This window comes from Falco punctatus, assembly GCF_963210335.1.
Source record: "Falco punctatus genome assembly, chromosome: 2".
Classification (NCBI taxonomy): Eukaryota; Metazoa; Chordata; class Aves; order Falconiformes; family Falconidae; genus Falco; species Falco punctatus.
The window spans coordinates 117318462-117604648 of NC_137581.1; the positions used below are offsets into that span (position 1 = coordinate 117318462).

At 43.5% G+C, this 286187-nt stretch overlaps 11 protein-coding genes and 2 long non-coding RNA genes across 49 annotated transcripts; 2 read left to right on the forward strand and 11 right to left on the reverse strand.

Annotated features, from left to right (window-relative positions):
• Positions 1-32980: 32980 nt before the first annotated feature.
• Positions 32981-41280, reverse strand: LOC308058620 (uncharacterized protein C3orf38). Of its 2 annotated transcripts, none has more exons than XM_080374668.1 (3): positions 40967-41280; positions 38792-39012; positions 32981-35637 (listed from the first exon to the last, which is right to left on the reverse strand). In XM_080374668.1, the coding sequence occupies exons 1-3, from the start codon at positions 41097-41099 to the stop codon at positions 35071-35073; spliced, it is 921 nt and encodes a 306-aa protein (XP_080230794.1). In that variant the 5' UTR covers positions 41100-41280; the 3' UTR covers positions 32981-35070. The 2 variants fall into 2 exon arrangements, with proteins under 2 accessions (XP_080230794.1, XP_080230795.1); XM_080374669.1 differs by lacking the exon at positions 40967-41280 and adding an exon at positions 40000-40497.
• A 5399-nt stretch (positions 41281-46679) lies between these two features.
• ZNF654 (zinc finger protein 654) lies at positions 46680-83250 on the reverse strand. The gene is made up of 9 exons (XM_080377026.1): positions 82912-83250; positions 71510-71655; positions 67018-67099; positions 64924-65059; positions 60668-60870; positions 59763-59902; positions 54840-54981; positions 50842-53158; positions 46680-50440 (listed from the first exon to the last, which is right to left on the reverse strand). The coding sequence occupies exons 1-9, from the start codon at positions 83128-83130 to the stop codon at positions 50433-50435; spliced, it is 3393 nt and encodes a 1130-aa protein (XP_080233152.1). The 5' UTR covers positions 83131-83250; the 3' UTR covers positions 46680-50432.
• Positions 83251-83528: 278 nt separating this feature from the next.
• On the forward strand, positions 83529-138823 carry CGGBP1 (CGG triplet repeat binding protein 1). 8 transcript variants are annotated; one of them, XM_080377048.1, is made up of 3 exons: positions 83529-83627; positions 86145-96867; positions 100025-138823. In XM_080377048.1, the coding sequence occupies exon 2, from the start codon at positions 86177-86179 to the stop codon at positions 86678-86680; it is 504 nt and encodes a 167-aa protein (XP_080233174.1). In that variant the 5' UTR covers positions 83529-83627; positions 86145-86176; the 3' UTR covers positions 86681-96867; positions 100025-138823. The 8 variants fall into 8 exon arrangements, with proteins under 8 accessions (XP_080233174.1, XP_080233177.1, XP_080233175.1 ...); XM_080377051.1 differs by having other exon boundaries at positions 83536-83623; XM_080377049.1 differs by having other exon boundaries at positions 83547-83631.
• Positions 86229-99683, reverse strand: LOC308059546. Its single transcript, XR_013926311.1, has 3 exons — positions 98468-99683; positions 98297-98367; positions 86229-86366 (listed from the first exon to the last, which is right to left on the reverse strand). It is a non-coding gene; the product is annotated as an uncharacterized lncRNA (long non-coding RNA).
• LOC308059541 (uncharacterized protein) lies at positions 107678-134662 on the reverse strand. Its single transcript, XM_080377040.1, has 5 exons — positions 134538-134662; positions 131757-131880; positions 122458-122668; positions 121359-121445; positions 107678-120678 (listed from the first exon to the last, which is right to left on the reverse strand). Exons 1-5 carry the CDS (start codon positions 134541-134543, stop codon positions 120438-120440), a joined length of 669 nt encoding a protein of 222 aa, XP_080233166.1. The 5' UTR covers positions 134544-134662; the 3' UTR covers positions 107678-120437.
• LOC308059540 (OX-2 membrane glycoprotein-like) lies at positions 107678-158339 on the reverse strand. Of its 19 annotated transcripts, none has more exons than XR_013926294.1 (7): positions 155912-156105; positions 154332-154413; positions 153232-153558; positions 152291-152557; positions 150320-150433; positions 137975-141140; positions 107678-114234 (listed from the first exon to the last, which is right to left on the reverse strand). XR_013926294.1 is itself a non-coding variant. In XM_080377038.1 (6 exons), the coding sequence occupies exons 2-5, from the start codon at positions 154411-154413 to the stop codon at positions 150324-150326; spliced, it is 786 nt and encodes a 261-aa protein (XP_080233164.1). In that variant the 5' UTR covers positions 157575-158339; the 3' UTR covers positions 107678-141140; positions 150320-150323. The 19 variants fall into 19 exon arrangements, 2 of the variants coding, with proteins under 2 accessions (XP_080233164.1, XP_080233165.1); XR_013926295.1 differs by having other exon boundaries at positions 107678-134613; positions 135120-141140; XR_013926296.1 differs by having other exon boundaries at positions 107678-122688; positions 131739-141140.
• Positions 158340-165913: 7574 nt separating this feature from the next.
• Positions 165914-172182, reverse strand: LOC308059538 (nectin-1-like). 2 transcript variants are annotated; one of them, XM_080377033.1, is made up of 6 exons: positions 172059-172182; positions 169024-169362; positions 168449-168733; positions 167605-167707; positions 167267-167387; positions 165914-166651 (listed from the first exon to the last, which is right to left on the reverse strand). In XM_080377033.1, the coding sequence occupies exons 2-6, from the start codon at positions 169355-169357 to the stop codon at positions 166385-166387; spliced, it is 1110 nt and encodes a 369-aa protein (XP_080233159.1). In that variant the 5' UTR covers positions 169358-169362; positions 172059-172182; the 3' UTR covers positions 165914-166384. The 2 variants fall into 2 exon arrangements, with proteins under 2 accessions (XP_080233159.1, XP_080233158.1); XM_080377032.1 differs by lacking the exon at positions 172059-172182 and adding an exon at positions 170240-171947.
• On the reverse strand, positions 172131-184745 carry LOC308059539 (OX-2 membrane glycoprotein-like). Of its 4 annotated transcripts, none has more exons than XM_080377037.1 (5): positions 183489-184745; positions 181395-181730; positions 176044-176355; positions 175356-175501; positions 172131-172268 (listed from the first exon to the last, which is right to left on the reverse strand). In XM_080377037.1, exons 1-5 carry the CDS (start codon positions 183718-183720, stop codon positions 172224-172226), a joined length of 1071 nt encoding a protein of 356 aa, XP_080233163.1. In that variant the 5' UTR covers positions 183721-184745; the 3' UTR covers positions 172131-172223. The 4 variants fall into 4 exon arrangements, with proteins under 4 accessions (XP_080233163.1, XP_080233161.1, XP_080233160.1 ...); XM_080377035.1 differs by lacking the exon at positions 172131-172268 and having other exon boundaries at positions 174062-175501; positions 183489-183638; positions 184624-184745; XM_080377034.1 differs by lacking the exon at positions 172131-172268 and having other exon boundaries at positions 174062-175501; positions 183489-183638; positions 184284-184745.
• Positions 184746-185836: 1091 nt separating this feature from the next.
• On the reverse strand, positions 185837-187420 carry LOC308059547. Of its 2 annotated transcripts, none has more exons than XR_013926312.1 (3): positions 187356-187420; positions 187240-187270; positions 185837-186531 (listed from the first exon to the last, which is right to left on the reverse strand). It is a non-coding gene; the product is annotated as an uncharacterized lncRNA (long non-coding RNA). The 2 variants fall into 2 exon arrangements; XR_013926313.1 differs by having other exon boundaries at positions 187226-187270; positions 187356-187405.
• A 271-nt stretch (positions 187421-187691) lies between these two features.
• Positions 187692-199820, forward strand: LOC308059544 (uncharacterized protein). 2 transcript variants are annotated; one of them, XM_080377053.1, is made up of 5 exons: positions 187696-188017; positions 189072-189164; positions 194033-194082; positions 195711-195745; positions 199184-199820. In XM_080377053.1, the coding sequence occupies exons 1-5, from the start codon at positions 187992-187994 to the stop codon at positions 199364-199366; spliced, it is 387 nt and encodes a 128-aa protein (XP_080233179.1). In that variant the 5' UTR covers positions 187696-187991; the 3' UTR covers positions 199367-199820. The 2 variants fall into 2 exon arrangements, with proteins under 2 accessions (XP_080233180.1, XP_080233179.1); XM_080377054.1 differs by lacking the exon at positions 189072-189164 and having other exon boundaries at positions 187692-188017.
• Positions 199821-201634: 1814 nt separating this feature from the next.
• Positions 201635-212258, reverse strand: LOC308059542 (TPA-induced transmembrane protein). 4 transcript variants are annotated; one of them, XM_080377044.1, is made up of 8 exons: positions 212172-212258; positions 212039-212091; positions 210581-210788; positions 207591-207714; positions 206895-207028; positions 205983-206053; positions 203919-204118; positions 201635-202908 (listed from the first exon to the last, which is right to left on the reverse strand). In XM_080377044.1, coding segments are annotated over exons 3-8 (699 nt in total). In that variant the 5' UTR covers positions 210749-210788; positions 212039-212091; positions 212172-212258; the 3' UTR covers positions 201635-202906. The 4 variants fall into 4 exon arrangements, with proteins under 4 accessions (XP_080233170.1, XP_080233169.1, XP_080233167.1 ...); XM_080377043.1 differs by having other exon boundaries at positions 212044-212172; XM_080377041.1 differs by lacking the exons at positions 212039-212091; positions 212172-212258 and adding an exon at positions 211615-212028.
• A 2021-nt stretch (positions 212259-214279) lies between these two features.
• LOC308059537 (suppressor of tumorigenicity 14 protein-like) lies at positions 214280-236389 on the reverse strand (the record flags this gene model as incomplete). Of its 2 annotated transcripts, XM_080377030.1 has the most annotated exons (16): positions 236280-236389; positions 235486-235610; positions 234504-234571; positions 233318-233499; positions 233184-233222; positions 232220-232439; positions 229288-229427; positions 227720-227817; positions 226664-226776; positions 225565-225698; positions 221686-221793; positions 220516-220635; positions 219710-219893; positions 218740-219011; positions 217045-217181; positions 214280-214438 (listed from the first exon to the last, which is right to left on the reverse strand). In XM_080377030.1, exons 1-16 carry the CDS (start codon positions 236374-236376, stop codon positions 214280-214282), a joined length of 2196 nt encoding a protein of 731 aa, XP_080233156.1. In that variant the 5' UTR covers positions 236377-236389. The 2 variants fall into 2 exon arrangements, with proteins under 2 accessions (XP_080233156.1, XP_080233157.1); XM_080377031.1 differs by lacking the exons at positions 235486-235610; positions 236280-236389 and adding an exon at positions 234655-235454.
• A 2271-nt stretch (positions 236390-238660) lies between these two features.
• TMPRSS7 (transmembrane serine protease 7) lies at positions 238661-274868 on the reverse strand. Its single transcript, XM_080377055.1, has 18 exons — positions 270954-274868; positions 266495-266693; positions 265611-265741; positions 263090-263157; positions 261858-262051; positions 260914-260952; positions 257146-257374; positions 255633-255763; positions 254282-254394; positions 252430-252536; positions 248238-248374; positions 246981-247088; positions 246235-246345; positions 245003-245119; positions 243337-243514; positions 242890-243158; positions 241033-241169; positions 238661-238838 (listed from the first exon to the last, which is right to left on the reverse strand). Exons 1-18 carry the CDS (start codon positions 271002-271004, stop codon positions 238668-238670), a joined length of 2490 nt encoding a protein of 829 aa, XP_080233181.1. The 5' UTR covers positions 271005-274868; the 3' UTR covers positions 238661-238667.
• Positions 274869-286187: the final 11319 nt, after the last annotated feature.

Sequence of the window (286187 nt, forward strand, 5' to 3'; positions counted from 1 at the left end):
TGTCATATTTAATAGAGATGAGCAGTCGCATACTACTTTCTTATTTAAATGGCATTTCTCATTTTAAAAGTCATTCTTCTAGTAGATTTTCTTGCTCCACATGCTCAGAATCACACTGCCAGCAGAGCTGAACAAGCCCTTCTGGCTCCCTCCCCCCTTCCACTTGCCAAATCTCCAGTGGCACCTCAGCCACCTTCTTCTTTCCCTCCTTCACATGGCTCCAGCCACTTGCTGCCCTGCAAACCCACTGGCAGACCCAGAAAAGCCAAAAGTGCCTCCAGGTCCAAAGCCAGACCTGCCACTGAGACACCCCAGCATATTCCCACCTCTAAACTGGCCACCGAGACCCTCACTAAGAGACACCAGTTCATCTCTGCCAGGGGACAATCCCAACAACAAAAGACAACAAAATCTACCATTGCCCCTCAAACCATCAGCCCATCCCACTGCTCAGAATGGGTGAGTGACTTCCTTCTTCCTCTAACTCTCAGGAAAATACAAGTTTTACCCACTAGAGCAAGGAGCCCAAAGGTGCTCTGGGACTAGCGTCAGACAAAAGGAGGCATCAGCACACAGGAACACACTCTGGCCGTTTTCCTCAAGGACATACTTAAATGCACAATAAACCCAATGGAGGTGCCTGCTCACAGAGACGAAGGGACAGAACTGAAGTCCAGACCCACCACAGATCATGACAGGTCAGGGCGTCCCTTGCATGCTGGTGGAGGGGGAGGCTGGATCGCAAGGGGGAGCCTCCCCACACCCCACTCTGCAGCTGGAGGTAGTGATTGGAGCAAAAATACTGCAAGCAGCTTAAGCAGCCTTTTTAATACAAGCCTTGCAGGGAAAGCCGAAGTCATGGTTACCCAGGGCAGGAGCTGAGGGGCTGTGCAGATTACAAGCCTAAGCTCTCACCAAGTGTGTATTGGCTGAATATTAACAAAATGAGAATTGCATAACAAACCAGATAAACTCGCAAGACTAAGGGACAGAACGACAGACAACCTAGTGAAAAGATCTAGCAAAGACATGTGAGGCTTCCATCGTGCTCAGTATTTCAGTGCTGTATTGCATTCCAGGATTTCTACGAAGCTTCTGTTTATGCATCTTCCTCCTAAAAGCTTCTTAAAGTAAAAAAGTTATTTTTACATCACCTACTTCTCTTTAGCAGTCCTTTTTGAAAAAATGACATATGCCACATATAAAGGATTACAGTTAGACCTCTTCCCTAACCAGCCTTCTCATCCGCTGAGAAATGTTATTTTGTTACCTCCAGGGACACTATAGGCCTGAATTTCCCTGGGTTTCTGATGTGTGTGGAAGAAGTACCAGCAGTTAATGCAAAAATGGGACTAGCTACTGGAGGGGGCACCATTTTAGAGAGGGGAAAAAAAAGAAAAAAAAAGAAAGAAAAAAATCTTCTCAGCCAGCTCTGCAGCTTGTCTTCTTGATGTGTCAGCTACCATGTTGCCTTCAGGCAAGAAATAAAGAATATTAACCAACAAATCAAGTGAACACATCATCCTGTGTGCTTTTGGAGTGCATCAAGGTAACAGCTTCCTAAATAATTCTTGGTTTTGCTTGTGTAAAACCAAAGAAAGATATATGAAAAAGCAACCCATCTTACCTCTTTGGAGCACCCACGGCTATTTAAAGGGAGTCAGGAACAAAGCATTAGGCTTCTTTGTTCCATAAAAGCTATTGCGATAAATTCAGCAAGAAGATACAAACATCTGAAACCAAGGGTGGTGACGAGAGGGCAGCCCGCTTCATGAACCCGGGCATTTGCTCCAGCGGCATCTCTCATCCGTCCCACCAAGCCAGCATCCCCCTCAAAGCCGTGCTCACTGTAGGCTCCTGGGGGCAAGGAGCAGGCACTGCTGTGTTGCCCATGCTGCTTTACGGTGGCTGTGCTCAGCTGGAAGAGACTCAGCTAGGCAGCCACTGCCACCCCGTGCAGCTTCCTTGTGCCCACAGAGCCAGGGAGGGCTGATTGATCGCATTAATGGGGGAAACAGGACACCTCACACTGGGGGAAACCGATCCTTCATGGTGGCAGTAGAGGGCCTGGCTGGAGCAGCATTGATGCTAAGGAAAGCAGAGTGATTAATGAAGAAGAATTGATCCACCCAGTCCTTGTCAGGCAGCCAACTGCTGCCTTAAACAAAGAGGTCTATGTGTAACACTACCAGGCAGTCACTCAAATCATGCCACAGCTTATAATGCCTCCCCATATATTCCCCCACTTAAATCCGCCCTTCCTTTTTAACAGCTACTTATGCACTAAACAACCTCCTTTTCTATGCACTTTGAAGACTGACAGTGGAAAAACATCCTCGAGGCATGGCAGCCTTATCCACCCAACTGCCCCCAGATCACGTCCCACTTTCTTTCAGGAGCAAGGCCATAAAATGTTTTCAGAAAAAAACAAGGGGGTCCAGGCCAAAGAATAGAGGAAGATGAAGGGAGGTCTTGTGTCCCTGTTTGAGATAAAGCTGGTCAACAGGTAACAGAGGAGCTGGGAAGGAGGGTATGCAGAGCTTTCAGGGCTGAAGCTTATTGTGCCAAAACCTACCTTGGATGAGACACAATGAAGTATTATCGTTGCCTGTTGCCTTTTGGCAGTACATGTCACATCTATGAAATTTATTTTTTTCATCTTGATTCATTTTCCCAAATTAACAAAACCCTTTATTTAATTCCTTGGCGTGGTCGGGCAAGAGAGTCTCATCAATCCCTCCACGAAGGGCAGAAGCACAGCTCTCCTTCAGATTTGACCCTCAAATCTCATTAATTGCAACAGCATCCTTGGGGCCCAATGTTTGCACATAATGTCCCTGAAAGGGGAAGGGGGGGGAGAAGAGACAAGCGTACCCCCAACGAACAGAAGGCTGACTGCTTGATCTGGCTCCCCTCCACCCCCACCGTAAAAGTCCCCAGGGCAGAGCTCTGCTAACAAAAAGGGGCTTTGCAAATACCACGCTAGATAAGCACAGTAGCATATGCAGCTTTTGGCATCTGTTTATCATTAAAGATAACCTCACCTGAATGGCTGGGGAAACAGCCCACCTGTTTTTAAAAATAGGTTTCATCTTTTCTCACAGCAATCTGCCTGTGCTGAGTGATGCTTTAAAAATACACCAAGACATAGTGCTAACACTGAAGCATTTCCTTACCCAGCCGGGCAGGGATAAGATCTGCATCTCACAAAAGGCCAACATATGGTGCTGATAGCTCCCTGATTATGTCAACATTTATTAGTTAAGTAAAAATCACCAGTCTTCTTTAAAGGAAGGAGCCCAGATGCCTGCAATTAATATTTCTCCACCCCACTGAAGAAACTGTAACATAATTCCTAATGTCTCTACTTGAAAAGGCTCAAAACTCACAAATTATGTCATTAGAAACAGCAACGGGTAACAAGAGGTTCAGTATAATGTATTTTCATTAGCTGAGGCTAATTGGAGCCAAATGAGTAAAACAATGCTGTAAGGGTGAGCAGCAGAAATACTTGGGTCTTTAGGAGACAAAATAAATGAGGGTAATCAGCGGCGTATGCAGAATACTGCATGTTCAATTAATATAAATAGGATAGCAGTCAACTGCGGCGCTCCGCCGGGGCGCAGATGAGTGCTGGTGGGCAGCAGATGGCTTCTATCGTACAAACACAAGCAGCATGGCAGCCTAAACCAGCAAAATCCCTCAGGTTTGAGGGACACCCAAGACATAAACCTGGGGGGTTAAAAAACCCACAAATTGCCACAGGAGGAAAATCTGCTGAGCCAAGCGGAGGTGTTCGGAGAAGCCAACAACGCAGACCTGGGGAGGAGATGGAGAAAGGGGAGGAGGCAGCTGCCTGTCACGTTAGAGGAGAGACAGTCGTGGCAGCTCTACCCTTGGCAGCTCTAACACTTGCCACCTGCACACACAGATATTTTGTGGGGGTGGATTATCTGATCCATCCTCCTCCTCCATCTTTTCATCACGTCAATTTAATTGTTACAGTAACGATAGTAAATTGATTTTGCAATTTCAGCTTTCAGACCCTTCTGAAGCGAGAACAACCAACCTTGTCTTTCACTTCAATCTTCTTCTCAATAAGATCAAGGCTGCCGTCCCTCAATTTTCTTTTCTTTTAGAACAGAGAATAATGATGAGATCCCTCTTCAGCATTTGCCTCTAATCTAATCTGTGGTACAGCATGATTATTAATTTTTTTTTGTTCCTATTAGGCAAACCCCCTTTTTTAGCATTATCCTTTAGGGTTTAAGGCTTTAGAGATTGTCATTTTATAGCTCAAAAGCCATAAAATGCATGTGCTTTTCCAAGTTATTGGCATTTCAATGCAATACCCGATATTGTTTGTTTGCAATTCCCAAATAGGAATTGCCAATATTTCTCTTAGTGTTCTCCAAGTACAAAGCTCAGAAGTTCATGCCCCTGAGCAGCCAACACTGAAGTCTACTATACAAAAACTACTGAATTTAACCAAACTATGAAAGCTTAGTGCACTATCTATCACTCACATCTACAGACATCCTGCCTACTATTCATGTTCTGCAAAACAGTAATAACCTTCTACAAACACTAATAAAATTAAAATTTCATGATCAGGTCCACACTCACTAATTTTGGCTTTCATCATTTAGCAACACTAGACAATGCTCTAGTGACTTAAGCAGTGTACGATACAAGTGTTTTCAGAGACTAATTTTATTTTTTCCAATTCATTAATTTTTGTCTTAGCATTTGATACACCCAGGTTTTTGAGGGTTTTTTTGGTCTTAATTCCAAGATTTCTCTTCTCTACTTACTCTCCCTCAGAAGAAAATAGCTTTCACACTAAAGAAATGTGAGGAAAAAGATGTTAAATATTGAGAAGGTCAAAAAGCCATATCATTATGAAACCGAAGGTGAGTTAGCATTTTTCTTTTGTGCTCTATATTGCATGGCTGGCATCTGAAGATTAAGGCAGACAGCAAATTACACAAGAGCTCTCTGTGCACTACGGTCATAAGAAAAAAAAAATAGTCAAACATAAGAGATGGCGTATTGGGAATGGTTTAGGAAAGAGTCGCATACAGGAGCAAAGAGTTAGAAGTAATTATGTGTAGTAAGTCATGCAAAATTACAGCTGAACAGCTGAACATTCATATCTGTAAGCTGTTTAAAATACATTCCAAGTTCCTGAAGTCTGCCTAGACATTTGTCTCTTAGCCCTGTTTGTTGGTTCCAGAAATCTATCTGTCTATCTATACTGAATCCAAAAAAAAAATTTACTACTGCAAAATCAAACAGCCCTAATCCTGCAACAAATTTCTGGAAGAAGCTTGAGGCTGCATCATCCGAACAATACTTTAAAACCCAAGTAGAGGCCAACTCATAGACACTGCAGCTGCTGAATCTAGAATAATTACATGAAATCCACAGCAAAAAGTTGAAGTCAAAAGAATGAATCCAAGTAATCCACTAAACACTTTGCAGGCAGAAATTGCTGGCGCCATTTTCTTTACTCTGCACCAGTCCAATTCTGCTGAAAGACACGAACTTTTTAGCTGTCCTGTGTGAAGGAAATAGAGTGTTTTATAGGGCAGACTATGCAGATCACCTGAAATAAGTGAAAGTGCACGTCTGAGCTGACCAAGGTTGTTGGCAGTGCAGACAGACAAAAGATCAGCTCCTTGGATCACTTAGAGATATTACAAAAGAAGCCTGACTTAGGTTTAGATTATTTTTTCATAGGAAAAAAGCATTCCAGGGATATTTCCGTGTGAAATATTGGAGAAAAAGAAACAGACGACTGATATCCATGCACTTTTATTGGTCCTGAAATTGTTAGATTGCCACTAAAAACAAAATAATTCTGCTCCCTTCTTCCTTCAGTGGCTTATGCCAAAAAGAAATCTGATGGAAGATTCCACATATCCAAAAGGAAAATCAATAACTTTTTTTTTTTTAAGCTAGAGAAGAATCTGTAAGGATAGGAGAAAAACCTCAGCGCTTATTTGAGATGAAATCCTGGTGCCAATTAAGATAGCAGCGAAACTCAAAGTCTATAGATTTGTCCCTTCTCCTTTCTTGTCCTCCTCCCCACATTTTGAAGTAACTGATCATAGAAATGGTTAAAAGAAAGAGCCTGAAGTATTTCTGTAAAACAAGAACAAAATGCCCTCAAAAGACAAAACCACAAACTCACACTCATTTTAAATAATTAGCATTTCCAAAAAAATATCATGACAAAACATAGCAACAGTTAAAAATGTGTGTGTGCATACTTTCAGGTGGACAAACAACTCTGGTGACATTAATTTCCATTTTAGAAATTACTCAAGATGAGTATTTCTAGTAATAAATCTATTTTTTTCAGATGGAGATGAGAAGGAGACCACAAAAAAAAATGTTAGAAAGTGTTATTCCCAAGCACAGGATCTAAACCACCTTCAAAGTCAAATCTTACAGATTTTTTTATTCTCTCAGTATTTACCTTTCATAGGAAATAGCTGGAGAAGGGGTAGGAGGATGGTCAGAGGGAATAAGTTGCACATGTTTCAGCACATAGCCGACATCTACCTTTGTAAACACATTACCTTAAACACCTCTGCTCAGTCCCAGCTAGGAGAGGCTTGAAGGAGCTGCCTAAGGTCAGAAATCAGCCAGACTTCAGCTCCAGGAACCAATACAAGCAACCTGCAAGACCTCAGCCCGTCCTGCCCTGGGACAGCAGTGCCCTGCTTGGCACCAGCCTCCCCAGCAGGAAGCCCAGCGAGAGCTTTGAAAGGAAGAGCAGAGAGAAGATGCAGTAAGCAAAGAGAATGAAACCTTATATTTTGCAATAGAGTGCATCTTCCTTCAATCAATCTTAAATCAGTGCGTTTACTACAATAGTGAATGCAACCCAAACTTACTTTTCAGTTTTTAAGTTGCTGCTCTAGGATGTTCTCCTTTCCCCAAAAGAATCTAATCAGACACCTCAACTTTTCCAGACAAACAAAACCTGTTGAAGCATCTCTTCTTCCACAGCATATGTGCAAGTGTGTATAATTAACTTTACTTAGCTTTAACTATATAGGTCTTATTATGTAGGACAAGTAACTTGTGAGCAGGTCACTGTGACACCAGAGGTACTACTAGGCGGTCTACCTGCAGCAATTTGTTTTTACCAACAGCAATCCCATCCCAAAGGTTTATCTGATAGATTGCTTAGGTTAAACTGTACTCCATCTCACATTAATGCACGTGTTTGGGCATCAGAAAGGCTCCTTATTTCCTAGCAGTTCTGCCTCCTTGCCCTATATTGTCTTTGCTGTGGAGGTGAAGGAAAATAGTGTCTTTCAAATACAGTAATAGTGATTTTCAACTAGCATGCCGTCTTCTATCTTGAGCTTGGATATTAGCCATGGAAACTACAAGGGCTGGCCTAGTGACCTTCAGCAGCCTTGCATCAATACCAGCTAGGACTGGTATGTTGTAAACTTTTTCCTCCTGGGGGTGGGGGGGAAAGCTCTAAATACTACTATTAAACCCAGAGCCCTGTATACTATATAATAGAAGAATAGTGCAGGTATATGGTGTTTGCATTTTACCATGTTGCCACTTCAATGGGACAAAAACCGTCAGTGAGCGTTTCCATTGCACCACAGTCAGAGAAACCCATTGGACATTTACAATTATATTTCACAGCCAAAGAAGATGAACGTACTTAGTTCAGCTGATGTTTCTTTGACAGATTCACAGCTGAGGGTCCACCTCTGCAGTGCCTAACTAGCAAGGCACCAGTGACTGTTTCTCTGCAGATGCTCTTTATTTGCTGAGCAGGAACTGCAGCAGGGTAAGGCCTTCTGGCATGACAAGCTCTCTCGGGCTTTCGGTTTGACTCCTCACATTCCCTTCTTTGCCAGTGAATACAGAGACACGAGTAGGCTGTGGGAAGAGTGCTGTTCCCCAGCAAGGAGGCTTAGAAGTCTCCAAGTGTCCTCACTCTGGTCGTCATTCACGAGTTGTGTGTCTGATATTTCCAAAGAGGAGTATTTTATTCTCCATCACTCATCCCTGGAAATTATGTCAATCATTCACCTTTTCCCCAAAAAGAAAAACATCTCTGCCAGTTCCCTTCAGCACTCCAAGACTAAAAACAGTGTTATCCACAGTTCATTGCTTTGCTTTGACATATTCAGCATTTTTCCCCAGAGAAGAATGTTTTCTTCAGGGACAGGGGGAGAACCTCAGTCACCATGATGTCTCAGACACACAGCTTTCCTTTCACAGATCCTTGGAAACACACAAGGAAGCAGTGCTGCTAGCATCACAGGCCATCATGGTTTAAACCCAGCCAGCAATCAAGTACCACGCAAGCTGCTTGCTCACTCCCACTCACCCAAAGGGTGAGAGAGAAGAATTGGAAAGGAATGTAAAAGTCAAGGGTTGAGATAAGAACAATTTAATAATTAAAACAGAATAAAGAGGTAAGAACAACAATAACAAAATGGAAAGGCGGGGGAGAAAAAAAAAAAAAAAAAAAAAAAAAAAGAGGTAAAGGAAAAGCTGCGCACACAAGCAAAGCAAGAAATTCATTCCCTCCTTCCCATGGGCAGGCAGGTGTCCAGCCATCCCCAGGACAGCAGGGCTCCATCGTACCCAACAGTTACTCGGGAAGACAAATGCCATAATGTCAAATGTGCCCCCTTCCTTCTTCTTCACCCAGTTTATATATTCAGCATGACATCCCACAGTATGGAACACCTCTTTGGCCAGTTTGGGTCACCTGTCCTGGCTGTGTCCCCTCCCAATTTCCCATGCCCCTCCAGCCCTCTCACTGGCAGAGCCCAAGGAACTTAAAAGTCCTTGATTTAGTATAAACATCACCCAGCAACAACTGAAAACTTCAGTGTCCTATCAACTTTGTTCTCACATCAGAGCCAAAACACAGCACTGCACCAGCTACTAAGAAGAAAATTAACTCTATCCCAGCTGAAACCAGGACACAGGCATTTACGAGCATGAAGAAAGTCTTAGTAGAAAGTTACAGACAGTAAGAAGGGCGATGGGTTTTTTTCCTCACCTTATTACCATCAAAGTGTTGATGAAGTTGCATGTCATTACCACTTTCCTCTGCACTGACTCAGCTACTCTAGTACATCTTCAAACTCCAATGTCACAGATACACCCTTACAATGGAACCCGCACTAATGGCTTTGTTTAAATCTGTGTTTACTACGAATGGAAGACAGTTTTCCTATCGCCACTGGTATGCCACCCTTATCCCGATTTCTACCTTGCACTGCTAAGTCCACCTTTCCAGGCTACTTACATTATATCAATAAAAAACACCCTGGACCTGGCTAAGATGAAAGGTCTCAAAACTCTCATAAGCAGCTTCTACCCTGATAAACATTTTACAACTTTCAGGCATGAATACAAAGAGTTATATTTCATCTGTTGTAAAGATATGTGCATTTCAGCTGCCGTTTTCACAGCTTGTGCTTTAAACACAAAAGCGGTAGATGAAGGTCAGCACGGTTTCTAACGATCCTGTTAGCATGCAAGTTTCAACTCTGATTTCTCTCACCTTTCTCTTACAACAAGAAGCGATTCTCTGTCCTTTTTATGTTTAAAAAGGAGATTGTTTTGATCTTGAACAACACCACTCGTAATTAAAGCTACAAAGAGAGTAGAGAAACTAAGGGATGGGAGCAGGAAAGAGAAAGAAAGAGCCAAGACTTTGTGAAGGGACTTACCATAGACCATACAGAAGAGGCATTAAGGTTTTTCAGAAAGGTTAGCAGCTGTGTAAAAGTACCAACACAAACAGAGGCTATATTCATTTCCAAACAAAGCATATAATCAAAAATGCCTCATACTCAGCAACACCAGGACAATAGCAGAAAACTCAGCAGCCACTAGCTAACAAACCCAGAACTTCATTGCATTCAAAAGCACCATAGCAGCCTTTACTGTCATTACTCCAAGGCAGGTATCTCTCACAGCATGTCCTCAGACCTCTCGAATTCAGAGCACTTTAAAAGACAACGTTTTGTGTTTAGAATACACCAGAATTAAGACCTCAAGACTAAGTTTCATTTCTGTAACTCCTAAATCATTTCAGAATTAGCTTATTGCCTTAGCTTAGCGCTGCTAGCTGCTGTTCAGTTCCCTTTTTTCTGCAGGCAGAGGGAGAACAAAAGCTACCACAGCTGCTGCTTGTCAGGCCTCTTCTCTTCAGGCAGAACTTTCACCATGACAGTGAAGAACAGGTAATCTCATCTCTCCAGCCAGTGCCATCTCTAGCTTGTTGAGCTACACTTGCAAGTTTTATTCCAATAGCTCACCATAAACCAACTCAAATTTGTCTTTCTCTCGACCTCTAAAAATAACCAAAGGGGCTCCCTCTAGCAATAATCACTTTCCCCGGCCATTATTGTTGTCATCATGTCAATTCTGTTAACCAGACCCACTGGACACCTGAAAGACCAATGAGCAGGAAGAAGCACAAGGCAGCCAGCTCACACAGATGGTGTTGGTGGCTATTGGGCCACACAGAAGCGTTCTTACCACCCACAGCTTTTTCCCCAATCTATATTCAATTCACAGAAATCATGTGGGATGGGATTTTATACCACCTGAAGTGAGACATCTGCCATGGGACAGGATTGTTCAAAGGTTCAGGCAACAGCTATTCTTTACTCTTTTATTTTTATCTGTACCATCAGATATTGGTATAAAGCATACATATAAAGAAATAACCCTTGCACCCCTCTTCACAAGGGTCCCACCCACTTTCACTAACCTTCTCCATGCCAAGGGAAAACCAGGGGGTCTTTCTGCTTGGTGAACAGCTTGCTCCACTCAGACAGGGCATCTTCTAAAAAAGTCAAAGTAAGCCTCAAGAAAAATCTCCTCCTACTCTGGAGAAGAGAAAGAGCTTGACCTTAATTGCTGCTTAATTTTTATACTACACTCCCATCAGTCATTGCTATTGACAAGTCAGCTGTGATTAATCATACATGATTGCATAAACCAAGACACTCTGCAAAATAATAATTAGTAGATTAGCATATACATATAACTTTGCACTCTCAGAAACACTTTACAAACATTAACTAATCAGGGTTTCTTAAACTCTTTTCACCTGTCTCTCATCTAGCTCCCTCCTTCCCTATTTCCCTTCCTCTCTTGCAGAGCTCTTGCTTGCTTGCAGGGAAGGTCCTTTGCCTCCCAGCTGTAAAAAAAAAAAAAAAAAAAATCTGCATTCTGTCCTTTCAAACCACACCTTTCTCCCCTACTCACTCCCTTGTCTTCTCTTTTTTTCTTTTTCACCCTCAGGCATCCTTGTTCCAATTAAAAAACTCAGCTGGAGCAGCTGGAAGAGGCCTAAATACCCTAATGAACAGTCGCATGTAGCAAAAGAGAAATCTACGTTTTATGACAAGGTGAGCAACACAGAGGAAAGGAAATATGAATGACAGAAAGTAGGGTAAGACCTGTTTGCCTAAAAGTGGGGACAGCAGAGAGCTGTGGAAAAGAAAAAATTAGGAGAAAAGAGGAAAAGAACTGTACTCATTAACATTTGTATTTTTTTATCAAGAAGGTTTCAGGCATGGCGAGCTCTCTTGTTGCAAGCTGCCCATGGAGACACAGCACTGTGTGAGCCTGTAGCAAAGACCTGGAGCTGATACTGACAGACATGTAAAATGCATGCAAATTCAGTAGCTCAGGTTTCATTATCAATTTCCAGACATCCATGGAATTGAAGTGAGATGTGAATAAAATTCACTTTGCATCCAAGAAAGAAGGAAAGGAAGTTGTAAAATAAATATCAAAGATGCAATTATTTTTTTCTGTTCAGTATGGCTTTCTAAAAAAAGAAATACAACAGGACAAATTTCAAGAGGGATAAGATTCATTTAATTTGAAGGCAATACATGCACAAAATTGGTTTAACTTCTTTATGGATCAGTTTTAAAGTAACCATTTGAAAGTTCCTAAGAATCAGAAAAGTGAAGCCTTTCAAAAAGCCTTTCAAGCAAGATGATAAGGAACCTCTGCTGCATCAGCTCAAGTCTGATAACCTGCTGGAAGTAATTGTACAGTGAAATAGAGAAATCTATAAAGAAAGAAAGTTCAGCTGGTGATACCAGACCCCCAGTATCTCCATGGAGGTTCAAAAGTGGATCACTCTTAGTTTCCCCCTTGTTCATGCTGCAATGGGCTTGACACTTCCAGGTGCACTGTGGTCATACACAGGGTCCAGCACAGACCACATTTCTTCCCTTGATACATAACTTGGCTTTTTCAAGAAAATTTCAGGGTTTCTGTGAAGTGTTGAAGACTGACCAGACACGTAAGGTGCGAATGTGCTCATTCTCATACTACATGCTTTTGATACTCAGTGCCTGCTTGTCAGGTTTGAGGTAAGGAGTCTTCCCGAAGGCTCCTTAGGTGAGACCATGTGGGGTCATTTTGTTTTTAACTTTCTTCCACAGGATACAGCACAATTGGATTTCATAGGATAATCTGGGAATTTGACATAGGAAACCACCCATTTTCCCAGGGCCCACAATATTTGTCGATGACATCCCCCTCCTCTGCCCTCATCCTGTGGCAAAAAGGCAGCTGTAGCTGTTGGTCCTTCCTGTGAGGCTTTGCGTGCATTAAAGCATTTTGGAAAACACCATGGAGCTCGCGGAGATGTTCTGCAGTCAGAACAGGAGGAAGGAAAAAAAAAGAAAGACAAAGAGATGCTCATATTTGTAAAGGGAGAAAGGAAACGGCAAATTCATTTCTATCTGTTCTTCCCAGGCAGCAGGGCAATGTGCTTTGAGCTTCCAGCATATTCAGCTCCGTTCAAATCCGACTCACTTGTTGCCTTTTTGAGGGGCTCCCCTGGTGACAGAGTCCCCAGCCTGCTAGCTGTTCTCATCCCCTGCCTTCCCAGGCGACTGCCACAGCGCTTGCAGCAGCTGGCTGGCTCTGCAGGCACCACATGTATCCGTCCAGCCGCCTGGAGGTCCATAGACAGGGCTCAACAAGGAGGTAACCTGCTGCTTCCTGGCACTGGGGCAGCACATCTGAGACCTTCCTGCTCTTCCACATGGGTCCTCTGGCTGGAGAAAATCTCCAAAGACACCCACGGCAGAGGCAGGGACTGTATGGTGGAGCAGCATCTGCCCTGTTTGCACAGCGTAACGCTGATTAAAAACCAACGTGTGGGATGGTCATGCTAGCAATGACTTCTGTTTTGCTGGTGATGGGAAACAAAAAGAGTACTGTGGTAAAACTGGCTCAATAAATTACGTGCAGCAGAGTTAATGCAGGTGTGCTTTCTTGGCTGGGGCTTTATGTGGAGCAGGCAAGGGACTCAAGTAGGAACTCTGAGGCAGGGAAATTTGATATTAGTGGGTCTGCCTTCAGCAGAAAACTGATTATTTGGAATTAATGTTAATAAATCTAGCTTTCTTTTCCTATACTTACCCTCCCTTCTCCCACCCCTTCCACAAAGACTCCCTGCATGCTGCTGGCTGATTACAGTAGCCAGCACAAAACAAACCTCTTTCCTTTTCTTTGTGTCACGTATATCCAATGATACAAAACCTTTGTGTCTCTTGCCATGGCTGACATGCCAGCCAGAGCTAGCAATCTTCACTTGGCAGGAATTTCCATGTGAAAGGAATATTTTGAAGAAAGCCTGTGGGCCAGAGCCAAGGTAAAAGCTCCTCACTCCCTCTAGCAAATGCTGCTTTTCCAGTGTGAAAGCACGAGCCACTGCCCTCCGAACTGCTGTTCCCATGGATTTGCCCCAGGTTGGAGCCTGTCATCTTCACAGCAGGAGCGGGATGAGGGTTTTACAGTGTGATGGGGATCGCCAACAGCACAAACATTGTTTCTTCATGAAGGAAAACAAACTTCAGTCCGAGGTTTCGGCCAGCAGCGTCTGTCTAATGCAAATAGTCCTCAGTCACTTTGCTCTACACTATATAAAGAGCCGTCAAGAGGAGGAAATGCCAGGTAGCAAAGGGTGACTCGGCTTAGCAGGGAGAGCTTTAATCACAGGCAGTGGCTGGAAGCTAAATCCAGGTGATTTAAAATGAAAAGCAACGTACACATTTTTAACAGTTACCCATTGAAGTGACCTGCCAGGGGGTGAAACTGGGCGGGTTTTGTTTTGTTTTCCTTAAATTTCTCAGATCAAGACTAGATGCCCTTCCCTGTGTCAGAAGTTATTGCGCCTGGAGGAAAAGCAGACCTGAGCAAGGTATGTTGAGTCGCAAATATCCTTGCATGGGGTGAGCCCTGCAAAAGAATGAAGCTTTGTAGAGCCAGGGTTTCAGCAGGAATATTAGAAATGACCAGCACTGGTGCCGCTACTCTTTCAACTTGAGCCATTAGTTGGATTTGGAGTCTTGCCAATAACGTCCCTCAGGAGGGAAAGCAGGCGATGGAGTCAGGAAAGTCTTCACACAGCTTGTCCCTGAGGGCAGAAAGAATCGTGCAAGAGCAGGCAGCGACTTTACTGACGAGCCAAAGCTCTTCCCAGTCACCTCAGCAACAAAAATCCTCTCTTGGCTTTCACTACAAGCATGCCACAAGCATCACCAACAGCTTTTCTGCCACCTTCTCAGCGCATCTGATACCTGTTGCTCAAATAATCACACTGTTGTACCCCAGGCAACGTTCATCCCTAAGTTTGCCTCCAGACTCTAGGGTGAAACTGCCTGGTTTTTTGGTCAGTAAATCTTACTGTTTCAGCCATAGATAGGATCGCAGTGGCTCCCCACTTGCACGTGGAGTGAGGAAGGGGAAGAGGGAGTTACACACACAGCTCCCGCTACAGCTGAGCAGAACATGCAGCGCTGATTGAGAAGCTGGCTCGGTGGCAGGCAGCGCTTAGACAGACAATTGCTAAAAAAACGCAGTGCTTTTGTCAAACTATGCACAGCTAGGTGCCACCTCACCAAGTGGCTCCCTGCTCCTGTCCCCCGAGGGGAGCTCCGCACACCACTGCCGTGTGCCCACATGTGTCCTGGTTCATTTTTTCTTCTTAGTAGCTGGTGCAGTGCTGTGTTTTGGATTTGGGGAAAGAACAATTTTGATAGCACATGGATGGTTTTGGTTGTTGCTAGGTAATGTTCACACCAAGTCAAGGACTCTTCAGTTTCTTGGGCCCTGCCGCTGAAAGGGCTGGAGAGGCACAAGAAATTTGGAGGGGACACAGCCAGGACAGCTGACCCAAACTAGCCAGAGGGATATTCCATAGCATAGAACGTCATGCTTAGTGTATAGAAGCTGGAGGAAGGGGGTGACCTTTGGTGTTACGGCATTTGCTTTTCCAAGACCCTGTTCCACGTGCTGGAGCCCTGCTGTCCTGGCAATGGCTGAGCCCCTGCGTGCCCATGGGGAGTGGTGAATGAATCCCTGGTTTTGCTTTGCTCACATGTGCAGCTTTTGCTTTACCTATTAAACTGTCTTTATCTCAGTCCAGTTTTCTCACACTTACTCATCCAGTCCTCTCCCCCATCCCACTGTGGGGGCAGTGAGCCAGCGGCTGCATGGGGCTTGGCTGCCGGACGGGGTTAAACCACAACAACATGGAAGATGCCGTGCTGTGGATGGACCCCTGTGATGGGGTCCATGCCGGGTGGGAGGCCAGGGGTGCCATACTCTGCGTACTGCTGCCATCACCCCGTGGCATGTGCTGTCCGGGAAAGTCATCCCCTCTCCGGGCACTGTCCAGACGCAGGTGGGAAGCGCAGGGGCTGTGGTGGGTTCGGCTGGTGCCCGCAGCAGGGCAGGCGATGCCGCCACACACCCTGACACTCTCTGCCATACTGCGGCAAGCAACGCAGCTCTGAGGGCGACTGCCCTGGCACAGGGGTTTAAAACACACACAGCCACTTCCATCCCTCCTTACCCACGGCACACAATTCAACACGTGTAAGGTGGCAGATGCCACAGTTGCACTGTAGATGCATTGTTCCATAAATTAATTACAATAAACACTTTTTATTTTTCCGTGGGAGCCAGGGGGAGGCACACTGCAGCCCCCCACCCCCCCCTCCTCCACACATGGCCCCGCAGCTTCCCCCAGCCCCTCAGGGCCTGACTCTGCCATGGGTGCGCGGGCGGCCGCAGCCCCTTCCCTCAGGCGGCGGGAAGGGCCGGCCCGCGCCTCCCGCCCTCCCGCCGCCACCGCGGGGCAACAGCGCCGCGCCGCGCCCGCCGTCCGCACTGCGCCGGCACCCGGGGCCCGGCAGCCGCCCTCCGCGGCCCCGCAGCCGCCCTGCACCCCTCAGCCCTCTCCCGGCCCGCTCCGGGGCCGTGGCGGCCGGCACGGCTGCCGGTACGGGCGAGGGGGCGGCGGGGGGCGGCTTGGTGCTGAGGTGGGAGAAGCGCCGCGTCGCTGTGCGGCCGCCTCCTCCTGCTCACCCAGCCCCGCCGCCTGCCCTGCGGGCTGAGGGCTGGTTTGTCAGGGGTTCTGCAGGGCCCTAATTTTACAGTAAACGTCAGTAAATCGTGGATAGCCATCAGCAGCCGGGGGGTGAACTTTCCTCTTTCTAACTCACCGCTGAGCGTGGCTCTCTGAACTACCCCTTAGCGCAAGGGGCATTTCTTTTCCTGACTCTAATGTTCCCATTCTAGTCTTGTAATCCCGCTTGATTTATGACAAATTGCAGCTGAAAGGCCCTTTCCTGGAAAGAGATTCGTTTCTGTAGAGGAAATTAGGTTATTGCAAGCTTTCTGCGGGCAATTACTTGGCCCATCCTCAAAGTGAACTTTGGCTGCGTGGCATGAGGGTCTTCTGTGCTGGTGGCCGTGGGCATTAGCTCATTGGCCCTGAAAGAGATTGTAGATCACCTTTAAATATGTGTGATCACCTGAACCAAGACTTTCAGGGCTGTCTCCTAACCCCTTGTGCTGAGGGACTCCTGCTTGGAGGGTTTTTCATACCGACGGGCTAGCACAGGTGAAGCAGCCTACAAAAACGCTGCTGGTACCTCACGACCACCACGCTTTCCATCGTCATGAGGCCAGCCAGACGGAAGGCAGTGTCCCACAAACGCACACACCCCGCTCAGTGTAACCCCTTACACACACAAAGGCACAGTGCCCCACCACGACCCTAGAAGCCCATCCCTGTGCCTATTTGTGCCAGCACCCAGCCCAGCTCAGCCTTCCACCTTCCTTCCCGTCAGCAGATAACCGGTATTCCTCACCCTTCTGGTTCCTCTGCACCCTACTCCCTTCACCCTGTCAGCCCAGGTAATCACCAGAGAGCTCCTTATCTCTGTGATGATCTCTGGAATTGCCTTTTATCTCCAACAGCTAATCGCTCTGCCCCTCACCTGCTAAGATCAGCTGCTTTTGTATTGGGAAAAAGAATAAAAAATGAACTCTGGGAATAATAAAGAGTTCAGAAAACTTTCAAGTTCAAAAACAAATAACGAAGGGAAGGAGAGAGGGAGAATTGCATGCTTCTTTTGATTAATTCCCTTTCTTCCCACCCCCAAAGACCGTGTGGTAAATAAAATGAAGTACAGCCCCGACAGACACAAACCTTGACTGTCTGTTTATAGACGGCGTGAGTGCCAATATTCCAGCGGGATTGTGCAAAACGAATCTGTCAGTGAATCAGAGCACATGTTACAGAGTGTGAAGGTACATGCTTCACATTAAAAACAAATCCTTCAGAATGTGCAGAATACCCAAAATCTACATCTGCCACACTAGTTATTTCTATTACGTTCTTAAAATTCATCCTGAATTTTATTTTCCACATCTTGGAAGCGTTAGATCTGCAAAGCAGTATTATAACTGCAGCTGTTGTGAAGTTCAGCTCTGAGTAAGTATGTAGCTGAATGTTGGCTGGAATTCTGATTTTTACCTCTGAATAATTTTCCAACCATCTTTTGGAAGCTACCCAGTTAGAGAAACCCATCACTTCTGCTACCACTTCTGCGATCACCAATACCTACCACATTTCAAGATGATCAGAAAATGCCATTTTTTCATGCTTGACTGTCCCCAGCTTCATCATCATCTTTCCTACTCTCCTCCTTCCAGTCCCTCAGCACTCAACCCCTGTGCTGCTGCTGCTACACTGCCATTACTTTGGCCCAAAATTCAATGGCATTGATGCCACAGCCATTAGAATTAATTACAAGGAGCAGAAAGAAGCCTAACATTGCCAGGCAAGTGACTAAATTATTTTGTTATATCCTTTGTCACCATTACCACCTACTGACAAAGGAAGCAGACTCGAGGAGTGTTTATGCTGTACAGCAATTTGCAGTGTAAATTAGGAGTAAGGTCTTTGATCATACCAGAACACAGTCATCTGCATTGCTAGGCAAACACAACACAAAAGAAACACGTTCAATTATAAGATATGGTTCAGTATCAGCTAATAACCCTATTGACTGATTTTTTTTCATAATGAGTAACAGCTATCTTATAGACAGTCACTTGCATTGGATTGCGGTTGCGGTTTGATTTTCAGTGTCATTTTTCAGACATGAGATTTTTATAAAAGCTTTCCTCACAACAAACCCCACACACTTTCTATCATCCTGATAGGATAGTGTCACAAGTTTGTATCTACAATTCAAAAATAAATTAAAATATTTAAAATTTTGTTAATCTGCATGAACATGAATGTAGGTTGGAGCACAGCAAAAGCCAAACCCCACGGCTGTTCAGAGCTACGGAACAAGCCAGTGTCACTCCCTCTGATCCCGTTTTTACTTGGAGGTAGAGGAGAAGACATCTGAGCATTTCTTCTCTGCTCCTACACATCAACAGAGCTGGAAACTATCACCTTCCTCTGGTTGGACTTGACTTTGCCAATTGAAATAGAACAAAGCATTTTAGCTCAGCACTCCTACTTTAGCTCAGCACTCCTAGCTCACAGCTCTTCCTACAGGACTTTGTCTGAAAAATAAATCTGTTTCCTTGGGAAAATATTCAACCCTTTCCCACCCTCCGGCTGGAGCTAACAGAACCAGCCAAAGGAATCAGCACAACTTTGCCAGCTTTGAGCTGTGTCTCTGCAGAGTGTTCGAAGTCCTGAAATGAAACAGATCCTAAGAAAATTTTTGAAAAGAAAAAAAGAAGAAAAAAAAAGAAAGGGGGTGGGGGGTGGGGGGTGGGGGGAAGAACCCACCCTCTAACTTGTTGCTATGGTTTCCAAATCTTGGCTCATATATCAATTAGAAAGTATGAAAAAAGCCACATGGAAGGAAGTGCTGGAAAATACTTTTCCCTGACTTCTCAAAATCAAGGTCCCTAGTGCTTACTAAAGTTTTTTATTATATTTTTACATTACTGCATTTTCTCCCCAGCTGTATGTTGCAAGCTGAGAGACCTCCCTTGCCCCTGCAGTTCCCCGGGGGTCAGAGCAGAGGGAACCATTCCCTCGCTGTCAGGCCTACAGTGGGTCATGGTCCACTCACAATTATGTTCCCACTTTGTTTCCTTCAAGAAAGAGTGATCAACACCCTGACCAAGCAGCCTGCTTCCAAGTTTCCTTCATACTCCAGCATCACCAGGAAAGCACACAGGGATTGCTCCAACGTGCTTTCTCCTGCTACAGCAGCCTGGGAAGGACTCCCTGCAGCAGCTATTGGCAGAGTATGTTTGTACGTTTGCATGTCAAAGCCTGTTGATACCTTCAGGACAGCCTTTAGCAGTTCTCCCCTACGCACACACCAGGGACTCAAAGGAAAGGCGCCTAGTTCGCGCTGCGACGTTGCTTTCCTGGCTGTGCCTTCCTGCGTTAAGGCATTACCTGCACACGCAGTAATCATGTTAGATGAATACTGCAATTACAAGTATATAAATGTCTCTGTACTGCCCAGGTCGCGTTAAGTCAGGTTCACTCCAGCATTCAAACGTGTTTGTCAGATCAACAGATATCCTGCACAAAGTGGCTTCACCTTAGTGAGAAAGGTCTTGCAGAACCATCACGGATGCTGTGAGAGTGTTCCCTGCCCTGGGTGCATACAGAAGACATACCTGCTGCTGAAGGACAGGAACGGAGGGGTTGGTTTGCTGTCAGATCCACCCATCAAGGAAATACAGAGGTCGCAGTGCTGTCAGAGATGTATCATCGACCCCAAGAAAAAGGTCAGGCAAGGAGTTGTGTGAATAACTCTTCAGGGAGAGCAAAAAATTAGAAGAGGAAAGCGACATGATCAATGCAAAAAGCTATTTCAGTTGAGAAGAAAAAGGGTCACTTCTGTCTGAACATTAAATATGAGAACACATTCAGACACAACATTTGACTTAACAACGAAGACAGCAATCACCAGCGCTACTGCAAGAGACAACTTACTTCCAATTCTACTCAGGTTTTGTGATACACTTCTGGATTTAAAATGAAAAGAAGGAAAAAACCCAAACAACCCCCCCAAAAGAGCCAATAAGCTTGCAATATTCAGCCTGGCACTGTTCCTTGAGGGTATTGCCTGGTGTGCACTCAGCAGCTGAGGTACTCCACAGGGCACCAAAGGTAGAGGATAGGAGAGTGAGCAATATCCAAGTCAATAAGAAGACCAGAGTGCTGGCCACATATACATCCAAAGAAAAGAATGAACATGAGAAAATGAGAGTTTGAAATTAAAATGTACTAAATACCATAATGCAGGACCACAAAGTTCATTTGACAGCTTCCACCTGCAGAGATCAAACCACACCATGAAAAAATACTTACAAATAGAAATCCAATCTAGCAGTCATTCATTTTTGGCCTGGGATCTGAAGCTGTACTTTTCTGGCCCCATTTTAGTTCTGTTCAAAAACTATACTACAAAAAGTGTATCTCTACAGACAGTAGCAGACACTTTTGTACCTGGCAAGTCTACCTAACCTACTTAGGATTTGCCAGATTAAAAACAGACATTGAAGATTTGACACATGGCAAGCGATTCAAGTAACCACTGTCTCCCACAGAAAAAAAAAAAAAAAAAAAAGAAAAAGAAAAAAAAAACCCAACACTTCCTTTAGGTGACAGAATTTTTTGTTCAAATGGATCTGGGACAGATATGCAAGCCATTTTCTTACTGGAGTGAACTATGGTCTGCAGAGCAACAGAGGACTCTCCATGTTAATGATGCTGCACCAAGCACTCTGTGCACGGTGGGAGGAAGTGCAGAGCCATCTTCCCTCTCGAGGGAACAGAAAATTAACTGAAAGAAGCAGAAACTTTCTTTAAACCACCACTGGGACTGGGGAAAGGGGAATAACCTTCCAGGACTACTGTTTCTCTTTTGCACACTGAAAATGTTAGTGATTTGCCAACATGGAGTGTATTACTAGCTTGTGGGGACACACTGAGACCAGGAGGAATCTGTGCGAAGCAAAGAGCTCAGCATTTCAAGGTGAAAGGGTTAATCTCCTTTCGTAGCTAAATCTTTCTCTTGTGTTGAAGAGGACAAAAAAAACCCCACCACATAGTAAGGGAAACAACCTGGAAATGTATCTAGTATGCAAGTTAAAGTGGTGAGAGAAGATAATGAAAGTAAAAATAACTTCCTTTTAAGTCTATTCCCTGAATTTTAATGCTTTACTTGCTGTAAGCGGGTAGGAAAACACAAGGTTTATAATTCTCTCCAGCCTTCCACAGGGTGTATGAGGTCAAGGGAAGCGCGGGATGGGACAAAGCATGTGCTTTCTGATACAAAGCCCAGATTTAGGGCACTCCGTGTGCAAGTGAATTAGACACACACACACACATAGCTGTCCCCAAACACTGCCTAGGTAACAGCACCACCTCCGTCCAATTGCAACATGACATAGTTACTATTTCAGCTTCCAAATGCACAGAATGCTTCTGTCTTCCAGGAGATGAGAAATCACAGCCTATTTCTTTGTGCAGAAGGAACAAGTACGCTGCAAGCAAGCTGCAGGATGCTTTTGCTTAGAAACTTCCTAGACGGGGAGTCACACATCCAAGAAGCACATTTCAGGATAACCAGACACCTCTGCCCAGGGCTGTCGGAGGACAGGGTCTGTTCAAAGGAGCTGCAGAGCTGTCTCTTGTGTCACGGGACCACTGCAGGGAGTCATCTACAGACCAGTTTCCTCCTGTGGAACCTTTGATTACATGGAGCCCGCAACCAGATATTTTCCATGACAAGGTTTAAGAAAAATGTTATATACATCATACTTAGATGTGTCAGCTGGCTGCCAAAGTTTGTCAGCTATAGCTTGCAAGCATCCAACTTTCTTTGGGCTTGAATCAAAGACCTCTGTTAATGTGTATAAAAACATTAGGGCAAACACGGTGTTCGCACTCACGGTGCAAAATTGCTTGTGGTTGGTTTTCCCTGATGCAAAAGCAGTGTTTGACTAAAAATACCCTGTTAAAGCATTCTACGAACTAATTGTTTGTCACCGCTCGGTACACCAGTGACACTGCTTATGCATACAGGTCCGTGTTACCAGCCAGCTGTAAATGGGTGCCACGCTGGGCTGGAGCGGGTGCTGTCTGTCAGCAGCTTTCCTCTCACTTGTGCTGCAGCCTGGCATCCTGTGCTCCCACAGTAAAACCTGCCAGATTCATAAAATAATCCCAGTTCGGGTCATTAATATGGAGGACCCACCAGCACTGAATTTCAGCTCTTCTGGGGAAGAATGTGCCCTTCTGTTCCTCTGAAAGCCCTTGTCCTCACTATTAACCCTTCACTGACTTCAACGTAAATTGTATATTATTCTCCTGCCCCCAGCAGAGTCCTTTCCCTTTACATCTGGGGAAAGCTGCTTTTGAAGACCACTGGGAAGTGACTTTATTATAGTAGCTGCAAAGTCCTATCCCCCATGGTAGCACTCAGTTATCTACCAGTTTCTGTTGCAGGCTCAGCAGCACCAACTTTTAATCTTGTTTTAATGCAGAAATAAGTGCACAGGCAGCCAGGGCAGGGGAACCCACGGCACCCCAGCTCAGACACATTCCAGAGAGCGGCAAGAGGCTGGCAAAACCCTGGAAGATGCAGGAGACCCGTGGAAGGAGACATTGCTGGGGACACAGCTGGAGATCCACTTGGAAGAAGGAGCTCCATGCCAAAGCGGGGCACAGCTCAGGGACCCCCGCTGGGGCAGGGGCAACCCTGAGGGACAGCAGCCAGCCCACACTGGGGTACAGACATCCTTGAGGGGCCGTGGCTCGCTGGCCACCCAACTCCAGGGCAGGAGCACTCCGAGGGACTGAGGATAACACACAGCAAAAGCAAGGGAAGGGGAGTCCAGGGAGATGTTTACTGAAGCTGATCCTGGGGAAGGGGGAGGAATGGGCTTTCCCTAAGTGGGTTTTCTTGTTTTTATTTTATTTCTTTCCAACCCTCAAATCAGCAATTAAAACTTTGTGTTAACTGGCACTAAACCCCGACACATAAAAATTCCTCAAGTCAAGACAGTTCTGCCCATGACTCATAATCCCAAATTAAATTTGCCCCTACCTTAGAAGGCTTCCACCTTATTTTATCCCATTGTATACAAATCTTTTGCAGAGGTGCTAGTCTAACACACACAAAGTATTAAACCACAATGTCAGGCATCAACAAGGTAGATGTGTAAAAGTATTTCAGCTACACATTCCTTTACCATAGTGGTCAGTGGCTAAGATGCAACAGGTAAATTTGGTCCTTATAACCCCTCTAGCTGAGGCATGCAGCTCATGGTGAGGATGCACACGCCACCGTATCCCTTCGCAACAGGCCAGCACAGAGCTCATAGTTTGGGCACTGTCAGTCTGTCCCAGATGCCGTAACACATGCCACATGCGAAACTGAAAACTGAATCATAAATTGAAAATACTGACATCCTTTTATAGGGCCGTAACAACTATTTTTAATAGCAATGTTTAATATGTTTGCATCTCATAAACTGAAGTCTCTCATTTCAGAAAAAAATGGCCATTCATCTGAGCATTTCAGATGGACATCAGCTAGCACATAACTGAAGACAAAGTGTTTTTCTGTAGTAAACCTCCATAATGAAAACACCAGAGTAAAATCCTAAAGTTCAACGCAATACATCATGCTAATCTTCAGAATGGGATTTTCTCGCCACTAATCTTGTTAGAGCCAGGGCGCTGTGCAAATATATCTGAACTCGTAATTACTGAAGAGATATTAAAAGGATCGATTTATTTCAATAAAAAATGCAAACTTTGAGAAGAATTCATTAATACTCAAAATCCAGCCATGCAATAAATAATACTAATGAACTGAGAAAAAGGAATAGATGAACAAGTACTGACATGATGTCTTGTTCTTATTGCTGTTAAAGAAGAATTGACAATTACTCCATTTGAAATGTAATTCTAGTAAGGGAAATGCTAGAAAGAGAGAGAACGGCTTGTTAAAAAATACGTATGTGCATATATATACACATTTAAAAATGTATGATGATGGAAACTCATTTAATTTAGTCCTGAGGAGGCTATAATACCATTTCCAACACCCTTAAGCTGTGTTTACATTAGCAAACAGTGCTGTGCAACAGGAGCATGAAACAGCTGTTGCTGAGATGGTGCCAGCACACAAACTACACATATGTTGGGGGGGTTACTGCCAGCGAGCTCCAGGCGGATCCCGAGGACTGCCTGCCTCGCAGCGAGCAGGGTGCCTCAGCTGCAGGGCTGGAGGATCTCTCTAGTATGGTTTTGTCCAAAGGGAACTCTAAGTGCATGCTTCAAGGGCACTCTGTAATGTGAACCAGAACACATAGGCTGTGTACGGCAGCAAATAGGAAATTTTCTTCAAAAACAGCCTCCTGACTTGCACTACAGCGCTTCCTCCAGCAAAAGCACTCAGAACACTGTAGACGGTTCACTCTAGGACAAACCCACCTAGACACAGCAGAAACCTAAGTGCAGCGCTCACCCACGTTACCTAGATGATCCGATGACCATGAGGGGTATCTAAAACAGCCTTTTCGGTACCAATGGGCTGTGATAGCTGTCAAGACAGAATGTATAACCATGTTTTTCCATATGCTGGTGAGCTTCTGCAGTTTGCTAAGGGAAAAAAATTAAACACTTGGTTTGGTGTTTTGAAATTGTAATATGGCTTATTCAAACCGCGCACCTGGAGTTAGCCGGGCTGCTTCAATGGATACTCACAATAATTTTCTATAGGATTCCAGGGCAGACTGAGAAAAATTCCACCAACACCTGTACATTCACTGCTCCTGAATTTCACTGAAGGGAATTTCTGGTGCCTCAATTGTGATATGAAGAGCAGATTCATATCACGACGGGATCTGCACTGGCCACAGGACATGCTTCTTCACAGGAAATTAAAGCTTTGTATACTACAAGACCTGGTCGGCACGCTGTTATCTTTGGGGAGTAAGTCGAGAGAGAGAGGAAGGAGCTGGAAATGCCAACACGCAAAAGACATCTGTCACAATTAGGCCAATTGCCTATTATTATTTTTACTACAAGAGCTGTTTCTCCTCCCCATCCTATTTGTGTAGTTGAAAGGAGGCAGAGTACCTAACGCAGAGTATCTAGGTCTCCTCAAACAAGTCACAACACATCTGAGGACTGAAAATACCTGTCCAGAGTGCTGGGATACTGCGATCTCACTAGATAGGAGAGGCAAAGAAAACAAACGGAAAGTATAGAAGATGCATTAAAAGAAAGGGGAAAATACAAAGATTGAAAACTCTTCCCTGACACTTAACTAAGTGGAAAGAAGCATCTCCTCATTGTTCTCTATCTGCTGCATGCAAGTTTTACTCAATTCCCCAGTTCTTACAGGGGAGGAAGTGGGGAGTTACCATTCCCTGCTGCCACCTCTCCTGGTGGAGGAGCCCTAGTCTCTTCACTCATTCCTTGCCTGAAAGCTGCTCCTGCCCATCATTAGGGACAGTAACTACTCTTTTTTTTTTCCTTCTTCTGAGGTTCTCAGACACAAGCCACCAGGCTTGTTGCAGCCTTCAGCAGATCAGGAGGGAGAAAGCTGAGATAAAAGATGAGCCTCTCCTTCGTTCTGGTAAGTCATGGTCAATCGATTAAAAATCACCATTTCCTTTCTCTCAGTAGTCTCAAAAGTTGACAAGGCACAAAAACCTCTTTTAGGTGAGAAGCTTTGGCATTTACTGGTTTTAAAATGAGAGATTCTGGGTGGCATGTACACCATGTTACTCCCCTTGCCAATATGCTCTCAGAGTGCAGAGAAGAGGCGGGTGCACATGAATTACACGTCCCTTGCTCCTTCCAGCAGCCACCTGCCTCTTCCAGAGCAGGGTCCAACCAGACCAAAGAGCCGAATGGAGGAACCACCAGGCTGCACATCATTCCCCCTCTCCTTTCTAACTGCACAAACCTGCCTGGCAAGCTGCACAACTACCCTATACCAAAGCCAACTACAACTACAGCCGCTCTGACAGCTCATGACAGTTGGTGGCTTTCTGGATGCTTTTCACTGCAATTTTACTACTGAAGCCAGTACAGCTTGAGCCATTGCCTCTGCACGGAAATAAGATTATCACAAAAGCCTCTGCTTTGTTCTAATCCATGTGTCTAAAGAGCCCCTGTAAGGGCAATGACTACTAGCAACATGCCCAATAAGTTTTATACTTTTGTTTCTCTGTAAGTTTATCAAAGCAAGATAGGCAGCATCTTACTTATTATACTACTCTATGCAAAATGTGACAGGCTGGGCATGTCTAGCTTCTCTGCTCAAACATAATTTCTAATGCATTTAATTTGGCTGTTTCCTTGACTTTTGCAATAAGGGGGGTGGGGGGGGGGGTGGGGAAAGGGTGGTACACTTTGAACACAGCATGGCAGAAGGCTACAGACTCTCTGAATGAGGGCGATCCTCCTCTCGTTGGGCCTGAGGGGTGATTAACATTTGCAGGTACCAGCAATATTGAGGAACAGCAACTGCTGCTTCAAGATCTCAGCCACCTGAGCCAGGCATTCTGGGGAGAGGGGAAGGGAAAAAGAAAAAAAAAAAAAAAGAAAAAGAGAGAAGCAGATGCCAAAAGAAATGGATAATGCATTTGTTAACAAGTCAGCTGAACTTTTATTGCCTGGAAGCCGCCTTATCACCCTAATGTTTCCCCCTACAACAACAGGTTTCCTGAGTATCGCAGCCTGACATCACGGATGGGCTGAAATCCTTAAAACATCCTTCAGATCCTTATCAAGATCTGAGGGATAGCCTTCAGGCCTTCCTTCTGATCTAGGCAAGGGAGTCACTGGCAACTTCAGGCCATTTCTTTGCCAGCAACGAAAGGGATATAGCAGGCGCTTCTCCCCTGTCTCCAGAGCAATTCTGGAGTGCTTGTGCCTGCATCAGGGCACGGCTTAGCCAAGTGTGCGAGTCCAGGCAAGGGGTGCCTCTGCCACCAAAAGGCCACCCAGCCCAGCCTCTGGACCTCCTGCAGGCAGGCGTGACTATAGCCACGGCTATTGCCCCTACAGTTACACCAGGTCCTTCCTTTCTACTACAAAGAGCTGAAAATGACTTTAAAAAGGAAGGATTCCTTGGAATCGACTGGCATCATGGCGCATTCCGTGTTTACGTATGTGGCATACCGGCTAATTAACCTTTCCAGCGAGACCCTTAACTTCATGTCGGTCACAAACTGAAACTCAGCATCTCAGATTAAAGATTTTAAACGCTGCTGGAAATGTTGTCAGTATACATAAAATCCTGCTCTTTAATGTCTTCCCCTCCTGGATTAATGAGGCACTCCGGCAAGCACTGCTGTGGTCACAGCTATCAGTTGCCAGCTGCTCATCCTCCAGCCTTCCTGTGCATGGGCTCCTATGAATTGCCTTACTTACCCAATTTTTTAATCAGTCTTTACTGATGGGTGGACTAACTGAGTTTCTCTCTTTCCTGTCTCTGGCTGCTGTGGTCCCTGCTATTAGTAGTATCTGAATTGCCAGCTGCACTGTAGTCTCCCATCACTGCACAGAAGGTAGGAGAGCCCTACGTTCTGTGTTGGTGAGCATGTCAGACTCAAAACCAGAGCCTGACGGTTTGGGGTGAAATACATCTGGAAGAATAGTTGCTGACAGCAGTTCCTGTTAGTTCCAGGCTGGAGGAGAAACACTACACTTAATTTAGATTTTCTACTTTGTATCCTGAAAAAAATAAATCCGCAGTAAGTCTTCAACAACAAAATCCTTTCAACACTGAAGTACATCGCACAAGCTAAAAGCCGTATCCTATGATTTTTGCCCTCTTTACTGAAGGCCTGTATTTTTTTTACAGAACTTGATCACCTTGCAGAATTTAAGCTTCTCAAACACTTTTGGGGAAAAAGAGCAAGCTATAAAGATAGATAAAAGACTGCAAGAAACAGCAAGCGATGCAAAAAGAAGCAGAAGTGCCTTTCCTGCCGTAACAAAGACAATAGGGGGGGGGGGGGCGGGCAGGGCAAGCAGAACAATAAATGCTAAAGTTCATCACCCAAAACACCGTATTTAGCTGCTTATGTCACTCACGGTCTTGTAAGTGCTTCAACACTGAATTTCAAACATGAGCAGCATTAGAGGAAACCGCTAACAAGAATGTGGCATTACTTACCCATCTTTAGGCTCCACTCCAATAAATGTGTGACTCTTTAAAACCCATTTGTCGAAAAGTATGTGACACTTGTCCAAAATTACTGGGAATGAGAGAAGAATCAGTATTTCAAGCAAACATTCTTTTCCTCCAGTTCTTCATAGATAAGAGTTAAACCTGTTGAGCTCTCTCAGTTGAGTTTGAACAGAGATCAAGAATTTAGTCACAAGGTAAAAAATACATTGCAGCAGGTGACGCTTGAAGATTGATACAAGGAAACACAGCAGTTCCTAGTAGTGTCATGCTGGCAAAGTAGCTGCATTTGCACATTATATGTAATATTAGATCTTCACATGTAATAAAATACACAGAGAGGGTTAAGATACAGTACTCTGCAACGGTACAGTCTTGCTGCTGCAATCGCCTTCCACATTTTCTAACACTAGGATTTCTTCTGCTACCAGTTACTGCCTGGCATCACGCTGTACAATGAACTTACTCTACACATTCCGTCACCATCTTTAGATCTGTTGATCTCTTTAAACAATTATATCATTCATACTAAATCATGTTCAGCTACAGGCCCCAAAAAGCATTTGATTTACACAAATTATTTCAACTGCTAAAAAAAAAGTTAGCAAAGATTTTACAGAGTCAAACTCATACTATTTGAAAAGCATAAAAGCCATGTATAAGGTGTACCGCATTACGACAGTTTTCTACAGCCTCTTCTGAAAAAACATAGCACAAATATCTGTTGAAGACACAGCTGATTCTGCAAGCTCCTGCCTGCCCCCACCTCCTGCTGCAGGCTTGACTTCTGATCAGCAAAGCCAGTATGACCCCTGGCTGGAAGAAACGTCCTTAGCAGCATTTAGGGTCCGACATCCCATTAGCTTCCCATTTCAAAATAACACCTACTAATTAGGAGATCTGTATGCTTCTGAAGGCATCCAGACAGAATTAAAAACCTGCACTTTCATCGAGTGCTGAGCAGGGAAACTTTTAACATCTCTGTCCTGCCTGATTTCAGTTAAAACACATAAAGACGACTGTCGGCACTCCGCAGCCGCTGTGAGAAATGCTACTGCTTGCAAACACTTCAGGTGAGAAAATACCACAATTCCAAACACCGTTTTCCTCAAGCCAATGGTTTAACTGACGTGCGGAAATAGACTCTGTAACTCGAAAGTTATAAAGTAGGTATGTTTATTGCGCGCAGATGCACGGGGGATCGCTCCTCCACAAGCGTGCATGCCCGAAGGGACGAACCATCCCACATTTATACAATAAAACAAATGAATATTCAATTAACACCTATACATATTTGTTACCTAAACCTGCTTACTCTCACTTCGTATATTAATTAGTTTATCAGTCCTTTGCCTGGACTGTGGTGGTCTTGCAGGTTTGTAGGTGATTCATGTCCTTGTGACCATCTGATCTTCTCCAGCAAGAAGACTTAGTACTCCCTTCCTCTAGATAACGTTGGAATGTCTCTCATCCTTTTCTCATCCTTTTTATAAATAGCCCCTTTGTTAGAGGAAGAGGGGCAGGCGTCCCCTCAAAACTGTAGTTGTCTCCTCAGAGCTGTGTGCCTATGTGACCAGACACCGCACCCATGACCAGTCACCATACCCACATTCCTTGAGCAGACATATACAATCACAGTCGATGTCCATTGTCCCCATTTCACACTATTTCTCCATATCATAACAACAGAGCTCCTTCTGAGGCCACCACCAGAGGGTATTACAAGAAGTTTGTGAACTCGATACAAAGACCTGCAGCACCCAGCGTGTCCCCTTGCTCCATGGCTTGGCCGTCATGCACAGCCCGGTGCGGCTGGTGAGGCTCGGGCAGCACAGCCCCTAGGCACGGCCTTCACCGCCGCGCTGGGGCACCGGGGCAGCTCCGCCGCCAGTGCTCCCCCAACCCCGCAAACTTTCAGAGGCTATGTACCAGAAAGTTATACATAGCCGTGAGATTTCCTAGAACCAAATGTCTGGTCCACGTGTGCAGTCTCTCCAAGGGGTCATATGGGTCTCAGGTTGCTGCCATTCTTCTGTAACTTTTTTATCTTTATGGTCCTGCACACCTCTGGAAGGGGAGATTATCCAGGCACCTCCTTAACTCACAGCCATCAGGAGCCTCTTTTGTTCAGCCAGGTATCTAGTGCTCACGAGTTTCCTTGTTCTCCGGGTCTCCTTATCTCATGACCATCCCACAACCATCCCAGGAGCCTCTTTTGTTCAGGTAAGCATCTATGGTGCTTATGCATCTTCCTGGTTCTTGGGCCGTAACCCTTTCAAACCAATAAAGAGATGTGAAAAGGTCTTTCTGGCAGCAATGAAGAACCCACACCTTTTGAAACAGCAGGTGAAATCAGCATTAAGTTCAGGGAACTGGATGTAGGAAGCAAGAGTCCAGCTGACAGCGCACTTAATGGGACATTACCAAACGCTTAGAAAAACACACAGTGAAGTCTGCAAAGGCAATGCTCATCTACCTTTGCAATGTATGAGGGCAGAAAACAGAAAATATTTTGATGAAGTCTAGTCATCAGCCTTAAGATTGCCTCCTCAGATTGCTAAGCAAGCAGAACACAGGTGAAGAATCTTAGGCACCTTTTACAAATTCCTAAATACGCTTCAAGATTTAATTCCACAGGGGAAGCCAGCATCCAAAGAAAACATGTTTCTTTCATTATTGTTACAAGTTTGGTAAAGAACGTGCAGTTGAGCACTGCAGGATATTCAGACCCCAGACACAAGTCAGAACTCGTTTAGTGCTCTGTGTCAGGTCTCCTTGTGATCACTTTTCTGCATAAGCAGAGCAAGTGCAGCCGAAGCCCCAGCACAGCCTGCGGGGAGGTAGCTGGCCTAGCGGACCGCGGAGGTTCTGCTCACACGCTGCTTTAAGACATCAGGCTTCCTACTTCAGAGTCAAAAAAATTAAATCCATCTGGTGTGGCTGATTAGAACAGACGTCACTATTTCCACTGTTCAACATTTATACAATTCAGAAAGTCCTGTCTGCTTTGTTGCAAGTCAGTATTTTGCTTACGATCCAATTACTTTCCAGAAATAGATGTAGAAAATATACATCTAACATTTCAGCTTAAGTAGTAGTGATATATGTAAGAAATTGTTAGCGAAAATACCTGTCTTGAGCCTTGATTGAATAGTGATAGAGGAAAATTGATGAAAACAGTTTTAAAGTTTGTTGTTTTGTTTTATTTTAACGTCCTAAATGCAACTAAAAGGACATTGCTTCCAAAGGTAACCCAGCTAGAAGTTACTTCAGCTCCCAACAGCAGCATCTAGAGGCAGTGATGAAACCACTTCCATAAACATTTCAAGTTTTTTGGCTGTACTCCATTTTAAAAAGTCCTAACTTTTTTCTTAAAGCCAAGGTTAAGCTAAAAATACCTTCTAAAACTTACCCTGCCATTAGTCGTTTTTTACTCTTAAAAAAAATAAATAATTGTGCACGACAAGTGGTTTGAAAATTGAACTCTGAACTCCCCATAAGGATACTTATTATAAACAATAATCAGAACAGCAGAAAACCATCTGTGATATCCTGTGGTTTGGTACCACAGCTACAACCTCACAACTCTCACGGGGCACGAAACGGACACGCTTCTACACAGATGAAACGTCAAGGAGCAGAGGCACCGCCGCTCCTCTGCCTCTACCACAACCTGACGGCAAATGGGTCAGCCTGTGCCGGCTGGGCAGCAGCTTTCCAAACCCAGCTCGGCCTCCTTGCGAGATGAAGAGCCTGAAGAACCAGTATAAAATGGGAATCCTTTTCTTCCAAGTGGAAATCCAACGCATTTAGAAGGCATGAACATGCTTTGAAAGCAGGCATGCAGGCCTGGGAGAAAAACAGGAAGGTGGTGTACCACAGGGTGAAAAGCCATAGCAGTTATTAACCCCAAAACCCTCGTTACCCAACATCAGCTGCCTATCAGTGCCTACCAAATATTCGGGTGGTGAGATAGTGAGAAGATACTGAGCGAGGAGCAGGCAGATACTCAGCGAGGAGCAGATACTGTACCATTCCTGCACTTTGCAGCAGCAGCCTGCGATCACTGCTGCTCCCCAGCAGCCATCAACTGCTGATAGCAGCTGCGACTTGGTAACTACAACTTGAAGTAACTCCTAAGTACGTGTCAAAATCAGTTGCTGCAAAAATCAGTAATCATTCAGCAGCTAGAGAGCACAGGCTAATGTACGCAGATTCCTAACAGCCTGATGGACAATGTAAGAGCAGCAACTGCATCAACAGGTCATTAGTAAATCATACAGCACCTACTCCACTCTGCAACAGATTAGCGATTTACACGGAGGTCACAAGGCTATGACAATTAAACATTTTCTTGCATATTTTGTGCAGGAGAACTGAAGGAGTAAGGACAACTTCATTAGGTACCAGCCTTAGTAAAAAGCAGATTTACAACAACGCTCATTTTATTCAGTATTTTGAGGTTATCAAGCATAAACATTTAAAATGTTAGAATTAACAAAGACTGCTACTTGATCACTTTCTTAATCCCACAGAAATTCAGGTTATCACCAAAAAAAGCAAAGTCTCACTTCTGCTCCTCAAGCTGATGCTAGCATTTGTGCGTGCAGCCTTCTTACAGAGCTGATCAGCCTGAAGGGTCTGGAGAATGAGTGAGTTTTCACTGGGATCAGCCCCCGCTCCCGCTAGCTAAGAGTCAGCACAAGCACCAATGCTGACACAGGGACACAGCAGGGACACTACCCGAGCTGAGGAAGGGGACCACCCACAGTGCATCACCTTAAAGCAGTAATGAAAACTACACCCTCAGCCAGGTTCATATTTAACACAGTGACTGAAGTAACAGCTACACTGCTAGTTACAAAGTACAGTTCTGCACAGGACAAAATATTTAGTTGACTCACAGACTGCCACTCTGAATGTTGAAAAGGCACCCATTTAAGGCCGTTAGGTCGGCTTTTGTCCTCACCTGAAAAGCAATGCAATTCTCAGCGGCATGGGGAAACTACTTCTTCTAATTTTTAAATTCAGGTTCATTTTTGTTCATTATACACCAGCAGCTGAAGAAGGAACAACTCAACTGTTTATTGGGAAAGAACATTCCAACACAGTATTTGAACTTTTGCTTAGAAAATAAATTATTCCAACAACTTTTGAAGAGAACTCAAGATTCAGACTCTTAATAAAAATCAGTTTTGTCCATACCTGAATCTTTTTGTTTCCCCTCACCCACCCATACTTTTACCATTTGTCATCTTTGGCAAACATGGGAACAGTTCTTTTGGTTTTGATATGTTGCAGGGAATGTTTCCATTTTCACAGATTGTATTGGTGAAGCCACAAAATTAAAACAAAACTCACAAACAATCCAAGCAAGCTGCAGAAAATGTTTTCATCTCATTTCACCTCTACTCCTTTATAAATTAAATTTAAAAAAGTAAAAAGAATGCAAGTTCTACAAGGGCAATAGTTTCAGTTACTAATTAGTAAACACATAACTTATTTAATAAATATCACCTGTGGTTGCTCCTGCCCAGCGTTAACAAACTGACTTCTAGTCAGTGTAATAAAGCAGCTCAGAGAGGTAAAATTCTTATTTTTAGAAAACATACAAAACCCACTACTGTAAGACAGTACCTACTGTAATACAGTACTTACAAGTTGTAAGCATATACAAAATAATTATCAAAGCAATTGGTTCGTACACTGCTGCTGCAAGTCATGAAATCAACTACTTGCTCACAGAGAGCCAGTGCTAGAAATGGATGCCTGGGCAACCACCTTTAATTTGTCTGCTCAGGACATAGAACAGCGAGTTTCTCTGTATTCATTACGAATTTTGAGCCATAAGGTAAAAGGAAAGGAAACTATTGACCAAAAGGAGGAAAAAACCCCAAAACATGAACACCGTTAAGTTCCCTGCATTGTCCCATTGATCTATTTCTACTGTTCAGTGATGGAACCACATTTAGAACACCCATGGCAGCAGTCTCCATTCACATTATTTTGTCTGTTCTCTCCAAAAACACCTAAAGCAGCAGATGGCTTTCTGGGGACATAGATGCCCGTTTGGACGCTCAGCACTCCCAATTTCCAAAAGCCAGATGCAATGACTTCCTGTCACAACTCAGATAAGAGTTTAAACTGGTTGACCTGAAGAGAAGCAACTTACAGATTCTGAATCCCAAGTCTTCTAGTTCATTACATACTGCTGCCAACCCATATTTAACTGTAACCATGTTTTGTAACCAAGAACAATTGAAGTAACTCTACTCCTAACAGTACAAAATCTGAAGTAATACTCTCAAATACTTCTTAGCTCTTGGAAAGGTGCCCAAAATCACCTGTGTGCCCAAAAAACTATCACCTGATGCTGTATGCACCACCAGTCACTTTAGACTCCGTATCTCAGTTGTCATCCAGCAAATCTGACTCAAAAAAAAGAGACATCATCACATGGCTGCAACCATCCCTCCCTCAGCCAGTCACTCAGTTATGAAAAAATTGCTCAGAATTTCTAAGGTTCAAACACAGTCAGTTCTTTCCCGTCATACAACTCTTGCAGTTGGTTTGCCTCATATTTTATGGAAGGTTTTTCAGTTTGCATCCCAGGCTCCAGAGCGTTCTGTCCAACTATTTTAAGATTCACAACTTTTATTTTCCAAGTATTCTCCATAATGGGACAGCTAATCAGTCCAAAAATTTGTTCAAAGATGCCCAAACAAACATTGTCTCTATGAACCGTGCCAGCCACCGCTACCAGCACTAACCCATGCCGAGACATGGCACATTTCAGTCCATTGCCGTGCAAATTAGGGTTGAATAGAAGACATTCTTCTTTAACCAAGGAGAGCAGACGAAGGCTCACCATTTCCGCACCAACATATTCTTCCCTGTTTTTTTCTAATGTGTTGTAACAGAACTTCATTTTGGCATCCTCCCAAAAATGCTGTGGTCCCCATCTTCCTTCAGATTTTACTCCCAAGGGATGTTGAGAATTCAGGATTTCAAAGAACCATTGACAGAATTCTTCTCCTAGATCATGAATGTCATCTTCTGGTAACTTTCGTCTCTCTCCGTGACTCTGCAATCAAGCACATTTTTTTCTTAGAACTATTTAGCCTGAACATACCAGACTACCACTTAGAACACCCCTACCACTTAGAACACCACCAAATCATGTAAATACTTATTTCAAGCATTTTAAGCCTTCTTCAAGTGCTCTGAAGTCAGTGTGCCTCAAGAAAAACAACGAAGTAAAATCTCATTTATTTTTAAGATCATAATTATCTTACCTAGAGAATCAGGATAGGTTCTTTGAATTACAGTTAGAATAGTCCTTCAGTTTTGTCTCTGTCTACAATTTATAAACAAAGAGGAAAATCCTGTTTCTACTTAGAAAGGGCAGGGAAAGGATTTTTGAACAACTTCCCTGAGACCAGGATTCTCTGAGACACAAAACTTCTGCTGAGTAAAAAGCACCTGGGTTAGTAACTTTTCACTCCCCTTTACATTTCCAGAAGGTTACAGAAAAACAAAAAGGATACAGACCCAACCTGAAAAGCTAATCCCATGTTAGAGAAGAGCTACTTCTCTAATTGTGCAACTGATCAGTTAAACTGAGATAATATGACACTGGGATTCGAGGGCTGCAGGGCTTTTCACATAGCAACATAGGCTTAGCCTGGAAATAAAGGCAAGTCCATTCAGCCTGTCATAAAATCCTTCCTTCAGACTGTCACAAAGTCTTTTGTTCAACACTGAATTTGCTGAGAAATTATTTTTAAGTAGCGAGACACAGTAAACATTGCTAGCAGACAGCCAAACCTTCAAAGAATATTTTGAAAAGTCTCAAAGATTCCTTAGAAGCCTTAGAGAAGAATGGGCCAGTGAAAGAAAGCATGAAACCATCCAAAACACGTTTTCCACTAGTTCCCCATAGGTTATGGACAAGCCACTTGTGCCCTTTTTTTCCTTGTTTTACAGAAAATGACACACACATGCTCCTAAAACACATCTAAAATGCAGGGGGATAAGAAACACTTCAAAATAATATTTAAGTTTAATGATGGATTGCTGAGACTGACAACAGAGTGGTGGGTATGAAGTTTTGAAGCCCAATTCACAGTTAAGTGGCAAAAGCAACTACCAGTGAGGAACCAAGGGTCATGTTATTAAAACCACATCAGCAGAGGGTGACAAACCACTCCCAACTGTTGTATTGCTAAATATGTACTGCAACAAAGTAAGCAGTAAGATTTTTTTAGACACTATTATGGGACAAACTAAGAAATCTGTTCCTTGCAGCTGGAATTCTTGGTCTGTCTACAACTATGTGTAGAAGAACAGCAAAGTTTAAGCACAAGCATTTAGGAAACAAGTTGCATAGCAATTAGATATTTAAGACAGGTTTTAAAGTGGATTATAAAAAACACAATTGGTTTAGAGGGCACTACTTAATAAAGGAAGTGTCACTGTAAAAGGCAACAATCAGGTGCTCAGGTAACAGTCCTGTGAGCCTATTTAATTGGCACATACGGAGTTTGTTTATCATCTGCTTTCTCTTGCAATAGGTAAGATTTTTTTACTTAAGAAAAATCACCCAAACTTTCCAATGTAAAGATACATGACCACCAACTGTAAGGCGCCACATTTTTTGAACGAGAACTAAACGTACAGTTACTTTGCAGGGCTTCTCAAAATTTGCAACTTGACAGCAAGACTTTGAGAAGTAAACCAAATGTCAAGTTTTCTAACACCAAAGTCTAGTAAGTATTAAATTAAGTATGTTTTAAGTAGGTATTAAGTAATTAATTATTAAAAGTTTTGAGATTTCTATATAGAAATGTTGCATTTGTTTCATAATAAACCGTAATTAATTTCTAATTCTGTTACATAGGTTCATGTTACCTGTTTCATCAAAATGGTGAGGGCCAGAAGAATTAAGAAAAAACAAAGGCAAAGAAAAACGTATATGATAAATAAGCTAGCTGAATTTCTCATTCTTTGTGAACGTGCTTTAAGTACTTTGGAGAATTTAATTTACCTTCAGTCATAAAACTTCACTATGGAGTAATACTTCGGAAGACTTCTTGCAAGAGCAAAATTCTTTTTTCCCCCCAATGTACACACGCAAAAAAACTGTATTGAAAACAATTCTCAGCTAAATCATCGTTCTCATGCAGAAATCCCCGTGAGAACGAGCTCAGTGCAACAGGTTATCAGCAGCTACAGAGCTCTAACAGCCCAGCTGGTGGGGCTGTTGCCCATTAGGTCTCTGAAGTACAGCACTTGAAAGAGCAAGGTGGCTACTGACACGGTAAAAGATCCAAGACAAATAAACCACTGAAAGTTCATTACACCGCGAGGATTTGCTAAATGTCAAAATTCTGAACTTCAAAAACCTGTAATTGCCTCAACACATTAAGTTACACCGTATTATGTGTTACTATTATCAAGGGGGGGGAAAAGAATACATGGACCTGGCACTGCTACACACTTTACATTTCAATGATATAAAAATATGCTAAAATCCGTTCTGCACTCTAACTGCAAGAGGTAATAAGGAAAACAGCTTACAGAGAGTACGCTACTCTCTAGAAGTAGATGTCTAGCAGTAGATCAAGGCCACTTACAAAAAGGCAGTTTTCTCTCCATTCCCTCCCTCCCCCACAACATTTTAGACCAGAGCCCAAAAGATGTTTCTGCCCTACGAGCTACTATCAACAGCGTCTCTTTGTTCTGCTCTACCCGTGCTATTGCTAGTGCCTGGTGTGGCTGGAGGATGACTGGAATTCTACACCAAAAGTTTAAGAAGATTCACCACATTAAAAAAAAATGACAAGGGGTGATGCAGGGTTTCTGTACCATTAATACTGGTTTTAGTTGTCCTTGAATCCACAGGATTATTTGTGAATACCCTCTACTTTAGCTTAAAGTACAACTTCAAAATTAAAAGCACGGAGAAGACCCCATACATTAGAGTTCAAATGCACTAACACACTTGGCAAAACAGAACAAAAGACCATGCTCTGCAGGTGATACGTTGGCACGGACACCTTTAAATGATTAATTAAACAAACAAACCCCAAAACAATACAAACCGAGTTAAAGAGATTCAGAACGTCCCTAAATACAGGTGAAGAGCCACATTTTGGATGTACATTAGAATGTTAACACTGGTTATCCTGCAAAAGAAACGCTAAACATCCTCAAGTCTTTCAGAAAGCAGCGCTCACCTCTGCGTGTGGTTTTCTCTCCCTTGACTCTGAGGCACATGTTGTGAGCTGCCCGCTCCAGTACTGCTTTACACGATCAATAAGTACGTGTTTGTCAGAGGAAGGAGACACTGGAATTCCTTGTGCTGCCAAATACTTAAAAATTATTTCTCGGTAAACTTTTCTACGTTTCAAAAGTTCTTCTACACTTTGGCTATAAACCAAGACGGCATGAATGGCTTCTGCAAGTAAAGAAAAATTTGAGTTAGCAGTTGCTTCCCTCGTGATCAAAACCCAAACCTATGCCATTTCTTAAACTCCTGACCAGAACCTCCAAACACAGTACAAGACAAGCTTAAAAGAAATGCAAATACTTAAAAGTTTGTTTGTAAATTGAAATCTGACTTAATCATATTAAACACAGAAGATACCCAAAGACTTGGGAACATGTTTAAAAAACTATGCTGTTTTTGCTGAAGAGTTTACTATCTTGTAATCCCTACTTCCAGTACAGATGACTACTTGGAACTTATTATGTATTTTTTGAACTTGATGAAAATGATGCAACTTTTTTTTCTTTCAAATAAAATTACTAACATTCTTCAAGCACTTTCAAGCTGTTTAGAAACTTCAAATGCTTCAAGAAGTATAAAGATTCTTGCACATAATGCATTTCAGCTATACTTCCTGAGATACAGCCAGCCTTAACTCCAAAATAAGTTCATTTAACAGGAAACCATCTAGGGCTTCCTGCTTCGTGTCACCATACAGCACCTTCACTTAGCAAAAGCTGAGCTTGGTTTAATTCCCCATTTGAAATGCTCTGGGATATTCCAAAAGAAGCTATCCACCTGTCTTCTTGGAAGCAAGATTACACAGAGGAAGAAGAACCAGACACATCTTTTATGGTTCTTCTGAATATGGAATGTGAACCTTAAGGTCTAGATCAAATGGGTAGTTCGCATGGTTTGGTCAGAGAACACACTGTTATTTTGAATTATATGTAAGTTTTCAAATGTTTCCTGTGAACAGAAAACTGACAGAAATACAGCAGGGAGGTAACTGAGGTAATCTCTGATTCCTCGTATGTTGAACGAGAATTCTAGCACCAGAAGCTCGCTGTTCTGCAGACCATACGCCGTAGCTTGTGCAAGTGAGGTTCCATCTAGCTTCCCAAACACCGACAGAAATGGAGTTACACCTGTTTTATTTCCCAGTAACAGAATTACCAGTCCCAGGCTCATAAGAAAACACCATGTGTTGTAGCACAGCAACAGTACATTGAAATGTAACGTTCCAAAAAAAAATCAGCTATAAGGCTCCGTGACAAAATTAGAAAACATGACAAAATTAAATTCATTTTTAAGGTACTTGTGGTAGCCAGTTTTCACCTGAGCTGAGGCTAGGTACTTAACATGTTACCAATAAAACCTGTACGTTTAAACAAGAGACTAAAAGCTGAAGTAAAAAAAAAAATATAAATAACACCTTTCAATTTAAGTTACAACCACTGCCAAAAATAGGTCAAAAAAGGAAGAAAAATACAGGCATAAGCCCTTTTTAAGAGATGTGTTTGACAAATCTTATGGATCTGAGTTATATCACATGAAACTTATCCAAGGCTTCTGAACGACTATATTTCAGGACAATATACCGAGTAGCCTCAAGTAACTCACACAATATCTTTCTGAAACAAATCTCAACATCTACAAAATCTCAGGGGGTGGTCACACCTGAAAGTGCTCTGTTCTACAAAGAAATACGTTCAGTGTTAGACTTCTTTCTTTCAAAACGTGAAAGCAAATGTTATTAGCACAAATGGCAAGAGACACTTGAGTTTCCAATACGTTTCTCAATACCGGCAGGGCAAAGAGCAGCGGCACAGCAGCGCTGGAAGCTCACCGTGGGGTGGTGGTAGGGGGGTCTAAAAGAGAAAAACAAATCCTGGAGGCCTACAAATGCGCTACGAGCCGCTCGCTGCCGCAAGCTCCTCGGCCAACACAAACCGCAAGCTCTCCGCGGGCAAAGCCGGGCGCCGCTCGGGGCGGGCAGGCCCACCGGGGGCCACCACCCCGCAACGGGCAGCCTCGGCGGGGCAGGGCGAGAGGGCCGGGAGACCCGCGGGCAGCCCAGCTCCCCCAGGCCGGGGGGCGGCCGGGCCCGCCGCAGGAGCCCGCGTTCCCGGCCCGGGCGCACCTTGGCGGCTCTCCGGGTGCACCAGGCGGTTGGTGACGGTGTCCGTCAGCGCGATCAGCTCCGCCGTCTCCAGAAACTCCAGCAGCTCACGGCAGCCGGCTTGCTCCTTCTCGCTCAGCCCCAGCGACGCCATGGCCGGCCCCGGCCCGGCGGAACCGAAGCCGCCGCTGCTTCTCCAGCCGAAGCGCGTAGCAACGGCGGGTTCCGGTACGGCGCCCTACGCGGTCCGCGGCGCCGCGGTCGGCGGGCGCCGGGTGGCAAGAGAGGCTGGCGCGGAGGTTCCGGCCGGAACTGGAGTGAAGGGCGCGGGGCCGGGCTGGTTCCCCCCGGCCCTCAGGGGAAGCCTTGCTCCGGCCCTGAAGGAGACGTTCCCCTGGCCGTGAGGGGAAACCTCCCCACGGCCCTGAGGGAAAGCGTTCCCCTGGCAGCGAGGGGAAACTCGCTCCCGGGCGTGAGGGGAAGCCTCGCTCCAGCCCTGAAGGAGGGCTCCCCCGACCGTGATGGAGCTCACCCCCGGCCCCGAGGGAAGCCTCCCCTCAGGTTGGGTGCCATGGCCCCGGGGTGCAGCCAGACAGGGAAAACCCGACAGCTACAGCCCAGCCCACCTCCGGGTGGGGGAAAGTGAGCTTAAATGTGTACATGATGTATACGAAGAATGTGTAGTTACCATCCTTCCCTCCCATCAGGCTGGGAAGCTGTCGGGCAGATACGACCCCGCAGCCCTCGGGCCAGCAAAGCGTTGGCCCTGCCTGCCCCCGGGCGCTGGGTGCTGCCCCTCGCCCCCGGCAAGCCCGGCGGCGGATGCAGAGAACAGACAGCAAACCTCCCACAAGTGTTTAACCATGGTTTTCAATCACCAGCAGTCTCATCCCAACCTGCCCAGAGAGGGAGGCCTTACACAAAGCAGGCTCCCAGCAGGATGGGGCTGTGCACCGTGGCCACCATCGGATCCTTAGGAACGGCTCTGCTCCTCCTAAGGTCCAGGCACATGCTCTTGGTGGAAAAAGCCTTTGGAGGTCTACTGAGAGGCCTCAAGCTGTGCTAACAGCTACAACTGTCACTTCAACTGGACTGACTGAGGCACAGCCCCTGTGGCGTTGTCTTCCACTCGTGACCGAGGGAGCTGTTGGACATCTTGGGAACTAACAAGCAAGTTATGTGTGTCCACAAGAATGGGAAATCTGACAGCACAGCACCCACCCATGGAAATGAAGCTCTACAAGCCACAGCTCTTTTCCACTACATTCAAGGCTTGAACCTTGGTGTCGCTCCTCAGCTTGGCAGTATGTGTTGTGTCAGGGGCAGAATAACCAGTGACGGTCACTTTACAGATCATGGAGAAAAAAGAAAGAGGAGGAAAGATGACTAAAAAAAGGGGGAAAAAAGAAGATAGCAGAAGCAATCACAGACCTCACTGCGGCAGAAAGAGTCAGCACTCTCAGCAAACCCATGCTTCAATACCGGTAAAATGAGGCCATCTTTTGGTGCTAAAGCTGCCTGTGGTTTCGAAAACCAGAAGACCTAGATTTTTTAAGGACACACAGACTGTCACCTGAAGACAGCAGTTAAAATTACTGGTGATGCTTTTGCAGCAACAATTGAACACTTCGTTATGTTAGGGTCTGTTCAGATCTGAAGTGACAAATGCCTACCCTCAACAACTTGCAAACGTAAGATAGAACACCTACATGAACAAGAGCACACACTCCTACCCACCCCCCATACTACGCGTACCTTTTAGATGACTTTTCTCTTTGGGATCTAAAAAAAATGTCCGTGCAGATCTCCCAGGTTCATCAGAAGGAAAACCCAGCACACATTCAGCTAAAGTAACAGCTACTCTCTTGAGCTACAGCAATGAGTTCAAAATAAACCAGAAACAGCTGAACCAGTTTTGTCCATGAATTTTCAGTCCAACTTTCAGATAAAAATTAATTCCTAAAGCATCTGGAAAGATTCAACACAATAACGCTTACTGTCTGCACTGCCAAATTTTCCCTCATACATACACTGATTTAATATTTTTTATGCAGTTAAAGCAACATGTAACAGCTTCTACTGACAAGATCAGCCTCCTGCATAATACACGTGGCCTTGCCACAGAGCTATTACACGCTCTGTAAAACCAGTTACTTGCACGCTCTTCTCGTAGAAGGCCTCCCATCACAAAACGAGGGCAGCATTCTGCGTATCCGTATTTAGAGTTTACAAAGCAAAACTGGCTCATCAAAAATGGGACTACCTACATACTACCAGTTTTGCTGCTGAAATTTTAAAATTCTTAAAAAGTTAATCCTGCAAGCTTACAATTAGAAAATGCATCTGAGAAACATAAATGACCTTTCCTTCATTTTACCTGTGTTTCAATAAACCTATTTAGATTTTTAGCCTTCAGGGAAATAATATCTAACTGTATATTCTAAAATTTGGGGGGAATAAGTCAAGATATCGTTTAAAAAAAAAGATTATTTTGAGATGTTTGTTTCCAATGAATATTGGGTGGGACACAGGGGGATGGGGGGGCACAGGGGCAGGTTGCCTTAGAATGGTTACGCTCCCATTAATCCTGAGAGAAGAAAAGTGCATTGTCATCACAGAGATTGGAGACACTCTCTAATACTCAGAACTGGTGTCCTCCCAGCCCACTCTTCTCTTTTTTCAACCAAGGCCAGCCCTTTGCAGTAGCATTATACATATACCTTGTCAGTGCTTCCCCTTTGGAAGTGGGGGTGGGAAGGGGAAAAACATCTCAGAAGTAGGTTTTATTTTATTTCTTTCTTTCCCGTAACTCACAATTCCCTATAGAGTTTTTATTCAAGCTTTTTCAGTTGACTTTGATCATTGACCAGGAATGTAAACTGGCATTCCTAAAGGAATAAAGAAAAACATTAATAGCCTATATAAACAAATTCCTAAACAGGAAAATTATTAGCCTATAAAAAGAAAAGGTAAATAGAACTCTTGTAACATGAAACTGCTGTTGTAATTCAAGGAGTCACTACAAGTGATCCTCCCTCTCCCCATTCCGTTCAGAATTTTAATTTATTGCAAATTATATCCCTAAAATGTCAACCATCCTCTTATTTCTATGAGCACAGTGCAGAAGTCAGGCACCGAGACAGAAAGTACTGGATTTAATGATACTGATACATAGGGATATAGCTTCAGGCAGTGCTAGATACTGCTCCAGGTCACATCAGCACTGCTCTGACACCAAGACAACAGCACTAATGTATCTGAGGCTATTTGGGTTGGCAGGAATTGAACTGAAACGCAGTTACAGGCTTTTTTGTTCCCCTCCTCCCTCCCTCCCCTTCCTTTGAAAGCTAATAAAAATAAATGATAAATTACTGACTACAACACAACCAACCAAACTACACCTAGAAGTAGCTGTTTTCTAGGTGGCCACTATCGCAAACTGTAACAACTGAAGTGTATTTACACACATACTTAAATGACACTGGCCGTTGCGTTAACTCATTTTACCACTGCCATCCTACACTAAATTTTCCAGCGAGTTCGCTAATAATGATGTTGCTTGTGCCGATAGACAAAGATGACACGTATGGCCTGAAGGAATGTTATAGAAATGGAGAACAGGAGCTAGTCACCGTATGAAAGTTTAACCGTATCTCCCAATCAATTATACTTCATAACCTTGAATTAATATTTTATACCTCCTACCTGTCATTGTTGACATCGTTAATTTTCTTACACAGTTCTAAAAATCAGGAAAAAAACCCAAAAAGCTTCCCAATCAGACCTTTTCGACTTCAAACATACAAAATCCAAGTACGTGCAAGTTTATCTGTATACTCAATGACCTCAATGTTGGCATTTGTTTTAAACTCACGCAGGCTATTTTAAGCACCCTTGGCTGTTGGGTGCTTCGTTCATCCTGGCACCTCAGCCTCACCTCAGGCTCGCAGCTCGGGATTCAGACCTCGCAATCCAGCTGTGTAACACCGGACACCAGCCAGCTGTGCAGCGGGCCACGGGGGAGAGAGCTTCAAACACTGCACTGGGCTACCACCTCTGGGTACAGTTCTGCTGCCTGAAATGTTAGCATATCAAAGGAATTCAAACAATATCCAGGGCATAAAAGTTTACATTCGGTATGTTAGTGTATTTTGCATTGAATTTATCAAATGGCTTACATATACGTTCCCATTTTGATACATATTGTGCCTGCCATGTGCGTATGCCATAGTACCAGAGACTTGAGACTTAGACCCAAACTTAGTAACTTTCTTAGGTGAGGAGCTTGTCAAAATTATACAAAATAGAAAATAAGTGTAAGTTTGAAGTTACACCCCCCCAAAAAAAAAAAAATCACCATTCAAAATTTTGCAAACAGTCAAAATCTGCAAAGAACATTAAGAATTTACAAGACTGTGAATAATAAATCTAAGTAATCCAGCATTTTCAGATGACTGTGTTGTTTGAAGCAAAAAAGCAGTTACGCTGCCTTTATCTCTGGACTACAGCATTCAATCAAGCGGACCAAGCGAAGCAATGGAATCCAAGTGTATCACACCAGAGATTACCATCTCCATAAGCAGCGTTACCGGAAACAAACATCAGCTCATAAAGTGCAGCAACTTGGGCTCAGCTCCACGTATTAGTACCAACCAACCTTCCCAAGAGGTTTTAGGACAGCATTTGGTACTTGTAATGTGCAGCTGCTGAAGAAATCCAATTGTACGCTGAAGACAAACAGCTAGAAGCAGAGGTCATCTTAAAAACTGCTGCACCCGGATTTGTTTGTGGCCCCAAGCCGGGCTTTCAAGCCCCACGCAGGAGGTTCAGAGGGGTTAACCTCCCCTGAGGCTTGAAGCCAATTGCCCCCCAGGGGTAAACAAGCCATTAAAATGAACACGGGTGGGTCTGCTGACTGCGTTACCACCCCATGCAGCTTTTCCTTGCGAGCTTTATTCCTCCCATCCCTGCCACCTCCATCCCTGCCCTGCCAGCTTTAGGCCACTCTCTGTGATCACTGAGCAGATCCCCATTCCTTCGTGTTCTGATCGATTCCGTTACCAGCAATTGTATCAACCGAACTATACATGATGCCTGTAAATTACTTGGGTATACCCACTAACTAGGGAGTCTGGTTCTCGGTGCACGTGGTGGACTATTTCAATAAATGATCTTACGACTGCCAGCATTTTGAGGATGGTTAGAGCTGGTCAGACCCGCGGAGTGGATTGCCTGGTGTCTAAGGTTCAAATGCTGGTGGAAGCTGTTTCTGCAGTAGGTGTGTTCTTCACGTGTCCCTGACTGATGACCAAAAAATGCTGTTCCTCTCCCTCACACACAGACATGCCCCTCTCTTCAGCAGTATTCTGGTAAGTTCTTTACGGCTAGATGACTACGACTTTTTGAAGGCTTATGTAACTAAGAGGTCCCAAATTTACCAGAGCAGGTAGATAATTAGCTAGAAAGAAAAAAAAAAAAAAAAGGGGGTGGTGGTGGCACGCAGTGGGAGACAGAGAGGAGTTTTGTTTTAATTTCCTTGGTGATCCTGGGTATTCTTGGATTGACCTCACTAGATTTAGTCTATTCAAATACAAACACCCACACACACACCTGAAACATTAAGACCTGGCAGCTTTACACAGGTACTGTGCAACAATTATGTACCAAATGTAACACAGTAACTACAAACATCGCAGCAGTATTTTCAGAGTGAGCCCCCAAAAGACAAGATCAATTTCTAACAACAACAAAGACAATGTTTTATTGAACAAATCTATGTACAGTACAAAAAAGTTTTTAAAATGAAACACTACTGTTGATTTATTGCAGTTTGATGGCTCAGTTTTAATTTGTACTCTTATAGAAAATGCAAAGTAAAATAATTTAACATTCAACAAGGAAGCACAAATTTCCTTTCTTGCTGAACCTGTAACAGCTTTTACAAATTAAAGTCCCAAAATGCATACACTGCATTTAATCAGAAAGGTGTTATACAGTACCAAATAAATTAAGAAAATAGTAACACTACCACCCCCTTTGAGTCTTTTGTCCATAGCACTGGTGTTAAACAATAAAAGAAATGAGTACAGCTGAACCTTCAATGTGATATTAAAATCACAAAGTTTAATGTTATAAATTATCCAAACTATACAATTTATATAGTTTTAATGAATATGGCTAAATAACCAAAGTACCAGTGACCTTTCCCCACAGATATGACCACTTTCAGCATTTTTTTTTTATTTTTTTGTGAAAGGTGCCTACCAAGCGGCAACTCTTTGAAAATTAGAACATACATGAGCTTTACAGTGAGCTGTGATCGGGTTAGAGTAGACAGTCTTACAAGGAAAGTCTAAATCCAAGTTCTAGGCACCTGGAGGAATGTTATTAGAATACAATTATCAGCAATGAAATGCACAAACTTTGATCCAACAAAGCCCCTCAGCTCATGTATAACTTCAGGCAGCTTTAAGGTATTTGCATGCTTACATTACACATGTACTTCAGTATTTATTGAATCAAAGTGATACAGCTTGAGTATTTCCAATTATGTCATTCAATGCTTAACGTCTGGGGAAAAAAAACCAAACTCAACAACTTTCAAGTCTAGATTGGGAACCTTTTTTAGCCCGAGAAGTTGCAGACTTAGTGCAGGGTAATACTCAACACACTAATTAAGTCTTTAAAAAGCATGTAGAATTATCCCCTACACATTACAAGTTACCTTTTTGCTCCTAATTAAAGTTCCTTAATATTGCAACTATCTGACAATACCAACAGGTATCAGAAAGTAGTTTAAAGAAAATGCAATTTCTTTTGAAGTAAAAACCCATTACTTAAACCAGAAATTGTTACCACCCACGTGTAAGTCAATTCAGCATATTTCTGACAGGTGTTAGGTGATGTTAACGTTCACCTACATAAGAACTTGGCTTTCCAGTTCTCCAAAGCGTATATGCTCAACACATGGTATAAACAAATGGTGGTGTCCAAAAAAACGCATCTTTGAACAAAAATGAGTTTAATGCAGGTACAAAAAATTATGGTCACAGTTTATGCATGTCCACAGATGTACTTATATCTGCACACTTAAACCAAAGAAAACGCAAGATTCAATCATGTTTTTAAAGCATCTTCAAACACATGGAGCTCCAGGAAAAGGCAAAAAAGCACCAAAGAGTAAAAGTACATTGAAAAGACTTTACACAAACATTTTTGTCATATCTATTGACTGAGCTTTCAAATTTTTAAAACTAATACTTTAACTTTTGTTTTCCAAATATATTTAAGCAAATTTAACTAGATTAACAATGTTAAGCAAAGAAAGGGGAGCCTGGGAACATTCAAGATGGTAACTGGGTCCTTAAAAATTAATTGGTAACTTGAAAGCAAAAAATGTGAAAGTGCATTTGGCTGGTAAGGTCCCCATTCATTTCACGTTTAAAAACTTCTAATGTATTTATACATGTAAATATATATATAGCGTGTATATATGTATATATAATGAACGATGCATTTAAATCAGTTTTGCAACTGCAAAAAAAATTCTTTGGTGCCTCAAATGTCATATGAACCTCTCAAAGCGGGCTGGTCATCAGTATTAATGTAATGCACACATACCTGTGATCATAATTTTATAACCTTTCACGTTAATCCAACTCAAAGTTAAGGCAAAGATTTTCTAGAATTCCAAAGACTATGGTTTGGAATTTGTGTTCTTTTTACCTCCCAGGAGGGAAAAAGGAAGCAGAATTAATGCAAATATCTGTTTAATTTCACAGAGGATTATTAGCAGAGGCATTACTGAACTATTAAGTTTGAGTTCCAGGACTACTTAACAGCCTATTTTACAATTAAACCCTTAGGTTTGCAAGTGTGAGCCATTGCTACAATGAAGAGATCTTTTAGGTACCTCTTGATTTTTTTACTCATTAATTTTTATATATCTGTTGATTTAAGCAAGCTGATCATCTTATGCCATACACACATGGTGATGAAATATTCAGGAAGCAAACTAGCTGAGCAGGAACAGTTGGTCTTCGCTGCCCTACATTTCTGGGACAACTCCATCTGTACACACCAGTTTTCAGCACTATACCTTCCGTGCCTACAACCGCATTAAATTTTTCAGCTACTCACACAGAACAGGATCCCAAATCAAACATTTTTAGGTGGCAAGACAGTAATTCTGATTGTTTCTATAAACAGTGAATTTTGGATAAAGTGCTTAACATTCAAGTCTAACTCACTCACTAACTTCTGGGAAAGGCTCTCCAAGGGGTGCTACTAGATGGGGTTGTAATGTGTCTTAAGGTTGAGTCGATACATACTTTCTCCCTTCCTGTAGACAGTAAATAAGTAGTTACGGTACTGAGCCGTGACCTACCACCACTATGCAATATCACCTATGTGAAACAGGCTCTTCCGGATCTTTTCGTCCAACTTGACATGTGCTCTGCTTTTGTCTGCCCTTTTTTTAAAAAAAAAAACAAAACAGGAAGCCATCTCAAGTTCTTTTCAGTCATACCAACAGCTGAAGGACCTCTGTATTAGCATAAAATTAGTTTAACTCTGCCCTGTAGTGCAAGTTTAATGCCTTTCACATTCTGTATTTATTTCAACCTGGTTTTGTTAATATCCACACAATCCGTGCATGTACTGCTTGTATTAGTCTTCCTGCACTTACAACAGATGTTTTACAGGACGCACTTAACATACACCTTTACCATAGTCTTGCAAAGGCCTTCTCTTGTGTGCATCTGATATCCACTGTGTGTAACTTTCACACTTCATATCACATCAACTCACTTTTCCTTGCATGCTCTGTACTTCAGGTTTTTGGCTATTTGAGCATTTCATCCATCTTGGATTTCTTTCTACATTCCACTTTTTGGATGCTGAGCGTAGGTGTATTAAATGAGCTCCATACTTTTGAGCAGATAATGGAATCACATACTCAAACTCTGAAAGAAGATTGCATGGTTCCTCTATGCATTTCTTACCTGTACTATCATAACGTTAACACCTCCTTGAATGATTCCTTCCCAGGTGTGTGAATGGATACCCTTTAACCACACATTTTCCAACTAAAGCAGCTTTCAGAATTGGTTGTTTTTATTTCCATAAGGCAGTTAACACCTCTGCTTTCTCTGCCTGCTCGACTGTATGCCTTATTTTCCTCAAACCTTCACGCTAGAAAGACTGTGCCGCTAAGCTTCAATCACACATTTGGAATGGATGTGGCTTTTCGGATAACTGGTACTTTGGGGATTTTGTAGCAACCTTTCTGGACTCAAGACCTGCAGAGCTCTTATACCTCTGTGAGTTTTGTCTAGAAAATGTGCTTTGTCTCTATCAAGGTCACGTTTTTCTTCAGTAATTTGAAACTGCTTTATGATTAAGGCCAACTGGGGAACGAACTGATGCTTCTTCATGTAGTGTTTTCTTACACCACTCCTCGTTTGATGCATTTTCCCACAACGTTGAATCAGGCACCTGTAAAAGAGAAGGCATTGGGATCAAAATAACGAACATAATCATCCTTTCATCTAGAACACTGCTTATGATTTTCAACGTTTAGTTTCAAACGTGCAAGGAAAGAGAGACTGAAGTACCCCCTCCTGTTTTACGAGAAGCCTTTTCCATTAGTTGCCTACCAGTCCTCACCTCTTTCTTATTCTGCTCACGACCTCTTTCTTATTCTGAACAGCATGACCGATTTGAACTTCCAATTTAGCACAGTACTGTGACTGAAGCGTCTAAGTTCTAGCACACTACAATCGCTTAGAAGTAGTTTCTGTCTTTAGCTATTCCGTCTGGTTGCCTGTTTTCAAAGACCGTTTTCTGGTTGGTATTTACCTCCAAACAAACCAACCCAGAAGGACTGTAAGACTTACTTTCATCATCTGAATCGAATCCAAAGAGCGTCTGACACTTCTTTTGTGCAAGGTGAGCCTCAAGTGCTTCTGAATTACAGTAGATGGTCAAGCAGTTGCCACATCTAAATCTTTCTGTTGATTTGCTACAAAATTTATCTTGTTCAGAATAAGCATCTACTTCATCATCCAAAATTTTTCTACGTTTTGGCATGCTAATGTATCGTTCATCAAGATAACTTGGAGGCAATGGTCTAACGTATGGTTTTGTTAAGATGACACCATATGAAGTATTCTCTGTTGTTTGATTTGGTTTAGAAGGTGGCTGCGAGGCAGCAGCATTATTTTGTGGTATATCATGACAATTCTGTAAAACTGGTAACACTGACCCATTTTCTGTCCTTGTTTCATCTGCCACTCTGTCCAAAGGTATTTCTGATGACTTAGATGACGTCTGATCTAGGTCACTGTGCCCATTGACCAGTTGGTCACTAGCAACATTACAGTTTTCAGAATTTGGCTGTAACACAGGTGTCTTTTGGTCTATTAAACTTAAAACTGTAGCGCTACCCTCAGATGAGCTTTCATTTCCATTGTGAATTGCATTATTGGCTTTTTTCTCAACACTTTGAATATATGTCTTTGGTTCTGTAGAATCTTTCCTTGACTTCCAAGTTGGAATTGGTAAATCTACGGTTTCTTTTTCATTAACAGATTCATCATCATCTTGGTAACTACAAACTTCTGAAGGATCATCTGAAGAATCCTTTTCACTTGCGTCTTCTGAACATTCTGGTGTTTTACTTAAATAATGCTGAGCCTCGTGTTCATACAGCAAAGGGAGCTCCTCAAACAGCTCACAGCACTCTGCAAAATTGCACTGAGCTTTAAAAACACTATGAGTTTTTGTATGTTCCGCAAGCTCAGTTGACAGCTTAAATCTCTGATTACAATTAAAGTGTAAACAAAAGTAAACATTTGGATACACATGTCTCTTCAGGTGGTCTATAAAATGCTGGGAATCAGCAAATTTTCTCTGGCAGAACCGGCATTTTCCTTTATTCCATTTCATTATATGCTGCTGCACCTTCAAATCAGTTGGATGAGATTTTCTTGCATGTTTATTGAGGAATCTTATCTTTTTAAACACTCTAGCACAACCATTAGCAGGGCACTTAAAGCTTCCTTCCTCATCCAGAGCGTCAATGTCTTTTTGAGAGCAAAAAGCTCCGTTCACTTTATGCAGAGTAGGTGACTCTTTATTGGAGCTCTCATCATCTTCAGGCAAACTTTCCGTACTTAAAGCATCAGGAACATTATTAAAACAGCTGTCGCTACTATTTTCAGTAGCGTCATCCTGGTCACTCAGATGGTTTTCCACAGCCTCAAATACCTGTTCTGCATTCTCCTCCTCCACTTGGACCACTTGGTCAGCACCCGGAGCTACTGCAGTCTCTGGTTCGTTATCTTTGGAACCATCAGAATTTCCATTTTCAAGAGACGGAGAAACATCAGAACATTCTGCTTCATTAGGAGCAGGAGCCTGCTGACCAGCCTCAAGAACTGCAGCCAGATGTTGCCTTTCTATCTTTCTGACATGATTCTTTAAGTGCTTAAGCATAAGTCCTTTTTGCCTGAACTTTCTGGTGCAAAGTACACAGGAAAAACTGCCCTTTTTTTGGTGAGCTTGTGCATGTTTCACAATGTGACCAGCAAGAAATTCCTTGTTGCATATCACACAGCGGTGCCTTGGGACATTTTGATCTAACATTTCAGATGCCTCAAGAGCTTCATGGTTCTTTTTGCCATTACCTTTGGACTGGGCTTCAGAGAGGTCTTCAGGGTCAAGCTCCCCGTTGCTGACATCTGTTAAACAGACACGTTCCTCACTCAGAGCCCTATACTCCGTTATCTTCTCTGTATTTGCAGTAGCGTTTTCCAGTGTGCTTTCACTTAAGCCAACAAAGGCTTTATCCCCCAATAATGCTAAACAATTCTGCTTGATCATCAAGAAATTCCAAAACTCGGGATCAAAAAACAAACCTTTTTTCAAAATTGGAAGCAATTCAAAACGTACACGGTTTTGAACAGAGCTAGTGCACTCATTGTATTCTTCATCTGCACATTTATATAAGTGTTCAACAGTGTAGTAAGATTCCAAGGTGCGCTCAAGAAAAAAGATTGAAAGAGCACAAATTCTGAGGATCTCTAGGTCATTTGGCAGAAAATGAGCAATTGCTTTATAAATAAGACTCTTCATGTTGGGATCTTCACGGAGGTCCAACTGTAGAGCACATCCACATATCTCAACACATATCTGAAGACCATCTTCACCAACCTGCAGAGAGGAAACAACAGTGTACATAATTATAGAGTATGCACATTGATATTTTCCTTATGGGCTTACAGAAGTCTAGAGCTTGAATATAACAATTAAAAAAAAATATCTAACCCACAGAAAAACAAAAAAGAACTACTATAAACAATGCCCAAACATCAACATCCCATGCATTTATATTCATCAACTTGCAAAACAAGTCAGGAATTCAGGAAGCATCCTGCTAGTAAACTTCACCTGAAGGCACATTTTAAAATAATGCTCAAACAAGACTATGAAATGCAGATACAAAAATGCTCAAAAACAACATCTCATTTGCACTAAGAGCTACACAGCCGCTGTCAACAAAGCTTCAGATACTTTCACCGTGTGCAGTTCTACAGTTAAAGATTACTAATTATTTGCAGATATAAAACAAGACTCCAGCAAATCATATCCGATCTAGCAGTTATGTTCTGCCTGCCTCTTCATTATCGAGGCTGTCTCGCACTTTAACTGGACAGCTGCTCTTTATTTTGTCCCTGTTCCAACTCATTCAACTTGCACTGCACAAAAATACAAGTTATAAAACACTGCCCTCAATTTTGAACGATGACCACCAGGAAAACCGTAACAACCCATGGCCTGAAGGGCCTGACTTCTCAAAATTGACAAACTATCTTTCCAATGAGCAGAAATCCAATTCCACACTTTAGGCTGGGGGGCGCTGCCATGAAAATGTAATTTGGAGGGATGATCAGAAACATACTGCCCAACAGGCAGCAGATGAAAGACTTTCAGAAAGTTTAGAAAAAATTAATGCCTACCCATATTTAAATGTGCATAAACAAATACATACAGTGCTCCCCATGTAGTGGGTTATTAAAAAATACAATCCTTCAGACATAAATACAAATAAAAGTTATTCATGTCGCAAGTATTTTAGAATACATACTGACATTAAAATCTTGAACAGCCTTTCTTGTTGCATTTAGAATTGTACAGCAGCACCCATGACAAAATAATTTACCATTCATTTAGGGCACAGAATATGAGAGAGCTCTGTTCAGTCAGGTCAATGATAATAACCAACGTTTGTTCGGAAAAAACATGCACTCCTGTGCGCAAAGCATTGCACATGGCGTCTTTTGCAGATATTTGTACAGGACACTGGAAGACTAACATCTGAAGCGTGAAACACAATGTACTTTTCTGAAGCAAGATTACGCCTTCTATCTTAGTCTCACTTTTCCTTTATGTTATGTGAAGCACTTCAGATCTGATGAGAACTGGTGAAAAACTTAACAGGGTGAAAGGTGATACAACGGCACTACACAAGTCCTATTTCCTTAAGGAGCCAGGCTAAAGGAAAGCAATCATCTGATCTTTTACGTTTACTCCATGTATTTCCCCATTTATGTAAAGGATTACATTCCTCAAACTTACTGCAGACAGAAAAACTCAGAATTCAGTAAAAAAAAAAAGCCACCAAATCTTCCGAATACACATCAGATCAAGAGCAATCATAATGTTGAAGCACATTCTGGAACATGACAAAATTTTTACGAAAATACTGTGTCCTTTCCTATGCCCTCTTAACTTTCCACAAAAAGCACTCACTGCATAATATAAACATCACTTTGCTTGACTTTAACTAGTTACAAAAAGAATGGGAGATGGGGTAAAAAGAAACAAAACTTACTTCATCCTTAATGACCTTCATGAAAGGGAAAATTACTCTGACATTTGTAGCAATTCTTAAAAGCTGGTAGCACTGGTCGACAAACACTTGTTTTGATGGGTTAGATTTAAGCTGCAGTTTACTCCAAATGAAGATCAGGTCCCTATAAGTACAGAACAAAATATTTCAATTAGATAAAGTTTAAGAACTCTATCACCAAGCATGATGCATTACTAAGAACAACTATTTGCATATCCTGTAACTAAAATCATATTTGAGGGCGTACTATCAATCTAATTAACACCACAGCTGTACACAATGTGCACAATGGAAAGTGCAACTTAATTACTTCATTAAAGAATTCAGGGTATCTCCTATCACTGAGGCAATTAAATATTCAACAAAATATTAATGTATTCAGCTTAGTATCAGGGAACTGCATAAAATCAGATGCTACAGCATCAAGCCCTTAACGCTACAGGCACTAAGCGTCAGGCTGAACAGCGAGCTCTGTGTGCTCTTGGGATTAAGTTACTTTCACCGCAAGGATGAGGAGTCCTTCAGGAAAAGAAGTGTTAGAATGTGGAAAATGGGAGCGCTGTAGAAAGCTAGCTTCTGCTGCGGTCCACTGACGGGAAATACTGATGTTGTCCAGTTACACATATTACAACACAATTTCTCTTTACTGCCGTCATCACTGGTCTTTCTAGCTAATGGCAGTTACATGAAACTATCAGGCTCTACAGCTATTCATACAGCCCTGTGATCTTCAGTCAAACAATATTTTTGCCTGCAACACAGAAACATAAGAATAGGTTGCTAGACATCTGCGGCAGAGCTCCCACACAGGTCATGTGTTTGGTATATAAAATCTAGCTAACTGAGATTTACAGACTGTTCTATGCACTTTAAGAGACTCAGAAAGGCAAGTGGACTTAGAAAATTTGCCCAGCACTAAGATTTTTAACACAAGAGTAGATACAGTTAGGATTAGGCAGAAATCCCACCGCAACGTTACAATGCAAACAGGGGACCAATCCACTTCCATTTTCTGAAGGAAGACACTGCTTTATTCCACCAGCCTCCTCCCTCAGAAAACACAAACCCACTTACTGACAAAATATTTGGCTGTTCATCCAGAGTCTCTAGTCTGTGCCAGATACAAGTCAGACAAACCTTTTGAGATTAGGCTTGTCTAGTAAGGTCAGTGCCTGCACGAAGGAAAGTGACAAAACACAGACTTCCCTTTTAAATTTAGGACAGCTCTACAATTCTGCTTGACATTTTGAGAGCTAGACAAGAAAGCTGGACTGTTTTCTTTCATTCAGAACCCCAAAAAACTGAAGTCAAAAGAACGACCTAGCCTACATGGGGAAAAACTCTAAAAAGGGAGTCCTATAAGCAGCTCTACCCACAAAAAAAAAAAAAAAAAAAAAAGTGTCTTACAGGTTTTCTAAAGATACAAGCTGTTCATCTCTGCCTTGACCAGGCTGGAAACCTGTGTTACTGAAGCCTTTGCAAGCTTCTTGTACAAGTTTGAAACTAGCGTCTTCGTGCACCAAACCATTCATAAAAATTCAGTGTAAGTCTCAACCTGAAGTACAAAAAAACCTAAACACTTTTGCTGTTAAATGTTACCAGAATTAAATAATACAGCTTCTGCTTGGCTTTGCCTCATAGCATTTCAGAACAAGCCATTTCAACGCTAATCCCAAAGAATCTGAGAAAACTTGAATTATTCTTCTGAGAGATCAGTGGTTAAAGTGGCTTGCCGTGTGTTCAGACAGGTGTGACGGCTGGCACAAGGAAAGAGCTGAAAAAGGAATGCAGAAAACTGAAAACAGGAAGAACAGCTCCATGGGTGAAGAGCAAGTTGTTAAATCAGTTCAACCACCACTTGACTAGACCCTGATGTGAAATAGTATTTTAGTCATATTCCTCCATGCAGACACGGAGGTTTCTCCTTCTCATTTTGATAATCATTAAGGATTAAAGCATTCTTGAAGAGCTTATTGGACACTACTTGAACCACTTAAACGCTCTGGATACTAACTTTAAAGCTGAAGTCAGCAGCACTTGGGGTATTCCTGTGCCACTGACCACAATGCAGATGAAAAATCTGAGATAATACAGGCAGGGGTAGTTTTACATTTGCTTGATTATTCTGGCATAGTAGTATAGTACTTAGTGACATTTACTTCTTGGGTAGTCTAACAGTTCACACTGAGGCCTGTGTCAAAACTCTTGTGGACATGGGCTAGGGCAATTTAAATTATTCCTGTGAGATCACAGAGCTCTGGTACCTCCTCTTTACCAGAGGCAACCAGGTATTCCAGCCTGTTAATGCTCTGCAAAGTACCGAAACCGTTGCGTGCCTCCAGGAGAAAAAACAAAGTGGTGAAGCCACTACCTTAGCTAGACCTAAACCTTTGCTATTGTTTGATAAGTAGAAAGTCTGTCTTTCCCTGGGTATAAATACCACACTTTACCAGTGTTATCCAATTCACAAAAATTATCTAAAGGTGAAAGACTGATGGAACATGTGGGAAAAACTTGGACTTCCTGAACATACTGCACAGAAACCACCTGAAAACAGCCAAAAGAGCATTTAAAAATTGCCTGACAGAGAGGGCAAGCCATTCTGCCACGCCTGTTCCACAAAAATCTTGGCCGTCTTCCTGAAGAGACATCACTTTTTGATACTAGAAAGTAATTAATCACATCATTATGGACTGATCTCTTACAAATACCTTGCCACAAATATTTCTAGTAAGATGAAGCACAGCTTGCTTTGTGATTAATTTGTCAGTGGGCTTTCACTTCAGAAGAATAACTCAGATTATCTGAATCCAGAATTTATTCTTAACATCAATGAAAGCAGTAAGAGTTTTGTGACAGAGCTGCTTAAAGTTCAGCTTCCTCTGAGATAATGAAAGCTAATGGCTTCAACTTCAAGATTTCATATAGGTCGCTCCACATGAAGCAGTAGCAAGTATCTGCTATTTACAGCTTTCTAATCTACTTTGACATCTTATCTTTGCTAGTAGTCCTTGCTGCTAGGTCCCTGCTAGATCTGCAAGGTCCTCAATTCCAAACCAGGCAAGATGATTTATACTGTGCTGAAAAAATAAATCTTCTCTAGGGAAAAATACATGTCTTGGATTAATTTAACCTGGCTCCTACTTCAGAAATTTGAATTACAGTATAGTCATGCCTTCACAAGATTTGTTCCAGTTTATATTATCTATTAAGCGTTATGCAGAATTTTCTTGTTGGGTACACAATTGTTAAGGCTCAGCATCTGTAAAGAATGAAACAGCTGTTGTAGTAGCTGCACAGGCATAACTGCTCTGAACGGTTTCAAAGATCCTCAAATTCTACATTTTGAACATAGGATTAAGATACTAAGAGATGCCAAAACTGTTTCCTTGCTGAACAGGTATCAGACAGTACTTTAGCACGTTCTGGAATTTCATTTTTGATATTCACTTTGCCAGAACATAAGGACAGACATCTTGTTTTGAACAGCAATTTTAAAAACGGATGATGCAAAACCTAATTATCAGCTGGGTAAGAACAAAGTTAACATGTTACTACAGCGGAAGATATAAAAAGTAGGTTTAATTCCAGTATTTAAAATGCATTTCTTAGAAGACTAGATTCCCGAAACACAAAGCACTAACTGTGTCACTAAGATGTGTAGGCTACATCTGCAAATTTCTTACTTGCTAGGAAGTCGGGAGATGCAGCACTGGGGCAGAAATCAGCAAAGTCTGACTCCATGCCGAAGTTGATGCCTGGCCTCACACAACTATGTACCTTTTCGGTTAACTGCTTCATCTCTCCTATGGGGACAGTCACATTCACCTTTTTCTGGACAGACTGAATGAAAAATGCCACTAGGTATTGCCAACACATTGCATTCTAAATGTCTCTCATAATCATAATACCAAAGGTTTTGATTCAAAGCAACCAATTACTCATCCAATAGTTAAGGAAAAAATTATTAACAAACCAAACGTTATCACTCTGACCTTCATTACTTCCTCAAGAAAAAAACCAGAAAGGCATTGGGAGACATCACTTTTCAGTTCCCTGAAATCCGGGAACATAGAAATCCTATAATAGGTTCTAAACTCCATGTTAGTTAGTTACACAAAATAATCATTTTATCTCTACTGATTGAAAGAATAAAAATCCTCGCTGACTCAATCTTTTTGCTTCTACTACATAATCAAACAAATAAATCAAGCATACTTTATCAAGAAACACAGATGTTACTTAGGTACAGAAATTATACAGAAAGGCTAAACAGAAGGATCACCTTTCTTAGCCATCTTTCAGCTCTCAGAATGATGAAAGTTTTTTTAACAACACTTTAGAAAATGCTTCTTAGCAATAAAAACTATCAAGATGATTTAGCCTGTATGGCAATATTCTTACTTAAATGTTTTCTAGAGGACCACCATTTATATTTTGGCTCCGCTGATGAAGTAAAAGCTTCCATAACAGCACATTTTCAGAACCACATATTCTCTTTCTAGATACACTGGTGACACACTACAGTTTGGTTACTGTAAGGACTTATCTGAATAGCAGGACAGCAAAATATCTGCCAGAGCCTACAGACCGCATATTGTTACACATTGCTAATAACAAATGCCATATTTCTACATTATTTACAGCCTCAAACATGTAAAGGCTCTCCCTTCTGTTACTCTCAAACAGTTGAGTGTTATGTAGTATGTAGGCTACCGCTCTACATGATTGTGTGTAAAAAGGCAAACAGGCATAACAGATGTACTAGGAATGTTTAAAAATCACATCAGAATGTTTTTATTTGGTATTTTAAACTTGAGCTACATCTCAAACTTAGCTGAGTTTCATTTTGGCAATAAGCATTTATTATCTGCTAAGCTGCTTCACCAGAAATAAAGTATTTACCATATACAATACATGTCCCCATTTTGAAGCTGTGGGACTAGGAACGATTCACACAGCTGTAAGGCTAAGGTAGTCTTCCCTTCTTTTTCAGTGTTGCAGATGATCTCAATTCCACTCTTGCAATCAGTCCTCAACAAGTGCTATACAATTAAAATAAAATCAATTTAGATAAATTTGCTAACATGAAATAAAAACCTATCAGACCTTGTATATTAAAGAAGCTATCGAAAACCTCCAGAATCGCTATTAACATCGGATTTCTTTGGAACAGCTTTTGTGTAGGCGTGTAAACTGAGATTTTTGGAGATATTTAGAGCTCTTTCATATTTCTTAAGAGTAATGACAGAGTATTGTCTGAGAAATTAAAAGATTACACAAAAGCACTTTTTTGCATGATGGCAGCTTGTTGTAAAACAAGGTTAAGAAAAGCAGTTACCTAGTAAGTGCTATCAGTGGAAAAGTAGGGCCACATTCAGCTACTGTGTTATTTTACATACCGGGGCATCATTAAAAAAAAAGACTTCACGGCTTACAAAACTATATAATGTACATAACAAGGGACCGACATCAATTAGGCTCAAATGCTTTTTCTAAATTAATAGTCAATAATAATATAGTCAATACATGGAAGTTACAAAATATTAATTACTCAACTTATTTAGGGAATGTATCTACAAGTAAACTTGACCAAAAAATTGCATTTAGGTCAAGCAGATTTGTAGGCACTTAACATTTAACTTTCAAGAGCTTAAGCCAGCACTAAGTTAAGCAACACCGGTGTAGCTGCCTGATTTTATGACATTTTGTTCTACAAAAACAGAGTTCCATATGTTCCTCTTGACAACTTGTATACAGTAAGTATAATGCACCACTTCATTAAGAAAATGTATACTGACAAACAATACCTCCTGGAATAGCTGATCTTCTAATGGTGACATATAAAGACAGGTGAAAAGAGCTTGATGGAAATACAGATCTTTACTGATATCTGGATGATTTATGCAAGATTTGATAAGAGCCATTGCCTCAGGGATGCGTTCACAGGCAATAAGGTATCTGGCACGTAGTTCAAAGAACAGTGGATTTTCAGAGCTTAAATATTTGTTAACTGTACAGAAAAGAAAGATTTAAAGGCAATTAGAATATGAAGTCCAAACAACAAATATTTAAATGTAATGTTGTTTTTAATAGTGCAATGTCAACAAATAATATATAAAAAAAGGCTCTGCTAAAGAAGCTATCAAATGTTAAATTAAATACCATCAAGAATCTGTCTTTCTGCTTGGGAACAGAAATTGTTATTTCTCTTACACCAGTAATCTACTTCAGTATTTTGTTTCTAACAGATGAACACAAGATGCTGCAAAGGGTTAATATAACATACACTATATAGAAGCAGACACAAACATTTTTAAGACAGAAAATTCCCTCAGCACTGGAAACTGGGTGATTGTCAGAAGTATAAGATTGACATCACTTCCAATGCTAAAATTATAAATATTTAAACAACTCAGGATACTCATTACCCATTAAAATGGAGAAGCTTGGAATGGTGAAAAAGTTATCTGCAATTCACATGCTGTTGCTTTAAGTAGTTTTCAACACCTTGACTTTGCCTGGAGAAGTGGAAAATACACTTTTTCTTCCTCTAAAAGTGTTACTGGGCACAATTCTAACATCTAAATCCCTGAATACCTTTGAATTCTAGCCCGACATTTCTGGAAATCTGTTTTTCAGATCTAAAAGTTAATCTTAAAGCTAACATTTGAATGAAATAATTACTTAACATTTGAGTATTTTGACTATCTCAGTTGAAACTAGGAAATTACAAAATACATAGAAGACAACTTTAGATTTCCATTATAAAAGTTCATATACATTCTAGTATCTCTTATGGCTAAAACTTAAAATATCACTCCAGGCTACAAAATATAATAACTCTGCTTTTTTTGAAAACTGTTTGCACCTTGTCAAGTAAATGCACGCCCCAGGCTGTTAAGAGCATGGTAACATTTATGTCAAGTACTGGACAATATGGCCTGACCTTCCTCTTATACTCTCAACAGCTACCTTAAGAGAAACAGTTAAGATCCCACAATTTCTAGTGCATACCCTGTAGTACTGTAGAGTGTTTCATATTTAAAAAAAAAAAATGTAAAAAAAAGATATTCTCAATTTAAAGACAATGAAGGCTGTAAGTGAGCATAGGAAGTTTATACCTTAGAAGGAACCTGCATTAAGAATGTTACAAGCAACTTAAAAGTGACATCTAACAAGGTTAAAAAAAAAAAATAGAAGTGGTTACTGGAAACCACAATCTGAACAGCCATGAGAATTTTTTTTCCCAAAAAATAAAAAAGATTACTTGTATAATAACCTTTCAGTTAAACCTTTCTTTTAAAAAAAAAAAAACAAAAAAAAAAGCAATGCTTTGTTTGAAACACACTCTTTATGCTCAAGAACAGGATTTCTCCAGCACCTTTATTTTTTGGCAAGCTAATGGTATTACATGCTAATGAACACTTAAGGAATAATATTCAAGGTGATGCAAGGTTTTAGATAAGATTTGTTAACAGATTTACCATAAGGTCCACCATACAGAGAAAATCTCATTCCCCCTAACCGTTAGCACTTCAAAGTACAAAAGCAGAGAAGTTGGCTTAAAGAAAAGCCAGTGTCTAACAGCGGCCATTAACTGCAAGAAAAAGTGATTGTACAGAAAAAAAATCCTTAAAGCCAAGTAAGGGCCTCTCCTTTTTTCAATTAGCATACTTCAGACAACAAGCCCCATCATCGGTTTCACATGCAAACATTACCCAACAGATGACTAAATATTCACATGGACAAATCAGGCCAGAAATGCTGCACATCTAACAACTGGCTGTAGTATCCTTTTCCCTCAAACGAGGGAACACAGCAGTCCACAATCCAGGTTGTTAGATCATTCCCACTTTCTACCTGCGTGTGGAACTCTTAGGTCAGAATGCCACTCTGCTCCATAAATGAGAATCCCACCTCTGACAGCACAGTCTCCCAGGGATGGGGATCTCCTACGCCCTCCAATATGTTTTTAAACAGACTGTAAGTTCCAGTTACACCACTGGCAGGACTGTGCTCCCTCCCTGTAGTGGAATGCCCTCTACCCAAGGCAGCATTTATAGCTCTTCTAACCCCTCAAGACAACTGCTAAGTATAGTAACGTTTAGCCAAGTCATAATACATTAAAAACAGCTTGGGGAAAACATCTATTCTTGTCCAGGCAACATGTGTGGGGCTTTGCTTTACAGCAATAGATGCCAAACATCAGCTTAGAAACTAATTAACTGCTTACATCTGAGTGTACCTCTGCCTACAATATCCTCTTCTAGATGTTCACAGCTGGCTGCCTTATTCTCCCTAATCTATTTCAAGTTTATTGCTCCCGTTTCAAACATGCTATTTTTCTTTACAGCCAAAGACCACCTCCCTGTCTAGCCATCTCAAAATAGAATGCAACACCTCAGAGTACACTACCTTTCAAGCAAGGACAGACACAGAGAGGTTTGTCTTGGCCTAAGCTTCTCCGTGTAATTAACGAATCCAAGACAGGATTATGTAGTTCACACAGCACATATTTATCAAACTGACTTTCGCAAGTAATGGTCGGTGATTCAGCAGTAATAGGCAGTTTTCCTCATTTAAAATAGTGATCCCCGAGGGAACTATATGGCCAAGTTTCAAAACGTACACCAAATACTGCTAGCCTATAAAGCAGCACAGGAAGTTTGTTTCATGTTAAGACTTCAGAAGAGTCAGAATTTAGAGGAAGTGAGACAAGAAAGAGCTTCCAAAAGATAATATATAAAATAAAATGTTTGTCATCACAGATGAGATATGCCAAGGGGTTGTGCGGGGATATCAGAAGATAAAAGGATGAAAGATACCTCAGCAGAGGGCAAGGAGATGTGGCCTGCAACAACAGGAAACAGAAGCATCATCTAGTGACAACAGGCAATCTCTTTCCTACTCCGCCAGGTTAGTACCAAGTAAAAATCCTCAAACCATTACCTAACATAGAGGCTTCATGATGATCAAAGGGAATTACTAAAGCAAAGGACTAAACTATTCTTTTCTGGAGAGATGGAGATTGAGACCTGACTTCAAATCTTAACCACCAAGACTTTTAGAGTTCTTCATGCATTGCAGAAAAAAACAAGGATAATCTCCATTTTCATTTTTCTTTTTCTGTTTGACTAGAAGTTTATCAGAAATAATAAAAATCATGGGTAAACCATGTTGCTCAAGTAATTGCTTCACAAGAGACAAAACCCAACAAAGACTACCCACTTAATCCCGTTAATTTGCTATCAGAATACTTTCTCTAGTTAAGGAGGCAGCTCACTGAGCTGTTTGGACTTTATAGTCCTCTTCCTCTACAGAATGAGCATCTCGTCATAAAGACAGTAATGAATTTGAACCATGCATTATGCCACAGTCTGGAGAAGAACTAGTATTTTCTACCACTATCAAATAGAAACAGCTTTTAAGAGGTCCTCTGTGAACACTGCTAGCAAATATGTTGCTTAAGATGTAGTAGAAGACTTAACTCTAGATTGGCAATATTTCTCCTTATGGACTTTCATTAACATTCTAGTAATTTGTTTCCACATGCTGTATCTTTCTCCTGCTCCCAACTCTAGGAATTACCTAAACAGAAAGCAGCTATCAGGTGTAGTCACAGGCACCATTCTAAACAGAACCAAGAAAAGCCACAAGCTCAAGTATTTACAATTTAAAAGAAAATGAGTCAGAGTACCATGAGACAGATACATCAGGTCCTCCCCTGATCGTATTATTTCAGTTGTCTAACTGAAGTAGTCAAGTCACTCTCCATGCTTTTTCAAGGACTGAACGCCTAGTTTTGGTCAATTCCTTTTACAAGTGACTTGCTCAGTAGCCTCCTCAATCTGATCTCTGCACTATAAAAGTAGACTTATATTACCAGCAAAAAGGTGTAGTTTTCTTTCAAATAAAAAAAAAAAAAAGGAACCAGTACATTTCACTACAGAAAAATAGTTAAATTGTGTGCAATGCCAGCTGACAACACTTGACCCTCATATCAAAAAAGCATTAAAAACATTTTTCAGTACACTAAAAAAAATAACGTGGTAAATATAAGTACCTAATTCCTGTGACACAGGTTTTGCTTTAAGAATTGCTTGTAATACTGGATCCTCCCATGGTCCACCATCTCGGATGATTCGAGTCACTAGTTCCAGGTTCAAATTCCTGTATCTATTTAGAAGATTCTGACATTCCTACACATAAAAAGAAAAACAATTAGGAAGAAGAAAACAATGTTGTCTAAAAATAAAGTTGGGCCACCTGAAAGATATGAACCAAGAAAACCCATGCACATTTAAGTACCACCTCAGACAACAATTCAAGCTACAGTCTTCTATTGCCCAGGCCTACACAGAGCCCTAAAGCAACACCTAATATTCTCTAAAAACAGTAATACAGAACTGTGGAAGCCAGGATGCTCACGTCTTCCAAAGGCATGCAGCAAGAGCCTGTCATTTGCATAACGATGCAAAACCATCTTTCCTTAAATTATAGATACTACTGGGGATACGCTTTGGGAGAAATCTTCGCCTTGCACCAGTCTGCACAGATTTAGACATGTTGATGCTGGATTTCAGTGATGGTGTCTGAATTCCATAAGGGAAAAGCTGAATTAAGCCATGTGAGTCACCAGTCCTCAAGCAACCATTTTTCTCCGAATCTCTACATAAATTACACTTGTTCAAAATAATCTGGAATGCTTTAGCCACCCATAACTTTCACATATGCCAAGCTCACCCCTGCCCCATGCCTTGTTGTTTCCTGGTAACAGTGTAGACGTTAATGTTAATCAACAGTAGAATTTTAATCACGAGGAAAAGGTATCTAATTTTGAAATTAAAAAAATGCAGCTGAAGAATGGTCTATGCATATACAATTAACTTCTTAACATACGCTTTTTTGCTCTAAGTTCTTTTAGGTTCAATTTTTTTCTTTTATATTCAGATGAGTATGTTTGATGGTAAAGAATGGTTAAGTAACTGAAAGAATGGTTTTCGCTACCAGTTTGATTACACAGCTGATTCAGAAATCCATCCAGAAAACTGGGTAAAGATATATTTTAACATATTCATTGTTTAAAAGTCAAAGCGATTGAGAGCTGCAATACAAAATCACACTTTTTCCTACAGTCTGTATTGTTCAGAGTGTTTTTGAAAAACACTTACTGTAGGACTGCCAAAATGTTCAAAGACTCTTATGCAAGAGACCCTACCCATTCCTGAGGCTGCTAAGCCACTCCTTGACCCCATTCTTCTACCAATTCTAATCAAGCACCTAATGGCTGCTGGTTTCATAATTAAGGTAAGCAGTGTTGACATTTAATTTGTAGCAGCAGTAACAGATGGGTATCAACATAAAAATGGCAAAGGGATTGCTATTTCTCAAACTGCAGTTCCATGATCAATATTAACAGAAGAAACAACTCTGGTTTTCATCCTTTCTTTCCCTGTAACAGCTTCCTCTTATGGTGGCACAAGCGTTTGTGTTCCCATGCAGTGAACGCCAAGTTTCAATCTCAGTTCAGGGGAAAAAAAGCCACACAAAAAACAAACCACCAAAATAAACCAAAAAAACTTATCAGGCAAAAAAAGGCAAGTTTTTAAATCCAGCATCATTTATCTTATACAGCTGTATATAGCCATACAAATTGTCTTGCCAAGAGTATGAGTTTTAAACAATGCAGGTTTATGCTGATGTGAGGAGCTCACTGAGATAGAGCTTAAATTTTACATTTACTGTTTAACTTCGCAGAGGGAAACTTGAGGTTTCTTGTCACGAACGGCTACACAACACTGGATGACATTAAGCTCTAAGTAGATACAAACAAGCAGAGCTTCCCTCTTCTATATGGGAAATGCACAAACCAAGTCTTTAACAAGACTGGTATTACAAACAAAGGGAAGTTCAGTTTACTTAGTAAAAGTAGATTCAAATAGCAATAGTGATGATAAATCTAAGAATGGATGGCTTCCCCTTCAAATATCCTCCCCCACCACCTTTTTTTGGGGGTGGAGGAGGGTATAAATGTAAGTAAAGCAGTTAACTTCTTCCACTATAATGGCATGTTTTCCCCAGGCTACACATCCACAAAAACTGTCATTACATATACTAAAAAATATATTAAAGTTTATATGAAAGCAGGCAACACTACCTGGATTGAACCTAAAATATCTTTCAAAGGATCTTCATAGAACTCATCCTTTCCAAAGAACAGCAGCAATTCAAAAAAACTCCTAAAAAACAGAAGTAGTGACAAGTCAAACTAAAAATGTTCATTCAAAAAATGAAACTACCGTAAGTCTATTAGTTTTCACAGTGCTAAAACCAAAATTAGGACTTTCCTAAGTTCTAGACCCATGCCAATCACTCTAAAAAGTTTGGTTAACATCCATGCTATCTAAATGCACCTCTATTACAAAAATTTTGTTAGTCTGGTATTTTGTGCTGGATTTTGGCAGTTAGATTTCCCCGCGCATCACACAGACACACATCATGCTTCTTTCATCTGGCATCAAGTTGCAAACACAAATACAGCCAACAAGACCAAATCAGCAATAAAACAGTTGATACTTAAGCACAATTTCAAATCCCTTCTGCTGTACCTTCTTCATAAGTTTGGGACATTCAGACTCACAGTACCTGCCTGATCATCTCCCTCAAGATTTCTTATATCCTCCATAGTGCTGTTCCACATTCACAACTACAAAGTGAACCTTCCTCAAAAGCCAAAGCATTTGTCAGATATGCAGCAATTTTGAGGAAGAAAGAGGACAACTGTAAAATTACTATGGTATGCACAGTGTTACATTCAAGGAATAGTAACTTCACATGAATGCAGATTCCCAAAGATTAATATTTTTATGTATAAGCATTTTCTACTAATACATTTTATTCCATTTCTGCCTGTTTTGCTGTAACGCCCACTTAAGTCCCTCTACAAAGATGCAGGTTTAAAGGTGTTATTAATTTCGTATTTCCAAATAGAAGCCTTCTGCTGTTAATACTTTAAAAAAAAGCTTTTGAAGATTATTTTCAAAGGGAGAGCTTCTGCACAAATACACAAACGGCACTACATCCACCTTCTGTGTGACATGCAAAAAAACTGATAAAATTTCAATTTCATCACCACCAAGTTTTTAAGCAAATCAGATCTATACGCAGCAACACAAATTCACAAGTGTTACCTCAAAAAAGGTGGCAGATAAGGGAGAAGGCAGGACTGATCCTTTCAGCAATCTAGATTCAAACTGACCTGTGGCCTCCGTGTTTTCCATCCTCTTAAAATACTTGTCCAGCATTTTATTTATTTTTAATAAAGTGACTGAGACAAACAATCATGGTAGCAGAATCAGAAAGGATGGGTCTATTTAAGGCTTCATTGACGGAAGCATACTTCCAGATAATACTTGTCATTCAGGCAATTTAATCAAAAAACTACATAGTTGGATCCCATGGATTTGCAAACAGATCCAGTGCATCTGCTATTGCTCTGCCTTAAGATTCAGAAAAATTTAATTTCTTTTTTGAAAAGGTAACCGCCAAGTACTGCACTAACATAACCTGCAACTGCTGGTTAAGTAAGTGGTAAACAGCAGGCAATAACTGAGCAGCTCTCAGAGGGAAAGACAGTACTAAAGAAAAACTCTATCTAGGGCATTTTAGAAGCAGGACTGAACAGCAAAGGCTTTGGTCTCGTAACAGAAGAAAAGAGAATTAATTTTCTTTAACATTATTCCAGACATTTTTTTCCCAATGAACAGGGAGAATAAGGTGGCAAAGAGAGAGAAGGCAGAAGATGACCCCTGAAAGAGGTTCCGGCACCCTTCCAACCTACAGGATTTTAAATCAAGATCTCACTAATGGCAATTTCTTTCCTGACTATACCACTTAGTCTTTATTGTGACTGTTCTTAAAAAAAAAAAAAACAAACCACAAAGATTTTCATGAACAGATGAACAAGGAACTCTTTTGCAGAACAATTACATTTACTGCAGTTATTCCCAAATTTAAAGTCAAACTTCAATATATTTGAAGCTAATGCCTGAAGTATTCCTACAAAATGTTTCATTTTTAATAAAGCTGATTCAAAAGAAGTTAAAAGAGCAGACTTAAGGTAATTTTTCCTCTCAACATTTTCAGAAATACTGTGCATTAAAAGATCTTAATATTCACACAAACAAAATGAAGTTATGTATGGGAATAATGCAAAAGTATCATAAAATTATGTTGTCCTTAGATTATGCTGCAGTAGTTTTTTTCCCCAGCCAGTGACAAGCTATGCCAAAGAGACCCAGAAAATTTAAGATACACAATCATTATGTTCAATGACAGAATTTTTCTCCAGATTAGGTCCTTCAATCTCAACTCAGATATGGAATGAAAAAATAACTAGTACCCAAATAAGCACTTTGTTCTGAAAACCATTATCTCATTTCATGTTGGTGCAACAAAATTTTGCAGCATACTTGACTCTCGGGAAAGGTCAGACATGAGTCATGTCGTGATCTAGAAAGCAGCCAAACCGGAACTTAAATAAGACAAAAATAGTTATAAAAATGGATGCATGCATCATTTGCTATTTGTTTTGACTGATTTTAAGAGAATAGGATCTTGAAAAAAAATAAATCTGGAAAGTAATTGTGAACCAGTGTAAACTACAGTTTTCTTCCCTATCAATGCACCTGCTCCACACTCTTATCAGACTAATAAAGGAAGCTATCCAAATATTTCTATTTCCTCATCACTGGTCTCCATTCAGTTAAATTCCAGCTTGGCCCAGTTACCTTAAAAGAGCATTGCAATTTGTTTATAATAACGGTGCTTCCAAATTTATCACATCACTACCTTGATATTACTGGCATCAGAAGATTGCCTAAGAACACCAGAATGCTGGCACGATTATTAACCCCCCCGATATTAAAGGCAATACAGATGCTGCTTCATTTGTGCTGAACAGCACAGCCGGTAGTTTATTGTCCGGTTACCAAGGAAATCTCACTCAAGTATGACAATACAGGCAGATTTTTGCTCTCCAAGAACTAGTATGTACACTGAATTTTCAAAAGAGATTCGAGCAATGTTTCCCAGGTAACTGCAACTACAAAGCCCCAGGCCCCCTTTATGGTATCACATGCAAAATTATGCCAGTTGAGCAGAGTCAGAAGAAAAAAGTAAGCTGGCATTCTAGAATGGAAGAAGCAAGTAAATCCAGCTCCAAACCCCAAGACAGACAAGGGTGACAGGAAACCAGTGACCAATTCACTTCTAGACTATCAGGAAGTAACTATGCTACAAACAACAAACGTGAATTTCTACCTTTATTGCACCCAAGCTTTGATATTTAAAAGTATATAAAAATGTGGTTTGAAGTTTATGAGTTGGGTCACCATGTCTTGATGCAACTGCTAGTCATTCTCCAATACATGAGCATTACAGTTTTAAAAACTGTGTTCTAGTGAGTCTGTAGAGAGTCCCATGTCTCAAACATGTTTCAAACACACACACAGAGTTACATCTCTTTGGTGAAATCTCACCAACACTTCAAGATAGCATACACTCTGCAAGTGTACAGAATAAGGCCTTGCCCCCTATGTAATTAGGACTAATAGCTCAAGAACAGCTGAAAGGATAAGCAACCCAACCCTCCTGACCAAGTCAACTGAAAGAGGAAGACCAGGACAGCATTCACTGCTGATGACTAGATGGGGCAGAAGCGAGACGTTTCCACACAAAATTCTGGACTGAGATCCTGAGCTGTATCGGAAAGCACCACACAACAAGAAAGCAGTTTAAACAGCTGGACAAGTAAATCCAACTTACTCAAACCAAACCCTCAATAAAGCTAGATTTTAAGGGTTTTGTCCCCACCTACTGAGAGAAGATAAGGTACACTGCATCTCTGTTAATATATCTAATTCACCGAAAAGATTATTTTTCTTTTGCTTCCATTCGACATCGAGGTTTTGAAGTATGAAAAGTAGGTTTTTAGAACGAGAAAAAAAAATAGGACTTTTACATACTGATCATTACCCTGACACTTTCAGCCTTCACATGGGAAAACGACCAATGCATCAAGAAAATTGGTATTATAGCGAGATTTATGACCCAACATTCTGCAGTTCTTTAAGTTGAATATGACGTTTGGTCGGTTAACTGTGTAACAGGTCATTCCCACAAGCATTTTGATGACTCAAACATAAAAAGCCATTTTAAACCAGACTTATTTCTTAAACACTAGAAGAAATTTATCTTAATACTTAGCATATTACATCACCAGCAATAGAACAGTAAAACCTTTAGACAAGTTATTTACAATTATGTGCTGTCAAAGGTTGGTCTTCGAATGCTCTACAGTAAGATTTTCCAAGAAGTCTGTATAGTGATCACTTATTTCTTTAGATTATTAATTCTGCCAGAAAACCTGTATGACAACACTGTAATACCCAACTCGAATATTTAACAAGGACATAAAAAGAGTAAACTACATTCTAGGGTTTGTATCCTCAGTCAGCGATTCTTGGTTCCGCATATCTACATCACCTGATAAAACCACTCTTAAAAACTCTGAGAATCTCTGAGACCCTATCACCATTATAAAAGCGACACGGTCTATCTCATAATAAAAAAAATTAAGATGTACTTACAAAGCTAGGCTACTCAAAACGTATTGTACGTGCTCACATTCAGCTGGGAATGATACACAGGCAGACGTGAAACAACAGAGTGCTGTCTGAAGCACCTGAAGCTGAGGCAAAGGAACCTGCCATCTTCCAGCATAGTCTTCAACAACCTAATGACAAAAACATTGAAATATATATTACAACAGAAAACATTCTCTTTAGTCAGAAATAATAAGTAGTTAATACTGTACCTGCCTTATCTCCCCTCCTTCTCCCTCAGAAGTAGGGTTTGTAACCAAAAAAACCTGACCAGTTTGCATTATCAAACTGAAAAAATAAACAGAAGCTTTATGACCTGCATTATAAAAGATATACCACAAAGGACCTTCAACTCTTCTTTTCAGAGGGTAAGGCAGGAAATACTTTTTTTTCTTACATAGTTTCACATTAGATACTACACACTGCACTTAAACACAAGTTTTTAATTTTGCAGAAGGACACAAATTATAGAGTCTACAACAATATCCAGACTTTACATCCTAAAACTTTCAAAGAGGGGAATGACCAGCCTGCATTCTTCTAGCCTTTATGTCAGCAGAGAAAGGCACAAACATACCAGTCACCCTTTCTTACCTGATCAAACAAGTAAATTCGGCCCTTTTTATCCATTATGATGGAACTAAGGCAATTATGCCCTGATCTACAGTTATGGGACTGCATCTCTATATATGGAGAAACACGAAGGTGAAAAATAAGTTTTAATGGAGAAAAATCCTTGCCTAGTCATCTAGTCAAATCTTGTTTGTATTAAAAAATGGAAATTTCTGGCACTGCCTATGACCACATTGGGAGGCTCATAAGCCAGCATCATCTGATATTTCTACACAGGTCTCCTTAGACTGAAGTCCTCGGAAGGGCCCAGTGTGTTTGGAGCACTCCACGAATAAAACATGGAGCACTGAGTTCAGCACGCAGCACAGCCATAAAACAGATGTTTGTAAAGGCACCCACCAATTCTGACAGACTAGCTACGCCGCAGTCCCCCAGCAAGCAAAAGGCCAAGGGCTTTGGGTCATCTCCTCCTTTAATCAACAGCTAAGATGTGACTCATGCAGTACTCCAAGCAGAGACTGAAAACTGTATTTTTTCCTTGCTCTGGCACATAGCTTATCTCATTGTGTCCCCTTTACTCACCTACTCTTGCCTTATTTTCTTCATCATAATGGCACAGCTTCAATATAAGCAGAAGAGTGGACCAGTTACACTTCAGGGCCCAGGGCATTCTTCTCCAGCTGAGCAAACCTAACTGAGATCTACATCTGAGAAGGTGAGAAGCACGTGGGGAAACACCATGCCACCAGCCATGTTGTAAAACACTCCACAGCACATGGAAGAAGCAAGTAACTGGCTTCAAGAAAGCTGTGAAGCACCAGTTCTAGTTACACCCGGCCACCTATCTCAAGAGCCAGGCTGGCCCACACAGCACAGACTAAACCAAAAATCAGACATATGTCCTTCCTCAGGATTTCTTTTTAACTCAAAAGTCTGTGAATCCCATTTAGAACTGTCTCACTCCCCGTGAATAAATAAAGGGTTTATAAATCAGCTTAAGTGGCCTACATTTTTAGTTCCCAAGCTGCATGCCTAACTTTGTTTAAGGCTCTGCAACATGAACAGGCCACTGTCCCATTTCTGACATTTTGATTGTAGCTGCTCCAAAGCAAAACAGTTACTGAAAACGGGACCAGTAACTTTCTCCTCACTAACAAGAGCAAAGACTGATTTATATTTTGTAAGTAATTTTGACTGTCCACCAAATTTATTCTAGTAACTCCTGTTTGAAAAATCTGTTAGCTTAACACAGCAAGTATCTAGGTCAACTGGAAGAAAATTAGCAGACTTGTAGGTAAAATACTCTTCCTCCTAAAAGGAAGAATAAACACTTTATAAAATAGTACTGCCACACACATCTATTGCAAGTTCTCCGAAATACAAGGTCCCTTGTATAGGAAAACACAAAAGCCTTATCAGAACCAAAGTAGACAGAGAGAACAAACGTCCTTAAGTGCTTTTAGCCTCCAAATGATCAAACAAAGGTAGAAATAAAATATCAGTTCCCACCACGGTGTTTCACGACACTTTGACCTGAAAGGCACAACGCAGATACGTTCATAAACTATTTCAAGCAACGAGACAACATATTGTGATGATACTGGTGGGGTTTTTTTTGCTAGCGTAAAGTGTTAATTGCAAAGAGCTTGTGACGGTGCACAACGAAATTCAGCAGAGCCAAGTGCAGTGGTACTTGGGGAACAAAACAATCTAAACGTGATATTAACATGATGGCCTTCAAACTGACAATTGCCACACAAGAGAAAGACTGTTATTATGGCAGATGTTTTAATGAAAAATCACCTTAAAGCTCATTTCAATGGCCAAGAAAGCAAATCAAGTATTGGGCGAGTAATAAGACAAAACAAAGCAGAGCATTAACTGCCCAAACACAGAGCACATCCCCACATCTATAAAACTGCATGCCTGGTGTGCTGCCTACAAATTCCTCTCTCAAAAGACAATACAGAAGGCCTGGGGGGGGGGGGGGGGGGGGGGGGGGGGGGAAGCTTTGAAGAAGGGCAAGCAAGGCAAGAAATGCAAAGTAGAGGATACAACCTGAAGCGTCCTAGTTAGTTGCACTGAAAGAAATGACAAGTGCAGGGGGGACACCAAACAGAGTTGGCAAGCAGGATCAAAATAAGTTGTAGGAGGTAGTTCTTCACACAGGGTGCATTTAAGCTGTGGAGCTCCTTACTAAAGGGATGCTCTGGATGCCGAATGGCTACATGAGTTGAAATAGACTGCAGGAGCTGAAAAAGACATCCACCAGAAGTTACTTACTACAGTAAATTAGCTGAACTGAAAACAGTCAGAGGGGAAAGTTACGGTATTTGCTTGTCTCCCTCTTTGGTTAGACATATATGAACTTCTGATAAGATTCTGGACCCAATGTCAGTGTGCCACTTCTGCAAATAGCATTCAAAAGCAACACAACAAGGGCTCATGCTGACATTAATAGGCACTGCAGCCTCTGAAAGGTGCAGTCCTACTGCCCACACTTCACAAAGGCCTATAGAGTCCTACTAGTTACCCTTGGCGCACCTACTGCGCTCATCTGAACCCAAAGAAAGCTAGTTTAGGAACTAACTGGCAGAGAATAGCCTCCTCTCCCCCAAAAAACATCAGTCACTGTCTGCATCAGCTCTTTGAACTGGCCTGCCACAGAAGCACCAGAGATGCACAGAAAGCAAGACCCCACACCAGCCACACTGTCTCAGTTAGGCAGTTGTTTGCAACTCCAACGCATTCACCAAAGATTCACGGCAACCAAACTGTAATGCAACGAGCAAACCTCCCCACCCCAATATGGTCACAAAGAATATGAACAGCATACTTTCCACCCCCCATCCCTCCCCGAGTATGGATACCCGAAACCACACATTCATCAGTCCCAGGGTGAAAGAGGTGGGGGGGGAAACAACCCCAAACCAAAACCCGCTAAAACTGGTCAACCCTCAGCAGATCTGCAACAATTAACAGTAAAAGATGGGGAGCGGGGGAGCACAACTAAGTACAAAATAAATCCCAAACCACACTCCACACACATTTCATATGGGTGAGTGGGGTGGGGTGTGTTGCAGAGTAACATATGTTTGTTTTACAATTCTATGTATATTTCACTTGCTGTTTTTAAGTGATCTCATTGAATAGCTTTTCCTACAATAGAAACTAACACTTTTTGTCCAAAATACTTAATATGCCAGGCTTTGAAACAGGATTGTAAACCAGAACATAGGTAAAGGTTTATACTAAAAAGAATCCCCAAACCAAACAAAAAACCTAAATGCTTCATGTAAACTTAATGTTTATTAGCACATTTTTAACAAACACACACATTTCAATATAATTAAGTCAGCCAAGCAAGAAGCACATAACATTGCACTTGTATTGGACAAGGGACAGGCCACTTTGACAGAAAACCAGAAGGGAGGCGACATTTTTACTTGACTTTCTGCAAAACCTCTTGTCAATAATTCTGTTAGGGTGTAATTTTCATACAAAGACACACCACCCACCATTCCCCCATCTGTCTTTACCTTTTAAATTACTACCATCCATGAAGAAAAAGACTGTGGGGCCTTTTGTCTCCCCTTCCTCATTCAGTGCAGACTGAAATCCACACATATATTTTAAGGGATTAAATAAAAGTATCTAAAGTGATTTGACAATATTCCAAACACTTAAGAAAAACAGCATTGCAAATATGCAGGACACAAACACATGTTTTATGCAGTGCTAGGCCTGAAGTTGCTACAGATTTTCCTGTCCCTCCCCACAACAAAAAAAGAAAGCAAAAAGAAACAAGCCCCACCAATTTAAAAGTTTTGCCACAATTAAGATTTTAAATGAAGTTACTCCCATAACATTTCGTGAGATGTAACAGTAAAGGAAATCACCACACGATTAAAACCACAACCATTCTGTGAGTACTTCTGTTTATAGTTTTCAGAAACAGAAAGCTAGTTTGGCAAGTACAGCAATTGTCACAGAACAGAACGAACCAAAAAGGATTTTAAACGCCAAGCTCAAAAAAAAAAAAAAAAAAAAAAAAAAAAGTCTCCTGAAAATTAGAAACCATAATTAAAAGCAACACCTAACATGGTTGTCTGTTTAGCAGAAGTACCAGAGAGAACTGCTTGGATACCAAAGTTCAGTTCTAGAATCGAACTTGAGTACCACTAATTTTACTGTACTTGGAAACATCAAAGAAATAATCACTCCTTTTTTTATTGTCTTTTTAACCTATTTAGTGAATGATGAGCATTTTCATCTGTTTCCGCATATAAACAAGCTGTGTTCTTTCACAAGAAAGGATTGCATTACCCAAACAGAGAGAAGTCCTACAAAATAACATTAAACTTGTATCTATTAAGTAATGTTTTAAATGTTTTTATATAGTGTAATTAAAAAAAATTTAAAAAGTAAGCAAAGGCTTTACTGCAATTCACATGTGAGTATTACATAAGGAGTAACCAAACATAATCACACTTCTGGCAAAAGAGAAAAACATCACCCAGCAACAGCATGACACATCCTACAAGACAAGTTTCTGCCAAAGCTCTACCCCTTAAAGCTAAAAGCTCCCCCCCCCCCCCCCCCCCCCCCCAACCGCCAAAATCTCATCCATTTCATCAGCCTGCTCCAGGCAGAAATAATATCTAAGCCGAGGTTCCATTACATTTAGCTACCCAGACAGCCAGTTTCCATACATATTTACAGTCTGTCACTTGTACAAAAGTGAAAAGTATATATTAATTCTACAATTCTACAAATTTGGGCTACTTGCAGCACTGTAATGAATGTCCCTGTGTAAGATTTTATGACTGAAAGATATAAAATTACATTGAAAAGCAGTAATATTCCTCCTCATCTTTTGATTAGCGCCTCTCTGTCAACTAATTTAAAGAATTGTTTAAATCATATATGGAAGAGAACTGACAACCTTGTGAATTCACACATTAATACCTATGTCCACAACATCAGAAATATTAGTAAAAAAACTTTAAATGCTTTTCATATAAAAATTACAATTCCTTCCCTCATCTGAACAACTACTACCCAAAAGGACACAACTTTATTTTTGTATTACCTATTGCAATAAGTGTGTTTTCTCTAACTTGAAAAACCCCGTGTAGCAAGGCTATCAAACTTTGCTACAGAAGCATCATTCAACCTGCAACTCCTTTGTACGTTACAATCTTGATGTATTTTTCCAAGCAAAAGGGAAAGCTTATTTTCATAAAAAAAGCCATACTTTGAGACAAGGCATAAAAAAGAAGTAGCAACCCTAAGAAGCTTGAAAGCGTGAAACAGAAAGTTCCAAAATGCATTTGTACATTGTGTAACTTTTATAGTAACGCCTTATTCCCACTTTTTTAAAAGACGGACATAATTTCTCAGGGCAAAGCTAAAGAACAGCAGGCACAAAACCTGAGAAGCTGGTATGAAGAGAGAAACGAGTATGTGAATAAGAAAAGACTTCATAATGTTAATGACAAAACAAGAACACTGAAGACTGTCTCCTTCAAACCACCTATCTGCCGATAATGAGGCTGCAAATCCACTACTATAGTGAATTCTCCAAGAGGCTGACCAAAACCAGCCAAGCGCTCCACAAATACAACCTCCTCTTGCATGATAGTGGCTTATCAGGCTTCCCATCAAGTGTCAAAGGAAAGAGTACCACCACCTACCTAATCCAGGCCACCCTTTCTTTGCAGATAGGTAATCCTCCACAGAACCTAACCCTCACAACTTTTGTTTTCAGTTTGGGAGTAAAAAGGACCTGGTGCTTGCCACAGCTAATTTCTAAGGATTTCCTTTCAAACCTGAACTTCATTTGAATCTGAAACAGCACAATACTAAACTGCTATCTAGCAAATTGAATATGCTTGTTTTCACCAGCCATGCATGGAAAAAAGTCCCAGCAAATAGAGGACACATTGACAGGTAATATTTTAAATTTAAACCTTTTCAGGTAGTTATGGCATTCTTTGATACACAGGTAAATTTAGTTACTGTAAAGCATAGCTGGCCCTTTGCAAGTCTTCACACATTTAAAAACAATGTCAGCCAAGGAAGTCAAGAGTGACTTCCAACCAGGCTCCCAAAATTTGAGCAACTAACAGGTATAAACATCTTTATTCAGGAAGATACAAAAAAAAAAACCAAACCACAAAACAAAACCCTTAGAACACCACAAATGCTACAAGAGAAAACAGGTGGTTAAAAATTACAGATTCTGAAGGTAGAGAGAAAATGAAGGAAATAAGATAAATAAGCTTCAAAGAAATTTAAGAGATCACTTTCCACTGCTAGTAGTCATATGAGCTAAACTTTAAAACAGTATAAGAAAATCAAATATAGAGCCCAAAGGTCCAAAATGTAATAAAAGAAAAGTCTGGCATAACCAAAAGGTTTGTTTGTGGGGCTTTCCGTTTTGGTGTTCTGAGTTTGTTTGGGTTGTTTGGTTTTGGTGGTTTTTTTTAAATGTAAAAGCAGCTTAACTATTGACCTGAAGTTCAAAGTAAAGAGTCAAAAGCAAGTACTTTCAAATTTAAGCATATTACAAAAAGTGCAAAAACGTAACAATCCCAAAATCAGAAGCACAAACATTCAGAGACTGGCATATTTTTCTACCTTCATCCCCACAAAGCAAGGCAGACAACAATTGAGTCATACATCCATGTATTTTTCTTTTTAACTCCACTAAAATAAATCCAGAAATCACTATCTTTTCTAGTGTGTTACTCTATTTTACTTCTTGGCTTTAGGGTTCATAAACCCAAGAATTATTTTTCCGGCAGTGACTCAAGATACCACCGATTAATGTAAGCCCACTAGGTAATCTTTATTTCAAGAAGTTAAATCATACTGGGAGGCCATAAGCTGATGACACAGTAAGAGTAGATCGAGTAGTGGTCACCCCTCACAGTATTACCTTGGCACTTTAGATCAGAGTGTTTGTTTCTGTCAGTACTGAAAAACATAACATCTTGTATAGTTATGCAGCCATGTGGACAACTACAGAAGTGCTGGGAGTAAGTTGTAGTATTTTGATAGTACTCAGTGTTATGAGAAAAGATTCTGAAGAGAAAATGCAATTTCAAGCTAGCTGAGAAAAGTATACCCACTTCAAAGTGCAACAAAGTATAAACTACTTACATTCTCCAGCTCACTGTCAAGGTCTGTTTCCAAATCAAGTAAATTTGGAAAGTCAACCTTCTACTTAGAAAAGTTCTCCCCCCCCAAAAAAAAAGTTACCATCTATGCTAATTTCTCCTCCCTCCATCATTTGTATTTTACTCACACAGGAATCACTCAATGGCTCCGGTCCCTGAGGAATCTCATGACAGAATTCCAAATCCTGCATGTAACAAGTTGAAACTCATGCAGCTCTTCCAAATGTTTAGGCTTGAAGGGGTTTCTGCTAGGTACCACCTTTCAAATGGGTTTAAACCTACGAAGTAGTTAGACGCCTTGCTCTTTTGCTTGCCAAAGTTGAGAACAGCAGACACTTTTCCCAATGTCTGAGTGGTTTCAATAGGTGGCAAACTTCACAAATAAGAAGAAATGCCAGATCAGCAGTTTTTAGTAAGTAACATAGAAACAGCTGATGAGATACATAAGCTGGGCACTTATCTTCCAACTGTCTCTTTTCATTCCCAACCACAGAAATCTTGATTTTTGTTTCCCTCATGTCATCAATCTTAAATACCAATCTAAGAAAACCTAAGAAATCTAAGAAAAGAGTAAGTTTTATTCCACTTTGCCTTAGAAGATTCGGGCTGTAATGACTCTGTATAAGCATGCACACCTACAACACAAAAACAGATCCTAGAAACTACAGGCGGATTTAGAGACTCCACGTTCCAACCTCATCTTGTACATGAAATTGTGATTACAGATATATTTAAGGAAAACACTCTGCTAATCCACCTTTTGTAACTGTTACTTAATCTACTGTCTGAGAGGTTCAGCTGAAATACTCCAGGCCTCAAGAGCATTGAATCTGGCTGTTTACAGCAACATTTTACCTAACACATTTCAAGGATGAAAGACATGCGTATGCCACTGCTTCTCAAGGTCTAAGCTACTCTCTTACTCTTTACAACCAGTGAAGTGGTCTTTGTGCTTCTATCTACAGACCAAAAAGGCTTTACACTTGGCTTCATTTTTCCTGTAGCCCTTACAGGGATGTGGATGTGTGTACACTTCACACAGTAGCATAACTATAAGCAATCTAAACGATATTCTTATCAGCTGACACCAAGCTTCATCACTATGACTGAAGCACAGCCATGTTATTTCAATAGGCGGTTATCCAGAAAATAAAAATGTTTCTTTGGGGTAGTTCAGACTCACAGTATTATCACTAAGCAACAATTTCTACAACTGCTGTTCAACTTTTGACACAAAACCAGGAACATAGGATGTGAACTCTGACATTTAGAAATGCCAAACAACCATTAAGACAAGCAAAATTGTGTTACCAGTGTGGACTGGAATGAGGTGGAGAGGCTTGATCTGCACAACAGCCAAACACGATGTTCAGAAGATGTGGATAGAAATGTACAAAGCAATAGGCTCTGAAAAAACTAGAGCTGAAGGGAAGAGTTGCACTAAAAAATGTGTGTGTGGTGGGGGGAGGGCGGGAAGGGAAGCTAAACTCTCATAAAGTCATTTAGGTGAGGGGTTTTTTTACAACACATGTTATGAGAAAGAGGTGACCTAAGCTTCATGATACTTTCTGAAGAAGAAATTTAAGTATGCTTCATCACTTATTTAATAGGCTGAGGGCCGGTCAGCTGTCTGTATGTACAGGTATATATAGACCAGTATAATTGCACTGCTGTCAGTCTCGTGAGGGTAAATGCGCTAATGTAGAGCATGCACAACTTCATTTGTTGTCAAGCCACCACTGTCACACAGCTACTAGCTTTTCATACGAGTACACTACACCAGTTAAGAACTTGTATTTATATAATTAAATCAGTAGAAGAATCCATTACTAAAAAACATGTTTAAACAAAACATGGAAGACTATATTTTGAGTGAGCACATGACTGTGGATCACACCAGGCCAATTTTTTTTTAAAAAAAAATATCCCTGGAGACAAAGTGTTAATATATTAACTCACTTTCATCGGGATTATTTAAACTATGCATTATTAAAAAGAAAACTTAAAAGAAAAGAAACAGAGCCCTTTATATACTCTGAACATTGGCTGCCCATGCGGAGAGTTCATAAACTCGAAGCAAAACAAAGTAGGGGAGAGGGCTTGGCAATCTTGCTACACAAAAGAAACTGCAGGAGAAGTCAAGGTCAAACGATTTAGTTACTCTACTAGTAATAACTGTTATACAACTATTTTATAGGAAAATTCCTTCCCTGATCTCATCCTCGTCTGTTCCTTACTAACTCCTAGCTATGAAGCTATCACTGTGCCCACAGTTCCTCTTTAACACAATGAATTCAACACACAGTAAACGTAGCTACAAAAATCTAAGATGAAGCTCTGTGTTCAGGAGAAGCAAACATCTTAGCGACATGCCAATTTTATCAAATATGATTATGATTTCTTACAACTGTAGTTTACACTATAATTCCCCAAACATTCACTTATTTTACTGGCTTCACAATTTTTTTCACACATATTAAGTTTAGAGAAATCGCTGAACAGAAGAAAATATAAAAAGGAATGATAAACTCAAAAAGCAACCTATGGACTTACTGACAGTATGCCATCCGAGATGATTGGTATCATTTATTACAGTAGATAATATTTCAAAGAAATATTTCATTGAACAGTAAAACAGGATGAACAAAATAAGAACATGAAAACACGTTTATTTAAATGGAAGAAAACAATCGGCGTGGCGAGGGAAGCAGCCAAGAAGTCGATGAAATGAAGTAATGCCATGCAAAACACCTCTAGACTGCCTCGGAAAACAGCAAGTAGAGTGGCTGAAATCCACCCGGCATAACTAATGGTTCATCAACACCTGCTGATGAACGCAACTTGGGAAGCAACCTGTTGGTGCTCTTTCCTCTGCAAGGCACAGATAAAGGGGCTGCAAAGAGCACGAGAATTCCGGGCCCGCATGAAGAAACGCTGCTTTCCGAAGGGGAAAAAATAAATAAAAAATCCCCAACAAACCACACCACCCTGGTGTAATTCAGCAACCGCTACGAGAGCTGTCCCCGAGGCCCGCCCGCCCCCCCGCCCGGCTGCCCAGCCCAGGCAAAGCCACCCGGAATTGTTTTGCCCGCAGCACCGCCGCCCCCGGCGGCACCGCACGTGTCCCGGTCCGCCGGCCCCGGAGCGGCGGCGCCCCCCAGCACCGGCGGGACCGCCCGCCCGCAGCGCCCCCCACTCCTCCTCGCCCGCCCCCACCCCCGCTCCAGGAGGCGCCGTCCCTCCCCTCCCCCACACAGGCCTCCCTGCCAGTCCCGGCCTCCACCCTCCCCCCAGGCCGGGCCGGCGGCACCCGGCGGCAGCTCCCCGCCGCCTAGCAGCCATCGCCGCCGTTCCTCCGCCCCGCCCCAGAGCCGGGGAGCGGGTCCCCTCCCCCAGTGACCCCGCCGAGCCCTGCCCCGGCACTGACCCCAGGACGCCGGGGAGCGGCCCGAACCCCGGCCCCGACGAGCGCTGAGGGGTAGCGGCCTCGGCCCCGCGGCGTGCCCCCTCCCCGCCGCACCGGGGGGACCCCCGAGCCACAGCGGGGGGACCCCCAAGCCCGCCGCGGCCCACCCCCACCCGCGGGGGGGAGGGGCGAGGAGCGGGCCGGGGGGGCGGGGCGGCACTCACCTGGCAGAAGCGGCGGCAGTAATACTGGCTGTTGAGGAGGGCCGGCAGCCCGGCCGGGAGGCCCGGCGTCACCAGCGCCTCCAGCTCCTCACTGAGCCGCTCCGACTCCTGATCGCTCTCGTCTTCCGCCATGCTGCTCCGGCCGCCCTGCGCGTACCGAGCACCCCCCCACCCCGCCCCGCCCCGCCGGAAGGGGCAGCCCCCGCCCCGCCACCTCATGTCCGGCCACGCCCACCCCCCGCGCTCCTATTGGGCCAGCCGGCGTGTCGATCAACGGACAGCAGCGAGGGAACTCGCCGGTGACCTTTGGCTCCTCCCTTTCACCCGGCCCCACCAAAGTGTTCTTCGATTGGCGCAAAAGTCTTCTCGTTACTTTGCCCCCCTCTTGCTATTGGCTACTCACCCCGTCTGTTACACCGCCTTCCACCGCCTCCCGTCGACGACTGGCCGAAGGCCCCGTCCACTAGACGCCGCCGTCTGCCTCCCGTGCTCTGACTGGCCTGAGGGCGCCTCTATCACGGCACTTACACCCGCCCCCCGCTCCTAATTGGGCAAAATAGCCGCCCATCTCCGTGCTCTTAGGCTGGGAAAACCAATCAGGGAGGGCTTGCTCCCGCTCGGCCGCTATGTGGCGGCGGGCAAGAGGCGGGCGGCGGGCGGGCGCGGCGGTTGCTAGGCGGGTTGCTAGGTCCCGCCTACCGCGGCCGCCAGGGTGGGTAGGTCCGTCTGGCTGCGGCGCGGCGCGGGGCCCAGCGGAGGAGCGGCGGCGGGGTGCGGGGAGGCCGCGCGGCCGGAGCGGGTAACGGCGCCCGGCGTGGGGTGGGCGGGGCGGGCGGCGCTGCCTCGGCGGGGCCTCTTCTCTGCCGCCTGCGGGGTCCCTGGGGCGGGAGGGGGCTGCGGGAGCTGGCGGCGGCGCCTCCTGGCTCTTGCCGCGGAAGCCTACCCCCGTGCCTAGCCGTGCCGGGGCGGGTCGTACGGAGGGAGGGCCCGCACCTGCCTGCCGCCGCGGCGGGGAGCGAGGCCCGGGGTGCGGCGCCGGGGGCCGGGCCCTCAGCCCCCCGCGGGGCGAGTGAGGGGGAGAGGCGGGGCCGCCCCTCAGGGCCCCGCAGGGGTTAAATGGCGCCGGCGATCCGGTGCCTGAGCCCGCGGGGAGCCGCTGCCTCGCTTGCGGGCGCCCCGCTGGCAGGGTGCTGCCCACCGCTTGTTTTTCTCCTACCCTGAGGCGCTGTGGGGCCCGCCGGCCGTCCCGTACACCCGTGGCGGCCCCGCGGCCGGAGGCACGCTGCAGGCACGGCGGGCGCTCCGCCCTGCCCGGCTCCCGCCGCTGGCCCGGCTGCAGCGCCGAGCGGGGGTGCCGCGGCCGGCTGTCCGGGCCCCCCGGGCTGCACCCCGCCTTCCCCGGCACTCCCGAGCCCACAAGCAGTCCAGGCACCGGTAGGCATCGAAATCCACGTCGAAACTTGAGACAAAAACCCCCACAAACCCAAACAAAACCCAGCAGAGATCCTGTGTTTCGGTGGCTGTACTGCTCAAGGAGTTCCTACGGGTTTTGTTACAGCACGAGTGCAAACGTGTTTTGACGTCTCAGAAGCCTAAGCAACAGGTTTATGTTAGGTTTAGACTTGGTTTCAGCTTGATTTCAGGAAAGCTCACGGGGATCAATTGCATAAAACAACAAAAAGAATGGAATTGGTGCCGAAAAAAGATGTTTTCTTAGTCTGTAGTTTTATGTGGTATCAGTCAAGGCTTACAGTTCTGGAAAGTATTGGATAGTGCAAAAAACAAACTAGGAAAGGAGCTAATGGCAAGATATTCATCTCCTTTTTCTCAGAAGGTTGACATATCTTAGCATAACTTTAAGGAAATTTTGAAGACTTTAAGACAATTTTGAAGACTGAGTTATCTGTTCCTTTATTTCTAGACAAAGCAAAAGGCATTCTGGACAGCAGAAACTCCCTTCAGTCCTTAGAGCTGGACAAGCTCAACTTACCGTTAATTGGGAAGTTCTGGTCTTTTAGAGGCAGCTCACACCTACAGGCATTCCGATCTCTCAGTCTGCCTTGTAAGCACAGGCAGTGCAAAATTCTTGAAAGTTTGTCCATGAGTAAATGCCCAGGGAACCTATTATATTTCCTCCAGGTATTTGCCAAAATAGATTTTTAAGAAACACCTGTTGCCCCTTTTTTTGTTAAGGGAGTGGGTAGTTAATGTAATGACCATTCATTTTGCCCAGAAAACCTCAAACCTGAACAGACCTGTTTCTTGACTTCAGCTTTACCTTCAAAAGGACTTAAAATATCTTGGCTGAGATTTATACCAGCTATTCCATTTCTTAACAACAGAAAAAGACATAGGTCCTGTTTGATTTTAAGATGGCTTGACTAGGTTATTGCAAACTTTGGTCACATAGTGTCATTCAGAGTGATGTTACAAAGTGTCTGGCTCTCTTGCTCAGAGAAGCTGTCTCTTTGTAAACACAGGTTCTTACTTTGCATTGAAACATATGTAATTTTCTGTTTACATTAGGCTGTTTCAGCAGTCTCTAGTTGCAATGACAAAATGATTTGCTTTTGACTCTTGAGTTGAGACTCAATCTAATATTGGTGGTTGGAGATGGTGCAAAAAGGAGGGGTGTTTCCAAATGAGTGCTGACAAAGCTCAGGTTTGGGTCACGTTTTTTGGTTTGTTGGTTTTAGGTCGTCTGTCTGTCATCCCCCCCCAGCTTTTGTAAGTGACAGTAATGGCTGCCTTGCCTGATACTTGGACAACTAGGCTTTCGCTAACAGAATTAATACACATTTTCAGGAAGTAAACAGAAAAATACTGACTCAACATAACTAAGAAACTGTCAAGTATGTTGAAAATACCAAGAAGAAAATACCCTTAATGCTAAAGAGTAAAGGATAAAAACTGTCTCCAACAAAAAGCAAAAAGCCTATCTATTTGACTTTCAGTGATGAACAGATTGAGTTTTGAGGGTTCTGCTGAGCTTTGTAGCTGTAGAAACTAAAAAGTGGTTTACTCTGACCCGTGAGGAACTTCAGTCTCCTAAGTTCTTTGGACTTCAAGATGAAGAGCCTTTCAATAATGGTTTCATATTTGTATTTTATATATCATTATCTTTTTGATGTCAACAAGCGCTGTATTGGATATTGACTAGACTGCAAACCAGCTGTTTGGTTGAAAACATTAGCATACTTAAACAGCAATTTTTAAATTTTTTTTTTTTTAAGCTTTCAGGTGGTAAAGTTGATTGAAGGCAGCAATGGAACGATTTGGAGTGAAGTCCGCTCCGTCACGTAACCGCTCGAAGACTGCTTTGTACGTAACTCCCCAGGATCGCGTAACTGAGTTTGGCAGCGAGCTGCACGAAGACGGAGGAAAACTCTTCTGTACTTCCTGCAATGTGGTTCTGAATCACGTCCGCAAGTCTGCGATCAATGACCACCTCAAGTCTAAAACACACACAAAGCGAAAGGCAGAGTTTGAAGAACAGAACATCAGGAAGAAGCAAAGGACTCTGACTGCCTCCCTTCAGTGCAACAGTACTGCTCAGACAGAGAAAACCAGCGTCATCCAGGACTTTGTGAAAATGTGCCTGGAAGCTAATATTCCACTTGAGAAGGCTGATCATCCATCTGTGCGAGCCTTCCTCTCCCGCTACGTCAAGAACGGCAGTTCCATACCCAAGTCAGACCAACTAAGGAAAGCATACCTGCCTGACGGGTATGACAATGAGAACCAACTCATCAATACTGAAGATCGTTGAGAATAAAACTGTTTTAATCATTGTTGTGAAGTTTTACATATTGATGGTGTGGTTTATTTTTATATTCATGCATATATACAGTGTTACATACTGGTTTTACAAGCTATTTTGTATTATTGTAGAAATGACAATCTGTTTGTGAACTTAGCGGTATGCCACAGACTGTTGCTAACCCTGCTGTAGACTTCAGAGCTACATTGATGTAGAACTCATGATGAATGTAGGGAACATACCTGGCATACAGCTTATCCGTGTTCGGTCCAGCTGTGACTGACGCTGAGGAAAAGGCACTTGGATGGAGGACCTCCCTTACCTAGACTGGATGTCTGCATACACGAGGAAGATGATGCGATAGGGATTGTTAATCATGTCAGCTGATTGCTTTGTCCAGTATCCTGTCTGTGAGTCACCAAGAAGAAGTGCTGCACATTTGAAATGCAAGAAGCTGTAGAATGGTTTGTTAAAACATAAGCGCTTTGTTGGGGGAGGATTGTTGCAAATTCCTATTCAAGTTTGGTTTACATTCTAAAACGGGAATAGTTTTTTCTTCTACAGTACTCTTGTCCTATTTGGTGCAACTGTGGATGTATTCATTATGTGGCTTAAATAGCTGGTCTCTTGTATTGACCTCTGAACTCCGCTATTCTCACAACACTAGGAGTTCTGCAGATTTACCATGCCTGCTTTTTTAAAATCGCTGTTTCGTTGTCTCAGTTTGACATGTCCCCTTCAGTTTCGGAGACAATCTTTGAAAGCTGAGTAGACAAACCAGTAAGCAAGTGTGGTTTGCTGTGCAGCTGTTGGCAAGTGAAACTTATATTGGACCAAGATCTTAGTAGAGAGGATTAATGCTTTTTTTCTTACTAGCAGGGCAAAGAATGCTAAATCTAAATTGGGGGTGGGGGAGGCACTAAATTGTGGAGCTGGGAAAGCTTTTTCACAGTGCACAGGAGAAGAGTCTCCTCCACCTTTCCCTGAAGGTCCTCTACATCTCTGGCTTTGTCCTCAGCCTCTGAGTCAGGGGAGGTAAGGTGACTGAAATAGTTTTCAAAATAGTTGCTGCAAAGGCTGTTCAGCACCTGTAAGCGCAAATAGGAAATGATGTATACTTTGAAGCTATACTGGAATTACAGACCTGGACTGTATTTCTTACTCTGTGCCAAGGCCACATCTACTGGACTGGCAAAAAGTAAAATGGAGACACTGAAGAATTTCAGTGATGTGTTACCCTCTCCAAAATCTAGAAAACTATTACTGAGCTATTCCAAATTATTATGCCAAATAGTACCCTCGATGTAAGTGCTCTACAAAGTTTTTGAATGGCATGAGGGAGCACTGTGCGAAGTGCTGGAATATGACCAACTTCTGCCTGCTCTAGATCTGCTCTAGTTTTCCTTGAGGTGCTTTGGGTTCAGGAAGGTGCCAAGCATCTTCTAGCGACACAGAAATCCTCCACTCGGTGGACACAGTGGTGTAAGCATGCTTTAACTCCGTCAGGCGGAGCCAATTCTGTTCAGCTTTCTTTCCCCAGTAGATTTTCACAGTATCTGTTTCTCAGTATTTCTTTTATTCCAAATACTTACAGCAATACTAAGTAATTGCTAAAACCAGACAAAATAACCTTCTTGTTTTGTTTCTGTAGCTATTTCCCTAGCTATTTCTAGAGCAGTCTCTTTTGCTGGATTGAGAGAGACTTGCATACTTAATAACGACTGGTTTTTGTGCAATTAGCTTCTATGGAAATGCACTTGTGTTACATTTATAACCATGTCTTGTAGCCTTCTGCCGCGAGACCTGCTTGAGTAAATGCACAGAACTAAAAAGCAGAAGGTTGCGTACCCATGTTTACCAGTACGCGGGTACTCGGGACACTGCTGCACCTTTGGGCCCTGTTGAAGCTAGCGGGACTCCATGCAGTCATAGCAATCCTGCCAATGATACTGGTTGCTGGTTTAGAACTTCAGACACAAATAACGGTAGTATTTGTTTTTCTCTAATTCTAGATATCAAAACATGCCTTCCAGAATATTGCTTGCTATTGCAGATGCTTGGTTTACCTCAGAAGATGATGAACTGCCTTGGGCTAGAACAGTTTTACAAACATTCTTAAGCCAAGTGAAAGGTACACTGCCAACAGCCTTTTTCTGTCCTGACAATAATTGAAAATGTTCTTTTACAGCTGCTGTTTCTTTACAGTGAAACAGCATCCTTGCTTTAATTTTTTATTATTATTTTTTTACCTTGGAAATGCTATCTTAGTGTTGAAGCAAATAGGAAACAATGAAGTATTGAGAAAACAGGCTTCCATTAAACAAAATCACCTAGAGAAGATGGTATGACTGGAAGGTATGAATTTGGGCTAGTTAGCTCGGTTGTTGATGTGGGATTTTGCAGGCTGCACCCCATAGCCATTTTATATAGGATTCAGTGCTGTGTGGTTTTCCTTTGACTGACAAACTGACAGACATTTGGAAAAGCTTAATGGTAACATTAAATAGCTCTTGCACAACTGAAAAAAAAAATCACATTACTTTCACTTATATGGTTTTACATAAAAATGCAAGTTAGCAACATCAGCAGCTTTTATAAAAAAATCAGTTGTTTTCAATAAGGCAAAGCAGTATTAGAACGCTTAATTTCTAAAAAGCTTACTGTATGTATAAAGCAGTCAGTGTACAGAGCCTCAATTTACAGAATTAATACAATTCTGTAAGTATATTCAGTAATTATTCTAGTACCAATTTAGTTTTTATGCACAATTACTGCAGAGGGTGTAAGCCTGGTGAGGAACCTTATCAGTGTAGCCATACACTGCCAACTCATAACAATTTGGAAGCAAAAATTGGTCATCAGGATTTTGAATGGAACTGACTTAATTCCAATGCACAGCAGTTGTAGGACACTGGTGTCTTAATAATAGGACAATTTTGTTTTAAAAAAAAAAGAAAGCACCATGATGCTTTTCAAGCTTTTTGAAAATCAAGATACTTATCCATTGCAACAAATATTCATCATGGAGTAAACCAATGAAAAGTAAAGCACTTGCAGGACATCTAGAAAGAATAATGAGTAAGTGAGTTTGTATTCATGGACGTAACCCAAATCGTCAACAGGACAGTAACACATTATTATTACTACACAGTAAAAATGGTTCCACTCAGTCTTGGAACAGAGTCCTGCAAACACGCAAATTTCAAAGCATGATTTTGCCAGCGTGGCTATAGTTGGATGAAGCATAACCTTTGTTCAGTTGCTGTTGACCTTAGGAAAGATTTACAACAGAACTTTTCTGATATATAAAAGCCTAAGTAATAACTAATTCCTAGAACAGAGGCTGTGATTAAGTTGTTTAACAGTCTCCATGGCGTTTTCCTTTGTCCTGCAAGAACACTGCATTATTTTTTCGGTGTATTTCCTGTAAAAAGTACTCTCACAAGGGAGGATGGTAGCAATGTCTTCTGCTTTTCATTTTACATACGTATCTAGGGACAAGCTATAAGGGATGCTTTTTGCCAGGTGGTTTTCTTAATATATTTGAAGCTCTAAATGTAATATAAAAAAAAAAAAAAAAAAGAAATATTTTCTTCTCTGATCATGTACTTACGTTAGTTTAGCCAACTCACAGCTAAAATTACTCCGAAATGCTTTTGTTGGAACAACACTTACAAAGAGTAAAATACAAACAGGAACATTCTCTGTTTTGTTACTACTTACTTGTATGCACGTTAGTTTCAGCTTGCATGTTCTTGAAAAAAAACATGAACAAGTTCTAGTATTTTAAAGCACTTTGAAGCCTGTAATTTGACAGGTCCCTAGAGGAGATGAAACATTTGACATAAAGAAAGGGAAAGCTGTTTTTCAATTGAGAGAGAAGCTTGGTTCTGCAAAGTATGGGATATTCTCATGATAGAAGGACTATTTTTAGCCAGAGCCCCTTTTAGCAATTCTGTTGAACTGAACAGTGAAATGCTTCCTGCTAGGTTTTGCAGCATAATGAGCTGGTTTTCAGGAAAAAAATAAAAAAAAAAGCTGGAAGTTTGGCAAGGATAATCTCTATTTATATTTACATATAAACAGAGGCAAGACTCACTGTTGTTGTGTTCACATTGTACTCACTGCTAACTCTTTGTGTAATTTGAGTGCTTGTTGTCTTTGTACAATTTTAAGGTTGTGTCTAACTTTCAAAATAAATTTTTTTTAACAAAGCTTCTCACTGTAATAATGCTATTAGAGTTTAGTCTCTTTTGGGCTAGTGAAGATGCTTTATTTTTGGACTGGTGGTAGGGATGTTTTGCTGATGGTAAGTGACCACAGAAATGGTTCTTTTTAAAGAAGTGGAGAACTTATGATTAGATACTGGAGTGAGACTGAAAATACCTGGGTCCTGCAGTGCCACAAAACTTCCTGTTAGAACAGTAAGAACAGACTAGGTGATTTAAGTTTTTATATGAAAATATTATTGGGAGAGAAATACTTTACTTTGTAAAGTTTTCACTTGGTAATGGAAAAATGGTTCTTTTTTTAAAAAAAAATAAATGAATTCCTTTTTCATAGACTTTATGGATGATCTCTTATTTTGCCAAGAAAGTGGATAAAGAACATTCACATATAATGGTAATGTAAGATAGCAGAAATGGGTAGTGACAGGAAAAATTAAAGTATCTACATGCTGCTGTTGTAGTTTAAGGTAGTATCAAGCTATATGTTGTAGCAGCTTGTTGGTGTGTCTGTACAATCACACTGAAGTCTGTTTCTGGACTGGTTATACAGAACTCCTGCTTCCTGTCAGGTGTGTGACTTTCTTCACAGTGACAGAAATTCCCTGGTTATGCCTTCTGTTGCAAGTGAACACCAAGTGAAATAATTGTTACGCGTTTTGATATTGCGGTAAGGGATGTGTAGGTATAGGATCGTGCCAGCTCCCTAACGCTTTCAGGAAGGGCTTCTGCAATGTGGAAGAATCGGGTCTTTCCAAACTATCTGCAGAAAGATCACAGTTTCCTCTCTGTCTCCCTCAGGGACTTCATGAAAATTGAGCAAATACTATCAGCCCATCAAAATTATCAAGTGTAGGTTGATTGTTTACACATTTCTTTTCCTGAATTCTTATCTGACGTGACATCTCACGATGGATCACCGATAAACTTGTGCAACCGCTCGACTCAAATTTATTAATCATTATTACTTTTAGATCACAGCACATTAAGATCAAGTTGCTTTGTCGAATGGGAAACCAGAATAGAAATAGACATACCCTTTTGTAAAGTTTTCTTGTGTGGGCAATTCTTCTCTGAAACAGCTTATGTGTACTGGTAAAATCAGCACACCAGTAAGGATTTGTGTGGAAGGCGATGCAGGATCGGGTGAAGTACATATTTAAAGTGTAGCATTTAGGCCATGCTAAGTTCTTAACGATGACATTTTACTTTCCTGACGGAATCACACCGTTTAACCCGTACTCAAGACGCAGTAGGATGAAGTGTACGTAACTGCTTTTAGGCCACATCTATACTGATAATGAAGTCTGACATTTGCATTTACATAGGCTGGACAGCAGAGGCTGGAGGATAGACAATCTGTGGCAGTTCTGCTTAGGGCAGGGGAGGGAAATCCCACCCTCCCACCACTTTCTCTACAAGGAGTTTTGTATTTGTGGGTCTTCTGGTGGCAGAGGCCACCTCTTTTCATATTGAAAAGCAGGTAGCAAGGTGCAGGCTCTGAGACAGGCTGCGGAGAGCTACCGCAGCTGGCCCTCAGGCTTGACAGAGGGCAGCCCCAAGACCAGCATCACCCCTGAAGCTAAGTGTTACCTATTTAGTATGCTTAATACAGTGTCATCCTATAAAATAAAAAAAGAAGTCTAAATCAGAAATGATAACCAATTGCTGAATAGCTGTTTTGGTCCAAGTTTAGCTTCTAAGTGCCCTAACTCCACGCTCACTTTAGGTTTCAGAAGCCAGAAACATTTGAAGATCCAGTCTGACTAAACCCCATCTATTTTGCTGTAAGATTTCCACCAGACCTGGAGGAGGATGCGAGGAACGCTACTGGTTTCAGTTGGTACACAAAGCCCGCGTTCAGCTGAGGCAACCAACCACAAGCAGTGTAGATTTATTCGTGTTTTAGATGTATCTAAGCTCTTAGCGCTCTCTGTGTGTCGTCTTCTGCCTAGTAGCGCACAGGAAGGGGAAGGAAAGGCAGGGGATTACTTAAACGCAGTGCAATGACCGGTACGTTCATGCTATATGTACCCCACGAGCACCCTAAAGTAATCTGCACATTCATTAGGACATTTCTACTGCCTTTCAGTGGGTACTTCTATCTTTTTCCTCCTGTCTGGTCCTTCTGTTCAATAAGAACTACTGTGTCCCTGAGGAAAATAAGGAAATCTTGCATTTTCTCCTAACCTACAGAGTAGCTTACAGCAATGCAGCGGAGAGAGGGTATAATTCAGCAGTTCAGGTCAAAGCTGGGAGAAAAATAATTAGGAGCTTTAGAGGTTCTTAGGGGTTTTTTTGTATATCGGTTTGCCTGAAGTGTGTGGAGTTTTGAGGTTTTTTGGTTTGGGTTTTTTTTGGGTTTTTGTTTGTTTGGTTTGGTTTTTTTTTTTTTGTTTTTTGTGGGTTTTTTTTGTATTTTTTTTTTTGATCTGTCCTTCAGTGCACAGAATAGCTCCCAAATTCAGTATTAGATTTCACTGCAGGAAATGAGACCTCCTTACCTTAATTCTTTTGTAATTAGCTTTAAATTGCTTCCTCCCTCCCCTTATTTCTAAAGCCTGTCGTTACCATAAGGGGAATCAAATTAACTAAAATACCCATGCTTACACTTAATGTTTTATGTACAGCAAACCCCTGGCTGAACAGATTCCTTACCAACTCTGCACCGAGTGAACCGACACTTCTTGCACGAGCATCCAGGTCAGTGCTCAGTCTGTGCTTCAGCACCTGCTTCAAGATGTGTTCTTTGATTTAACAAAGCTTAGCTCATCTCACTACACTGAAATGGCCCAGGAAAAAAAAAGCAGGGAGATGTAGAGAATCTCATATCCTGAAAAAGGAAAGGGCTTGCGTAGAAACAAAGTAGCTGATCTCTGCTTTAGCAGGGAGTCACTGTAGCCAGGCGTGAGAACGGGCTGCGGGGGTCACCCCCCCCCATGCTCCCACAAGCTGCTGGTGGGAGCGACAGGCAAGGAGCACGTTGGGAGACTAAACCACTGTTGTTCCTTTCAGATATTAAATCTTGTAGTGTTACGAAGGCAATTTTCAGCAGACTTACTGGAGCCTGCTAGCTAAACCCCGTGTCTCCCTGTGGTCAGAGCCCACTGCCTAACCACCTCCAAACAGGGAAAATGCAAGCCCAAAACACAACCTTCATCAGAAGGAAAACTGAGGTGGAACAGAAGGAACATTGCATAGATTCGTTATTTTGGGGGTTTTTCCCCTGCTTGCACTCAGTAAAGAAGCAGCAGATGTGACAAAGCTGACTGCATCAGGTGAAGAAAGCTTCTATTAACTGCAATCTTCAGGTCCAAATTTTACTCCATATTTTTAGAGCCTCTTCCCAAAAATAGTATCCCACACCCACAGAACTGTGACAATTGTCGTGTTTGAATTGCATTTAATTCTTTTAGTTCTTTAAGTGCTGGGTGTCTATTAGGGTTCAGCTGAGGTCTGATTTACCTCTAGCAAAGAAGTTGCTGAGTTTCTGCAGGTAGTGGCAATCAGAGCCATCTAGTGACATCTTTTCCTGCCATCTTCAAATGATACCTAGTCTTGAATGAAAAGCATATGTTCCTCCCTCTCCTAGTTACACAGTTTGAGATTGGGACTCTCGTTCCTTCCTTTTAAATAGTGATTTAATTAGTATCTACTATCCTTTGAAATATGCTTTCAAAGGAAAACTAGAATATTTTAGTGTCTCAAATTCAGGGACCAATTATCTCAAAAAATCAGGTTGCAAGTTGCCACTTGGAGATCTAAGAGATATCATAACTTAGTAATATCACAAAAAGAGAAAAGCTCCCAGGAATGTCTCAAGGAGGTAATACAGTCTTAACAAGAAAATATGAAAAACTCAGATTCTTTGCCATCTTCAGGCATGTTCTCAAAAAGAAACCCACCCAAAAGCACCCCCACAACAACCCTACTCCTAAGCAGAAAGGAGATGAAGGAATGAAGTGTTAGCAGCGATAGTAGAAGTCACATTTGCCAAAGTCTATTTAAGAAAGGGGCTCCAAAATACAGATGGGTGTCCAAGATATTTCCTACTAAAAATACAAAGCGAAGAATCCTCGCAAGCCACATGCAGTATATGGACGGCGAATACACGCTCCGTCCTGCTGCTGTGACCCACCTTGCCTCTCTCAAAAGGTCAATGTATGACAGTACCTGTCTTAGAGTTCCAAACACTTCCACAAAGCTTCCAACGAGGAATTACCCGCCTAGCAAGCCGATCTCGAACCACCATAGAGAACAGACAAAACCTTGTCTTACTAAAAAGCTTCAGTGAGTAGCAACGGACTCAGCCCAAACCAGTTCTTGTAATAAGAATACAGAGATTATTAATAATAACCAACTGCTCTTGAATTCCTGGCATGAGCTTTGGGTGACGCAACAACAAGACAAGCAGAAAGTACACTGCCGGGAAACGCATCCCTGAATGGTCAATTTTATTATCTAAGCTAGCTTTGCATTCAGCCACTAGATGTCTTCATTCTACAGAAATACAACCTGCGGTACTAGTACTTTGTCCCAAGTGGAAGGTGCTGTGTGTGCAGTTATACTCAAGGAGTTGCCTTTCAGAAATATTTCCCTTTTAGGCTGGATTGTAATTTTTGTAAGGCTTTCAGTTTCTCCCAGATATCAGTACGATTCCCCTGACCATCACACACTTAGCCAGATGCTTCCAACCATGAAATTTTGGAAAGCTGTTCAATTATTTTCTTCAAAACGGTACTTTGGAAAAATCCTGATAATTTAGATTTTGGTTAGAGCGTAATATGCATATATTTTGTATAGAAAGCTTGAAATATTTAGAATAAATCGTTCAGCAGGAAGGCATCTACAACAGTCACAAAGTCCAACTGCCCCGACCACAAGTTATCAGGGGCATTGTCCACGTGGCTCTTAAACACTGGCCGGCTTGGGGCATCGACCGCGAGGAAGCCTGTTCCAGGGCATGGCTACCCTGTTGGCAAAGAAATGGTTCCTAATGTCAAGTCTAAACCTCCCTCATTTTAACTTAGTATTACAAAACTGCATTCATTTCTTTTCTGGACTCTGTTTGTGGTTGCTGGATTTGAATTGTAAGCAGAAGCGATAACTGTCATGTACAAAGGTTCTGTTCAACCTTAGTTCTGACTTTATGAAGAAACTCTATTGGTAGAACTTTTGGGGAAGGTTCTGCTAAATGGTTCAGCGTTTTAGAAATATTTAGGGGGGGAAATTATGCTGAGGACATGCTGAAAAAGAACCCACAAAATCCAGACCCAAATTACTTGGCCTTATGTTATAAGGACTAAATAGTAGAAGAAATCATCTTTTATAGTGCAGATTATTTTAAATTATTCTAAGGCAAATTAAGACCATTCAGACACATTGTTTCTGACATCTACCAGCTTGAGAATAGTGAATTTGTTCAGCTTCTTAATTTGTTAATGTTTAAAGTAATACACAAGGACCAAACAACTTGAAAATACTGTCGTGCATCCCTTCTCTGCTATATCGCTGCCTGGAAAATCAAAACTTTAAATGCAGAAGCAACTTAAAAATAAATAAATAAATAAATAAAATCTGCAGTTCTGTTTGCTACACTGTAAGGGGAGCCAGAGAAGGGTGAAAGGTGTTCTGCCTTGAATCGCAGAGGAGTTCTGAGATGATGTGAAATGACAGTTCACGTTTCAACCACACTGAAAGAGAGAGCTGTGTAACCCATCGGATTTTTGCAGATGCTTCCCTGCCCCTTTCGGCACTGTCTCTCTGAAGAACTCAAAAAAACCAGAATCAGATCAGACGTACACCCCAGGTAAACCTGACAGGCTGCAAGAGGCCATCCGAACTGCACTTCCCAAACCTCTTCTCTCTACCGTGTCCACAGAACAAAGGCTCCTGCCGGCATGTTGATAAAAGGGATATTGCCGTACCTCCTTCTAGTAACGCTGGCTCGGAGCAGCTATCAACTTTGCGGTAAGATACGGTCTTATAATTCAACCTGTCTGTAGTTATGAAACATTGCGGGGGGCAGAATGGAAACCAAAGCACTGCTCGGTGTACCTTGGAGATAATGTGTCTTATTTTATTACCATATCAGATACTTCTGTTTGATTGAAGAGGATGACAGTGATAAGAACTGGCAAATAGTAACTGTCTAGACCAGAACTCTGTCACTTGGGGACCAAATCCATCTTGCTTTGTAGCCAAAGATTCTGCCTTCAAGGGATTTGGTAGCATTCAAGCCTTTGCTTGAAATCTGGGAATCCCACTAGCTCTGAGCTAGGTACCATTTGCAGTCAAATTATCCTTAGAACATAAGTGTACCTTCAACTATTTAGCTTAACCTCGCCTAGTTTTCATCACCCTTTCAACTCTGAATCTCAACAGTTTTTAAACAGAGAGGTGCTCCCGATTTAGACGGATGTGATGACTACACTGTGCCCAGTATACCCCTGATATTTTTACTTCGTTTTGCTTAATGAGATTATTTTGTTTCAAGTTCTTCCCTGCTAATATCATACAGGAGACTGTGTTGGCATTGAAAGGCAGGCAGGCAGACAGAAAGGAGAATAGCTGCTGCAGTGCATGTACTCAGCTGCTGTTGATACATTTCAGATATGTCAACTGATAAACTGATCAAACTAACACTTGTTATAAGGTACTGCTAAAATTACACAAACGATTTGGCTATATGAAGCCCAGTTGACATGTGTGACTAGCTCTGCATATCTATAGCATCTTTTGACACTCCTTGTTTTTACACATAAAACCCATTATTAATACTAATCAGAAAGGTTAAGCAAGCATTCAGAGCATCTGCCTGGGAAGGGAAACTCAAGTGTTTAGTTTAAAAGACATGAATTGTCATGTCAAATGCAGCTGTTTCCTAGTGAGGGTGTGATCTGAGCTCACGGAGGCTTCTGAACTGCTTTACACTTGATTTTCAAACGGATAAACTAACACGCTTCTGAAGGGGGTGTATTAGACCTGACAACCTCCGTCGTACCCTAACCAGAGGTTTCTTCTTTTCTGCTAAAAGCGAATGATGATTTCTGTTCGCTTCAAGCCTGCCTGTGCTCAGTCCCTCACACAATCACCCCTCTGCGTCCTCCAGTGTAGTTCATTAATACATGGACGAACTTCATTTATAATTCAAAGATTAGAAGGCTCAATTTTTAGCTATTATTTTCCTACTAATGGGTTGAGTTAGGTAAAGGGAAAGGTATCTCCATTAAACCTCCCTTGTTTGCTTAAGATGACTATGCTTTCTAGAACATAAGAATGAGAAATAATTTTTTTTTTTTTTGGTAGAGGAAAGTATTCCCATGGGTCTTTCCTTATTGCACAAGTTATGGGATACACACTTTCTGTTGAAGCCCTTACCCTGGTAGATTTTCCTTACCTGTGTGAGCTAATTCCCGGCACAGTGGAGCCTGGCTGGCTGCAGCCGGTGCAGGAACACACTCCAGCGATCTGAAAGAAAATGGAATTTTAGTCAGCCTGACCCTTGCTGAGGGGCGCAAGTTTGATGCTCCCAGGTGATGAAGCTCCTGCGTGGTACAGGTCCTTGTACCTCCTTGCAAGCTGCACATTCAGGTATCCATCATGACCCCCCATGCGTGTGACACTGAACACTGAAGACCCTGCACAGGACCTTGTAACTGGTTCTGGTCTCAGCTCAGAACGGTGTTAAAGTAACTAAATCTAGCTCGGAAAGCACTTGCACGTACAGAATATGCTTGGCTGACAGCGTCTCTACCATTGACTTCTCATAAGCCACAGGAGGCAGCAGATAGAAAAAAAGATGCACTGGCACAGAGAAGCACGCCCAGCCACGTTGGTGCTCATTCGTTAAGTTTATTTCATGTTTGTCTTTCTAGCGACAACCAATGAATACGAAAGGTTCTCTCTCATTATCAGGTGTACTGAATTTTTTTCTCCTTCTTAAAAAAAAATCCCTCCTATTCTAGGATACTACAGTTTACATTGTTACTTAATCCCAAATCTTCACTGACACCTATTCCTGCCAAATGGCCTTTGCAGGAAATCTGCGAAAGATAATTTTAAAGTTTGCCTGAAATATATTATTCTTTACAAAAAAAGGTCCCAAATATTTTGGGGTTTAAAAGGATTTTCTCCACTGGTTTTGATCCACTTAAATTTTCTTGCAAGTGAGGTGTGACTCGAGAGAGAGAGGAAAGGTTAATTAGGAATTTCAGGGCATGTTCATTGTGAATTCCTATACTTAATTAGTAGAATTAAAAAAGGCTGGATTATAGGAAAAGGCTTTCTCTAGCCCAGTTTTGTAGTTCTTGAAGTTGAACAAAATAGTTCAAACTAAGAATTTCTCAAAGCCTAAGAAAAAAGTTGAACTTTGATTCCCTCATCTTTCTGATGCTATTGTTCTGGAAGGTCCCCAGCCTGATGACTAACAACATTTACCAAGGACCAGGTTCCTTCCTAGTAAAAATTTGAAAACCTAAAGCCCAAATCATTCAGCCGTCAGTTACAGACAAGGCATGGAAATGGACAAAAGCAATTCCGATCATTTTTTCATGCATCAAGAATTGTCTCGTAACAATTAAAAAATTAATTAAAGGCAGCCTCAAGTCAGGTTACTTTGAGCCTCGAGAAGGAAGGCTCTGTCGCAGGCTCTGAGGGCAGCGTGCACATTCCCATACCCCCGAAAGGCAAGCACCACTCATCTAGCAACTAGCTAGAGAGTAAAAAAAAATAAATTGCTGTATTTGACCGACAAAAAACCAAATAAATCATAGAATAAAATAGTGTGTTTACCTAGCACCCACAGGCTCCTCTCGAGGGATCCACAAATGGCAACTAAGAAAAAAGAAAAAAGCACTATAAACCAGAGGACATGGAAGACACGGTTTTAAGGGCCAAGAGGAGAGGATGGGTGCTCCGGGGCTCGTTGGCCGCGGGCATCCTGCACCCGCACTGCAGCAGCGGGACCAGCAGTGGGATGGGGGTGGATTGCCAGCAGCCGGGTGCGGGTGCGGGGCAAGGGGGGCTGTGGCTCAGCGGTGACGGGTGGGCAGCGGCGCTCGTGGGCTGGGAAGCGAGCGTGGCCCCAGTTTTCCCACATCCCAGAACTCAGTAGCATGTTCCATAGGTGACCTTTCAGAGAAAGCAAGGCTGTTGGAGGCAGGTCTGCTTGACGGCAGGGAATTCGGCTTTGGAAACAGAATTTAACCTGATTATCCTGGAATTAATAAGACAAGTGAATGATATAAAAATATACATGCATGATCACCACCACAGAGGCATGTGTGAAGATGAAGGAGCAAACCCGTGGCACGTGTTGCCATAGGCACTCAAGTTAAAAAGGGAGCAGCCCTATCCAAGCTCCCCCGATGACAGATGTGCTAGCACGGTTCGTTTGGGCTCTTAAAAATATACGATATGAGCAAAATTATACAAGCAATATCAATGCCACCGGAGGTGGTGTTTGCTTTTTTAGAAAACAAGCTATAACCAAGTAACCGTCTGTTAGCTGTGGAATAGCTCCTCGTGACTTCGCTAGCAGCAGCGCAGGGAGCTGTATGGAGGGAAGTTTCTCGCCGTGGTATCAGTGCAAGCACGTAACGCTTGAGCTGCTTATACCTTCCCTTACAGAGCAAGGGCTGCACAGAAGCTACTCTATATCCAGACCTCAGTAAGGCTTCTGCTTGGGAAATTTCTGTATTCCCACCCAGGACGTGGCTACAGGGTAGTTCAGAACTTTCCGTGCCCCCCCGGCTCACGCCTGTCTCCTCTCCTTGGGAGGTTCTGGAGGTTACGCTGAGCGGTGCGAGACAAACATTTCTTCAGAGCAATATTTAACAGCAACGAGGCAGTTGCCTTTGCAACTCCCAGTGCAACTGATGTGCCCCGGATTCCATGGGGATCAGCAGCCCTGTCCCAAGTGAACGCTGTGGGGTGTTATAAAAATTGCTCCGTGCTGATCAGGTGATTCTTCCGAAAGTGACGGTGGGCAGCGGTGCATACGTGGTTGTAAAAGCACCAGATGATTAAAAACAAAGGAAAACATGACATCCCTGCGCTGGAAAAAGCTAACAATGAGAGACGTACAGCAGTTCCTGCGCCTCTCCCTGGTTAATAATGATGCTGAATGAGTAAGTGCCACTGAAATCTGTTTTAAAACATTGAGAGAAATTGGACTTTTTGGACCTTCTAGAAAAGTTTTGGGTTTGGTATTGTTGGTTGGGTTGGGGTTTGGGTTTTTGGGTTTTTTTTTTTTTTTGGTTTTTTTTTTTTGTGTTTTTTTTTTTTTCAAAAAGAGAATTTTGAAAAAGATAAAACTATATGATAAAATAATGAGATGAAGGACATCAGAAGATATCTATCCCTCAGAGACCTGCACATCCTTCTGGAAATACCTGTTACATAGGATTTTATCAGAAAGAAGGCTGCTGTCAGGGCACAACCTGAGCTTTATAGATACTTCCTGAAGCGTTATCATTCATGGCAATCGTTACTCAAGTAATTGAAACCTCTACTTTCTAATCTGAGCTTTTAGCTTCCACTTTCAGACTATTGATAATCATCTCTTGCTAGTGCGGTATGACCAAAGTAGATCTGACCTACTTGCCTTAAAACAAATCATGCTCTCTTTTAACCAGAGAGGGAAGAGTCAAAGTGAAAGATAAGTGATCCTGCTTCACAACTGAAGTTTGTTGTGCAGAACGATCCTACTCAGGGGAGCAGAAAAGGGAGTAGATGGCTGGGCAGGGCATGCTGACCCAACACCTGAGTGCTACCTGGTCAACGTGGCCAGGATCTACTGTTAGAGCTATTTCAATATATTTGCCACATCATATACATTGCAATAAATGTATATATATATATAATGTGTGTTTAATACATTAACCACTAACTTTATTTTATTTACATTAAATATCATACAATGTGTGGAATGTTATATTAAATACATTGCTATTGCTCCTGCGTCCAGATGGATGGTCCCTGGGAGAGTATCTTCTCCTGTACACCACAGATTTATTTATAATCAGGGGCTACTATTGAGGCAGTGCAGAAAGCAGATCATGAACTTACCTTATGGATCAGTGGAGACCACATAAGAAGTGCTGCACTGCCCGGGCTGGGTGCTCTGACTCTGGCAGCAGCAAGAAAGGCTGTCGGGGGAGAGCCCATGAGTGTGGCCGCTTGCTGTGGGCCCTTCCCCTCCTGCCCCCCCAGCAACGGAACAGCTGCGCTGGGGACATCAGCGTGGACATTCTTTCCAAGTCCTTTCAATATGCATTGATGGACCTGATTAGTGTGATTTTGTACCCCGAGAAGTTTAAGAGCAGCAAAGATTACAATAGCTTTAAATGATCTTAAAGGTAAGTGGTGCCTTCACGTTAACTCAGGCAGTTGGGATGCCAAGTGTGGGTTATGATGAGCGACGTCTGCCCTCCTCAATGTTGCTCTGCAGCTGAACAGTGACCTGTGTGGCCGTGGTGTCCTACTGACCTAGGACAGCTGAGCCGTAAGGTTGTTCTGCTGCCAGCTCCTCTCCTGGGAAGTTAATGAACTTCAAAAACTTATTGCAACACGAAACGCTGCAACAGAGGGAGCAACGTCAAAACGTATGGCTGTGGCGTGCTAGCAGACACGGGATGTGCTGCGCTCATGATGCGAGTTTCCTTTGACTTATGTTCTGCTGATGAATGCCAAAGAGGTCTGAGAGAGATGGCAGCAGGAGACCAACGCATCGTTCCCCCTGCCCCCCAACGCCCCACCCTTTGCCTGTCACATTTTGTTCCCTCTTTCACCAGCAGACTGAAGGGGAGGCTTGTGAAGACTTCAGGACACGGTGCAGAGAACACAACTGCAGAGCAAAATGTCAGGTTGCTGTTTCATTTCCCTATCTTGCCTTTCTCTTTCAGAAAAGCCTGAAAACATTATCACAACTTCACCAGAAAGTAAGTTCTGATTATTATTTCCTCTTTAAGAGAAAGGAACTACCTGTCCTGCCATGAATTTCTGGTTAGAGTGTTTTGTGCAGTCAAGACAAATTTAAACTCATTGCTAAACGACAATTACTTTCTTCCCATTTGAACAAAATAGTCTCTCAAGGTCACAGTTTTCAAGGCTAGGATGGTCCAGCATTCAGCAGCACTTGGAAAAAGCCAACCACGTTACCTCTGGGTGCTATATTCCACGCTTCTGACATGCTTTGTCATATCCCACTCCTACATGGCTTACACTTGCAAAGTGTTAGGAATCACGCTATACTATCACTTTAACATAGGCTGAAGCATGGCTTTTACTCACAGTTGGTTGTTGTTCATAATTACAATTGCAAAAAGATATTGGAAGTTCAGAGCAGTGCTCTAATTCTGACCCTTCTTTCCTTCTGCCACGCACCACTCATCAATTACGCTTCCCTGTGCAGTTTTCCTTCTAGTATCCCCATACTTTGGTAGAATGCCCATGGAGACAGGGTTATCTCATGACATGCTGTACCAAGCTGCAGAATGTTTAAGTACATTAAGGAGCCAGTTGCTCAAAGAGAACTAACACTATTAAAAAAGAAAAGAAAGAAGAAAAAGAAGAAAAAAACCCAAGTCAAATATTTCTGTACGTTAATACACGCTAATGCAATTTTTGATACTAGTATCTCAGAAGAGCCCCAAGAACCTGGAAACAAGACATTGTACATCATTTATGCTTCAGCATCCGTGGGTCTTTATTGTCTCATCATCATCGTGTGCACGTTTTTGTGCCTAAGGAGGCACCACGGTAAGTAGTTTGACCACCTAACCTTTGCCTGGATGCATTTGATTCCACTCCTTCTCACAGCTTCACAGAAGTTGCATTCAAAGCTCTATGAAAATCCCCATATAATTATCCCAACTGATCGCTGAGACGTCCTGATCGAGTGCACCAGTTAGGATACTGAATCTTTACAAATTTAATTTCCCCTGTGTATTGTTCCCTTCCAGAGATGGGGCGGGGGGGGGGGGGGGGGGGGGAAGTAAAGTGAGAACAAATACAAAGTTCAGACTTCAGAATAATTGGAATTTTTTCTCCTATTTTGCAAATAATCAAGTTAGAAATAAATAGGAGTCTCAGCCACTCAAATGCAGTCAAGTTCTATCCAGTTACATTTTCTATTCCTAGCTTTCCCTTTAAATTATCAAATAATTACAGTATTAATCTCTCCTGCTTTGCAGGAACTCTCACACAGCTGCTGGGTCCTAAACCAAGAGTGTAATTTGGGGGTCCCCCATATGTTAATTTAAGTGATCTCACATTTTTCTATTACAATCCCATGGATCTTTTTAATGATTTTATTAATTTCTTTTTAGGAAAATGAAATTTTTTCCTCTTCCATAAAATCTAATATGTTTGCTCATAGGATGGCTTTAGGATTTTCCATGCCCTTTTCTCCCTAACTAGTTCACTGAACACAGAGAAAACCAGCCACAAATACACTGGGAATTTTTCTGCTCCTATTCAGAGGACCTCTGCAGAACACAGGAACTCACTCTATAAGTATAACATTCTGTGTTGATTAGCTTTCATCAGAATAGCTATTCCCAAATCCAGTTTGGAAACAGATTTTTATTCTTTGAGGTCCACTCAGCAATGCAAGGTCTCCTATAGTAATTAATACTCCCTCCATAAGCAGAAAGGCACCTTCCCCATGCTGATTTATTAAAACATCTTTCTTTTTCCCAGCAAAGGAGAACGCCATTAACCCAACAGAGACACGAGAGCCTGGTATGTTTCAATTTTTCCATCACCAAATCCTGACCATGTCCTGCATAACCACGTCCCGAGAACAAAACTTTGTGTAGCACAAAATGTGGTGTAGGATCAGAACTGGACCTAGTGACACCCTCAGTGCCCGGACAGCACGGCTTGCCTGGTGTGAGACATCACCCCGGCTGAGCTGAGGCGAGGAACCAAGGGTCTTCACCACAAAGGTACTTTAGGCACCAAAATTCCTGTTAAAACACATTAATTTGTAAGTACTGTTCCAGTAAGAGTTTAGGCACCTAAAGCCCCTCTCGATCTGGTTCAGACCCTGTGCGTAACACAAAAAATGACCCGCAGTGAGGAAAATGAGTGAAAAGAAAGACTCGCATATGTGGCTAGCATGAACTCACCCAGGTGTTGCAATCAGTTGCAGAGAAATCAGACGGGCAGAATGCAGAAGATGTGACCGGAGCTGGCAGCTGTCGGTCCAGGGGCAGGGCTGGGGGGACCAAAGGGCACCAAACGGGTTGCAGAGCTCCCAAAGGGCAAGCTGGAGGAAAGAGGATTAAAAGCAATGTATTCTAAGTGGCTAGAAAAATAGATGGCAAAGGAGGACTTTGTAAGAGAGATGAATTGTTGTGGTTTAACCCCGGCTGGTAACTGAGCCCCACACAGCCGCTCGCTCACTGCCCCTCACCCAGAGCGATGGGGAGGGGAATCAGAAAGGAATGGGAAACTTGAGGGTTGAGATAAGAACAATTTAGTAATTGAAATAATACAAACCAAAAAAAACACCACCACCACAACAATAACAATAACAACAACAGCAGCAGCAAAGTTGTAGTGAAAAGGAGGGAAAAAGGGAGAGGAATGAAATCCAAAGGGAAGAGATAAAGGAAAACAAGTGATGCACAACACGATCGCTCACCACCTGCTGACTGATGCCCAGCCAGCCCCCAAGCAGCGATCAGCTGGCCCCGGCCACCTCCCCAGGTTATATACCAAGCGTGGTGTCCCATGCTATGGAACATCCCTTTGGCCAGTTTGGGTCACCTTTCCTGGCTGTGTCCCCTCCCAATTTCCCGTGCCCCCCCAGCCCTCTCGCTGGCAGGGCCCAGGAAACCGAAAAGTCCTTGGTTTAGTATAAACATCACCCAGCAACAACTAAAACCATCAGTGTGTTATCAGCATTGTTCTCACCCCAAATCCAAACCACAGTAAGGCACCAGCTACTAAGAAGAAAATTAACTTCATCCCAGCTGAAACCAGGAGATTAATTTATAGATAAATTTGCAGATTTTGGAGAAGGATAAAGATTTATTTGGAAAATAATAAGACAAATAGGTAAGAAGCAAGAGACCAGGAAATGAGAGAGCAGGGGCAATGAGGAAAAGGTAGTCTGGGGTTCAGTGGTGATAATAAGAAAGATTTCATAAACTGAGTAGGGAAATCCTGGAACAAGTGGCACAGGAGAACTAGGGGACAGCACCACGATCCTGTTATCCCTTCCATCCCCGTTTCACCTGGAAGCCCAGATGTCCTCACATAGGCTGCGTTAAATCATTCTGCTGCTGCAGAAAGATGCCAGAGAAGAGAACTAACTGTAGAAAATGAATTTACAGAACATGCCTGCGTTAATGTAAATAAATAAACATGGCAAAGACTCCTGCAGACAACCATGGGGCATGCAGCCCCAGTTCTAGCTTCTCACCAGTACGTTGTTCCGTTCTCTTTTGGGAAAGCTTCCCTTTCGTTAGGAAGAACCTACGGATGCTCCCCCATAACGGCAGAATTCAAAACACAGCCTGTGTCGATGGGTGGGTATTTGCATCGTGTGTTTGTCTCTTAAATGGGGGAATAAAAGCAGCCAGCTTTCTCATTTGCTTTTTTTCAGGATCCTGTTTCTAGTCTGATTCGATTACGGTTTGTATACGGACAAAGGGGAGAAGGGGAAGGTTTTCCTAGGATACAAACATGTAAAATGAATCCGTGAGGAAGACAATACTGAGTCAGGTTAATTTCTCCCAAGTAAAGGCAAGAATGCTTGTGGGAGAATTTTTCTTTGAGTTTCTAAGAACATTCTTCCAAGGATTCAGGTTTTCATTCCAGTTTATCTCCTTGCAAAGTTCTTTGAGCATCACAAATGTCTAAAGCCATCATTAACCAAAATCAAGTGAGTACTTGAGTGTGTGCGTGTGTTTTGTGGAAGACAGGGAAGGAGGAGAAGGGTATTTTCCTTTTACAAAGAATTCTCTCAAATAAGGAGTGAGGAAATATTGAAATATAGCACACACCGGTTTTCTCTTGATGGGATGATCGGTTAGCTGAGTTATTGCATACTGCTTTTGTCCACAATCAATCAATGGAAATAACAAATGATCAGCAGTGACTAACCCCGGCCAAACTCAATTTTTTTTTTTTTTAACAAGTAGCTGTGTATAACTGCATCAAGCTAAGTTTTCCTCCCAATACTGGCACAAAAAAGTGATTAAGCTGCATGCTCAGGTTTGCAGGAAAGAAGATAAAAAGGAGATGAAGACCAGGGTGCCATCTGAAGTTTGAAAAGAACGCTCACACCCTTCCTCTGCACCACTTCTTCAGCTCTCACTTGGGGACCATGCATCTGCTCTTGCAAAACATCACTCTCAAAAATTACTCTTAGCAATATTTGCACCAGAGGTATACAGCAGTGAGCAGAGAGTCTTGAACTTGCTTAAAAATTTCCATGGCAGCTGGAAAAGAAGGATGTACTAGGTCTCAGGCTGCACATAACACACCGGATGATTTGCACTCAAGTTAATGGAAGAAAATAAGACACTATCTTTGTATTTTATCTTGGTATCGCTCCAGCTAACACCATAGCTGTTACGCACGGTGTACATTCACCCTGCTGTTTAGGTAAGCTGAATGGTTCATTACACACACGGTACACTTGCTCTGCCTCCTCCCGACCTTTAAACTCAGTCGCCGTGTCTGTGTACATAAAAGTCAGCGGTAATTGTTTCTGCACTAAGTTGTTAGTTCGAGTCATCAGACATGTTGACATTTTAGTTTAGGTTTTGTTGTGTTTGTTTTTGTTCAATATATAAACGATCAATTTGGTAAATCGTTGGTAATCCTCACTAAAAAAAAAGGAGAACTGTCTCTTAGAAAAATTCAGTTTGAACTTTTTGTTTTAGTGGCCCAGTCCTTGTATGGCTAGAGACTAATTATTTTAGGTGAAGGAATGGGAAACTTGGAGCAAGTTCGGTATGAATAAGCCCAGAAATCGACCTTTAGTTGCATTTATTGCTCAGCTGATAAAGGTACACTTAGTTTCATAGTCTACAAGTAGCTTTCTGAACAAGAAAAAAAAAATGTTTCTCTGAAACAGATCCTACCTCAGTGGTCTTAAACTTTAAAACAAGGACAGCCATTCAGTGGAGAGCTTAAATGATTTGAACAAAAGGAATGAAACTTCTCCGATTGCTTTCCATGATCTGATACAGCCTTTGCAGGCAGAAGGGGAAAGTAAAAAGTCCATCCTTCCAGAGAACAAGTGCGTGCAAAACAATCAGTTGGCGAGGATGCTTCGCAATACTCTGCCCTTACCATAGTACGTATGAGGAAGGGTCCAAAGACCCTCAGGAAGGTAAGGAGGGGTGCTGGGGACAGGCAGGTTACCTGTCTGAGTTTCCAGATAGCTCGGCAGTGCATCCATCTGGGCACGTACAGCTTTCCCTCCATCATCCCAGTGAGCTGAAACCACCGGCAGGTCGGCTCAGAGCAGCCCCAGGATGATGACTGCCAGCTGGGACCTAGAACGAGACCGAACACACGGGGAAGAAGTGTTGCAGCATCCAGAGGACAAAGCCTGGTGGAATCTTCACGTGGCTTGTTTCACCTGTACAGCAAAGCTGAACTTACTCAGGTCCCCAGGGAGCCAAGTCCGATTTGGACAATGAGATTTTGGTAGACAAGCAGGAAGTACCTCACCACCTCACCATCAGACACACTAGCATAGACAAGTGAAGCACAGGAGCCTGCGGTAAATTCAGCTTTTAAAGCAAACGATTTGAAAGGCTGCGCCTTTTGAAGCAGGGAAACAAAAGGTGTTGACTGAAACCATCTGCCTCTTAAGGTGCAGATGAGCCATTCAGATCAATCACAGCATCGCTCGGTTTTCACCACCTTTTCCAAGAAAAGAAAAAAGTTATTTCCACTGTCCATCAGCTTTAAAACTGGCCCATGAACGGAAGGGCTGTACTATGTCACTTATGCTGCTACATGCTCATCTCGATCCTCTAGCGCACCTCTAGGTAACATCATGTCACCCCGGAGACATCGCGCCCAACGGCGGCTGTGTTAGGGCTCGGTGGGTGGGCGCCAGCTTCTACAGAGGGGCAGGACCCCAGTGGGAGCCGGGCAGCCTCGTGATTCCCCTGTGCCCTCAGCATGGGACTGAAAGGAGCCGGTGTTGGGTTAAACCCCGCGGTGAAACGGCTGAATCGCGACGGCGCACTGAAGGAAACGACGGCAGAATCGCGACGGCGCACTATAGGAAACAACTAGGCTCAGGACCCATTCTGTGGGAGGTGTACAGCACCTCTGCAGCCTCCCTAAGACATGGTCCGAGGGCCTCCGATTTATATTACAGAATTTTCTACTTGTCTTTCCTTTGCTACTTTTGCCCCAGATACGTTGTACGGGTACGGTCACACAGGCAGCCCGAAGAACAGAAACACGGCTCTGCAGCTCTTCGTTACACCCACAGACCCGCGTGGAAGGCAGACAGCAAAGCCTGAGGAGCTGAAGGGCTCGATGCCAGTGAAGCACGTTACTGCTCGTCACTGCCATCTCTTCTTGCACGGGAGGGACACCTGGCTGGTTCCACCCTCCCAAGCACCAGCACAGCACACAGACCTCCTACAAGGCTAGATGAGATGATGAGGCTTGTGGTAAAACACATCAGCCATCCTCATTTTGCTTTATCCGTTTATTCCCCCCATTGTGCTTCCTTATAAAGACATACAAAATTTAGAAGAGCGTGAGGCTTAATCATCTGCCAACTCTTGGCCCCCAAATGCCTGTCGGATGGGGGGCTGCTGCTGGCAAACCACAAACTTTTTCATATTGCCAGACCAAGCAGCAGCTCGCCGAGCCTTGCTTCTCCACTTACCTGCTTTGCAATGCTTCCCACCACATCCCGGCGGCAGCCTGAGCCCACTGCAGCTCACAAGGCTCTCCGGCAGCGAGGAGAGCGCCGACGGGAGCGCTACAGCGACATGAACGTGAGAAGCAGAGCTCGCACCTCCAAGAAAAAGGCATCACCCTACGTTGCTAAGTTTCCTGCTGCTTTCCCCCTAAGAGTGTCCAGGGCTGGAAGTTGTAGGAGTGCTCCCAAGGGCAAAGAGACAGGGTGTACAGCCAATGCTCGCCCCTCGCTTCGCCCCACTGCTCCACCTGGGTCCTGCGGTACCTGCACCGCTAAGGCAGTGGGTGCTGGAAGAAGAAGGGGCAGCACAGACAGATGGAAACATAGGATGGGTCGGGACTCAGCAGCCAAGCTCCATGCCAAAGCCTTGCTCCCTGCACCCCCTGCCATTCCCCGTGTCACCTGCTTGGATCTTTCCAGCCTCCAGGCAAGTGCTACCGTTCCCTGGGTCTCCCTATATCCCACGTCCTCACCAGGGGATGGAGGATGCAAGCCTGGAGCTGAGCCCTGAGGCTAGACCACAGCACCTGCAGGCTGAGGGAAGAGGCAAACACCCATGTCCCTGGGTGGGCTGTTCCCCATCCTGCTCCTTGCACAGGGTTCCTCATTCTGCGGTCTCCATGGCTCTGGTACCCTACCCCATTTCACATCAACAAATGTCTGCCCAGGCGGACGGGAACCAGGGAGAGAGGCAGACACACGGATGGTGGCTGGGGAAGAGAGAGGAGCAGATTTCAGAGGGAGACAGACAGCAGGAGAGGAAGACCTGAGCGGGCACCCAGATAAAGATCCCCAAGGAGACCACCCGAGCCTAGAGGATGGCAGAGTTAGCTATGAAGCTCGAGATGAAAACAACCCCACGTCCCTCAATACAGAGTGAAGAAATCTCATTTTCCTCTGAGTTTTAAGTGGCAACCACTATTTTGCATTCATAAAGCCCCCCCCCGGGCCAGGCCTGCTCATGCTCATTCCTGCTCACCTAATGAAAAGGAAAATGCCGGGGAACCAGGTAACTCCCCATTTCCACCCACACAGGTCGGTGGCATGTGTCAGTCACATGAATCAACCGCACTCGTACTCCCCGTTTCCCACAGGTAACCAGACTGTGCCCTTTGCATCACTGACCAACACACCTACATCGCTCGCCCCAACTCAGATTTCCCTTTCTGCCTCCTCGCACGTACACACAGACGGATGGGCCGCGACTGCCACAGCCACTGTAGGAGAGCCAAAGCAACAGGGGATAACCAGGTCTGGAAACACAGCCAAGAGGCTGAGCTTCTAACTGTTACAAATCGTGGCCTGTGGGACAGGAGTTATGCTAGAGTGGACTTGTATAATTAATTACGTGTCTTGTACAATTGATTTTAGTCAGGCTGCATGCTCCGTCAGCTGAAGTTTGGAGTAAAGGCTGTGCTTGGCATGGGATGTAACCAGACTTAACTGAGAACACGGGAGCCATCGTTTAGCACAAATGAAGAGTAAAACTTTGCTGGCTTTAAGCTAGCAATACGTTGGCTGGGTTTTCATCCAAGTGGCATTTATTCTCAGATAAACCAACACAAATTCTCTCTTTAGATGAGATTTTCTAGGCGAGCTAGTGCATAGGCACTGGTTTCTAGTTATCAAATGCCTGCACACAGCATTGCCAAGACTCCCCTCCGCAGCAGCACCGCGGTGTTTGCTGCAGCTCAGCCACCTCTGCGGCGGAGACACAAACTTGTCACCTGGCAGAGAAGCACACACCACCCCCCCCCCCCCCCCCAGTTTTCACCATGCAGCTTGGGAAAAGGGGAAAGGCAACCAGAAGCAGGGGTACTCGACAAACATGCTACTGATGTACGGAAAGGAACTTTAATTATTGTTGGTTACTAACCACAGTATCGTATCAGGCAATCTCCCCAGTCCACCCCAGCAAGACACATGCACTGGGACTCAGCACTTCCTAAAATCAAGCTGCCTTGGCTAATAAGAATCTCTTGAACTTATTAATAACTACCTAGCTATGTCTTGCGATCTGAAATTGTGGCTAATAATATTTTCTGGGGATGACTTGCCCCTCAGCTGGGTAGTATCTGGAAAAAGGCACACCAGCTGCGTGCACAGAGTGACTGCACCCAGTCAGGTGCACCAACACGGGTCTGCACAGCGAGACTTGGGGCTGAGACCATGACTCCTCAGGTCTCAGCACCGTTCGTTCTGTGGTTGCAAAGAGCTGGTTTTTTACCCAACACAAAGGCATTCAGCACCATCAAAATCTACAGAGCTACTTCACCTCACCCCACCTGCTGTGTGGGCGTTCAGGCTTCAGACGACAGTTCTTCAAACAGAGCTGGAGGTAACCTGTGAAGTCACTACTCGCACATTTCTGGCTGTAGTCACAAGGGCTGCACTTATTTTCTCTCACGTAACCCGTTCTAAACCAATGCACGCCTCAGTTAAAAAGAGGGGATAGTTGACTTTCAGTGCTCACTATGAAACTTGCCTACTCTCTAGCGTTTCTGGGTTATGGGAAGGATGGTGGAGCAGGGGTGGCTTCTGCTAGGTTTTTTTAATTCCTTTTTTACATTGTTAATAGCCAGAAGTCTACTACCTAAACTTTACATCAGGGATTTAGCCTCATGTTGCTGCATTTTCCCAAATCCTGTGGAGGCCCAGAAGCTCTGAGAAATGCCATTTCAATTGCATTTAATAAAAAACACGAATTAAATAACTTGCAGCTCCCTTCATCCATGCCTTAGACATCAACAGTCGTGGTTTTCTGGAAGAAAACAGTAGGTTCAGTAGACCCTCCATTTTCTCAGGAAAATCACATTTAAATGGTTAACTACAGTGGCAACCTCTGTCATGGTAAGAAAGCCAGACACAAAACTTCACCTTACATGGTTTGTGGTTATAGTATCACCACCAGCTCCCCAGCTGGGGACCTCGCAGGTGCACGAGATGGTCAGCTGCCTTGCTCGGGGGGTGCAACCCCCTGCGATGTACCAGCCTCCTCTTCTCTGCAGGCTGGGAGCAGGCGTTACTAGAGCAGCAACAGTGGGTCATAAGCAAGTGATGGGGTTTAAGAAGCCTGCTTTGATTTTGGTCACCGACTTGTGATGGAGCAAAGGTTGAGTGGGAACAGCTCCCAATACCCATGCAAGGCTCTCATCCTCCAGTGTGTAGTTTCTTCTCTTCGTTGGAGCTTCAGAGCTCGAAACCTGCAAAAGAGAAAGGAAAGACAAACCAGAGACAAATGAGAAGTGTGAAAGTACTCTGGCTGACCTCAAATTGCAGGAGCAGGTGCCAGGAAGCAAGCTCAGTGAACAAAACAAGAGCAAAACATCTCCCTGGGACCCTGGAGAACCTCAAGTCTCCTTGCAGCACTCCTCCAGGGGTGTAGCCCTTGCTGAAGGGCAGGTTTCCACCAAGATGTGGAAGCTGACAAATGCTCAGAAAGAGATTTTAACTGGGTCAGGTGGACATGCAATGCTTCATTTTCTCATCTTCTAAAGGTTTGCAGCACTTGCCTGTTGGCAAGAGGATACCTGACATCAGAATTAGCACTGCCGCATCTGCCACCAGCACCAAAAGCCCTGGGAACATTCTTCCCTAGTCAAAAAGAGAAGAAATTTAAGTCATCTCCAAAGTAGCTTTTGCAGCATATTTCTCCACATTTTTAAAAAATGCACCTGTTCCACATCTAGGAAATGTGAGTGCTGATCGCTTGGAAATCAGACAATTTCTGGCTGTCAGTTCCAATAATAAAATGGAACTGCCTTCCTGAACGGCATAGGCACACACTTTTGGCTAAATACGATGCATCTGCTCTTGGTAAAGCCACACAGGGCTACGCGTAAGATCACAGCAGATCTCCATTGGATGGGGCACTTTGGCCACCCCTTTGTCCTGCCTGCACTTTAACCAGAGCCAGCTTTGAAGGCACACGGGCTTGCTCAGGGCTGGGTGCTTTCAACACTCCCCGTTTCCTATTTGTACATGTGAAAGAGATGGCGTTACAATTGCAGAGTAAAAGGCAAGAGAAAGGAGGCTGATCCAGGAGAAGACCACAATACCAAAGCCATCCTAAACAGGCTTTTCTCCGACTTGTGTCTTAAGACCTGTAGTGATGGTCTTGGTCACTCAAGACCATATTCCAGCATCTTATAACCTCTACCAATAGAGGCTTTTCCTAATATTGAGCCTGAAAATCCCTTCACAGACCTAAATCCGTTACTTCTTATTCTATTTAAAGTAGGTGTGGAGAACATTCACTCTTACCCTCTTAACGGGTTTGACTTTATGTGTTTGAAGACATCACTTCTCCCAGTAGACTTAACGACTCCAAGTCTTTGAGCCTTTCCTCAGACCAGCAGTCTTGCTGCTGTTCTCCCTGCTCTCTCCAGCTGGTTGACACCTTTCTTGAAGCACAATGCCTAAAAAAAAAAAAATCAGACTTGCTACCTTCTCAGATCCTATTTCTCTGAATCAGCAAATACAGTTCTCAAATAATTCCTTGGTTGCTTTACAGGAGAGAATAAAATCAAACGGTGCCCTGTGCTGGATAAAAGAGCGTGAATTCATAGATCTGGAACACCCATTCTCGTTGCAGAAAACAGACAGGTATTACATAATAGCACCCTAATATCACCAAAACAATCTTAGGGGCATCACGTCAAGGGAAGTATGGGTTGTGAAAACTCTTTATACAGCTAAAAATTGATTTTTTGTATTACAAGCATGTATTTTGCCAGGAGTTGTGACAATCCTCAGCCTGAACACACCTGCCAACACCTACTGCAAAGACTGTTGAAAAAGGAGCTAGGAACACATAACTTCTTCCTTCCTTCCCCTGAAGAGATGGCACGGTATCCTTTTACCTTAGGAACCAGAGATATGCATCCTGATCAGGCCAAACATAGAACCGAGCTCTTTCGGTGGTGGGTTTGCACGTAAATAGCTCAGCTCATGGCTCTGTGGTTGGGGACTGCAAGAATTCCTTGCAGACCCACCCTGACCAAAGGCGATCGAGACACGTGCTCTGGCATCTCACTTACATGGGATGGGGTCTGAAGACAGACCAGAAAGAGAAGTTAGCTTAGATCTTTCACAAACTTAGCTAAAATCTGTCAAAGCTCTCTGGCCATCATGCTCCCAGATGTATCGGGGAGGGGGGGGGTGGGGGGGGGCACCCTCACCACAGAGGCAGAGTTAGGAGAGGGTCCCACATGCTGGGGAGGCTGCACTGCCTGGCTGGACGCTGCAGCAGCCACAGCCACCGTGACTGCTTGGCAGGCAAGAAGGAGGTGGCTCTTCTCCCTGTGGTCCAAAACAACCACCATCAGCAAAAAGAGCACCTCTCTGCAAAGAACGGGGAAGGAGCATGGCACCTAATCCATCCACACCACCTGCTGCTGGGACCACAGCCAAGAAGCCCCAGTTCTGGCCACAATAACGCGCGTCCTCTCTGTGTCCTGGAGGGTGCATCCATCACCTGTGGCTTGAACAGTGGGGTAGCAGACCCCGCTCAAGAGCTGACATTCTACCCCTGTCCCCAGGGGGGTGCCTGATGACCAGGGTTGGGGCTGTCCATGGGGCATGTCCATCTCCTGGCTGCCCTGCTCCTGGATGGGGGCTGGGACAGGTCCAGGCTGCCAGATCCTGCCCTGCTGCCCCCAGCACAGGCAGGGAAATCACCTGCCCAGCCCACCCCACTTCTGACAGATATGCTCTGATTTCTCCAGGGTGGGGGATGGGAAAGGATATAAACAAAAAAGGCAAAGCAATCTCCTGTTTTTACTTTATCTCATTACCACGAAGGGTGAAGTGGAAAGTACCAGACTTTTAACGCACACTGTTGTCTTTCCTTTTCTGCACCATTGGAAAATTTGGATGAATGTGTCAAAGCACCCTACTTCCTCTGGGAGGTGGTTTTCCTAAACACCCTGATAATCTGAACCTGCTTGCAAAAACACCACCCTGGATGTTACCCCGGTTAGGATTACTTTCACGCAGGGCCACTGCTTGTGTAAAAAGCTGAGCACAACTCAAAGTCTTTCCAGGGAAAAAATAATACGCTTGAAATCTATTCAACATACCGAAAGTGTACACAGAGAACAACTTTGATAGTCCCCATGAGTGGGTACAGAGGAGGGACGGAACTGTCGGAGCCCATGCACCTGCATTTGCAAGTCACGTTTCTTCTTATTATAAACACTGGCCTCTGAGTTCACCATCCTAATCTAATAGTTATTTCCAAATAGTGAAGTGAGGGTAAAGTCTCACAGAAAGAGTGGATGCCACTGCAGGAACACATGTCAAATATCAAGGAAGGCCCCGGGGGTGGGCGGTTGCCCTCACCAGGGAACTTTTTCCCAGTGTTTGCCAGTGTTTTACCCATTTGCTGCTGTCAGGGAATGGCTGGTAGCAATGCTGGGAGCACACCTGTGGCCCAGCTGCCCACATCAGGGTGTTCAAGCCTGGAGGATGCTGCTTCACCCAGTCCAGTAAGGACCAAAGGACCAAAAAGCCTGTGCTATCTGTGATATCCCCATCCTTCACTTCAGCGCTGGCAAAATCCCTTAGTTATCCAGCAAGCACCCAAGGTAAAACTTTGAAGCTCTTGCCAGTCTAGACAAGGTCAGAATGAGTGACCAAGACCTCTGGCCATCTTCTGAAGAGAAGGAAGACGAAAGGGCAGCGAGGAGCAGATGGGAGGATGCAGAAGCACCGCAGTCGCCTGGCTGTGCAGGGGCAGAACGCTCACTGCCTCTCACTGGGAGCATCCTCCCTCACTTCTGATCCTGCCGTAAGATGCTGGGCAGAAGACTACAGTTTTCGTAGACCACTAGATGGCAGGGAACGGCAGGGATTGAGCATCAGCATCCTCCTCCCCTGCGAGCAGGACCCCTTTTTTCGTACGCCCTAGCCCCCAAGTGCAAGCCAAGCCTGCAGACCAGCCCTCCTAAATTCAATGAGTGCATCAAAGCACAGGCACAACCCCTCTACACTCAACAAACCTCATTTTTTCCCCTCCCCTTCTTCTTTTTGAGTGATATTTTGGGGGTTCTTTGGTTTTGCTTTGTCTTCTTACAGTGCTGAAAGAAGACATGGCACCTGCTTCGACATGCCACTGAACTGTGGCACGGTGATGGTGCATGAACAGAGCTTGTTCTTTTTAGGGAACATCAGCTGCTTTTCTGCAATTCTTTGGAAGGAAAAAGTGGTTTCCATTGATTAAGATCAAAACAAAAGCCTTGCACCTTAAATTATATGCTTAATTGCTCACCCGTTTGCTCCTTCTCCTGAAGTGTTATGTGTCCAGAGGGAAAATCCCACAAAACTGTTGAAATTCCATGGCCACACAGATTTACTCTGAGCAGTTTTCAGCACTACCAGCTGGGCTACAATTTTCATTTGCACTTTTGGCCAGGACAACTCTCAATTTGCTTAACGAAAAAACACCAAACCCATCTCACAATATTTATTTGGTTTCAAGTCTTTTCTCTAAGTCTGCACTTTTTATTACTCTGACGTCAGTGAAAGACTATATAATCCAAAAAGTTATATTCCAAACAGAAATAAAGCAAAATTCTTCTTAACAGTATCTCTGCTACCTCCTGTCTCTCTTGACCCTGAGGAATGTCCTAGAGGGACAGAAGTTGCCCCCTGTCCCACCCTGCCTTGAGCCCCGGCTGTGCCTGGCCACATGAAGCCAAGGCAGGGAGCTGAGGGTCTTTGCTTTGGGTGGCTCCGCGATTGCCACAGGTCCCAAGCCCCCTCCTCAGCCTGCTGACAGGCTGCCTCATCTGCAAGGCTTGCTTCTACTTGGCTGTCCCAAATTACCTGCTAAAATAATTGACTTCTTTCTGTTTTCTTAAAATAACATGGTTCTTTTGAATTCCATTTCTCTTCATTTTCTACTCCCATCCAGCTTTGTCTCTGACAGATGCAGTATTTCAAAACATGCTTATCTTTCCTTGGAGTTTTTTCTCCTCCCGGAAGTAACTAATTCAAATGTTAAATAAAACCTAATTTGCCACACGGGATATAATCACACATCCCAAAACTGACCTTGTCATCCCCCTGGGCCACGACTCCAGTGTGGGATTCATACCACCCACTGCAGACAGCTACAGTGGAACGCTGAATCTGAGTCATCTACCACCAACTCCCTTAAGACTCGTGGGAGAAAAATTAATCATCTCTCACAATTTGTGCACATTATTGTTAAGTGGCCACTGGATGAGTCACCACAAACAGGCTGACTGACTGCTTCATTGTGAGGAAAGCCTTCCCACCCCCAGGGTAGGGACCCGGTATGGGCTTCACCAAGGAGAATGCGATTTATTTTGGTCTGCTGTCATACACTTAGTTTCCATCATCCTCAAGCCTTCTTTCCAACTGCAGCAAAGTACATCTGCCTGGATTAATTAAGGCAGGTCTAAGAATGAGATCTGCTCACCTGATGTGTATGCTGGATCTAAGTTTGATCCACTGGGTTGTGATCCAGGACTGAATATCCTCGATCCATGTTAACTTGTGGGCGTCCTGCTACCAACACTGGATAAAAACTGAGCAGCTACTATGAGCCGTGGCAGAAAGCGCCTCTCTCAGCCCCTCAGACACGAAGGAGTGGAAACCACTGAAGGTCCAGGGTTGTTCCCAGGAGCTTGGAGCAGTGAGTATGTTACAGATGACAGGAGGCAGGTGCCAGTGGGAGGGCTGGAGCGCATCCTCAGCAATGCAGAGCAGGCTTGGAGTGGGCTCGCCTTCTTCCCCACTAGCATCAAGTTAGCGGCAAATGGAATTCAGAGATGGGATGGCCTTCTGGCCAGCCCATAGGTTTCCTCTGATCCCTGTAGCATCTGAAGCGAGATTACAGGGGTTTAGGTAAAACAAGGAGAAGTAGGGTGGGTCTGACATTATAGCTTTCACATCAGACAAAACGAGTGCAGACATCAGTTTGCACACAGTGGTCAGTGGCGATAGAATCGCAGTTTTCTGCTGCACAGAAAAACCATCTGATTACAGCTTGTCCCAACCATGTTCTGGGATAAGCATCTCCTGAGGGCTCTTGGCAGGTGAATGAGAAGGAAGGAAATCAATAAGAAGTGAAAAGAGTGTTTTGATGGTTTCATGCCTGCCTAAGCAGAGAGCATTTGAGGGGAGCCGATGTACCACGCAAGCGGTTGCAGCTGCAGTTAACCTCCTTCCATCACGGAAAAGGCCAACTCCTCTGCAGTATGTGGGGGCAGGGGTGTCGCATTCCTGGCATGACCTACTGTTAGAGCTGCTCTGTTAAAATAATTCACACATAAACCAGTAGAAACACTCATCAAACACCTCTTGGAAAACCAAAGACTAAATCCCAAACTACTGCCTCCTTCCTTACCCAAGGACAAGGCTCCTGGAAAAGCCGTCATGCCCTTTGTGATCAAAGCATGACGTCCATGAAGCCAGGAGAACGTCAGGTCAGCCATTCAGCATAACCCCTCTGTCATGAATTCCAGAAATGGAGGAGGAGGAGGAGGAGGGGGAGGAAGAAAGGAAGGGGATTTACTCAAGGTCCAGCCAGCAGATCAGTGCCAGCAGGGGAAGTGCGTCCCAGGCTGTGGGTGACAGTGCACTCGGATGGGTGGCAGAGCTGGCAAGGACCGCCACGTGGCAATTTCCACCCTGCATTTGCTATTCTGAGCCCTGTAAAATGCCTTGCTCAAAGGACTGTCCCAGCGAGGCACAAAGTACAGCTTGCCCTAGCCAGAAAACACACTTATTGTCCTTAACTATCACTTATCTCCCAAAGAGAAGAAAACAAACATAACCTATTACACGGCCCCAGAGAACAGTAATTCACCCAAACACGGGGGAGGGAGACTGTTCAACTCAGTCTTGAAAATTTTAACAAGATGTCTACAATTAATCTCCCTAGCATTCTCAGGGTTCTTTTTCCAGAAATAAACGTCCTTCTGCTAGCTACTGTTTTTCCAAAAGAAGGGCTATATTGCCAGCATGTGTACCTTTGAGTACTAGTTGCACAGGATTAGATTATCTTTACGTTTCAACCATTCTTGCTTTGCTTTAACACTGAAGTGCCAGATACATGCCCTAGTAGATTAGTCTGTTACTTCAGTGAAGAGTCTTGCTTTAAAAATCACGTATTTTCACAGGCAGCGCTTTGAAGCAGCTCCTACTTTTCAAGTACACAGAACGTAAATTCCTACCAGTATTCCCACCGTCGCTTCAACACCGCTACTACAGAAACACTTCCATTATAGGAACCATTGGATGTCATGGAGCAAATCGCATACTGAGAGGATACTGTGACCTTTGAGTATTTTTCTTTCTTATAAAATAAGAAATAAAATTTCTTCAGTCATCAGTGAGGGCAGCTGAGATGTCCGCATCCCCAAGGAAAAAGGGTAGCAGATAGTCAGAAAAAAAATCATGTAGAGGTAACTTTTGTGGTTCAGCCAAGCTAAAAGGTCTCGTTCCCCATCCACACACACAAGATTTGGGTTCCACTAGCTGAGGCTTGCTGACTGTTAGAAAACACAAGTTCTCTGCGGCCACCTTGGGCAGTGCCCCTGGGGCTAACAACAATTACAGCTCACAGGAAAACTCAAGACCTCTCATTAGATTATCTGATCCAGCACACAGCTCTGGTGCAAGGGCTGATTTCCTCCAAACTCATCCAGGGGTCACGGAACCCACAGGAGCGTTGGCAGCACCCAGCGGGGAGCGTCAGGGCGGAGCGCAGGTGCTGGGAGTGATGGGCCTCTGGCACATCTTCCAAAGAAAACAGGTCTGAATGACGGAGTTCTGGCTTTCCTCTTACAGATGGTGACTGCACTCTGGCCCTCCCCGGGCTGGAAAGATTACTATAAGAAGAAATAAACATCATTAGTTTCTTCTAAGACAGTCCTGAGCTTGTAAAGGTTTTTTTTTTGGAATAATGAGCAGGCAAAGTACAGCTTTTCAGCTGCCAAATAGAGATTTTAATGTATTTCCTTTTCAAAAAAATATTTTTCTCTGCCACCTCATCTTTGTTTTCCCTGAATTTATTGCAAATTTAATTTTGATCGCAGTAGGAAGGTTATAGGTGTAGCGGATGAAGGACCGTATTCAGGGTGTGTTGTACACGGAGCAATACCCTATAATTTTCACAGACACGTAGGTGTCTGTGTCACCACATAATTGCTTTGCTTTGTCTAAACCACAGGCCCAGCATCTGCCAACAGCCACAGAAAGAGAAGAGGGTGCAGAAGGGCAACTGGTCCCAGTGAGGCAGGCAGGGGTCAAACTGGGCACAGCCACACGCCACCCCAAATTAAACACCGAGGGGGTTGGGCTGACAGTGTGCCACACCGGCTCCAGCTGCTTTGGGATGGGAAAGAAAAAAAGTTTGCAAAACGTCCAGGAGTTTCAGGTGTATGAAAACTGCATTTTTGTCTAAAGAAACACAAAAGGTATTTGGCAGCTCTGTCCAGAAAATCGTGCCCTCTAGGGTACCCCAGAGGAGGGGGATGTTTACACCGCTGCTTAGGTCCGTGGCACGTACCTGTAACATTTAATGCAGTCATCATAAATGCTCCCTTGACTTTCCCACAGGATAGCTTTACAGAGTTTTGTCTCCTCATAAGTTCTCCTAAAACGTCAACAGAAGTCTTCAGAAAAAAAGCATTTTCTGATGAAAAACACAATTTTTTTTTCCAGACAGGTTGCTTTGATTTAACAAATCACAAAGAAATTATTTCTACAGGAATGTAAGCTTTCATTTCCTCTCTATCAGAATAGATGGTTTATTCTTTCATTTCAAAATGGTCTTTCAGCTCCTGTGCAGCTTTCCTCTGTAGCTACTGGAAATCAGCTGGCCTCTTACCGTACCAACCGTGATTTTAGATGTGGTTGCCTCGGTGGAGAAGCAACCGAGACCTTGGAAGGACAGGTCAAAGGGCTTTTATGGTAGGCAAACAAATCTGCCATCTTTACGTTTGCATCATGGTAACATCGTTGTCCCCCGATGGCTCCAATTTCTTAAAGAAAAAGAAGACAAAGGTAGGAAGCCCCTCCAGCCTGGCTGCAGTCACTGGTTTCCTGAGCCCCCAGCCTCCCACCCTCCGCCGGGCGCACGGCCCGCCGCCAGGCACCCCCTGCCTCCCAGGGGCTCTGCACACCCCTGCCATCCTCTTCCTCGGGAGGGAGGAGGAGGGGGGCACAGGGAGCTTTGGGCCTCTGGAGCACTGACACAGAGCGCTCAGGGCAGTGAAAAATCGCTGAAACCCCCATCCTGAGCAACCAGAACAGCTGAGCGCTGTCTGTTCCGAGTCCCCGCATGAGGGAGAGCCCCTTGGGGAAACACAGGCCGAGACTATGCTCATTCACACACCCAGGGAGGCCAATTCAAGATTACGTACATAAGCTTTTCATTCTCTCCGTTCATAACTTCCATTTACATAAGGCTGTAACGCTGTTTTTCCTATTATTCATCCTGTTCTCTGGGCAAGACACTTTTAGGATCTCCTTCCTGCCTTTCGGTGTCGAGGGCAGACGGCGCTGCCTCTGGCCAGGCCTTTATCTTTTCCAGTCCTCATGCAATTAGTTTCAGACACCCAGCACAGAGGAGGAATTCTCACACCCTTTTCCCGTGCACCACTTACCGCCCGTTCATCAGCTGGATCCTTTGTTGCCCGTTCCCGTTAGTCTCACCAACAAGGTAACTGAAACCATGGCTCATCCGTTTAGGATAAACACCATCTTTCCCGTTGACCTCGGTGAATTTCTTTGTGACAGCAGCCCGAGGGCAGTGGGCTTCCCCAAACCATATTTTGGGTCTTGCTGAGGATTTTGTGGCATGCCAGGCAAATTCCGCTCCAATCAAATAGAGGAAACTAAATAGGACACAGCCAAAAGTAAAGGAGTTAGTTGCTGCCTAGCATCTGGACATTCCAAGCACAGCTTTCAGAAAGTCCCCCTTTCCCAGGTAATCTAACTACTTACACAGTTTTAAGAATGAGGGTTTTGCCCTTAAAACACAGACTGGTTTAAATAGGGCATAGAAGAGAGGATCTCCTTGCCGATTTCACTCAACTTCAGATTAAGCCCGCCAGGAAATGCCGCCCATACAACACATTTATAGTCTTAAACCGACACCAGCTGATAAACTAGAGCTAGGGAGAACTAGGAGGAGTTTTGCTAAGTATGTTAAAATAAATAGAAATGAGCGGTTTATCTGGGCTTTACTAATCCATCAAAGAAAAGGACATAAAGCCTTTTTCAGAACAGTTTAGAGAGTGCTGATACATAATTTTCATTTAGTTTTAGTGAGGCTTGTCTATCTTCATGAAAGAGCATTGCAGCTCAGTTCTCACATACTTTGTTGGTCACCTTTACTAGGGACATGATGTCTACAGGACTGGATGGCCTCTTACCATGTCAGTGTCGCAGGTTTCTCATGGGGCAGCCCAAGTATGCATTCCCATAAAAAAAACCCCAACACATTATTTGTGACCCTGTAAGACTGAACATATCGCCAATCTCATCTGAGCCTCACAGGAATAATATTTTAATACCATTAACACCTCAAGTGAACATATTTCTAGCTAACAGGCAAGAAAATTCTTCTCCTGGGTTAGGACTAAGGAATAGGCCTGTCTTATACCTTCACATCTAAGATGAAGCTTTTGGTCCACCTCAGTAGACATACATGCATTTTTTTCCATGCAAGATTCTTAAAAAATTCTGGTTTGCCAACAGATTGTGTAATGGCTGTAAAAGTTCTGTGCTGCCTGGGACCTCTAACTTAAGTGTATGTTTGAATTTAGATCAATTTTACACAGAAGCCAAGACTATGTACGAATCCCGTAACTTAAAATGAGTTAACTTTTTTGCATTGTTCCCTCCCATGCATTAGATTAATTTCCTGATTTTCAGTTTCAGCAGTAAGCCTGTAATACAGTAAACAAACTCCACGCAAGTAATTTTGCACAAATAACAAATGGATGGGAGACAGAATCAAGATGAGACATTCAACCTGTTTGGCCTTTATGGTACATTTGAACTTCAGCCTCTAAGTGGAAGACCTTCTACTAAAACATATGCTGCAAGCAGATCCAGGTTGCATATTATTTATTTGCTTAGGAGAGATTAAATCTCCCGTAGGTGTTACTCCAAGAGCATAGCTAACAGTGAAAGTCTTCTAAAATTATTTATCTCGGGCAAATTCGTTAATACAGTCGTATAGGATCAGCTTAGTACCTTTGAAGCCCAGTCCAAACCACACCGCACACCTATTCAGCAGCGCTACAGTATTACCCCAACCACTGCCTGTCACCCAGCTTCACATGAGCTGAACAAGAGATCCAGGGAACGTAAAACCACGAAGCGGAATATATGCAGCTGCTTCGCATGCCAGGAACAAAGGGGTTTACTTGATAGTGGAAAAATTTATTCCACATTAGAAGCCCCAGAAATCTCACCGAACAATAAAAAAAAAAGGTGGTTTAATACCCTGTAACTGCAAGCTCTAATAAAATGGGCTATCAAGAAGGCTAAATCACGAATCCTCACTGCCAGCCTGTATCCTGTGAGCCAAGACATCAACTGGTGACACATGCAGTGCACACAACCTGCCCCGCTGCCTCCGCCGGTTGGCTTACGGGGTAAGAGAAAACTTTTCCGCAAGAGAAGAAATTAGCCTCTGCTTCTGTCTCTATGCTGTGGTTGATCAGGAAGGGATGGTAATTAATCTGGAGTTAGCCTGGGGACCCTGGCGTTCTCTTGCCAGCCTGCTGCAAGCTAAAGATACCGGGGTTTACATTCTCGCTAGCAGATCTCTCCCCAGTTAATATTCCACTTTACGAGGTTTCAGGCAGAACCTATAGAGTACAAGGCACTCCAAACACGGACCAGTCCCCCTACTTACTAATCACTATTCCTGGAAACCAAAGGCTGCTGGTTTGCCAGCTATGTAAAAAGAAATAACTTTATATTTTTTCTAAATAAATATTTGATGACAATGCACAGTAACAAATAAACAGTTACTGCTTTTAGCTACGAGGCTGTGCTTGTCTCTAACTTTGGGAAAACTAAAGAGTCATGGGTCACTCCTCCTCGGACCTAGTGAAACTCAGACTTTCCCTGGAGTTTCCTGTAACCCATCAATTTGACAGTCCTTCCTGGAATATCAGTTTAACAATGTCAGCCTGATTTTTATGGAGGCTGTCATTTCCACTGGAAGAGAATTAAACGCAAATGATCAAATTAGATGTTGAGTTCCTTTGGGGATATGGGAGTGGAATAACTTTCCTTATAGAAAAAAGGGAACAGAATAGCTCAGTTGGAAAGGACGTACAACAATCATCTAGTCCCACTGCCTGACAGCTTCAGGGCTGACCAGAAGTTAAAGCACACTATTAAAAGCATTGCCCAAATGCCTCTGAAACCCTGACAGGCTTGGGGCATCAACCACCCCTCTTGGAAGCCTGTTCCAGTGTCTGGCCACTCTCTTGGTACAGAAATGCTTCCTAATGTCCGGTCTAAACCTCCATAGAACAGTTTTGAACCATTCCCACTCATCTTATCACTGGATACCAGGGAGAAGAGACCAGAACCTCCCTCTACTTCCCCTCCCCAGGGAGCCACAGAAAGCAAGGAAGTCACTCCCTCTGCCTCCTTATCTCCAAACCAGACAAACTGAAATTCCTTAGCTACTCCTCACAGGACATGCCTTCCAGCCCTTCCACCAGCTTTGCTGCCCTCCTCCAGACGTGTTCAAGTATCCTTCTTACATTGCGGGGCCCAGAACTGCACACAGTACTCAGGGTGAGGTCCCACCAACGCTAAATACAGTGGGATAATCACCTCTTTTGATGGGCTGGCTACGCTGTGTTTGATGCACCCCAGGGTGGGCTTTGCCCTCTGGGCTGCCAGGGCTCACTGCTGCCACCCGTACTGAGCCTGCTGCCACCCAGCACCCCAGATCCCTTCCTGCAGGGCTGCTCTCCAGCCGCTCCTCTCCCAGTTTATACCTGTGCCCAGCGTTACTCCATCACAGGTGCAGAATCTGGCATTTGGACTTGTTAAATTTCATCCCATTAATCATTGCCCAATGCTCCGATCTATCTAGATCCCTCTGTGAGGCCTCTTGTCCCTCGAGAGAGTCAACAGCACCTCCAAGTTTGGTATCATCAACAAACTTGCTAATGGTGCATTCAACTCCTGTATTTAGATCATTGATAAATACATGAAACCGAGCTGGCCCTAGAACTGAACCCTGAGGAACACCACTGGTCACCAGCCGGCTGTAGCCCCATTCACTACAACCCTTTGAGTCCTGCTGTTCAGCCAGATCTCAGACAGCTCACCTACAGATGACCATGTACCTGCTCATCTCACAATTGGATAGCTTGTCCAGAGGATGCTGTGAGGGACAGGATCGAAAGCTTTACTAAATTCAGAAAAATTACATCCGCACCTTCCCCTCAACCACTAGGCGTGTGCTCTAATCACAGAAGGATATTAAATTAGTTCAACAGGACTTTCCCTTTGGGAACCCACATTGACCATGCCCGATGGTTGCACCGTTCTTTAAATGTCTTTCAGTAGTACCCAGTATGGTCTTCTCCATAATTTTTCCAGGTACTGAGGTTAGACCAACAGGTCTGTAATTGCCTGGGTCTTCCCTCATGCCCTTCTTGTAATCTGCAATAAGCCTGGCTAGCTTCCAGTCAGCAGGGACCTCCCCACAGCACCAAGACCTTTGGTAGATGATTGAGAGGGATCCTGCCATAACATCTATCAGCTGCTGCAGTACTCTGGGATGGATCCCACCAGGCTTCACGGACTTATGAACATTCAGCTGTTGCAATGGGTCCCTTACAATCGCAGTGTCCACTGAAATGGACAAGTCAAATTTCCACAACATGGAAAGCCACTGTACCTGCAGTCATGGTACTCTGACTCAGAGGACAGGGCAACCCAAGGTCTCTTGTTATTATTAGAGACTGAGGCAAAGAAAGCATTGAATAGCTCCACTTTTTCTTCATCCCTATTTGTCAGGTGACCACCCTCAACAAGTAGCAGTTCAGTGCTTTCCTCAGACCTCCTCATTCGATTAATGTACTTGAAAAAGCCTTTCTTGCTGTCTGACAACACTGACCAGTTTCAACTCTAGTCCAGCTTTTGCCTTCCATGCCTTCTCCCCGCATACGTGAACCACAGCGATTAGATTCTTCCAGAGTGTGTACAATTTCCTTTTCCTTGGGAGGAATTCCCTCTTCAGCCAAGCTGACCTCCTGCCCTGCGTGCTTGGTTTATGGCACAGTGGAATTGCCTCCCCTTGAGCTTCTCAAAGGTGGTTCTTAAAAACTGACCAGCACTCATGGACCCCAAGCCCTCAAGAGCGGATTGCCAGGGTACTCTGCTAAATAGCTCCCTCAATAGCTTCAGATTTGCTCTCCTGGAGTCCGGGATAGCAACTCTGCTGTCCTTTTTCCCCATTACGCAGACAATTTTAAACACAACCATTTTGTGGTCGCTGCGGCCAAGACAGCTACTTAGCAGCACGTCTCCCATGAGACTTTCTCTATTCACAAATAACAAGTCTAGGAGGGCATCTTTCCCAGCTGGCTCACTGGGTACAAGGAGTTATCTTTAGCAAACTACTGGAATTTCCCAGACTTGCTTGTCACAGCAGTATGGCGTTCCCAGCTGATGTCTGGGAACTTGAAATCTCCCATAAGGACAAGGATTACCAATCCAGATACTTCTCCTGATAGCACTGATGAGTTACTCTGCAGGCAATCATCCAGCAGACACCACTACAACATCTGCTTCATTTTCCAACACCCTAATCCTCACCCAGCAGCTCTCAAACACATCATCCCTAACTGTGAGGACTGTACAGTTCGGGATGTCCTGCCCTGCCTGTCCCTCCCGAGCAGCCTGCAGCCCTCCATCCCTGCACTCCAACCGTGGGATGCATCCTGCCACATCCCACTAACACCGATGACTGGGAACAGACCAGCGTTTCCAGACCCTGCTCATTTCTCATATTGCATGCGTTGGTGTACAAGCATTTCACATGAATAAAATAAGTATTTTGGTAAGCAGGAGCACAAAAGCTAAGGACTGCCATTTTAATCAACTATTGCAAAAAAGAACCTCCTATAGGCTGGCAGGGCAGGATGCGACTCACAACGTGACCTTGAATGATACGATGGCAGCGTTTCATTTAAATGCATAAACCCCCTCTTATTTTATACCAACAAGTAAAGGCGAGCAGCGTGCTTACTTCAGCCCGCTCTCATCAAAAATGTGCCAGGAGGGTACCACTGAGGCAGACGACCATTTAGCCTTGACTGGCAACCGAGGGTTGTCATGACATAGTCACCATCTACCTGCCCCTTCCTTTTTGCATCTCTCCCTCCCTTGTGGGTCCTAACGTGCTGACAAACTTACTCTTTGAAAGACTTTCCAAAAGTCTAAGAATAACTCAGCCTGCCTCTGGGCAGGAGCTTCCTATGAGGATAGGGAAGGGACTGATGCTTATCAGATTCATATCCCCTGGAAAGAGGAGTCTGCTGTTGTTTTTTAATAAGACACTGTTCAGCAGCATCCCAGGACACAGATAAAATGACACAAATTACAGAATACACACTGCATCACTGCTACTGCAGGACTTCAGCGTACCTGCGTTTACATAAGCAAAAGCAGAATGTGATACTACACTAGATCTCTGAAAATATTTCCATTATTTTTCTGAAAATTAATTTTTTTTCTATAATTAATTATTTCCCAGAATGAACCTCAACAAATACTGGCACAAAATGTTTCCTTTTTATCTTCACAGCTTTTCAGTAGTTCTCAGGTAAAAAAGGGAAAATGACAAAACATGCATATAACCAAAAACCCGCACTGGAATAAATAACAAGGAAAGCTACAGTTTATGGTATTTACACAGAGCCTCTCAGATCTGGAAGTGGAATACTTCAAGATACTAACAGTGGAAAAAACAAGCAGTGCCATGAGGTATTTTTTCTGCTGGGGAGTGTATCACTCAGATAAAAGTCATATGTGAAATGCCAGGTTTGTTCAGCCTGCATTAGTTTCCTTTCTAATTATCTTTTCATCATGTTTTCAATAACTCGTTCTGAAAAAAAATGGGACTTTGTCGCACTTTTGGGCCTTTTATTTGTAAAAACATTTTTGACCCACTGTTTTTTTAATAAATCTTCATCTAAAGGATGAGCTGATAACTTAACAAAATTGATGGCAGATGCTGGACTAACCACATCCTTGCAGCACGTTTGTCCATGGCTGAAGATAAATGGCACGAGGCCTTCCTTTGACCTGTGTTTCTACACCCTTCTTCAGCCCAAAGCAAACCTTTCTATTCACCACCACGTCGGTATGAAATTTGCCCACAAGAAGCTACAGGCTTCCCAGCAGTACTGGGATCCAAAATATACATCGCTCAGTTGTTCCCACTGCACTATGTATAACCCTTGGGCATGACAGCTTACAAAGGCAAGGGCAAGAGAACAGCCAGAAGGCCAAACAAAATATGAGATGGGAAAACAAACAAAAAAAAAAACACAAAACCAAAAAAGGAGCATGTGGGTAGTGGAAAAGCTGACACAAGAACAGAAGAGACACAAGATGGGGAAGATAGAGAAAGCATGTCTGTGGAGCCGCACCATTAAAGTCACCGTACATCTTGCTATCCTACCTGTACCAGCAACTCACCGTGGCTCCCACTCCCCTTCCCCTCCCTATCGCTTCTTTCAAGCTAAAGTGCACAGCTGCACATTCTGTTCCTCCCTAATGATTTCCAGACACATCCCCTGGATTCAAGCAGCGAAGGCTACAAAATAAGACAGTAATGAGCAGCCGACCCATCCCCACACGTACACACCTTGCCCTCCTTCCACAGCGCTCTGCTTGTAGGAAATTAGTGGCAGCCACCAGAAACCATTAGAAAAAAAAAAAAAAGGATGGGACTTCACCATTTTGAAAGCAAGACTAAAAGGGTTCAGCCCTCACCATCCACCTCTGGACCGGGTCATTATATCAAGAGCAGTGCTCACAGGCAGCGAGGCAAACGGGTCTCACCTTTTCCTGTGCAACTGCTTGGGAAGGGAAAAAGACACGCTGAGAAGAAAGTACTCCCAACTTTCTCAGGATGTGGGAAAGCTGACGGGCTCTGGAACCTTATTCTCTGGAGATTACGAAGCAGAAAGAAAACACACACTTAAAGAAAACACTGACAAATTTTAATTCCTACCCCCATGGGACAAAACAATTTTTCTTCCAAGTTATGGCAGAGAAGAGTCATTCCTAGTACTTTTCCTTTTCTGCACTTCACTGCTTCAACCATATGTAGTACAAATAAGATGAGAAAGAAGAGCTAAACTTCCAGATTAATACCCAAAGATTTTTTCCAGCTTAAACCCACTGGGTTTACACACCTGGGTTATGTCACATCTCTCTTTTATAGGGAGACCGACAGGACTTTTCATATTGCATCTTCTACATCCACATCTCTTCCTCCCAGAAGAATCTGTGAACTGAAGATCTCCCTACTGCCTGTGACAAAAGATTAAAATCTCTGATATGTAGCAAAAGCAGACACTTTCCTTCTGGAAGACAAGGTATCCTGGACAACCTGGACTTGCTGCATACACAGAGAGCTGCTGTGTGGCACAGGGATAGTTGTACTCCAGTAGCTGCTTGTTGGGGGTCCTTTAAGATGGTCCCAGGCCATGCAGACGTGCCTTCCTCTGGCTTTTTAAAGAAATGAAATTCCTGATGTGCCTTTTAGGGGGTTGGGCCTTCCTTTTTGTTTTTTGGGTTTTTTGGGTTTTTTTTTTTGTTGTTTTTTTTCCCCCCCAACTTGAGCAGCATCTCTCTTTAGAAAGGGAACAGTTGCTTCAAGTGAGCACTTGAGAAGAGGAAGTCCTCTTTCTCTTAGAAGTAACTACAACTGTTCTAGAAAAGAAAGCTCCAGCCTGGAAATTATTACAGAGAAGGACCAAGCAAATTGCCCAGGACCTGCATCCCCTAAAAAAAGCACCATGAGGAGCTGAGAGCACACAAGGAGCTGCTAGAAGGTAGCGTGCAAAATCTGACGTGAGGCAGAAAAGCATGAAGTTGTCCGAAATCAAACTTGGAAGCAAGGATCCATCTACAAGGACAGCACAAGGTGGGAACAAGATGTACACATACCCTTTATTTCTGTCTGTCCACCTCAGTCTTCTCTTTCTAGAATGTGAAGGCTCCTCATGTAGATACTAACCAAAACCTACCTTTTATAATTTAAATGCCATGCTGGTTTTCAGTGGAAGACCTTGCCTAGAGAAAAGGGCTACTCAGAGTAACCACAAAGCTGGAGTCATCTCAGGATCATGTCACAGAAGTCAGCAAATTGCACAGAAACTTAAGGACTAGTTGTACATGCATATGTATGTTCACCTTAAAACAGAGGATCAAATTGGACTACATGTGTCCCAAGAAGGAAGCTGGAGCCCTCTTTAAGGTTTTCTGCAAGAATGAAAAGTGACATTTGTATTTCCACGTTATTTCTATTTGACCCTATTATGTAGAGCTAGGTCATATCTAGGACTAAAGCCATATCAACAGAGATCATCTTGGAAACACGAGAATTCGTGTGGGTCTAGTTTGGTGGCTTCTTTTTCTAGCACAGAAGCCAACCAGCAAACCCACCAGTATGAGGCATCAGCAGTTCTGGCAACAGGCGAGTTCCTACAGGCAGCAGCAATCTGGAGAAGCCTCGCGTCAAGTTTCTGCACACTTGCTCTTCAGAGAGAGCAGCTGTCCTTGGACCTGCACTCCCCTCAAAATCCTCTCCATCACATAAAGAAGCAGCCTCCTTCGGTTCCTCTTCACAGTTAAACTCTTCCCTATAATCCTCCGTAATTACCGTAATTGTGTCTGCTACCTGCCATAGTTCCTCTTCTGCCCCACCGCCCGGTGTTGATGGCACCCCATATCACAGAGGGCAGGACCAGAATCGCTCCTCCGCCCGGGGGGGTTGGCTCCACCATCCTCTGTCTCTCAGGGCTCTGAAGACAAAGACACAGAGTACTGCGGAGGTTGTTCTCAGCTCTTCCTTTAAGACAGTTCCTCTTCAGCCAAGGTGAGAGAAACCAAGGCAACTCCATTTTCAAATAGTTACTGGTTTGGAAATGTCACTGAGAAAAGAGATTCACAAAAAAAAAGCCAATCTCTACCTGAAGTCTCAGCACAGCTTACTCAGCTTGTCGTCCATCCTAATCACCGCTCTGTCCCCTCTACCGCAGTCTCTTACCTTCAACCAGAGAAGCAAATCAGAGTTGGAAGATGCAGAATTTGACATGAAGTAGTGTTGCTCATGAGCTACCTATTCCTTTACATAAAATATTTTCACAGTAATTTATTCACAGTAATGGTAAAATAAACCATTATGGAACACTTTAACTTAAAGACTTATTAAACCTTGAAATACTTCCCTCACAAAATATTTATTTATTGCCCTGAAGATACCTTCTACCATTTCAGTGAGTAAGGCAAAACCCCCAAGTGTTTATATTTACCCTACTTTTGGAAGGAAGACATCTGGCAGCAAAGACAGCAAAGTAATGTTTTCTTATTTGACTTAACATTATTTACACTGTGACAAGATGAATATAAAAAAAATCCTTATTTTTAAAATAGAACACACCATATATGTGCATGCCAGCAGAGAAGAATGATTTATAAACATCTAAATCATACGGTATCTGAACTAAGGCAGACTGTTTGGGGACAGGGCCATAGCGACAGCCCCACCGCTCCGAAACGCCCATCCAGGGGTATTTCTTCTTCGAGGAACAGCCCTAAGCTAATTATTTTCTCAAAAGGATCCGAATGCCTATAAATTCTAAACGTAGTTCAAAACCGACTCCCAAATATTTCAGCAGGGAAGGCTGACGAATGCGGACCCATACCAACAGTCGGACCGAAGAAACCTGTCACCGTGCGAGAGCTGTACCGGCCCTAACCCACCGCGTAACGGAGCGACCCCAGCACATCGCCCTTCTGTGCACGCAGAGCACGCGAGGCAAGGACGGTAAGGCTGCTTCCACTGTCCCGGGAGGTGTGAAACTACCGAGCCGAGGATTTATAGCTTGCGTTGAACAATTTGTCACATTATCCATCTAATACACATTAGGCTGATGGCAAATAAATTCGTGCTTATTGTTTACCACTTATCCCCTCCAATTTTCAGGAAGACCAGAAGAAACAATTGTGCGGTTTCTGGGAATATCTCCACTCTTGTATTAAAGTACCGACCTTCCAGCTAATATAGAGAAGCTTGGGGAAGGAAGACCTCGCAGAAACCTCACTTTAAACACAAGGGGAAAACATCCTGAGGGATGCTGCCAGGAAACCAGGGATTGTCCCATTGGTCCAGCTAGCTGCTCACACCTCAGAGGTTTCCACATCCGATCTTTTGCAATGGCTCTCTGCCTTTCCTGCTTTTGCGTAACAATTTTTCTAGATGCTAGGGCACCCATTCCACTTTCTAGGGCTAATTTTACCCCCAGGTTCTTTACATTGGCTAGATTAACGTGCCAAGCTGTGTCAGAAGGGAGTGGGAAAATATTCGGGCTAGCTGGCAGAGACACAGTTCCTACTCCTGTGGGAACGGAGAGGATTTTTCCATAGGTGGGCATGCCGCCTACATACCAAAAATCTAAGGTATAACAAGTTCTTTATATCGACTATTAAGCACCACATTTATCCCATAGCAGAGAGTTTTGTCTTTCCCAAAAGTGACATCAGATTAAAGTTTCTCACCCAGATCTGGCCCCTGCAGCACTAACAGAGACCTGCCTGAAGGCTCGGAGCCCAGATCTCAGGCGACCCTGACAGCTAAGGCCAGCAGAGCGCTCAAAAAATAAACTCTTCGCAGCTCCAACAAACGCTTCATAGGAAACACAGCCAGGAGGCTGCAGCAAAAACCTCAACCCCAGGTGTGAAACAAGGCTATGCTGAGTAACTCCTGCAGCCTGGCAATGTGGGTCATCACAGGGCTTCACACCGCCTCCACTCCCTGACCATCTCACTCCCCATCAATGTTCATCGCTCTTGGTAGACCACCACCAACCCTCTACGTGCACCCCATGAACTTGTGTCATTACTCCTCCCTGACACTGGGATTTCTCGTCTTCCAGCAAAACCAAAATGTGCTTAGGAGACAGACAGCCTGCTCAAGAATCCCAATTTCTCTAATTTTCCAGTTTCTCACGTGGCCGGTCAGCCCCTTCTCACTGGAGTTCCGCCAGCAGCTGAACCAAAACGTGGCTGGTCAACATGGGCAGAGGAACAATTTCTTTTTCCAGTGAACCAGGCGGGAAACATATCTCAGTTCATGGTTACTACTGCAAGTTGCAATAAGATTTAGCCCCTCTGGTGCCCAAATCAGTTTAGAGAAGGTAGGATTCTTGACTGCAGATTAGGAAGGGCTTCACTGAGGTGGGAGTGATGGGGGCAGAGGGAGAGAGGAGCTGTTCACTACAGAAGAATCCTAGCCAACAGCACTTTTACCCTATCAACTATAACATTGCAACAAATTCCCTAAAAATCCTAAGATTAAAATATCAATCTCAGAAAACACTACACAGCTCAGTGCAAAAATATTCCTGAATACTTCATCTGAGATCCTACCACCACTCCAGATCAAGCAGGATGAATTTACCTTCATTTAACTCTGAACCCCGTTCTTCCACATAGACTGGAAAACTTTTCATACATCTCTTCTTGAATCTCCCTACCTGTAGAGAAACGCAGTGGTTTAAGGAAGAATTAGGAACACAAGAGGATGGCGCTGGGCTTGCCTGGAGGTGGTAGGGCAGAGCACCTACCGCAGCAGCACGCTGGCCGCCAGGCAGTCCTCTGGGCTGCTGCCCAACACACGTGCAGGTTTGCACCCAGGGCAGCCAGGACAAGAGGAAAGCACAGCCAGCACGCATAAGCAGCTACTTGACTGCAGGAACGTGACGTGGAGGCAGAGCAGGACACACGAGCATGCTCTCTCCTCTCTGCCAGTGCATCCACTCACGCACGTTCCCGGCGGTATGCTCAGGGCTGGCAGGGAAACAAGCCAGCTTTCCCGCACCCCGAGAATTCCCATCTCTCATGCCCATCAATAAACCTTCCATGCTCTCCAGGAATATGTTATCCAGTGTTTTCACCAAAGCTTCATGTGTTTTCCTAGTGCTGCTCTCATCACCACAGTCCAGCAAGAAAACAAGCCTTACCAAGTGGATTTCATAGTTACCTTTTGATTTCTTACCCCAGATTGCACCATGACAAAGGAGGCAGAACACCACCAATATTTATCACCCCTACGTAAAGATCTGTTAGCTGAAATCCCCAGCTGCTTAATATAAATCAAACTTAACATGAGTGCAACAGTGGTGAGAGTTCACTTCCCCTTTCCTCACAGTGAAACACCGATTACGTTACTCAGTCGGGTCCACAGCTGTACATTCTCTTTTCCGTGTATCTTGATGGGACAATCATGCAGCGCAGCAGGTTGGAGAGAACATGTCACACGAGCTCCAGGTGGCGTGTGCCTTGGATTTGAGCTCTGTGGAGCTCTTGCAGACGGTTACCTCTGTTTTTCCCAGGTCTGTCTACTGGGATCCAGGTTATTTGCTTTTCCTAGAGGGGCTGCCTTCTGGTTTGGAAACAAGGACAAGCTTTCACCGGAGCTCCTTTGACTGTGTGGTTACTGTGACCCAGGGAGATAGCACCACCTTCACAGGATGGAGCGACTGTTGTGAACTCTTGGGTATCAGAGCGGGAAAGGGAGCAATCAGATGGACAGAGTGCCCAGATAAGCAAGAAAATAGCACGCCTGAGGCAAAACTCTTTGCAAAGAACAAAAGAGCGCCAGGAAGGGACTTATCCAGGACTGAGAGGAACAAGAGGTCAGGGAAGCATGGAAAGGGAAGGACACGATGGGGAAGAAAGAAGCTGAAATCAGAAGCACTTTAAGAGTGGGTGAAATAAAATATAAATTAGTTATTCTCTCACAGTACACTACCAAAATACATTAATAGTTTTTTAATTATTGCCAGTACAGGTAATCTGATACCTGCTTTATCTGCCAAGTGACACGTTTGAACCCTGTTTCAATAAGCAGCGGAAAACACCCTGCTTCCTTTCGTCAGCCTACTGCACACAGCCACATTGTTCTCCAGAAGTGATTTACTATACTGCAATTAGTAAGGAAATCCATCTCCTCTGTTTCCTTAAGGAAACCCAGATCAGGAAGGCCAGGGCTGCAATCTTGTTCTTAGCTGCCCAGTCCTGTCTGTCCAGACAGAGTGTCGCAGAGCACCGAGCTCCTGTTGTTCTCGTGTCCTTTGAGCCACCCCTATGTATCCTGTGGCACAACGACGCTGGGTCCCCGCGGGAGATACAGATCTTTTTGGCACATGGAAGCTGCAGATTGCCTCTTTTCTTTCAATACAAGGATGTGAGCAGCTGGGGGGCTGACCAAGAAACTCACTGCCCACGTTTTCCTACTAAAGGCAGGGCAGACAGCCTGCCTCAGACTCCGTCAGGCCAGAATTTTTGAAGACGACAAGGGGAGAGCTGCTGAATGTCAGAAGTCATGCTCGCCACCCCAGCACTAGCGCTGATGAGCTTTCGGATGTGCTGGCAACACTTCGAAGTGAGTTTCTTCTGGCACACAAAATGATTAGTGCATCATTAGGTGGCTGACTATACAGAAACAGACCTGCAGAAGGCTCTGGTGGTCTCCAGCTGCATGTCAGATTAGGGCCACGGAAATAGAAACACCGGATTCATCAGAGTGAAAAATAGCACAAGGTCCCGGATTGGAGGCAGCAGGTGATACCTACAGGACGTGAATGTTGCTCACTGTGCATGGTCTCAGGGAAACACATTTAAGTACTTCCAAAAGCTCTTTAAACCTTTCTGGGTGATGGTGATAAATATTGGTCAACAACACACAATTTCTTGTCCAGTGCTGATTCTAACTTCAGTCCATCTTAGAGAAAAAAAAAAAAAATCCAGACAATCCCCTCCAGTACATCCTCTCAGCTTCCAAAATTATCCTGCACTTCCTTCCTTGACATTTTGTTATGCAGCAGACTTTGAGAGCAGCTGCCACCATGCCTTCCACGCAAACAGCGTTTCAGTTAGCAGGGCAGCAGCCAGGGTGACATAGGAGTGAAGCAGGCAGGTACATGGGATGACACGACAGGTGAAAAGTCACCCCAAAGCATCTAGAAAGTCTACTTGTCAGACTTGGAGACTGGAAATATATTGTGCAGAGGGAAAATTCACAGATTGGTGAAGGATGAGGAAAGGATACAGGAAAAACCCCAAGTGTGCATTCACCACTTCAGAAGCAGCTGGAGCAGCTGCCCTGACCTCGGGCTGGGTGCTCAGTGTGGCAAGGCAATGAGAAAACACCCGAGGCAAAAAGAAAAAGTAATCCTCATACTGCCATCAAAGGAGATTTATTCTTTTTGGCAAACTCAATCTTTCCTGGAAACCCAGCTCTGCCTGCTGGGGTTTTGGAGATGTTCTCTTTCCATCACCACAGCCGTGCATGGAAGTTATCTCCAGCAGACACTTCATCTTCCCGCCCCATGGTCAGCACAATTCAAACCTAAAAATAATGGCATCTTTAGCATGCTAGGGACAAAGGCACACAAAGAGAGGACACAGCTGCAGGAACTAAACAATTTACTGTGACTCGAGAACTAAAGCAAACATCTTGACAGGTTCTGAGCAGCAGGCTTTCAGCCAAAAAAGCAACCTTTCACAAGTTTCACAGCAACTTTGAGGTGAGGAAAACTGCTGGTCTGGGTTTGTTTACTTTTCGTGAAGCTATGGGTGGCCAAACTACTCTCTCCAAGGTCAGCCAGCCCTGCCTGAACCGCCTCAGCCCTGGAACCACTCCTTGGTTCCTGCCCTGCTCTGCCAGCACAACTCACCTCACCGCCGATGGGCCAAGCTACACCCGGAGCTCCTGGGCCACGGCACGCAGCCCTTCGGCTCTTTGGTGTGGAAGAAGTTGCTCTTCTGCCTGGGAAAACCACAGCTTGCCCCGCGCCGCACTCAGGCAGCAGTGCTGCTGGATCACTACCTTACCTTTGTGCTCGGAGAGGTGACCTGGATGATCTCGGAGCACTAAATTCCCAGGAGAAGAAACTACTAACTCCCATCACTCAGGGTGAGGTACGTCAGCAATGAGACTTGCGCGCCTGGCCAGCACCTAGTAGGAAGTTCTTCAGAAAGCATTAGTAGCAACCATTTCCTTCCCTGAAAAATCAAGAGATTGCAACCTCACAAACCTCTAGAAATCACCGTCTATTCTATTCACTGGTAGAGCTCAGACAACCAACTAACTGCTGCTTTTCACTTTTTCAAGAGGTATTGCAAGACCCAGGACATAATCCCATGACACTCAGCTCCCGCAGGGAGATGGCAGTGTTCCCGTGTCCTTTTAACTAGATCCAAGTTTCTCACTATCACATCTTTTAAAAAGAAAAGGGCAAGCTTATGGGCTTATAAACAAGAATTACTGTGGTTTCACAATTCACCTCAAAAGGTTGTATGTCTTAAAGGTCACCGCTGCCTTTCCCTAAGGAATTATTCATGTACTTAGAGCTCACGCGTGATGCTTCTCTCATTGATTTATAAAGGTTCACAAGCAGTGTGCTACAAATGAAAGGAATCACATGGCCTTATGTTAAAAGTTGCTTTATTTGGCTTCTTTTCAGCAAAGGCAAATACAGAAAACAGGACAGTCAATACATTAGTACAGCACGTAACTTCAGATAAAGAATAAATAAGCAATGAACGTGACACACACACACTACCTCTAAAAACATAAAATACAGGTTTTTGACCGACTGAACTTATTTTCAAATCTGAAGTAAACTTCGGGTTAAAAATACTTCTGTAAATTTAATCTCAAAAGTTGTTTTGCTCAATATTTTTTTTTTTTAAAAGAGACAAAAAAAAAAAGCCACCCCAAAACCAAAGCACCTTAAAACCTCCCTGAAGTCCCACTGCCTGTACAGAAAGGAAGCAAAGTGTAAGTATTAAAAAACCCAACTTGCAATGAAGCATTTCTAGTATCACAAACAAGCAAGGTGGGGGGAAATGGAGCAGCTGGTGTTTTGGCTGGATCAGAGTTTTATTTTCTTTAATTAGAAAAAGTGAAATATATAAATAAATAATTCATACTGCACCTACAAGAGGAACAGCGAATGTCACCTTTCACATCCTCAGTAACACATGCAGACATATACACACACCTCCCCCTCCTTTTTGCCAGACTCTAGGGAGGCTGCCGCTCCGGTTACAACAAAATACTGGTTCTGAACAGTAAGTCATTAGTCTTGCACCTGCTAAATCTTCTCTGTTGATTTTTCAGATTGACAGTTTGTACTCTCGGTAAACATAAGACATAAAGCGCACAGTCAAAAATGCTGCACTCAGTAAGACAATATTTCAGATGCAAAAGCAAATGCTAACCAAACCCAAAAGACAAAAGGATACTGGTAGTGATCCCAATACAATGACAAATACTCAGACAGAAGGGAGACTGAGAAACACCTTAAATATTAGCACTTGTCAGCAGAACAAAAATCACCAGAGGACCACCTGCAGTCCTGCCATCCGTCTATTGTCAGTAAAACGGGCCACAAAGTCAGTACGCCCAGAGGTAGGCTTGTTTTTAGCAGCCTTAACCCATGAAGCCAGCACAGGGCCCTGTCGAGACACTGGGAGGCTGTCGGGGTTTAACCCCAGCCGGCAATCAGGCCCCATACAGCTGCTTGCTCACTCCCCCCACGTGGGACGGGGGACAGAATAATAAAGTAGCCTCATGCTAGCTTCTATGAAGCAAATTAACTCTATCCCGGCCACAACAAGGCAATGCCCGGAGCACTCTGCTCTCACCGGGAGCCGCTGCCGCACAGCAAGTGGGGGGGTCAGCAGCTGGAGCACTCAGCCTGGGAACAGCCAGCTCAGCGGGCTTGGGCAGGCAGCGAGGAGCAACTGGGAGCAGTGGGGGGGGAAGAGGAGCTCCAGCCCTACTTGGGGCAGGAGCACAGTTAGGTCCCAGCTCGTGATAGGGCAGTGTCCTTACCTGCTACCAAAACCATGGCAAAGCAATAAATCCAGCCTCTGCAAGACTCCCGCTGACACCGTTACAGCCACACAGTGACACACGATAGTTAGCTCAGCGTGTAACAACAAGGTCCAAGCACAGAATAATGGCTTTTGGCCAGCAGAGCGATTTGTCTGTGTTTAAAGGCACAACAAAAAAAGGATGAAGACGGGGAGACTGTTCTGAACAGGGCATAAGATGACCACGAGAATTACTGACAAACCTCGTCTGTGCATTTTGACAGCTAAGCAAGGAGTAGGCTGAGTTATTAGGATTTGCTTCAGAAAAAAACAGAGAGAACGTCAGCGTAAGAGAAAGGAAAGATGGGGATGTCAATACTTCCATTACTGGGCTGTGTTTCCATCTCCTCCACACTTAAACATTTAAAAAACCACACACACTTGGGTTAGAAAGAAAACCCGAATAATTACTTGCAACTCTTCTTTCCCAGCTGTGGCTGCTGCTGCCTTCCATCTGCCACCTGCTTGGAGCCCTGTTGTTCTTCACCAGTAATTTTGGCACATTTGGTGTGGTCTGAGCCCTGTGGTTTTGAGTCCACCTGGTCTCTCCAAAGAGAGTTAAGCAAGACTTGCTGGCACATTCACACATTCACTGAGGAAAAGGAGTTGGATAAGCTGGATAAAAGAAGGAAAAGCAGATGACAGGAAGAGAACGGATGAATGCACAGTTGCTGCAAGTGAAATTGCAGACAGATTTTGGAAAAAATTAAAACCCTCTCTTCTGCAATAACAATTAGGCACTGGAAGAGGATCCCCAGAGAGCCTGCAGATCCTCCATCCACAGATATTTTTTGAAAACTCAACCGGAAGAAGGCAAACACCTTTTGCACGCTAGCAGTACCCAAGAGTGGTACGAGCAAAGCAGATTTTGTCTGGCAGCAGAGGAGCGGACTAAGTGATCCCTCTGGTCCAACATTTTACGATTAATCATCTAGACCGGAAAACAAACGTTAATGCTAATCTTTTCAGCGATCAGCTCAGCATCTAGATAGGGTAGTGTATGTGATGTTTTTCCTTTTTATTGCTGTTTCTTCCCAGCCAAGGCACTGCTTGTAATCTTGACTTCAGGCTGCTGGGCTGTAATGATCTCATAAGTGAATGGAAATCCCCTAGGATCCTAGAAAACAAAACGAAACAGGAAAAAGCATGAATTGCGGCCATTGTGCTGCTGCCACAGGTCTTGCTGAGCTGTGTGGTTGCTGTCGGGGTTGGGGAGGGCTGGTGAGAAATGCACAGTGGGGAAAGTGGGAAGGAACAGTCACAAAACTGCCATTTGATGAACAACCATAGGACCCTTCCTGTTATACAATTAGTACATCTTCCTAAACCACACCGAAACAGGCTTCAGCCTGTGCTCCCCCTTGCTTCCTTTGCTCACTACAGATGATACCTTATCCTAAATTTCAGAAGCTACCTTATTTTTTAAGAGCATAGATGCACGCTTGCCACACAAAGTGTCATTACATAAAAGGATCCATTCCTAAACCCAGAATACCCGAGCCCAGCACCACTTGCCCCAAGCACCACAGGAGACGCCTGCAGAGCCACAGGCAGCACCGCCTCCATCCAGCTCATCCCACACTGACAACAACTCCCCCAAACCCCTCAAAGGGATCAGCTCCCTTCATATTTTGTTATGCTTTGAGGAGGAACAGTCTTAAAACCAGTGGGAATTTTTTTTCCCTTCTCCCCTTTTCTTCTTAAGCAACAGAAATTCCTTTGGAAGCTGTTGTGGTTTAACCCCGTCCAGCAACCGAGCACCATACAGCCACTTGCTCACTCCTCCCGCACTGGGATAGGGGAGGGAATCAGAAGAGTACTCCATCCCAGCTGAAAGCAGGACAGTATCCACCCCTTATTCCATACCAGTTACATCATGCCACACTTTCCAACACAACCTCATTAACCACCACCACCACCCTTCCCGTCCTTTGATACAATGCACAGATATCACTCCCCTAGTTTACGGACCACTCCTGTAAAAATGTCTATAAAAATGTCCACAAAATGTCCTTGACTTCATTTAGTTCATGACTTTGGGGTCCATCTGTTGCGGTGGTCACTCAGGACAGAACAAGTTTTGTGTTTTATGGGGTTATTGGGCACCAAAACCAGCTCAGGTCAGGTCACTGCTGCACTTGCACTTCTTGTAAGGCTTGTCCTCCAATGGTTCAGGTGGTCCTGCTATAGTAATTCCTGTAACATTAAGCTCAAACCATGGGTTACAACAATTTAAAGGTACTTCCATATTACATTCTCCACCCCTGGTCCCTTTGGACCAGGTTATAGGGATTAATATTGCAATGAGCTCCCTCCCTTGCCCCTGCTCTGGGTTGGACTAATCCACAGACTGCAGTCCCTTAGGGTTGTGCCTGCTCCAAGCTGAACCTCAGCCTCTCCAGGTATGCCTGCTGTGGCACAGACACAGTCACTGTGAGGTTCACCTGCTCTCCAGCGTGGCCTTATCCATGGGCCATGACCGTAGACCTGCGCCAGCGTGGCCTCACCCCTGGCTGCAGTCCCTCCAGGGGTGTATCTGCTCTGTCATGAGCTTATCCACGACCACAAGCTCTGAGGTGCTCCAGCATGACATCACGCACAGCCACAGAAGTTTCAAGGTGCACCTTTTCCTGTGTGGACTTTTCCTTGGGCCACAGTCCCTTCAGAGGCATACCTGCTGTGGCACAGATACAACCGCAGACCCTTCAGGATTAATTCAGCCATGCTCCGACATGGACTTATTGACAGCCACAGATGCTTCGGGGTGTCCTGCTCCTACACGGACTCATCCACAGGTCACAGCCCCGTTGACTCTAGTTCACACTGGAGTTCCAGCCTGTCCAGTAGAGCAGCACAGAAACAGCAGCCATGCCCTGGCCATCTGCCAGCCCAGACATAGCATCATTGCTGTTATCAGAATGTTCCCGGGCACAGCACAGTAAGATGATCAGCGGTACAGCAAGCAGGGAAAGCAAAGAAAAGGCAGCCAGCCACTAATGAGCTCTAGACTCTAATGTACAGTAAGGCAAGCAAAGAGCAGCAAGCACAGAAACCTGCTGATTAACAGCTAAACAGAGATAACGGCTATAAATCTGACCTAGCATAGTCCAAACAAATCTGTTGCTATCTCAAACCCTTTGAGCTCCACACTGGGTGCCAAAAAGGACAGTCACGGTTTAACCCCGTCTGGCAACCAAGCCCCATGCATACACTCTCTCACTCCCCTGGGGTGGGATGAGGGAGAGGACTGGATGAGTAAATGTGAGAAAACTCCTGGGCTGAGACAAAGGCAGGTTAATAGGTAAAGCAAAAGCCACGCATGTGAGCAAAGCAAAACCAGGGATTCATTCGCTGCTCCCCAAGGGCAGGCAGGGGCTCAGCCATCCCCAGGACAGCTGGGCTCCAGCACACGTTGCAGTTACTTGGGAAGACAAACACCGTATCGCTGAATGTGTCCCCCTGTCCTCTTCTTTCCCCAGCTCATATATACTCAGCATGACATCATGTGCTATGGAACATCCCTCTGGCTAGTTCAGGTCAGGTGTCCTGGCTGTGTCCCCTCCTGACTTCTTTTGCTCCCATCCGCCCCTGTCTCCCAAGCCTTCTGCTGGCAGGGCCTGAGAAGCTGAAAAATCTTTGACTTAACACACTGATGGTTTTGGCTGTTGCTAGGTAATGTTTGTGGTATCAGCATTGTTCTTGCACCAAATCCAAAACACAGCACTGCACCAGCTACTAAGAAGACAATGAACACTATCCCAGCTGAAACCAGGATAGAAGCATATTTATGAGAAAGCCTGAAAGCAACAGTTATGAAAATGCCGTGCTACACACCACGCAACAGCATTTTCTGCTTGGGTGAGCATAAACTACCCAGCTTGCCAACACCCCATTCAAAGCCATTTACTGTCAGCAGAAGGGCAGGAGCTGACTTACAAACCATTTCACCTTGGGAGGAAGCCAAGGGACCCTGCTCGTCAGTAGCTTCCAAAAGACATCACCAGTGTAGAAGAGAGAACATAATTGAAAAAAGTCTGACCTCAGGTAGCTTATTGTACACAACATATCTATTTTCATGTGAATTTCGGTTTGTGATCGCTGAAGGAAAACCTGCCGTTACTACAGTACAACCACAAAACCGAACATTTATTTTTAAGTAAACTAATGAAGACAGCGAAGGAGAGAATAACACTGCAAGATTTAAATTAAAGCTTCTGGCCTAGCAATTTCAGTCACCAAGACTTAAAAATCAACCCAGCTTACAGTACTCTATAAAAGGCAACAGCTAGATTTTTTTCTCCCCCTTCCCAAATACTGTCTTTCCACCCTAAAAGTATTCTAAATCACTCTACAGCGCTGGTTAAGCTGTCTAGAAACAACCGCCAAAGAGACATCCCTAGCCTTTGCCCTGCCAGCATTCGGAGCCCTCCCTGGGGGCACAGGGTGGCATGCCTTCAGCCTGCTCACTGGTTATCCTGCCCTGCACTTTCCTATTGCTTTAAACAGCAGCCAGTCCTCCTCAGAAACCTGGAGGAGATCTACACACACATCAGGATGAAGTCTGCACACCCTGCCATACCATGTATAGTAGAACTTTGGGAAGATCTGCTTACAAGCCATTCCTGCCTTCAGGTAAATGCTGCAGCAACAAGCGTGTTGGCAGCACTGCACCATCAGCCAGCCCTTCATGGCTGCAGCCACCTGAGCTACCGCTACACAGCGCGGCCCATAACCTGCCCCTCTGCCTCAACACAAGCATGGCTTGAGATTCACTTGCCTGCATCTCCTGAAAACTTGTGAAGGTACTTTGAAAGTAACTGGGCAATTGTTAATGTCCCTTTTTGAATGTAGAAATTGGCAGTGGAGTGCAAAGCCTTACTGTGTATTTAAAAAGTAGAAAAAAAAAAAAAAAAAAGAATGCATTTCCAAACAAGAGACACAGAATAAGGCATGAAAAAATTTCAGAATTTAGTATTAATCTATTTGCATATAATAAGAATGATTTATGGAAAGGGAAAAAAAAAAAGCAAAGGAAGAAAAAAGGCATTTTCCATTTCCTACTAATACAATACCAAATGAATCAGAGAAGTTATTACACTGTTCTTTTTTTTATTAAACTAAGACCATCAACACCTGTTCAAACAATATTTCAGAGTTAAAGATCTGAATATAAGAGTACATTATTTTCTTTACAAAAACCTGCTACATACCTACTACTAAGCCAACCTTTTTTTAATTCTGGAAACCACATACAGTGCAGAACTCAGAATATGACTGTGAGATAAGGACATACAAGACCTTAAATGGATTTATAAACTCTGAACAGCAAACCAGCTTTCCTGGTTGGTAATATACAAATAAGGTTACTTATTGAATACATAAATAGTTTGATATTTCAGAATGTCATTCTGATGTTTGAGACCCAATTTATGACACTACTTTTATGTGGCTTTGAAAAAAAACAATAAAATATATGTCATCCTTACTTTTTGTGTAGAAGAGTAAGAAAAAGATTTCCATCTCCTAATCTAATAACTCTGCATACAGCCAAGGTATTTTGCAAAGGGAAAACATTTCCAGATTTAGCACAGGAATAATTCTTACAAGGAAGTAAACAAGAAACTGAAACAGTGAGGCAACTGTTCATTTAACACAGAAGCGCTATGGGGTTTTCCCTTTTCAGCTCCCAGCCATTTTATTTTCTGGTTTTATACAAAGCCCTGTTGTTGAAATGAAAAAGAAAATGAAGGACTGAAAAATTTCTGCATGATGAACTAGAACTGCAGATATGACACATAGAAATCGTGTTGATCATGCAAAATAAAGGCCACCGCCTCTGCAAAGAAAGGGGTTAATAGCCTATACTTCGATACCTCCCCTTCAGATGGATAGGACAAGCTTTGAGATATTTCCTACACCATTACCTTCATCCTATCGGCAGCAAACAGGATTTATTTCATCCTTCCAGACAAAAAACCCAGCCATGCCCCAGGAGACCCGAATTTACCCACGCACCTTCCCCTCCTCCCTTCTCTGCCATTCCTTCTCCCGGCTCTTCTCTGAAACATAAAGCAGGACGAGGAGCGTGCTTTCTGCAGCAAAATATGCTGGGGGAAAACACGACGTCAAAAAGAACTAAGCACCAGCCATCCCCGTCCTTTGCAATGAAAACAGGCAGTACTAAATCATGGAAAGCTCGGAAAGAGCGCCCATACTCTAAATATGGCACGGTCGGAAGGGTACTGCTAGGCATTATTTTGTAAACAGAAAGTTAACTGACTTATTAGGGAACTGGAGCTGTCTGGAAGCAATGTGTGATTACATCCAGAAAACATCCTCACTTGGGTTGCAAAATATTTATGCTTGCAGGAACTGGACGGGCAGCCTGACAGCAGAATCAACCCTCCACTGACATTTTTGTATGTTTTGAGTGGGTTTTTTTTTTTGGTAGTGGGTTGGTGTTTTTTTTTTTTTTTATTTCTCCCCTCATTAGCTCTGATTAGGTCTGGTTACATTGTTTTTATGCTGCGGGTTTGGGGTTTTTTTTGTTTATTTTTTGGTGGTTGTTTTTTTTTGTGTGTAGTGTTAAGGAGTAAAGGAGTGAGGCTGTTGGAAGCAAAACAACTTTTTCTTACAAAAATGCACAGTTTTGCTATTCTGGGGAATTCAAAACAGAACAAATATAATCTACTCACAATAAAGCCACACTTGAAAGGAAACCAAAATGATTCTAAAATAAGCCTTCCCAGCTGCGACACGATGGCCATAGACCCGTTCCTCTGGGATCAGGGTGCATTATATCCATCTGCCTCATGAAAAAGGGAGTTATGTCCTTGAGTTTATCATCTGAATGGCTGGTATTCAGCTGTCACTTCAGGAAAAATTATTCTGAAAAGCCTCCTAAAACTGAGCTACTGCTATGTTTTTCTCAACTACTTAGTCTCTCAATATTAGAAAAAACAGCTGTACATCAAAGCAAATCCCCTTGAAGAAACATGCCAAGTTATATACATGAAGTAAGAATTGCCATAACTTTTAAGCCAAAGTTTAGAAACACAGCCTTCCCCAAACTGAATAAACACTAGAGGATACTGCTGTAATGGCTCTTTCAACAACTCCTATCTTTACTATAAACAAAGTAATGGGATGTGTGTACAAGTACTTGCTCTTGCAAAGTTTCCCAAATAAGTGCAGTTTTCTGCACAAAACTTCTATTTTCAGGACATTTTTGGCCACCAAAATTTGGGTTTCTGATACCTATTTATTATAGCAGATCAACCAAGTTGCTATTTGCAGCTTAACAAACCTGAATCTATATTATTTGTAGCAACTTCCAAACTTGAAAAAATAATAATCAGGGCATCTTTAATTCCTGTTCAGGGTATTAAGAGATCTCTAGCTGGTAATAAAGAGGTATCTTCAATCTGTTTTATAGCACCTTTGAAACACTGAGTTACGCTGAGATTTGGCATCTCTTTGAAATACACTTAGTTGGCTGTATTCAGACACAAACATCTTGAAACAATTTAATGCTGCTTAATCTAAGTTCCGTAAAATTTCCACTTGAAGGAAAACTCAAATGTATAAATTCCCAAACAGGAAGAAATCCTTTGCTATGTTGGTGCTTTCTGCAGAAGGGATTTTTTTCATCTGAACTAGTGCCTTTTTCCACGTCTCTTCTTCAAGCTTTCTTCTTCCAAGTTCACCGAATCTGCTCAGTTTTCTTAGGTTGCATTGTATTTATTCAATAACAAACTCCAATAACTTTTTGTCCTGTTGTTATAGCTTTTTAAATACAAATATACTATTTGAGCATTTCTAAAGCTTCCACATGGCAAAACATGCATAAGCTATCCAAAAGAGATCAATGTACCAGTGCTTTAAAAAATAAAAAAAAGAAACAAAACCACGCTGGCCTTTATATCCATTTGTGAAATAGCCCTTCATCACAGACCACAACAAGCCTCCAGAAAGCCGTTTATGTGGAATTTTATCCCCCTGCAGACTGCTAGGTCCTGAGAACTGACTGTAAAGCTTTTTAACCGGCCAGGCTGAAATACAAGTATCCTACAAGCCTTGAAATAAACAGCTGATGCTGTGGAAAGCATTCAGGCTGAGACATGTATGCAATAGGTAAGTCACAGGTATTTATTCAGACGAGGAGCCTTTATTGTGCCTCAATCCAGACACCTGACTTGTTAACCAGACCACTTTATGTTGGTGTGGTCTACAGGTAAGCTGTTAGTTGAGGCAGGTAGGAAACAGTAACTTTTTACTAGAACAGTAACACTGAGAAACCTCCAGCATGGGTTTGGCAATTCATTGCAGCCTACTCTTAAATCAAGCTATAAGCATGGCCAGGTTTGCATCTGCTTGGCAGAGAATGAAGCTTGAGTTTTCTAAAGCCTGTGCATCAGCTCTCGCCACAAAGGCTGCTCAGTTTGTTTACAAACAAGCACCTTTTTGCAAAATGTGAAGACCCTTCACCTGGGATGTTTTCAGCAAGAAACATATTTGTGCTCTGTAACTGGTAGACAAGGCAAATGCCTGAGGGATGGGACATGAACTCTGAACTCAGCTCTTCACCCAATTGCCAAGCGTCTACCATGGAGAAGGAGGAAACAACAAAAATAAAAGCAAAGCAAAAACCAACCACATTCTCAACAGCAGAAGCAGAAGAGAAAAAACTTTGATGGAGAAGGGTCCCCAGCCACTCAAATAAACAGCTGTTGTTTTACTTTAAAAACCAGGCATCTTGACAAGACTGGAAAGGCTCTGCTTGTTATCTAATGCAGAATGAAAAGAAATATGAAAGATACAGGCCAAGACTGACAAAAATTAGACTACATTATTAAAAGAACAGAGACTGAATGACTAACAAGCTCCCTGCAGAAGTCACATCCTCACATCAGAGACCCCACGATAAATGGAAAGGAACACAACCAACTCAAGTCCCTCAAATCCTGCTTTTATTGATAAACTCTGATACAACAAACCTACACCCACTGCTAAACCCTGCTCATCTAATTTACCCCCTCTGCCTCAACGAACAGGTATTTACATGAAGTCTCAACTCTGTGACATGCCAGCACACACATGGGGCCAGGAATCCAGATGTCTTCCCAGGGAGTGGGGTGTGAGACCCCACTTCTCTTGCTGACACAGGGAGGCTTCAAGCTCTGCACCATTAGCTAAGGAAGAAAGCGCAGTGCTTTCAGTTTAAACATATTATGCTTTTCTGTGTCTTATACTTTTCTTACGAGGCAGAGGGGTGAGGGTCTGTTTGACATTTCCAAAATTATGTGCAGATTCTACTGTTGTGCATCCAGCGGTGTTTCCGCAGCAAGAAATCATGTCTTGCATGACCCACGACATGGGACAAGGATGCATGAAATTGCTTGAGGGTTCCAAGCCTGATACCTAGCAGTGGTGAAGGGCACAGGAAACCTGTTGTGAAGCCAACTGTACTGCCTGCTGGGGACAGTCCCATTAGAAGCTATTGCTGGAACCACATGCGGGCGTTGCCTGGGGAGCCACCAATATCCAAAGGGCCAGAATCACACCAGGAGGTACGCTAACACCCTCAGCCTAGTCTAAACATGAACCACCTAGTCTTGTCAAGCAATGTTTCACTGACTGACCCTGCTCCCGCTTCCGGCACCAGTGCAGACACAGCATCCCAGCGTGGTTCTCCCCATCTGGCATGCAACAAAGGGGCTTCAAAACTCTGCAAGGCACCATCTGCACTTTTTAGAGCTCTCTTTGCCTGGTCACTCTCTGATCCATGCTACTGGGTGATCCCAGACCTCTGCCTCGAGGTCTCCTTAGTACAAACTCATCTGTGTTTGGAATAGTTGTTCTAGAATAAAGATACATCTTCCTTTTGAGCATTTCACCATTTTCTTCTGAGTCTTAAAAAAAACCCAACTCCTTGCTCTTTAACTTCCAGGTTGGTCCAAAAATTCAACAGAAATTTTCTCTTCTGAATTGGTTATAGGATCAATGGAAAGTTCACAAACATTTTACAATTAAAGAAGTTATATTTGAGGTTTTAAAAGCATTCATTTCTCCTTCTCAGTGAAGGCCTCACAATGTGTAGTCTTGCATTACTTCCATCTAACTGAGGAAACCTCTAATAACTGTAAATAATTATTATATAAAGTTTACTTCTCAAATATGAAAGCCTCATACCCGTTAATGGTATCTCAATAAAGTCTCATTCTTCTCTGCAAACCGACCAGACCTTACAGTACGGGCTTTATGAGAACCATTGGTTTCCATGCATCAGTGACTCACCACTTCAATCCCTCCTGCATATCCTCTTCCTCCAGCACAGCATGACCAGAATCAGAACTATGAGGACAATTAAAATCCCCACAGTAACTGTCAGCCATAGCAACCAGGATCCTTCTGTGAAAGGAAAAAAAAATACACCAAACTAAGGTGGTTTATAGGAAAAAGAGCAAAAAGAGCCAAGAGGATGTCCGATTAATAACAATGGCTCCTTGTTGAAATTGTGGAAGTCATTGCTGAGCTACATGAAAGCAGCAGTTGCTCAGAAGAGAGAATGAACACGTGTATCTTCAAAGACAAACCTACCTGCCCACAGAAAGTGTTTTGGGAAGAAAAGCTGTGCTCATGTTCATCCATGGCAAAGAAAACTGTCATTCACACAACTGATACAGTAGATGGTATGTGTACATAAGCAGAACTTTACACAAGTCTTGACACTTTCTGAAGAGATTTTTGTTCGTTCAGAATTTGAAGGTTTTGTTTGTAAATTAGAAGTTATTCCTTCCACTGTTAAACACCTACCACTCTCCCAAAACTAAGTTAACTTTCAGAAAACAAGACAACCAATTTTCTGACGCCTGCAAGTAGCTCTACCCAACATCTGAGCATAAATGTCTCTCTGTGGTTAGACATCAGTCACCTCATTTGACATTCATTAATCAAAATGATAACACGAAGGCTTTCAACACTCACTGATGTTCGCTGGAAGACTTTCTGAATTAAAAATTATTTGAATCAAGCCAAAACTATATCATGCTTTTAGTGAAGCTAGGTTGAACTATTAACTTGAATTTCTCTTTCTCTAAACTACAAAATTGTTAAAACACCAAGCTATTGGCTGATTTTTCCATTCTCCTAGCAAGGAATAACAACAGTCTTAATTCCTTGCTTTCCGATATACATTTCCCTTTCAAAAGGTCAAAAAAAAGAATTTTGTATTTGAGAAAGGACAAAAAGATTTATTAGGCTTTTTCAATTATTTTCACTCAGAATTAAGAACCAATTTGCTTTTGAACTTTTAGAGGCAAGATATTAGAAGTCAGATCTTACTCTTTACTACTATACCTGTAACAACCACTGCTTGAGCACGTAATTTGGAAATTAACCCACAATCCCAGTCTGCTTTTGCTGTTTTCCTAATTTCCAAGCCGTCTTCCTTTTAAGGCTCTGGCTTTAGAGACAGGTGAATTTTAAATCACCTAAGCCAATGTTCCTGTATGAACTCAGAATAGTACTTAAGCTTTTAATGTTTCTATTTCTCATCTGTAGAATTGGGGTGAAAGTCTTTCCAGCAGAATAGAATGTTGGAAGAAGAAATAAATTAGCACTACAAGGTATTCAGATGATACACTGATGTATTTAATATTTCTGCATAAAACCAACGTATCTTCAACTGATCACCTTCCCATCTGCCTGGAAATACTCCTCCTCCCTGACCATTACTGCAATGCATGTGTGTCTTAGGGAAAGAGTTAGAGAAACTAAAACACAATACACAGGTTAGCTGCACCAAAATATGTAGTAAGTTTAACTAAAACATTTGATTAATTGTTGCTCAGAGATAGTTTGTTATTAATTTCAAAAATTCCATTTCAGTGTTCATTCAGCGACCCACAGAGTTTTTACTTCATCTAGATCGGTATCAGGTGACAAATACTTATATCTGCCTTTGGACTGTCAAAGAAACTATGAAGGCCTGTGTGAGAACTGAAGTTCAACTTGTTGCAAAATGCGTGGTGCCTCTAAAACCCACAGCTCCCTAGTGGACTAGTTTCGCTTTTTACTCCTCTTGCAGAGGGCCTCAATATGTTACTGCCTCAATGACGGCAACAAACCCAAAGTATGATCTTTCTTCTTACTTGGCACGTCTGTGTTTCACTCCCTCCTCTTCCCCGCAGACTGCTATCCAAACATGCTATTGCAAAACACAGAGGCAAAGAGAATGCTACCAAGTCACTTGTATCATTCACCTACCTCCTTGTATTTTCACAGGCAATTCCATTTTTTCCTTCGTGTTGCTTACTGTGCAGGTCAAGTTCCTTGCATCAATGCTCTGAGCGTTGTGGATTTCCAGTTTACTGGTGATGGACACAATCCCATTGGTGTGCCTGACTGTCTCCTGTGCAGGAGTAGAATTGAACAAGTTGTTCCAGGTGATGGTGGGCTCTGGGAGGCCAACAGCATTACAGATGGCTATCAAATGACCTTCGGAAATGTTGTAATGGACAGATGCATTGAGACCTTCCAACACACAAATAAGACAATCCATCACCACAATGAGCACCTGGTCATAAGCAGTAATAGCAGTTTAACCATTATCAACCAGAGCAAAACTTACTGAATCCACACTGAGCCCCACGGCACAGGAACACAAGAACAGTTCATTGGGTCAGGTCCCCACCATGTTTCAATACTCCTTCCCTTATGCTAGAGTCATATACCCCAAAGGTTTCACTCAACCTGAAATCCCAGGTTTTAAAATAATCTGCTAAAGCAAGACCATTTCTTGGTCCACGTTGTTCTCCTGTCTGCTAATTTCCTATCAATGGTGGAATTTGGCACTGCCGCTGATAGCACTGGGGTTGTACCTGGCACCAAGAGGAAACTGCGACAAGCAATGCTGGTTTGCCCAAGTTCCAGCTGGGATTGCTTGGGGACTTACAAAGGTCCCACTCCTCGCTTTTTAGCTTCTGCTCACAGGAAAAACAAACCAGGACAAGCCAGAGCCAAAAGCACCACAACAGGCTTGAATATGAACCCACAGCACCCTGCTCACAGCAGTAATGCTCTGCATCTACACCACGTTCCACTGAGGGATGCTCCTACCACTGCAGTTCCTGAGTCCTCAAGGAAACGCTGTGGGTGAGAAAACACCTCTTTATCCACTAGAGACGTATCCCTGCAGAGAACCTCACCAAAGACAGTCAGGCAGGTATGTCCCGAGAAGGAGCCGTCAGGAAAAATATTGAAGATACACACGTAACACCCTGAATCATCCATTCTAGCATCCCAAAAAGTGATGTTTGTCTCATTGAGTACCAGACTCGTGAAGTTCATTCGGTCCTGATAGGGTTGGAGAATCTTCAATCCTTTTATGGTACTGTATGTAGCTACGTTATCGCGGGATTTTTCAGAGACCTTTTGCCATGTCACTTGCAGAACATCTTGGGGTCCTGTCAAGGAACAGCCAAGAGTCACGTTGTCGCCCGCCTTCACATATCTGTGTTCAGCCTGAGGAACCACTGCAATGACATGAAGTAGTTAGTGACATGGGCAGACATCATGGCATATTCAGAAGTCTAAAGCTGATTCTAAGGCCTGGATTATCACCAGGCACAATAACTCCATCAATTAAATACTGTTTCTCCAGTCCTCCCTCACCAAAAAGTCCTTCCGCATGCTCCTAGATACTAATATTGATTTACATTGGTTGAGGCTCTGGCTTTCTTCTGTTTAAAAGAAAGAGACATACCCTATTTCTGTACCCATCCTTGCAGGCTGTCCACTTCAGTTTTACTAAATCAGCTCATGACTTCCCATTCTCAGCAAAGACTCAGGTTTTGTTTCCTAAAAAACAGAGGAAGCCTGACTGCACAGGGGAAGCATACACTAAACCATTCTCAGAGAACTGAGCAGCAAAACGGGCTGAAGAGAATTTCTGGACTACATAGCTTCAGAGTTTGCAGTGCATTTGAGAGGGAGGGAGAGAAAAACAGAGATTTTTTTCCCCCTGAGGAGAGGATCCATTATGGGAAGTTGTGAACACAGGTGAACAACAGTGCCATTGTAGACGGGGGATGCTGCATGTCCCTCCCACCTCTAAATGCTGCTCCACGAGGTCTTGTGTCACATCTGCCAGCTCCATGTCTGTGTTTCAGCTATCTAATGTATGTCTAATGGCACCAGCAATCTGTATTTCACTTATTTTTGCCTCTTACTACGACTGCTGAAGTCTCAGGAACCTGTAACCAGTTCCCCAACCATTTTCAGGCAGATTTCAGGAAATGCAACTTACCATTTGCCTCTCCAAGTCCTGCAAAAGCCAGACACAAAACCAGAGCTTGAAAAGTCATTTTGGAAGGGAACATCCGTTTCATCTGAAGACAGATAGGAAGAGATCGTTGACTCAATGACAGAACATCTTCAGGCGATATCACATCTCCGGGGTACAAGCATCAACAGTAGCTTTGTCACATGGGAAAAACCTAATTTTAGGGGCTGGGGGTGAGTTTTGAGAGATCTCATTATACAACACAAGTGCTCCAGTCAGGGCTGAAAAAAAATTTCACGATGGAAGTTTCAAATGCATTAATCCACCAGAAGCATGAAGTACTGGTTGTCCAGGACTAGCTGTGGCACTGGGAGACAGGGTTAGCTTGTGAGAGCCAGGGATAAATTAAAAGCAACTTCTCTGAAGACTTCAGGACTCCCCACCTGTCCAAAATTGCACATATTGGGGAACTTCTGGGGCATACAGCACCTGCTGCATACAAATATATTTCCAATGTGGGAAAGGGTCAAAAATAAGGTTGTGTTGCTGTTTTCCCTAGTGAACTGCTTTTGACCTGCTTTCCGTTCTGTCAATCAGTTAACATTGCCACAATACAACTGAATTGTGGACCTGCCTGGAGCTGAAGCTGGTGTTGTATTTAAGTGGAAACATTATTTCGTGTAAACTATCTCTGTAACACACATGCCCTACACCCGAGTTTTTTTGCCAATGTCTGCAAAACTAGCTGATGTGTCTCAAGAGTGTTTTCTGTCAAGAATATAAGCAAAGCCCAACTTCACAGGGATTTTCACAACATGGAAAAAACAGAAGAAAGACCCAACTGTAAAGCATTTTCTACAATACCATATAGTTTAAAAAAGGAGGGCTGATGAATAAGTAAGTGAATCAGAGGGATAAAAAAATCTTTTTAAGAAACAAACTCCCGGCAGACTCATGCACACAATGCGCACACACATAGCCAGTAGCCTGCCTTTAACTTTTAAACGCGCTGTGCTAAAACAACTCCTGATACAACTCTACCATTACCGAGCATGTACACAGACCAAGCTCCTATGTGTAAAATCCTGAAACAAGACTTAATCGGGAGACAAGATTTCCTCTGCCACAAGCCCAACAAATAACGAATTTGCCAGACAACACAGTGCAGCCAGACACTTAAGCACAGCTCTAAGAAATGCAGGTAGACGTTCCTAAAAACATCTAAAAATCAAGGGGCAGCATCACAAGCGAGAGAGAAATTCTGAGGCGTAGAATTGTTTATAAACCAGTGAAAGACACACCACACCTGCAGGAAAACAGAGTTTTCGGTAGCAGCTTCTCTCTCTCCGCTTTAATACCCACTAAAGCCCTTACCAAGCCATCACTCGCACCCAGCGTGGCTACAAGACTTTGCACAATGAGGGAGCAGAGTATTAAATAAGTCTCTTTAAGTCACAAGCCAAATTTACAGTATTACGGGAGAAAATAGAGGAGAACAGGGGTGGAGAAAAAAGAAGAAAAAACCCCCAAACAAGCTAACAGCAGCGTGTAATACTAGGGCAAGTAAGCGCAAACCCTTCATCGTGCCAGACCCCAAACCTCACCTCAGAGGTCCCCGGGCCACCGACGGCACCTGCGCGGGGCTCACCAGTCTTCTGCGACCCCCTGTGAAACTTCGCCAGCTTTAAAAACCTTTTTATACTTCTGGCGACCGGCTGCGAGGCAGACCCGGTGCCACTCGACGCCGCCGCAGCCCCAGGGCCCCGCCGCCGCGCGGGGCCGCCCCCCGCCGGCAGGAAAAGGCGGGAGGAGGGCGAGGAGCCGCCGCCTCGCCGCGTCCTCCCGGGCGCCGGACAAAGCTCCCCGGGGGCGAGGCTGCCTCCGGGCGGGGCTCAGCCGGCCTGGCCCCGCCTCAGCCCTGCTGCGGTTACTGCTGCTGCCCGCCCTCCCCGCTTCCCCGGCCGTCACCGCCTGCCCCGCGGCCCCTCCGAGCTGTAAGGCGGCCTGCGGGTGTTCGCAGCCGAGTCCCTGCAAGCCGGGAGGGAGGAAATAACGCGGCCCCGCGACCCGGCCCCGCCTGCCCTCAGCCCGCCGCGCTGCGGAACCGTGTAGCTTGTAAAAGGCCTTTCAGACCAAGTCCCGCCATCACGGCAGCGCTGCCGGGCGCGCCGTTAACCACGTCCCTCAGCGCCGCACACAGGCGCTGTTGAAGCGCCTCCAGGGACGGCCTCAGGTCAAGCGGGTACGATCCGCTCAGCAGTAACGCGGCGAGTGCGTTTCATGGCCTCCCAGCCCTTCCTCGCCCCCGGAACTGCCTGCAAAGGGTTTCCTCACACCCCCTCTTTCCCTCAGGCATGACCAAATTAAGAAATTCATCTTGGAAGAATGAAAAAAACCCAAAAATAAAATAAAACAAACAAAAAAACCCACCGCTTGCTTAAAGCAAGAATATTAAACCCTGAAAAACAGCGAGGTTTCCGTAAGACTGAAACAACTCGGCGCAGAGTTGGCTCCTACAGCTCCCCAGGACAGAAACTTGATTTTTTTGAAAAGGAACAGCACAAACCTGAGCTTCTTCCTCAGGAACCTCGGGTTGCACTCCGGCGTGACAGAGCACATTGCGTTTCTGTTCAAAGCGTGCCCTTCCCTGGTTTCAGTTCAGGGGTAGTGACAAGCACATCAAGAATGATTTTTTATTGAAAGACTTCTATCTATCATAACACTAAAACTAGAAGCCAACAGCAGGAACGTAATGTAATCATAATTAATAATAACACATTTATAACAGCCAAAAGCTGAGAATTTCACTGTTCAGATACTGGACTTTAAATATTTACCATTCCAGAAAGTTGGGGTTGTGTTTTTCTTTTTTTTCAGACCAGATCAATTTCTCGAATTCATTTATTGTAATGCTTCACTGGAAGTTGCATAACAAATGGCCCAAGGTTTTGCTAAACCTGGTAACTTTTTTTCTTAATTAGTTAATTAAGAAAATTCTTAACTACCAACTGTAATAATTAACTGCAGGTCAGTAGCCTGGCAACAGTCAACAATAAGATTTTGACTACCAGACCAAGGCTCTGCCTCCTTTCTTGATCCTCAGCCCAGAGAAACAACCAACCTGTATTTTGCTGATGTTAGGCTGTAGGGAATTAGCGTAAAAAAAACCCCAACAAAACAACAGTGGAAGATCTTATGGAAGGAGAAGGATATCTTATGATACAAAATCTCTAGGCAAGCTGATTTTCTGCAGAGTTTCATACTCACAGGCTGTAGGTGTTCAAGCAGTCTGGCCAGGGTCTTCTGGGTTCCTGCTCATTGGTGACGAGGAACTGGTTTGGGGATATGTCTCTTACATCACCGGGAGCGGTCTCTGCTGTCGCTGCTACCTTCCTGTTGGGCTGCGAGGAAAAGGGGCAGCATGAGTGACAGAGGGTAATCTCGCTGCCACCTTCCTATTGTTAGGCTACAAGATCTTCCACTGACAAGTTGTCTCTGTTGCAGTTTTATCAGGCTTGTCCCAGGCTTAACAAGCACAACCCATTTCTCAACTTGATTAATTAGAAACAGCATCCTTTGCAGTCTGTGCAGGACATTCCATCTACTGTTTGCTGTTTCTTCAGCTTTCACACACAAACATGCATGGATATGTTCATATGCCTTTCCTGTCAACTGCCCTTGCAAGGCACTAGAAGGTCTCCTGATTCAAAGTACCGCTGCCCATGGGAAAAAATATCAGGCTTGGCACAGTTTTAAGCCCCTGCCAAAATTAATTGAGAAAAATGTCCACATAGTGGCTGAGAGCCCACATAAAAAAAGATTTCTGGTTTTATTTAAGACACAGATGTGTGGGAATATTTGGAGAACTGCAACTAAAATGTCCTAAGGAACAGGCTGGTGTTTGCATTGTTCTTGAGTCACCCCAGGATCACCTGTGTGTTAACCATGCCTGCTCCACTGCTCTCAGTACTCCAGTGCACAAAGCAGTGCCTTCTGACCCGGGAAAAGAGAAAGCCCCCACCAGATCGAGTCTAATCTGTTGCTGGAGGCTGGGTCAGAGCAGTGGCTCTTCCAGCTGACACAGCTGTCCTGGCTTAATCCTGGCCAGCAGCCAAGCCCCATGCATACACTCTCTCACCCCTCCAGTTGAGATGGGGGAGAGAATCAGAAGAGTAAATGTGAGAAAACTCCTGGGCTGAGACAAAGGCAGTTTAATAGGTAAAGCAAAAGCCACGCATGTGAGCAAAGCAAAACCAGGGATTCATTCGCTGCTCCCCAAGGGCAGGCAGGGGCTCAGCCATCCCCAGGACAGCTGGGCTCCAGCACACGTTGCAGTTACTTGAGAAGACAAACACCGTATCGCTGAATGTGTCCCCCTGTCCTCTTCTTTCCCCAGCTCATATATACTCAGCATGACATCATGTGCTATGGAACATCCCTCTGGCTAGTTCAGGTCAGGTGTCCTGGCTGTGTCCCCTCCTGACTTCTTTTGCTCCCATCCGCCCCTGTCTCCCAAGCCTTCTGCTGGCAGGGCCTGAGAAGCTGAAATATCTTTGACTTAGCACAAACATTACCTAGGAACAGCCAAAACCATCAGCGTGTTATCAGCATTGTTCTCGCACCAAATCCAAACCACAGCACTGCACCAGCTACTAAGAAGAAAATTAACTCTATCCCAGCTGAAAGCAGGACAGTATCCACCCCTTGTTCCATACCAGTTACATCATGCCACACTTTCCAACACAACCTCATTAACCACCACCACCACCCTTCCCGTCCTTTGATACAATACACAGATATCATTCCCCAAGGCCCAAGCTCCACCACAGCCTTTTTTCAACATTTTCTTCTATCTCCTAAGACTGACGAGTAAGTCTCGAGTCACTTGAATTTCCCTCTGCCTGCTGCCTTCTTTTTGTTTTGAGTAGAGAACGGATTCCCTCTAAAGCAGGTCAGGTCTCAAGTAACTATCTACTACTTGTTTGAGGCTGATGTACCTACGCCTTCAAACATGTTCTTCTTTTTATGAGAAAAATGTGTTAGCAAGTCTGTGTTCACCTGTCCCCACTATAGCTGGGGGTATTTCAGAGGGAATTCCAGATAACTACAGACTACATTGCTTAAAATAAATTTATCCAGAAGTGCCCTGTGCCATCAAAGCAACAAAAGCAGGGAAGTCCCAGGGACATCCTCCTGCTCTTATTTCGTGAAAATAAGGGGGACGTTTGAGGGACTTGAACGATATTTTATATTAGCTCACCCCGTAACTCACATCTACTGAGGTGGAATTATCCAAATTTTGCTGCTCCTTTATTGGGCTGGGGAAACTTAGAGAAGAAAGAAGAAAATTATGACAGGGTCTGGAAAGTAAGAGGGCTTCTTCTTTGGAAGAGAGGGAGGAAACCAGAGCTGAGCAAGGGAAGAATAGTTCTGAAGTAGTAGATGAAGACCAGAGGTAACCTGAGGGCAGACAGAGGCAAATGTAAAGTACTCCAGACAGACCAGCAATGGCAGAAAACGCAGAATCTTTTTATATTCATAGAAGAACAAGACACAAAAAAAATCCTTTCTGCCCTATTCTGTGCTCTCGTATAAACCGTTTCTTTTTACAAGGACCTGGCTCAGTTCAGCAATCTCTGCCGAGGTTTGCAAAGTTCTTTGTACATCACCTTCTCTGGAGCTGGTGGTGGTTGAGCTGACACCGATTCTCTGGTGTGTCAAAGCCTTTGAAGTTAGTGAGAAGGAGTATGTAGACACCTCTTGTCCTAAAATCCAGAGAGCTCTTTGTTCCTCTCCTTTTATTTCTTCACCTGCAGTACACCCTGCATGCTGGTGGAAGAGGCAATGTGAAATCCCTTCTGTCACCAGTGAGGTTTACTCTGTTCTTTTCTCTGCCTTATGGGTAGACATGCTCTGCTGTTAATATATTTCTTGGTTCTGCCCTTGGTCTCTGGACTAATGACCCCTTTTAAGCAGAACCATTTGAGCCAGTAACCAGTGAAACTTGTACCTGTTTGAGGAAGAGAGTATGATACAGCTGATGCAAATTGCCATCAATTCACAAGGAAAGAAAAAAAAAAAAAAAAGCATTAGAGAATGGCTGGAGTCAGTGAGACAGATTCCATTAACACCAAAGCCACTAAGTTTTACAGGGCGTGTTACCTGCTGGAGGCTTACTTCAGGAGTGTTAGGCTCTGCTGATTCAACTCTCTTCTGCTTCTGCTCATATAAATTAGCATATACCCCTTAATCATCATATTCAAGCAATGCTTCCTCAAGTATGAATGTTCAAATAGGTCTACTAGGAGGTCCAGCCTGGTCCAGAGGATCTGCCACCAGCTGTCCTTTTACTAGTGATTCAAACATATGACCACGGACAAACCACATCTTCTCTCTCTCTCAAACTTACTTCTATAAAATAAGCAAATGCTAAATGATTTACAGTTGGAGATTCTGCTGATTTCTCCAGCACAAACTGCACTGCATTTCACAGCAAAGAGAGTTAAACGTGTGGGTGGGGATAAAAAGTTCTGGGGTCCCTTTACGTAGCAAGAAAGGGCTGGATACATTCTACATTTTGCTTTGCTTTCCACCTCTGGAATAGCTGTGAAAAACAGAAGACACCTGAATTTAAACTTTGCTGTGAAAAGGAGGTTTGGTGTTAGATGAACTTAGCAGGAGTGGGGGTTGCTGGGCATCACACAGCCGTGCATCTCTGGTACATTTAAGACATCCACATCTAAGCTCACATTCTCTTCCCTTCTTTTGTTTCCCAGTGGTCTTTTTGTGTTGATGACTGTTCATGTCTTTCTCACTGATCTTCATTTATGTGCCTTTTCTCTGTGTGAGCACTGAACGTCCTGTCAGCCAGGGACTGTGGATACCACTGATTGCGGACCCTCTCAGAAGAGTGCTGCATATTACACAGACTGCTGTATTCACATCCCAGACAGTGCAAATTCTAGTTTCCTAGGAATAACTAACTGGGAGAAAAATCAGGTTGATAGTCAGAAAAGAAGGATATTTCATAAAAGTGAGACAGTCATTACAAATTTTTATATTCATTTCTGCCATCATAGAAAGCCTCTTTCAGCTCTGGGGACAGGCACACTTAAAAGCAAACCTGGGCTTATTATCTGGGTCTTGTGAGTGAGGCTGGCCTGGGGGCAGCTTTGGTCTCAGATTTTTGTTTTGTTTTGCTTCTAAACCTGGAAATGTTTCCTTCTGAAAGGAAACAACACAATTACTACGACTGAAAGAAACAATTAATTCCATTTCGTCAGGAAGAATCAAAGAGCACTTTCAAACTCCTACCTGAAAAGCAGTGAAAAACAGGTCATCTGCCCTGTAGAAATCCAGTACTGAACTGTTTTAAAAAAAGCTCTCAAGTGAGACATTCTGGAACAATTGAGACTTTTTCTGCCTACTTGTTTTCTGATACCTGGTGTGCATTTAATCATATTTTTGTATGGGTGCCCAGCAAGGAAGGGGTGATGGAGGCAAGAGGACAGCATTTTCAAGGGTTTGATGGGATGGAATAACACCAGGGAGAGGAAACAACCTTGAACAGGCCAGAAGAGACAAACTATGTGGCTGGGTCAAGTACCAGCAAAGCAAAGGACAAACTTTCTGTTGTTTGCATCAGGGGTATCGCATTGGTTGATAGTACATCAGGTCTGGATCCTGTGAATTAGAAAAAGAGCAGCAGAAGAAGAAAAGTGCTAAAAGAGTGCAGGAAGCTGGAGAGAATCAAGCAGAGGGTCCCCAGACTCTCTCATTCACCTTTCAGAAAAAACATGTCCCACTAGCAATGCCTGGTACTGTTTCCCAGCAGCTGCTGGCTTCAGTTTTTCCAAATTGGCCTCCAAATCCGTGTCTGCCAGTTCCACAGCAGAATGGTACAGAGTCACAAACCGGACACTAGAGCCATTAAAACTGCACAGTGGCTGCAAGTTCCTTCTGCTGGGCCACAGCCCGCTGGAGAGCCTGGTGCATCATGCCCCTTTGGGCTGGGGCGTTATTACCTGTGACCAGGGTTCAGCCCCCTTCTCTTGCATCTCGTCAGAAGGTTTCCAACACAGGGGAGCCTGCTGGGAGCTCAGCACTTCTGTTGGTGATGCAGCAACATCTTGGTTTCCCCATGCATCCTAAACTAGACTCCAAGGAACAGTTTCTGATTCATCATCTTGATGTGGTCAGACAGTTTTACAATACTGATTTTCAGAAAGAAATGTTGAAGTTCTATACATAGATAGATCACAGAATACAGTTGGGTTGGAGAAGACCTTTGAGATCATCAACTGTTAACCGAGGACTGCCAAGTCCTTCGCTAAGCTGTGTCCCTAAGCACTGCATCTAGACATTTTTTGACCACCTCCAGGGATGGTAAAGCCACCACCTCCCTAGGCAGCCTGTTCCAGTGCTTGATCAGCCTTTCAGTGAATTTTTTAGCCCTGATGTCCAATCTAAACCTCCCCTGGCGTAATATGAGGCTGTTTCTTCTTGTCTTATCACTTGTTTTCTGGGAGAAGAGACTGACCCCCACCTGCCTACCACACTCTTTCAGGCAGTTGTAGAGAGCGATAAGGTCCCCCTGAGCCTCCTTTTCTCCAGAGTAATGAACCCAGCTCCCCCATCTGCTCCTCATAAAGTTTGTGCTCCAGAGCCTTGGCCAGCTTCACTGCCCTTCTGAAGCATGGAGAACTGACACCTTGCTTTTGTTAATAAATCCTTTCTAGATAGGAGACAACCTACATTTAATACCCTTAAAATTATTCTGAAACTCTTCTGAAGTAGATATGCAAAAAACTTTTAGAAAACCACACTAGGACATTCCCTCTTTTCTCCTCTTAGCGTATAGGTTCTAGTATTAAGAGGTAAACCTCCAGCAAACAAAGCTGTTTCTTTTTACTCTGCTGATGGGCAGCTAAAACCCACCACAACCTCACTTATGAGAATAGCTATGTTTCTGTAGACAAGGAGAGTTCAAGGCAAGTTGGTTTCTTGAAGCCTAAAAAGGAAACTTGAGTGTTTACAATTCAAATCTGTATATTCTGTAATTTATGTGAAAGAGAATATCAAATAAAATATTCTTATTGAAAAAAAAATTTCTAAGTTTTAGTCTAGAAGTGTGTGTGGGGGGGTTTCTTGCTTGTTTTTTGTTAGTCTTGTTTGATAGTCTCATTTATAAAAGAGAAAAATGAACTCAATGCAAGTCTCTTGTTTCAGCTGTTTTGCAGGGGCTCAGTGCCGAAAAATGAAAAAGAACCCAAGAGGTTTTATGTTCTTTGATGATGGAGTTCATAAGAAAATGTACTGGTGTGGTATCTAGTAGACAACTCCTTCGCCCAGGGGCATGCAACAAAAAAATGATGAATGATGCTTCCAATCTTCTACCACCAAATCAAAGTTTCTTTTTACTGTGTGAATTTAGTCCCATGCCTCTGCCAGCAGTGGTTTCAGAAAAAAAATATTCTTCCTATTTCAGCATCATAAAACATCTAAAAGATGACCTTTCAGCTACATTTCAAAGTGACATCTTAACAGCCAGAGCTGCTGGGGAGATTCCTTTACATCTCGCTGCTCTCTTAGAACCAGGAACCTGGTACCCAGGCAGAGGAAAAATACCAACACGGTGCACCTCAGAAACGGCCTGGCATGCCAAAACAGGAACGTGAACAGTTTATACAGCCTGAACGTCCTCTATTATATACCAATAGATATAACTATAAAACACATAGTTTAAAAGGACACTGTCCTGAGGCCCAGATAAAAGGATCCCAAACCTGAGAGGTGCAGGCTAAATAATGCCATTTGCTTTGCAGAGAGAAACGTGTTACCCAGAGCCAGTTTTACCCAAGGAAGGGGCGAGCAGGAGGGTGGCATTCCCACTTGCCCTCTTTCCATCTGTTAGGAAAAGTTATGCCCAGCATCAACACCACCACTGTTGCCCTGGACTGGAAAAGCTGCTGTGACAGGAGGTGACCGAAAACAGGGCTGGGTCAGAGCGAAAACTGCCCAGCCATAGACAGGCAAAAAACTAGGCTTTTTGCAGTTTGGGTTTGTTTTTGGGGGGTTTGTTTGGTTGGGTTTTTTTGGTGGTGGCAATGGTAGCTCAAAACATTCCTGCAGAGTCAGCTCTGAAAATATGCTCCGCTTCCGTTTACTTACAAAGTTAACCTGCTTGGTATCACTCATCCTGGAACAGGAAAAGGGAGCAGTCCATTCAGCCCTAATTGCTTTCTGGCTTTAGTTTTACTTCTCAAGACCTTGTCAAAATTTGCTACACTTCAGAGCTTAGATACTGGTTTTTAAAATCAATACTGAGTAACTGCATAAAGCCCTTGGAAATAAAACCTCCAAAGAATTGCTGCCAAATTGTTCACAGAGATAACTGGACAGAGAAGCACAAGACAATCACACACACCCAGAGACCCTGAACAGCAGTTAGGGTGTTATTCACCCACAGTGAAAACTCCTGATCCCCTCAGTCACGTGCTCTTTTGTTCCCTGAAAGGTGCTTTCTATGGATTTCTTACTCTTTGCGCTCCAGCCAACAGGCAGCGAGTTACACACACTCTGTAGCTTACGCTCGTTGCGTAGCTACATGAAGCCAAACTCCGCAGCACCATGGTGGAGCGTTTCGTGGCGTTACATGTCGTGGGTGGCTTTGCATGACACGCAGGCAAAGACACGTGCTGCTTTCAGGTGCTCTGCCTTCGGATGTCATTTGCTGTTCTTGTTGCCATCTGTCAAAGGCAAACGGAAAACATCTTCCTGTCCTTCCAGCATGTTGCTTGTAAGCTGCCACACCTCCCCTTCCACCAGCCTCTAGTCCCAACGTCCTCGTAAGCAGAAACCTCGGAGAGCTCGTCACACTTCAACATACAGCTGAACAGTAAAAGAAATTACAATCCCACATGTGAACAGATGCTTTCCCTCACTCCCGGTGATCAGTTTGTAGAAAACAATGATAGGTAAGCTCTGCAACCTTCCTGGATTGATAGAGGTTTCTTGCCAACCGGTGCCTTTCTTTCTTCTCTCTGGAAGTTCTTTTCATTACCCGTGCCCAGACTCCCACTAGAGGCTGCTCTGCCATTACACAAGAAGGCGCTCTGCGCTGAGGCTGCACTGACACAGGCTGTGAGAAGAACCTTTGCAAATAATCGAAAGGACATTTCTAATACACCGTGTGTAACGATACAGAGCTGGAGGGGAAGCTTTCCAGCTCGAGCCCTTAAAAACATAGCTTCTTTTGAAATACCGCTCTCGATACAATTCCATGGGTCTTGCTGCAGCCTCAGCACAGATCTTCCTGCCTCATTACTTGTAAAACATCAAAAGGCATCCCTAGAGGTGTCACCTACTCACTGGCTTGTCTGGATTGATCCTTGCTGGTGCTCACCGCGCTCACTCCAGGTGCTACACCAGGGACACACAGGCTCTGACCCTGCTCCGTGCTGGTGGCTGGCACTCGGTTTCTCTCACTCAGGCCTCCCTAGGTGCTGGCACCCAAGCACACGTGCCCACTAGCCCGTGGTGCTGGCTGCTGGCCCCAGGCCCCCATACATACAGGCACACTGGCTAGGAAGCACCTCACACAGGAACAGAGTTAGAAATGGAGTTTAATGAGAAGACGGGAGAGACAGTGGTGACCAGGTGCTGGGCGCGCTCAGAGAAGCGTACCGACCAGCCTCCTGCGTATGTGCAACCAGACCCTTTAAGCCCTTTTTCCCTCCATGTTCCCAGGCTTTTGCATCCCTAGATCCCCTCAGTTCCTCCCCTTCTCACCTTTGGTTCCTCTCCTAAGCATCCTGCACAACCCAAAGAAGCTTTTCCCTTACATCCCATCATGTGTCGGTGCCCTTTTAGGCAGTGACCCCCCGCAGTTTGAAAGGGACTCCAGTGTTGGCTCCTCTGGGTGGATTTCACACCCAGCTCTGGGGGTGAGGATCTCCTGGATCATCCCTGGAAGGGGCTGGGGCAAGGTGCACCTTCCTTCCAGTCCTTAGCGTGGGGTGCCCACCTGCCCTTGGGCCCCTCTGGGCTCATGGAAGTGGGCTTTTAACAGGCTAATGTCACTCCTTCCTGCACTGGGCTGAGGAGCAGCTGGCACGGGGTGTTCTTTGGACGGCCCCACATGCTGTTGCCTCTCTGTCCACCTTCACAGGCATGTAGCCGAGCTCCTTGACGTCCTCAATGAGTCCGCTCCCAGCCATGACGTGGATGCTGGTGTTCAGGTTCTCTGCTTCCTCTGAAAACAAGCGTCTGCAACTTTTTTTCTCTCTCGGGTTTCTCCTCAGACCTTGCAGCATTTTGTGAACCGAGGAGCCTGGCGCCTGCTCCTGCAAAAGACCCAGCACAGCGGTGTGGCAACTGTGACAAAGCTCTACCTTATCTGGCACAGAGAAGTGACGAGAAGGCAAGAGGGCTAGTAAAGGACTAGCAAGAGCTTGCAAGGAAAACCTGTGGGAGGTCAGAGGAAAGTGGGGGTGAGTCCCAGCTGTGGTCACTTACTGGTTTTGTCTGTGGAAGGCAGCAACCCCCCAGAGCTCCTTCATGCCTGTGTGACTGGCAGGGCAGGGCAGGGCAGGGCAGACTTTTCTTGGGAAACATGTGTGAGGCTGCTGATTACAGTGCCTAAGCTCTGCAGTGCTCCCTCGCCTTTGACCAGAAGGGACATCCCATCTGCCCTCCTGGGAATTTCCAGTACCTTTTCCATGCCTTTCCACCTAACCATTGACTAACTTTTCTCCTTCAGCCTTCCCCTGCACTGCTAGAGGTTAGGTGGGGCATGGGTGGTGTCATCTCTCCACTGTGGCTGTCCCATGAAGCAAAGACATGGCAGCAGGAGTGGACCCCAGCTCTCGAAGGAAGGGTTTTCTCATGTTCCTGGAAAGTGTTGCTGAGGCTTTTGAAGGATGTGAATAATTACTGGAAGCCTTGGGAGTCTGCATTACCTCACTTTGATAAGCAACATTCTGGTCCTTCAGTGTGTGCAGGCTCATTGCTTGATTGCTTAGGTCTTGGTGTAAGCCCTTCTCATTTTTCGGTGTTCTGGAAACACTATGTACGTTCAGTCTGAAAAACAAACAAATAAACAGCCATTAACTAGTCATATAATGCTTAGAAACCTCCTGGCATTCAGAGGGAATCTGGCTATTTTAAAGATGCTGTTCCTACCTGGATAATTCCCAGCGGCAGGTACATAAAAACAGCATCAGGAAACAGAAAGACAAATTGCAAGCTGGACACAGTCAAGCCATGTCATTTGCAAGAAAATGGAAATTATTCTTACTTTTTCCTTACAGTCTTGATTAGTCTCATGACACCATATATCAAGATTGCCAAGAACAGCACAGCTATTAAGACTGCCATGATGATTGTGCTCGTCTCAGCACCTACAAAAAGAAAGCACTGTAGTTCACACAGAATCTAGAGCGTTGTTAACACATTTCTTGCGTCGTTTTCCAGAGGCTGGACTGAAGTGAAACATTCATCAGTTTGTGCTCATTTATTCTTTGTAGGAAAGAAAGGAACAGCGTAACAATTTAACACTGCAGTGGGTGAGGAATTATTTTATTTTTTAAATCAATACCGACAATGTCTCACGTTTCCCTGGTTTTGGGGGAACAAAACCCCAGCATTTTTACTCCTAATCTGTTTGTGTTTCTGTATGAACAAATTTTATCGTGAGGAAAGTCACCCATCCTTCCTGAGACAACTTCCTGCAACATCTTCCATGGGAAATGTTGTTCCCCAGCATTCGACAGTCAGGGACTTGCTCCGCTGGTAACCTCCAGCTGTGAATACCGCTGGAGAGCTGATAGTGTCTGCTCTATATCAGTGATCATGTAGGAATATAAACACACAAAGACATATCTACATATGTACACAGAAATCTATCTATGTATTAGATATTTATAGATGCACACACTCACCGCACAGACACAAAGGTACCACAGGGAGGAGTCTTCTGGACAGTTTCAGATTATGAAATCTTCATCTAGCATGAGGTCTGAACACCCAGAAAAATGTCTAGCGAGACCTATGTGAAGTACAAGCTGCACTCCCACAATTACACATCTTTTCCTAAGCACCTGCTACTACATGCTGCACCTCTCCATACAAACGCAGCCTACCTTCCCTTCTTTTTTCCAGGTAAACTGCCTTCATTTTCCTTCCCTGTGGGTGCTCAAGGAGGCAGGCCAAGGCATGGAGGTGGTTGGAAGAGAAGGTGAGTCTGTTTGCCACTGTTACTGTTCCGTTTGAGTTTTGGACATGGTGTATTTCAGGGGACCCATCCAGGTCTCTCTCATTCAGCCAGGTGATGCTGGGGGCAGGCTTTCCTGTCGCTGAGCAGACTGCAGTGGAGAGACCCTCGGTGGGCAGGTGTAAATCATATTCCACTGTTAGCTCAGAAATTGCTGAGAGCAAAAAGAGAAAGTACTTTTATCACACTCTATGCCGAGTTTACGGTCAAAGCTGGACAAGTCACCTCTCTGTACGGAGGTTCTTATCTAAAAGCATCTCCTGGCTTATTTACCTTGACCGCCTCTGAGGGAAAGTGTGGCAATTCTGGAGACCCTCCACCAAGGAGATGCTGCTGCATCAAAAGTCTCACCATGGTGGAGGGGATAATGCCTCACCTACCTCCTGACTACATCAGGCCTGTGCGGAGTGCCAGAAAGTGAGAAGGTGTTGGTGGAAAACTTACTTTGGATGTTGAGGCATATCTCTTTGCTGAAGGAGCCATGAGGGAACACACTGAAAATGCATCTGTAATAGGACTCATCCTCAAATGTGAGATTTTGGAGTGTGATAGCAGAGGCCTTCACAGCTGCTGTAATGAAACGTGCCTTCTTCTGAAATGGCTCTATCAGCCTCAGCCCGTGCTTTGGGCTGTAGGTGGCTATGTTCTGGAAGGAAGACCCCATTCTCTTCTGCCAGGTGACTTGTAACACTTCCATTGAGAGTAAGAAGTTGCAAGAGAAATTTGCCTCTCCACCAAGGGCTGCTTCAATAATGCCATCAGATTTCACAGGTTCCATCAATCCTAAGAACAAAGCAAACCCCCAAATCAGAGCAAGATGAAAAGCGATTCACCCCCCAAATCAGAGCAAGATGAAAAGCGATTCACTCAAGGAAGGCTACGGTGCCCTGAAGCATCCAGTCACAGTGTCCCCATCTTGCAGAACACTGGAGCAAGGAATGTTACCATGAGGTTGTGTGGCACACTGGGAGACCTCAGACACCCTGATCTCGTGGGTGGCCATCACATCATTAGCCTATGGGACACATTGCCCATGACGAAGAGGAAGGCAGCAGTGGAACAAAGGGCCGGCAGGCTTCTTAGCAAGCACAGCAAACTCAAGCCCGTGGCCCCTCTGCCTGCTTCTTCCCAGCGCCTCTTAGCTCGCCTTTGTCTGCAAGAGCTCAGAGGTGTCCGCTACGGACCTGACAGGCAGCACCCACCCAGCAAAAGCACCTCTTGGCTCCTGAGAGCATCCCTGCTTCCCCCCTCACCGCACCTGCAGCCCAGGGCACCCCGCAGCTGGGAGGCAGCACAAACGGCTGTGGAGGAATGTCCCCCTGCCCCAGCCTCTCCCAACAGAAGCGTGCACCGCCCAGACACGTGCGCTGGAAGTGCAGACCTGCTCCATCCCTTGTGCTGAGAAGCTTAGCAACACTTGCAAAGGAGGGGAATACCAGGCTGAATAAAGAGCTGGAGTGCAAAGGGAAACTGCCCTGCACCCTCTCTGACCTGCATCTCCCCATTTCACTGCTGACCAACCCCCAGGTTACTGGCTCCTGTTCCAGTTACCAATTAGTGTTTTTCAGTCAGGGTGGCATCTGGGTCTCTCTCTTCTTGCCTAGAAAGGCTGGTGCTGCTCCAGAGTTAACCTTGTGCAGGGAAAGGATGCTCCACTCACCCATCGCAGGCTTGTCCAGCTGGCAGCCCTCACAGAGCAGCAGCAGGTAGATTTCAGCCCAGCAAAGCAGGAGAAAAAACATCACAGGACAGAGCAATTGCTCAGGGAAGCTTGTTCCCTTCTTTCCCCTGGATCTCTTCAGGCTGGCTGGCGTGTCCAGGACAAAGGCTAAAGATTTGGCGCCCAGTTTTTAAAAGCTCCTTGGAGGCCAATCAGCGGGGTGGTGCCTGGGAGCACCAACCAGGAGCCCTGCTTGCGCTTCCTCGTCAATCGTTAACAGGAGCAGGTTAAGGGCACAGCTTTGTTCCCTACCAACCGCACCAGCTGGCAGAACTAGAAATAAACAGCACAGCCTTTTATTCCGCCCCCTGCCCCCACCAGCAGCAAAGCCTGGTGTTGCTCCTCGTTAGCCCCCTGCTACTGAGCTCTGCTGTGGGTGCCATCAGAAGGAGTTGCACCTCAGAAGGTGTAAATGTGGGATCTTCCTCATAAGTGCAAGTGGTGGCTGCCAGAGAGGGAAGAAACGAGGGGCAAAGCAAGCTATTTCTTTTATTTAGCTGATGGGCAGCTAAAACCCACCACAACCTCACTTATGAGAATAGCTACGTTTCTGTAGACAAGGAAAGTTCAAGGGAAGTTGGTTTCTTGAAGCCTAAAAAGGAACCTTGGGTGTTTATAAAGCAATGCTGTATATTCTGTCGTTTATGTGAAGGATAATGTCAAATAAGATATTCTCATAGAAATAAAAATCCAATTTTTAATCTAGAAGTGTAGGGTTTTTTTTTCCTGCAAGCTTTTTAACACATTTTAGTCTTTCATGTACGATTTCAAATGCTCTTTTGGTAGACAAGCTGCTTTTTCTGCCCTTTTTCTTAGAGTGGCTAAGGTCTGCACTTTCTGACGAATGAGGGAAGTCAAAACTCTGTTTATATTGTGTATGGGTCTTAGACTGAGGATTCCCAGAGGCTTCCCAGAAATTTCAGGTAGCTTCTTTCAAGGCCAAGCAGATCAAAATAGAGCCCATCCACGGACAGCTTGGAAAAGAATTTAGTGATCCTTTCACACTCAGCTTTATATGAGGAAAAGTAAAAGCAGTGCAGAAATGAGGCGGCCCTTTGTATGGCTTCCAAAATGTGAGTAATTTCTGGTATGCTAAGAGTCAAAAGAAAAATATCCTTGGTTTTTATTGGCCTTGTTTGGTAGTCTCATTTATGAAAGAGCAAAATTAACTCAATTAGTGCGATTCTCATATTTCATCTGTTTGGCAGGTGCTCAGTACTGAAAACTGAACAAAACCCAAAAGGCTGTATTTTCTTCCATGACTGAGTCCGTAAGAAAATTTACTGGTGTGGTATCTGATAGATGAAGCATTACCCTAGGGTTATGCAACAGAAAGATGATGAATGATGCTTTCAAAGCTTTGAAAATATGCTCCGCTTCCGTTTACTTACAAAGTTAACCTGCTTGGTATCACTCATCCTGGAACAGGAAAAGGGAGCAGTCCATTCAGCCCTAATTGCTTTCTGGCTTTAGTTTTACTTCTCAAGACCTTGTCAAAATTTGCTACACTTCAGAGCTTAGATACTGGTTTTTAAAATCAATACTGAGTAACTGCATAAAGCCCTTGGAAATAAAACCTCCAAAGAATTGCTGCCAAATTGTTCACAGAGATAACTGGACAGAGAAGCACAAGACAATCACACACACCCAGAGACCCTGAACAGCAGTTAGGGTGTTATTCACCCACAGTGAAAACTCCTGATCCCCTCAGTCACGTGCTCTTTTGTTCCCTGAAAGGTGCTTTCTATGGATTTCTTACTCTTTGCGCTCCAGCCAACAGGCAGCGAGTTACACACACTCTGTAGCTTATGCTCGTTGCGTAGCTACATGAAGCCAAACTCCGCAGCACCATGGTGGAGCGTTTCGTGGCGTTACATGTCGTGGGTGGCTTTGCATGACACGCAGGCAAAGACACGTGCTGCTTTCAGGTGCTCTGCCTTCGGATGTCATTTGCTGTTCTTGTTGCCATCTGTCAAAGGCAAACGGAAAACATCTTCCTGTCCTTCCAGCATGTTGCTTGTAAGCTGCCACACCTCCCCTTCCACCAGCCTCTAGTCCCAATGTCCTCGTAAGCAGAAACCTCGGAGAGCTCGTCACACTTCAACATACAGCTGAACAGTAAAAGAAATTACAATCCCACATGTGAACAGATGCTTTCCCTCACTCCCGGTGATCAGTTTGTAGAAAACAATGATAGGTAAGCTCTGCAACCTTCCTGGATTGATAGAGGTTTCTTGCCAACCGGTGCCTTTCTCTCTTCTCTCTGGAAGTTCTTTTCATTACCCGTGCCCAGACTCCCTGTTTCTGCAAGAGGCTAATTTCTCTTCTTTTGTTGTTGTTTTTTGTTTGGTGTTTTTTTGGTGGTTTTTTTTTTTTGTTTTTTGTTGTTTTTTATATATATAAAAAGAGCCATCAGTTTAAACAGTAGTGGAAAGCATTTTTGAAACTCAGAAAGAACCACCCACCCCTCCAAAACCCCCTGAAGTACAAGTGTGGCCCCATCTGAGCAGCAAGGGCTGACGCTGAGTGCCAGGGGCTGAGCCCTGCCTGCATCCTGCCCCACACTGTCCCAGGGGAAAACCTACTTCTCCCCCAGCCCCTTCCTTCACAGGAGAGGGGGAAATCAAGCTGCAATGACAGGAAAGCTTGAAGAAAACGTGGTTTCCTTCTTTGATAATTATGGGGCTCAGGGGAAAAAATCCCTATTGTGACAGTTGCAGCCAGTTCCCCTTTCCCTGCACTCACCAGCTGTGCTATTACTAAGCATTAGGGAGCCTAAAAAAGCCTTTTATGACAAGGACTGGCTTTATTAATTCTCAGCTCTCCCACTCGCTTTCATTTCAGGTTACTTGGCTTTTTGAATGCAACCTCAACCTGCTTCATCTGGGATGCACATTTGAAATAGAGGAGCAAGGAAAAAAACAGATGACATGCACTTGCTCCAGGAAGGCAAGAGAAGAGTAAACAGCCTGCACTGGCTGTCCTCCTGCTACCCACACGACCACACCAGCTGGGTGGGCTCATTTCTGCTTCCCTAGGTCTACAAGGAAAGATTTCACAGGTGTGGGTCAGGATTCAGAGCATTACAGGAGAATTGACAGGTTATCAGCAATGAATTTTAGCAATAGGTAACACTTGTTACCCTGTGGTCGGGTGTATCTGCCCATAGAGAGTGTCCACCTCCCTCATTCTTTCCAGCTTCCTGTTTCCCACTGCACTCACCTGCCACTACACCACAACATACACAAAACCCAGCAGGCAGCCTGCTGCTCCTCCAACTGCCCTTTTATTTCCCCGCTGCCTCCTGCAGGCAGGTGGGAAGCCTGGAGACACAAGGCAGCTGTGATGGATCAGGGAAATTAAGAAGGAGGCTGTGGAAACTGCAGTAGAAGAGGGGGGAAGGAAACATGTACCTACTCTTGGCTTTTGTGTTACTTTCTAGGAAAAGCTGATGGAAGCTGGAGTTAGCAACTTCCTCATGCCTGATGACTCCTGGCTTGAAGCCTGTTGCTCCTGGCATCTGGGTTACAAGTTCAGGCTGGCTGCGGTCTTGGCCTGATCTCTCGTGGCCTTTGGGGCACAGGTTTGACACCTGGAGCTCAGAGCAGCATGCCAGGCTGCTCCATGGGTTTCCTGCGCCCCAGCTCCTTGGCAGGGCTCCCTTGTGGCACTGTCAGCCACAACTCCCAGCCCAGCACCCCAACAAAACGCTGCCCTGTTTCAGACAGTCCCTCACCCAGTTTTGAATTTGCAACATTAAAATACCAGAAAGGAGTAAATATAATGTTCAAAACCCCAGAAAACATGAAACAGGGGTTTCATTATGCAGCCAGCTGGAGTATCAAATAAATACAGCTTTTTTTCTATAAAAAGCAATATTATAGTGGAAATAAATAAATAAATAGATATTTTATATATATAAATTGTCCTTTTCCATATATATCTTCGAGTGGGTCACAGCAGGTTTGCTTGGAAGCCCGAGGTGCTGTTGCAAGGAGTTTTTCTCTCACACGTGAAAGGCAGGCAGCTGCTCAGGTGTTCAGTGGTGTCCTGGGGCCGGGGGCCACCGCGGGAGCCTGCCCGCCCGCAGCTCTGTACTGCCCACACTTCTTGGCCTTGGTACAGGCAGGAAGGACCTAACAGGAGAGAGGTTGTTGATTTTTTTTTCCTTCTTCAAAATATGTGGATGTTTGAAGGGCAGGGGTGAAGATCCGGGCTATCCGTGTTAGCAAATGGGTCCTTGCATCTTTCTGTGTGAGGGGTGACTAAAGTTTTCGCTTTGCAAACCCCCCAGCAGGCTCCAGCTTGGACCTAGAGGCATGGCGCCCAGGGGAGACGTGTATGGCATTTCCTCCCCCTGCTTATTTTTCTCCAAAACACTCATCAAAAGTCAGGGTGCATGCTCTAGGTGTATCTTGTGAGAAGGCTGAGGTGCCTTCAGCGCAAAACTGAGCTGTGATTTTCCCGAAACAATGCCACCTCACTGGGTTTGCCCTCTCCTTGAGCTTGCGTCCTGCACCCCCTGCATCAGGATGGCCTCGGCGAACAGCCAGCAGCATCCCAGCCCCTGGCACAGCACGGCACCCTGGGCTTTCCTCCAGAGGCATGCTCTTCCTCTAAAACCCCTTTTGGTTGAGACGCGTCCTTGTAGCTGCTTCCTCCACAAGCTGCGCTGGCCATGCCAGGGGGAAGTTATTTTAGGAAGCTGCAGAAGAACGGTGCAAGGGCATGGCCACTTCTTGCACAGCTATTTTGTGCATAAATATAGGAACAGAGCAACGCTTCTCCCGCAGCGTGCCTTGCCATTGAGAAAGTGAACGTTTTCTAGCTGTCGTCAATGTTGGGCGCCTATGAACCTGGCTAATTATGTTCAGGTTTCTCCTTCCCAGCCATCTGGCTGGGGGCTAATCCCTTCGTCCTTCTCCAGCCCCGGCGCAGCCCGCGCTGGGTAGCCTGCAGCCAGCCCTGGGGTGGCCGGGCAGAGCCGGGTCCCAGTGTCGAGCCCCGTGACCGGTGGGGGCGAGCCCTGCAGCACCCCAGGGAGAGGCAGACCTACCCAGCACGGCTGGTCTGGGTTTCTCTCTGGGTCACACAGGTGCTTGAAGCAGCGGTGCAGGAGGCAGCTGAGAATGAAGAGGGAGGTCAGGGAGACCAACACCCCCACCACAATGGCAACGGCCAGTGCCACACTGGTGTCTGGACCTGTGGGCAAAGCAACGGGTACTCAGTTTGTGCACGAAGAAAATACACCAATCCCCAACCCATTCCAGACATCCCTTCGCCAGTCACTGGGGTGAGACAGGGTGGAGAGGGGCTACTGGGAGCCCATACCAGCATGGCCACCAGTGGCACCGCCAGCAGACCTGTGCTTGGGGCCTGATTCCACAGGTAGGCATGTGGCACCCAGCTCCTCCAGGACACCCAAAGCCGGCGCGTCTTGGGGTGTGTCAGGCTGCGTGACACGGACACCCTGCGAGTCCCTGGCAGAGGCAGGGAGGCTGGGGCACATGGTGGTGTGTAGGAGACCCGATGAGCGGTAAGGCATTGTGTGCCGTATCCCAGGGTGTCTTGGATGCTCCCCAGCACCTCCTCCATCTCTCCCAAGCCCAGCCTCGGCTGCTCTTTGCTCTTCCAGGTGCCTTCCCGACCTGCTCCCAACCCTCTGAGGGGTTTCCTGATCTACCCCAGGAGGTGTTTCATTGTCTCCTCCCCGCTCCAGGGCAGGAGCAGGGCTACATACTGACCCTGCATCAGGCTCTCCGTGGGCAGGACCAGGGTCACGTTTAAACCAGGGTGTTGGATCATGCAGGCGATGGGGTACTCCTGGAGGATTTTGGAGTGGGCATGAGTGAAATTGCTGATGACAGTCACGGTCTGGTTGCTGAGCCTGACGTGGTATTCCCTTGGTTTCTGCTGCAGGATGCTGGGAAGGCGCCAGGTGATTTTTGGAGCTGGTTTCCCTGTTGCTGAGCAGCTCATCCTCACCACTTTCTCAGAGCCCTCAGCTTTGTCTGGACTGGATATAAGCTTCGCCTCCACTTTGGGGTCTGAGATGGCTGTAAAACACAAATTGACAAAATCTGTTACTTTCTGCTCATGTTTGAGCAAAGAGTGTTTGTGTTTACCATTATTTCAGAGGACAACCTTGATATCTAATCTTGCCTCCCTCTCCCCCAAAGCCCTGGCAGTGACAAATAAACATGGAAGTGTTCAGGCAGTGGTCTGGAAATGAAGAGCTTAGCAAAAACAAAGGGTAAGAGGGTAGAAGCATCCGTATTTCAATTCTGTTATTAATGGCAGCGGTGTAGCATCTCAACTGAGAAGTGGTGATTATGGGCAAGTAAAAAGCAGCAGGTACTGAAACCATGAAACCACATGTTGTCCTCCCTCTGAAAGGGCTGAACTGCTTCAGTGAGCCAAAATTCTTGTTCTTTTCCTTTAAATGCTTCTGCAGCATTAGCTTGATTGCTCTTTGACTTGTGGACCAAAGGACTTAATGCATCTATTTATGCAACACAGTAACAGTGAATTTGTATGTGGTTATGCCACAAGATTTCACCTGTGGAGGTTTTGTGCTTGTTCAACTTTCTTCCCTCTGGTGTTGTGTTTTGGGGGCATCATGGTATCCCTCAAAACCTTCAGTAAAGGTCATTTCTTCTGAACTCTCTCTCACCCTAGAGATTTACGGATGCTGTCACGCCTAGTCTTAGTCAGCAAGAACGATGAACTACAGGCACCGTTCACGCTTACTCACTCACATGAAGCCTTGCTTGTTGATTCCTGCTGATAGAAACCCTATTTGCAAGGAATACAGGGAGGGGAGGAGTGCAGGAGGCTGCTTTCAACCTGGGTAGAACTGCAGGGGAGATCTGAAGGCGTAAGGACACATCTATCCCCTGTAGAAAATCACCTGTTTATTCCTGGGCCGTAACATCGTACCATAATTCAGGTCAGGAAGGACCTCTGGAGGTCACCTGGTCCAAGCCCCTGCTCAAAGCCAGTCTAACAGCCTCCGTTTGCTCAGGCTAAGATCTACACAGGCGCATAGCTCCGTGTGGGAGTGCGGTCCACAGGTTTCCGTGTGGCAGCTCTGCAGCCTGCCTTCCGCCTCACTGCATGTGCTGGCGGCGCAGGGGTCCAAACCACACTCTACTTCTAGGTCCTCATTTCTGAGAATATTACATTTTTAACCACTTCAGTGCGCTAGCAATTCTAGTTTAATTCAACTCTGAGTTAATACAAATGCCCTCTGATTAAAAAAGTATTCTTGCTATATTTAGTAGTATTCCGTGTGTATTTTTCTATTTACATAGCAAAAAAAACAACGATCAGTGCAATATTGATGCAGAAATTAATTTTTGTCTCAACACTACCAAACATATCACTGTCATTTAGTGATCTTACCTTTAAAAAACCAAAAATATCTGTTTATTCTTCTTAGAAAAAAATGATTCTTTTTCCTTTTGGGAGGTAAACAAAGATATGCATATGAACGAGATGTAGCAGACACCAAATGATCCTGTGAAACGGGGAAAAGGCTTGTGCCAGATGCATAATGGTGCCTACAACCTCCTGATACAATTCCAGATGCATCTCATGAGGTTGTCTGGATCCTCCAAGCCATAACTGCCAGAGGGTGGAAGGAAAACATTGTATACCATCTTCCTGTGTGCACGTGTGTGTGTTTTGGTTGTTTTTGTGGTTTTTTTTAAATGGCTAGACCTCATTTATTTACTATGGTTGTGCCTGCCTAGAAAAAAAAAAAAAAGTGGGTATTTCTCATTTTGTGCATCACCTGTAGACAGAAATTCAAACCCCACAGAACTGACGAAACCCACTAGTGTTGCTCTGAGAGCAACAAGAAAAGTGTGTAGGGGGATTTCAGCTGGAACTTCTCAAAATCTCCCATGTATGAAAATACAAGTGTCACGAACAGTTTATGTTTTGATTAATAAATGAACTTCTTTTGCTCACGGGATGCATAAAAATAACATCTCCACCTACAGCATTAACTTCAGATATTAGATTGCAACATTCAAAAGCAGTAAAGGAAAGCTATCACGGATGCTTCCAGAGGGGATGAGCAAAATTGCTCAGTGCCTTGGCAGGAACACATGCGCTCCTCATCTGCTCTTCTTCTGACTAAGCAGTTCTCTCTCTTCTCACATTGGACACCAAGGAATGATTTTTGTGAAAAAAATCCTGCAGGGATGAGCTTCCCCTTAGCAAATGTCTATAACAGATGGCACAGTCAAAACCTGTAAGCGCTTGCTCTTGCAGTGAAGTCCTGCTACGCTGTTCATTAGTGTGTGCCCACCGTTGATACCTGATGTATACATTGAAATTAGCTGCTGCTTCTCCTTTCATCAAAATATTTGTTCCTAGTGAAAAAGTATCCACAAGAGATACTGTGCACAAGTACTTGCTTTAGTAGCTCTTGCAGAGCAGTGCTGCAAACATTCCCAAATTCAAGCTGTTCCCAAGCATTGTTCCCAAGTAATCAAAAAAGGGACTTCCTAGTGAAGTACATCAGCTTTAATTATCTCTAACGGCCTTCTGTAATCAAAGGGGGGTTTTCAGGTCACGATGAGCTTTTTATGTTTAAAAGCTTGACAGTCATCTCAGAGAGATGGATAAAAAATTTCAGGAATTACAGTGTGGCTTGTGATGGCAGAAAGCCTTTTGCAACCGTATGGCTGTTAACCAGCAACGCCGTGCCTAGGTTTCCCTGTCTGAGAAACAATGATGGCATTTCTCCGCTGTGCTCGAGACTTCCAGGTGAATGGAGCTGTCTACAGTGAAGGCAGAAGGTCTCTGAAGACAGCCCAGCAAATCCCTGGGGAATTTTGTGACCCAGCAAATCTTGCCCGTTCTCAAGAGGTGCATCCCCCTGCCTCCGTACGTGCTCACTCAAGCCCCTTCCTGGGTTTCATTCTCATCCTCTTTGGCCATGAAGGTCAGCAAAACATTTCCAAAGCAAAACAGAGGGGGAAGGGGAGCAGGCTGTTCAAAAGAGACCCGCCAAGCACGCTTGGAGCTATTCTGTTTCAAAATGGGTTTTGCTACAGGGTAGGAAATTTCTGCTGCTTCTTGAGTTTGCTGCTTTCAGCCAGGCAGGTCTGAGATTCCTGCAGTCATACCCGTCTCTTTCATCACAGTGTTGGATCCAGTTCTTACAGGGCTTCACTTCCCCTCACCATGGCGTGACGGTGCCCGTCCTGGAAGAGCCCCCCTTGTGACGGCTGGGGTAATCCGGCAAGTACCAGCCTGTAAACTCCCTGGCAGTCCCCTCGTGAGGGCAGAGATGTGGCAGCCTTTCATTTTCATCTGGTGACTCCGGCTTGCTCACCTTGCCCTGAATCCCTGAGTCTTGGGAGATTCCTGCTGGCTTCACACACCATCCCGGGGGGTCCTCTGCGCTTGTTCACACAAGTGGTTCCCATTGCTATGAGTGGGGGAATAAGGGAGTAGACTGCAGCTTTTAAGTAGCATCACAATAAATTAGCTCTGATAAAATACACCATATGTGAACCAAAATCTTCTGGCACAGTGCCAAACGCTTAGCTATTCATGGTGACCCTCCAGGACATGTTCGATAAAGCATGTTTTGGGGAGACCACAACGACCCCCCTGAGCCAGCCCCTGGCAGCAGCAGTGGGCTGACGAGAAGTGAAAATCTTCTCAGTTCATGTGTTTCCATCTGAGAAGGTTTTCTGTTAAAGTGCTCTGCTGAAGGATGAATCATAGCCACAAGGCTGGAGGATTTGGGAAATATTTCTCCCACTCCAATTAAAAAAACCAGCAACCAAGCAAATCTAAGTTTGTGTTTAGATTTATATGGTAAACAAGAATGGGATCCCTCTGCAAGCCATTTCCGTATTTTCCAGTGTTTACCCACTGAATGACTCAGGGTTGGGTCTCTTTAGGAACACCTTCCTCTTCGTATCTAAAATATTGAGTGAATTTCTCCTAATTTCTCTTTCCTGCTCTAGGAGCTTTCCCAAGAAAGAGGAAAAACAACTTTTGTTCCAGGACTGGTTTTCCCTCGCATTGCCCATCAGCCCCCCTCCCCTTTCCCCTGTTGCCCAGTCATCATTCCCCCATCTTTTTTTCCACGCAGAGTACTCCTGGCACGTGGATATACGTGTGGAAATCTGTGTCTGTGTCTTTGCCAGCAGAAGGTGCTAGGGATAAATAAAAAACCCCGCAGGGGTCATACCACCAGTGGCAGGTCCCAGGCACCGATATTTCCCACGTGGGACCTGATCTTTGGCCAGTGTCCCCACAGCAGAGTCACCGATGAGAAAGTCGCGAGCCAGGTGTCCTCGGGGCACGTTTAACTTTCTCACAGGCAGAAAACAAGACCCTTCCTCAAAAGACAAGCAGCTTTTCTGTCTGGTTCCTTTTGAGGTCATCTGTTTCTCTCTTTCGGCCTATACTTGCCGTTTGATGATTTCACGTGGGGGTGTCAGGTATTACCGTCTTGACTCATGATTTGCTTTAACTCACTTCTTGAAGTGAGACCGACCTGCCCCAGGTATTCATGTGGCAAAGCCACAAGTTGTGCCCTGTTTCAACCTTTTGGTTTTTTCATCTCTTTTCTGAGCCCAGCCCAGCTACCGTCATTTTTACTCTAGCTCGTTTTGATACTGGATACTCTGGTCACGCATATGCCTCTCTGCCTTTGGAATACTTTAGATTTTTCTTGAGACTGAAGGCAGAGTAAGAAGAAAAGTGCCTGATTTCCAGGCCTGGGAGGGGGCAGCAGCAGCGGAAGGCAGCAGAGGGGTGCAGGGGCCGTGGTGGCCAGCTGGCAGCACAGCACGTGGCCAGGGAAACTTGGAGGAAGTCATGAGTTACGCAGCAGCTTTGGGATCTCGCTGCTGACTTGAAGAAGAAGAAGAAGAAAATGAAAGAGCTGTTGAAAGCTGGTTTCCCATCAGAAGTCAAAGCAGAGGGGGAGGGAGAGCCAGAAAGGAAACGGAACCACTTTTCCCACAGCCATTTAGCAATGACCAGTGGTCAGGGAAGGATTTTTGCAGGGAAAATGACTTGGTCCCCAGACGACAGCCCATACGCAGTCATGATGCCTTACCATAAACCTTGAGACACATCCTGCTGGTAGCAGGCCCTGAGGGGAACATGTTGAAGATGCACTTGTAGCATCCTTCGTCTTGGAGGGTGACTCCATGAAGGGAGATGGCCGAGGTTTGTAGCTCACTGCGGGTAAAGCTCACGTGGCCAACATAGCCCTTTGCTATCTTTTGGCCGTTCATGGTACTGTAAGTTGCTATGTTGTCTTCAGCCCCATCCACCTCCTTCTGCCAGGTCACCTGTAGCACATCTTCTTCTGTGACCGACCGGCATGCAAAAGTAACGTTTCCACCTGCCTGGACCGCCTGGACCTTTTTGTGCATCACCTGCACAGAGCCTGGGGGAGAAGCAGTTGTTGTACTCAGCGTTTCTCACCACCCTTCTGCAGCCCACCCACAGCAGAACCCCCCGCAACCCCTCGCCCTCGCTCCTGAGCAGAACAGCTCTGGAGGGTTTCTCTGCCCTTCCATCCAGGGAAAAAACGAAAACACAGCTTGAAAGAGAGTTTTGCTGGCCCTGACACCTCTCACGCAAAGCATCTCACCAGCTTGATACCTGTGCTGCAGAGCGAGCTGCTGAGACAGGTGGCTCTGGTGTCTGCAGCAGGTGATTTCTGTCTGCTAAGACTTATCTCACAGGGGCACCTATGGAGAGGTTCCCTAAATATTCAGCCGTGCCATCACCCCCACACCCATCGGTGTATTACTGCTCTCTGAGCCCTCCTGCAGCACAGGGAGAAGTGAACCAGTAAAGCTGCTAAAAATTATTACTTGTATCACTACACATTGTGTGCCCACGGTTATCAGAGACTGACAACAGAACAGAAAACCAGAAGGAAAAAGCAGAGTAGGGAGGACCAGAAGCAAACCACAGCTGCTCTGCCAGCTCAGGCTTGAGGCCATGCAGCTGGGAAGCAGCTGAGACCCTTCTGAAGGCTCACAGACAGAAAATTTCATAGCGCAGACGCCATGATATTAAAGGTCTCTGGGGGAAAGAAAAAACCCAATCAGTTTCCTCTTCCAATTCGCAGACACGTGTGGAAAAACTATTAAAGGAACAGGCAAGCAAAGTGGATGCTCCCAGGTGTGACAGCGTGGCTGCACAGTTCTCTCACAATAGCAATTTTCAAAGTTTATTTTTGTACTTTGGCAGAAGGGAAATACCAGCAGGGACAGTTACACACTGAAAACATAATTCAATTTACAAGCAAGGGAAATCTCTTTGCAGGCTTTAAAGAGGCGTGAGGCTGTCTGCAGTGCCCAGGGACACTCGGCTAACCCACCCGACAGAGCGCTCTGGGGTGCTGCCCCCGCCACGGCCATGGCCACGGCCAGGCCGGTCACCAAGAAGCCAGCCATGAAGCTGTGCCAGTCATTTTGCTTTTCAGAGCTCGGTAGTGCCATAAGCAGAACACAAAGCAAGCCCGCAGAAGCTAATTTGGAACAAATTCAGGCTTTTCTACGTGTTCTTTAATTACAGAACCCAACGTAACACCCCCATGCTTTTAGTGCCCTGAGTACCTCTAAGCACCATGTCCAGCACTACAGATAATTCTGTCCTGATTAAGCAAATCAGTGCCATACTCTGACCCAAATCCCAGCCACAAGAGCAGATTAAATCAAACTTCAGTCACGCAGGTCATTCGGACTGTTTGGACGTTTGCCTGGCTCATGATCTGCAAACTGTAGTAAATTCATACATCTGTCTGCAGCGTGTAAATACACTGGTGGTAAATTAAGGTGATGATGCCATCAAGGCAACTGGCAGTGACATGCCTGAAGTCCCTCACTATCAAGTGCAGTGCCACAAGTCCCCTGTCACTGCTGGGCTTGCCCTGGGGGGTGTGCGAGGTGGGGAGTGCAGCACCCAGCAGTGCCCAGCAGCACCCAGCAGCGCCCAGCAGCGCCCAGCAGCACCCAGCAGCGCCCAGCAGCGCCCAGCAGCGCCCAGCAGTGCCCAGCAGCACCCAGCAGCACCCAGCAGCGCCCAGCAGTGCCCAGCAGCACCCAGCAGCACCCAGCAGTGCCCAGCAGCACCCAGCAGCTGGCAGGGCCACCCAGGTCCCTAAGGCTGTTACAGACAAACAGGGACTTACCTGATGCACTGGTCCAGATGCTGAAGAGGAGCAGACAAGCGACCATCATCTTAGCTGTGCGCACAGCGAGACAAGCGAGCGACTGATCCATTGAGCGCGGCTTCCCCTTTTTTATACGCTTCGCTCCTGCTCTAGGGACATTCCCCCTGCCTGCACGTACGGTAAGAGGCACCTCATAAAAACCTCCTGCCCCTCCAGCACCCAGCTGAATAATAGAAATTTCAGGAGACATGACAACAAATGTCAGAGCCAGAAACCGAAGGTTTCCCAGCCGGGCTGCTGGACGGACAGGGGTAACGGGTTACAAGGCTGGGTTTTTCACGGGTGCCTTTCCCATAAGGTTAAGCTTTTGCAAGTGCCTAAATACAAGCCCAGATTTCTAAGCTGGCTGAGCACGTGGCATCTGCAGGGGACAGAAGGACAGGCCACCCTGGGCTCAGGGAAAGGAACTCCGGTCAATAGTCATGCTGCAATGAGTAGTACAAATGTCCCCAGAATGTAACCCAGAGGGCCCAGTTAGGGGTCTGCACCCCACGTGCAAATCAGTGCAGACCCAGGAGGTGCTGCTGCCACTGTAATGCAACTCCATGTCCAGGTACAGAGACCAGAGCAAGCCAAGCGCCCAACCCAGGGCTTGGGTCATATGTTGCCACAGGGATAAAACAGAGCCTTGGTCTCCCCTCTCCTCCGTTGAGGCTGCCCCATCTCCACGTGTCCGTGCTCCTTCCCCAGCCCTGTCCCTTGGAAAGCCAGCGCTGCCACCCCACAGCTGCACCCCTTCTTCTCCACTCTCACCTGCCACCACATCAAAATAGCTCTCACAGCTGGTTTGAGTCATTGTTTTGGTGCCTTTTTTGCTCTGTCACTAGTACACCTGTGTTTCTTTCTGCTGGCTGGGATCGCACAGCCGAAACCAAGCAAACCCCCAGCCCATGGGTCGGTCACGCACCGCGCAGCAGGAGCCCCAGCCAGCCAGACCTCATTTGCTAATCAAACTTGTACTGGTGAACTTGCCTTTCGTGTCTCTGCTTTCTGATTAGGTGGCTGACAGTTCTGAAAGTTCTTACTACTCCCCATGACTATGATGGCATTGAAAAATGTTTTTGCTTTGAGTTGAATTGCTGTGCAGATTAACCTTGAATCATGCAAATAGGTTGAGGCAAGCCGATGGGCCCAAGGCACAGCGCGCCAACAGAAGTTCTCAGACGTGCTTCACATACACAGTGCCTTCTCTCTTCCTGAGCTGTAATTAATTATCTGAAAATAGAAACATCTCAAGTATCATTATTCCTCTAAAGAAACATTTCCAATGTGCTTTTGAGTAGGTTCAATAATTTGTTCCCATCACTCTGCAAATGGCAATTGCTTCATACTACTTTCTTTTTCCTTTGAGGTAGCACATCTCATTTGCCTTTCTTTGAGTTATTTTCATGGGCACATTTTCCTACAAGTTTTCTGGAAGGGCATTCTGGCCCCACCAAAATGAGAAATCAGTGAAAACCCATTCTTGTGGGGTTTGCTAGACCATTTTACAGCTATTAAGCAATGTAAATAGCTCTGACAGGCTCTGGACCAAGTCAGAGGGAAAACTACCAGCCTCGAAATGGAGATTCATAAGCAGATATTCAATTTCTTGTTATCAGCCTCTCAGAACTTCCCAAACTGAAAAAAAGTGTTGAAGATTTCTTGAAACTACATCCTTTTGCACCAAAGCCTCCTAGCAGGGCACGAGTGGCCTATGCAAAGATTCATTCCAGGCTTTGCTGGTGCCCTCACCTTAGTTCTGCCACAATTTTGAAACAAAAGATTAGCAGAACTTTCCGTAAGCTTACTGACACAGTTGAAATCCTCGTAGCTGAACTTCACCACTTAGTGACCACAAAAGGAACTGCACTTGACTTAAAAAGGAACAGCAAGCCCAGCTGATGTCTTTTTCTGCTCATAGGAGTTCTTCTTGTCAGTTTTAACCATTTTGTTTTCTGCCAGAATCACTCTAATCTTCAAAAAAAAAAAAAACCCAAAAAAAAAACACCAACCACAAAAAAAAACCCCAAACAAACCTGAAAACCTGGGTGCTGTTACTGCAAACACCTTCCAAATAAAGAGCAAACCTCCGCTCTCAGCAGCACCCAGGCAGAGGATAGAGACAGCTATTGCAGGTGGAGAAATGTGGTGACTTTCTTTACAGCATCCCCTACCTGGTGCTACAAGCCACAGATGCTGGCTGCTCCTTCCAGGAGCCTCTCCCCTGATGGCTCCTGATGCCACAGGGCGCCCAGGCATGCAGGCACCTCCAGCCCAGCCTTCGTGTGGGGGTGTGGGCATACACATCCAACTGCTGCAGCATCTCTTTCTGACCCCCCCCCCCTTCTTCCAGGGACCAGCAGGTGATTCGTTACTTTCAACGCAAGGCAGGCAGGAAGGGAGGTCTGCTCATGAACCTCGCTCCTTATTTCAGTTTTGCGAGTGCGTCTTGAAATGCATCTATTCAGGCAGTTCCTGATCTGTTCATCTTTGCACAGTGTTCTGGGTTTTTTTAGGATTACAAGGATTCCTCCTTGCTTGCCAGTCCAATCCCACGCTCTCCTGCTTCACTTGCACAGCAGCTTCATTTCTGAGAACTGCACACCATGCCTGAGCTTCAGGCGCTTTCCAAAGCCAGTGAAAACCTGGGTATAAATCTGGCAGAAGACAGTTTGCTTGAAAAATCTGGTGAGTCACATTCTTCCTGTCCTTTCTGCTGCACTAGAATAGTCTCTCTGTTTCCCAGCAATGCAAGCATTAATTGCACAGTCACTAAATAGCAATGTTTCAACACAGCCTGAGTAACTAACGCTGAACTTCTGAAAAAGGTTGCTGGTGGGAGCCACTCAGGCGCGATTGTCTGAGTCTATGTCTAAAACATTGTTTTAGATGTCTAAATGTCTAAAACATTGTTTTGTCAACCATCAGACTAAAACATTGGGGTTTCAACCATCCAGACCTAGGCTGGGTAGCTGCCTACCTTGTCAGCAGCAGTCAGTGCCACCTCTCAAGGCATCTCCTGCAAAGAGAACATGAAACAGAAGGAGATGGTTTCATCCACTGCAGAGCTGTAGTGGCTTTCAGAGGTCTATCAGTACTAGTAGTGGGTACCACTGCTGGGAAGCAGATTATCAAATACAATCGAACAGGCCTGACACTTCATGGCATGTTCATCAATATTTCTGTGTATGGCAAAGCCCTACACATTTTGGCTGGATTTGGAGAGCTGCAGTACACTGGCATAAAGACAGTAGCTGCATCGATGATGTACGCTCCAGCCTGTGTGGCTGCATCGGGGTGGGCTGTGGCAGGAGCGGCAACCAGCAGCCAAGGGATGCTGCAGGACCAGGTGATGCTCATTTGGGCAGGGCTACAGGCAAAGCATCCCGTTTGTGCACAAGTTTTAGATCAGATGGCACAAGTGCAGTTTGCACGTGTCTGCAGCTGTTTATCCTTGGTCGCGTTTGACTTGGAGATGCTTGATCTGTTCCCAAAGGGGGCTCCTTCCCTCCGCTGCTGCAGGCTGCAGTAAAGGACTGCAAACTACAGCTGCTGGCACTGAAATCTGGTGCGGGATTGCCTAGCAGAGTGCAAAAGAGAAGTGTTGGAGTGGGGCTGCTTAGCTGGGACCCACCACTTGCGAGGTGTACATCTGTCTGCCAGACCATATGGGAGCGGGCGGCAGCACGTTGTGAAACTGTCTGGTTACCCACCCGGCGCTTCTTACCTCTGTGTTTTGCTGAAATTGCTGCAGACACCTGAAATCTTATAGAGACTTTTATTTTTTTCCTTCTTTTCCAGCAATGTACTGTGATGACAATGTGTGAATCAAAACATACTTACTCCCTGAACTATCAGCCCTGCAAATTGCATTTCTGGTTCTTCTATTTTTCTTCTTCCTTGTAGCTCACAAAGAAGAAAAAGGGATAAAAAAAAAGGCAAAAAAGGAGAGAAGGAAGCAAAACCAGATTGCATGGAAAGCTTCAGTAGGAAAGGCTTTGTCATGGTTTGAAACGTTTGAGTTTTACCTCTGAGTATGTCACACCATTTCTCAGAAGAGCGTGATAGCCAGGCGTGTGGTTTCCTCTTGCTGCTAACACCCTGAGTTGATATTTCCATCAAGGGATCTTAGAGGCAGTCCACGCTGCAGCCCACTAGCCACTTTGTGGAGGCCACCAGCACCCGCACATCCTTGCCAGCCCTGGCGCCTCAGGAAGCCACGTCACTCATCCATTCCTCCCCTCTTCCTCTCCCACCCCCACTTGTCAGTGCTCGTCTTAGGGGCAGGCTTTGGGGTTGGGGTTTTTTTTGAGATGCACAATATCTGGGTGCTGCATACGCTTACAGTGTGCGAGAGATAACGAGCCTCTTTGGTCCCTGAGCTGCATTCTGTAACACAGCCGGTGCGGACAACGATTCAGCCAGAAGGAAAACCACGCCAAAATTGGCTACCCAGCAGTGCAGAGGTCCAGTGGAAGGATGGGAAACGGCGTCCCAAAAATAAGGTAGGTTCAATAACATTATATATTTAATTACTAAACCAGCAGGCTGAGAGAGTGATTTCATTAGAAACAGGAACAAATGATACCTGCAATTCATCAGCCTTAAGACACCATGTAAAGCACCATGAGGAGCCTCTTGATTAAACAAAGGTAATGTAGCAAGCAAATTAAGATGAACAATATAGTTCTTAGCAGATCAAAGAGTATTGCCTCAGGATACTTTTTAGGGAGGTGACTTCATCTGTAGGCTTCCAGCAGTGAGATCCTGCTGCAGGGAGGGAGGGTGTTACAGGTGAGGAACACAAGGAGCAGCGAGGACTTGTCACGGGCTCTGAGTTTCCAGGCAGGAAAACTACACTTAGAGATTCACCTTGCTACCCCTTACTGGTTTTCACTGTGTTTCATAAAGGCAAGCTTTTATATATGCTATATAGAAATAGATTAAATTATACAGTATATTAAAGTGCTCTATAGGGGATTTATAAGTCTACTATAGCCACATGGAACAGCGGTTAGGAATAGCTTGTCTCCTAAGGAGCTGTGAAGACAGAGGGTGCTCGGCAGGAGCCACCGAGGACAAGCAGGTTGCCCTCGGCGCCGTCTGTGCCGGGGATGCTCGGTGCAGGGACCCCCAGCACTGGCCAGGCTGCCCCTCTGCTGCGGCCAACAGGCTGCCATCGCTGCCCTCCCCGGGGTCAGGGTTTCCAGCAGGATTCACCGTTGTTCCGTACAGCACTCCTTAATGTCACACATAGACATTATATTAGAAATTTCACTTTTACCTGGAATTAGATTAGAGATTTCCTTGTCACCCAGATATAGTAAAGCACTTGGATATTTCTGAGTTTATCCCATCTGAGCAGGACGTGCAGGAGAGCTTGGACTCTTGAAGCAGCACATTACAATGCAAAGAAATAAAGTCACGTAGCTGGAAAATTTTAAGTTGTAGTAATGAATAACCCCCCCAACAAAACTGGCTGGCTTAAGCAATGACTTCTTTCACTAACACGAACAGAAGGTTTGCTCTGTGAAAGCAGCAACTTGTGCTGTCTTACAGCAACGTGGGATTTTCAAGGAGGACACCTAACTCCGCGTGCCCAGATGTTACGAGAGCGGGACAGGGGAGCAGCAGATCCCCAGACAGAAGCAGGTGAGAGCTGGCGCCACAGCTGGCACCGCTGCGGGGGCGTCTGGGGCTGGGGGACCCCACCATGGTGCTGCAGCTGCTGGTCGCTCTCTCACCCTCCAGCCTTGCCCTGTTCGGGTACGCAGTGGGGTTTTGCCTGGCCTGGCAAAGAAAAAGACCCCTGGAAAGGCAACGCAGGTCGAGAGCAGCAGCGGGTGGTGGATGGCTCTCCCACCCAGGCACCCAGCCCCTCTCGCCGTTGCTTTGCCGGGTATTGGCATCACAGCCTTGCTTCTGCTAAATACTGCCCTGGCTCTCCATCTGTGCCCTTGTACTTCCAAGGGAGAGGCATCAGGGCTTTTCAGTAACACCTCTCCTAGGAAAAACAACCAAAAAACCGCTGCGTGGACAGATGATTTACTTGGGAGGGGAATTCCCTCTCTTTCCTGTTGTCTTCTTGGTAGATCAAAGAAAAATAGTCGTGCAGCCTCTGAGTACTGTACCCTGACGGCTTACTTGGCCTTAAGGAGCTCAGATGAGGCGTCCGTCACCAAAATTAAATGTTCTGCTTGTTTCTACAGAGTGCATCCCTCACCTGCCTGCAGGTCTGTGGCCGAATCAAAAAGGCATGGCTGCTTTAGGGAAAGGGCAAAAGTCCCGGGAGCCTGAAGCAGTGTGAGCCAAGGCCAACAAAATCCATGTGGAACTGGTGGGTGCTCACCTGCGGCAGCCAGGAGCCACCACGAGCTCACGTGCCGGCAGCTCTCAGCCCCAGGCTCTTGGCTCCAAGCTCACCAAGCCCTCACTGCTTCCAGTGCCTGTGTCACACTCATAGAGGGGACTTCTGCTTTTAAAAACATTCCAGACTGCTTTTGAGGAGCAGGAACCTGCAAGCAAGGTTTTCCTAAAGCAGATTTTCCCTGCTAGCTGTTATGGGGACCCAAAGCCCGTATCCCCCATCAGAGGGGAGGGTCCACTGCCATAAAAGACGGCAGCAACACGGTGCCATGTCGCAGTCTGTGCTTGTGCAGCTCCACGCTCCTGTTTTCCTTGGTTTTAAAAAATCAAACAAACCATTGCCAGGAGAGGTAACACGGGGAGAGCCTTGACTAGCTGCCCTTGCAGGGCAGAGAGCAACTGCAACCCACCTCGCTCCAGCTCCTGTTGATCAGCAATGCCAGCTCGCCGTGAGTTTTGTGTAGTATCTCGTGCCTTAGTCACAGCCACCCAATTGCTGATAAAGCTGGGTCTTTCTGTAAAACCATAGACCTTGCAAAAGTTCAGAGGGATGGGGAAATGACATGGTTTGGGCTCCTTTTCCCAGAAAAACTGTCATTCCTGTGCAGTGATTCAGCATCCTTGCAAAGCTATGGTACTGTGGAGGTCCAGCCCCAGCTGCTGCTGCTCAGCAGAGTGAGAGACAGAGACGGAGGGCTGGCTGGGAAGGGGTCCTCTGCCCCACGGCACAGGGCAGCCTGACAGACAGGCTGAAGGAAAAGCTCAGGTTATGCCATAGAAGTTTATACATATCTCACAGCAGTCAGCCCATCCGCACCAACCCGATCCTGCCTTCCTGAAGGTGCTTAGTACTGTGGCAGGATCAAATCCATAGCAAGCGTGCTACGGTTCCCCAAAGCACCCCTGGGGTTTAGAGACCAGGCACTACCCACCTCCAAAAATCCTCCCCAAAGCATTTTGTTCTGCATTCACCGCTTGTATTGTTCTAAACCCAAATTCCTAAGGAACGAGGCTCACGCGGTCACGCTGTCCAGCTGTCAGCATCTGTCCTGGGTAGCTTGAACTACATCTGGGGGAAAAAAAAAAATCAGAGTAGATGGGCACCTGCAGATGGGGCAGTGGCTACAAGGGTAGGGAAAACTGGCAGCCAGGTGGAGGAAGTAACCCCGAATTCTCAGGCCGGTGAGACTGGCAGGCGAAGTTCATCAGCTTGAGGGGAATCGGGCTGTGTGCAGGGAGGGTCAGCCAGGGCTGGCGGGGTCCCAGGGGCGACTACAGGTGTAGCAGGAATTCCAGCACACCGAAGCGATGGGGCATTGGGCTTTCTTTGCCAAGCAGCCAGCAGCAGAGCAAGGATGTCACTTTTTTGCTTTGTCAGATGGATTTTTAAAATTGTATTTATTTATTTTTTTTGAGGGTTTGGCAGTTTTGTGTCAGAGGTGGTGGGTTTCAGGACCCAGGTCAGAACTGGCTATTTTGGGAGGTCCAGCTGTTTCTGTTGTTGAGGGAGACCAAGTGAGACAGAGGCAACAGCTGCAGCTGCTCCCCACTGAAGTCCTGCCACCTGAAGTGCTGTCGTGTCCCACAGCGGGTCAGGGGAGCGCTGTAATTCTGACAGCAGGCAAGGCTGGCAGCCCCCTTGAAAAGGTGGCTCGGTGGATGTGTGTGACCTGACCAGCAGCATCCCACTACCTCTGCCCAGGAAGCCCCCCTGGGGGGCAGAAAGGGCACCCACCGCCTTGTGTCTTGGCCCTTCAGCGGATGGGTCTGAAGTAAAATCGGACTGGAGGCAGCCTTAGATGCAGGTGTGCAAAGCAGATCTAACACGGAGCCAGGCTCTTAACAGCAGGTGGCTTCACGATGCAGCTGCTGGGAGAAAATGTCGCAACCAGGAGCTGAACCGTGTCAGACCCCACCACTCATCCATAGATCCTGGCGTCTCCTCTGTATTTAACTTCTTGACCCTCTTTTCTCCTTCCTCTACGTCCCCAAGTCTGCAACTCAGCCCTTCTGTTTGGAGAGCTTACTTCGGGGTGGCTCTTCTGCATTTGGCTTGACCTCTTCCCAGGCACGACATCTCTGGAGCCTGCCCAGCATCCCGCACGGCTGCTCTGCCAGCAGCAAAGCGAAAGCAGAGAAGCAAAGAAAATCAGTTCTGACCTTGTTTTTATTTTAATAGTTGAGTCACATTTCTCCTCTTTTGAGACCACTAGTCAGAACCATTTCCCGGCATTTGTGCTGCTAAAGCTGTACTTATAATTGCCTCCAAAAAAACCCCAACAAGGTCCAACACCCCCCACCACCCCACCACCCCCACCCCCCCCCCGCCAGACGCCCCCAGCCACAGACAAGCTGGGCTCCCCCCAGCTGCTGTGTACCTGCCTGGAAGGAGCCAGCGTGTCGGTCCTACGGATGCAGACGCTGAGAACTGCTTTCAATTCTCAGACCGCACAACATATTTTCCCACAAGATTACACATTATTGACTAAGCAGGAAGAATTTACCGAAGGGCTGTGCAGCCGCTCACAGGAACGTGTGCTGTTTCTCTTCTGACAGTCTAGGGGAAGAGCTATCCAAGCCCAACGGCTTTTCCCTCTGAGCAAGGGACTGAAAAATCAGAAGCCAGCTGACTATAAACAAGAAAAAGTGGAATAAATAGGTGATTAAATTCCAGAAATACTTATATCATGATGCCTGACAGGTACATACACTCCTAATGTGAATTACGTGCGCTATAAATATACATCAGATACATACATATTTTATTTTAAATGTATCTCATAGGACTTCTAGGATCAAATTGTGAGAAATATTCACACTGGCATCTCCAGCTAAGCTAGAGGAGTTTATGGTCAATATAGGCAAAATATTATATGCAATTCACAGAAAAGTAGGTAGGCCACCTGGACTGAGGTTGGATTAGCATTGTCCTTATACCCAGCTGTGATAAAAGCAATCTAAAATCTCTAAATCTGATAAATGAACAGGGTTCGGGCAGCTGACGAATATTTGCAGACTTTCTGCCACTCTGATAAGAACACCAGGGCATGTGCAGAAAGAAATTATTTCACACCAATAGCCGAACTTAGGTAGCAAATAAAAGAAATAAGACCTAGGAGCACGCGTTTAGAAAGGAAAGTATCAAGAGCAACAAAGAACGGTGGCATTACCTATTTACCTCCAGTCCTGGGAAAGAAAAACATATGCAAATATGCAATTAGAGACCGATTCATAACGCACCTCCACCAGCAAGTTGGGCTCACTTCCTAACTTCATACGAGTTGGTAGCTTTACAGTTCCTTGGTATTTTTGTTATAGATGTAAATCTAACATATAAATATCAGTACCACATTGTGAAATGTTTGTGAATTACATCTACAGGTGTTTTACAGGCAAAAAATTTGAAACTATAAGCAATAGCGCACGCTCCAGTGAGCCTGGGTCTTCTTACCAAAAAGCTTGGAAACAGCAACTCAGATGTAATTTAAAGGATCTTAAATTTACCAGAAAATTTCAGTTCTTAAACCTGGAAGTGTAGGTTCCTGCTTGAAACTGCAAAGATTATTTCCACGGCTGGAGACCCGACGTATCAGGACCTGGCGGGCCCGTTAGCCTTGCACCCACCCACGGGTCTGGGGTGCGTGTTACACAGCCGCCCTGTTTCTCTTCCTTTTGATTTTCACTGAGACACTCTGGAGGGTAAATTGATGGAATAATCTCTCCTATCTCATCCCAGTATTCCCTGCTCACTCACCCACCTGGAGGTATTTAATAGGGACAAGAAAAGCCCACTGTGTTGCTGCCAGGCTCCCCCGGGGGGGCAGAGGCTGTACTTGGCAGGAACAGCTCAATGCCCTAACACGTGCCATCAGCTGCTGGCTTGTCCCTGCTGTCCCTCCGTCCGTGGACCTGTGATTTGTGCCTCTCCTCCCCTGGGGCAGCCCCTGCTCCTGCAGCTCCCAGCTCCAGGCTCGGTGCCTCCCGGGGAGGGCAGGAGAAGGGCTGAGAGGGCAGAGAAGCTGCATCAAGTGACTTATCCAAAAAGCTGGTGGAGGGGTCTCCCTGCGTGACCACGGGTGCTTGGGGATGGCGGTGGGGAGTGAGGACTAACCAGTGCCAGACCTAACCCGCCCACCCTTGTTCCCGTGCCCTAGGTGGAAGGTGTGCATCCCCTTCAGAAGAAAAAGATACTCCGACAAGGAAAGTAAGTAAAGAGGCTGCTCGAGCACCCCGGGTGGTGTGGCATGGCATGGGTCCGGGCATGGGGGACCCCTCCACCATCACCCAGCATTGCTGTGGGACAGCCGGTGGGCAGCAGCTGCAGAAGGCATTTTGCCCACCAGCCATGGGAAACCTCCTTGCACCCAGTGGTGGGTACCTGCCCTCTTGCTGCCCCACTGCACTGGTTTATTTGGGGCCTCTTTGGTTATTTTGGTTCCTGAAGAAGGCAACGTGAGGGGACGGTTGTCCCCTCCAGCCTCCTAAACCACACGTGCCTCGGCCATCGCCTCCTGTGACGGTGAACTTGGCCTTCACACGTCACTGCCAGGCCCGCAGGCTTGCAAGCACCCGAACCGCAGCAGGGGAGCGCCCACCCCACGGGGCAGCTCTGCTACACCCCGGCTTCATCGCTGCTTCATCCCAGCCAGGGCTGCCAGCACAGCAGGTGGGTGGTCACACACCACCCCCCATTCTCCGTACACAAGCACAGCTTAGGACTTTTTCTAAACAGCCATCAGTGTGAGGTATTCTCCTAATAAAAGATTTTAAACACAGAAACTAGGCAAATAAGGAAGGCTCACGCAGCAGTCAGGATCGCGTGTGTTCAGATGAGTCACGGTTTCGATTCAGACTGCTACCTTTTCCAGCAGCGGGGATGAATCGCTTTCCATCAGCCATTCATGTAGGAACGATATAATACTTTTACCGCTTCCACAAGTCGCAGCATTCCCTTGGGGAGGGACAGCTTCTTGTTGGCTGTGTACATCGGCAACTTCACGGCAGTGTCAAGGCGGCACAGCAATGTTGGAGAATGCTGCGAATTCTCTAAGGTGGCAGGTTTAACGCAGTATTGAGACTGATGTCCTTCCTTCAGTCAGTCACGTACGCTTAAAAAACCTTCTGTCTCAAGCAAAAGCAAAATCTCATCTCTGAAATTTTACAGGAGCAGCCAACAGTCTAATCAACCTCATAACAAGAACCAGCGGGGCAGATAAAAATAAAGCTGTGAGAAAGGATGATGCAAAAACCAGCCCTCTGCCGTTTAGATGCTTACGGGACAGAGAGACAAATTTCCAGGAAAGCTCAAGCCCACTGAACCCCTGTGCACAGGCACCCGGCGCACCCTTGGGTGTGCGGCACGTCTGCCTCTGTAGCCCAGTGCCCAGCCAGCCCGGAGTTAAGGCTGCAGTGGCCATAAAGCTGAAATACAGTCAGAGAGCAAGCAAGAAAGGGCAGCCGGTTTGAAGAGAGACATGTAAAACTGATTTCAGTTAAGTTACAAAACCAAAAAGACCAAAAACACCTCCAATCAAACAAAAAACCAAACCAAACCCCAGTAAAGCTGCACATCTATGTCATCAATGAGCAGTACTGCTGGCGTAAGTGCGTGTCAAACCAGAAAAAAAAAAAAACGTCTTGAAAAGCCATCAGATTTATTTAGCACCGAGAGATTCAAGCCTTTCCCCAACTCACACCACTCTACCTCGTGCTTTTGCACTGCCTGTGCTCAGTCTGTAGCTAAGTCTGAGTAAGCCCTGTGCTGCAGAAAGCCCGTGCCCATCGCTGCACCAAACGCTGACAGCCACATGTGTTTTCTTCCTCTTTCCTCAGCACAGACCTACAGCTGCTCACCAGGTACCGCCGAGGTAAGGACTGAAAGTGAATGGTTTTGCTGCTCTGTGGGGCAATCGAGTCTGAAACATCCACGTGTCAGAAAGGCAAGGTGCCCGTCACATCCCCACAGGCGAGAGGAAAGCCTGTCTCAAGGGTATTTGTTTGCAATGCAGGAAAGCATCAGTTGAAGCCTATGTGTGAAATACACGTATATGTTCTAGATACATAAGCTATAAGAACGACCAGCAGCCCCGTACCTGGGCAGCCCGTGGCCACAGACAGCAGCACGCACTCACTCACCGTCCCAGAGGCTGACTGTGATGCTGCCTGGCCCGAATCAGATAATTCAGGAGGCCAAACCTTGTGATCGTGTCCTAGATGAGTGTCCCCAGGCACTGGGAACTTACGGCTGTGGGGTTACTTGTCTGTTCCCCTCCTCTTCCTTCCCTTCTCCCCTCAGCTTTCTGGTAGCTAGTGTAACCTCTCTAGCCTACAGTTTCATCAAAACTGGTGTTTCCACAAAAAGTTTCAGTTTCAGCGTGACATCTTCTAATTAAAAGCTATTTAACTGGACTATTGCCAACCAGCTTCAGTAACAAAAGAAGTCTTCAGCTGAAAGACAAAGGGAGATTTAATACTTGGAGGCTTAAAAGGGTCTAGTTAATCTTTCCCTTGTAAAGAAAACAAAAAAAAGAAAAGTGGATGCTTCAGCAAATGGCTAATGTTGGAACAGAGTAAGGTTTCCCTTTCCAATGTCCCACTGCTTCTAGAAGGAAGAAAAGGAAAAAAAGGAAAAAAAAAAAAAAAACCAAAACCAAAAACCCAACACCCAAAAGCATGCACTCTCAGGTTGAACATTTAGTTTCTTATAAACCCGAATGGCTGTGCTGCAGGGGAGGACACCCCGGGAAGACTGGCACGATAAACACATTGCCCACCCCATCTTCCCTCTTTTGGGGTTAGAGTCAGGAGCTCTGGCAATGCACGCCGAGGTCATCTGAGGTAACCCCATAACTTGGTGTGCGCCCTGCTCGCTTGCCCAAATGTGTCGTCCTGGAGGCAGGGGTGGGGGAGCAGCCACATCTCAACTGATGCGCTTCAGTCTGGTGCAGTTGTTTGTCTGTGCTCTGAGAGGCAGCAGCTGAGTATCTGTGGTTTGCTTCCTCTTTGTAAAGTGTTAATTTTAGCAGGGAGTAAGCAAAGTTGCTTCTTGAGTCACCGATGATGAAAAATCACTGGAGGCCCTATGCACTGGCAGAAAAAAGCGCTGCCATTTAGCAGCCTAACCTGGTTGGGGTTTTGGGTGGGGGTTTTTGGGGTGTTTTTTTTTTTTTTTGGTAAAGATAACATCAGTAAAACAAAAGTTAGTGCCGGGCAGATATGTGGGTGTTCAGCAGAAAATTTTGAAGAAAGTGGGCAAGGTGACAGAAAAGGGTGTGATTAAATGAGCTCATCGTTTGTACATGTGAGCGTGGGGTGGATGTGGGGGAAGAGAAGAGGAGGGTGTGGAACTGTGATGGGGAACCTGCCAAGTAGCTGTCTGGTTTTGTGAGTTCTTGGCGTCCCAAATAAAAGCCCCGGAGCGTAGTCTGAAGGCAGTCCTGGGAGGGTTGTTAGTGCAATAGGAGAGATGCCCCTTCCGAGTATAAACTTGGCCTGTGAATAACAAGAGCCAGACGAGATCTCACCAGCCTTCACGCTCACTCCTCCTGCACCACCAGCGTGTGGCACAAACCACCTCTGCACTTCAGGCTCCCCACTGAGAAGAGATCGATGATAACAGCCTTCCAAAATTTGTAGACTGGAAAGATCCTGGAAAATGTAGTTATGAGCAAGTCTTGGGTAGGCTTATATGTTGGAAGGGATGAGAGGCGCTCCAGACTTCACCCAGTGATTTGGAGCCGATCACTCATGACAATTCAGAGCCTACCTGTCCTTATGTCACAGTAGGAGTACTGCTGCCTCCTAGTTCTTTGCAACAGTGACTTGAGGAGGAGGGGGCCATGCCCCTGCAGATAGGTAGAGAATTCCTTTTCTTAAGCAAGTCCACCCTGATTTTAAAACTTGTGGAATTCCTAAGTCTCAAAATTTTAGAAAGCCTTAAATGAAATCTCAGGAATCATTTTCAGTGAACTGTCCTCAAGGTCAGGAGATCTTTCACACCAAACAGAATCTAAACAGGCAAGAATGATTTATCGAAGCTGGGAAAATCTGAGGCAGATTCTGCAGGAATTATGTGCTACAAACTCTTTCTCACTTCTAGGTTTGAAAAAATAAAAGCAAATGCTTTGGTTTATTGACCCATGGAGCAGAGACCTCTGTTCCACTTACAAAGTATGAAAGAGAGTGACAAACATCAGCATGAACTAAACAACACCGAATTAAAATACTGCTACTACCGCTGCAGGCAATAGAGGTTACCGCTACAAAACCTGTACTTACTGGGTTTATTGCCCAGTGGCTTCAAATCAAGGGCATCAGGGCAAACAGATTTTGAACTTCTGGCTCCAAGTACTTAACCAGTTCACATCGCCCCTTTAGATTTAGTGAGTCACCCTGCTAGCTGGGTAGATGCACAATCACTCACAACCCGTCAGCAAACACCTTCAAGAGGCAAGAGGAAGGAGAAGTCTAAGCGGAGTTGGGAAGGCGTTCACCCACACAGCCTTACCTCCTGCGCGAACGGCTCTTCCTTCTCCTGTTTGTTTTCAAGGAGAGGTTAGGTGAGGGCTGCCGGGGATGGGGGTTAGCCATTGCTGCATCTCCCGTGAGGCCAGGGCCCCTTCCAGGGCTACGTGTCTCCTCAACTGGCACACGTACACACTTGGGCTCTTGGTTGACTCCCAGACCCTGTGGCAGCTGGCCACGACCCCCCCGGCCCTCCCTTTGCCCCTCTGGTTCCCTGTGCTTTTTACTGCGCAAATCCCCCTGACCGCTGCCTATGGCTCCTCCCTTAAACGTCCCAAGTTAAGCCTGGTGCCAATGCTGTCCCCTCACACGCATCCATAACGTGCCCCACACCTTTAGTAACTCCCCCTCTGTCCCCACCTGCTCCCAGCTGTTGGGTGGATGCCACCCGGGCTCTCCGGGATGCTCTCTCCTGGGACAGCCCTGGGGGGAGCCAGGGCAGGGGGTGACGGGGGCTCCCCCCCTGCAATTGTACTCCCGTGCTCCCCTCACGTGTGCGGTGATGAGCTTTTTGTGACGTACCCCACCACGAAGCGGCGGCAGCCTCGGGACCAGGGTCCCCGTGCCACCCACACCAGGGGTGATCCCGGGGCCCAGCCACGGCAGGGACGTGGCTGCACCTTTACAAACCAGTCTCGCTACTACGTGTATTGATGGATCACCACCACTGCGTGAGTGCATGGGCTGTACCAGTCTTGTTTACGTTGCAGACTTCTTCAGGGTATAATCGTGTCGATGCTTATGTCTCTCTCCCTCTCCCCCTGCTCCCCCCTCCTCCCCAGGAACATTTTGCCGAAAAAGATTCCAGCAGACTGTGGTACTCTACTGTCAGCCACAACGTCAAACATGAAACCTCTGTGATTAGGAGAAATAATGAGACAGATTATGCACTGGTCAACGTGCCCAAGAGGAAGGAAAATACCACTGAGGAGCACAGTGAATATGATTATGTGCTGATCACTTAGGAAGGGCCCTTTCTGCCCCCCCGGCTCTTTCACTTGAACCTCTGCAGCCTTGCTAGCCATCCCACCTCTGCTGCCGGGTCTTCAACATCTCTCTCATTACCAAGCCTGCTCATTAGAACACATTTGCCAGCCATTTCCAGCGAGACAAATCCATCTGTGAAAAGGTGATGAGAGAAAGAGACGCAGGCAGGGTACAGGACTTGACAATTAAACAGGAGGAATCAGTAGCAAATGCCATTGTAAGAAATGTTTATAGGAAATCAGGTGCTTCATTACTAGAAGCAACTGAGGCTCCACATTTTTGGGGATTTTTGCAGTACTTTTTTTTTTTTTTTAAAGTGGTCTTACAAAACTACTGATAGAAACCTCAAAAGTCTAATAACACCCATTGTTGTCGGGGTTTTTGTTTGGTTCGTGGGTGTGTGTGTGTTTTAATTAAAGCCTGTTAGATGCACTTATTCTTCCAAAGTTCCTCTGGCCTGCTTGATATATACTGTTATACAATGAACAACTCCGGTAAATAACTCATTTCTCAAATTGCCCCCCTTTAACATAATACTACTTATCTTAGAGTGAAGTCTTAGCAAAGTTAGAATTAAATGAAGAAAAGCAACAAACTGCCTGCAAAAGAAAAATTCCACCTGCTTAGAAGACTATGAAAGCTGATGCTGCGCAGGTGGGAACGGCACGGCTTCCAGAAGATTCCCGGGTGTTTGCTCCGTGGCACGACTCTTCCAGCTCCCTCCTGCTGGAGCCGCAGGCCTGGCTCTGCAAGGCCAGAACACAACCTCCTCGTAGCCCATCGCCCGCCACAGGCTGCACTTCTGGGCACGCGCATAGGACTGAAGCCAGTTAGTCAACTGTTCACCAGAGCTATAAAATGATTATGTGCTGTTGCTTAAGTATGGGGTTGTTTTTTTTTTTTCTCCCACCATTTTTGCAATTAAAAAAAAAAAAAAGGGGGAATAAAACGTTGAACAGATTTCCTGATTTTAAAATCTTCCTCTGTATGCAATCGCTGGCTGCAGCCCTGGCTTTGTGGTGTAGCGCCTTTGCAATTCCCACCTGCCGTCTTGGTGCCGGGGCTGTCCCGTGGGCAAAGGGTTGTGTTTGGCAGCAGAGGGATGCTGCCAGCATGCTGCAGGCATTGCCCTGCGGGTACTGCTGCAGTGACGGGCAGCTGAACCTGCCCAAAACGTGTCCTGGCTGCTGCGGCCACACAGATGCTTGCCTGCCACGGGGTTTTAAAGGGCTGCTTGTACACTTGACAAACTCCAGAACTATCTTTTCTCTTCATTTAAAAATCTTTCAGTCATTAAAGTACTACTCACACTCCTTCTATTAAAATTAACATTAAGTAGTCACACAAACTACTATCTTAACTTGATGAAATGAGGTGTTTTCACACTGCTCCATCCCTAATGGATGAGGTCATTATTAATTCACTTGGTTATTTTCCTTTACATGATCAATTTACCTCAAAGATATAAAACCATAAACCACTTTTTGTCATTTCTTGACATTTCCTTCAATGAGAGTTCAAAGCTTGACTGGAGGCAGACCGTGAAGTTGGACATTTTCTGTTGAATATCACATCTTGCTACAGCTCCACCTCTTCCTTTCCTGTGAATAGCTGGGGTAAAGGAACTGGGGCAGAGGAGGACAGCTGGGAAAAAAATAGAATAAAAACAAATGCTCGGTTCCTTTTTTCTGCCAACTCTTGAGGCACGTTGGGGGGTCACCATAAAGAAGCATAATCATTATATTATTTTTCAGTTCTTAGAATCAAGATAAAGAAGGGTACAAGGGCAGGTTCTGTCGTCTTAGAGCCATAAGATCAAGCAGCATCCCAAAGACAAATTATTTCTTTGCTGCTGCTATTTTCATAGCTTGCTACTTTTGGGACAAAACCATACAGACCATGGATTTTATCCTTCCCCAGTGTAAGAATCAGAAGGAATATCTCTTCTAGTCGTATGCTGCATAGAACATTGCATCAAGGGAAATTACGGTTCTTACAGCCAACGCTATATCTTACAAATCAAGATGGGGTCAGAATTAGCCACAAATGAGAGTGCCACATCAACTACTGATTCGGTCCGGGCTATTTCCCAAGCTCAGTTAAAAGTCAAGCAAAACAAACACGGGTTTGAGCGTACTGCTCTGTCAGAGACACTTCATACAGCTCTTGGCAGTTACAGTTCTGACGGTTATTTTCCAACCCAAACAGCTGAAAGACTGGAGCTGCTGAAGAATGAAAACAATCACTTTAAAAGTAAAAATAAATAATTTAATACACAGTAAAATTGTCAGATTACTCCTTAAATAAACCAGTAGTATTAGAAAAAGAGAAACACAATTTCCCATAAGACATTTCTCACAATACAAAAGGTTTTGTAAAATACGTTTGTCTATCCAACAGGACTAACATATTATAAAAAAACAATAAGAAACTATACTTCACTAGCATGGTAGTGAATCCATTCCATTCTGCATAAAGTTCATGCTTAATTTTTAATTGTCATGTTATATCCAGTTATTGGCTATAACTCTCACGCCACACTGGCCTACACGTTCTGCTTCAGCACCTTCCTCTTGGCACTGGGCCATCTCACCCCATCTCTTGTCAACAAGAACAACTGTTTGCTGCCTTATTAAGGCAAATATCTTGCATCTGTTCATTTTCATCCCCACTGCTGGCACAGGGACTATAATTAAGGCTGTAGACTAGTTTCTCTTTGAATTTACAAATGCAGGTCAAAGACCTGTCTATTCACTAGTACTAGTAGCTAATTATTAAAGCACGCAGCTAATGTGACCCTCGAAAGATCCATGTAGCATTCAGGTGCACTAGTGAACAAGACATGTGTCTTCCCAACATTTCTTGCTGCATTTCTATTTCACATTAAAGATGAGAAAAATAGAGCAGATACCATGAGCAAGGGAATGATCAGAGTTGAAGCTCACTTAAGTAGTTAGTGCAAAGGACTTACATGTAATTAAAGAAAATAGAGTATTTAAGTTTTCAGGCTGTTTTAGGAGGAAAGAACAACAGGGAAATGTGGCATATGAAGTTAGAAGAGAAAAAGTAACAGACATGGGCATGGGTGAAAGTGAGCATTAAGCATGAACCTGTGCAGATAATTTTGGATAAGCCAAGAGAAGAAAGGAGCCACATGCAAGTCTGCTTTTGAAGCTGGTGGGGGGAATCGAGATTTAATTGTAAGGCAAGACAAAGCAGAGGTTTCAAAGTCAACAGAGCATGCATCAGACAAGATATTTTGTTTTCACAGGGGTGAAATGGGTTATTGAGATATCAGAACAACAATACAGGAGGAGGTAGTGGTGTTATAGGAGTACAACACTGTTATAAATATACCACATTCTCTATTTACAATATTGCATCACAGATGGTATTTACAGGACATCTTTAGCGGTGTTTCTGCCTAATGAATAGCTCCCTATCCTGTGATTACTAACAGGTAGGAGAAGCCCATCTCTTCTAGGCGGTGAGGAAGATGAGGAGTCTTTCCGTCATTTCTCTGAAAGTTAAAACAGTACAATATTAACATTGAAATGAAATTTTAGATAGTTATTTCAGCATATTCTTTCCTGTCCCTTTTACACTGCATTTTTTTCTGAAATCAATCAGTATACAAGGAACAAAACGATACTGAGAACTGGAACTCATGACTTGTTACTCTTCTGTCCCTTGATAAGAGTACTGAGAAAAGTCAACATGAGTTAGTGCAAATCTTATTTACATACGTTGTATGGTGATGCCTAGAATTACTCCAAAACCACACGGGTGCGGCTCAGTAAAGTGGGCGTGTGGGGAAGCAGCTCCATGCATTGTTTTAAGTGAAACGGCAAAGTTCATCGGACTTTTACAGGGACATTTCAATCAAGGCAAATCTAAATGCATTGGAATCGCTGCCTTGTCACTGGTAGTCATTGGAACCACAACCTAGAAAATCTGGAAAAATGAATGTTTGGTTCCCTTAAAAAGTAACTCTGCGCATAACACATTTTCCCCAAAAACTCTGAAAAGACAAAAATCCGGAGGCCTTTCATCCTTGATGGGGAAAAAACGTCAGAAGTTCACTCCCAAATTACTTACTCTGTTCTACTTGGTTTCGAATTTATAAGGATTCGATTATGAATACGCAATCAGGAGGAAGTTTTTTAATTATTTGGCTCCCTGTTACGGTACACATATATATCAGGACTTTTTCTTTGTGTGCAGAAAATGCAAGAGGAGATCTGAAAAGTTTAGTTGGAGTCCGTGGCTAACCAGTCTCACTGCTATTCCCTTTCTCATCAGAGGACCAAACAGTGAATCCTAGGTTATAAGCGAAGCATAGAAAAAGTTTCTTAAAAACTTTCTTTTTACTTCTTTTTAAAAAAATACTCTTTTATTAAAATAGATAAATATAAATAAAATAAATATATTTACTAAGAAATCTCAACATCTTTACAGCAAGATTTCCCTTCTTTCAAGTAAATACTTCTGCTTGTTGTAAAGGAACAGTCTCTGACGTACAGCACTTACATGTTAACGTGAGAGAAGTCGGGTCAAGCTTTAACCTGTTACATTCAGCTGTCCCAGGATTAGAGGTATCGTCTTCATCATAAATATTTTGACGCAAGACATTCCTTATAAAATCTGGGTTCATTGTGTTTTCCATAAACCCCTCTGTTGATGGTGGCACAGAAAACTCTAGCTGATAAAATACAGTGGAGCTTTCATTACTGAAAAACAAAGTCAAGTATGAATGCCTTCAAGGCCCCACTGGATCTTTTGTTTTTTGAGAAGACTAATTTTTCATATCAGTGTTGGCATGGATTTTTTTTTTTTTAAAAAAAAAAACCCACTTGTTCCAAACAAAAGCGTTATAAAAGAAAACTGCCATCAAAAATCCCAGTTTCCTCCCCCCTTCTCAGAACAGTTCTTGACGTTAAGCTGGTCACGTACCTGAAGCCAACCTGAGACACGTTTTCCAATGTGCAAAGGGCAATTGGACGTGTGTCCTAACGAGGTGAGGTTTCCAGCACTCGTGCTTTACAAGTACATAACGATAAGAGGTGCTGCGCTCTCTCACGCGTAGTTTAGCTAAGAAAGGTTTGCTCTCCTGCTGGCAGTACCTGGGGCCACGCAGCCCTGCTCCCAGCTCAGCTCTCAAGGGCGTTACGCAAACTACAGGACTGGAGTCCAGCTCTGGAGATTTTGTTGTTTGTGGTCTACCAAATGCACTGACTACAGTTCCACAGTTATGTTTTGTACTCACAGAATTTAAAACATTTAAAAAAAGCAGTTGGATAGGGGTGAAGAAAAGGAGACAGAGAGACAAAGAGGCAGGGGCACCCACGCAGAGGCACAGGGGGTGGGGACAGAGAGAGATCAGCTAGCCGTGTATGCAGGGCTAGAGCTTTGTGCCTGCATGGTCACGGTTTGTACCCGTCGTAGAGCCCACTGGCTGAGCAGAGCGGGCATAGCCAGGGCTGGCACTGCTGGGGAGCACGGTCCCCGAAGCGCCGCCCCTGGCTGCCGCCCAAGGGTGCTTTTCCCCTGTCCTTGCTCTCTCAAGGGCCCCGGCACTTCGCTGATCTACTTCCCTTGATTTTCTCTTGTCTTTCTAATCCCTTTTGTAACTGCTTTTTCAGAAGGCCTTGAGGAAGCTCTCGGACTGCCTTCCCTCGCCCCTCGGCTCTCGCTCCGTGGCAGGACCACGCTGCAGCTGACCTTTTGAGCCCCACTTGTCCCTCTCTGCTGAGCCTCCCTTACTGTAAAGCTGTGGTATCTCCATAGATTAATACTTTACAGTCTTGAACAGAATAAACTTCTTAGCCTTTCTCCAGTGACAGTGTCTGCTGACAGTAAGATCCTCCCTCTGCTCCAGCTTGAACCTTTCTGTTGCCTCTGCAAGGCAGGCCTGGATGCTTTTCCCCTTCCTCCCATCACTGCTACTCCTCTGGCTCCACGAGCCTTTGGTGGCTGAGCTTCTCATTCATGTGTAAGCATCTCCCACCCAGGCTAGCCTAGGCTCCACTCTGCCACCTGCTCTGCCTCTCACTCCTGCTCTGCCAGCCTTTCCAACGTGCTGCTGCGCTGAGATTTGCTCCTGTTGGCCGAAATAAAGTGAGGGGGAAAAGCAATCCAAGCAAACTAGCAACGCACTGTTCTTACTCTCATGGCATGCTGGTCGCTGTTGCCTTCAGGTCTTTTGGGGAACGAAACAGATCTCCCCTCCCCATGATCCCTGTTTTATGTATTGAAGGCTGTCTAAGCCATGTCAGTTTCAAGAGGTTTCAGCAGCTCATTCTCCTTTTAATATATATTTTTGAATACATTTATTAAGGGCTGCACTTGGAACCAAGGACAACAGAGATCACACTTAACAACAACAAAATGTTACGATTGTGTATTATGAGCAACACTTGCCGTTTACACCACATGATACTTTGACCAGTTTTCACTGCCTATATATATATAACTTTCCCCCAAACAACTTATTTTTCCACAGATTTAAATATTGTGCATATTTGCATAGGCACATGTAGGTCTCATCAGAAGCCTGGAATTTTCAGATAATTTTTGGTGGCAGAAATTGCTTACCTGAAATAAACCACCTGAGCTGACCTGAAGTAGCGTCCTAGAGCTGGAGATGAACTGTAGACATCTGTTAACTTGGAGAGAAAAATGAAAAGAAAAAGAAAAAAAATATTTCTTCCATTCACACTCTCTTCTCTCCATATAAGAAAGTACAACAAATCATTCTGACAAGGTGTTTTAATGGGCATAAATACAAGCGCTGGAGGTCAAATATCAGCAAATATCTGCCCTGGAAAAGGTACACAATCCCTTTAAGCCTGACAGACAAGTTAATTTGTGTGCTTGAGTGATTACTATATTACCTTAACACAATGGAGGCATTCAGGGTGAACAAAAAGTATGTGCCCATGTTGCCACGTTTGCATTTTTATTGACACCGAAAAGCCATTCTGCTCTTACTCGGTAGCGGGAAGGAAGGGTCTCTGCTGAGACTCCCTTTCCACAGCAAGGTTACACGAGCACTGCCCTACCTGCTGAGCCCAGCTCAGCCATAGCCCAGAGCTGGGATGGCCCAGTGGGAATGGCAGCCATAAACCCAGGCTCTTATCGTGTGCTCACGGAAGAATGCAGCACGCAGGACTTTTAGCCAGCACTGGGTTTAGATGACCTTCACAGGCGCTAAATTAGTCAATGATTCAATGAAAAAGGTGAGGACTACGTCTCAACCATTACCCAAATTTGGGAAAACAATCCGTTTGTTTGTTTTTAAAATAAGTGTAAATATTTCTGTGCAGATAATTCTTTCCTCTGCATCAGGACTTAAAATTACACTAGAAAAAATACAGCTTGGAATTTTTTGTGGACTTGCGAATGACTGACTTGCTACACAGAGAAACAGAAACTTCTTGAAAGGGAAAATACTGAATCAATGTTACAAGCAGAATCAGCTTTGCCAAGCGCCACATCAACACATACCCTCTTAGTAATGTCTTCAGAGAAAAGGTGTGGTAGACCACACATTAACTCCAATGTTCCTGAAAAATTGCGGCAATTTCCACTATTTAGTAGTGCATCGGGATCCCAGTAGTCATCCTCATCTATGTAAACATCTAATATTCAAAGGAGACAGAAAGGGGAGGAAAAAGTTCCAGTTAGCAGAAGTATTGAAAAAAAAACCCTCTTGGCTTTCTCCAGGGTGACTTTCACAAATTTCCTAGGTAAGGAATGACTGGAAGAAACAGAAAGAAGGTGCAAGTCACCTGAAGAAAAGTGACAGCACGTGGAGGTCGGTCACTCACCTCCATTACCAAAAGTCAGCTGCCTTGGGACCCCTAACAGGCACTGACACCACACGAGGGGATGCAAGTGATCCATTGCACTCGTTGCAATGTCACAAGCATTGTCTCCATGCTTATCCACGACTGTTCTTGTAATATTTTCTCATTCAGCTAGAAACTGGAATTGCCATCTGATCAGGCTAAAAGTTGCTTGCTGCCTGCTAAAATTAAAAGCGTTCACATCCACAACTCAACTCACCACCCTCTGCAGTCAGCACCCCAGTCCCTTCAGCAGTTTTCAGGGGGAGTTTAAAAGATGCTTCAATTTCTGTTATATTAGACTGTACATATTACACATTTGTATTAGGGGATGAACCAAGAGCGAGATACTTACTAGAGTAAAGAACTAGGCTGATGAAAATGACCAGGAAGAATACTAGAAAAATTGCAGTTATAACCATCCATAGTTTACACTTCCAGAAAACTACATTCCTGCATGATTTCCAGGGATTTCTCTCCTAGTTATAAAAGGAAAGGGCATATTGATTAAAGAAATAAGGTGGGAAAAATACTGAAGCATGTCGCTACTGTCACATTTAGAAACAAAAGACCCCATGTAGATGGGAGAGGCTCATTGGTAAGCAATGCTCCATCCCAGGCATTCCCACCCTTAACTGCTGCTGCGGGTGGGAACGTAGACCTGCAGAAGGCAAAGGACGTCCACAGGCAGGCTATTCCTTGAAGAACAGCCATACCATTCCCCATTTGTGCAGAATTTCTGACTCCTGAATTGTCCATAAAGCTAAGGTGCTACACAAAGGTGTTTTCATGACTTCCCATTTTCTTTTTAAAACACCATCAATTTGATTTGCATGTTCTACAAACTGTCCTTTTAATGTTTGACATCTCTCCCAACGTAAAAGGTGTCTATGGAGGAATTTTTGGAACCATTCACCTCTGCAACATTGATGATATCAATCTGCCTAGCTCCTGGGTGCCAGCACCCAAAGCAAGTGGACTGCTATTCATTAGATACTACTGCATTAAAAGATACTGTAAAATAATTGAGACTTTTACAGCTGGCTCCCTTTTTCTTCAGAAGACTGGAAACTTGAAGGCTATTAAGTGCGTTTGACACAACATTTATTACAAATCTCACTTGTTCTAGGAGACCACAAGGAAATGCTCTTCAAAGCAATTGTGCTTGCATGTACATTTGCATAGAAGAGAAAGGGCAATACTTGCCTTTCATTTAATTTTTAATAGGATTTAAGACCATGGAAGAAATTACATTTTTAAATAGTTACCCCAACAAAAATAAAAAAGCTTAGGTGACATAGCAAAACAAGAAACTCCAACCGTTTTGATCCACAGCCAGAGGACTGAAGGAAGGACATGAATTCGTAAGTAGACCACGCTGCCTTTTAAATTCCTCCTGCTGCTCCCCATCCACTGTAAATCCACCAGTAACATCCATGTCCTTGCTGACAGCAGTACCAGGCAAGGAAAAGCACACCCTGGCTGCCTGGGCCACACACATGCAGCTTGGCAGGAGCCAGCTGCTGGCTGGTGGCACTAACCCAGGTTCCCTTCCTTTACTTTTTGAACTTTCTAAGAACCCAGCATAATAGAAAGCTGTTCCCTGAATTTAACTGACAACTACCAGTTGGCTTAAAGCTTCTTTGTGGATGGCAGATGAACAGAGAAAACAGACACCCACAGAAAGGTCTGGCAGAAGTCATTTCTCCAGGAGCAGGAGCAGAGAAAGGGAAAGCGCTTCCCCTGCACACAGAATTTTGCTTTGGTGCAGAGCAAAGGGCAAAGGCTGAATATGGTTTCGCTTACAGCATGCTTTTGGGTGGGATCATGTCTACATGATGTAATAGATGTATTAGAAGAATGAAGCTTCAATTTATTCTTGACACTAGCACATCATTTTGTATCTGAAAAATTAAAAAGAAGGCAGTAACTACTGCCTAGAGTACAACTATGTCATCAGTCATAGCAGCGTCAGTTGAAACGGACAGCTCTCAAGCCCAGGTTTCAATTGAGCCACATGTTTAGACCATCACAAAAGTGTAATTTTTAATCACACACAGCAAACTGGCTTGATCTCAAGCAAACCTTCAGCTCTCCAACTATCCCCACATCCTCTGGACATTGCCCATATACCTGGCAAAACTGCCAGGAGGGAGCAGCAGCAGAGAAAAATCCCTCCCCAGTAGGCAGGACAGTTGTGATTAGTCTGTCACCTAAGCAGGAAGCAGAGCACGACGGTTTTCCAGCAGTCCCTATGTGATAGGGAGCCAGTTGCCAGAATCAGCAGAAACAGAGCCCAAACAAAAACTCAGTTCTGGGAAGAGGAAGGCTAAACAGAAACTTAAGGGCAAAGTTTCTCCAGCTGGCCAAGCGCTCTGATTCACCCCTGCATCTCCTCCACCCTCTCCTGTTCCTCTTTGCACCTCCCGAGAATTTCTCTGACCCTGCAGCAGGCTGATTGAGCTTACCACACCAGAGGAAACTGTCTCCCAGTATAGTAGGGTAAATGGGTTTTTTGCCTAGCTGGTGGGCCGAACGAGCCCGCAGCGGGAGGCGATGGGCAGGGCTCGCACAAGGAAGCGGTCGCTGTTGCCTGCCAAGGGAGGGTGCCGTGACTAATGCCGACCAGCTCTCAGGATGGCTCAGCCATCCGCGTAGAAAAGTGGGAAGCTTCCTAGCTCTGCCACAGGTGTTCCCTCTGCTCCTGAGTGTGAAATGAAAGCCATTGTACAACGGTCACCTGTGAGTGTATATCACTACTCTGCCCGCATTAGGCTGTTCCATAGCTCTAAGCTACGTGCTGGGAGCTATTTCCCTCAGGACTCATATGCTGGTCTTAACTGAGGCTTTGAGGCACTCTGTTCATATAAATTTATAATTGTTAGCAATTACAAATTACTCAAAGATAAAAAGAGAAAGAGTCCAGCATGGTCTGTGTCAGGATATCCTATACTTGGTTTTGGCAGTGCTGTTTTCTGATTAATTTGTTCTGAAAGAAAGTCTGTTTTTAATACGGGTTTCAACATTTCTCTCTCCTGGTTTCGAGGTCAGTCCCTCTGACAGCACACAAAAAGAGAAAGCAACACAGTTAGGACTTCATTTCCCAAGTTAAAATTCACAAGCAGCCAAGCACAAAAACTATAAAGGCTTAAAATCCCACTCCAATATTATAATGCATTATTGAGAAGAAGAAAAGCAGTATGTTTAACAGGTTTTCAGCCTTTCCTTCTCTCTCAAACAACAAATTAAACTGCCCCTACAAGATGCTCCTGGAAAATGTCATTTCTCTTGCCACACGGTATTTTCCCCAACAGCAAGCATCAAACGAGCAAGTGAAATTCCTACCTTTCTTGTTTGAGCATTTAGAGGCTTGTCATGATCAGCCTCACTTTCCTCCATGTTAGCTTCTTGCAATTCCATAATCTCGTGCTCCTGACCAGAGCTTTGCCTTTTCATAGCTTCTGTCTCTGTGCGAGGACCTTTGTCTCTGAAGCAAGCGTAGAGGCAACTCATTTCCTTCTGGTTTCAGCTGCGCTTAGGGTCGGTAGCAGTTCTGGTAGGAGGGAGAATTGGAATAGTTTTCACAGGAGTGCTCTCAAAACACTGATAAATAAGGGGAATTCCTTGGAAGGGCAAGCAACGTCATCTGCAGTAGTTGCAGAGAAATGGGAGGTGGAGGAAGTATCGATTTGCCTGGTTGTCAGATCTACAGCTCTCCGCTGTGCAATACCAGGTTTTCCAGTTTGGCTACCTTACTGGATCAGCCCTTGACACGCAGGTGACTAAACCATCAGCAACGCTGTCATTTGCTGAGGCACTTTTGAAAGGAGCTGGATTGCTTTCCCTGCTGCTGTCTGCTGAAACAGTAAAATACCGTTGCTGTTATCTGCACAGCCAGGCAAAGAGACGTGGTTCTGAACAGCACAGGGCGAGTAAGGGATCACATAGCTTGTGGTTTGGTTAGGCTGCGAAGGGAACTTACCCATCAACACCGCTAATTTTAGTCTCCCTTTATAGTCAATAAAGAAATGAGCGCTACTGCCCTTTGTGCCAGAACTGTCCTCTCTCGAGCTGCTAAGCAGCTTAAAATATGTGGTTAAAGAACCATCTATGTCTATTCACATACTATCCAGCCTAAACCTGAGAAGCTGCTTCCATGTAAAAAAAACAAAAGGACAAACCTGAAGAGGAAAGTGGCCTTCAATTTCAGCCTGTGCTCTACAAGGCATGCTTTTATGAAGCAAATCACGGTGTGAGTTGAGATCTGGTCTGCACTAGCTTCCCACATGGACTCTCCCGTGCCACTTAGTCACTCATAACAACTTACTGCAGCCAGAGGCTGATTCCTCCCCCCATCTCCCCCGTATCCTTCATCCTACCTCCTCTCATCTCTCCTGTTCTGACTCCATCCTTATGTTTCTCCTTGCTTCCCACAGAGCACCTCTGTCTCCTCTGGATCAAAAGGGTTGGGCAGGCAGCCGGTAACTGCTCCTGCTCACCCTCTTGTCCCAGCACAGAGAATCATGCATTAAGAGGGAAAACAAAGCCTCTCTCTGCAGCTCCCTCCCCTGCTGGCTGAGTGTCCTCTCACAGCACTGCTCCTTTTTCTTGCCAAATGCTGAGGATGCTTGTCCCCCCCACCCACAGATTTTCTGTTTGTGCAACTCATCTGGCTACTGACGCCTGGAGCATTCCCAGGGATTCAGATTCCTGACCTCATGTCACAGCCATCCAGGCAAAGGATGATGCTGAGCACAAGGCCTGATTTCATTAAGCAAATAAAGAGAAATACAACTTGCATACCTCACTTTTTGGTTCTGGAGAATCCTTGAAACTCTGGAGGGCTGACGATGAAGCTGAGCAGTCATCAAGATCAAAACATGAGTCTGAATCCACAAGGTTTTACCTGGGACATGTTTGCTAGAAAAGGATTTACCTGCTGGTTCTCAGTACTCCTGCTGGAGATGAGCTTCATTTATTTCATTTCCATGCACAGGAAAAGTTCTTACCTTCCTACTGAATTGTCTGAAACCAAAGCAGGTTTTCTAAGCCAAACAAGTTAATGATTATGGATCTCACCCTGCAAAAGCCAAAGTCCTTTTATTTACATCTGTGAAGGAGCTCTGACTTACAAAGTCTTAGGCTGCTTTCCTCTGGGTGATTTAACTTCCACACTTGGTGCCTTTCTCACATGTGAAGTAACTGACCCTTCTGACGCATGGAGCTGAGAAACTCGGAGAAAACGGGAAGTCGAGAGCTGATCTGACCTTTCTGGCCTAGGCTTTTATTTAAAACAGAACAGCAGGATAACTTTTCTTCTGTAGTGAAAACATCTCTGGTTTCAATGTAAGGAAAAAAAACTTCTGCCCTTAAATGCACACTTTAGTAAAGTGGGCAAGTTAAGCTCGGCTTTACCAAAAGAGGAAACTCTAAGGTATAAATGTAGTTACCATTGCACCTGGGGATTAGAGTTTCAGAAGCACAATCAAATGAATAAAACATAGCCACTTGCATTTTTAGTACGTGTTTATTAAAAAGGAAGATGTGAATGACTGACTAGCCATTAAAGATACTAAACCCCCTAAAATACAGGCTTTGAGTATAGCTTATGTAGCGTTTGACACAAGCATCGTGGGGAGGGAAATGCCCAACACCAGTGCAAGAAAGGAAGGAAAATCAGTGTTAGACACAGGAATCTCACTGCATGCAGATTACAGCGCTAGCTCATTCCAGTGTTTTCCCCACACAAATCACATATTTCTGTACTGTAGAACAAAAACGTGTGCTGTGTGGACAGCAATGAGTAGTATTCAAATTGCCAATTTCGGTTTTGGTTGGTTTTGGCTTTTTGTGTTATTTTTTTAATGTAAACTAAAAGTGAAAGCTAAACACTTACAAATACTGAGCATAATTTTAAGACCATCTAGACAGATCTTTTATTAAACTGAATACCAGCATTCTTAAGTCCCATAAACAGCTCTGGAAACCTTAAATCATCTAGATTTGGGCTGATTATCTATCAGGAGATTCTAATTATCAAAGCTAGACTTACTGCTAGGGTTAAAGTAGTATGGCTGTCATTTCATCTTCTACTTTCTTTGAGTCCAAGGACACATCCCACCACATAAGTCCCTTTTCCTTTTATGTTCCTTTCAGTGTAGCATGACCCATGGACAGATAAAAAAAAATTAAATCCTGACCCTGAAACTCTGCTTGCTGCAGACCAAAGACATAAGGAAAAGCAGTGCAAAACCAGGAGCATGTTAAAAATTCACAAAGTGTGCCAGAGCCAGAGCTGCAGAAATATACTTGTAACATACTCCAAACCCTACAGTTGTGCTCAAACTGTAAAGAGAATGTAAGAAAGCACTACAGTTTCCTTTTAATTCATTAAAACTGAGTATTTCTTCCCTCTTATTTAAACATAATCCCAAAGAACCTAAATGATGCTCTTCCAGTTATTTAATGAAAATTTCTTGCACCCTAACATCTGCAAGTTGTGTAACTAGTGTTTTTAGGAAAACACAGGAGACAGCCCAAAAGTTACAGTCCACAAAGGAACAATTGTTCAGTGGCAACATAACCAGAGAGGGAATTAATCTCAGCTTTTTAGTCTATACTGGTTATACTATTTGCATATTCAAGAAACATGAAATAGTTATTTATGTTTAGAATCCTGTAACATCACTAAGGTAGTATTATGAACCGAGTATAATGGCCATGAATAGCCAGATATGCGTATGTGAAAATGTATATAGATATATAGATAGCAAGGGAGGTGGAAGGAAGGGAGAAGATTTGCAGAAAAGAGGTTTGGCTGGGTTTTTGCCTAATCCATTTGATTTAGTTTTAAGACAGTGCTGTTTCTGCTGCTGGGGATAAGGAAGATGAATCCAGTGATAGTTTCTTCACTAAGAAGGTGCATTCCTTCACAAAGAAACAGGCAATGGCATTTTCATGTTATATCATCAGAGATGAAGATGATAGACTACTGTAGGAAACAGCTTTCACAAGTGAGATGATCTGTGTTTTCTGCTTGGCACATCAGTTTGTGTTCTGACGAATCCAGTCATAAAGTGCCATCACCTTCGTGTAAACACCAGGACGATTGCGCCGGGCACATCCTTCACCCCAGCTTACAATGCCAGCAAGGTACCATCTGTTTCCCTTTCCTGTGCAGGCCAAGGGACCTCCAGAATCTCCCTAAAATGAAAGGGAGTTCAGCCATTAGTGTATGCACCCCCCCACACACAGCACTGTAACCAAGGTTAGGTTATTAAATAAATACCTGCCTCCCTCTTTCTCAAATTACAATTTAATATTAGAATCTTATTTCTGGATAGAACATACCTAGCTAGCTGTCAAATTTATTCAATTTATTTTAACTTACGAAGTAGCATACTAATCAACATAAGTGATGGCAAGAAGCTTAAAAAATTACTCATTGCTAATGTCCCATTACAGGATTCATAAAGCAACTGATCACAGGCTGACTGGGGAGAGAAAACAGGGATGAAAAGTGGGAATTCTGCTATCATTTGATCATAAATGGTTCACAGGTTGAAGGTAGAACTCTTACACTGTGTTATAAGCAGGAACAGAAAGATACCATACGTCCCCAAACAAAAAATAACCCAAAACCAAAAAAACAAACAAGCACAGTTAAATATTATCAGCAGTTTCATAACCAAGACGGTGTCTACATTCACAGAGGAAGAGGAAGAAACAAAGATTAAAGTATGTGCAAATGAGAACTGGGTTCTCAAAGGGAACAGGCAGCTCTGCACAGCAACGTAGGAAAATAAATCTCCCATTTAGCTCAGTGTACAGGATCAGGATGCATTTGGGCTCACAGATGCTTTGCGTCCTTCATTGTTTCATCCTTGTGTGCCTTCTGCGAACAAACCAGTTCACGGAAGCCTGAGCAGTTCTGGAAGCAGCTCATCTCTGCAGCTCTGCCTTATGTCTACAAGGCAGTCGGCAGCCTCCAAGTGGACCCTGGGGTTTGTTTGCTGCCCCCAGTTAGAGCTGAAATGTGGAAGAGGTCAGAAGAAAGCCACGGACTGAGAAAAGCATAACAATAGAAAGCCTTCATCACCCAACCAAGCAAAACTATCAAGAAATAAGAAAAAAAGCCAGAACAGTTCTTCCTGTCTCTCAGGCTGTTGTCATAGTGGCAATTTTGATAATCCGAGAGGCTGATGTCAAAGTGGCTTGAGAAAGGAGGCTACGTAGTCCAGCCAATTACACAACCAGTTCTGAAAGACCAAAGGGACTGTACGCTGGTGGAGAGAGGACAGATCCTAAAAAGAGGAACCAAGATCAAAAAACATTCTAGAGCGATAAGAAAACAGAGTCTAAATGACTAAATGCTTTTTATCTCACTGCAAGTATCACATCCTCTAAAGATGAAAAGAGTCTGGAAACTTCACGTAACTTGTGCAGTGCACACACAGCTTATGTGTCCATGAAGAAACAAATCGGGGTGCCCACAAGTCTGGAACTGTAGTAAAAGTAGTTTCAGGGTGTTATGGGGATTTCCTGAACTGCCAACATCATTCTTCTCAAGCACTGCACAGGAAATCTACTAGTGACAGAAAATCATGACAAAGATGCCACCCAGACTAAGAACTTAAAAGCCCAGAGGACTCAAACACAGCATATTATATTGGGAAACTGGATTGACCAGTATGGTATATAGCCAAATTGGTTAAAATGTCCATTTAAAGATTCAAGGGCGTTTCTTAAGCAACACAGTTTTTGGAGGAACAGCAAGCCTCTAAGCCAACATGTTTTAGCAAAACAATTCCAAGGTCTAAGGTTATAGACAATCTACACACAAAATTAACAAAAACAATAAGTCACTGAATTAGAACTTTGAGACCGCAGGAAGATCCTGAAGACAGTCTATTGTGTATAAAGAGTTTTGACCTATTATGAGCTATGATCTTAAAAAATTACCCTATTCCATCAAAATAGTAAAATCTATATAATTACACAAAAATTCTGTCGAATTACCACAGTCTAACATCAGTAACAAAATTCTCTCCCTTTACACAGTAACTGGTATAATAACCATGTTGGGAATTTTGAAAGTGAATATTCATCATAATAAGTTTGAATACTAATAAAGTAGACAGCTAGTCTAATAACAGGGAAAGAGAAAGAGGGCAGAGTCAAGACAGCTGAAGTACATCCAAACAGTTTTTGATCATGTGTGCAAATAAACTAGGTTGTACAGCTTATGATACCATGATGTAATCGAAACTTGTTATTACATACATGAATGAACATTTCAAACTAAAAGGCAATGTCGCAGTTACCAAACCTAGCTTACCTTTGCCCTCTGTATTTCCCTGTAACAATACATTACTCATCATACTTCTGACATTTTTATTAATCTCACACCCAGACATCAAAAAAAGGGAAAAAAAAAAATCAACATGACTAGCAAAAATCAGAGATGGGCCTAACTTTTTTCTTTTTATCCTTACATCTCTGTTCTTTTACGGGAAATGTAATTGTTAAAGAGGAAAGAGAATTCTTTTTGATACATTTTACTCCTTGTCTTTGCAAAGCAGCATTTCCCAAGAGATTCAGAGATTATATAAGCCAAATTTACTACCTTGTTTTGGAGAGCCTTTAACTGCTATGTTAAATTAAGCATACACTCGTGACACCTCGCTATTACTAAAGAAAAAAAACCAAACACCTAAACACAACCAAACCACAAACATACCACAACTCTGAACAGTTTTCCAATGAAAGCAAATATTCCTCTATAGTTTTTTCAACAAGTTACACATTACCTGGCATGCATCAACACCACCGTTAAGATTTCCAGCACACAGCATTCGCGATGTGATAAGATCATCATACAACTTGTTGCAAACACTTTGGTTAATGATTCTCACTCGAGCTTCCTGCAATGTTTTGGCAAGATGACCTAGAAAAAATTATGAGAATATTGCAGAGGTTATGGTGGCAGAGATTTCTAACAGAGATACTGCTTCTCAAAACAAAAGAGAATTTCACCAAATTCAAAATCTAGCCAGCTGATGATGGGAGAGTAATTCCCTTCTCTTTAATTGCTGCCTGCCCTCAGCTTTTGGAAGCTGTTGTCTACACTACCACCTAGACACAGAGAACCCTATGCACCACCTTTCCATTTCCTTAGTCTTTATCTTTACATTCTGCCAGAAAGTAGTAAAAAAGCCATGCAAATTATGACTCTAATATAGGATTCCACACAGCATGGCCAATTTCGAACAATATTTCAAATTATGAACAAAGATTTTCATTGTTATTTACACTATGGTTGTGCTCCAAACATTGTCCAAGTGCTACTAAATGAAATTTTGACATTCTTTTCCATCCTCTCACTTCTAGGAAAGGAGCTGAGGAAATAAGCTGAGAGGGGAAAAATAAATAATTTTTAAAAGTCAAACCTGTAAATCACAGGTGGCACAAAGAACTTAATTCTGTACTATAGTATTGGCATAAAGTGTCATTGTGAACTAAGTATCCTCATCATGTTTTGGCCCAACAGTGAACAGAACCTTTTCAATACCTGGATGATTAGAGGAAGTATTGGGTTTTGGCTTGTTTGTTCATTCGGCTCTGAGGGCTGGCTGGGAATGTAACAGGTAAGATAGAAAAATATGGGTTTTTTCACATGCCATGGTGTTAACTTTTAAATATTACCTACATAATTTTGCAAAAAGCAAGACATTGTAAGAAGGCATCAGTTGTAAAGCCATTTATGCTTCAGGTAGGCTACTGCATTATTATCTAGATTTAAAAAAAAAAGATTTAAAGGCACATAAATTACCATAGCATATGGCTTCTGATCAAACATGAGGAACTAGGTCTCAGCACAACTGTGGGGACCACTGTGATGCTGAGGAGCTGCCTAAGCCCAGGTTTCAGAGCTGGCTCCTGTATGATGCTGAGCCAGGGCCAAGATCTTGTGGGCTCCCCCCCACCCCTCTCCAAATCTGCTTTTTTCCTGCCTCCCCACCGCAGCATGTTGCTTCCAGCTGCACAGAAGCAGAACTCTTCATGGGACATACATGAAATTGCCTTTAAGACAGACAACACAAAAAAATTCCTCCACAGCAGTTCTGCAAATATTGATGTTCATGGTGCCCTGTTGCCAAACACAGCCTTAGAGGCAAATTCTTTCTCTGCAATAGTTGCAAGTTGCTGTTTTCTTTACCTGTAAAGATGAGCCATGAGCATGAAAATGGGTATGCTTTTGTAAATCTATAGTCGTTTGCTTTCCAATAGTCTATGACACCTGAGTACGCATACTGTCACTTATCACCTGCCACCCAAGCAAACCTTCAGAATTCACAGGCTGTAGCTAAGGGGACATTTTCTAGATTTTTACACACCTATTAATTAAACCACAGGTATTTTTTTCTCAAAATTACAAGTATTTCATTGATAGAGTTTAAAACTAAGCCAAACTTGCAAGAAGTATATCCAGGAAATTAACATACTATTTTCTTTTATGGCTCCCCAGCCAGTTACATAGCAGACAGTTCCATAAACAAATACTCTAGAGGTGCTGGGTAAACAAATGGGCTGTACCAGCTCACTGAAGAGCACAGGCATCTCCATTTCCAGCAGGGCAATGTCATAGTCTGAGATAGATTGGTCATACTGCGGGTGGACGATAATCCTTTTGATTGATCTCATAGTTACACGATTGCTCCTTTCATTAATAGTATGTAAGCCCATATACGCTCTCCATCCTGAAGGAACGGAGTATCTGTAAAGAAAATGTTTTTAGAATGTCCCATTGGAAAATAACGCAGCGGCAGTTCACTCCATTTTATCTGCTTTTCAGTGATGAGATTCATCAAAACCAAAGCGAATGGAGTAGAATAGCACTTCAGCAGACAGATTCACTATAATCTCCTAAAACGTTAAGTAATGTTTTTATTTACTATTTTGAAAATAATAACTTCCTGGGGCTGCAAGACCAATTCCTTGCAATGCACCATGCTTTGGAAGTCAGAAGTGTATCATTAAATTCTGTTTCCTCCTTGCCACACACAGGAGGCATGTCTTCTCAATTTACACTACCTAAACTGAACATTGGTGAGTTTTACTCTCCACTTATCAGCAAAGAGTCCTTTTCTTGAGAGAAAATGCCATAGCTTCTACTTGGAAAATCCCTTCTAAAAGTGATTCTAAAATTCTAAAGAACTGTCTAAAAAATAGTATTTACCCTATATCTAACAAAAAAAGTGTGTTTTACCAGGCAGAATTCACTGGCAAAATAGTTGCTTCAGATACTTAGGACCCTTGAAGCCAGCAGAACACAATATTGAGGGTTCATGTATAGTGCTATCATGTTGCAGAGCCAGCCTATCTAGACAAGGAATAGCTGCCGCAGAATTTTGAAAGCACCACTGTAAGGTTATTAAACTGCAGATACTCTACAACAGTATAACGTCTTCTTACCTCACCGAACCAGAATCCAGGAAGCAATGGGCAGCGGATACAAGCCACCTATTGGAAATAACAGATGCGCCACATACGTGGCCATGTGCTCCCATCTGTAAGCTTGCTTGCCAAGGCCACTTTCCAGATCTTGCATCTTCACCTCCAACAATTCTGTTTTTCTTAAGCTGGTGTCTTCCACAAGCTAATAGAAATAATTGAATAAAATAGTAACAAAAAATTTAAGGTCATTTCACTTTGCTATGCTTAATACATAAACTTTTATCCATGGACCTCAAAGATGTTGGGGAAAAAAACCTATTTTCTTACTGTGCAATTGGTAAAAAGGTAAGGGTACTTGCCCATTTTCACTTAATGGGTAGGTCAGGAATAAAGCAATCATTGCCTGTCCTCCCTTATAGCTTTCTAAAGGGTTAGTAACTCAAACAGACATTTAAGCACAATACTATGCTGGGGCATTTCCAAAAGTTCACTTGAATAAAATCTCATATCTTTTCCCTCCTTACATACAGAGCTCTTTGACTGCATTTCTTTCAGCTCAAGCACTAAGATCTACCAGCTTAGCTTGGAAGCGTGCATTGCTTGAAATAAGTCATCACAGACAGAATAGGATCAGTGGACTTAAAATGAATCAAAGCAAAATTCAAGGCAAACATTTTCATACAGATGCTACCAAGAGTTTCATTTTTTTTTTTTTAATTCATATCTGGTTTAATAAATTCTCAATCCAATAATGCTTGACCATAACACAAATTTCTGACTCAGTTTCTCAAGACTCACTAATTTTTAAATAAATGTTACCACACCGCAGTTCATTTCATCAGATCCATCTGCACAGTCTCTTTTCCCATCACACTCAGGATTTGGTTTCAGCAAGCATTTTCCATTGAGGCATTTGTACGCATAAGGGGAGCAGCTTCTGTAGGCTGAGAGAGAAAATAGTATCATATGTTTGGAGCCACGGTTTTAAATTATTAAAAAATACTTGCACATTCCACCTAGTCTGTGAAAGTTCAAAGCTACACATTCCATTCTGCTTGAAGTCATAGTCTGTACTGGTGCAAACTGGTCCCTCTTTGGAGAGGGGACAGAGGGAATGAGAGTTCCACTCTCATTAATGATCACATTCATTTCAGACTCCACAGTCCATGAGAAAAAAGACAGAAGAGCCTTCAGATATCCTCACTACCATCTTATTTAACTCAACTGAGCAAGCTAGGCTCGTGAGATCTGTTTTCACCTTCACCAGGACTATTGGCATTACAAATTATAAATCTTCAAAGTCTGGAAGTCAACCTTTTTAAGTGAAAGCTGAAAAAAATTGATGAGGAGCTTTATACCTCCCTCCAAGAAATTTTTGGCTAAGGACTATCACAGTTTACTACGTGGCAGTCCTGAGAGAGATCTCCACAATGGGCTTCCACCACTTTCATTCTTATTATCAGTTGCTTACAATGACCTCTAAACAGCATGAAGGGTATTTTTTTTTCAACAAACAAGGACATACTTCTGCCTACCTCAAGGACCTAAGATTCAAAGCAAGGCAAAAAATATAAAGCCAAAATGCAGCAAGTCACTGGGGAGACATTAGCAGTACCAGTAAAGTCCATCACCAAAAGACCATGCATGTGGCAAAGGGCAAAGGTTCCAAGGCTATTATGTCTGTCTCCTTTATATTATTTGGTACCGACCTGGCAGAAGTTGGGAAGAAGTGCTTTCTGACAGGATCACCTGCAAGCTATGGTTAGGTCATCTAAATAAAATGACTCTTATCTTGGATTTTGCTTCATTAATTTCTTGTCTAGACTCTCCCAAGAGCTAGTTATATTCTACATGTTTTGTTTTCACTATTATGAAAGTTGTACTTCATGCTATGAAAAAATACTTAGAAATACTGCATTTATCCATTAAAATAAGCATATTTCTGCTTCTGCCTTCCATCATCTTTTGGAAAATAGCTAGGAATATGTACTTACAGCAGTCATTCTCATCACTGTCTTCCCCACAGCTGTCATCATCTTTGCAAGCCTTATGCTGCTGCTTACACTTCCCATCACCACAGTTCAGCTGTTCTGGATTACAGCCTGAAGAAGAAAGGCCTGTAAATGCTTTACAGTCCCAAGAGCTGGCTAGCCGCCATGTGCTACACCCCCTGCCAGAGGTCACCTTGATGTTACTGTGAAATCTCTGCCCGATATTAGTCTACCTTGGCTTTGATAGCCTCCAGTGTCAGAGAGGCTTGTTGCATTACCTACCTTGCGCTGCACTCTGACCTTGGAGTACCTTCTGGGTCACTCCTTTTGGCATCCCTTCATTGTTCCCTATCTTTGGTGGGCAGCGCCCAGTTTGGATACAGTACTCTAGCTGAACCCTTCCCACTAGTGACTGGGAAGATCTTTTCAAACTCCTGTCTTACATCCTAGCATGACACTTTAAAAAACAATGAAACACCAAACATACACAGAAAATTTTATGACTTGTTTGCCCCTCAGGTCAGCTTTGAGTCACTATCACCCCCAGGCCATTTTTCAGCAGAAAGGCAACTTACACAATCCACATGCCTATTTGATTACCTAAATTCAGATTTCACTCTTATTAAATAAAATATCATTTTCTCCATATACATTCTCCAGCTTGTCAGGATCATTTATAAACACATCCCTCTAAAATACAGCCCTCTTTCTATTGTATAGCACTTTCCCTATTCCATAAACATCTTCTCTAAACCATCATTTAAATCACACATACACAAAAAATCATGACATATTCCATAACAGGTAGTGGCAGAACAATAATAAAATTATCCTTTCATTTTTGTAATGAGTCATTGGCAATCATTCCCTGAAACAGTTTTCTCTGTTTTTGTTCTCACCATGTTTCCTTTACTTACTGATAAGTTTGTCACACATGGCAGTGTCGAAGTACAACTTCCCCTGTATTTACCCTCACAGCAAAGAACAAAATAAATAAAAAAAAAGCAACTCCATGCCATTTTTTAATACCTTTTCACTGTTCACAAATAGTTTACTTTGACTACTTGTTGCTTAATTTTATTTTATTTTTGGAAGCTTAACTTGTAAAATTGGTGTAAAATTCTCAGTTTTTCTGTTCTCCCACTCATTAAAGAGATACATTACACAGCTTCTCCTCCAGACTTTCAGATCTTCACCCACATCCTTCATGTGATCTTAAAAATAGCTACCAATATTTTAGAGGTAATCTCAGCCAGTCTTTAAACTTCCTGGAACAAGCTGTTTACAGAAGAACACAAATATGAAATAATTGCCCTACCACAACCTAATTCATCACCACCACCTGAGCAGCTTTGCAGCCTTCAGACTGATTGCTTGAAGGAATGCGTTTTCTACCTGCACATCTAAGGACGAGCTAGAAAAATAGGAAATTAATGGCACCAGGAATGTTGTTACAGTCTAAATGCATTAACATAGGACTGCACCATGAAGGAACAGTAAAATGCTATTAAACCCCAAAGCTGGTGTCATTTATAAACTAAACTGAATGTTAAAAAAGGAAATGTTATTTTACTTGGCATAATCTGTGCAAGATTTTTATCGAACTGTCTGAATTACATGGATCAATATTCACCTAAATGGACTGTGAAAATTAAATTCACATTCACTGCCTCGCTCTCAGGGTAGAAAGTGATTTAGCACAGATACATAATTACTACCGATAGTGAACACCTCTTCAGTTTGTTAAGGTAATGTATTTTACACAGGAGCATCTAAGAAGGGCTGGGGGGTGGGGGAGGTGGAATGAAAAAAAAGTTAAAACTGGTTCTCTTTAGTACTAGAAATACAAATTTTCTGACACTAAAATGTTGCAGAAATTCGCCTCTGTACTACTACAGTCCAACTTCATGTCTGATGTGAATAAGTGCTTTATCAAACACTTTTCAAATCTAGCAAACTAATTATGAGACAGCCTGTCACCAAGTATTTCTTTCACTTTAGCTAACAACTAGTATTGATGCTAAGGTGTTTCTTTGCAACATATAAAAAATGTTTGTTCTCCTCCACTTTTTCAGATGTGCCAGCGAAAAAACCAAACCAAACCAACATCAACCAAACAAAAAAACCAAAAATAGGTAATGTATGGAAGGATAAGAAGCTAAAAGCTCCTCTTTCTGTCCAGGTCAAGCCAACTTAAACTTTTTCCCCTCTAGCAGCACATGCAAATTAACAGTTAAATCAGATTGAAGGACCAAGCGCATTTGTCCCACATTTCTTTAATCACTTCCAATCTAAAGTCATTTAGTCCTCTTCACTGCCTTGCATGTGATGCCAGGGGGAGGCACATGCTATGCGGCCAGCCTAGCTCGGAGCAGGAGTCTCCCTGTGTTCTATTCACCATTCCCTGAAGTTATTCAGGTCATGCTTTCCAGGTCAGATCAGAGCAGCACCTGTGATTTTTAATAAGCATGCTTTTGTAGGCTCCCAACAATGGCAAGAAGCCCACCAAGAAGGTAGGTGACTGCAGGTACACAGAAAATTAAATTTATTAAGTTTTTTCCCCCTCCCTCTTACTATTGCTACAGGCAAGGCTGTAGTGGAAGACCAGTGCTCTCAATCCGTGCTGCTCTCTCAGATAGCCTCCACAAATGTCTTTACTGCATCGACTTGATACTGACATCACAGTTAATCTACCCCTCCTGGTGAGTCTTAATAAGATTCCTTAAAATTGTGACTAAGGATTGATTACGTGACTTTGAGCCATCTGCTTGCTGCCTCAGTGCTAGAAACAGAGCAGAGCACGCAGAAAGTGAAGACTTGTGCATGCGATAAAGACTGGGGATTTTTTCTGTTAAAAAGTATTTTGGGGCTTTGGCTTGTCTCTGAACTGGTTTTGAGGCAGTAACCAGAGTAACCATAGAACACAGCAGAGTGTGTAACTTTTTTCGGTAGAAAGAGACACATGTGGGTGGAAGAAGAAATCCCTGAAGATATCTGAGTCCTATAGAATGGCTGACCACAAAGTCTGCCACTTATTTCTCATGAAAGGCATGAAGCAAGAATCTGTGCCAGAGATCTCATAAACACTTTAAGTCAGCAAGGAACAGTACTACACTCAGTCAAGCACGGTGAGGATCCGAAGAGGTTTCACAACTGAACTAATCTCTTGAAATCACACAGAATTTTAGCCACCTAGATATTCACTGGGTAAAGGGAAGGGGAGGCATTTACAAACCATGTATCGCAGATGTATCATTTTTAAAGATTATCACGAGTAAATACGTGTATCCCCTGAAAATCTCTGTTCCACCCTTTGGAAGCCCTCCCAAAATCTAACACTGATCCAGAAGTGCATAGAATGGGAAGTCAGGAAAGGGGCTCTAAGAAACCCAGCCATATTTCTGCAACACTTGCGAGCAAGGGGTCCTTACTGACTCCCAGTGAAAACTTCAATGGTGTGCCTAAACCTGGAAGCTGATCCAGAGCACGCTGAGTTGTGATTTTAAAAAGACGACTGATTATTCATGGTTAAGTCCTGTTGGCAAAAGTGTTATGCCTAGAGGCTCTCTGCCATACTACTTTCATGTTGCAGCTTGGCTATTTTAAGATGTTAGCAAAATGTCAAATAATTAGATCTGCAGAAATTGGTAAATTTTACTTTTACTTACAGAAGTGTTGTTAGAAGTTAGCAAATAAGTACTAGCTTCTAAAAGTATCTTTTATCTAATTTTGTACATCTATTTGTTCAATTAAATACATAATAACATTTTAAACATTAGTCTCTTGCCCTTAGGTTAATTAAAAAAGTACGTGGTTGGTCTGTCAAGCATGGCTTATTGAAGATTTCTCCTAAGAAATTAAAGTATGTACTTATTCACTTACGGTCTGTGTGACTGAAGGCTTTGTATTCAATATAAAAGCCTCTGTGGGTGACCAGTTCATCGGAATGGAAGCTGATGGTGACAGAATAGCCATATTCTCTGTTTCTGTTGTTTTCTGAAAGAGCTTTACAGTATCTAGCAAGGCAAAAGTGAGAATAATTAATTTCTAACCAAACTGATAATTACCATCCAGCTACCTCTCCTTCTACTGAGAGGTACCAATGCCAAAAATCTTTAAAACAGTACAATAAAGATCAGGATTTTTTTTTTTTTTTTTTTTTTAGGGTTAAAAACAGCCCAACAGAAATGTTAGCCTATTTCTAAAGGCCTTCTACTCCACAACTTTTCTGGGAATAGCAGACTTTGAAACAAAATACAGCAAGATAATGGATGGCAGATTCTACCTCATAAATACAGGCAGCTTCTAAGCATGCTTGATTTCAGATTTCCCATTTAAACCTGCAAATCCAAAGCCCACCAATGGAATCACACAGCCAAATCCAACAGTTGTTTCTTGTTTCAGTACAGTCCTTCCAAGAGACAAATTATTCTGAATGCTGGTTTTTGGGAGGTTTGATTGATTTGGTTGGTTGGTTGGGGTTTTGGTTGTTGGGGTTTTTTGGTTGTTTTGTTGTTGGTTTTTTTTGAGGGGTGGGCAGTGGTGTTTGTTTTAAGCACATACATTGCAATTTTTCTTATTTACAGAAAACAATTACAATCACTAAAAAGTAAGAAGTATAGAAAATGAAACTTCACATGACACGAGCTCTTCCCCCATGTCAAGACCATTGCCAGGAATTTACAGTTCAGCTGCAGCTGCATAAAATCCTGCAGTTTACTATGTCATTGCTCTTAAGGGGAACAACAAAGTAAGTGCCTAACAGGGTAGGAAAAGCAGGATGCTTTAATTAATGTAATGACAAATGTTCAGGGCAGGATTAAAAACAATACCCTACTGAAATTCAGTGGAAGCATGCCAATTTTTGTTGAAATGTATCTTTCTGCACTGGAAGTGGCAAGACATTTTTTCTTAAGTACAGTATGTTGCGCAGAACACTGAAATGCAAATTAATGTGTCTGAAAATAGTGTATTTACTCACCTAACCCCATCGATTTCTAACCAGTCTTTATCACATTTACTGGACCCTGGAGACTTCTCTTGGATTTGTATTATAAGGATTTTTAATGAGAGCTTGTAGCCAGGCAATGGTGCCTAAAAATCAAAGGATAAATATCCTGACACACACATCTACAGAAGGAATTGGCCTGTGCTTCTAAGATGCTAATCTTGTTTTACTTATTATCAGGCTAAAACCACTGCATTTTTTATTATGCAAATCGGCACCTTGAAGAACTAAAAGACTTTGACTAGGCTGTGCCAGATAAAGGAGTGTAAGCCTGCCTGGAGCCAGCACAAAGCCCTGTACCTGAGGTTCACGCTATGTTTGTACTGCCACGTGTTTCAGCTGGTCAGATAAGAGATTTAAGGTATCTATGGCAGCTGGTCACTCAACTGCCCTAGCTATGATCTCTGTGTTTTAGGAAGCCTTTTTCTTCCCTTTCCTGCACATAGATGAGAGTTTCGTGCTACAAGCTGCTAATAATTTTCATTGAGCAGGTGAAAGGTAGAGATTGTTACCAACTCATAGATATGAAGAGCATCCTTTTCAAGGGAAAGTCAAAAAAAGTGGTTAAATGCTTAATGGAGCAACAGATAAACACATCAGGAAGTCTGTGAAAATCATAAGCAGATTAATCCTGCCAAAGGATTTGGAGCTGGAGAGGGTCCTGTTTCTACAGAATTCATGGAAATACAGTGTGGTACGTCATATGAGGCAAGATTTACATGACTTTTTTCTTTTTGACATAGAAACAAAGCCCTGACTATTAGCAGTTTTCTCTCACTGCTAGGAGTTGTCGTCTTACTCATCACTTTGTTTCTTTCATGGATAATAAACTTTTGGATGCTGGCAATGTTTCCATCCCATAACTGGCACTTGTACATAGGACAGAAAAGAGACGGGTGCCTGAGAAGTCATCAGGTGCAGTGGTCTTAGCGTTTCCTTCCATTTTGCCCACTTCAAAAGCCATTTCTCCCAACATCTATATCACATAAAGCAAAGTCACCACTGCTCAGAAGAGTTCCCAGCACTTACTCTGATGATCCAGCTGCAGTCAATGTTTGGTGGGTAGTAACTCGGGTAATAAGGGGAACTCAGTGTCCCGTTCCAGGAGATAAAATGGCCACCACACACTGGGAGAGAAATATATCAGCAAGGAACACAGTTATCTCAGCTGGGCTAAAGTGCATAGCCTACTCCACTTGCTAGAACCCTTCCCCATGTACAGTTAGAAGAATGGGTTGTAACAGTATTAAGCTCATGTTTTGCCCGTATTAACAGAAAAATCATGCAACTTCCACTTCCCCATCAGACTGAATTTCTCTTATTTTTGGACCAAATTACAATTAAGGATAAATACAAAGCACCTCTAACTGAAGGTGTTTTTTTTAAAAAAAAACAACCCAAACATTCTTTTGCGGTATGTGGAAGAAGCAATTAAATGTGGACACAACAAACCTCGCCCTTCCAATTTACTTGACCTTTCTGTAAACATTTTCAAACATTAAAAAGCAATCAGCTCAATGAACTGAAACCTCTAATGTCATGTAAAGCAGGAAGTTTGTGTATCAGTTCTCAGTCTGAAAATTCATACCACATTTGAACAGTACCTTTGAGGTTTTATTTTCTACCAAGAACTCTGCTAGATATACAGTCCTTAATCTTTTGGTTCCCTTTTGGTAACATAGTAAATGCAAATTGTGTATAATAGAAATAAAGAAAATTTTAAAATAGTAAAATTTTGTGGCAGAAAGTGGGCTATACGTCATTTGGAGTGCCCATCTTCAGAACAATGAAGCAATTCCAATTTGTAATGTGCGCAGGATGAGCATTTGCCTAAGCAGCACCCACAGAGACACAAGCCAAAATGTGTAAGCTTTGGAGAAGTTTATTCCCTATTTGTTCCACAAGCTAAAAAATAGTTACTCACTTAATTGTCAAAATTCTTTCACTTAGACCTTACCAAATGTGGCTAAACTTTCACTTGTGAAGCCCCTATATCTTCTGTAAAATACTACAGTTTATTGTTATTAAGAATATTTCACTGATCACCCAGAACTGCAAAATTCATAGTAGTCCATAGGTTTGGAATATACTTCTTGGGTTTACACTTTTTCTTACACAGTTAACTACACTGAACAGTGTTTTCAGAAAAAGATCAAAGACTTATTAGAAGTGTTTGCTCTTGTTTTCCATTTTCATTAAACACAGATTCCTCAGGCTGGGGATAGATGGCCAAAACTGGTAAGAAGAGCTGCTCTGTTACTGGGGCCGTCTAGCTCTGCCCAGCCATACAGTGCCTGTGGTGCTACCTGGCTGGCTGCTCTGCTACCATTCCTCAGCATTACCTATGTAGTAAGAGTAATGTCTGGGAAGTATGGCTTGGGTAGCAGTCAGGAAGACAAAAAGTCTCCCAGACCATTCTTTATTCTTTGTTCAGTTCTCAGACTTTTTATTTAAGTGGATTGGAATGACAATTCCCTGACTTACATGCCGGCATTCCCTCTCCCCAGATTCATTCAGGCAATACCAACTGGTTTTTTAGAGGCAACAACAGGAATAAGTGTGCTTACATCAGATGCTTGTTTCTATTAATTACTTACTGATTTTAGGAATGGCTTGAAAATGAGCTTTTAATATGCTGCTTTCTTCTCTTCGGTCCAGTGAGAAGGTAAGCAACATCACATTACTTGATGAAGTTAAACGTACCACAGGAGGAATCCAGGCCCCAGGTCCACACCACCTGAAATATTACCAAAATTGCATAAAAAACCCTAAAACGTTTCCCATGTTCCAGTCATTTTTGCTGAGAAACTGGGCAGAAGTACCACTGATCTGATCATCTGTGAGTCAGGAGTATTCCCCTGGCTACCACTTCCCTTTCATTCTTCCCCCCAATGGATGCTAGAGAAGGCACTAGAGTTTCCCAGCCTTGCGGCTCAGTCACTCAGGGGGACCATCACAGGTGTTCTTGCCTGCCAGGTGCCCTGGAGTTTTCAGACCTGTAGAAGCATCAGTAACAGATTATGCTACTTCAGTAATGATAGTGGCACTGAGAAGTAATGGGCAGCACTGAGAAATAATGGGCAGCACTGAAAAGGCAATGAATGCCAGTGCAGCAGTGTTGAGCAGCGTCTATGCAACAGATAACAAGCCCAAAGCATTTCTTATCTGTTAACATTCAGCTTGGTTTCACGTCACAAAAGCTGTCACACAAGATGTGAAGCCCCATGCATGGCAACTACTTCTTCTTATTGTTCTTTTGTTTAAATAATGATGAGTTAATTTATATCCCGAGCTTGCAAACTTACTCCCACTTTTATTTTGAAAAGTCTTCTTTCATGCATCTTGCACATACTCATACTTGCATCTGTAAATTCACTTTTATATTTATTCCATTTTGAAATCCACAGCATATTTTGGATTTCTTTTCATTAATTTACAAATCTGCATGTGAAAAATTTCTAACAGTTTTTTTTTCTATGCACAGCAAATGAAAGCAATAGAGATTAGACCTCACAGTAACAGACTATTTCCATCACAGCCCTACATCAAGTTCTTAGATGTCAGTGAAATCCAGAATGGCAGCATTAAAGTCAAATTTTTGAACCTTAAACCAAAAGTAGTCTTCTGTTTTAGCAGGCTATTTCCTGCTCCCATTTTGTATGAGACTCTATAGGGTGGATCTGCAATGTACCTCCCTTTTGCAGACATTATTAATTCCTTTTTTTTCATAATACTTACCAAATCCCTTATAAAATGAACAATCTGAGTCCCCTCTGCACTGCCATATGGAAATGTTTTAGCATCTTGATCTTTGACCCAGTTGATATCCTGGCTTATCTTCTAGCTGTACCTTTTGTCCCAGCACCATCAGAACAGCAAGGCAAGCACATACGAGAAGAGCTGTTCATGAGACACCTACTTTTGCAGTAAACCTCACAATCTCAGCTCACTCTTAATATTTGTCACTGAACACCTGTATTACTGCAGTTTACAGAAACTGATGAGAATCATTTCAGTCACTACGTGTGATCCTAGACCTGAACATCAGGGAATCATGGCTATAATGCAGTAATTCCTGGCTGTCATGGATATTGGAGATATTATTATTAGTTCTACTGCACGTGTCCCAAGTATGTAATGAGCTGGCTCTAGCTTAAGTAGAAAACTAATAAGCATTATTCAAAGCCACACATTTGAGAGGGTGGCAATAAAAGTAACCCCAAAAAGTCAACTTTTCTGGAGGTACCATCAGGCTTTTAATGTAATTTCAGTCACCAAATTCTGTTCTGGCTCTTCGACAGATAGACATCAATGCATATTCTTGAAGTTTCTGTCTTACAGCTTATTGCATCAGTGTTCTCTGAATCTGTTATATCATACACCTGTGTTGGTTTTACTAGCTTCCAGGTGCTTTCATGCCTACTCTACATTTCTGGTTCCGAAAAATCTGAACCATTGCTAAAAATACACAGTGGAGTAACAGGCCCAGCAATAACCCATAATCAACAGCAGAGCAGATGCATGAAGGGGATTCTTCATGCTATGCTACAGTCTGAGACGAATTCCTTACAAAAACCCTGCGTTCACTCTGTGCCTGGCCTTCTGACAGTCTCACAATGGCAAATTCTTTTGCGTCGTGTTGCATAAGGAGAGAAATAAGTCTGTTAATAGAGCTGAAGAGGACCACCCCTTCACAGGTTAAACCCCTACTGAATCTGCATGCTCAAGCTAGCTTCCTCCTGAAAGTTCTTTAAAATAAAAAATAATAAAATACCACCCCCCCCTTGAAATAATCCATCCTCAGATTCTAAAACCTGTTTGTTTATTTTGTTAATGAAGACAGGTTCATGGTAGATAACATGTCCAAACATGAAATTTGACTCTGGAGCGTGGGAGCAGTGTGGCCACTGAAGGTTAAATATCATCTGATCTCACTTATGCAAACGGACTACACAGGGGCTCTGAGGACAGAGCCTTCCATAAACACAACACCCCTGTTATGAACATATTCAGGAGAGAGAACCCCTGCTCTAAACCATGTTTTTTTTCTAAAAATAATAGAATACAATACTCTAAAAAAATAATTAAGTCTATCTTTTTGAGTTGTGACAGTAATTGTATGAAATCAAAACCATTAAAAAATAGTCATGATGTAGAGCAAAACCCACAGGAATTTATAACGGGCTTCCCAGGGAAGTGGTCCAGCAAGTGGCACCAAGCCTGTCAGAATTCAAGAACCATCTAGACAATGCTCTTAGTCACACGGTTTAGTTTTAGGTAGCCTGTGAGGAGCAGCGAGCTGGACTCAATGATCCTTATGGGTCCCTTCCAACTCCAGATATTCTATGACTCTAATTCATTGCAGAGGCAGATAATATGGAAGATCCTTTTATTGCCTTACACAAGATTTTTAATTAAGTTTTATTTGGAGTCTTGTATTTTTGGAACCTGTTTAATATCAATTTGATATTGCTACAGTTTCAGAGAGTTTCCAGATCAACAAAACATCTTTGCTCTGTACTGTCATACCTTGTAATGATCTTGTTCTGCAGAGGAAGAAGGAAATCATATGCTGACAGGTGGTGTGATGCACAGCTTTCTGGGGTGACACCATGCACAGTGATAACTACCAGTCTCACCACATAGTTAGAAGGAACTCGCAGCCTCCATTGATAAAAAGTCTTTTTGGGATTCATCAGAGTTAAAGTCCTGTTGTCACCTGGCTTGGCATACAGGTCAAAGGATACCGCTATACAAAAGAAGCTAGATCAGTGACTGAAAGACTGTTAAGCTGAAAGATAAATTATTGGGTAAAATTTCCAAAGAGGTGGTAACAATTGCCTACCTGCACTTCTTGACTACTCTACTCACTTTTTCCCCCCTTACCTTTACAACCCTTTTCCCTACCAGGCTGCATCAACTTCTTCTCTGGCCAAGGAAGGACAATGCCTCACTACCACCAGCTCATGGCACGCTCAGCAAGCAGGGGGGAACTCGGCTGCAACTGCTACCATCTCTGCTTGAAACCCACTGCTTCCTTTGCCTTTTTCTCTTCCCCCCTCTCCACACAGTTACAACACTAAGTACATGAAGTCAGTCTCAAGGCGTCCTTGATATGAAGAAACAAAGCAAAGCAAATTAAAGCTCTGCAGTCTTTGATCACCAACTATGAATAACCAAGATTATCTAGTCACAAGGCAAATAAATTGTGTATAATTTTGTATAGTAGCCTTTTAAAAGATGCCAAGAAAAGGACCCACATTGCAATTCAGTGGGAACTATTAGATTTCAACCGTTCTAGTTCGAACATCAAAATAAAAGCTGTGAAGTATTTTCATTCCAGACTTTATTTGGAACACAGGCCAGGGAGATCCCTAGTCTGGTTTGGTTCCTAGGCCCTACAGATGTAAGAACAACTGGGAAACTGCCCTTTTTCTGTTACATGATTTCCCCTCCCCCCAAAAAAGTGATATTGAGATTGAAGCATAATCACCTGATTTTAGCATCACATCATATTCTGTCGAATCTGAAACTGAAATTTAATAATGTCAGCCACACAAGCCAAAGACACAAACTGGAGACAGAAAAATAGACAGAATAGGTATTAAATGACAGGTACATCGTTACCAAAAAGCTCTATTGCAACAAGATCAAAATTTTGCTCCCCAGAAGAACTGAACATATGAGCTGCTTGTTTACTACTGATTCCTTTCTGTTCCACTGAGGTTAATTTTTTAAGAGAAGCAACCATATCTTGTGGTGCCCAGAATGTATTCCAGTAGTAAGCTCGAAGTCCAGACTCTCCTTCACTGTGGAGAGAAAAAAAATATACATCATAAATACACCTGAATTAGTATTTTGGACAGACTTTCCATTGGTCTGCAGTTTCGGCTTGCACACTTTCATAGCCAGTTGAACGGCTGCATGAAGAGTTGCAGCTGAACATGGTGGCAAAAAGCTCTGCTGTTTAATGATTGTTTTCTCTATACAGTAGAAAAACCTTGAAAATACCTTCCTTAAACAGTTACACATTGAGACTAAAAATTATACCTCACAGAAAATCCTTGCCATAATTTTTAGGGAATTGGATGTTTCCATCCCTGCTGTATAATTATACACTTCTAAGATCATATTACAGCTCCAGACACATTTTCCTCAATAGTTTTTAACTGAGACTAGGGCCATATGACAATATAATTTTATGCCCACAATTTGATATGACGTTTCACAGAATTCTTGTTGAAACAAGCAATATGTATATGCACATTTACAAACTATTAAGTGATTCAAAGAGACCGCCTATCATGCTCCTCTGTTCAAAATGGCCTAAGGAGCGACCTTTCAGAAGTTTTCAGAGACTACCAGGACAGTAGTAGCCATCTGCTCAATGTATTTATATTTCTCACCAGGAGCTCAAGTAGAGTGCCCTGCCCAAAATTATACCTTTAATTTTTGTTTTGAGCCTTTCAAGGAACTTCATTTATATAGACAAAACCAAAATAAGATTCTGCAAGCGGTAGAGGTAAAACCTGCTGAACTGTGATTTCAAAAATCAAAAGTAGATGAATAGACTACAAAGCAATCCATGAACCAAGGAACAATTAATCAGACTTCATTTCTCTCACTGGTTCTACAGGGCAAGACAGACGATACACTATTAGCTTACACACTTAAGTGCATTTCTGTGTTCTTCATGCTCTGTTATAGAGAGCTGCATGTTCTTCCAGGTAACTAATATAAAATTAACTAAAAAAGGTAAGACAAATACAACTGAATATCTCAAATTTGTATTATATGCCGGAACAGTACCTACCTGAAAGCAGCCACTACAGACTTCAGGTAGTACTTTCCCAAGGACAAAGACTGATATGTTTCTGCAAACTGACAGTGAAATAATGATAAAAGAAAATATAAAGTGTTACATTTTAGCATCAATACCATCTCTTATACTATGAAGTATTTACCTTTTTCTTCCTTTCTTCTTCACCACCCACTCACATTACAAGCACTATCCATCCATATTTTCACAAAATATATCAAATAGGGATCATAAATGTGCATTCATTTCTACTCACGCACACACAAAATTACTTCTAAGTCACATCACATTTCAAGACCATTGAGATAACTCTCGGTAATTAGCCATGAAACAGAAGCCTTTATGAATACTGTTATATTTTTGTTCCAATCTTTAAATTTCTGGCATATAATCAGGACATGAGCAACTTGTGTTGGCTGTGCACAAAGCAGCTTTGAGACACCAGATTAGCTCTTTTGGGAAATACAGGCTAACAGAGAACTGCTTTGTGTTTAAGAGTGCTGTTCACATGCACCCAGGAAACAGTACTGATCTCACAAATGAGAATTCACATAAGAAGTGCAAGAAAGCAAGCATTGTTGTGGGGGATAAGGGAAAACAAGTCAAAACAAAAAGTTAAGCATTGAATTGGAACTATAATTAAAAAAAAAAAAAATCAAAGAGAAAGATGTAGCAAGGAAGAGTGTTTGAGTAAAATGAAACAAAACACACTTCAAATTCCTTTAAGAAAAATAATTTGTCCATAACCTTGAAACCCCCAGATTCATTACCTAGAAAATGCTGACCTTACTATGAGACACACAGCCCCACCTGTCTAGCTATATTCCTAAAGCTGTACACTGCCAAGGCACCTGCTAGCTTTAAACTTACTGTTTTGAAGGAAAAAAAGATTGTAACTAACTGGAATCTTCTCCTTATTCTGAGTCTGACTATGTAATAATTCTTAAATTATTGCTATACTTAAGTGGGAACTTACGTAATTTTCGATTGCTTCTGCTTGCAGGAGGAATTTCTGTGACTTGGGATCACTGAAGTCATTTGTGTAAGTCAAATTAGGAATTTCTACACTTCCTCCAATATAAATAAAAGAGAAGGCTGGAGCTGGGGGGGAGGGGGGGGAAAGGATAAAAAAGAATTAGCACACCTAATAACATTACAGAAAAGCTTCTGGAACAAGAAGCTTGCAGAAGCATGTATTGTTCTTGGCATCTATAGGTATTAGTTATTAAAAGAAACATGCAGGAAGCGACAGCGCGCTGAGTCAGTCCCATTGACAGAGCAATGCCCAGAAGGGAAGGACTGAGCTACCGGTTCAGACAGGCATTTCTACTAGGAAGCTTTAATTGTTAAACTTCCCTTTTTTTGTAGCGCTATCCTCCTGAAGAGGTACGGTTTTAACAGCTATGTGTTGAGGTCTGGGTAGATGCGTGCATAGGTTGGATACACATTCTGTTTTGAAAAAGCTAACAGAATATAGACAGCTAATCCTATACGCTCTTGGTAGAGATGACAGTTATAACGATGATGATATGCACAAGCAGAGACAAAAAAATTTAGAGATAAAATATATGCCTTCATTATTCTTGTGCAACTACCAACTGCTAATTATTATGCACTTTGTTGCTTTAACGAAGACATTAAGGAGAAGGGAAAGGCAGTAGTTTAGACACGCATTACATGCTTAGCTGCCTAGTGCAGAGCTTTTTGTACTAAACATTCACAGTGCAAAATACCCATCCCACCCAGACCATACTGGGGAGGAACACTTACAGAATGAATAGTGCAGGACTAGCACGGTTACTGTAACTGCTAAAGAAACTATAGGTAATACTCCTAGAAGCCATCTTCTCCAGAAACACAACCTCATCCGTTTGAAGAAACAGCACTTCTGACACAAGCCTTCTTGGTAGGATGGGCAGTAGTGAATATGTGGACTTTCCTAGAGAAAGACATGAGAAAGCATCAATTAGTAAAACAACAAGAGAAGAACTATTGTACTGTACTTTAGTATTTTTAGCCTTTCAGTTTTTAAAGAGGTTTAAACTGAGATAATATCTTCTGTGCTACCAATTGTGTCACACACAAACCCCATGTTTCTTGTCTGCCTGTTTGTGGCATGAATTTCAAGCTGTGTAAGTGGGGGGAAAAATTGTTATCGCTTTGGTTAAGAGTAGTTTGTATACAAAGAACAGAGGTCAATACACACCAAAGTGGGCAGAGAGATCATTTACTGTGTTCCTACTGTAAAGCTTAGCTGGCGTCTCTTACCTGCCCTGCAGTCTGCTCAGAGTCGTACGGAGCTGGTATGCTGTACACAGAAACCCGGCTGGAGGGGAAAGCCTGTTTCATGACGCCTTGACAAATGCCTTTTGACAAACCTAATAACAAATTCCTAAATTCACTTATTTTTTTAAACATAACCCAGAAGAGCGTGCTGCTCTCCCTGCCATGCACACCAGGCTTCTCTCCTGTCGCCTTTGCCATACTGCTTGAAGCTGGAGCCAGCTGATCTGCAATCAAAGAAGGTGGGGAGGAAAAGTTGCCATCACTGTAACTCTTTGTTTTCCTAACTGGCTAAGTAGGATATGGATCCCATCATTTGAGAACAGATCAGTTACTTCTTTCAGAAATACAAGAGTAGGAAATAATTTACAATACAATGCAAAGGATGTGCAAGCAATTTACAGGTAAAAAGTCTCAGAGCAAGGTAAATGAGGCAACTTCTAATGAACACCTGGTGGAATCCACAGAAATATGTCTGAGAAAAATGTGCAGCTCCACAGACCATCTGAGTTTTCCAGCTTCAAGCCCTGGTACCACAGAATAAATGTAATTGCAAAGCAAGTCATGTTAACGTTTCCTATTTGAAATCAGAAACAGTTTTAAGTGAGCAAACCAACAAGTTCAGGGTATTCTGCATGTAAAAGAGAAAAATCAAGGATGTGTGTGGGGAAATAACATCTTTTATACATGTTGAGGGAAAGAGAAAGCACAAAAACAAAACCTAGAAAAACAAAACAGGCCCAAGAAACCTCAGCCCCAGAAAATAAAAAGGGAACAACCCAACCCCAACACAGACCTCACTGAGAATACAAAAGGGAATAACTGGAAGGCAATCCTCACAGCTCAGGAATGCAGACTACAACTGTAGACAGGCTGCTTTGTTCTATTTTTTTTCAACAACCTCTCTCTGCTACCCACACAGCCTGCTGACGGACTGATACTTTGCCCCTTCCTTCCTGGAAAAGAAACCCACAGAAAAAGCCTAGAGGAAACCAAAACCTCTCTTGCATCATCTCTAAAAATTGTACCAGGACCTTTTAAAAGTTAAATATATATCCAGAGAACCCAATCCCATAGCAATGCCTCTCAGAGGGTAGAAGCATCCATTTTATTTGGGCAAGGACAAGATCATTGCAATAACACACACAACCATGTTTACTCTTCTTGTTAAAGTTGCCTGAAGATAAAGAATTCAAATTCTCGGGCAGATGGGCTTGTACGTGAGGAAATGAAGTCAGGAAAGAAAACAGTTAGTAGCTCTAAATCATGCAGTTAATTAAAATGAAAATTGGAGAAGGAATAAGCCTAATTCTTTGTCCCATGCTTAACAGCAGAACTTCTGATCTCCAAAAATGAAGTCCCAATGGATTTGAGAGGATTGAGTTCACTTTCTGCAATCCTTCCTCTCCCTCTGTCTGTCAGCTGTTCTTGATGGAGGAGGTAGGAGAAGTAGTATTTGCAAGAGTGCTAACAGTGATTGCTACTTCACAGTTACTACTGCTGTGTTGGGCCATACATATCTCAGAGAAATGACTGAGTAAGGTTTAAGCTCTGTCTCTAGGCGATCAGTTGTATCTTCAGTTCCTCATAGATGATTGCCCATGCACTTAGTTGGTGCCTGGAAAACGAACACAAGGTGCCAGAAGTTTGTTAGTGCACCCCCTGTGTCTGCAGACACCTGCACAGAACAACCATCACAAGGAGTTCTCCTCTTTCACCAGGGTTTGAACAAAGGGTATCTGTCACTTCCACATGGCTACTCCAGAACCAGCAGGGAGACATGCAAAGAAATTCCACCACTGAACAGTTTTACCAAATATACTTTTTAATTAGCATATGCAGGACATGTTTTATTCCAGGATAACAGTTTTCAAGTTACAAGACTGAAGGCACATATTTGTGAATCCATGGTGCAAAATTTGACACTCTTGTATAGACACCTGGGAAATTTGGTCTTCCACATCCATAACCCCAGCTAACAATGCCAGTCAAAAACCATTTTCCATCTCCACTGCTTTGACATGACAATGGTCCACCAGAATCACCCTAAAAAGAATATATCAAGTTATAAATGTTTGCAATATGGATTATTAAAACTGAGACAAAATTCCACAGGAGTTATTTTGCCTGAGTAATTCCAACAGTGATTATAATTTCCCACTCACATGGTTCAAACCATCAGATAGTCAACAGGGTTTTTTTTTCTTGAAGTAGATGGAATTGCACAGTGGTACCAAAGTTTGCTTTTTCACAGGAGAGAGGGCTAGTTCTCACTCTTTAAAGAAACTAATGAAGTTATTACTTTTCATGGGCTGGATTTGAAATTCACATTTTGTTTCCTGGCTTCAAAGTTACAGCTAAACATCTGCTACTTAACATGTATGTTCATTTATAGGTTAGACACTAAAGAGTCCAAAAAGCTTTTTTTTTTTAAAAAAAAAAAAAGAATAAAAGAATGACAATAAATAAAATAAAATTAAATATTTAACAATTATATAATTTCTTTCAAATTAAAATGGAAACAGATTGAATCCCTCAATTGATTTGGTGGTTTGTTTGTTTTTTTAAAGAAGGGGAAAAAAAACACCCCTGTGTTGTCCTCTAGTAGATACAAGCCAGCATGTAATGTTTAGGGGCACATAATGTCTTTGTAAATAAAGCAATTAAAATTAAGTCTGTTATAGATTTCAGTTTTATACAGGATGGCATAATTCCATAACACAGGACAAAGCAAAGAGTACTCTTTCTTTATAGGGTATTCTTGTAGAAACACATTAGCAGAGGTTCAGGCAAAAAAAATGTGCCACTTGTTGGGAAAATTTCTTGGATACTTTCCTGTAAGACTCTGCTGTACACACAGTATCTCTGAAAAAGATAGCTAGTAGCAAATTAAAAGTTGACCAAAACATTGGATGCAATAAAGGACTTCCAAAGCGAAAGGTGACTTGGTAAAATTTTTGCAAGAGAAGCACCTTCCTTCTAGACATATGTTTTGTTAGAGCTAGCAAACTATGTTGCTTTAATTTTATAGAATCTTAGGATATGCAGGTTGGAAGGGACATCAGGAGATAATCTCGTAAAGCCACCGCTGCTCAGAGTAGGATTATCTGGAATTGATTTACAAAATTGTTAAGGATTTAACTTAGAAGATACTTTTTTCCTTCCTTGACAATTAAGATTTTGCATGTACAGAGTGAAATTTTCAAGTTTTTTCTTTAATTTTGGGGACAAAAGTGGAGCATCAGCATTTTTCACAAAACAGAAATCCCAAACTTTGATCAGCTCTAACAACTGGCACAGTCACAATTCATTTACCCTCACAGAAATGCAGCTAAAAGGCTCATAAATTGTCCTTTCCTTGGCTATGTCTTGAGCGGCCATACAGATAACTGCAGAAACAAATTCTCCAGTTAGTGAAAATTATGCTTAATATCAATGGTCTTGCTAACCTCTAAAAAGCAGCTGTTGAATTATACTCCATCAGAAAGCCCCCAGACATTGCTTGCCCTGAAAGTTATTCTGATCTCTCTAACTTTTATGCAGGCCAGTGAAAGTTAGGACATCTTGAAGATTCCAGACCTCTACCACAAAAAAAAAAAAAAAAAAATGTAAAAAAAATTTAGTGAAACTACTATTATTTTTAGCAGTAAGTTTACTACTATTTTAGTAGTAAACAGATACAGTTTATACAAGTTATCTATATTATATGACATATATAAAATAGGATCTATTACATAGATGTGTATATTTAGTGTATGTATATATGTAGCCCTACTACTGATCACTAGAAATAAATTCGGAACTTCATGTTTATTATCTTCCAGCATTTCCAGATCAGAAACATCATACATTTGAAACTTTATGCCCAGCTGTCTGCATCTCATCAAATAGCCCTGTAGTTCCAAGTCAGGAGGGAGGGATCCTGAAAAGAGACAAGCTAGTTTCTCATTTTTTTCTTCAGCTGAAAGACTCGTGCCAAAAATTGCCAGACTTCCACTTGCTATTGGGACTTTCAAATTGACTGGCCCTTGGCCCACAACTGAGATTTAGTGATGCTACTCAGGCACATAAAGTAGCAAAACTCTGAAAACACCCAGATGACAGATTTGCTGGTAGAACTCTTATATTGCTGCTTTTCAGAACTGAAAAGTACAGACCACTTTGTGGTCTTCTGTCAATTCTTACACCTCATCAAAGAAAGACAAGATAAACTCTATGCAAAGTGTGCTAAGATACATACTTTGCACCCATCTGTTTTCCCAGACATTAGTCCAGCACAAAACATCCTAGCTGTGATAATCCCATATGTGGAATAACATAATGTTTGGTCAATAATTTCTACCTCTGCTTTCTGAAGAATTGCTGAACCTTCATCATCTGGAAAACAAATTGAAAGAAGAATAATTCAATAAAGCTTAGTATTTTACTCATCTATTGAAATACAAAACAAGAAGTCTTCAGAAAATATCCACAAATACTTTTGACATCCAAGTGGTTCTAGATTCCAAACAACTAATTGCAATAGTGCAGAAAGTATCTTCTAAGTATCAGGCATTTGTGCAATGTGGTCTTGACCCTTTGGCCGCACCAGATACAATGGCATAATCAATCACTAGGGCTGGCCAAAAAGCTTTTTGCTAATTCCTTTTGCAAAGTGTCTCAAGACTTCTTAATTTGTTCTCTTTTTATTTTTAAAAGAAAATAGGATTTTACAAAACTATTTGGATCATCACAAGACAGATTTGCAATGACGGCAGTAGCTCTACCCTCAGAGTAAGATTATGAGTCAGAGCTACAGAATGGAATTTGATTTTTTGGCAGCATATCTCAAAATTTGGTCCTCTCTGTCTGAAAATTTTGGCAGAACACCTCTTTTCTATAAGGTAGATACTTCCAAAGAATCAGAATTAAGGTGAATTTTCCCCTTCTTTCAATACAACAGCTCTAATAACATCACTGGGTGATCCTTCCAAAATCTGGATATAACCAAAGAAACCTCACTGACATATTGAGATAGGCAAGTGCTGATTCAGATCATGAAACTTTGTTTCAGGATTTGATACAGCTGGTATGTAACAAAATATACTGCAAAAAAATACTTAAAAGATTGATTTGGTAATTGAAGTGTATAAGCTGATGAAGGGGAAAAGAGGGCAACAGGAAAAAGGAAACCCTTTGTTTTTGAGGCATCACATTTATCTTTCAAATCATCAGCTTTTAAATTCCACCGATGACTAACCAGTAGGCCAATGAAAGCCAGCACACCACACGTCTGTGCCACTGCCCTGGCAAGCTTGGTTCATCACCACATATCCTCTCACAGCTATTTATAAAGAACCTAATTTAGCAGGTGGTAATTCTGGCTGTGAACACCAAGTCAAAATGCTGGAGTTAACTTGACCTGCTGCTGCCTTGCACCATGCATTTACCCCCCCTACAAGGCGGCAGCCCTGAGAGGGCCAGCGAGGCCCTGGGCAGCCTCAGGCCTTGGCACGGTGGCGGTTACACCATTTACACCAAGGGAAGCCTCTGGTTACACTGGAAGGGCTCTAGGAAAGCTGCCACAAGAGGGGCAGAAGGTACCAAGGGAGAGGCGGCTCAGGACAAGCTGGTGGAAGGCTGGGCCTACCCGCCATTACGGGTGCGGCCATCTTGTCCAGCTGCACTCTGAGGGGGGCCGGCGGCCAGGGTCAGCGCTACAGGGCTGCTCGGCTGCAGAGGCTGAAGGCATGGGTAGGCGGACGGTTTCATCACCCTCTGGCAAGCAGCAAAAAGTCCATTTAGGTGTGTTAACACACTTCCAAGAGTTACAAAGGGAAAAACCAATACCGTTAATTTTGCAGTAAGTGTAGCTCCCTGCAAGTCTTAGCTAACAACATGAGCACGCAGGACTTCCAGATCCACACGATCAGCAGCCAATTTTCCTGAGCATACGAAGTCGTGTTCACACAGGAACCTACTTCCATAGGACAGTAAATTCAAAACATTATGGTTTTCTGCACACCTCAGCCATGCAACAGAAGCGGGTGTCCTGCACACACCCCCACAGCTGTGAAGGCTGCTGCTCACCTAGGAACAAAATTAGCTTAAAACTCACCTGCTTCCTGCTTTTGGCCCCAGCCTGTTATCCAGCACTTGTCACCGCTGCGGACTTTGTGTGAAAAGGGAGGCACGCAGATCGGCTGGATGACATGGCTCATCGTGTCTGGCCATGGCTTGCTCAGCTGCAGCAGCGCAATGTCGTAGTCATAGTTCCTACTGTTGTAGTATTCGTGGACTACGATCCGTCTCACTGCAGATACAAACTTCGCGTGGCCCTGCATTTGCATCCCCAGGTGAGCGCTCCATGCTCTGGGGTCAGCCAGCCTGGATGGGAGCAAACAAGCAACCCGTTTCTTAAAAAAACACCCCAAAACACCAGCTAATAGTGAGCCAGGTAAAAGAGGAGGGCACAGCCCACCTCAGTACAGTTCAAACTCTGGTAGCTAAAGGCATTTGGGGATGCTGGTGATGTTGGGACAGAGTTACGGAGAAGACTGCTTACTTGCTCCCTTGGAAACAGTGAGCTGCAGACACAAGCCATTCCTTTGATATCACTGATGCCCCACAGTAAGCAGCTCCCACAAAATGGAGGCTGACCTGCCAGGGCCATTCACCTTCCTCAGTGTTTGTACCACCTACAATCCGAGAGATGAGATTGCTGCTCTTGCTGCTGCCACAACCTGCGAAGGATATTTCAGGTTATAATCCCCATCCCCAGTGCTTTCCTTTAACGAGAGTGCTTCCCACATAGGGCACGAAACAATCTTGCACTTTGAAATGCTTTGAAATCCATTTCTTTGCCCTGCTCTAATCAGAAAACTTTTCTATTTGGCTACTCGATCCCTGAAACAAGACATGACTATTAAAAAAAGGCACTGGACTAGGAAATTTAATGTTTGTTTTTTACCTCAGTTACAGAATTGTCAAAAGATCAATTGATTTAATCAGCGTAAAAATGAATATATAAAAATAGACAATCCCTCATCTCTTTTTTAATAGTCAGTCCTGAACTGAAAGGAATCCATCAGGAAGGAAGCCCAGCATCGTCAGGACAGTTATTTCTTGCCAAAATAGTGTGAACGATACAAGAAAAATGTTTATAGTAGCAGCCACATACACGGAGCTTGGTCATTTGTTTTTTCAGAAACCAGGTGGTCCAATCATTAATTTGCATGGAAGCAATTGAAAGTCTGAACACTTTGTATATTACTAACTCACAGATGAAGAATGTCTCAGCACAAAAAGCTGCACACTGTATTTTGAAGAGCAAGGAAGAAAGACCCCTCTGGAGGGCCTTGTGCCCATCCCCAGTGCATGCACATAAAGCCTCTGCTCAGGAGTTTCAGTCCCACACTTCCACACACAGGTGTTCATGCTTCTGGGCACTTTCCAGCATTCAGCCAAATAGTCCAAAGCTGTATAATGTTTCCAAACAAAGTAGGCATATAGCTAGTCTTTTAAGATATCCTTCTGGATGCCAGGCAGGTGCTGGCAGATTTGACATACAGGTAGCATGCCAGAAACAGCTGAGAGCCAGACAAAATACCTGAATATTTAGAGAATATTCAGTTTAGGCAGCTAATCCTAACCCCACATTTATTGCTACTGCAGTCACAACTACCTATTCACTTTACAGCAAAACAAACTGAAAAGCTTTACAGAGGCTACCTCAGGAAGATCTGAGGCTAGAACTTAGCTTGATACTATGAAATATCGAGGTCTTCACCACCCAGAAGAGACACAGAAGTGAAAAGCTTGTGTTTTTGATCTCATTGCATCTATGTCACTCTGAAGACCAAATACAGTCTGACTCCAACAGAAGTACCCAACACTGCTGGAGGCAACAAAAATGCTGCCTTACCAGCTAGCCAAGCTCACTCTGCAATTAACCGTGCTTCCCTGCTCCCTAACATAGCTACAATAAGCATTACAGCTGACTAAGACTCCCCTAACAGTGAGCTCACCCTCCCACAAGAACTTAGGCAATTCTGCAACCAGACCTAAATTAAACCCATGGCTGTTCATTACCCCACTGTCACTGAGAGTGTGCAGTAAAAACTCAATACCTGCTGCATGAGTTGTATCCCCTCCAAACCAGGAAGAAATAAAGGTCTTTATTGTGTAAAAAGTTCAAAGTTCAAGAAGCTGAACATCTGAGAGGAACTTACTGCAGCTGCTTTCATCACTTCCATCAATACAGTCCACAGTCCCATCGCACTTTGCGGTTTTTTTCCTAATACAAATGTTATTCCTGCACTTAAAAGTGTGGTTGGTGCAAGGAATACCTGAAATAGTTGTGGGGGAAAAAAATAAAAGACTGTTGGCTCAGCTTAACATGTGGAGACATGTCTGCGCAGATAAAAGATTCATACATATACCAACATATAGAAGGGAACATAGCAACAGAGCACTTCAGCTGGGATGACTTAAATCTCTAAGCAGAATAAACTATTCAAGTAGAACTGCACCTGTACTAAGGATTGCATCAAGCTGGCTGAATCTGAACAGAGATTTCCTTCCATCCTTTCCCATAGCACTAATGAGCATGGATATAGTAGCAAAAAACTTAGCAGTAGAGCAAGTGTTAGGCTAGGAAAGGAAAACATGCAGTATGTTGGAAAGAAGCCCTCTTTTATATTTCAATATTAAATATGAAATGAAAGATCATAGCAAAAGCAGTCTTACTAATTGTATTCAGTTAAACTGCAACTCCCAACCTTGGTATTTTCCCGTTTCCCTATAGCCTGTAATAAATGAGGCCACTCAGACCCAATCTATTTTTTTCCCCTTTACATCCCATTTACACACACACTACCTAGTCAAACAGGTCAGAAACCATTACTTCTCTTTAAAGAAGTTACTTGCAGCACTTCCCAGTTGTGCTCGCTTTCATATGTAATGGTGACCATTTATTCTACAAAGTTAAAGAAATGGCTGACTGAAAACTTTCATGTGCCTAATGCTAAATTTATAGCTTCCATAGCATTTTAAACACATTAACCTTACAACCCTGAAAATTGCTCCAGAGAAACTATCATTTTTATAGTTATTTTATAGATGGTAAATCAGATCCAGGAAATAATTTGCACAGATCATGCTTTAAAGAGATAAAATCTGGGATTCAGGCTTTAAATCCCTAGATCCCTATCCTGCAGCCAGAGTACTTAATTCTTCTGCCAGTATTTTGCTGAAACAGATGTTCATGAGCTCATTAAAAAGAAACAGTTTAAAATCAATAATGAATTGTTTATAAGTATATCAGAAAAGTGAACAGAATTACATAGCCTGAGTTAGACTTGATAGTGCCTCCTAACTCTTTGAATATAGCATCTGGTATTACAGCCAGAATTAGATAGATGGTAGAAGAGAGAAAAAAAAAAAATCAAGATATTAGCCTTACTGTGGGTGCAGTTCTGCTCATCTTTTCCATTCTCACAATCACTTACTCCGTCGCAGGCAAGCAGGTTATCCTGTATTGCGAAGCTGGAGTTACAGTTCCACTCAGGGACAACTTTAAAAACAGAAGTCAAATCAGGTACAGAAGCGTGGCTGTAATGCTAACACTACCCTCTTCTGACTATGCCTGGGGGCCACTTTCATACCTTCACTGCATTGTATGAGGATCAGTGCCACATTGTGCAAGGAGAAAATAAAGCACAACTGAGTTCAGCGGCCTATCCCAGTTCACCCATTGCCCCAAGTGGAGTGGCAGAGTGGCCCAAGTTCTAACTATTTTTTACCACAGCTATTTATTATCACTCTCATCTATTCTCTGCACCCCAATTTGTCATTCTCCTGTGAAAATAAATCACTCAAAATACAACAGAACGTTATAATTACCAGCATTTAACACATGAGAAAAAATGAAAATATAGCCTATTACAGCTATTTTTGCACATCTAACTTTCTTCTTCGTGTTTCCAGCACCACAACTTTTTAATTCTTAATTTTGTCCCTTGCTAATTATGAATTAAGCACTCAAGAGATTCACCGAGTACCTAGATATACAAAGGAAGCTGGAAACATCTGTTCCCCTCCACTCAAAAAAAACCCACAAAAAACCCACTTCATTTCAACTGTCTTCTAAGGCTAGACAAAACATTCATTGGGTTTCCCAGCCAAGATTTCCAGTTAGTGAATACAAACCACAAAAGAGTTCATCGCTTTCATCAAAGCAGTTGTTGATCCCATCACAGCGCTGCATCGGCTGGATGCATAAGCCAGTAGAACACTTGAAATGTCCAGGTGGACATGCTGGAGGAAAACAAAGCAAAAAAAAAAACCCAAATACACTAACTTCAGTTTGCTTTTCCCAAATATTACCAGCTCATTAAAATTTGTAGTCACTAAGCTGTTCTAAGGAATTATACAGTTGATCTGAACTTAATACTCTGTATACATTGCCAGCACTTAAATTGAGTTCAGATGTTGAAAACTGGGATGTAAAAAAAAAAAAAAAAAAAAATAAAAAATGAAAAGATCTCTAAAGTTTCAGTGCGGCTGTTAGTGCAATAGGTGCTGCATGGTCTACATTAGGACTGAACCAAATCAACCAGTGTTTTATGGTGGAACACAAGAGACCTTAGAATGCCATCTTCTTTTAAAAGGACAGTCTCACTTTCAATAACCAAAATTTGCGGCACTTTGCAACTTCAGTTAGTAGCCTGTATTGAGGTGACTTATGAATTAGATAAATGTTTGCCTTCTAAAATAAGATAACGAAGTTACCATCTTTTTACATACTCCACATATATGCAATGCATAAAATTGCTCTAATGTGACAAGTTAACTACAGCTAGAAATCATTGCCTCTCTGCTACTTTAACAACATGAATATATATGAATAACACAGGTATATTGAAAAGTATCAGTAAACAGTTGTCTGTTTCAGGACTTGAAAAAACTCGGTTGGCAGGTTTTTAACAACTTTTTGAGATTTTCTTCAGCTCAGATTTCTACTTGCACACAAAGTATTTAAATGGATGAAAACACTGGAATAAACAGTTGTTTATTTGGTCCTCTGTTCATTACCTAGAAGTCTTTGTAGCAACAGAAACATTGCAAACAAAACCTTGGAGACGAAAACAAACAGGAACGGCAGATTTCAATTGACCATAGCCATAGCCACACAGGAAGCTTTAAGGACTGTGCAGAAGAGAGCAGACTTTGCGTGTAGAAGAAACCGAAGCATGCTGCACACCCCCACAGACCTTAGCTGCATCGCCTTGATGAGCTACAAAAGGCTTTTTGTTTGCTAGTCACCTGACGTAGTAAGATTAGAGAAGAAAATTAAAACCCAACAGTTTCCTGCATAAACCTAATTAAGTGCTACTAGATCTGAAAAACGTTGCTTCACAGGTCTGAAATGCAAAGATGGGTTGAAAAAGATAAAATCCATCTTACGCTGGCTGATGTTATAGCTGCCGTACTCCACCAGAAGTGGCTTCTCTGAGACCTTCGAACTGCACTGAAGCTCAATGTTGACAGTAGAGCTCGCAATGTGGAAGACTGTTTGGTGATCAACATAGTAACCGCAGTACCTAAAAGGGTTTGGTGGAGTTCTAGAGCAGCCTTCACATCAAAATTACCTTACATGCAATTTAAATGTCAACATCACTGAAATTCAGCAATACAGTCAGCTGCCATACTTCAATTAAGAGCCAAAATCTGAAACCGTACCCCAAAACACCGGTCATAATCCTTCATGACCACACACATGGAAGCAGAATGTTTTGCCAGAAAGTCTAGATGAATGGAGATATGAAGACTTTTATCAAGACAAACATTGGTACATTTGTCACTATTTCTGATATCTGTTTTCAAAAGACTTTGATTTTGGGGAAAACTTAAGTTTGCTGGGAGGGGCGACGTCAGCACAGTGGAGAGCAAATTTGGTTGCTCTGACTTTGAGGATTGCCCCTAAAGAATGCACAAAGGCACTGGGTAAAATTGGTCCAACTACTTTGGAGACAGAGGGGAACAGATTTAGGGAAACTGAAAATATTTCTAGTCACACAGCCTTCATCCACTATTAACATCGCGGAATTTTACCTTTGAAAGCCACATCTGTAAATAACTAGTCTAGATTAAAAAAAAATAATCCCTTGGGTGTGCATCTACTTTAAGCTGCCATTTTGGCAAGGAGCTTCCTTGGACTTCTGCCTAGGCACCACATAACTCAGAAAAACGTAAACGCTCCCTGATGCCAGCTAACATTTAATCCAACCATTGCTAATGGTTTTCTATTGCCCCTTCCATTAAAGGTGCCAAAGATATTGAGGCTGGTATTTAGATGTTACTTTAGCTGGAACACCCCCTCCCCCCCTAAAAAAAAACCAACAACAACAAAAAAAAAACCAACAACAACAACAAAACCCCCAAAACATAAGATATTTCTTTAACAGGGAAAAGCTGCTAGATCATGCTTTAAAAATTGAAGAGTTTTAACTGTAGTAAACCCGTGAACACTAACAGTACAGGTTGTTCTAGAAGCAGAAGTAAGGACTCTCTCCTCTGTTCCAGTAAAACGCCCAAGAAATGCAGCACTTCTAAGAAAAACACCTGTTTTAAGATGTTTTCCTGTCAAGAAAAATACTTGTCAGTCTACACAGATTTAAAAGCAGGAGCAGCTGTATTGATTCTTAGCACACTTGGCACACACACTTACTTGACAGCAGTGCAACGACACAGGCTACAGTTAAAATGTACCCACAGAACATGAAAATGGATTATTGTATTGTTAAATGGACTAACGGACTATTATCCAGAGGTAAATATTTCCCTTTTTTAATTGGCAACACCAGGCATTGTGCCAGGACAACTCTTCATATCAATGAAGAATTAATCAGTGATTTCCATGTGGATAGATGTTGCCTGGGTGTCCTGTGCACCCCACTGAAGCTTGCCATAGGGAATGGCCATGCTCATTCATATGTTTCCATATGTGCCCGATGAAAATGAAACATCCTTTTAACAGATCTAGGAGACTCTATTCCAGCAAAGTGAAAAATAAATGAAGAAAACAATTCAAAAATAGACTTTTCTTAGACACCCTGAAAACAGATATTTTTTTTTTAAAAAAAAAATAATTAATTTTACAGCTTTCTACTAGAATAAAGTTTAAAAAAAGATCTGTCAGGGCTGAGTGAAGACTTCCTGCTACAGGAACTTTTATTCTCACTCATTTTAGTGTGTCTGTCATCAATGTTCCCAACCTAAAACAGACTGCTAAAGTGCATAGCAAAATGCCACCTAGCCATCTGAGTCCCCTCAATTAGCCCACAGACATTTTATGCATTTCTCCTTCTGTCAATGACTTGACAACTTCCCTCCCACAAACCTTAGCACCATTTAAAAAAAAAAACAAACCAAAAACAAACAACAAACCAAACCAAAACCAACCAAAAAAACACAACACAGGCTGCACTGACCACTTGTCAGCCGTATAAAACAACTTCATCTCACCCAAAGTACAGGAAGCTCCTGCCCATCTGTGGGAATGCCGAGACAGCTACATCAAGGAAGCTACCTCCTGCACACAGTGAGAAATGCCATATGCTCCTGGGATTTGTAAGACAGTGCTACAGATCCTTGGGAGCCTTCTGCTGGTGTTTCACTAGCCATTTCTCCGGGTCCAGGGCAAAGGGAGGCTGCAAGGCATCATCTGTAACTCTGTGCCATTGCTACAGAGAGAAACTAATCAAGGGGATCCTGTCCTGTATGTTGAAGCAGGAATCTGGGGATAACTTTTCAGGGGATGAGTAAATGCGGGCATCCTGTAGCAGAAACAATGGGATGTTGCACCAACAGCTTTAAGAAAAAACGAAACACTGGCAACCTTTTTGTTCACATAAACCTGTAAGTCTGCTCAAAGAGGCTCATTGATATTTCTGCCTATGAGAATTTCAGCAAAAGCAGTTCATCAGCTGTAACTCTTCTGACTAGGTAGAGGAACTTTTGTGCCCACTGGAGGGACTATGAGGAAGAACTGTGTGGCTGTGTTGGGTGTCTCTGTTTAGGTGAAGTTGTCCCTAGAGGTTTGAAAGAGCCTTATCTGCACCACCTTCACCGTAGCAATCTTTATTTACCAAGAGCCTCCTGAAGCTTCTTAACCTTTTTTACCTAGGACAGCAGAATGTGCATGCTATAAGCTGCAACTGCAGGAAGCTGAAAAAGTGGGGTGTCCCCCTCTTTTCATTAACCATCAAAATTTGGAGGTGGAACAAAATATAAAAATGTTTCATGATGTAAATCATTTTTTTTTCTATAAAGAGTAGACATAGAACAGAAAAATCAGGGAGGTTCAAAAGCCTTACTTTCAGTCAAAAAAACACTTTCAGAAGGAGAACTTGTGTTGGTCTATTTGGTCTACCATCAGCAGCTTGCAATGGAAATCAGAAGCACATGCTCCTGTGCAGTACTTCAAAAGTAACCCTCAGTACATTTCTAAGGGTCACAGTCTGACATTTGATTCCATGGAATGTATAATTGGTAGGCTTATTTAAGAGCTGCTCTTTCAAACAGAAAATCCTTACAACATGAACTGATCAGGTTTTTTCCTCCAGATTTTGCCTTTATTTGATTCATAGTTCAGCTATCCCTACTATGTCAAATCTTTCCAATTGTGTCATAAAAAGAACACCAAAAACCCCACCAAACGTCTGTTTTGACTGGTGTTTTTATGTGCCCATCTAGTCCAGCAACCAATTCCCATCAAGGCACAATATTAGAAGCTTCACAGAAAGTGAATTTTCTCTAAGTACAATATGGTATTAAAGATATCAAAGATTAGAGAAAGTTTTTACTCCTCTCTGTAATTCTTTCAATTAGACTCTTAGGGGCTTAACTGATTTTGTTTTGTTTCAGTAGTGAGTTCAGAGATTCTGTTTCAAGTCTGATCTTACTGGTGTTTCCATTTGAACAAAGTTAAAAAATTAAATCCAACATCCTGAATCTAATCTTAGCTCATCATCCAGTGATAGAAAGATAACTTAAAAAAACGAGGAAAAAATGTGTGGACAATGTGCACAGAAAAGCAGCAGTATTTTAATTAATTTAAAAAAAAAGTTAACATAAAAATTTTAATTAAAAAACCACTTAAGAAATACAGTGGTACCTTGGCAGCCAGTCTGTGAGGTTTCTCTTTCAAGACCCAGTGGCTGGAATGAGGAAGCAGTTACTCTTCTATTCCCAATAATCTCATTGTAATAGCTTTCACTGATAAGTTAATTAGGTTCAGTGTCCTCATAAGCAATCATAGAATTAAGTTACACTTAAAAGGGTTTTAACAGACCTTGTTTATTGATCCCATAAAACTCAGGATTATTTTAGGGTTCACAGGACATCTGTCTTCACCCACCTGTTCCCATTTCTTTCTCTCCAGAGAGTACCAAAGGCTTTTGTTTCATCTTTCTGGTACTTTTCAATACGTATTTTTTTATATATATGTAGGTATATTCAGTTACATCATCAGCAAAAGAGTAGTAAGAGACACCAGTGAGGTAGCTCTGTGGAAACTCTCCAAGTGAGCTGCGCTAGTGATATGAATGTTTATTTTGGCAATGTTACTTTAATAAACCCATGCAGAAGTACTTACATGTGTTCATTGATTTTCCACCATCCTCGCTCACAGCCTTTAATATTCTTCTCACTGATGGTATAGTTATGAAACTTCAGAGCTATACCGAGGCTCTTCTGAGGAGTCTGTGGTGGGCAAGAAAGATAGTACAGGCAGTTGTCTTTTTCCTTTCGTGAACGTAGCCCATGAAGGTCTTTAGAGTTATCTCAGCAATTACGGTGCTTGGCAATGTCATGCTCTGGGAGCTGTGCTGACATCACCAGCTCAACAGCCAGCACTCGAGACGCCTGCCAGCTATTCAGTCTTGGGTAAAAGCAAAGGTTGGCAAAGCCCCACCACAGCTGCGGGCTTTCTCCCCTCTAGCCAAATCCTTTCATCTTCAAAAAGCCACTGGCCATAGAAAGCAGCTTTTGTATCAAGATCAAAGTGCTCAAACACATCCAAATTTACTTGTGTAGGGGGACACAGCCGCAACGGATTGTTACCTAAGACACTGCACTGAATACCTGTGTCACCTCTGCAATGCTAGGAGTTATTTCTACTAAAATATTGTAGTCTTCTATGAGCACCTGCTCAGCCAAGCACTCTTTAGCATTTTACCAAAGATTTTTAAGCCCACCAGCATCATGAGGGTTCATAATTATTTATTTCCTTTATTAAAATGAACAGTAGCTTTTTGCAATGTTCCTTTAAAAGCAAGGGCTGATTCAGGACAAGACGACAGAAATGGAGATTTTTCTCCTTCTCTCTTACAGAAAACATGATTTGGAAATAAGGGAAGTTTCAGCATTGAATTACTGGAAATTAAACTGTTTTTAGAAATAAGTCTTGGGGTCTGCCCATCTTAAGTGTTCAGAAACTTTTCCCTCAGAAATCCAGGATGAGTAAAGACCTGAAGTTTAGCAAAAGAGTAATTGCCTTAAGCTTCCCAGAAGAGGGAGAGGCTGTAGGTCATGGTTAGCTGTACTCCATTCGTACTGGTGTGATTCAACCTGGGCAACCACTGACTTTAACCAGACATGAGTAGTAGATAAGCAAAAAGAGGGGTAAAGAATGGACTGGATCATATCCATTGCTGTATTCTTTAGAGAGGAAAACACAGAAGGGCAAACCATAAGTCAGAGATCATATTTTGCAGCATCAATAGGGAAACACTAATGTGATGACATCAGAAAAGGCATGACAAAACTACTTTTAAATGATGTAAACTATCAGTCATTTGCTTTCAGGGAAGTGCCTGAAAATATGCAGAAAAAGAATACCAAGAGAAAAAAAAAGCACAACCCCCCCAAAAAAAAACAGTCTGTGGGATTGTGCTGATAGGACAGACCACCTTAGAAGACAAATTGAATTTATCAAGCCTGACAAAATGGACTGCAAAGAGATATCAGAAAAGCAGCAGTAATAACAAAGTTATTTTGTACATACTTTTTTTCCAAATTTTTGGGGGTGGGAAGAGGGGAATTAAAAACAGTGAAGTATTACAATCTCAGCCATGAAGTAATTCTGCAAGCTAAACATCAAAACTAGTCTCAGTTTTTCACATTTATAAAAGGATCGCTTAGGAACTATTTTCACTTTATTAAGAATAAGTGCACAGAAAAAAAAAAAAAAAAAAAAAAACAACAACCAACAAAAAACCCCACATCCCAACAAAAAAACCTGAGCACAGCCATCTATTCATATATATCATTTCTATAAACTATATATATCTATATTCATATATATCTATTCATCTATATCATTTCTATAAACTACCACATCTGTAAGGATGCCAGTTATTCCCTACATAATTGTTTCTGCTGTACTTACAGGCTCTGTGTGCCCAAAACACGCAACAGTGCCCAAGAGAGAAAGAGATTCATGATACCTGGAAGTTCCATGCACAAAGACATTTTGGAGCATAATAGCTTGGGTAGTAGGGACTTGTGATTCTCCCTTCGTAGCCAGTTTTCTCTTTTGTCACAATTGCTTTTCCACACCCTAGGGAAAAAAAGGATGCAAAGGTTGGCAAACTTTAATATACTTCCAGAAAAGCTTTTCAGTGGGCTAAGCATCCAAATTTATCAGAAATCTTGCACTGCTAAACAAAGCAGCTTAGGAATTATAGTTATCTGGGTTCAAGCTGTACAAAGATACTCTTCCCAATGATGCACACAGACAGACAAAAGCTGTCAAAATCTAGGAATGCTTGCTGGGCTCCGAAGGGCCAGGATAAAACATTGTGCAGTTTTATGTCTTTTATTTCACTGAAGGCAGTTCTGCAAACAAGTCTTACTGAACGGTGTTGCACATCAATGCATCCACTCTGCAGTAGTATGTGATGATCCCTAGCTTTAAAATGCAGCCACTGAAAAAAAAAAAAAAGGTTTTGTGCTAATCTAACCAGCGTCCTGGAAGCCAAAACTTCTTTTTACGGCCACTCGATGGATTTAGAGAATTCACAAAAAAAAACCAACCCACACAGACAGAAACCAACAACGAAAACCCAGCCCTGAATTTAAACCAACCAACCAACCAAAAATAACAGGCCTAAATTTAAAATTATGCGTGATAGAGAATTTATCACATGCTTTTGTGATGGTATTTTAATGCTTAATTACTGTCAACATGGAAAGTATGCAGCATCTTTTTGAGCAACTGGAATTTCCTTGCATCAGATTGTGTTAGATTTTTCTCCTTGTGCTATTAGCCTGATGTTTGTTGTACTATTTGTGATTATGATCTAACCACTTCCTAAAGAAGCAATATAAAGCAGATGAAGGGCTTGACACACAAACAGGACTGACTCCTTTGCGTTAATGAGGAGATAGGCACCGCTGGAAAGTGCAGAGGAAGCTACTGAAGTTTTTTTTTCTGAAAGTGGTTTTTAGTTCTGAGCATCATCCCCGAGTCCCAAACCAGCAGAGGCCAGAGCTGTGCTACACCTGGAATAACAACTCCATCTACTGGCACATGACAGTCCTGACCAACTGATTGCAACCGGCTGGTTTCAACCTTCTACCTTCATGTTTCACTGAAGAACAGCTAATCTGCATGGATTGAATTACTCAAGAGGAAAGCAGACACTGAGTAACGCAGAGATGAAGGAGGGAGACTGGCATGTAGAAAAAAAACCCTGAGATACAGGCGTCATTTACCCATAGTCAGGAACATGACAGCCACTTTGGGATCTTAGGAGCAATACAGTAAACACATTTCCAAACACAGAACAAACCTACTTTCTTGCGTAATGACCTCAAAATAGCCATGGAATTCCTTCTGTTCCTTTATTTGTGCTGCCTTAAACATTACCAGCATGAGATTGTTTGTGGACACAAGTGACACCAATGAATCGGCTGGTTCACAGGCTCTGAGGGGGAAGAGAGTACATACATAAGCAATAGGTAAAAAGCAACCAAACCAAAACCAAGAATAAAACACGCTGCTCTCATTCTGTGCATAAATTTTCCACTGGTGCAGAGCTTACCTACTTAAAGCTTAGTAAAAACTCCATGCTCTTGAACACAAAAGTACCTGTTACAAGGCCAGTTAGAAACCCAATATTGAAAAGTTACTTCTTGCAAAAAAGAAAGAAATTGTGAACATGAAAACAAAGATGGAATGTTTTAGCTCTAGGAGATAATACTGACTTTCAGCCTTCACTCGAAATAAAAATGAATGAAGCCAATAGTAAAGAAAGGCTTGTAGAAAAAAAAATATTATATTAGACCAACAGATTTAGCTTGGCTTTGGGGAGCGGGAAAGACAAGCAAGTTAATCTTCAAGACAGAAATGAAGAACCTGAGCCAATCAACTCGTCTTAATTAAAAAAAAATAATACTTTCCATATGCATTACCTAACAGACATCCTCAGTCCTCTACAGATACTAACAAGTAAGCGAACACCATCTGTTGTTTTATAGTCAAGTCAGCGAGTGATCCAGATTAGTAGAGGACCGATCTTGAAGAGGACTGAAAAGCCAATGCTCTTTCTTGAGGCTTATACACAAACTGGCAGGCCAGAGAAAAGGGTTTCAGGGGTCAAACCACTGAGCTCTTCATCTACTTGATGGACATGCCGTCTTCACCTTTCAGTCTGACAGAGCCCGATGGAATTAGTTACCAGGAATTTCAAACAAAAAAAATCCCCAAACAAGCATAGTGGATCATTATTAATAGGGCAGGGGGAGTAATAATGGTCCACACCCCTCAACCCATCACAGTTTCAACTCTAGATTTTAATAACCCTCTAAGCTACTCAAATGGAGCAGAAAAAGAGAGTTGAACTGGTGAGCGGCATTAAGTATCCAAAGAATCACAAGGCTTTGTTTTAGAACATCAGTCTTCATATGAAGACCACTAATCTTCATGTGGATGAAGAGTTTGCTTAGGGGACAAAATTTTGACATTTTCTTTTAGTTAGCATCTGTTTCCTTAGAAGAAACTGACAATTCTGCCCAGTAATGTGTGAACTTATTATAGTTCGGTAGCTAAGTGAAGATGCACTCCAGTCAAAGAATAAAGAATAGTTTGAAGAATATTTTACTGTTTCTTTTATCAGCAAGATCAACGTTTCCACTTTTGTAAGAAAAAAAAAAAAAAAAGCAAAGCCAGGTGTTAACTTGTGCATAATACATGAAAATCAAAGTATTTTTAAGAAAACAAAACCCACCAAACATGCAGATGACAAGTCTTCAGAAAAGAAACAACTAGATTATTATAAATGACTTCTCAATTAAAATTTATACTCACCGGTACAGTATCTTATGTTTGATTGGCATCAGAGAGTCATAAATGGTTAGCGAGTCAGTGATGCAGTTATCTGCTTCAATCTGGAGGGATACTATTGAAAGACGAAGAAGATGACCCACTGATGCAATCAGCTTAAAATAGCAGATCGTTCCCCCCGAAGTAGCGTGGATATCCAGAGGAAAGTGCTCATGCAGGTGATCAGCATACAGATCATACATACAATTTGTTCCTGTGGAAATATCACATTTTCAACAGTGGACACTCTCCAAAACCATTAAATCCACCTAGCATTAAAAAAAATATATATATAAAAAATTCTAAAAATTATGTTAAACTAAAGCAACAGATGAAAGCATATCTAAATCTGAAAACAAAAAAGTAACCTCTGCCACTCATGGTTTTCATCTTAGTTACAAGTCGGTGGTCAAGGAAAAGTCTATTCATAAATATACAGAGCATGGAAAATAATGCTGTAAACAAGTCCTTGCAGCGTATTGGCGCTAAGGTACCGCCAGTTTGTACAAGAGGTATTTGCAGTTAACAAAGCTCTGTGTGGTCCCCAGAGGATAAATTACTTAAATAATTGCTGGAAAATGTTCACCTGCTGTCAAGGCATAAATAATTGCTGCTCACCCCTACAGATACTAGGATATTTATAATAAACAAAAACCAAAAAAAATCCAGCTAGACATCTGTGTTACTTTGGGTTTTTAAAATTGTTATTCAAATGTCAGGGTTCTCGATGTTTTATTGTGAAATAAAATTCTAAATTCAGATTAACTAATACACTATTACATTAGTGTTAATAAAACACTAAATTCAGATTCACCAATTCCTTTAGATTGGAAGGGATATTAGGACTTTTCTTGTTCAACATCCTGCTCAAAGCAGGACTAAAATGAATTCAGACCAGGACATTGTCCTGTTATGTTTGGAAAACTTTTGCAGCATTAGAAGTCAGTTAGAAATGGAAGTACTGTGAAATACAAATGACAAAGCCCAGCCTACACAATACTTTATATATATATATATATCTCTAAAGTAAAAACCAAAAAGATTATGTCAGAAAAAATAACCAGAAAATTACCCTACTTGCATCCAATTTTCCAATTAAGCTGAAACAATTGTGACTTTCAAGTCAAATATATTGAGGTCTTTATTTTAATTCAATATTGCAGCTCACAGCAAAAAGCTTAGGGATTTTTTTGTTTGGTCATATCTAAAACTCTTAACATAGCTCTTTGAAAGAAGGGTAAAAATGTAAATTAGGGAGATTAAGTTCCAAAGTAAATATTTGCATTAATTTCTGCCTTTTAAAAAGACAAGTTTCTGAAATAGTTACTATCGTGGAACACCAATTAGAGCATTGTGAAAGTTTGTTACCAATTGCTGAGTCAAATTAAACGTTGGCTTTATAAGCCGTAGTTAATCAAGACAGGAAGTGGCAGGTTTTGCCTGACTTCCACTTCTAACTAGCAATCTTGAAACTAACACTATGAATATTTACGAGCAATCTGTAAGGGTCACACACTGCTCAGCTGAGTTACAGTTATAGCTATTTAAAGCTTTGGTTGGGCCATTGTTCTTCCTTCTTCCTTTTCTTATCTCTTCCCAATAACATTCTTATTTGCGCTTATTTATTCACCCTTAACAAAGCCAGCTTTGACCTTAATCTTTAGAGTTATGTGACCACCATTATTTCTGCGAAGTAGTTCATAATGTGACAAGCTCACTGCTCGTATGGAGCACAGCGCAGGCAAACTCAGAACTAGTCTGGAAACAGAAGTAATGCAGGCATACCAGCCTGAACCCAAAGCTGGAAACAGTCTTTATAGAATCATAGAATGGTTTGGGTTGGAAGGGACCTGAAAGATCATCTAGTTTCCACCCCCTGCCGTGGGCAGGGACACCTTCCAATAGCCCAGGTTGCTCCAAGCTTCATTCAACCTGGCCTTACCCAAACAAACCCTTGATAGCCAGATAGCCATGGCAATGCAAGTCACATCAGCTGAACCTCCCCAAGTCCCGTCTCCAACCTATTCTTTGATAAATCTGCACTCCAGTGTCGTGCCTGAACTAATAACTAGGTGCATCTTCACACCAAAGTAACTCCATTGCTCTCAATATACAACCAGGTGATGCACCTTCCTTGTATACTGCTGCATTAACACTTTAACCTCTGCAGCACATGCTGTAGTCCTTAAGCAGACACACTCCAAGGACCCCAACAAACGAAACTGCGCCAGTATAAGGCTTTCTAAGCTTTTTGTGGCAATCCATGTTGTTGTTTCTCCCCTGCAACTTCGTTGCATACCAGCACTATGCTTCTTATAGATATCAGTTGCCACCTGTGCCTGACTACATGGCAAGTCTCTGGACATCTAGAATACAGCAGGTTATTCTTCTCCCTTTGCGTGAAAGATACCATATAAGTCCTAAAAAAGCCTTAGCATCAATATTTGTGCTGCACTGTTCTCCTTTCTATCTCCTCTTTTAGGGACTGCTCTCTGGAATACATTGAAACGCGAGATCTGACTGTACTAATTCCTCTGCCCTGGAACACTGAAATGGGAGATGAAATTGCTAAGCAAGTAAGCCACAATGCACAAAAATCTTTTATACAATTAAAATACATGCAAGGAGATGTGACAAAGGCCAATATTGGTATGCTTTGCAATTTAAGTCAGGAGAAGTTTTGAGCAAATGAATGCTGTAGCAAACTTGACTTGAATTTTGAGAAATTATGGGCTGATATCAATCTCAGCATTGCAAAGTATGGCCCAGGGTGTGTGACCCAAAGTCCACCTGTGGCCCACAGAGCTAGGGGATCTTGACTTGGCTGCTCTGCCAAAAGTAGTTACTGAATTCTGAGAAAGCATACAAGCTAAAGCCTTGCAAGATAACAGAAGTGGAAATCACAGATAGAAGCGTAACATGTTTACATCTTAGTAAAGCAAAATGCAGACATGGAAAGGTATAAAGCCCTTGAAAAACCTGAAACAGTACAACTTCACAAGATGAAGAGTAAGCCTGTGTCAAGGAGTGAGGGAGGCCAACACATCCCCAGCTGATTGACTACTACTGGCCCAGAGACTTAGCGGGTGTCTGCATCAAAGTTGATGAGCATACCATTGCTTAGCCCAAGTAGCACATTTTTTCTAGGTACCTACTCCACATACTAGTGAACATAGATGCACTGTACTTTTAAACTGCTTATAAAGTCTCTGCACACTGCCAAAGAACCCTGCTGGGAGGTTTACAACATAAAACCAAGCAGGTTTATAAGTAGTGTCTCTTATAACGCTGGCAAAATTGAACTACTTAAACTAATTTCTGTTAGGGAATTCATGCACAAGAAAAACTCATCATTGACCTTGGAGAAGAGGGAATAAAGGGGGATAAAGGATAGATAAAAACATTGCTATTGTTCAGCCTTAAAGCCGATAGACTTAAATTCAGTACTGCCCAGTTTAGAAAAGGTTAATTTTCTCTTCAACACAACGAACAGCAAACAATTGACTGAGTGTATTTTTTACCATGCCACCAGGTACATCTAAAAAATTCACCAACCAGGTAGAAGTCAGATCATTTCTGCATGTGTCACATGCAAGACTGTTGGTTACGCTTCTAGCAAGTGAGGACATAAATGTCAAGGCTGAATTTAACCCTCTTAAATTAACACTAAACAATATCTTTGAGTCCAAGACATGAACTAAAAGCTTTGCTCTCCACCTCATCTGTCAGGAAGCTGCCAAAATGGTGAATTACCTGTTCCTGTTGTCGACCAATAATCTGACCGAAGACCTGCTGCATAGAAAAAGAGTTGTTGTGAGTCTTCTCATTTGCCTAAAATCCAGAATGCGGGGTTTAATTCAGTCACACTTTAATCTTAACATTGAACACACAGGACAAAACAGTTATCTCAGTGGGGGAGGCTGCCCCAGTGCCTTTCATTTCTGCAAATTCTGCAAGCAGCTCTGGAGGTATCATGTCCCCAGACATCTCAGCGCCCGAGACAAGAGACTGCATGTCGATTAAGCAGCCACATTCAATTGACAGACTGAGACAGAGGTACCCGGGAGGTCATTTTCTCACCTTTGGCTACAAAGTCTTTCTCAGCTTTCAGTTGGGCATAGCTGGTCAAATGAAGCTTGTTCTGTCCTTTGTTCATAGAGCTGAAAATCGTACATTTTGTAGCTAACCACATCAAACAGATACTTGAATCCTACATTGCTAATTTCTTCCCCAGACAGGAATGACAGAGGAGTTTTTTAATGAATGGGCAGCTTTAGAATCCATTTTTTAATCTTCAAGAAAGGGGTAACAAGAATCTCATTTTCAATGGAGGGGCTAAAGTTTGATCCATGTGGAAATATTCTTAACCCTTCTTAACCTTTTATACTTTTGAAGTCACAGACTAACCCAAACCTGAGCTGCCTACAAGGTGTCAGGCTTAGCTTCTGAACATGAACATAAGCACTCCAAGTACTGGAAGTTTTGCAATCAGTGTTCACAAGGACATTTTGTACCTTGATTTGACCTCAAATCTGGTTTTGATTTTCCTTTTCCCCCCGGTTTTTTTCCTTCCTTATAATAATTTCAGTATTAGAAGCTAAAGATTTTGGTATATTTATAGAATTTGCTACTCCAAGATAAAAATGTTTGCTTAACCAAGTGTTTTGTCAAGAATATGGGTATGTACTAGTACCAACCACTTAGTACAATAGAGTCCATGTCAACCGCAAGGCCCTGCAGACTTCCCACCGAGGTCCGGTTAATGATGCTTGTCTGGATGGAATCCTTTAAAATGGCAGCCACACAGTCCTCACACAGCACTTGGCCCTTGGCCTGCGGTACCACAAATACGATCCAGAAATGAATAAGAAGGCCTCCATTGTTGTTGTTACTGAAATAAACAGTAATAAAATAATAATAAAAGGTCCTATAGATTATTATCATGTTGAAAGATTTCTGAAGACCAGACTCTTAACACAAGCTTCTGAAGTACAAATTTAAAAGTGTATGACTCATTTCCATCTTGCATTTAGTGTGTCAAAGTAACAAGGCATGTTTTTTTCTTTAAATAAAGAATAACATAAAAAAATAAAGCAGCCCAAAACATGCTCTCTTCACACCCAGTTAGGGACCTTCACTGGGCTGATTTCCTGAGGGCTCCTGACTTTTGAGACCTATGGAAATCATAATATATACTCGAATTAGAGCTGGATTATCTCCCGAAGGTCAAAACAGAAATAGAATTATCACCTCCAGAAGTGCAGAACTCTGCATCACTATGCATCTCACCTTGAACCGTGCATTGCAGTATGTAATAAACAATTTCTAAACTATTTAGATACTACATTAGAGGCTGTATGTGGTCACCCCAACACCTCCCAGTGGGAAGAAAGATCTTTAAATCAAAAGTACCCCAGAAACTCCTGTTCCTGAACCAAAACTGTATTTTGTTCAACAGGATTGGAATAGCCAATCCTCTAACATAAATTGCGTACATAATACTAGAGTACGTGTACTTTATTGCAGTATATTTTCTCCTTCTTCTGTCAGGAGAAAACAGTTTTAGACCAATAATATTACTTACAAAATATGTGTGACTTAGTCAATAGTAGAGTTGCGCTCTAGCAGCATGTTTAAGTGGTTAAACTTCTGTATGACCTCCTTATCCAAAGTCCCACCAAACCTCTTTAGGGACATGATTTCTGTTTACCATAGATTATAATCCTGTCAGACAAGAAACTGCTTATATGAGTTTAGTTTGCCCTTACTTTTGTGAAATTAATTGGTATAGGTTTTAAATGTATTTTGCTATAGTACAAGTAGATAGCAAAGAGATTAAGTCATAACCACCAAAAATAGGCTGCTCTTGTGGGTTCATTACATTAGATACTACCCAGCAGAAATGCAATTACATTAACCACAGTTTTACCTGACTTCTGAAACTGTTGACTGCTTATAAAATTTGGAGAAAGAGGAGGTTGTGTAGACCAAGTTCATCTGAAAGAGAAATTGTTAAGATTTAACATTTCCGAAAATCAGCCACACCTAGAGATGTTATACGCCTAGGCTTTCCTAGGAACATCCTCTTTTCCACCAGGACTATGAAAACGCACACACTTTGAGACATACCTCAGCCAAGCTAGGCAGAGCAGCAGACATGAACAGACCCGTAACAAGTCCAATATTCCCAGGAAACATCAAATCTTCTGCCCATGGCCAGCTCATGTGTACAGCAATGCTTTTTCCAAAGAAATTAGTTTTGAAAAGGGTGTGCATTCTTTGCCCAGCAAATCCCAGACACAGAAGGCTTCCCTATCCTGATGCTGAAACTTAGGGCCAGTCTTCAGGAAAAGAGCACGTGCCCATAACATTTTGTGTGTTGCTACTAAAGTGCAGTTAACAGCATACATCAGAGCTTTATCCACAGAATCACAGAAAAACTGAGATCGGAAGGACGCTCTGGAGAGCATCTAGCCCAACCCCTCTGCTCAAAGCAAACACCAGGTTCCTCAGGACTGTGTCCAGTTGGATATCTCCAAGAATGGAGACTCCACAGCCTCTCTGGACAACCGCTCCAGTGTTTGATCACCTTCACAGTTAAACAGTTTTTTCCTAATGTTTGTGTGGAATTTCTTGCATTTTGATTCACTTTGTGTCTATTTTCTTCACTAACAGCTTAGTGATAATGTATTTTTTTCCAATACACACAGTCTAAAATACATAGATATGGGAAAATTCTGACCGTTTCATGCTGTAGATCTGCCTTTGGAGAAAGGAAGCTCCTCATTCAACCAGTTCTTTGGATGTATGGGATAATATCAGTGTGACAATAACCTTTCTTCCTCCTGTTCAAGGAGGCACACTTCTAAAGCCACAAGGTGGCATGTACCTCAAGCTGTTCAGACCTCATCCTGCTGCTTAATGGTTAAAATTAATGCCCAATGGACTACAGCGGACTATTTTGAAGGAAAGGCTGTAAAAATCATATGAATATTGGTCCCTAATTTTCAGTGTTAGACATGGGAAGTTTGAACAATTATTTTAAGAACCTAAATAAAATGGGTGGAGCTCAATCTTTTTTTCCAGATTAGGTTACAAGAGATTTTATATATTACTGTTTCTACCAAAGGGGAAAGGAGCCCATCCTGAGAGCTTCTTCCACTACCACTCTGGGGGTTTCTGGGCCAACAACCACTGACAACAGGGTTTCAAGGAGAAAGAACAAACAAAATCCCAAATTCCCCACATCCTTGCTAGTCAACAGTCTCATCACCACAAAGCACAGCTGCAGCAGCACAAAATCTGTTGGTGAGGTCAGTCAGGGTTTACAGACAAAAAGTAAATTCCAAGTTACGTTCAAGTAGGAGGTGGCAACACTGGCAGTGACACTTGCCGTCTGTCAGCTTCACTGTGTGACAAAGGCAGGATGCTCTGGGACAAGAGCAAGACACAGGGCTCACAGCAGGTTGGAGGTTCTCCATGGAGAGCAGGGGAAGGACATGTCCTGCACTGGTTGCCTGTTACCCCTGCATGAAAGCACCTGAAGTCGTTAACACGCAGGACTAGGAAAAGTAGACTGTCTGCTTTCAAGTCTTTTGTGAGCCAGCTTTGGGAGGGATGGGGTATGTGGGGGAGATAAAGCTGGAAAACAGGAGCATAAGTTCATATTATAAGATGACAAAAACTTGGCCAATATTAAAAAAATACCTTTTGGTTACATCTGACATGAATTTTTTGTTTGGTTTTTTTTTAGCAGTTTTCATACTACTGCTTGAATCCTTATGTGGACAGAGCTGCATTTCCTGGCATTGATGTCTTCCTCCCTACGCCAAATGCCTTGAAAGTCAAATTCCCTTTTAACCAAGCTTCCCACCCCCTCTTCCCACTGCGGAGCAGCCTGAACTGCCTACAACAGTGTTATTTCTGCTCTGACTGATGCAAGGTGTTTGGGAAGAATAATGGTCTTTAGAATACCTAGCATCAGAAGGAAATGTATATGTAAATACGTTTGAGAGCTCTAGGGTAATTACAGATGCTTTGAGACACAAGACTGGCAGAAGATACCAATTTAAATGCAAAAGACTTCACCAGTTTAATGTCTCGAAAGGGCAATCAAGTTTTGAAGGGCTTTTGTAAAGTTCTATTCATAGACCCCGATTCGTGGGGGCAAACGCATCAGCTTTTACTAAAAAGTCAAACAGAACTTTGCAAAACTCAGTTTGTGGTTAACAAGCTGAAAGCAGTCAGCTCCCCCTATCCGCAGATAGCCACCCTTTGTACATAGTCTTCCAGAGGCGGGGGGGGGGGGGGGGGGGGGGGGGGGGGTGAGAGAAAAAAAAATGAAAAAAAAACAAAACAGAACGCCACAGTAGACTCAATGGCACCTGAAAGTTGCACCTCTCGTTCACAGCTCTGATCTTTTTGTTAGCCAAGCAGCCCACTCATCTTACCACATGCTGCACGTTCTGTGCCACAGAGAGGAATTCTTTTGACTCCTTCTGCCTATATTCTGGGAGAAATTCTATGTTGGCAACACGAAACAGTCCAACAAAATACAATGCATCTTTGTTTGCTGCCTGAACTGCAAGAAAAAAAAGACGACAGTTAGCCCCCCTTTTTTTTTTCTTTACCTTTTTAATAACAATGATTTTTTTTTTTATTAAATTCTAAACCAAATGAACCTATGCAGCCTTACAGCGGAAATGACTACCAAAAGAACTCTGTTTTCACAGCCAAACCATTCTAGAGTACCACAATGCAGTTAATTGAGCACCCGTTTCCTACACACAAGGCAAGGTGCCACCATATAAATGAACCAGCACGATGAAGCTGGCAGCCTGCTGAACCAGCAACATCCAGATTCTGGAGCATCCCAATGGAATCTGAAGCAGTATTAGCATCAGAGGTCTAAAGAGGAGAACATAGCTTTTACCGCCCAGTTAGATACAACTGCATTTTACTCCCCTTGAATTTCTCTAAGTCTGTTCTGCATGAGAGACAAAGAACTTGCTTGACCTTTGTCAGGTAAGCAGAAGGCCAAAAAACCACAAAGTAAAAATTTCCGAGGAATCAAGCTCATCAGAACTGTCAGATCTGTGCAATTAGCTAGCACATAAAATAGGTTTTGCATAACACTTAAGAAAAAGTCACACTTCCTAAAGGCAGCAGCTATGCCTGCTCTTGTAATTACTTGTTAAGTTTTAACAAAGATACCCAGAAGTGTTCCATGTTTATTTTAGAAACAGCCTTCAGGACAAGTGAGATCCTAAACCCAGCTGAAAGTGCTATTGGGGACAGTGATGTATGAAATTGGCATCAGCTGTCAGCAACTCACCAATGAAAAGCCACAATAACGTCCAGGTTACAACTCCTAAAATGAATAGAATGAGGGTAAAAAGAATTATTTTGTTTTGAAAATTCCACAGCAACTTATCTTTTTTCTTCAATTTCAATCTGCCGTGTTTTTTCATTGCCAGAATCCTTTTTGCCAACTTATCTTCTGCAGCCACCATTTGGACTGGGATGTTGGCTACCTAAAAGAAGGTGAAAGACAACAAAAAACGTGGAACATTTCTACAGCAATTGACTGGCCAATAACTAGAACAGTTTCCTACACGTATTTGTTACTGCATATACACAACTATAGTTAACTTAGTAGCAGTTTAAAACCCCGGTCAGAAAGTAAGGTCCTTTTCTTCCAGACACTTGCTGATATAACACAGTCCCTATTGTATAAGGATGTAAACCCACAATGTACCCTAGGGTGACAGCTCGCTATGACACAGCTACCCAGCATTAGCCATCCAAATGAATGCTAATATCCTTGTGCACCCTTCATTAGTGTAAATTACCCCTCTTTAGTCCAAAGGGTAGACAACGCTGAATTACCTTGCACTGTCTGCATCTGAGATGTATACACAGATGAGCACTGCAGAACAGCACCAGCAGCTTGGTAACATAACCTAGCAAAGCGTCTCATGACCCAAGTAATTGCTATGCTTACGCAGGTTTGGTGTGGAAGCAGATACACCTTCAGCCATTCATGCCCTTTGTGGGAAGCGGGAGGGAGGGGTTAGCATGATGTTCAAATAGTCAGTCCTTTTTCCAATACTATGGCTTGTCATTTCCCTCCTAAAGAACCAAGACACAGGCGTATGCCACACCGCCATTCTTTCCTCCCAGCCTATGTTCAAAAATTCACTGCTGTTCAAAAAACAAAAAGCTACTTTTTTTCTCAGACCAGAACTACCCCAAAACAAGCTGGCTCAACCCATTCATTTCTCAGAAAAACTCTGCACTTCCTTTCAGGATGAGGAGCAGTGGTACAGAAGTCCTTGTCCTACATGTCCAGCTCCCCCGGGAAGCTCCCTCCAGTGAACCAGAGGACACAGCATGGATCTTGCTGGGATGGGACCTGGACAAAGTCATCACCTGGATATCCAGCCCCTTGACAGTTTATTTTAAACTACTGTCTCAGATTTTTTAAAACTAGAATCAAAATATCTCCTGATCATCTTATCTAGGTACAAAAGGTTACTACATGACCATTTTTGCATTTACAAGGAGCAGTTTCTACATTCTATAACTATCTTATCTGTCTACAGTCTGGTCTGGTCTGGAAAATCTGTTTATACCAGACACTCCCCCAGGCATTTTCCTCTGCAGGAGATAATCAACACATTTAAGCACACAAATAATGTCTATCAGTTGCTGCAGGCATGGCAAGAGCTGCCTGGGAACCCCTGGGACTTCATAAAATCTCCACTTTGAGAGCTCTTGTGACAGTCAAATGCTCAGTTGCAAGCTCAGCGAGAGGTTCAGTCACCTTCTCTCAAGTCAGCGCATCACCTCATCTATGCAGAAGTTACCTGATGAGTTCCTGGACCACTCAGGGCACTATGACCAAGTGCACTGGCTGCAAACACAGACTGATACCCAGCTGCACCAGAATTAGAACCATAAAAAACCGCCCTTTAATGTCCTCCTTACATCACAACTATAACAAAAGTTCCATAATATTGCCTCAACAATAAAGAACACTCAGAACAAAATTTCCAAACACATGTTGATGCTAGTGAGAGGGAAGCTGTCAAGAGGCTGCCTTAGAAAGCTGCGAGCTCTCTGTGACTGACGGTGTGAACACACACACACGGCAGCAATCAGCAGCAAGAGTTTCAGTGGGAAGTCTTCTATGAAGCACAAAACAGGCTTTGAGACGAAAAGACCTGGCTCAGGAGCTCATATATGCAAAGATGATACTGAACTACATCATTTTAAAGTTGAAGACCAAAGTGAAAAAAGACCTTTTCCCTTGCCTTTGGAATAGCTTGATTCATTTTAAGGGCATCTTCAAAGTGGGTCTCCCCACCTCACAGCTGATTTTATGCCACTGGTGGGCTAGGACTGCTCAGAGGTACATCATTCCTCATCAATGCAAACCAAGAACCTCTCACAAAGACCAAGGCTAACTGGTCTGTATCTGCACCTGGAGCACATCACCCTCACTCTGCGGAGGTAGGCAGCCAGGAGAAAGGCTGCAACAAGCTGCCAGACTATTTACCATCATCACATTCTTTGAAGCCTCGCAGAAGGTACACTGCAAGGACATGTGGCCTGTTGTAGACTAAAAAGTGTGCACACAAAGCTCGTTTTTCAACACTATTAACTGTATTTCACTTGAGGAAAGAGAAGGCTATGAAAGTCGGTAAGTACCCAGCTAAGAACTGCACTCCAAGTTATCCATGTAGGATGCTAAGCTGGATACAGTGGCTACAATAACTATGTGCTGATGGAGCTTGACAGCCAGAAAATGACAAGCATAACTACTAGACATTTGCAAAAGTGGTGCTGGGAAATGATCTACACTAAGTGGTTGTTTCCTTCTGCCCAATACTAGTAGAGCCACATCTGAAGTATTGTGTCCAGTTTTGGGCCCACTGGTATAACAGAGATGTTGGTAAACCGGAGTGATTCCGGGGAAGGGCCACCAAGAGGCAAGGTGCTGGAGGAGATGATGTACAGCAAAAAGCTGAGAGCCCTGAGGTTGTTTATCCGGAGACAAGAAGGCAGGGTAAATCTAATTATAGATTTCCCTATCTAAAGTAGGTCAGGGAGAAGACAGCCACACTTTTCTCACCAACCTGCAGTGAGGACACAGCCACAACAGTAACACACGGCAGCAGGGGAAACTCCAGCCAGACAGCTCAGAGGGTGGGAATGTATGTCACCATGATGGCCATGCACCTCAGCCACAGCGGCCAGGGAACCTCCATCCCTGGAGGTATTAAAAACTCAGTGGGATAACGCCCCAAGAATTCTGTTCTGGCTTTGTTGTTAGCCCAGAGGTTTTTTTCCTAAATTTGAAAATCTTCAAAAGTCCCCACCAGTGTAAATGTTTCTGATTCTCTGATACTGTGCCCTGGTAATGGTTTCAAAAAAAGAGCTCTCTGTATCCTCACAGAGGAGCATAAGCAACATCACCACAAATATCCTGCCAGTCCCGTAGTCAAATACAATGGCTAGCAACCCTTGATTTCAAAGTTGAGAATGTTCAAAGATGAGAATAAAAATTAGTAATAAGTAATAATGAACAATAAGACCTAGTAGCACACTTTACAATTTCCTCAAACAAAATGTGGGAACTGGAAGATTTCAGACTCATACCTTCTACCTGGGCAATTAACTGCACTTGGTTTGCATGTTCTCATTTTGCCCAGGACTCAGTTTTCACATCTTCTGTATTTTTTCAAAACCTTATTAAGTACATTTCTGTTTAAGGATGAAAACCAAATTGCCTCTTTGTTTGTTTAAAGCTCTGCTCTGTCATGTGAAGTTCCCTTACACACTCAGGTGTTCAATAGGACACCTTGGCACAGCCCAATGAATGCTCGGTCCTGACATCTGAAATTTGGACCACTTTGATCAAACATTCCCCCAATAATATTTTATATTTAAAATTTCCCATGCTGTTCCTTTTTGTAGCAGAAAGATTTATTCTTGAAAATTAGATCCCGTCAAGGATCATTAAAGACTGCTCAAGATTGACACCACTAGGTCCATAAGTATGCACTTGAAACAGCCAACGTCTCCATTGCACCTACTGCAATTATAACCTTGTTTAAAGAAAATACACTTCATATATCATGGCTTGCATGGCAGAGTTCTCTGTTACTCGGGATTCAAAAGAATACTGAAATCTATGTGCTACATTTTAAAGATTTCCCAAGGCCATACTAGTTTACCATAAACACTTTATAGTAAGAAAAACAAAGTTAAGCTGTTCCCTCAATAAGGATGACAGTTCTTCACTCGGCTTTCCTCTCTGCTGCAACCTAGTTCTTCTAGTCTAGAATTGGTTTCCAGCTAAAGCTGCAATTTGACTATCACCATATACTAAATTATTTAATTACTTCTTTGTCATGAGTTAATGTTCATGCAATAATCCCCTTCTGTATCTTCTCAGGGTAAAACAAAACACTTTACCTACTTTAATGGTGCCTTTCCTGCGTAGAAACGGATTTGGTTTTGGAAAAACATGCTGCCGTGACACCAATATAAGCTTTTCATATTGTCACACTGGCATTACTTCATTACTTCACTTGTCTAAAAATACATGTTACTAGCAATCTGAAAACAAATACACATATGTTGGCATTTTCAGATCGAGTTATAAAACAGAAAATTCTACCAAATCTAACTGTGATTTTAAGTTTAATACTTGAAAACTAGATCAGAAGAGATCTAACAGCATCAAGAGGTGTATGAAATCAAGAATGCTTAAGTCACCTACTTACACTTAGTTCATCTTCAGGTTTAGCTGCTGGGTGATCATTTTTTTCATCCATTCCAGCAGAATTAATTTTATTGCTTGTCCAAGCTGAAAAAGAGCTTTGCACGTTTTCTCAGGCACTACTTCTACCTCTGAAGCTGAAGACAGCTAACAGCAGTGTCCAGGACCAAAGCAGGCATCAATTTACTTTGATGAGTTTCCAGTTGTAATCTCATCTGCCCTATTGCTCCTTTGTGAATATTGGAACGATGCTATCATGTAACTTTAGACATCAGACTGAATAAAATCGGTTTTTCAGTCTTTTTAAGCTCCAACTTGTTAAAACAGAAAATCACAGTGCTAAAAGCTATATATCATTAAAACATCACAACATTATCTGCCACAAACAAGAAAAGTAGCAAATAAAACATAAATACGTGAGCAAAATCATGTAACTAAAAGAAGGAAAATAAATGTAAGCACCTTGAGTAAGAGTGCTGCAAATAGCAGATAACTGTAAACCAAGAAGAACATTTTGACTTTTTTCTAGAATTTTGTAACGTACCTTTTAACACTCAAATTTGGTTATTTTATTGTAACTGAGAAATAAACTACTCCAGGCAACATATTTTGTATTGTTACAATAGATCAGGCTTCAGACTGAGAATCCTTTCTGTAATCAGACGCAGGAAGTCACTTGTACCATAACAGTTCCATCCTATTTTCTTTGGTGATTAAATATTTATAGAGGATGTAAAACAGTACTTTCCTCAATGGATGCTAACTATAGAGCTGTCTTTACTTTTAGGTGATTATCAATCTCAATGCCTTCCTTGGGTCAACTTCAGAACTGGCACTGGAGAAATGCCAAACTTTACTTAAAAATAAAAAGAAATAATAACCCTTCTATTACTTTACCTTTGAAGATATAAAACCTAGACTAACAATCATAAAAAATTTTAGCAGCACAGTAGTGTAAAGGTACAGAATAGAAAAGATGTATCAGACCTCATAATAAGTGAGCTCCAGGTGCATTCTATGCTCCATCTGTGTAACCAGCAACAGATTACTTCAACTACAAGGCAGAAAAATACTACAGTTAGATAACATACTTGTAAACTAAAATATTTCTGTTTTGTGTGTTAGCCTTTGGCTTATGCCCTGAAGCACAATATTTATATCCTTAGTCATTGTTTGTTATTTGTTGTAGAACTGCGATGTATTTTAACCATAAGAAGGGACACCATAAGCTCTGAGACTTATTAATGCTCTAGCAGCGTAAGAAAATCTATTAATTTATTCATATTTCTATGTATTAATTGTTTCTAACTCCTACTTTTTTTTTTAGTTACACCTAATTTTTTGGAGGACTACCATGATCTTGTAAAGTGTCTGTGTAATTCCCAAAAGCCTTCCACTATCCTGTGCACAGGGAGTTACTGTGATAGAAATGGTATTTCAGGAGCTGGTCCATAGATCGAAAGAGCATTGTACATAAAAAGTACTTTCCCTTTGTCAGTATCAAAGTCTTTTGCATGTTTATTCAGTGAGTTCTTTATACTCTGAGGAAGCACAGTTATCATCTCCAGATTTCACTTTCTTCAGCTGTTTACCTTCGCATGTTTTCTCCTGATAAGATAAAAATAACCATGGTGTCCATTATTGAAGTTGCAACAAGAGTTAATCAAAAGGCATAGTCTTAATGGGTTCTTGAAACCTGGTAAGAAAATTACATGCCATTTTCTCTAGATTACACAGAAAGGTTGAGGTGAAAGTTATTTCCATTCCTTCAGTGAGATAAATAACATTATTATGCATCTTTCATATACCAGCGTGTATAAAGGTTGCTTGTATAAAAAAAATAAATGAAGCAAAAAATAAAATGGAGGAGGAGGAGGACGCTCTCCAGGTGCCAGAGCAAAGACCCACGCTGCCGCCTGTGGAGGAAATCCTGCTGGAGCAGGTGGCTATTCCTGAAGGATAGTGGTCCATGGAAAGCCCATGCTGGAGCAAAGGAAAAGAGTGAGAAAGAAGGAGCAGCAGAGAGAAACCATTGTATACTGACCATAACCTCCCCATCCCCACTGCGCTGCTCAGGGCTCGGGAGGGTGAAGGGAGGAGGGCACGTAGAGGAGTCACAAGCGAGGAAGTTGGGCCTGGGAAAGGGGGGAGGAACAGTGTTGTTTCAATTTTCGCCTTTTTGTTTCCCGCCACCCAAATTAGTAGTTACATTTTTATTTTAATTGGCAATAAAGTCAGTTTTCCCCATGGTGAGCCTGGTTTGCCTTTGACAGTAACTGGCAAGTGATATCCCTGTCTTTATCTCAAAACATCATTTTTCTCTCCTTCCTGTTCTTCCCATTTTCTCCCCCAAATCCTGCTGAGCAGGGGAGGGAGGGACTGAGCGGCTGGGTGGGAGTTTGGCCGATAGCCACCGCTAACCCGCAACAGCTGCAGTACCTGGTACTTACTTCCCCCTCTCCTCCTTCTAAAAAGCAAAATTAGGGTTTGAGTTGTTGGTTTGTTGAGTTTTTAGGTTTTTTTTTCAAGAGAAGTGCATTCTGTTTCCAAGTAAAGCTAAAAATAAGGAGGTTGGCAAACTAATAAAACATGAAAAACATTTGAAATAAATTCATCTTATGAAAGCGAACACTGCTGTTTCCTTCTGTTTCATTAATTGCATGTTCATGATATTAAAAAAAGTCTGAAGATTAAAAAAAATTCAAAGTCAATGCAAACCATAGGCTCACTCTCAGGTTCCTCTGATAGGCACCATTGACACCAGGTCAGCTTCAAAAGAGCGTCAAAAGTTAATTCGAGCCAATTGTTCCATTTCTGAGTTCTGTGGAGAAATGTGCTTTCACACAGGTCCACCTGAAAGGGCTGTTGGCTTTGAGCCATTTCTTGGTCTGCCTGAACTGGTATTACGCGGCTTGATTTTATCTCCTGCAAGTAACGCATATCAAAACGTGACTCTTACCTCCTTCTGACCCAAATCAACATAACACCTATGTTGATTAGGTGTCAGCTTCACCTCCATCCCTGGAAAGGTGATGGAACAGCTCATCCTGGAGGTCATCTTGAAGCATGTGGAGGAAGAGAAGATCATCAGGAGCAGCCAACATGGATCCACCAAGGGGAAACCACGCCTGACCCACCTAACAGCCTTCTGTGAGGGAACGATGGCTGGGTAGAGGGGAGAGCGGTGGACGCTGCCTGCCTGACCCCAGCGAGGCTCCTGTCGCTGCCCCGTCCCACGCCGACGGTGAGCGCAGGGGCTGGGCGAGGCGAGGGGACAGCGCGGGGGGCTGGGGCCTGGCTGCAGGCAGAGCTCAGGGGCTGCCACCAGCGGCGCAGGGCCTGGCTGGGGGCTGGAGCTCGCGGGGTTCCCAGGGGCACTGCTGGGTCCCTCCTGCTCGGCCGATCCACCGCTGCCCTGGGGGAGGGGACGGGGCCCCCAGCACGGGGGCTGGTGGCACAGGCTGGGGGGAGCGGCCGGTGGCCCAAGGGGTGCCGGGGGGTGCCAGCTGCCCGCGGGCCAGCAGTGTGTCCTGGGGGCCGAGGGGCCCGTGGGACCCTGGGGGGCACGAGGAGGAGCGTGGCCGGCAGGGCGAGGGAGGGGACCCTGCCCCTCTGCTCTGCCCTGGGGAGGGCACGTCTGGGGTGCTGGGCTCCCCAGTTCAGGGGAGACAGGGAACTACTGGGGAGGGTCCAGCAGAGGCTGTGAAGATGACGAGGGGCTGGAGCATCTCCCTGACGGGGACAGGCTGAGGGAGCTGGGGCTGCTCGGCCTGGAGAGGAGAAGGCTGAGAGGGGACCTTACCAGCGTCTACAGACACCTTAAGGGTGGGTGCCAAGAGGACGGGGCCGGGCTCCTGTCTGCGGTGCCCAGGGACAGGACACGGGGCAACGGGCACAAACTGCAACGCGAGAAGTTCCATCTGAACATGAGGGAAGAACTTCTTTACCTTGAGGGTGAGGGAGCCCTGGGACAGGCTGCCCAGGGAGGCTGTGGGGTCTCCGTCTCTGGAGACATTCAAACCCACCTGGACGCGATCCTGCGCAACCTGCTCTGGGAGACCCTGCTTGAGCTGGGGGTTGGACTGGGTGGTCTCCAGGGGTCCTTTCCAACCCTAACCGGTCTGTGATTTGTTTCAGAAACATCCTATTTTCTTGCCATTGTAACAGCTTCTGGACCAGTTCCACCTCCTCATGCCTTCCTACTACTACAAAACCCACTGTCACAAATCATGGACTTCTCAATTTATCCACACAACGACAGTGACACTTGGTTTTACTCCCATCATTCTCTCTTAGGGCCATAGCGTCCTCATACACTCATACAATCCATTTTCATCAGGGCTGACACAGACTACTAAGGCTGTATGGTTGCATGCTTTGCCCCTTGAATTATTTCTTCAAGTTACAGCCAAGATTACTCCTAACAGAAGAAGGGGGTTGGGCTGCCCTGCCCAATAACCCAGCTGAATTTTAGTTCAGCTTCATTTTGAACCTAGAGAAGGTCAAATACCTATCCTGATAAGTATGTACTGATAACGACTGGTATGGTATTAATAGACTGCAAAGGTGTGCATACACACAGGTGAGTCATTAAGATCTTGGATACATCTCTTCCATCATGGGAGACAGAACCAGCACACAACTGCTGTTTCTTCAATTATTTGGAAGCTGAAATTCAGCTGAAATTCTGAGTAAGTTGAAACAAGGCTTTTACCAGAGTATGGAAGTGGGTGGCAATTGATTACTAAATTATTAATAACTGTCTACTAACATATGCTTCAGTATCAACTTTGAACCTCTTTCTTCTCCTCCACTGAACAAATACCACACTGCTTGCTTTTGAGATCTTTGTCATCTGGAGATGTAGCTTTGACCCACAGCGCTCATACTTGGTTTTCTTCACTTTGAGCTCTTACTTAATTTCTGATTCCTGACAACGCTTGCCTATGCACTAGAGGCCCGTGACGTAACAAAACAGTTCCCAACAGACCAAATCATCTTGGAAATTACAGGCAATAGAGCTGTCTTCAAAGATCCAGACGTGACACATAACTGCCATTGACAGAGCATATAATCTGAAATGAAGGAGCTGCCTGCCTTGCGTAGCAGCTCCCCTGAGCGCTAATAGAGCTATTCTGCCTCGCCTATGCAGGCTGCGAACAGCTTAGTTATCTGTATCCCCATCAATTTAAATCAAAACCAAAAAGGCTAAGCGAGCACATCTTTTGGGCATGGCATCCATTTATCAGTCTGTGGCATTTTAAGGACAAACAAGCCCTGCTATTCCATCAGTTAATGGTCTCGCACCACTCGCCTAGGAGCCACTAGCTAATTTTTACTCTCAATTTCCCTCTTGGTTATATGAAACTGGACAGCAATGTGTGGCAGGGAGCAAGACAAGTAATATTGACACATAGCATATATGAATCATACTACTAGCTTAAATATGGCTTGTTAGGAGAATCACAGTGCTAGGGGACCTGCTGCATTTCAAATAAAAAATATATTTTAAAATGTAATAATAAATAATATATATATATAATGTTTCTACAATAATGAAGTTTACACAGTTGAGCTAGTGCTGAAGCTGGCGATGCCACCGTGTACAGAAGTCAGGTTATGGCAGCACTTCAGCCAAGCAAAAGTGACGTCTGTAGCTTTTCAGGTGATGAGATGTGCTGATGTGCGAACTCCCATCTACCAGAGTGCTCAGTCACATGTAGGTCAAGCCTGAGCAGAGTTTGACAAGCCAAGCCAAAGCACTTTTACCAGTGAATGTCTCTGTGCAGATCACAATTCAGTTGGTGCCCTGGTCAAAGTGAACAAAGATGAAATTTATAAGCTCAAGGCTTCAGCTTATAAGCAGTACTGTCTAAAACCATTGGTCTGTGAGGCTAAAACCCCCAGAAGCTGTTATGATTAATGGATACCTCGTTCTGCATCATCAAACCCTACGTGCCACGAGAAGGCCAACAGGAAAGCATCTCTCGTCCCACACTGTCACAGCCGTCAGTTGCCCTAACGGGTGCCCAGCTGAGACAAGGCTGCTGTTTGGTGCAAGTGAAGGGAAGACATGTCACCCGTGTCCGCGGGACTGCAGCCTCTCCCCCCACAAACACTGCGCCCAAGGCCTCCACAAGCCTCCTGCCAGCCTAGCCCCAGTGTCTGCCACAGATCCGTTTCCTGATAAAACACTTAAAGTAACCTACTTGTCCTGCCTTTCCACAGTTGCATTTTCCTTGCAGTTAAACAGAGAGTATCTTCGATACCCTATAAGAAAACCAGTGCTGGAAGTTTAACTCCCTGTCTTCCCTCCTGTTTCAAAAACCTCCATATGTCCCTTCTTTTCAGTCTTGACCGTTCAGCTCATTTCTATTTCTCTGATCATTTTCTAAGTAGGAGAACAGAACAAAAAAGCCTGGATGGAAAAAAAAAAACCAAACAACAAAACCCACAACAAAAAACAACGCCACCAAAGCAAACCAAATCTGAAGTTTTTTCTGTCTTCATTATTTCCACTTATAAGACTTCAGCAGGGCATTCAGGCCACCTGGGCCACTTTTATCCCTACTCCATCAGGTCTCAGAGTCCTGTGATGTTACCGTCCGGACAGTGACGGACTACAGCAAGCACATACAACTTTGTTAAGGAGAAGAACAGACTTTTTAAAATTTTTTGTTTCAAAGCAAGTCACTTGAATTAACCTACTATTAAACAGTTAGATTAGTTGCACCTCCAAGTGTTAAACAAGCTGCTTCCCTTGGTCTGGTGAATTTGGGGCTTTCAGTTTCTTCGTGTAGGGGTTACGGGGCAGCTTGACGTTCCACCTCTTAGAAGTGGCTGTTGTCATCCCTCACCCACCAAAAATTTTGATATGTAGAGTACCCAAAACACCTACAGAGGTTAATTCAAGAACTAAAAAAACCATGCTTGACGGGGGGGTGTCCACTAGGAAGTTAGTCCAGTTAATTCGACAAAGAAAAGTTTAAACAAAGTTACTTTTAGCGTTTGAATTACATAGCTCCGTTATTGACACCAAGACAAAACTGTGAGTGCCAGCAGAGGCAGGGCAGTGCAGCTAGACACCTTACAAAGAAAATCTGGTGTTCAGAATAAAAACCTGCACAAGTACAGACAAACCAGTCAAAATGACCCACTAGTGAGGGCTGTTAGCCATGAACACAACCAACCAAGAATTACCCTGACTCCTCTTCACCAAATTGCACGGTCTTCTGTTCAAGCTTTTTTTTTTTTTTTTTTTTTTCAGAGATGCTCCTGATGTTGTAGCTAGGTCATTGCAGTCCCTCTGACCTTGCCATCTCAGAGCAGCTGTCTGCAAGTACTCGGTCTCAGCTGCAGGGACACTAATCTTCATTAGGGGATGATCACCCACTTGAGTATCTGCTCTTGCCCTTGGGCTGAGTGCAGTGCAATAGCAGGCAGGAGATAAGAGCAGCTGGACTGATGGAAACCAAATTGAAAGTCTAAATAGAGACCTTGTTACTGTGATCCACATAAGCTGTGTTTGTTTCTCCTGCCTGCTTCTAGGTTCTGCATTACAGAGATTGCCATGTGTACATTGGTTAGAGCAGCAGGACTTCAAAAGGTTGAACATGGTCCTGATCTGCATCCAGCAGCATCCTCATGCGTTCACCGCCACACGAGGAAATTGCAAGAACTGAAGAAGTATTAACAGGAGGAAGCCACAGCTCTGTCCACTCCATTTACAATGTCATCACAAGGCCCTGACTTACCATAGTTTGAACGTTTTATAAATGTTACCATAGTTTGAACTACAGCTGAAAAGGTTTCGGGTTGGTTTTTTTGTTTTTTTTTCCCCTGGTTGTTTTTTCATTTTTGGTGGGGTTTTTTGGTTGTGGGTTTTTTGTTGTTTTTTTTTTACTTTTTGTGCCTGCTGTGTGGCCATTCAGCAGAGAGAAGCAGCCTTTCCAGCCCTTGGGTCTCCATACAGCCTCAACGCAAAGAGCTTGTTAGCCTTCCTCCAGCACCACCGTGTTATCCAGCCCCATCAGTCAACATCTCACAGCAACACCGCTTGAACCAGCTCTGCGGACAAAAGCTTTATCTGGGATTTAAATACTCCGTATTCTTTCAAGCAAGTTCGATTCTCCCAGTGTTAAAGCAAAACCTCTACAAAAACCAAAAAAACTATATAATAAAGCTGATCAAGACCATTGGAGAAATTGGTCTGATCAGCAGTTTGACAAACTGGGGAAGCCACCTGAGAATTCAGGATCACTGCTTGAGGATCAGGAGGGTACCACAGCAAACAGGAGCTGATGACGTGTCCCATTACGGTGCCTAGTAAAGGCAGCTGGTCACATACTGCAGCGAAATTTCAGTATCCTTTGTTGTCTGGAAAGCACGGGCTTAGATCCCCACGCTACATCCCTCACGTACAGCCATGCCAGAACCTGCCCAGCCCCCACGCTGCTTCTGCCTAACAGAGCAGAGCTCAGCCTCTGTGTGCCTCGACCTCCAGACGCACGGAGCTCCCTAGATCCACCTCCACGTTGGCCAGTCATCTTCCCACCTTTAGCTTGTCCAGACTTGTAGTGGATTTATTTTAACAGATGAGATGGATTCTTTGTGGCGTTTTGCTAAGTCAAAAGGAGGGGAGAGATGATTTAGGATCCTCTGAGATGCTGGCAGAGCCACCCTCCTAAGAGCTTGTACTTCTATGTGGCCATGGCAGTAAAAACAAGATGAAAAATGCCTACACGGACAGCCTGGACCCCCCCTCACGTGGCTTAGGATCTTGAGCAGCCTCACAGTGTCTTGGCTCTCAGTCTTGCAGGGCTACATCAGGGACAAATCATCCCCCAGAACCGTTACTGGGAGGCACCCACAAGGGCCCTGCCACCCCTGTGCTGAACCCATCACACCACTGGGATCCTGTTCAAGAGATCAGATTTCTGAACTTGACTCTCCCTGATCCTTTCTCAGACTTTTCTCTAGCAACATTTTAAAGAGTAGATTTAGACTCCAATTTCCCTGTTTCTCGAAGGGGTGGGGAGGGGAAAACTGGAGGTACAACATCATTCCTACGGTTTAAATTAGTTACAGAATCATAGCACGTTGCATTTTCAGTGCAGCCCTCCTCCTGAGGGTTTTAAGGACTCCCAGACACCACGGTACGTCTCAGAGGTGCTTTGCATTTGTAATGAATCCCAAGGGAGGAAACATGATTCATTCTGTAAAACACCAAGCAAACGGCAATAGCCGCAACCTTTAGCTCAAAGGACAAGATGTAGTTACAAGTGCCCAGCTCAAAAGTCATGTTTAATAAAGAGCTATTTTTGGAGTTAATTTTCCTCACTCTGAGAAGCAAACAGTTGGGTTTTTTTAAATAAATAATAATTCCTATTGTTTTGGAGGCCTTGGTTTCCCTTTGATGGACAGACGCTTATCCATTTCAGAATAAAACACTTCAGCAGGAACACTGTCTTTTGTTTCTTCGTCCTTTCAGCAGCTCCCACCGGACACGGGAACAGCTTATCCCAGCACAGCAGCTTTGCCTGCCCAGAGGTGAGGCTCTGGAGAGCGTGTGCATTTTGCTGGGCGTTTGGTCTTATTTTTAGACAGCCAAGTAAACAAGCAGATGCCAGTTCTCTTCAAGCAGCGTACATTACCGGTCCCCACTACAAACAACTTCCCACTAATGCGAATAAAGATCCGCCTTCTCTCATTCCCAGCCAAGACGCCAGGACTTCCACCCTGACTGGCTACGGACATGTTTAAATTAGGAATATTAACTGAGAATATACAAGCGTTGACCAGTAGGACAGCTAAAATTTGAGACCCTTCGTGACCTGCAGTGACAGAAGTGGTATTGATGACATTAAGTCTGACTGGTTTATGTTTCCATCTGTAGAGGTCATTCATCTTCTAAATGAGCGAGGATCCTCCTTTTTCTCATAGAGCAGCTGGGTCGCCTCCTAGGGATCCCCTCCACTCTAGTTGGGTTTTTATTTTCTGAGAACATCTTTTATTTTGTCCCTCTTTCCCCGTATTCTGTGGGTTATTTCAAGCCTGGTCACTGGAAAGACAACTTTAAATTGATCTCTTCTTCTAAGTCATTTACTTTCTAATTTGCTATCTCCCCCCACAAAGACCTACTACATGGATAAAGCAAGCAAGTCAGTAGCAGGTAGGAGATGTTTGCTTTCAGTTTTTCTTTTCTATCAGACTGTATCCCCCACCACCACCTTTTCAGGTTTAAATAAGGAGTCTAGGAATCAAAAATTCTACTACAGGGCGCTGGGTGCACCATCCCCCCCGTGACACCAGCCACAACCACTGCGGTTCAGCCCCTGGCAGGCTTTGCTGACCACACCGTGCTCTGCTGGGGGCTCGCATCTCACCACCAGCACTACAAGTGAACAAAGAAATCCAGCTGTTCCCATCCTCCATTTTCTGATACCCTAAAACCATCGCTGCAAGGAAAGGTTTTGGCCTTTACAGCCCGCTAACCGTCCCCAGCTAGCCCCGATCACGCGTGTCATACCCACAGCACAGATTAAACCAAGGGTATCGTTGGAAGATTGTCCTAAACACAAAGCTAAATCGCTCCTTTTATTTCAAATTTACCATGAAGGAGGGAACGGTTTCTGAAATTCATTGTCTTTAAGACCAAATATTCCTTCCAGATGAATGCCAAGGTGTGTGACTCATCCCATTACAGCCAGCACGCAGCCTCTCAGAGACAGCAGCCAGCGTTCAGGACTGAGCCCCCCTTCCTCCATACCCCCCGCTTTCGTAGGAGGCGGCATTCGTACTTAGTTGAAGGGCACAAGCATCGTTGCTCCTTCAGTTAAGTGCTCCCTGGGCCCATTTATCTCCAGCTAATAATCCAATTTGCCTGGACGTGCTTCACTCCAGTGGGAGCGCAAGTCACGCAGCGACTGCGGAAGGTAGTTCTTAAGGGACTGCTCATATTACAGCGAGACAGGCGTTTTAAATCCTGAACATCTTCTGGCAAAGCAAGGTTCACCATCGCAGCCTGCTTCGGTGACACAGCAGTACCACGGCTTGCTTTTATTTCACAACTCCCACTCAAAAAGCAAACAGCATAAAAACTGTTTAATCATTCATGGATTCATTTTACAGAATACAGAGACTGCTGAATCTGGCTGTAAACAATAATTTTGCTTTTGATCCTCATCCTACACCAAGTATATAAAAAGAAAGAGAAAAAAGAAAGTAACAGGAAAAAAGAAAAATAGCCTATTACTACAGATGCACTACTCTCTTTTTTTCTCCTTTGACTCAACTACTTACAGGTGTTTCACATCCAGAAAACACAGAAACCTACCACAGCAGTCACCTTCACATAATACTTTTCTTTGTATCCTGTCTTGCAAGGTTATAGCAATAGCTTGACTTACTAACACACGCCAAAGAAAAAAAATTATACATATCATCTCTGTTCCAGCCATTGTATTTGGCACCTCATAAACCAGCACATGTTATGGTAATGCTTCTGGGGGAAGAACTGACATAATTAAATGTTTCACAGCAGGAAAAGAAAGTAATTTTTGTTTTTAAGCAAGACCTCCAGGGCTAAGGAAATCTCTTACAAAGCACAAGCTATGATTTCTGTGGGTCTCTTTTCAACAAGTGAGCAGAAACACATTTTTAATTACATGAAGGAATCTTACAGAGTAGCGCTCTAATACAAACGGTAGAGAATGAAACTGAATGCATAGGAGCCTGAAAAATAATTCCCAGGATTTAGGAACTGCAGGTCTGTTCCTTAAAACCACACTGACCTTCTGGTATCTGAACATCTGACATCCTGGCTGGGAGCCGCTCCCGAGGGAGGCAGCTGCCCTCTGCCCCCGGCAGCCTTCGCGCAGCCCCACTCCCACCGGGCTCGCTTTCAGCTGCAGCCACGCTGCCCCTGCTTAATAACGGCTCCATCAACAGCCAGCAATAAAACACGCTTCGTACCAAACAGCCAAGAAGGATTAATAGCTGCTTTGCTGCCTTCCCACAGCTCCTGCTGATGTTCTGGTTCAGGGATGCTGCCTCGGAGCGAAAGCGTCCACAGCAGGAAAGCAGAACAAGCATCCTTTGGCTTGTGCACGTGAGCCTGAGTTTTGCTTCCCTCACCTTGTCCTTCCTCAGGCAAGCCCCAACCTTTCTCTGCAGTTCCTTCATGCAATCTAGCAACCAAATCCACCTGGCCACAGCTCAGGCTCTTGCTTTTCAGTAGCAAAACCTCCTCCAGCTGCTGCTCGTGTGGGGACCCAGCTGCAGCCCATATTCATGGAATTGAAGAATCATTGAGGTTGGAAAGGACTCTTCAGATCAAGTTCAACCATCACCCACATTCCAAGATACCCTTCTGAGGCAGGGCAAATCCAAGAGACACTGCTCTGGTTGAACACCACTGCCACAACTGCGGCACAGTGCTTGATTTGTCTGAGCTGTCGCGGCAGATGAGGGGGAAAGGTCTCTTTGAAGGATGTTAGGAGATGATGGTTGCTCCTGGCACAGGCACAGATTCCCTTGATATCCCCCTTGCACCTTCCGAACTGTCCCAAGTATTGATATTTCCTCCTTTCATGAAAAGCTGCTCTAGTCACTTGGAAAACCAGTGTCACCACGGTATCCAACCGCTTTCAAGACAGACCTGCCCTTACGTGACTGTTTTCCTGCAGATGAGGAAGCGGTTTTGTCCCCTTTACCAAGCACCAAACCCACCAAGACCAGCTCTGTGCTCAGCAGCTCAGGGGTGTTCAGACACATCCCTGGGGGGAGATGCTCTGGCATCCTTAAGAACCTGATGAAAACAACATCTCTTGGGTTGTGTGTGGGAAGGAGCTGGAAGCAGCGGAGCTACCCTTCCATCGGCATCGTGTGCGGGAGCTAATACAAAGAAACTTTGAATGAAGTGTTGACTCACAATGACACCGATGCAAAACCTGCTCCAAAAAACAATCCCTGCTCATTTGAGTCCTTCTCTTTTTCAGTGCCGTGACTAGAAATGAGAGAAACGGAGCATTTAGCTGCTTTCTGTGCAAACATGAAAGCTGTCATCTGCCTCACACCCTTATTGACAAGATGACAATGCATGCCCTTTCTAAAAACCCTGTTTCAAAATCTGCAGCAGAAATCAGCAGCAAAAATCTGGAAAACTGTGAAATCTGTCTTAGACGGGGCGTGCTGCTTCGAGGCCCCGCAAGCCATGAGCTGGGGGGTGCCTGCTCCTGCCCTCCGGCACTGCCTCCCCCCTCACCGGGCAAGCCTGGCCCCGCAGACCCTCAGGGCAGGGCACTGCCTGCTCCTCCATTTCTGGACATCGCTTCTTCCAAACCTGGACACCAGCATTCAACCTTCCAGAGCACTGACTCACCAGAACACAGGATTTACTCCTGCCCAATAACATAGGAACATTCCTACCAAAATGAGCCATTTCACAGAAATGTCATTAGGGAGAAAGGTCACCTCTCTAATTTCCCCCATAAATCTAATAGGACCACAGGCAAATTTATTTCTGCGTCTGAGAAATGGTGTCATAGCTTCATTTGAATGTCATAGCATCGTGCACTGTGCTGTCGCACAAACACTGCAAGAAGAGAGCAGGAAAATTTCCTTCCAGCCAAGGCTGTGATGTTCCTCCTACAGTAATAGTTAATACCATATTTTTCTCCCCCTCCTCTCTGACGTTTTATCTCATGGTTTTCTACTGTTCAAGGTGAGCCACAGAACCGCAGTGGTTTTATTTTGGAGATGCAGATGAGAAGAACAAGCTCAGCGAAGTTAAAATAGGGACATCACTTTGTCAGAGCAGGGACAGGTCCTGGGCATGTTTTCCTTGCAGTTGCTCATGCTGCCTTGCTGCCCCCGTCACTCGCCCTCCCTGCAGGACAGCAAGCCCACGGAGGGGGACAGCGTATGTTTCCAGTCAAGAACACGCCGTGCACCGAACACAGGCTGACAAAATTGTCTGTTCCTCTCGCCCTCTGTTGCACGATCACCTTAAATTTAGGGTGTTGCAGAATGTTTGCCTTGGCAGTTTATGCACGCATTAAAAAAAATAAAAAAAATCAGCTTTTACATTTCTTTTCAAGTTTATAGAAGGCAAAACAGCGGGAGGGAGGTCTGTGTGCAGGCTCATCTGCAGCCTTGGTGCTCCCTGGCTCCCTGGCTCAGGAGCTACCGTGGCAGTCACAGAACGGGCTTAAATGGCTGAATTTCTTTCCCCTAAAGGTGCCCACTTCCCTTCTTAACATATTTAAAGCATATTTCTACTTAGGAGAAATTACCACACCACTGATCCTGTTAATAACCCAGCTGTTCAGATCACCGCTATTAAGCATTAGCTCTGCTTTCATATGAGAGCACCAGAGGCAGCGAAACCAAACAACGCAGCCAGAGCCAAAAGCAACTGGTTACGGACACAGAAACCAAACTGTGACCTCCCAACCCCTTATCCTGCCTCCTCGGTGGCTCCAATGTGGCCGAAAGCAGCCAGTAAAACAGGTCAACTTGGCCTGAACGCCTTGTGGCTGGAGTGCCACCAGCCCACGCCGGCAGCAGCAGGTGGCAGGGAAAGGGCTGCTGGTGCCCCATGCTGCCAGCGCCACCTTCTCCCTGCACCACTGCTGAGCGAGTGCCAGGGGTGCTGCTGAGCACCAGGGATGCTGCTGGGCAGCGGTGGGATGCCAGGTGATGCTGCTGAGCACCAGGGATGCTGCTGGGCAGCCAGGGATCCCAGGTGATGCTGCTGAGCACCAGGGATGCTGCTGGGCAGCGGTGGGATGCCAGGGTTGCTGCTGAGCACCAGGGATGCTGCTGGGCAGCGGTGGGCTGCCAGGTGATGCTGTGGGCAGATTTACTGAAGAGCGAAGCCTCTTCATGCCTTTCACCCTCATTAGTTTTTATTTAAAACACATCATGTTATGTCAGCCTACTAGTTCTCAAGCTCCAGCTTAATAGAACTAGATGAACTCGATACCGACTTTCTGTTCATTGTATTTTCTTTCTGCTCTCATTATAGATGGAAACAAATTTGGCTCCTGCACTTCTGTATGTGGTTCTTCCCTGCTCACACACCCATCGAGCATCCTTTCAGGGGCCCATCAGGTGTCACCTTACTGTTTAAAAGAAGTTACGAAGCAATTGTCCATAACGAGGTCATGGTCTCAAAACCTTCATGAAGGCAGATGTCATTTACATTCCTACAAGTACCGCAGACTGAAGCACAAGG

Coding starts and splice junctions, on each gene's coding strand:
- LOC308059542 (XM_080377044.1), bottom strand. CDS start 210,748: ATGAGTTGCCTCTACGCTTGCTTCAGAGACAAAGGTCCTCGCACAGAG. Junction 206,054..206,894: donor CTGAAGACATTACTAAGAGG/GTATGTGTTGAT, acceptor TTTCTCTCCAAG/TTAACAGATGTCTACAGTTC. Junction 204,119..205,982: donor GCTCAGGTGGTTTATTTCAG/GTAAGCAATTTC, acceptor TTTGTTTTTCAG/TAATGAAAGCTCCACTGTAT.
- CGGBP1 (XM_080377048.1), top strand. CDS start 86,177: ATGGAACGATTTGGAGTGAAGTCCGCTCCGTCACGTAACCGCTCGAAG.
- ZNF654 (XM_080377026.1), bottom strand. CDS start 83,130: ATGAGGTGGCGGGGCGGGGGCTGCCCCTTCCGGCGGGGCGGGGCGGGG. Junction 65,060..67,017: donor ATATTTTAGGTTCAATCCAG/GTAGTGTTGCCT, acceptor TTTTATGTGTAG/GAATGTCAGAATCTTCTAAA. Junction 54,982..59,762: donor GGGGACATGTATTGTATATG/GTAAATACTTTA, acceptor CTGTACTTATAG/GGACCTGATCTTCATTTGGA.
- LOC308059541 (XM_080377040.1), bottom strand. Junction 122,669..131,756: donor CAGAAGAGGAACTATGGCAG/GTAGCAGACACA, acceptor ATTTGATTGGAG/CGGAATTTGCCTGGCATGCC. Junction 120,679..121,358: donor GACTGCATTAAATGTTACAG/GTACGTGCCACG, acceptor TTCTTCTTATAG/TAATCTTTCCAGCCCGGGGA.
- LOC308059544 (XM_080377053.1), top strand. CDS start 187,992: ATGGGAAACGGCGTCCCAAAAATAAG. Junction 188,018..189,071: donor AACGGCGTCCCAAAAATAAG/GTAGGTTCAATA, acceptor GCTGTCTTACAG/CAACGTGGGATTTTCAAGGA. Junction 189,165..194,032: donor AGATCCCCAGACAGAAGCAG/GTGAGAGCTGGC, acceptor CCCGTGCCCTAG/GTGGAAGGTGTGCATCCCCT.
- LOC308058620 (XM_080374668.1), bottom strand. CDS start 41,099: ATGGCGTCGCTGGGGCTGAGCGAGAAGGAGCAAGCCGGCTGCCGTGAG. Junction 39,013..40,966: donor GCACCCGGAGAGCCGCCAAG/GTGCGCCCGGGC, acceptor CTTTACTTGCAG/AAGCCATTCATGCCGTCTTG. Junction 35,638..38,791: donor AGAGAAAACCACACGCAGAG/GTGAGCGCTGCT, acceptor GCTTGATTGCAG/AGTCACGGAGAGAGACGAAA.
- LOC308059538 (XM_080377032.1), bottom strand. CDS start 170,321: ATGTTTTTTCTCCTGCTTTGCTGGGCTGAAATCTACCTGCTGCTGCTC. Junction 168,734..169,023: donor GATATGCCTCAACATCCAAA/GTAAGTTTTCCA, acceptor TTTTGCTCTCAG/CAATTTCTGAGCTAACAGTG. Junction 167,388..167,604: donor ATCAAGACTGTAAGGAAAAA/GTAAGAATAATT, acceptor TTTGTTTTTCAG/ACTGAACGTACATAGTGTTT.
- TMPRSS7 (XM_080377055.1), bottom strand. CDS start 271,004: ATGGATGAAAAAAATGATCACCCAGCAGCTAAACCTGAAGATGAACTA. Junction 246,346..246,980: donor AAGCGATGAACTCTTTTGTG/GTTTGTATTCAC, acceptor CTGTTTTTAAAG/TTGTCCCTGAGTGGAACTGT. Junction 243,515..245,002: donor AAGTGATGAAAGCAGCTGCA/GTAAGTTCCTCT, acceptor TATCCTTCGCAG/GTTGTGGCAGCAGCAAGAGC.
- LOC308059540 (XM_080377038.1), bottom strand. CDS start 154,413: ATGAAACGGATGTTCCCTTCCAAAATGACTTTTCAAGCTCTGGTTTTG. Junction 153,559..154,331: donor AGGACTTGGAGAGGCAAATG/GTAAGTTGCATT, acceptor ATGTCATTGCAG/TGGTTCCTCAGGCTGAACAC. Junction 152,558..153,231: donor TACCTGCCTGACTGTCTTTG/GTGAGGTTCTCT, acceptor GTGTGTTGGAAG/GTCTCAATGCATCTGTCCAT.
- LOC308059539 (XM_080377034.1), bottom strand. CDS start 184,326: ATGACTCAAACCAGCTGTGAGAGCTATTTTGATGTGGTGGCAG. Junction 183,639..184,283: donor CTATTTTGATGTGGTGGCAG/GTGAGAGTGGAG, acceptor CCGTACGTGCAG/GCAGGGGGAATGTCCCTAGA. Junction 176,356..181,394: donor GATGTGTCTCAAGGTTTATG/GTAAGGCATCAT, acceptor TGTGTTTTACAG/CCATCTCAGACCCCAAAGTG.